The sequence below is a fragment of the Aspergillus karnatakaensis genome, assembly GCF_047715665.1.
Source record: "Aspergillus karnatakaensis strain CBS 102800 unplaced genomic scaffold BJY04scaffold_30, whole genome shotgun sequence".
Taxonomy (NCBI): Eukaryota; Fungi; Ascomycota; class Eurotiomycetes; order Eurotiales; family Aspergillaceae; genus Aspergillus; species Aspergillus karnatakaensis.
In genome coordinates, this window is record NW_027395742.1 from 136,796 (window position 1) to 384,947 (window position 248,152).

General features: G+C 49.8%; 64 protein-coding genes across 64 annotated transcripts in view; 32 read left to right on the forward strand and 32 right to left on the reverse strand.

Annotated features, from left to right (window-relative positions):
* BJY04DRAFT_191302 (Yip1 domain protein) overlaps positions 1-1,382 on the reverse strand; it is a 1,456-nt gene extending 74 nt beyond the window's left edge. Inside the window, exons 1-4 of the mRNA XM_073711624.1 lie at positions 1,113-1,382; positions 611-1,016; positions 406-555; positions 1-350 (exon numbers count right to left, since the gene is read on the reverse strand). The exon at positions 1-350 is cut by the window's left edge and continues 74 nt beyond it. Coding sequence (XP_073570267.1) covers positions 101-350; positions 406-555; positions 611-1,016; positions 1,113-1,200 — 894 coding nt within the window. The 5' untranslated portion in view covers positions 1,201-1,382 and the 3' untranslated portion in view covers positions 1-100. The remainder of the gene's footprint in view (positions 351-405; positions 556-610; positions 1,017-1,112) is intronic.
* Positions 1,383-1,770: 388 nt separating this feature from the next.
* Positions 1,771-4,209, reverse strand: BJY04DRAFT_219193 (uncharacterized protein; the record flags this gene model as incomplete). The annotated part of the gene is made up of 2 exons (XM_073716513.1): positions 1,771-3,789; positions 3,856-4,209. 2 exons carry the CDS (start codon positions 4,207-4,209, stop codon positions 1,771-1,773), a joined length of 2,373 nt encoding a protein of 790 aa, XP_073570268.1.
* A 561-nt stretch (positions 4,210-4,770) lies between these two features.
* Positions 4,771-5,992, forward strand: BJY04DRAFT_191308 (uncharacterized protein). The gene has a single exon (XM_073711625.1). It carries the CDS (start codon positions 4,923-4,925, stop codon positions 5,493-5,495), a length of 573 nt encoding a protein of 190 aa, XP_073570269.1. The 5' UTR covers positions 4,771-4,922; the 3' UTR covers positions 5,496-5,992.
* A 44-nt stretch (positions 5,993-6,036) lies between these two features.
* Positions 6,037-7,393, forward strand: BJY04DRAFT_78207 (ankyrin repeat domain-containing protein). The gene has a single exon (XM_073721070.1). The coding sequence runs from the start codon at positions 6,165-6,167 to the stop codon at positions 7,056-7,058; it is 894 nt and encodes a 297-aa protein (XP_073570270.1). The 5' UTR covers positions 6,037-6,164; the 3' UTR covers positions 7,059-7,393.
* Positions 7,143-8,524, reverse strand: BJY04DRAFT_219195 (SGNH/GDSL hydrolase family protein; the record flags this gene model as incomplete). Its single annotated transcript, XM_073716514.1, has 4 exons — positions 7,143-7,851; positions 7,961-8,100; positions 8,166-8,298; positions 8,397-8,524. 4 exons carry the CDS (start codon positions 8,522-8,524, stop codon positions 7,143-7,145), a joined length of 1,110 nt encoding a protein of 369 aa, XP_073570271.1.
* A 2,312-nt stretch (positions 8,525-10,836) lies between these two features.
* BJY04DRAFT_191312 (uncharacterized protein) lies at positions 10,837-12,766 on the forward strand. The gene has a single exon (XM_073711626.1). The coding sequence runs from the start codon at positions 11,385-11,387 to the stop codon at positions 12,075-12,077; it is 693 nt and encodes a 230-aa protein (XP_073570272.1). The 5' UTR covers positions 10,837-11,384; the 3' UTR covers positions 12,078-12,766.
* Positions 12,767-14,840: 2,074 nt separating this feature from the next.
* BJY04DRAFT_219196 (putative C2H2 transcription factor (Con7)) lies at positions 14,841-16,462 on the forward strand (the record flags this gene model as incomplete). Its single annotated transcript, XM_073716515.1, has 3 exons — positions 14,841-15,518; positions 15,695-15,875; positions 16,110-16,462. The coding sequence occupies 3 exons, from the start codon at positions 14,841-14,843 to the stop codon at positions 16,460-16,462; spliced, it is 1,212 nt and encodes a 403-aa protein (XP_073570273.1).
* A 2,644-nt stretch (positions 16,463-19,106) lies between these two features.
* Positions 19,107-24,361, reverse strand: BJY04DRAFT_208087 (Phosphomethylpyrimidine kinase-domain-containing protein; the record flags this gene model as incomplete). The annotated part of the gene is made up of 14 exons (XM_073713944.1): positions 19,107-19,318; positions 19,371-19,499; positions 20,001-20,108; positions 20,160-21,128; positions 21,182-21,402; positions 22,389-22,467; positions 22,521-22,736; positions 22,802-22,910; positions 22,981-23,046; positions 23,102-23,252; positions 23,315-23,859; positions 23,911-23,993; positions 24,066-24,247; positions 24,309-24,361. The coding sequence occupies 14 exons, from the start codon at positions 24,359-24,361 to the stop codon at positions 19,107-19,109; spliced, it is 3,123 nt and encodes a 1,040-aa protein (XP_073570274.1).
* A 682-nt stretch (positions 24,362-25,043) lies between these two features.
* On the forward strand, positions 25,044-28,071 carry BJY04DRAFT_219199 (P-loop containing nucleoside triphosphate hydrolase protein; the record flags this gene model as incomplete). The annotated part of the gene is made up of 4 exons (XM_073716516.1): positions 25,044-26,876; positions 27,147-27,414; positions 27,612-27,668; positions 27,719-28,071. 4 exons carry the CDS (start codon positions 25,044-25,046, stop codon positions 28,069-28,071), a joined length of 2,511 nt encoding a protein of 836 aa, XP_073570275.1.
* Positions 28,072-28,366: 295 nt separating this feature from the next.
* BJY04DRAFT_78319 (DNA-directed DNA polymerase alpha catalytic subunit POL1) lies at positions 28,367-33,188 on the reverse strand. The gene is made up of 5 exons (XM_073721071.1): positions 32,745-33,188; positions 30,961-32,676; positions 30,359-30,916; positions 29,573-30,313; positions 28,367-29,523 (listed from the first exon to the last, which is right to left on the reverse strand). The coding sequence occupies exons 1-5, from the start codon at positions 33,129-33,131 to the stop codon at positions 28,543-28,545; spliced, it is 4,383 nt and encodes a 1,460-aa protein (XP_073570276.1). The 5' UTR covers positions 33,132-33,188; the 3' UTR covers positions 28,367-28,542.
* Positions 33,189-33,691: 503 nt separating this feature from the next.
* On the reverse strand, positions 33,692-36,026 carry BJY04DRAFT_191329 (uncharacterized protein). Its single transcript, XM_073711627.1, has 7 exons — positions 35,788-36,026; positions 35,459-35,734; positions 35,243-35,367; positions 35,148-35,192; positions 34,951-35,098; positions 33,970-34,901; positions 33,692-33,904 (listed from the first exon to the last, which is right to left on the reverse strand). The coding sequence occupies exons 1-7, from the start codon at positions 35,922-35,924 to the stop codon at positions 33,861-33,863; spliced, it is 1,707 nt and encodes a 568-aa protein (XP_073570277.1). The 5' UTR covers positions 35,925-36,026; the 3' UTR covers positions 33,692-33,860.
* Positions 36,027-36,168: 142 nt separating this feature from the next.
* Positions 36,169-37,909, forward strand: BJY04DRAFT_78335 (putative DNA repair protein rad9). Its single transcript, XM_073721072.1, has 5 exons — positions 36,169-36,396; positions 36,449-36,598; positions 36,650-36,785; positions 36,850-37,065; positions 37,130-37,909. The coding sequence occupies exons 1-5, from the start codon at positions 36,283-36,285 to the stop codon at positions 37,852-37,854; spliced, it is 1,341 nt and encodes a 446-aa protein (XP_073570278.1). The 5' UTR covers positions 36,169-36,282; the 3' UTR covers positions 37,855-37,909.
* Positions 37,910-39,389, reverse strand: BJY04DRAFT_78338 (RCC1 domain-containing protein). The gene is made up of 2 exons (XM_073721073.1): positions 39,367-39,389; positions 37,910-39,272 (listed from the first exon to the last, which is right to left on the reverse strand). The coding sequence occupies exon 2, from the start codon at positions 39,153-39,155 to the stop codon at positions 37,965-37,967; it is 1,191 nt and encodes a 396-aa protein (XP_073570279.1). The 5' UTR covers positions 39,156-39,272; positions 39,367-39,389; the 3' UTR covers positions 37,910-37,964.
* Positions 39,390-40,297: 908 nt separating this feature from the next.
* BJY04DRAFT_191334 (putative MFS phosphate transporter) lies at positions 40,298-42,751 on the reverse strand. The gene is made up of 3 exons (XM_073711628.1): positions 42,275-42,751; positions 42,053-42,220; positions 40,298-42,003 (listed from the first exon to the last, which is right to left on the reverse strand). The coding sequence occupies exons 1-3, from the start codon at positions 42,589-42,591 to the stop codon at positions 40,491-40,493; spliced, it is 1,998 nt and encodes a 665-aa protein (XP_073570280.1). The 5' UTR covers positions 42,592-42,751; the 3' UTR covers positions 40,298-40,490.
* A 4,205-nt stretch (positions 42,752-46,956) lies between these two features.
* Positions 46,957-47,407, reverse strand: BJY04DRAFT_78372 (uncharacterized protein). Its single transcript, XM_073721074.1, has one exon. The coding sequence runs from the start codon at positions 47,322-47,324 to the stop codon at positions 47,058-47,060; it is 267 nt and encodes an 88-aa protein (XP_073570281.1). The 5' UTR covers positions 47,325-47,407; the 3' UTR covers positions 46,957-47,057.
* Positions 47,408-52,981: 5,574 nt separating this feature from the next.
* BJY04DRAFT_191351 (uncharacterized protein) lies at positions 52,982-54,648 on the forward strand. Its single transcript, XM_073711629.1, has 4 exons — positions 52,982-53,459; positions 53,533-53,703; positions 53,779-53,940; positions 54,009-54,648. Exons 1-4 carry the CDS (start codon positions 53,011-53,013, stop codon positions 54,415-54,417), a joined length of 1,191 nt encoding a protein of 396 aa, XP_073570282.1. The 5' UTR covers positions 52,982-53,010; the 3' UTR covers positions 54,418-54,648.
* A 1,271-nt stretch (positions 54,649-55,919) lies between these two features.
* Positions 55,920-56,791, reverse strand: BJY04DRAFT_228552 (hydrophobin family protein). Its single transcript, XM_073718868.1, has 3 exons — positions 56,408-56,791; positions 56,228-56,307; positions 55,920-56,131 (listed from the first exon to the last, which is right to left on the reverse strand). The coding sequence occupies exons 1-3, from the start codon at positions 56,727-56,729 to the stop codon at positions 56,075-56,077; spliced, it is 459 nt and encodes a 152-aa protein (XP_073570283.1). The 5' UTR covers positions 56,730-56,791; the 3' UTR covers positions 55,920-56,074.
* A 3,049-nt stretch (positions 56,792-59,840) lies between these two features.
* BJY04DRAFT_191354 (uncharacterized protein) lies at positions 59,841-60,306 on the forward strand. Its single transcript, XM_073711630.1, has one exon. The coding sequence runs from the start codon at positions 59,879-59,881 to the stop codon at positions 60,281-60,283; it is 405 nt and encodes a 134-aa protein (XP_073570284.1). The 5' UTR covers positions 59,841-59,878; the 3' UTR covers positions 60,284-60,306.
* A 14,755-nt stretch (positions 60,307-75,061) lies between these two features.
* Positions 75,062-76,059, reverse strand: BJY04DRAFT_191360 (uncharacterized protein). Its single transcript, XM_073711631.1, has 2 exons — positions 75,395-76,059; positions 75,062-75,339 (listed from the first exon to the last, which is right to left on the reverse strand). Exons 1-2 carry the CDS (start codon positions 75,514-75,516, stop codon positions 75,105-75,107), a joined length of 357 nt encoding a protein of 118 aa, XP_073570285.1. The 5' UTR covers positions 75,517-76,059; the 3' UTR covers positions 75,062-75,104.
* Positions 76,060-76,063: 4 nt separating this feature from the next.
* Positions 76,064-77,994, reverse strand: BJY04DRAFT_191361 (uncharacterized protein). Its single transcript, XM_073711632.1, has one exon. The coding sequence runs from the start codon at positions 77,802-77,804 to the stop codon at positions 77,337-77,339; it is 468 nt and encodes a 155-aa protein (XP_073570286.1). The 5' UTR covers positions 77,805-77,994; the 3' UTR covers positions 76,064-77,336.
* Positions 77,995-96,228: 18,234 nt separating this feature from the next.
* On the reverse strand, positions 96,229-97,838 carry BJY04DRAFT_191368 (60S ribosomal protein eL19). Its single transcript, XM_073711633.1, has 4 exons — positions 97,780-97,838; positions 97,570-97,729; positions 96,952-97,372; positions 96,229-96,880 (listed from the first exon to the last, which is right to left on the reverse strand). Coding segments are annotated over exons 2-4 (573 nt in total). The 5' UTR covers positions 97,572-97,729; positions 97,780-97,838; the 3' UTR covers positions 96,229-96,730.
* Positions 97,839-97,843: 5 nt separating this feature from the next.
* On the reverse strand, positions 97,844-106,432 carry BJY04DRAFT_228554 (putative translational activator; the record flags this gene model as incomplete). The annotated part of the gene is made up of 9 exons (XM_073718869.1): positions 97,844-98,618; positions 98,668-98,891; positions 98,937-99,092; positions 99,142-99,333; positions 99,380-103,204; positions 103,253-103,447; positions 103,494-105,996; positions 106,027-106,241; positions 106,312-106,432. The coding sequence occupies 9 exons, from the start codon at positions 106,430-106,432 to the stop codon at positions 98,064-98,066; spliced, it is 7,986 nt and encodes a 2,661-aa protein (XP_073570288.1). The 3' UTR covers positions 97,844-98,063.
* Positions 106,433-106,675: 243 nt separating this feature from the next.
* Positions 106,676-111,377, forward strand: BJY04DRAFT_219215 (putative ATP dependent RNA helicase; the record flags this gene model as incomplete). The annotated part of the gene is made up of 9 exons (XM_073716517.1): positions 106,676-107,414; positions 107,464-108,055; positions 108,102-108,989; positions 109,033-109,803; positions 109,849-109,990; positions 110,037-110,421; positions 110,469-110,682; positions 110,737-111,067; positions 111,162-111,377. 9 exons carry the CDS (start codon positions 106,676-106,678, stop codon positions 111,375-111,377), a joined length of 4,278 nt encoding a protein of 1,425 aa, XP_073570289.1.
* A 331-nt stretch (positions 111,378-111,708) lies between these two features.
* On the reverse strand, positions 111,709-112,885 carry BJY04DRAFT_191380 (putative GPI anchored protein). The gene is made up of 3 exons (XM_073711634.1): positions 112,551-112,885; positions 112,408-112,490; positions 111,709-112,344 (listed from the first exon to the last, which is right to left on the reverse strand). The coding sequence occupies exons 1-3, from the start codon at positions 112,719-112,721 to the stop codon at positions 112,131-112,133; spliced, it is 468 nt and encodes a 155-aa protein (XP_073570290.1). The 5' UTR covers positions 112,722-112,885; the 3' UTR covers positions 111,709-112,130.
* Positions 112,886-114,261: 1,376 nt separating this feature from the next.
* Positions 114,262-121,023, forward strand: BJY04DRAFT_208095 (serine hydroxymethyltransferase-domain-containing protein; the record flags this gene model as incomplete). Its single annotated transcript, XM_073713945.1, has 10 exons — positions 114,262-114,375; positions 114,440-114,496; positions 114,544-114,637; positions 114,683-114,820; positions 114,872-115,965; positions 116,542-117,748; positions 118,348-118,401; positions 118,480-118,524; positions 119,102-119,152; positions 119,207-121,023. The coding sequence occupies 10 exons, from the start codon at positions 114,262-114,264 to the stop codon at positions 121,021-121,023; spliced, it is 4,671 nt and encodes a 1,556-aa protein (XP_073570291.1).
* Positions 121,024-130,050: 9,027 nt separating this feature from the next.
* Positions 130,051-132,584, forward strand: BJY04DRAFT_78825 (KilA-N domain-containing protein). Its single transcript, XM_073721077.1, has 4 exons — positions 130,051-130,704; positions 130,757-130,933; positions 130,979-131,111; positions 131,156-132,584. Exons 1-4 carry the CDS (start codon positions 130,428-130,430, stop codon positions 132,444-132,446), a joined length of 1,878 nt encoding a protein of 625 aa, XP_073570292.1. The 5' UTR covers positions 130,051-130,427; the 3' UTR covers positions 132,447-132,584.
* A 733-nt stretch (positions 132,585-133,317) lies between these two features.
* On the forward strand, positions 133,318-135,008 carry BJY04DRAFT_208097 (cytochrome P450; the record flags this gene model as incomplete). The annotated part of the gene is made up of 3 exons (XM_073713946.1): positions 133,318-133,411; positions 133,459-134,909; positions 134,985-135,008. The coding sequence occupies 3 exons, from the start codon at positions 133,318-133,320 to the stop codon at positions 135,006-135,008; spliced, it is 1,569 nt and encodes a 522-aa protein (XP_073570293.1).
* Positions 135,009-135,625: 617 nt separating this feature from the next.
* BJY04DRAFT_228564 (NADPH cytochrome P450 oxidoreductase family protein) lies at positions 135,626-137,815 on the forward strand (the record flags this gene model as incomplete). Its single annotated transcript, XM_073718870.1, has 1 exon — positions 135,626-137,815. One exon carries the CDS (start codon positions 135,626-135,628, stop codon positions 137,813-137,815), a length of 2,190 nt encoding a protein of 729 aa, XP_073570294.1.
* Positions 137,816-137,836: 21 nt separating this feature from the next.
* On the reverse strand, positions 137,837-140,182 carry BJY04DRAFT_228565 (putative acyl-CoA synthetase; the record flags this gene model as incomplete). Its single annotated transcript, XM_073718871.1, has 4 exons — positions 137,837-138,368; positions 138,413-139,291; positions 139,335-139,730; positions 139,780-140,182. The coding sequence occupies 4 exons, from the start codon at positions 140,180-140,182 to the stop codon at positions 137,923-137,925; spliced, it is 2,124 nt and encodes a 707-aa protein (XP_073570295.1). The 3' UTR covers positions 137,837-137,922.
* A 1,440-nt stretch (positions 140,183-141,622) lies between these two features.
* On the reverse strand, positions 141,623-142,409 carry rasB (Ras small monomeric GTPase RasB; the record flags this gene model as incomplete). The annotated part of the gene is made up of 2 exons (XM_073716518.1): positions 141,623-142,267; positions 142,332-142,409. 2 exons carry the CDS (start codon positions 142,407-142,409, stop codon positions 141,623-141,625), a joined length of 723 nt encoding a protein of 240 aa, XP_073570296.1.
* A 4,283-nt stretch (positions 142,410-146,692) lies between these two features.
* BJY04DRAFT_191408 (uncharacterized protein) lies at positions 146,693-148,174 on the reverse strand. Its single transcript, XM_073711635.1, has 3 exons — positions 148,038-148,174; positions 147,105-147,989; positions 146,693-147,052 (listed from the first exon to the last, which is right to left on the reverse strand). The coding sequence occupies exons 1-3, from the start codon at positions 148,050-148,052 to the stop codon at positions 146,945-146,947; spliced, it is 1,008 nt and encodes a 335-aa protein (XP_073570297.1). The 5' UTR covers positions 148,053-148,174; the 3' UTR covers positions 146,693-146,944.
* Positions 148,175-148,182: 8 nt separating this feature from the next.
* Positions 148,183-149,339, reverse strand: BJY04DRAFT_78936 (haloacid dehalogenase, type II). The gene has a single exon (XM_073721079.1). It carries the CDS (start codon positions 149,182-149,184, stop codon positions 148,384-148,386), a length of 801 nt encoding a protein of 266 aa, XP_073570298.1. The 5' UTR covers positions 149,185-149,339; the 3' UTR covers positions 148,183-148,383.
* A 443-nt stretch (positions 149,340-149,782) lies between these two features.
* BJY04DRAFT_78894 (uncharacterized protein) lies at positions 149,783-150,363 on the forward strand. Its single transcript, XM_073721078.1, has one exon. It carries the CDS (start codon positions 149,865-149,867, stop codon positions 150,255-150,257), a length of 393 nt encoding a protein of 130 aa, XP_073570299.1. The 5' UTR covers positions 149,783-149,864; the 3' UTR covers positions 150,258-150,363.
* Positions 150,364-151,802: 1,439 nt separating this feature from the next.
* Positions 151,803-156,547, forward strand: BJY04DRAFT_191411 (putative nuclear migration protein). The gene is made up of 2 exons (XM_073711636.1): positions 151,803-155,476; positions 155,524-156,547. Exons 1-2 carry the CDS (start codon positions 152,467-152,469, stop codon positions 156,378-156,380), a joined length of 3,867 nt encoding a protein of 1,288 aa, XP_073570300.1. The 5' UTR covers positions 151,803-152,466; the 3' UTR covers positions 156,381-156,547.
* A 9-nt stretch (positions 156,548-156,556) lies between these two features.
* Positions 156,557-157,357, reverse strand: BJY04DRAFT_191413 (cytochrome b5-like heme/steroid binding domain-containing protein). The gene is made up of 2 exons (XM_073711637.1): positions 157,033-157,357; positions 156,557-156,892 (listed from the first exon to the last, which is right to left on the reverse strand). The coding sequence occupies exons 1-2, from the start codon at positions 157,207-157,209 to the stop codon at positions 156,815-156,817; spliced, it is 255 nt and encodes an 84-aa protein (XP_073570301.1). The 5' UTR covers positions 157,210-157,357; the 3' UTR covers positions 156,557-156,814.
* A 2,754-nt stretch (positions 157,358-160,111) lies between these two features.
* Positions 160,112-161,292, forward strand: BJY04DRAFT_191415 (uncharacterized protein). Its single transcript, XM_073711638.1, has one exon. It carries the CDS (start codon positions 160,780-160,782, stop codon positions 161,164-161,166), a length of 387 nt encoding a protein of 128 aa, XP_073570302.1. The 5' UTR covers positions 160,112-160,779; the 3' UTR covers positions 161,167-161,292.
* Positions 161,293-161,588: 296 nt separating this feature from the next.
* BJY04DRAFT_219230 (uncharacterized protein) lies at positions 161,589-163,303 on the forward strand (the record flags this gene model as incomplete). The annotated part of the gene is made up of 4 exons (XM_073716519.1): positions 161,589-161,761; positions 161,825-162,104; positions 162,160-162,633; positions 162,686-163,303. The coding sequence occupies 4 exons, from the start codon at positions 161,589-161,591 to the stop codon at positions 163,301-163,303; spliced, it is 1,545 nt and encodes a 514-aa protein (XP_073570303.1).
* A 2,188-nt stretch (positions 163,304-165,491) lies between these two features.
* BJY04DRAFT_219231 (putative RNA binding protein) lies at positions 165,492-166,637 on the forward strand (the record flags this gene model as incomplete). Its single annotated transcript, XM_073716520.1, has 1 exon — positions 165,492-166,637. One exon carries the CDS (start codon positions 165,492-165,494, stop codon positions 166,635-166,637), a length of 1,146 nt encoding a protein of 381 aa, XP_073570304.1.
* A 407-nt stretch (positions 166,638-167,044) lies between these two features.
* On the forward strand, positions 167,045-168,455 carry BJY04DRAFT_78986 (putative cyclin-dependent protein kinase complex component). The gene has a single exon (XM_073721080.1). The coding sequence runs from the start codon at positions 167,524-167,526 to the stop codon at positions 168,259-168,261; it is 738 nt and encodes a 245-aa protein (XP_073570305.1). The 5' UTR covers positions 167,045-167,523; the 3' UTR covers positions 168,262-168,455.
* Positions 168,456-168,665: 210 nt separating this feature from the next.
* Positions 168,666-171,713, forward strand: BJY04DRAFT_191425 (ankyrin repeat domain-containing DHHC palmitoyltransferase family protein). The gene is made up of 6 exons (XM_073711639.1): positions 168,666-169,348; positions 169,416-170,219; positions 170,269-170,341; positions 170,398-170,662; positions 170,708-170,820; positions 170,870-171,713. The coding sequence occupies exons 1-6, from the start codon at positions 169,046-169,048 to the stop codon at positions 171,505-171,507; spliced, it is 2,196 nt and encodes a 731-aa protein (XP_073570306.1). The 5' UTR covers positions 168,666-169,045; the 3' UTR covers positions 171,508-171,713.
* Positions 171,714-174,274: 2,561 nt separating this feature from the next.
* Positions 174,275-176,507, reverse strand: BJY04DRAFT_79062 (L-lysine 6-monooxygenase (NADPH-requiring)-domain-containing protein). The gene is made up of 2 exons (XM_073721082.1): positions 175,209-176,507; positions 174,275-175,161 (listed from the first exon to the last, which is right to left on the reverse strand). The coding sequence occupies exons 1-2, from the start codon at positions 176,072-176,074 to the stop codon at positions 174,528-174,530; spliced, it is 1,500 nt and encodes a 499-aa protein (XP_073570307.1). The 5' UTR covers positions 176,075-176,507; the 3' UTR covers positions 174,275-174,527.
* A 929-nt stretch (positions 176,508-177,436) lies between these two features.
* On the forward strand, positions 177,437-178,731 carry BJY04DRAFT_79170 (uncharacterized protein). The gene is made up of 3 exons (XM_073721083.1): positions 177,437-177,770; positions 177,842-178,335; positions 178,386-178,731. Exons 2-3 carry the CDS (start codon positions 177,905-177,907, stop codon positions 178,609-178,611), a joined length of 657 nt encoding a protein of 218 aa, XP_073570308.1. The 5' UTR covers positions 177,437-177,770; positions 177,842-177,904; the 3' UTR covers positions 178,612-178,731.
* Positions 178,732-182,011: 3,280 nt separating this feature from the next.
* On the forward strand, positions 182,012-185,738 carry BJY04DRAFT_79044 (tyrosine protein kinase SWE1). Its single transcript, XM_073721081.1, has 2 exons — positions 182,012-184,685; positions 184,739-185,738. Exons 1-2 carry the CDS (start codon positions 182,214-182,216, stop codon positions 185,465-185,467), a joined length of 3,201 nt encoding a protein of 1,066 aa, XP_073570309.1. The 5' UTR covers positions 182,012-182,213; the 3' UTR covers positions 185,468-185,738.
* Positions 185,739-186,417: 679 nt separating this feature from the next.
* On the reverse strand, positions 186,418-188,398 carry BJY04DRAFT_191440 (hydrogen/calcium exchanger domain-containing protein). The gene is made up of 3 exons (XM_073711640.1): positions 187,398-188,398; positions 187,039-187,335; positions 186,418-186,976 (listed from the first exon to the last, which is right to left on the reverse strand). Exons 1-3 carry the CDS (start codon positions 188,183-188,185, stop codon positions 186,676-186,678), a joined length of 1,386 nt encoding a protein of 461 aa, XP_073570310.1. The 5' UTR covers positions 188,186-188,398; the 3' UTR covers positions 186,418-186,675.
* A 1,442-nt stretch (positions 188,399-189,840) lies between these two features.
* BJY04DRAFT_79223 (cystathionine beta-synthase CYS4) lies at positions 189,841-192,005 on the forward strand. The gene is made up of 4 exons (XM_073721084.1): positions 189,841-190,323; positions 190,377-190,411; positions 190,472-191,148; positions 191,213-192,005. Exons 1-4 carry the CDS (start codon positions 190,064-190,066, stop codon positions 191,840-191,842), a joined length of 1,602 nt encoding a protein of 533 aa, XP_073570311.1. The 5' UTR covers positions 189,841-190,063; the 3' UTR covers positions 191,843-192,005.
* Positions 192,006-192,019: 14 nt separating this feature from the next.
* On the reverse strand, positions 192,020-193,444 carry BJY04DRAFT_79277 (signal recognition particle receptor subunit beta). The gene is made up of 2 exons (XM_073721086.1): positions 193,003-193,444; positions 192,020-192,917 (listed from the first exon to the last, which is right to left on the reverse strand). The coding sequence occupies exons 1-2, from the start codon at positions 193,204-193,206 to the stop codon at positions 192,168-192,170; spliced, it is 954 nt and encodes a 317-aa protein (XP_073570312.1). The 5' UTR covers positions 193,207-193,444; the 3' UTR covers positions 192,020-192,167.
* Positions 193,445-193,568: 124 nt separating this feature from the next.
* On the forward strand, positions 193,569-194,369 carry BJY04DRAFT_79226 (putative beta-1,6-glucan biosynthesis protein (Knh1)). Its single transcript, XM_073721085.1, has 2 exons — positions 193,569-194,106; positions 194,189-194,369. Exons 1-2 carry the CDS (start codon positions 193,684-193,686, stop codon positions 194,210-194,212), a joined length of 447 nt encoding a protein of 148 aa, XP_073570313.1. The 5' UTR covers positions 193,569-193,683; the 3' UTR covers positions 194,213-194,369.
* Positions 194,370-194,525: 156 nt separating this feature from the next.
* BJY04DRAFT_219240 (glutamate 5-kinase) lies at positions 194,526-196,002 on the reverse strand (the record flags this gene model as incomplete). Its single annotated transcript, XM_073716521.1, has 5 exons — positions 194,526-195,350; positions 195,404-195,499; positions 195,551-195,661; positions 195,718-195,905; positions 195,966-196,002. The coding sequence occupies 5 exons, from the start codon at positions 196,000-196,002 to the stop codon at positions 194,526-194,528; spliced, it is 1,257 nt and encodes a 418-aa protein (XP_073570314.1).
* Positions 196,003-196,104: 102 nt separating this feature from the next.
* On the forward strand, positions 196,105-197,239 carry BJY04DRAFT_191450 (mitochondrial inner membrane protease ATP23). Its single transcript, XM_073711641.1, has 3 exons — positions 196,105-196,482; positions 196,557-196,816; positions 196,882-197,239. The coding sequence occupies exons 1-3, from the start codon at positions 196,149-196,151 to the stop codon at positions 197,107-197,109; spliced, it is 822 nt and encodes a 273-aa protein (XP_073570315.1). The 5' UTR covers positions 196,105-196,148; the 3' UTR covers positions 197,110-197,239.
* On the reverse strand, positions 197,240-198,807 carry BJY04DRAFT_191453 (aurora family serine/threonine-protein kinase). Its single transcript, XM_073711642.1, has 3 exons — positions 198,565-198,807; positions 197,553-198,512; positions 197,240-197,497 (listed from the first exon to the last, which is right to left on the reverse strand). The coding sequence occupies exons 1-3, from the start codon at positions 198,658-198,660 to the stop codon at positions 197,363-197,365; spliced, it is 1,191 nt and encodes a 396-aa protein (XP_073570316.1). The 5' UTR covers positions 198,661-198,807; the 3' UTR covers positions 197,240-197,362.
* Positions 198,808-198,953: 146 nt separating this feature from the next.
* On the forward strand, positions 198,954-200,492 carry BJY04DRAFT_79369 (TIP41 family protein). The gene is made up of 4 exons (XM_073721087.1): positions 198,954-199,409; positions 199,460-199,853; positions 199,916-200,137; positions 200,202-200,492. The coding sequence occupies exons 1-3, from the start codon at positions 199,075-199,077 to the stop codon at positions 200,024-200,026; spliced, it is 840 nt and encodes a 279-aa protein (XP_073570317.1). The 5' UTR covers positions 198,954-199,074; the 3' UTR covers positions 200,027-200,137; positions 200,202-200,492.
* A 1-nt stretch (position 200,493) lies between these two features.
* Positions 200,494-201,814, forward strand: BJY04DRAFT_79370 (uncharacterized protein). Its single transcript, XM_073721089.1, has 3 exons — positions 200,494-200,654; positions 200,758-201,130; positions 201,216-201,814. Exons 1-3 carry the CDS (start codon positions 200,589-200,591, stop codon positions 201,728-201,730), a joined length of 954 nt encoding a protein of 317 aa, XP_073570318.1. The 5' UTR covers positions 200,494-200,588; the 3' UTR covers positions 201,731-201,814.
* Positions 201,795-204,437, reverse strand: BJY04DRAFT_191459 (bifunctional aminopeptidase/epoxide hydrolase). The gene is made up of 10 exons (XM_073711643.1): positions 203,975-204,437; positions 203,826-203,910; positions 203,534-203,756; positions 203,365-203,482; positions 203,186-203,305; positions 203,001-203,126; positions 202,931-202,944; positions 202,643-202,871; positions 202,104-202,591; positions 201,795-202,047 (listed from the first exon to the last, which is right to left on the reverse strand). Exons 1-10 carry the CDS (start codon positions 204,392-204,394, stop codon positions 201,921-201,923), a joined length of 1,950 nt encoding a protein of 649 aa, XP_073570319.1. The 5' UTR covers positions 204,395-204,437; the 3' UTR covers positions 201,795-201,920.
* Positions 204,438-205,196: 759 nt separating this feature from the next.
* On the forward strand, positions 205,197-206,680 carry BJY04DRAFT_191463 (uncharacterized protein). Its single transcript, XM_073711644.1, has 4 exons — positions 205,197-205,309; positions 205,370-205,654; positions 205,737-205,869; positions 205,932-206,680. The coding sequence occupies exons 2-4, from the start codon at positions 205,440-205,442 to the stop codon at positions 206,436-206,438; spliced, it is 855 nt and encodes a 284-aa protein (XP_073570320.1). The 5' UTR covers positions 205,197-205,309; positions 205,370-205,439; the 3' UTR covers positions 206,439-206,680.
* A 63-nt stretch (positions 206,681-206,743) lies between these two features.
* Positions 206,744-208,271, reverse strand: BJY04DRAFT_208114 (aminopeptidase P family protein; the record flags this gene model as incomplete). Its single annotated transcript, XM_073713947.1, has 3 exons — positions 206,744-206,944; positions 207,002-208,031; positions 208,108-208,271. 3 exons carry the CDS (start codon positions 208,269-208,271, stop codon positions 206,744-206,746), a joined length of 1,395 nt encoding a protein of 464 aa, XP_073570321.1.
* A 174-nt stretch (positions 208,272-208,445) lies between these two features.
* BJY04DRAFT_79398 (uncharacterized protein) lies at positions 208,446-210,249 on the reverse strand. Its single transcript, XM_073721090.1, has one exon. The coding sequence runs from the start codon at positions 210,030-210,032 to the stop codon at positions 208,620-208,622; it is 1,413 nt and encodes a 470-aa protein (XP_073570322.1). The 5' UTR covers positions 210,033-210,249; the 3' UTR covers positions 208,446-208,619.
* Positions 210,250-210,433: 184 nt separating this feature from the next.
* On the forward strand, positions 210,434-211,496 carry BJY04DRAFT_191471 (transcriptional coactivator p15/PC4 family protein). The gene is made up of 2 exons (XM_073711645.1): positions 210,434-210,870; positions 210,934-211,496. Exons 1-2 carry the CDS (start codon positions 210,583-210,585, stop codon positions 211,162-211,164), a joined length of 519 nt encoding a protein of 172 aa, XP_073570323.1. The 5' UTR covers positions 210,434-210,582; the 3' UTR covers positions 211,165-211,496.
* A 1,333-nt stretch (positions 211,497-212,829) lies between these two features.
* On the forward strand, positions 212,830-216,356 carry BJY04DRAFT_219249 (uncharacterized protein; the record flags this gene model as incomplete). The annotated part of the gene is made up of 3 exons (XM_073716522.1): positions 212,830-213,564; positions 213,617-216,104; positions 216,169-216,356. The coding sequence occupies 3 exons, from the start codon at positions 212,830-212,832 to the stop codon at positions 216,354-216,356; spliced, it is 3,411 nt and encodes a 1,136-aa protein (XP_073570324.1).
* Positions 216,357-216,875: 519 nt separating this feature from the next.
* BJY04DRAFT_191477 (trifunctional fatty acid synthase subunit FAS2) lies at positions 216,876-223,264 on the reverse strand. The gene is made up of 4 exons (XM_073711646.1): positions 222,944-223,264; positions 222,213-222,825; positions 217,198-222,143; positions 216,876-217,132 (listed from the first exon to the last, which is right to left on the reverse strand). The coding sequence occupies exons 2-4, from the start codon at positions 222,727-222,729 to the stop codon at positions 217,022-217,024; spliced, it is 5,574 nt and encodes a 1,857-aa protein (XP_073570325.1). The 5' UTR covers positions 222,730-222,825; positions 222,944-223,264; the 3' UTR covers positions 216,876-217,021.
* A 632-nt stretch (positions 223,265-223,896) lies between these two features.
* BJY04DRAFT_191479 (tetrafunctional fatty acid synthase subunit FAS1) lies at positions 223,897-231,000 on the forward strand. The gene is made up of 3 exons (XM_073711647.1): positions 223,897-224,249; positions 224,343-230,219; positions 230,278-231,000. Exons 2-3 carry the CDS (start codon positions 224,430-224,432, stop codon positions 230,758-230,760), a joined length of 6,273 nt encoding a protein of 2,090 aa, XP_073570326.1. The 5' UTR covers positions 223,897-224,249; positions 224,343-224,429; the 3' UTR covers positions 230,761-231,000.
* A 24-nt stretch (positions 231,001-231,024) lies between these two features.
* BJY04DRAFT_191482 (transcription factor IIF subunit TFG1) lies at positions 231,025-233,667 on the reverse strand. Its single transcript, XM_073711648.1, has 4 exons — positions 232,213-233,667; positions 231,848-232,156; positions 231,557-231,797; positions 231,025-231,478 (listed from the first exon to the last, which is right to left on the reverse strand). Exons 1-4 carry the CDS (start codon positions 233,587-233,589, stop codon positions 231,240-231,242), a joined length of 2,166 nt encoding a protein of 721 aa, XP_073570327.1. The 5' UTR covers positions 233,590-233,667; the 3' UTR covers positions 231,025-231,239.
* Positions 233,668-233,746: 79 nt separating this feature from the next.
* Positions 233,747-235,478, reverse strand: BJY04DRAFT_79527 (protein HGH1). The gene is made up of 5 exons (XM_073721091.1): positions 235,358-235,478; positions 235,238-235,283; positions 235,080-235,183; positions 234,887-235,000; positions 233,747-234,813 (listed from the first exon to the last, which is right to left on the reverse strand). The coding sequence occupies exons 1-5, from the start codon at positions 235,376-235,378 to the stop codon at positions 234,031-234,033; spliced, it is 1,068 nt and encodes a 355-aa protein (XP_073570328.1). The 5' UTR covers positions 235,379-235,478; the 3' UTR covers positions 233,747-234,030.
* A 513-nt stretch (positions 235,479-235,991) lies between these two features.
* On the forward strand, positions 235,992-237,145 carry BJY04DRAFT_208120 (inositol monophosphatase family protein; the record flags this gene model as incomplete). The annotated part of the gene is made up of 5 exons (XM_073713948.1): positions 235,992-236,136; positions 236,268-236,299; positions 236,332-236,348; positions 236,463-236,827; positions 236,880-237,145. The coding sequence occupies 5 exons, from the start codon at positions 235,992-235,994 to the stop codon at positions 237,143-237,145; spliced, it is 825 nt and encodes a 274-aa protein (XP_073570329.1).
* A 299-nt stretch (positions 237,146-237,444) lies between these two features.
* BJY04DRAFT_219254 (lipase ROG1 family protein) lies at positions 237,445-240,457 on the reverse strand (the record flags this gene model as incomplete). Its single annotated transcript, XM_073716523.1, has 3 exons — positions 237,445-239,257; positions 239,357-240,208; positions 240,267-240,457. 3 exons carry the CDS (start codon positions 240,455-240,457, stop codon positions 237,445-237,447), a joined length of 2,856 nt encoding a protein of 951 aa, XP_073570330.1.
* Positions 240,458-248,152: the final 7,695 nt, after the last annotated feature.

The window sequence follows — 248,152 nt, forward strand, 5'->3', positions numbered from 1 at the left end:
AGCTGGAATCGCATTGAGATGAGAAATCACCAAATCACAAAAGTAGCCACTTTCTCCTTTCGAGGCTTTCCAAAGGTTTGTGTCGTTGGTCTTGAAGAGCTTAACTGATGAAGCAAAGACAACCAATGGCAATGTAGAAGACAAAAAGCGGATACACCGCGATTCCCACACGGTTTCGTAGTACTCCAGAGCCACCGAGGATGCTCACACCTGCGGCCAGGGACCACGCGATCAAGACCAGGTAAACCGGTATCCGGGGAATCGTAGGGAGGCCCAGCGCACTAAGCAGCGCGGCTATGACTAAAGGAAAGAGCGTGTATCCGATAATACAAACCGATTGGAAGAAGGAACTGTATCCACATATTAGCTTTAATCATCCACATCCCGGGACAAGTAGAGACATACATGTTTCCACCCAGCAACTTAATCTGCAACGTCACAACAGCCTCGCCGATCCACACGAGCGAGAATACCCCAGAAAAGACAACATCCGCTTGATCACCTTTCGCCATGGAGAGGAACATGCTCAATAACAAGCAGAAAATAAGCGGACCCCTTTTCCCAGTCAGTAACTATTCGCGCAACTCACCATTTAACAGGACAAACTCACCATAGATCCCAGTCCCTCAGACCATCACTCATACCGCCTTGTAGCACAACATCAGCGTCCGGCCAGCGCCCGAGTACGTTCCTCACACCCCCTCCGAACCCTGTGGCCTCTCCCCGTTCAGCAGCTCCGATACCCCCTCCGCCGCGCTGCAGCATGCCACCAACCAGGTACTTAGGATACAGCACTTGGCGCATCTTCTCCCAGACTGCTAGTAAGTCACGAGAGAGCGTCTGCCATACTGTCTCGTCGATGGTATTCTGCGGCGCGCGGCGGTCCTCGCCGGGGATTCTGGATGTAAGGTAGCCACTCGAGAGGTTGTCGCCGCGCGAGCTTGAAGACTCTTGCTGTATGTTGCCGCGTAATGGGGTTCGGTCAGTATCGTGCAATGGGTCGTCGGCGTCGATAGCTAGTAACAAAGAAAGGGACGATGTCAGTACAGCTAACCCCTCTGAGCATTTTCAGTGCAGGCTGCTCGATGGTGTTTTTCGCAGTTCCAACTAACCATCATCAGCCTCAATTACTCCATCATCGAGAATGGACTCGTCATCACGAGGGTCGTCATATGCGTAGTGCGGCGTGGAGCTCGCCATTGTTGTCCGGGTCTGCGATGAGCTAGGCTCGGGGATAGCAATCGGGGCTGGTTGTTCGTAGGTTGCACTTCCGGAGAGCTTGTAATAGCAATAATATACCGCTTTCTTGACCGTCGTTCAATCCCGCCTGGACCTTCGAGAAATGATGCGGAGTTGAACGCTCGTGCTGCACCTTGTTTGCCTGTTGAGAGGCTAGAGTGGCTTTCCGGCATTACGTACGCAGCTGTTGGCCGCAACTGGCAGGCGGTGACACTGCCCCGACTCTAACATTACATCTGAAGAAACTAACTAGGTATAAAGACCATACTTAAGCACAAGAGTTCTATCGTTGAGAAGTATTACCGCGTAGAATTTGAGATTTGGTGAGGATATATATATTATACATATGTCAAGCCCTTAGATATTGTACAAGAATCCGGCTCTAATGATCTATCCCAACGCCATGATATGCTTATAATTCGAATGGAGCAACACCTGTTCAACCATGCGAATGAAAAGAACAAATTTTACATCGACGGTGTCGTTTCCGGTCGTCTGCTCTTCACCGAAAGACTGCTCCTGTGTAGGAGTCTACTTTTCCAAGTCTGCAGGCCTTTCCCCGGTGACCGGCTTGTGATCGTCAACATGCTTTTCCTCGACAACTGGCATCTCCTCGACCGCAGGCTTCTCCTCATCGGCGGGCTTCTCCTCAACAACTGGCATCTCCTCGACGGCAGGCTTCTCCTCATCAGCGGGCTTCTCCTCGACGGCAGGCTTCTCTTCGACGGCAGGCTTCTCTTCGACGGCAGGCTTCTCCTCAATAGACTGCTCGTCAGCAAGCTTTTCCGTGGCGACATGATTGCCCTCAACAACAGGCTTCGTTTCGGCAGTTTGTTCATGCTTCTGAGGCTCGTGCCACTTCATCTCCTGAGCGCCAAACCGACTGCGCTTCAAGAAGTCATCCTGCTGTTTAAGAGTCGGATAAATAAGCTTGTCCATATAAGGGTCAATGTAGTCGAGCTTTGAGTACTTCCGCAAGGCCAAAGACTCCTTTTCGTACTCCTTGCGTTCCTTGCTGGTGAGCAGACTTGCGTTTTCAGGTTTCAAGATCGAGTCAATCAACATTCTTTGCTGGGTCATTATTGTGACTGTCTCGCGCCCCGGTAGTGCCTGTTTGTGTATATAATTCTGCACAGTCTGAGGAAGCCCTTCAAGAGAAGGTCGACCATCCCTGGCTGAAGTCAAGGCTTCCTCGAGCTTGGCAATATGGGGTTGCAGATTCGACACTGCGACCTTCTTTAATTCGAGCGCTAGCTTCCGGCCCCTAACATCCAGCTTATCCTTCGCTTCATGTTTGGCAAGCTCGAGACCACCCAAAAGATCTAGGGCCTGCGGATTATCTTCCAGCACGCGGACAAGACCAAGGTAACCGATGATAGCCTTGTGATAGGGCAGGGGAAGATGCTCATTCATGATGTCGAGTATTTGATTGGCGTGCTTGAAAACGTTCGGATTCCTGCGGTCACGGCCACAGGTACTCATTGCAATGTGGAATGCTACACCAGACATTCTACCAGTAGGAACCATCTGATCTCGCATAACCTCAAGTGTATGACGACTAGAGCGGCCCACGCGGAGGACACGTAGATAATTCGCAAAGGTCGGCCCATCCAGCTCGAACTTGTAATCGTGATCTTCCAACGTGAGGTGGTTCCAATACGCCTTTCCGATCTGAACGCCATTCCCCAGCTGTCTGCAAGTTTCCATAATAGTAGCGAGTTCCCTGTTGCCGATGTGCATATAATGTGGGGTGTCAAACTGCGGTTCATCGGGGTCTGAATAAGGCTTTGCAAAGGGCGAAACGACAGGGTCATAAAGTTTTTCGAAGTCATCTTCATGCTCCTCCGTCTCCAGCTCTTCAAATTCCCCAGGGGTGTCGACCGCATTAGCCAAGGGCCTTCCTCTTTCATCCACAAAGGGAACAGCTTCCTCAATTCTTGACCTGTGCCTGCTTGGGCGCGGTGGGGCCATCCGCGAGTTGGAAGATGTGTCTTGAGCGAGTATCGGAATACCTGCAGTTTGATGATAGAGCTTAAACACTTCGTAAAGATACCGTTCACCAGGGCCTTGCCAAAGGACTCTGGCCATAGTCCAGGCCAGTCTGTTTTCCATCTTTATTTGTCCATGTTTCCACCGATACACAACATCTGCCCAGATTCTCTTGGCCTCGGTGACGGCCGAACGCCGCCTGTTGTAGGCATTCCCCGCTTCGTGCTCTTGTAGCTTAGCTGCATAGTTTTGAACAGAATCGCCGATGGCATTCAAGATTGTCGAATACGTAATGGCACTCGGTGAGCCGGGGCCGCTTTCGGGTAATTCTGCAACAATTTCCCACAAAGCTTCCATATCGTCATGGTACCAGCACACCTTAAGCATCGCATTCGTGTGTATTATATTGCGTTCAACGGAAGACCTGGGATCGGAGAGAGATTGATATATTGACCGTGCTGTTCGAACAGGGTTGATTGGATCATATTTGTGCGCTTTACTGAGTCCCTCGAGCATCACCGTATATGACCGTTCAGAAGGCTTTAACCCTCGTTTCTTCATCTAATTGTTTGCGGATAGTCAGCAAAAAGAAGGAATGGACGTGAGAATCGACGCCGGGGAACATACATCGTTCCAGAACCTAAACGCCGCTTTAGGGTTTTTTTTGTCCAAACAGTACCCTATAATTAGAGTCCAGGCCGAAATGCAGTCCACCTTCTGATACACCGCTGCGCGAGCAAGTTCTGCAGCCATTGCGATATCATTCCTCTTAAGAAGTTTTTCAACCCGCTCTGAAAGTATGACCCGATCCTGCAGCCACACCATTTCCCGTTTTACCGCTTGTTTCTGTATAGGGGACATTTTGCCAATCGCGGCCTTCATCAAACGATCATCGAGCATTTTGGGCATAGCCCTGCGTTCGCGGACGCGAGTTTTGCCGCTTGGCCCATCCTCTTCAAAGTCATCCATAAGCTGCCTCATGGAAGACGCTGACCGACTCGTCACTATTATTGTCTTTGCAGCAGCGAATCGTCCGACGGTCGCCAGGCTGTGCGTGGGCGGCGAAAGTCTCTGTGAAGCGCTGGTCCATGGCGAGCTCCGGGGCGCCCTCAGGGCAGTGCTTGTGGCGAACTGCGTTCGAAAAGCAGTGGCATTGCTGCAGCGAAGCATCTAACCTTGCGAAGCCAAATCAAGCTTTACAATGTCTTGTGTATGTTTTAGACCGTGAGTTCGATCGGGTGCAACGGAAGTTGACTGCAATTCCAGCGCGTGTTCACACGTAAGACCTGTAATGCAGTATAGATATAGTCCGTTTATTGTGTATGATAAGGATGTCAAGGAATTTCACTTATCACAAACAATGATTAAATGAGAATGGAGAAAGGTATCTGCTGAAGCTGAAGAAGAGAAAATGCGATAGCGACCAGCAAAATCGTCGCTAGCGCCGGATAACAGACCAGTTTCCATATCACCACGTGACCTCTCCCTTTCCTATCATGGGCTAACTACAACAACAACATGATCCAAGGCTCTGCCCCATCATTTACGTTTGAGGGTCCAGGGGCTGCTACTGCTCTTATGGCCTTTGGCTATGGAAATTACCTCCAAGGGATTATGGCTTGTCGGACAAGCACTGTGAGCTCACCATTGAATGGTCAGCCTCAGCTGCCTAGCGCCGACTCTAGCTTAGGATCATGCACCCATCTTTGCAACAGCCTATGTTCTTTATTCTTGGAGTCCCCTTTTGCTGCACTAATCTTCCGTTAGAGTTAATCCTGCACATTGTCGGATTCTTAGATTACAAGAGCGAGCTCAGCGCCATATCCAGATGCAGTCGCGAATTCTATGAGGTTCTAAACTCCCTTTCCTACACAACCAGCGCACGCAATCATGATGACTATCCCCTGCGCTGGGCAGCGGCTCATGGTGTCTTGCCGACTGCGCAAAAGGCTTTAGTAGCCGGGATCGAGCCTTCGACACAGATCCTCGCTCTTGCATGCCTCTATGGCCATGAGGAAATCGTCCAATTACTATGCAAATGTGGAGTAAACCCCAACTTGTTCGTATCTCAGAAATACACCAAGTTTTCAACTTATGAGTTTTCGGATGGCGAGATGGTCTTTGGGACACCGCTCGCTATCGCATCTAAGCAAGGGCACGAATCCATCGTGCAGCTTTGCTGGATCATGGTGCGGACGTTGAATCTAAGGGGCAAGGAGAACAGACTGCCCTTGCTCTTGCTGCGGATTCAGGACATCTCACTGTAGTGAGGCTCCTGCTACAAGCAGGCTGCGCGGTCAATGTACGGGATGCCGCAGGGCTCACCCCTCTCCAAATATCTGCGCGCAATGGGCACACTGGGATTGTAGAGGCGCTCCTTGTCAATGGAGCAGACACGGACTTGGGGAGTTGGGATAATGAGGAACCGCCGCTTGCACTCGCCGCGCAGGGCCGGCATCTGCAAACAGTGCGATGCCTCCTCAATCATGGTGCAGAACCGAGTATAAAGCTTTTGCTTCGCTCTGTCAGTTACAATGATCCTGACATTGTTGCACGTTGGCTTCGTTTTTTGGATATTCCCACCACCACGAAAAGTGAACGTGATCGATCAATTGTTGCCTGTGCTGCTGCTGCTGCGGGATTGGTTGATGTTCTAGGCAAGTTAATGGGGATGGGATGGAATGTGAACTCGCCGCCAACTCGAGTATTGGGAATTCCATTAGATCCCCCGGAGGTGGCAGATCGACGGAGGTTATTCAGTGCGCCTCTCGCTTGGGCAGCAGAGCACGGCCGGGTCAGTGCTGTGCGGTTTCTCCTCTCGCGTGGTGCAAACCCAGACGGCATGCCAAGTCCTGTATATGAAGGCCAACTGCGAAATCCGTTAATCTGTGCTGTGCGAGGCGGTTTCCCAGAAGTGGTCTCTCTCTTACTAGAGCATGGCGCTTGTATACCCGATGGAGATGGGGATCGTGGGATCTTTATCCCTAGCGATTCCGCACGAGGACATATTCAAGATACTCTTAGACAAGGGAGCCCGCTTCCGCCCAAGGAGAGGAGAAGGGATAAGAACTCCGGTGTGGATTGAAGTAATCCGCGCCGGCAAGGCAGCGCAACTCCAAATGCTCTTCAGCAAAGGCCTCGACTTCAACGAGCCTACTTTCTTTCCCGAACCATTCGGGGCCCTCAACTTTCTATACTCATCCACCGAAGCCATCCTTAACACGTTCCTTCAAGAGGGCTATAACCCACAGCCCGGCACTAACTACGATGAGCATGATCTCAAATGGGCCGCTTCGAAAGGCAATATCGCCTTGGTTCGCCTCCTCATATCCCGCGGTCTCGACTTCTCTAGAATATCCAACAGCCAAGTTCCGAACATTCTTAGCTTCGCCGCAGCAGCCGATGATCACGCCGCCGCATCAGAAATCGTCGACCTCCTCCTCGCAAACGGTCTAGACATCGAAGCAACCGACTCTCACGGACAAACCGCGCTCCTCCGGGTGATCAACAATGAGCTCGGCTATACCGAAAGCGCAGGTGTTCGCATCCTCCTTGAGCGAGGCGCGAACCCCTGCGGCCAAACCACTCGCGGTGACAGGCGTATGTGTCCGCTTGTTGCTCTAGCGCAACGATCTGAGTGTCCTAAAGTCGAGACCGCAAGACTCCTGCTACAGGCTATTGATGACCAGAACATCCCTTATGAAACTGTTGAGCCGCAACTCCTCAGAGCAATCGACTTCGCACAGCGATATGAGAAGAAGCCCGTCCCCGGTGTCTTGGGTGTATTAAGACGATGGTATTGGCGAAAGCAGTACCCCGTTAAGGAATAATAGTACCCGAGAAGCTCAACAAATTACGAAGACTTCAAACACCTTTACCTAATATCAACTCATATATATGCTCCGTTATATCAATCACCTTCCCTTCCACCCCCTCAACCCCCTCTCCACAACCCTCGCAAGAACCCTATGCACCCTCTCCCCAATATGTCCCGCATCATACCAGAAATAGCTTTCCACAGGCGTCGGACACCCATACCCCTCATAGCCCGTATCAACATCATCCTCCTTCACGCCAGGACAAATACTCGTCGTATTCAATATCCCATACTTCCCCGGCTCATCCAAAACGCCACTCAACACCGAAAACGCATCGAAGAGCAACACATTCACACCGGGGTTCTCCCTCTCAAACCGCTCGGAATGTGACTTCAGTGCTGAATTCCACCACCCTACAGCCGTGGCATTCGGTTTCTGTTCAGTCTCCGGTAATACCTGGTTGGATGGGGTGCGGTGGAGCGGAGGGAGGTTCAAGATGAGATAGTTCCTGAACCCGAGATTGTGAAGGTCTGCGAGGGACGCGAAGAGGGTTGTCAGCAGGGTGTTGTAGAACGCGGGTGTGGCGTAGTCGATGCTGTCGTTTATGTCGTTTATGCCGATCCAGATTGCTATGAGGGTTTCTTTGGTGCTGAGAATGGGCTTGCGCGGGTCGTGAGGGTCATGACTGGTGGGGGTAGACGAAGAGGTGTTGAGCGAGGTCGACGTGAGAACCGGATGAGCGTACGTCGCATACTGGGCAATCTGATTGACGAGAAAGATCGTGTAGGGATGGTGAAGAGGAATACTATTATTTCCCCCGGGGCCAAATCAGCAAAATTACCAAGAATCTAGTGAGAGTGTGGTGTTTTGGGAGACTTGAGGTGGGAGACTTGAAGTATATATTCTATACATACTGCTCGGCCGAGATCCCCGCGCCAGCAAACGCAAAATTCCAGAGTGATCGCTTGCAGCTTAACGGCGCCGTCAGGCCCTCCTTTACACCACAGCCGGTAAGGTGTTCGATCCAGTTGGGGCCGCCGGCTGAGGTCCCGGTCTTGATATCAGATCGGAGCGGAGTTAGTGGTGGCTGAACAGTGGTGATAAGTAGAATGAAAGAACCTTGTTTTGAATAATCTTATTTGAAAGGAGCTTCTCTGCGTCGAATCCGAGGTTCAGTTGGTCGCCGATGAAGCTGTAGCCAGGGTATCCGTGGGAGCCTTGAACGAACGTGTAGGAGTCGCCGAAGGCAATGCTGCGATTTAGATATAAGCGTGGAACCTTGAGATAATGTTTCCTATTTTGAGGACACCTGTGCTTTGGTGGAAGATGAGGTAAGGGGCGAATACTAACACATGACGAATCGAGTCCCAGTCAATGCCATATTTATTTGCCGGGGTAGATGTATGAGCAACACTCATAGGATCAGTGTACACGAGGGATAAGATGAGTGCTGCAAACATAAATGGATATCTCGTCATGTTTATTGATATCGTCTGATATTCTATCAAGAAGAACCAGAGCACTCTTGGTCACGATTCCAAATATTCCAGTTGTACATATGTATATGGACTATAGTTAGATCATCTTTGGCCCAGCGCTCAGTGCAGGATTAGGGCGGATAATTCTACCCAAAGACATGGTAATTACTACATCATAGACGGAATGTAATTCTCCGTTATGACTCGGGGCTGCTTCATCTTCCGGGCAGAAGGAAAGTGATCGACGCTTCGTGAAGTATACAGGCTGAATGAAGTGGTCTGTTATGGTGTGGTGTTTTCTGGGTATACTTCAGCGAAACTGGGCCTGAGGCATGAACCCATACCTACACTCGCCTCCACTGGCCTGAGGCACCAAGCAAACACGGACTCCGCACGCGGCACGAGCCACTGCACGGTCTTGACCCGAGGCTGGGGGCGTGGTGTTGGCAAAGTTGCGTTGTGCATCGCAATAGTCGAGCCCGAGACTCCGAGCTTTTGAGACCTACTCGACCTAAAAATGGCAGAAGGCTGACTCGAGAATCGAGGTTTTGCTCGGCGCTGACAGCTCAGAGCGAGATCATGCGGTTTAATTGTGGGGAAGATGCTGTTCCGCAGTATGGAGCCTTAATGTGGACGACGATAATCAATTCAGCCGTATTTCTCCCGAAGCCTGGCTGGAAACCATGGGTCTCTGATCAACGGACGAAGCACAGTCCGGTGTACGATCTCACCGACTAGTAAACAACAAGTCCACGGAAAAGCCCGTGTGGTTTCCCCTTGTAGTGGGCCTCAGGAGAGGACTCCAGTTCCGGCCGAAGGAGGGGAGCGGAGGACCGGGAGGTGGACTTGGAAGTTGGAAGCGTAATATCATATTCCCCATATCTTGATAGCCCAAGTAGGCCTTGTGCAGCCGGATCCATTGTCCGCAGCGGTGCTCAGTGTCACTGCTACGGTGTGTTAAGGTTGGACGCAGAGACTGCTTTTTTTGGGAGCTCGAGCGGTCCTTATCAACTCGGGCAAAAGCTGCGAGAGTTAGAATTCAGAAACAACAGAAAGAAATCTGTAATCCGAGCGTATGGCAGGAAAACGATGCTGGTTTTGAGCGTGTAAGCCGCTATTCTGCAAACAGTTAGTAGTATTTAAAGCCAGCCAGGCGTGGCTCGGGTAAGGAGGGCGCTATCACCAGCGTGGACTAGGCCTATATCTCCATGCAATTAACTTTCATAGTCCCATGCGATAAAATCACGAGGCAATCAGATTGGATAGGAGCCCTCTTCCTCGAGGTAAGCCCGCAATGGCGTGAACGGTCGCAGCCATGGGTAAAGCTGCTTCTCACCTAGAGCAGCCGAAGAATATGCATGGAAGACAGAATGCCCCTTCCCAAGGACCAGGGTGATACCTGGTGTCGCGCGCCTTCCTACAAGCTCTGTGGCTTAGGATGTCATCTTATGTAGAGAGAGATCCGTCAAAAGGATATTCGATATGATGACCATATGGCATAGCTGGCTTCCACAATTACCTGCCTATTCGGGGCGACAGCAGTTGTGGATTTCGAATCGCGAAATCTTGGCGCTCTCTGACTGTCGCTTTCTCGGAGAAATACCGACCAATAACGCCCTGGCATCAAAGGCAAGCGAGGGAGCTGGAGAGATCTCGAGGTTCTTTTTGCATCTCTGAGGTAGCATTCCAACTTGATCCTTCGTACGGAGTATTCGCGCTCTAAGCACCGTTTTCGCATAGCACTGTGTAGCTCGCAGAACATGGGACTCCGTGTGAGCCTATCTTCCCTCTAGAGTTGGACCAGAGTGAGACCCGGAGAGCTTATGCCCATGTCAACTTCTCCGGCAAATGCCCTTGACAGCCTGGAGCTTGCTTTCGTTGGATTTGCTTTCGCCGGACTCGATCAGACGGAAATTGCACCCCGAACGCTCCGCGGGAAAGCACGGACTACTCAAGAGAATGTTGATAGCAAAACTGAAGCCTTTCGGTTGCGCTCTCCGCTATCCCGTCCTTTCTTTGGAATTGAGTTTAGCGACGGTTCACCTTCCCCATCATCTGAGATTCATCCATATTGATCCACAGTCCTGTAGTCCAGACTGTTTATTAGCAGGCGCGGCTATCTGGAAAATCAGCGATCCAGTCGAGGCTTTGACACCCTTACATTCGTTCTCTCATTGGCTGTAGAGGGATACTGGTACAATATATATTTGCAATCATCAACTGATAGGACTTGCTGCAGGGGTTAGGGGTAACATCATGAGCCTGTCACCTTTGCTCACTGCTCTGTTGCATCGCGAGTGAGTGAAACCAAGCCGTGTTGACCTCGAGCTCTTATTCAGAAGAAACAGCGAGCTTTGATGTAAAGTGTGAAGCTCAAACAAGGTATCCCCTAAGGACGTCAACAAGCCGACTAGAGGCTACTAAGGCGCTCCGGTGCAGAATACAGCCAACGACGTTCTTGCCCACGTGGATCATACTCCGGCACCAAAATAGTTTGCCGTGCACATCTTGACCTTGACGATTCTACGAACGATAAAAGCTCTAGTATATGGGAGTTCCTGGTCTCTCACCATCACCGGTAGCAATCAGGAAACAGATACTAATCAAAATCGCTCGAACGAGAAGAAAAAAACTGATGCGACGCCATAATTGGCAGAAGTAAGTGACTGCAAGAAATTATCAACCCCTTTCTCATGCAGGGGTTCTCACCATTCTTGCTTGTCAAGTTTCGGTTAATATCCGAGAGAGCCCTGGACTGGCAGGATAATTGTCTAGAACGCTGACATTTCACAAGGAAAGCACGCTCTATCCAGTTAACTCGCTCGTTTCAACCACCCAGACCACAGTCCTCAAGCTTGAGATGCTTTCCGAAACCTTGATGATCAAGGGAGACGACAGTATCTCTCTGACCGGGGGGTTCTTTTCTTGCCGTGACGGAAGCCTCACCGATGCGGCGATGTCCACACAGTGGATTTTACGAGGTTCCGCCAGCGCGGGGTACAACCAATCACCCAGCATATCAAACCACTCAGCTGAATTGTGCTTTGAGGGGACCTTCCGAGGTTGGAGACCTGCATTATTTCCAGGTTGTCGTATTTTAGCCCCCTTTCTGCTTGGTGGAACTGCAATCTGTCATACAGGTTCCTTCTTGGTAACCCGGAGTGCTAACAGTTCTCCGCACTTTCAAGGGGACATGGATGTCTGCCCAAGACGGCACTTATCAGAAGGTAGCATTTCGATGAGAAGCTCGCTTGGAGAGCAGGATTACCAGGAGAATATCGCTTCCAGTGGAGCGTACTTTGGACAAAGATACCGTCAACTCTTGAGCTTACCCATCCCCAACCTGCCTTCACAACGACCTGATTCACGAGAGCATCCTCAAACCTCAAGCAATTCCGATGGTTCTCCACAAACCTCCGCTGTCCCCATTCTCAGCCCACTTTTCATGCTGAAGCTCCCAGCTTTGTCCAACCTCTTATCAGTTCACTCTGTGCTGAGTATTTTTAGGGCGTACCCTCGTATATCCCCCGGAGATGCGGAAACCAAGCTCTGACTGCGTGAGTACAGTGTCGACTCCCGTCGTAGTGTTGACGTTCGATGGCCACCAAAACAAAACGTGCATTATTCGTTATTAACCTTTTATCCTTGAGGAGAGATTTGTGCACAGCTCCAGCTGAATGCCCATGCCGCCCGGTATTACTAACTGCAACTAGCAATAAAGTTAATTTGACAAATGGCCCCAATTCCGGATGACGGGATTGGGCCTTGGCAGTGGTGCTCTCCACCGGCGTTCCTGACTTGCGCGAAACGAGCATAGCTGGGCTTCCGAGGTCGGGGGCGCCCGTTTCCTGGGTTTGCATCTCAACTCTGGACTCTCGAGGTCGGAGGTGCAAGACAAATAATCGACCTTGTTCAACATGCAAAGGGCGACTCAGACGATGGGATCCAATCTCCTGATTCGAAACGAAGTGGACTGTGGTTGTCAACATATATCCCCACTCTAACACTCATCCCCATTGGAAATTCTCAGCCTCGAACAACAGGTGACCATTGCAACATCCCCTTTTCCCACCAGTCGCTGGTCACTTCATCCACCCACCACCGGCATTAGCCGCCTCCGTTTCTTTCCTATCGTGTCTTTTTGTGTTTTTTACCCGGTATTTGGTTAAATGGGCTGATATCAGCACAATCTCTATTACGTAGCATTATTTCATCTTGACATCTGCCTGGGTCTGTACGGCGTGGCACTCTCAACAAAATGTGGTGCTGCACTTAATGCTGTTGAAGTTGATCCATGATATATGATAAAATCCGTCAGCCTCCACGCGCTGCACGCGCTCGTCAGTTAACCTACCTTAGTCTAACAGACGGCGCTACGGCTCCTTTTCGCCTAGCTTGACATGACGGTGCCTTTTCCGTTCCAGCCGTTTATCGGGCACGCCATTCATAGTCCACAATGACTAGTGCTCTCTGCTAGCCCGTCCCTAACGCTGGCCTACCCACGCTGCAAGCACCGTCGACCAACGATCGGTCGCTGAAGCCACGAGCTTCGGCGCTAGGTTCACGACCGGCTGGAAACTGGACAGGCGCACCGTCCGGCGTCCGCCCCAAATCGCGGGTAGACCATCAAGCTCTAAATCCCTACCACTATCTTCGACTATCAACTTATTCTCAACTTCACATCTGGCCTTTTTATACTTGGCGCCACAACAAATAGTAGGATTATATTGTAGATAGTCATCTGAAACGAAAGAGGAAGAAGGTTGCATCAGTCTGACTCGTTCGTCTTTGCCACAACCCGCCAGCGAGCCGTGTGATGGAGGCGATTGGGGGGAGGGAGAGCAGGATACTCTGTAATAACAGGACAGCAGCCCGACAAGGAAAGCTTAGCCGGATCAGAGCATCCCAACGTGAGGGGAAAGGACAAGTGAGAGTGCTCTCAGTAAAATATTGATAATTATCAGTGGGTCTTTGAACGGGGGGTCTCACCAGAAAGCGACAACCCTCCGCTGGACGGGCAAATGACAGCCTGCCTCTGCTAATCCTCCGGGCGGTAACAGCTATGACAATACCAATACCACCCCCCTTTACCCTGTGGTTTCCGTATTACACATCGTGACTCTGCTTCCACTCTCCCTGCCAGGCTTCTTTGCATTTTTATTTTCCTCCTCCTCATTGAAATCCGTCCTTTTTTTTTTTTTTTTGGCCTCCAACTCCCTTTTCGCAGAGGAGAAGCGAGAGATAATAATTATTACGGGGCCCACGCGCAGCTCCACCATATCCTCGGAATCAAATCGCACGAGGTGCTCTCTTCGTTCAAAGAGCGCTCGACTGATTCAAGCTCTGGCTGCTCCTGAAAAGCCTTAAGACGCGCCTTTCCTCCTCAGGTCTGGTTCTCCCGAGTCGAGTCAAACCATCTTCCTCCGGTCGCTTTTAGGGTGATTTGTGCTACCAGTCACTCCAGTCTCGCCACTTGCATCGAGGCACTTTCTCTGGCGCTATCACTCTTTCGAGCTGGTGGATTCTACTCTATTTTAGTTTCCCCTCCCGTATACTTGTGATTTGACTATCCTCTCTGTTCGCGCCCTGCTTGGCTCCATCCGCCTGCTGCAGTGCTCCAGCCTGCGTCCCTTTCTCGCTAGGCCTGCTTGCTGCTGGATCCTCCCTCCCCTCGTGCTCAGTGCTGCTGTCGTGCCTGCCGCCACCTGCAAGAGCCATTCTCCGTCACCCTAAAAGGCGACTAAGCGATTAAGCATCGCGATCCAGCACCTCACTTTCCATTGTTGTTGCTGGTCACTATACCGTGACAGACGCTCCCCTACACCCCAGTCTGGTAATTTTGACCTGCTGTGTTGGAGACTGGAAAGATTCGGTTTTCGTGACCATAATTACGCGTCGATCCTTCCTCTATTTTCTTTTCTCCTCTCTTATCCATCAACGACCCCCGTCTTGAACGTGCTTGTTGAACTTCCGCTGTGACCACCACCACCACCACCACCACCACAAGCAATTCTCGCCCTCCTCCTCCCTCCCCCAAAATCACACTAAACCAGTACGTGCCAACAAGAGGGGAACTTCCAAGACTTTCTCGACACGGGATTACACTAGGATCTCCTCCTCCCCCAAGCCAATCCTTTTCCCCCGTTGCATCTTTCCCATACCATACCTCTTGTCGCTGCGGCGCACCCTGTCACCTTTACTTTTCTTCCGTCCACAAGCTCATTGTATTCTTTCGACGCGTATCAACAGACGCGCGAGACTAGCTTGGGATCGTCAGGGATATTTCTTCCGGTAGCGACCATTTCTTCTGTATTATATGGACAACAGGCCTGCTTCCGAGTACGCGCAGTCAGGTTCGCACTCACCGTATCCACCGTCCACCGCGACACATTCTGAATTCACAGCTGCAGACCAGGCATCTGCTGCTGCAACTGCTCAATACACGCCTCAACCGGAATCTCGCCCCAATCCTCAGTACACTCCCCAACCTGAGGTTCGCCCCGGCACTTCCTCCAACACACCGCAGTCCGACTACAGTCTGAACCAGCCGCCTCCCCCCGCGCGCTCTCCTGCGTATCCCGAGTACCTGGCCCGGCCCCCTCAATACCATCACGCGCCGAACTCCCAGCCCGGAGGTGCGGCAGGTATGGCTCAAACAACAAGTCCGTCCATGAACACCCTGAATGATGGGCACCAAAATGGCCATCGCAATCACACGAACGTGAAGTCTGACGCGGACGTTCCTATAGATCCCTCGATTGCGGCCAATAGCCCGACCTATCCTCCCCCCTACTCGCCTTACCAGCCGCAAGGGCATGAAATGGCTCAGTATCAGGGTCACCCCCCGCCTCCACCACCACAGATGTATGCGCGTCCAGAATGGTCGCATGGATATGGGCAACACCAGCACGGTCTTCCGGGACCTTACAGCTCCCCTGCCACAACGGTTGGTCCCGCCTCCCCTGCAGCGACCGCAGGGCCGCGCCCTGGCCAGGTATGTTCTTGTATTTTGGCGTCTGTTTCCAAAGGCTGCGCAATTGGTTCGATTGTTGTCTTGGGATCGGGGCTGCGGTCGGAGCTGCCTCCCAGGACGTGAAGATGCGGGCGCATTATCTCTCATCAATGTGTTTTTGGTGTTTGATGTCGCAGAAGCTGACTTGATCAAAACAGGTGTACTCGTTCGTTCCTATTCCCGGTGCGCAGCAACACAAGCGGCCTCGTCGCCGCTACGAGGAGATTGAGCGTATGTACAAGTGTGGATGGAATGGATGCGAAAAGGCATACGGCACATTGAATCACTTGAATGCTCACGTTACTATGCAATCGCACGGTGCGAAGCGAACTCCCGAAGGTAAGTCATTAATCTTTGCGTCGTCTGGTTGGCTGGATTGGATATTGTTGTTTTGCGTCGCTGCAGCTGCGGTGGTTTGGCTAGTGCGGGTTGCGGCACGCGCTAGTCAAGTTACACAGCCTTAGCGTTGCGGATCGCAGTAGCGCGACACCTTACCGAGGAATCGGCGAGGTTATTTTCTTTACTTTAGTTTGCTTACAAGTGCCGCGTGATTTGTGCTGACTGGCCACTCAGAATTCAAGGAAATCCGGAAAGAGTGGAAGGCTCGCAAGAAGGAGGAGGAAGCTCAACGCAAGGTCGCTGAAGAACGCGAGCGTGCTGCTGCTGCGCAAGCTGCTCAGAGCCAGGTTGATGCTCCCAACCCGGCAGACCCTTCACAGGGTGGGCAGCCTCCGGCTTACCCTGGCGGCGTCCGACCCCAGCTCCCTCCGATCGGCTACCAGCCTGCTGAAGGCCAGGTCCCTGGGCAGTACGGTGGTGGTGCGGGTGGTATGGTCTACCAGGGTAATGGACAGATGGGATACCCTCCAAGCTACCCTCACTCGCCCTATGGGCAGAGCGGTCAAGTGTACCAGCAACGTAAGTAGTCAGCCCTTTTCATCTTTGCATTGTTTAGGGCTGGACCATGAAAATGAAAAATGGGAGGACACACGACACACGACTACGATTGAAATGCACGGTCACAAAGAAGGTCCTTGAGTCTATTGCTATAGGGGTGTATAGCTGATCGATGATGGCGTCGCAGAAAACCAATCGACCAGCTACCCGCAATAGATGACCCCTCTCACCCTTTCTTTTAAGGTTGCATGTTCTAATATTCAATACCCTCCTAATCCCTCTCGCCGCCTCTGGGTCTAATTTCTTGAGATCTTGCGCACATGATACCATTTTTTGGCCATGATTTGCTCCAGTCAAAAGCTACGGCCTTGCGACTCATGCTTTTTGCCTGCGTCATGTTTGTTATTTCCTTACTCTTTATTTCCTTTGTCTCTCGTCAAACTTAGATGGTCGGATGAGAAGAAAAAGAATGTGCGAGTGTGGATTTGTCTATTTTTTACACCCCTTTGCAGATACCCAGCTCAGGGATAGCGACAGGGGATGATGTCTGGTGGAGGCCTCACCTGTGATTTACGCCGTTCTGTTACAAGTCCCCTCATATCTTATGTCCCTGTTTTGTCCTCTTTACTCCTACGACCTCAATTCATGTGCAATATCCCTTGTCCTTGTTTTCTCTACTGTTTTCTCCTGTGTGGATTACGCTCTAATGCCAGAGCTCTTGATGTGGAAACTTCAACATTACGCTTTCAGACCATCCCCATCTACTTGTTTTGGACTACCGTTCCAGCTCTAGTTACATCTTAAGGACTAGATATGACCATGACCTGTTGAAGCCATCAAATTTTCATCCTGGCAACTCTATTGCGACTAGTCACATTGGAGTCGGCAGGTTACGAGTGATCAGAGCGGCCATGACTATCCGCGGTTCCTGCATTAGCAGCACCAGCAGCACCAGCAGCACTAGTAAACCGTTGACGCACTGCAGCCACCCACCTGGCAGCAGAAATGTAGATCAGGATCCTCTCCGATTCGACTCCATGCCTAGCTTTAGTGTGGTGTGACTCGAGGCCACTAGTCTAGCCTTGTCTGTACGTAAGGACGTGAGTCAATGCAGTGCCGTAGTGGCAGACCGGTCACTGCAGTTTGAAGTTAGTCTAGACTAGTCAACAGCCTTGTGGTACAGAGCACAGACTATCCAAGTAACAGACAAGGCTGAGTAGTGGAGTGGATGTTCCCCGCTGTATAGAGTAGCTTGTCTACACCGCGCACCGAGTCTATTGACATTTGCCACCGCACTTACTCCTCCTAATCTTGACTATTCCTAACTTAACTATAGTAATAGTAATAGCAATTAGCCTGTACCATTGTATGTTAGTCTAGTGTACCCGTCCGTCCACCTCGCTACCACCAATCTCGCGAGGATAAATCAGGTATATATCACTATACGGCGCTAACCACTTTACTAGCCTCTTACATGGATATTCTGTTGATTCTTACCCTCGGGCGCTCAGCCATCATCCAACCGTCCCTGGAGGCTAAGGTAAAAGCTTTTGGAAGGTTAAGGTAACTAATATAATACCTGCTCCCGGCCGCCATGTCTAGAATCTGAAAAGGTCCAGAAACTTGAAAGCCGAACTGACTTACAGGCAAATCTCAGAGGCACAGCCTGAGCGAACTTGAGCTCGAGTTAGATGTTTCGTTGATTAATCCAGCGACCTTGTTGGTTGGCTACTGATTAACCTAACGTTATCTCATGGACGGAGCACCTAGGTATAGTATGATTTTCCCCTCGAAGTCTGCTCGGTATAGAACCCCTTGTTACACCAAGCGGCATGTTTCTGGGGCTCTGCGGAGGGGTTTTGGTTTGGATAATAAGATCGCGCAGGGTTTCTCCCGAGTTTTCTGGAAAGATGACCATTTCAGATGAAGACAAAAAAACCTACGCGTTTCGGAGGGATGCCACGTCTTTCGAGCGGAGGTTTTCGATATCAGATATAGTGGTTTGGTGGGGAAATTCAGCAATATAGCATTTCCTCGAACATTGACAGTGACAGTGACAGAGACAGTGACGTTCGGCCTTTCCAGGGTCAATGGCGTATACTATTGAGACTTCGGACCAGGATAAGATAGGTGTTTTGTAGTAGAGCAGATGCGGGTGAGTTATACTAGTAAGAGTAACAAACAGGGCCGGATTTCTGTCAGTCGTGCCGGAATGGTTGCTCTGGACCTCTCTGGTTGATGTTCTGAGAATGATGCTGATATAGCCAAGGGATACATATTCCTAGAGAAAGAGTAGAGGTGGCTGGCGGATAGCCTTGATTGTCGTTACGGAGGAAGCTGCCTGAGTTACAAGTTGTGAAAAACTGAGGAGCATAGATGCAATCCCATAATACATTGCTTCTGAAGAACTATCTGTAGCTAATCTTGTTGTGGCCAAGAATAGGGCATGACTTTTCAAGAACAAAAAGAAAAATTAGCACAGGTGATTGTCCCTGACCGGAAACCTGCAAACTCGAGTAAACCACATAACAGAGTCTATCGTGAGATGATGAACGCCGCCCATATTGAGTTACGAAAAAAATATCAGAAAACGAAACCTGCAAAGCAAAATCGAACGTCTACCGGGGAATGTCGAATACAAGCTCATGACTGCACTGGCGCATAGAAAAGCGTCTACCAGCGACGGTTGCCTCCAAGCGGCGCAGCGTTGGAAGCAGTGTAGTTGCCACCGCGGCCACCACCGCCACGACCACGACCACCCCAGCGGCCATAGCCACCGCCGTGGCCACCACCACCGCTGTAGCGGACCATCTCAGCGAGACGGGGGTCGATCTGCTGCTTAGCCTCAGAGAGGATAGTGACAAGATCACGAGCCTGCTTAGCGTCTGCAGAATAAAGTTAGCACAAGTTTGACGAGACAACATAGGGAGGACATACTGTCAGTGGTAAAGAAGGTGATGGCGGTACCCTTGGCACCAGCACGACCAGTTCGACCAATACGGTGAACATAGTCCTCAGAGTTGTTGGGGTAGTCGTAGTTCAGGACATGAGTGATGTCGCGGACATCTTGAGACAAACTTATGTTAGCATACGGAGCATTAGTGTAGATAGTAGCGTGGCATAGAAGCCCTTTCAGCCGTGAGACTAGATGTATCACTCTCTTCACGGACTTATCATTTCAAGTTCCGTTGCACGGGGTGAGTCCATGTGCTGGCAGATATCGCGGTCCTAGAGCAACCTTGGAATGCAGCTTAACAAGTCAGAAGAGAAGCCACCGTACTTCTCAACCAACCAGATCCAGAGATATCGGAGAGTCAGAACAGAAGAATAGAAAATCCTACGTGTCTGCTAAACTGCACTGTGAGTCCAAGGTTCTCCTGGCTTGGGAACCATTGTAAAAGACCCGACAAAGCCTGGACGAGTCAAGTATGCCAGCATGAGCATGTAAGAGAGTCGAGTACACCGTGCGATAATCGCACGGCCTCGATACGGCTGAGGTACTTCATGAAGGAAGAAAGAGGAAGAACGGGAAGGGAACAACAGGGGGAAAACGCAAGTTAATCATACCAATACCACGGGAAGCCACGTCAGTGGCCACCATGATTGGGCTCTTGCCCGTCTTGAACTCGTTCAGGACCCAATCGCGTTCTTGCTGCTGCTTGTCGCCGTGAATGGCTGGAATAGTTAGCTGAATGATCGAATTCCAAGAGTGGAAGGTAAACTTACAGAGGGCTGGCCATCCGTCTTGGCGAAGGAAGCGAGTGATTTCGTCGGCAATGCGCTTAGTACCAGTGAAGACGAGGCACTTGTTGCCACGGTTCTCCATGATCTTCTCGAGGTGCTTGAGCATGCGGTCACGCTTCTCAAAGTCTGAGATGACCTCGACAATTTGGGTGATACGATGGTTAGCGGAAAGGTCCATCGAACCGATGTTGACCTGGATGTAATCGTTGAGGAAATCGCTAGCGAGCTGGCGGACCTCCTTAGGCCACGTAGCGGACCACATGCAAGTCTGACGGTCAGGGCGGATTTGACCAATGATCTTGCGAATTTGGGGCTCGAAACCCATATCCAACATGCGGTCAGCCTCGTCGAGAACGAGGTAAGTAACACGGCGAAGGTTGGTACGGCCAGCCTCGAGCATGTCAATCAGACGACCGGGGGTGGCAATGCAAACTTCCACGCCGCGGGAGAGATCACGGATTTGAGGACCCTTGGGGACACCTCCGTAGACGCAGGTGTTCCTGATGCGAGAAGACTTGCCGAATTTTGAGATTTCAGTCTGAATCTGGACAGCCAATTCACGAGTAGGGGCGAGAATGAGAACAATAGGACCGTCTCCTGGGGCAAGGAGGGGCTGTGCGTTGATATGAACAATAGCAGGAAGACAGTAAGACAGGGTCTTTCCGGAACCGGTCTCGGCGATACCGACGACGTCGCGACCAGAGAGGGCCATAGGCCAACCCTGAGACTGGATAGATGTTGGCTTCTCGAATCCCTGGGCTTTGACTTCGCTGAGAACGTATTGGGGGAAGCCAGCTTCGTCAAAGGTCTCAACGGGACGGGGGACGTTCTTTCCCTGTACAGTCATCTCGCACTTCTTGCGGAAAGCATCAACCTCACTCTGGGAGCGGTTCGCGACATCGGGATGCTCCTTGTAGAAAGACTTTTCAAACTTGGGAAGGGAATCTAGGTCTGTTGGAAGTTAGTAATCTGGATAAGGCAAAACAGCTCCTCAGTAAACTCACCCCAGTCCTGCTTCTTCAGACCAGCGCCCAGGTTGGACATGCGGTCACCACCAGCACCGGCACCAGCACCACCGCCGCCACGGCCATAACCACCGCCGCCATAACCACCACCACCACCGCCGCCGCCGTAGCCACCACCGCCGTAACCGCCCTGACCACCGCCGTTGGAGTAGCCGTTAGAATAACCACCGCCGCCACCGCCAGCGCCGTTCTGTCGGGAGCTGTAGAATGTAAGGTTAGTTGATTATTTGTAGATTTTGGAAGAGATGATTCTTGAGCAGAAATGTCGGGTGGACGAAATCGTGGAACATGGCTAAGATTGCACTTCACCGCTGCCGCTGTCTGTAACCACAGAAAAATCACCGGCAGGCGAAAAGCGTTCTCAAACCAGGATCTCGAAATCGTCTTAACCAGTACAACCTGGTCAAAATATTCCTCATGACAGGAAAGCAACTTACCGATAAGAATCGCGCTGGTAGCCACCGCCGCCGCCGTAGGAAGACATAACGAAGTCTAGGGGATGTGTTGGTCCTGTAAACGAAATGGGGGATTCTCGAGGAGAGAAAGTAAACAGGAAAAAGGACCGGAGAGAATCAAAGATCTTCAAGAATCAAGAGAGAAAGATGAGAGAGGATATCGACGTGATATCAACAAAGAGAGAAGAGATAAAGAGGAGGAGGTGAAGAGAGAAAGAAAAAAAAGTCGGGCGGAAGGCAGAGAAAAGGAAAAATAATGAAGGAAGCCGCTGAGGCAACGCTCGTCCTTATCGGGGCTAGTGCAGGGGAAAATCTCGACACCGCCGCCGTTATGTAAGCTGATCGCAGTGGCAATCGACCGCAAAGATTGGTTCGATCGAGGCCAAACCACACTTGTAGTCTTCACAGCACCTTGTGATTCGAGAAGTGAATTGGGGTCAGAGAAAAGCTTTGGATCTGGGTCACAATGAGGCGACTGAAGGGCCTTTCTTGGAATCTTTTCTACCCAGGTTTGTGTGAAATCACGGGGTACACCGCCTCCTTCAGTCGCGCCGGCAGTATTAAAGTTTTGGTAATGATCTTCGACGGCGATTTTTGCGAAGAATTATACTCGAAGTCGAAGCAATGGCTTGGCTATATACGGAGTATAATATCTACATGTTATCTATGCCGTATGGTCACATCAAATATGCCCTTTTCCGAGCCCCATGTCCCAGAAGCTGATCTCCAACTCAGTTGCCCGAACGAAGATCTTGACCAATTCCTCCATTCGGGATGGCGAGACTTTCCTCATGTGGGTCTCAAGTAGTTCTGTGAAGAGTCAGTCGTCATTGGGCACACATCTCGTAGGAAGAGGGTCTCACCGGATCCGAGACGAACTGCTTCAGTGTAGTCTTCCGCAACATAGTTCTCAATCCACTTGAAGTATCGGTTGCCCTCTCGGAGAGTATCCTCTGCGGCATGAAGTCTCTGCGCAATGGCGCCGTATCCAATGAGACACGGAGCTAGAGCCACCTGGAGTGCCAGCCAGTCTTCTGATTGCCCGACATCAAGGATATATCTACTGTATGCGGTGCAAGCTGAGAAACACTAAGTTAGCATTTGATGAATAACTCAAGGTTCCGCAACATAAGCTGCAACGTACCGTTTGATTCAGGAAGCTTCTCCATCTCGGCTTTGGAGAGACCAAACGACTCGCAGTAGTCAACGTGCAGTGCGGTTTCTCTTTGAATGTGCAGAACAATTCTTGCGGACTGTATTGCTGCGTTAGTAGGTCGTTCCCGCCCACGAAGAGAATGGGCCTGTCGTAGATCTGACACATACCGCAGCAATAGAATCCATATCTTTGGCTTTGTACGATGCGAGGGCATTGCTTCGCGCGAATTGCACCTGGGGTACGAAGTAATTAGAACCATAGATATGGACGGGGAAAAGTCAGGCGTACAAGATAGAGATAGTCTTGTGAGAGGTAATTTTTGAATTGCTCGACGGGCAAAGAGCCGCTGCCTAGCCCAGCAACAAAGTCGTGTTCCGTGAAACGTTTCCAGACTGATCGGACGTCATCACGATCTAGAACATACTCCAGGAATCGTCCCCTGAGCATAACGTTAGTGAGTCAACCACGGTGCTTAATATCTGAACAGCCCAAAAGACATACGGTGCAAAGGGCAAAGTGTAGACAGAGTGAAAGTGGTTGATCGGACCACTGCCCTTCCCGAGATCGGTACTAGTTTTGATGCCTGCCTCGACAAACCGAACAGCACCACGCACAGCCCTTTTCAAGTCTTTACCGAGCGCGAGATTAGCCGAAATTGCAGACGCGAGGGAGCATCCGGTGCCGTGTGTATTTTTCGAAACCAAGAAGTCCGTCTCAAAGAGAGTGACCTCCTCCCCATCGAACAGAACGTCAACGACCCTTGAGGATTCGTCTGAGTTCTGCGCTGTCCTATAATCCTTTGTGAGAGGTAGATGGCCACCTTTTAGGAGGACAGCCTTGGGACCCAAAGCAGCGATCTGTTTTGTGAGTTCAATGAGGCCCTGGAGATCATCCGGGTCTGCAGAATCCTGACCGGCATCTTTCAAAAGTAGCTTCGCCTCCGGGATGTTGGGCGTAAGGACGGTTGTCAGCGGCAGGAGTTTTGTCCGCAGCCCCTTGACAGCAGCTTCAGGTAGTAACTTGGAACCGCTCGTGGAAACCATCACCTGTAATATGCCGTGTCAGATCTGCAAGTTGAAGAAGGTCTGGCGGCATACCGGATCCAATACAACAAAAGGAATCTGATATGATGAAAGCGCCTCAGCAATGACATCAATTGTCTCTGCGGACGAAAGCATCCCTTCAAAGATGTCAGCTATTGCAGCGCCAAAGCGGCCTTGAATAAGACATAGTGCCTAGGAGGAAAGCATACCAAGTTTGACAACGTCGGCACCGACATCCTCGAGACTGGCATTGATTTGCTTCTTGACGAATTCTGCGGGGACCACAAAGATGTCTTGCACGCCCAGGGTATTTTGTGCAGTCAGACCAGTTGTCGCCGTGAGTGAATAGACTCCATGAGTAGTCAAAACCCTCTGATCGGCTTCAAGACCCCTGAGCGTGGAGGAAGTGCATTAGCAGGCAATCCGGAGGGGCAATGAGGGGCGTCACATACGCGCCGCCGGAGCTGTCGGATCCTGCAATCACGAGGACTCGCCCGACTGCCATGATAGAGAAGGTGTAGTGTAATAACCAACCGGCTAAGAGCAAGAGTCCAGAGGATTTTTGGGTTCAAAAGACAGCGTATGGAGGATGGAAGCCGCATCGTGAATCTTGGGGAGAAGAGGAAATATCAGTGGAGACTCCCAAAAGAGTTTAGCTTATTTGTCTATAGATTGGCACGATGGTGGCATTTGTGTATACCCCAGATCTTCTAAATAGCTCCTGGTAGTAGAAAAGGACGGGGAAGGAGCTTAAAAGATCTTGCAGTTAAGTGTCTGCTGTTCGGATGGCTTTCATGCGGTTTGTGCTGGGATACTCATTGTTGACCAACCGTCGCGTCTGTACCTCCATCTCCTTCCCTCCGCAACATCTTGTGTTTGGTGTTGATACCCACCACCTACCTATTTTTTCCTCAACACACTGCGATAGATACAATCCACCATCGATTTGTCTCTCGTATACTTGGTCCCAGTAACTGAAGCTTCACAAAGGCTCTTTTTCGATGAAGTTACGTATTTTGCTCTCTGACGCCCTGGCCTGTCTCTCCTCTGCTGGTCGAAACATCGTCGATCAAAACACGAAGATAATAATCCTTGCTCAGAAACGGTCTGTGGTACTTGGGGTTTAAGAAAGAATTGTTGTCTCCGGTGCCCCACGAGCTCGATCTTCTAAGAAAGCGCCCCGAAACATGGCTCAAACGCTCCAAGAGAACACCGCACTGCACCAACTGCAATCAGAGCAGCTAGAGCTCCTGAGTACTCTCGACAATGTGAGAGCTATTGGAGTTAAGAAGTCTCTCACCTTGACGAGATTGGTTGTCTTTGGTCCTAGATCCGCTGGTAAAACGACCCTCCTGCAAGCTATATCCGGGATCAGCCTCCCAAACGAACGCACAGATTTTGTCACTGAGATCTTTCTGCGTAGACGCCAATACGAATGTATCAGTGCCTCATTCAATCCCAATCTGTCTCAAGCTGAAGCAATCGATGACGTTCAAACCCCAAGACCGACTTTCACAAAGTACACATCTGAGAAAGACCTACCCCTGGTGTTTGAAGAAGCGAGAGAATACATCAACGCAAGAGCCAGACCTGCCACTAAGTACACACTGAGGATTGATATCTGTGGACCGGACAAGCCGGGGTTGGCGCTTATTGACCTTCCTGGTGATATGGTCGATGAGGAAGCATCGCGGGCGGAAGGGGGTTGCGGCAAGTACATGGCAGACCCGGAGAGTATCATTCTTCTTGTGATGCCTGCTGGTAGCTCCTCGCACATGCAACTACAATTGCAGAAATCCGCGGCAAAGTTTGATCCGAAGCAACGACGAACTCTCGGGGTAATGACTCAAGCTGATCAACTGGCTTCATACTCCTTCGAGAAAACCTGCGCTCGGCTCATTCGGGACGGAAGGGCAGGACTACAATGGCACATCATTGGGAATTTACCGCCAGGGCCACTGCTAGATCAAGAGAGCGACTTCTTCTCTCAAGAAAGATGGTCTACGGTGCCTCGCGACTCGACGGGCATCATAGCCCTTAGGAAGCGCCTGAGCAAGCTGCTGCTGCAACGAATGAAATGTAGTCTTCCTGCTGTGATTAAAAGCATAGGCAAGAAGAAAGAGGAGAAGCAGGCTCAGCTAGGGAGACTGGGAAGCCCACGCACTGACATCAACAAGCAAAGAAAGCATCTGTTTCGGATTGCATACCAAGCTGAGAAGATCATCCGTGAATCTCGTGATGGAGTCTATAAGGATGGCTTCTTCGGCAATTCCTGGAACGGCCTTACAGTATCGGACCCTCGGCGTCTCCGCGCGTTATTGAGGGAGCTAGATCAGGAGTTCTGTACTGCCATGCTCGTCGGCGGTACCCGTCGACAAATACTCGATACTGACGATCCGGTAGATAGTCGAAAGCTTGTCCGCGCAGATTGTGGTCTACGAGATTGGGCACCGAACCTGTTGATACGTGAAGATAGGTCGGTTTCTCAGGACGCCACTCGCACAAATTGCTATCTTCAAAACTGGAACCCGAATCCTGTGAGACGTGAAGACCTGCAATCGGAGATTCAACAGCAGGTTGAACACAATCGTGGGGCCCTACTGGCGGGAGCGGCGGATGACCTTCTCGTGGGTGCCCTGTTCAGAGACCAGGTCCAGCCCTGGCATGAATTGGCCAAGCTACACGTCCTTAAAGTATGGGAGTCTATTGATGAGTTCCTGAGACTCCTTCTTCAGTATTTGGCTGATGAACCCACGAGCCAAGCGATCCACAAGGGCGTGATCAACCCGGCTCTGTCACAGATGAAGGAAGACATTCTCCAGAAGCTGCGGGAATTGAATGTGCACAATTCAAGAGGCCCGTTCCCTTACGGCGGGAAGGCTTTTGACACCTTACGGAACCGACTGAAGAACCGCGCTCAGATCGGCGAGCAGGCATCTTATGATACTGGAATTAATCAACCATCAAGTGATCGACTGGCAGCTTCGGATATTATTGACTCCATGCAATCATTTTATGACGTGAGTGTTTTTCAATCTTATAAGAGGTCCCTTTACCTTTTCTTGGTCATTGTTCGCTGGACCGTGACATTGAAGTTGTGTCTCTGTCCTTTACTCTTCTTCTTTTTTAGTCTCTGTAGAGCCCACGTACATCGTCGTCTTGTGAGATCCAGCGTGTTGTGTGCTTTCAGGCTTTGAACCGTACTAGCGCCAATAAGTGCAGTTCCTGGGCGGATGCTAGGGCATCCATGGAGCTGTTCGTCCCATGAAAAAGTTGCTAACAAGCTATAGGCCGCGATATCGAATTTCACGACAAACGTGGCCATCTTGGGAATCAAAAATTGTCTTCTACTTCCTCTTGAAACAATATTCACTGCTGAGTCAGTTTGTGACATGTCCGCTAAAACGATTATGACTTTGGCCTCTGAGCCGGTCGATGGAGATGATGAGCGGGAGACGCTGAAGCAAGACATCGCCGTTTTAGAGTCCAGTCTCCGCACCTGCAATGAGCTTGCCAACTCCAGAGTACTCAAACGCAAGTTTAGTGCATTCAAACAGGGTAAGATTAAGACCTTCCGAGGTGCCATTTGGACAAAGCTAAGCCTCTGATAAAAACACCACCAGCAACCCCGAGATCAACAACCCCATCGAGAGATTTCGATTCTGTGTCGGCCACTCGGGCCAACTCACCAGCCACGCGCTCGGTTGAAGCACAATGCAAAACTAACAGGCCATCAAAAACGGTTTTAGACTTAGGTACTTCAAATGAGAGAGTGAAACAAAGCCAACAAGACGGCGACCAAAGCGGATCTGGTATGTGATCTTAATTAGCCTACATATTAGCCCTAACATGGAACCCGTAGCCCCAGCTTCAAAGCGAGCTAGAACCGACGCATCTTTGAACAAAAATGGGTTCCAGACTTTCTTTGACCCCACAGGGAAAAGTCCCTGGCCGCAGGCGGATGTTGAGGATCGACTACCGACGAGCTTTGCATCAACGTCAGTTACAACACCAATCTTCGGATCTCCCTCCAAGATTAACGAACACGGCTGCTCTGATAAACCGACGCCTCGAGTAAGCCTATCGAGGCCAGAAGCATGCAGTTCGCTCACCTCTGCCCGAGTGCATCCGGGCCCAAAGTCCTCTGCAGTGACCAAAGCTTCGTCGACCTCTCGATCTTCTTTACCCAGCAAGAAGGTGTCGCCTGGCGCTTAGCCGCCGCTTTCTCCATGTCCTCCCGAAACCCGATTGCACGAACGCGTATGTTGTTTATTGTTCCCCAGAGCTACCATCCTGGGCCTGGAATAATGTTGGGGAAAATATTGGCCTAGCACTATGCAGACAATGTACAGGATCTGACTAGCGACGAGAAATGGCAATACCGCTCAATATGCGATTCAAGTCATCGGGTGCTTGCACGTTATCCACTGGGGCACATGGCGCGAGGGATTGACATGAACATAAAGAGAATATGTACCGAGTACGATGCAGTTGCGATTCTATCCCGAATTGAATTAAGTTGCTCATTCCATCATTGAATATTCCAAGTCAAAGTATAAACACACAAACGCCAAGGTGAAAAATGAAAAACGGAAAGTCATACCTTAAGCAAAAAGCATGACCCAAACCAGAAGGTGACACCACCTAGTCCTTATATACAAATCTTCAACCACCACCATATCTCACTCACGACAACATAAACTTGAACAACCCATCCATCTCAACCCATTGCCTTCCACACTTCCTCAAATACCCCTCCACAACCCCCGCCACAGTCTCGAAACGCGCCCTGTTGAACTCCACAAGCGCCTTAACGCTATCCTTCTTCTCCCCTGCCTCCTTCTCCCCTTTACTCTTCGCCTTATCCACATCCCACAAGGACGCGAAGTATAATAACTGATTGTACATCATCTTCTCTGTATACTCGTATCCCATCCTCCCTAAACACCCTTCTGCATGGCCGCGCGGACCAAGGCACCGGTGGCCATAGACGGAGATCTGCCGCGTGCGGTTCCCGCATGTGGATTCGTCGCAGACGAGCCAGCCTTCGTAGTACTTTGACGTTTGGGCGCGGATCTGGGATTCGAGTTGGGCGATTATGGTTAATATGGTGAAGGGTTTGCCGCAAGATGTGTTGGGGCAGATAATACCGTTCGGCGTGCACATGTCAAGGGAGGTAGCGAGGCCCTCGAAGATAGAGGGTGTTTTGCAGTGGCGGCAGGTAAGGGTGAGGCGTGCCGCGGATTCGAAGCGGACAGAGTCCGGAATCTGAGATTCGAGGGGGAAGATCTCTGTGTTCTGGGTGTTGGATGTTGTGGAGGTATTGATTTGGTATTTTCGCGCGTCAAGACCTAGACATTCGGCGAGCCGGACGGCATCGGTACCGGGTATGGGGGCGCAGAGACGCTCGATCGGTGGGAAGATTTGCTTGAGGAGGTAAAATTCGATGTCGGGTTTGAGGCCTGAATCTGGCTTCATGACATCTTGAAGGGTGTAGGAGCGTTTGGCGGCGGGGAGGGAAGAAGTTTCGGCGTCGCCGTTTGTGACAATGTAGGAGATAACGTCGTTGGGGCGGATGTTCTTGCCTCGGGCCAGTTCGCGGAGGGCAACTTGCGCCGGGGGCATTGTTTCTTTGTTGGGGTATTCTTCGGGGCGTTTGGAGAGTTTCTATAGAGATTAGTATGTGGTTTAGTTGTGCATTAGGGTGTGAACTTACTGTGTAGATCACGTATTTCTGGACAGGAACCGTATACTCCCTCATCTTGGTGGCAAGCTCACGTAGGTAGTCGTGAACACGGTTGAGGACGAGCTCTTGATCCTCGCCAGAGAGGACTTCATTCAAAAGCCTTTGAGAAGCCTCCTTCGAGAGCGCACAGTACTCACGTCTTTTCATATCGAGACCCTTGACTTCAAGCTTGTCGACGTATTTGCCATCAACCTCGGTCATGTTGACGGCAGCATACTTCTTCTTGGCGTGCAGTAGTAGACGACGGAAGATATTGTCAATGTCAATCTCCAACAGACGGTACCGTTCGTTGACGGACTTCTTGAACTCCTCCCCAACCTTTAGAGCATCGGCGATGGTGTCCATATTCGTGTTAATCATGACAGAGTCAGTATCACCGTAGATGACCCTGAGCTGCTTGCTCTCAGCGAGCTCCTTAGTGCTCCGCAGAATCTCACGACCCTTGAATGTCGTGAGCATGGCCAAAGGTCGAGCGTAGAATCGACTTTGCGTGTATCCAAGACAACCGTACATAGAGTTGGCGGTCAGCTTGAAGGCCAATTGCCTGGTGTCCCACAAGGCGAGCTGTTCTGGTGTGGCGCGCTTGTCCTTCATCAACTTTTTGACTTCTCGTCGACGATCGACAAGAGTTGCAATGAGGTGAGGTAGGATACCCTGCTCGGTACCAGGGGCAGGAACATCTGGCACCTTTTCTTCGTTCTCATTCTCCGCCTAGAGAGGTTAGTCTCGTTCCTCAACTGGGGATGGGCGTCTTACCGATGGCGTCCGATCAACAGTAGTGAAGCATATGTTGTACTCCTGGATGATACTGGGGTACAAACTGTTGAAGTCCATGACAAGTACAAACCTGTCATAGAGTCCCCTCTCTGGCTCGAAAACGAGACCACCCTTGTACTTATCCTTCTTCTTCTTGTCTGTGCCCTCTTCATCTTCTCCCTCAAGGGCTTTCTCTTCGGCCTTCTGCAACTTGGCGGAATACTTATCTGGACAGATGTACTTGTTCCGGTGAAACTCGTGGAGCAGAATGTACTCGTTACGCTCAGCGCGAGTACCACTTAGTGTCCTAGCCCATGAATTACCAGCGATGTTTGTGAGGACCTTCGTGAGGGAGAGCATCTGGAGTCGGAGAACCAGAGCGGCGATAAAGTATGTATCCGTATCGCAATGGTTGACGAAATTGACAAGCCCATCCTTGGAAGTGGCCCATGTCTTCAGTGCGCCTTCGATGTCAAGCTCTTGCCGCCCGTTATTTGGGCCAAGATATAGATCGCACATTTCGGTGAGACTCCACGATTGACATTTCATCATGAGTGACTAAGTCGTTAGTACAGCGTTTAGTTTGAGATCGGTCGTCTTACCTTGCCCATATCGTTGGCAACATCACAAACCAGCCTACCTGCGACGAGATGCCTTTCAGTGAAGAAACCACCACCTCTGTTAAAATTCTTAGGCCACTCTCCACGCTTCAAACGACCGAGGCGATGCCACCCGGGTGTTTTCTTCTCTTTCAGTCTGTTCAGCAAGATACTGAGATCAACTTCCTGGAGTTGATGGCCCATCAGGACATCAGGATCCATCTTCTCAAACAGAGCCATGAACTTGCTGAGCAGGAACTGTTCGCTCTTCTCCAGCAAATATGTACCTCGTTGCTTTCGCACTTCAGCCTCAAAGTGTACCGGGTACGAGGAGCCAACCGGCCGCATCACTGTGAAGGTTTTGCAAGGCAGCTTCTCTGGCGGGGTGGTTTCCGTGATAGACACATTCTCGTAGACGCGTACGCTGGCAACCAAGATCTCCTGTTTGTTCTCCTTCACATTGAGTTGTGTTCGGAAAGCAAGGCTCATCAGGGTGAGAGTCGGCGGGTCAAGGTTCTCGGTGTCAGGGACAGGCGAGATTAGTGCCGGCTTCGATGTTTGACATTCAAACTTGCACCAGGAGGCGTTGTTGACTGCGCCAAAGTCGGCTTCTTCAATCTTGAGCCAGCAAGGCCCCATGATGTTCTTCCAGAGAACAAACTGCTCGAATAGCGAGGTGTTGGTGCCAAAAATATGAGAAAAAGTCTCTCCCTTGGTTTCCATGGGAAGAGCGGGCTTATCGTAGGGGTAGAGGAGCTTGAGGTAGTCTGTTTCTTTCGGGACACCAGGCATTTCAAAGGCATACTTGCGGGAGCATTCTTTGATCTTGTGCATGCCGACTCTGAGCCTTGACATCATCTGATCGACTTCGTGGTACACATCCTCCATATCGATTTCCTCATCTGTGTCTTTGCCGTTCTTGCTTCGGTACTCCCGAGGTAGAAAGTACAGCTTCCGGAGGATGCTGTCAACCTTGACGAACGCACTCGCATATGAGCCATTCTGCTTGTTCTTCACCTTTCCGAACAAGCACAGACTGCCGTTGACTTCCGTGTAGTCAAGCCAGAAAAAGCGGAGACTACCATCTTCCTCCGCCACATCCTGAGGCCGCAGTTTACCGAAAACACGCGCCTCTGATGACGCTGGGCTGTTGAGCACGTTAAGCTTGTTGCGCACGTCGTTCCAAGAAGCATTGACATCCGCTGCAGCCTTCACCGGAGAGGAACTAGCGGGTGTAGGGTATAATTCCTTCTTGATCTTAGGCGGAGGTCGGCTACCAGAAATGTTCACGCTCGGCGCTTTAGATTCGTGGTGACCAGTCGCTTGAACGACCTCCATCAGGTCTTCGTCATCAGACTCAGGTTCTTCCTTGATAGGTACTATGTTCTTTCGCTCCACCGCTTTCGTAACCGGAGAAGAGGGCATCGGATCGCTCATTGGGACATCGTCATCGTCTGCGTGCAGAAGGGCTGTGTCATCGTCGTCTAGGTTGAGAGCCGGCTCGCCGTTTGACGGAGAAGCAGGATCACTGTTCTCATCTCGTCGTGCATGTTTCGGTGTGCGCGTCTTCTCGGAGAGTGGAGGTGACAGAATTCGAACTTTGCGGCGTGTCTCCGACTTCACGACATTATGTTTAGGAATCTTATTCGAAACCACATTCGTATCAACCTCTCCTAGCAGATCCGCGAGAAAAGCGTCATCTTCGGCGGTAGCGACCGGCTGCAAGAGCACAGAAGTTAGCCCAACGCCTTCATGCTCATTCCACCACTTCCTTGTTTATCTCTCACCTTCGGCTTCGGCACTGCCGCCGCAGCACCACTATTAAAATACTTCGAAATGCCGTTATTCATCTTCTCCTTCCTTTGCTTCTCTTCCTCACGCTTCCTCTTCGCAGCCTTACTCCTAGCCGGTAACTCATCGTCATCGCTCTCATCGCTATATCGCGCCGTCTGCTCATTCCAGACCTCTCTCCCATCATCTGCGTAACCCTCACCATTGTCGTCGACCACGAAGTCGTCTTCATCCAATCGCCCGCGGATAATCTTTTTATATCCCTCGTCATCGACTTCCTCGTAGATATCGCCCTGTTCTTCGACCTCGTATGTTGAAAGACGCTTTTTTCCGGAGGCACGCAGGGCGCGCAGTTCGGCGAGCTTTGCGCGGGCGGAGGCCATTGTGGGTGTAGTTTCAGAAAAGGATGATTATTGCATAGGCGTAGTGGGTGAAGAATGGAAAGTCAAGGTATCGAGCAAGTGGAAACACACACAGGCTTTGTTGATCATTTGGGAAGGGATCGTGAAATTGAGAGTACGGAGTAATGACAGGAGACGCGGGAGGAGCGGGCGACGCGTGTGGACGCGGTGTGGACGCGACCCCCACCAATTACCGTTAAGTGGTTTTGCTTTGCAGGTCAAAAATTGCTCCACCACGAATCATGGATTTTTATTTCCAGTGTTAGTATCTGTTGTTAGAGTGGCTTGGACGCGCTTGGGCCACCGGTCCACTGTTCTGATTGTTTTGTTGTACATTGTAGCTGAATGAGATTTCATCACCGTGTCTCCGAGGTTCTCCAGATACTCGCCTATTAATCGAGGCAAATACCGATGATTTATTGGCTAAACAACAGCTATCTAGAATGAGAAGAATTCGCTATCCATGGGGTTAACCTAGTAATATGCGGATAATTTGGTAGAAACATAGTTGCGACGATTACAGCCCCGGTTTCTTCCAGGTTCCAGCTCTCCATATAACTACTATATATATACTCCGCAGTGTACCCCTTTCCTGACGAGGCCACGACTTGCGATTACAACGCTCCACATTAAAAACGCCAGATCAATCAAAATTTCCTGCAAGGGCCAAGTTTTAGCTGAATACTGGACCAAGTCCATCGGAAAAGAAAGTTAATCTGACAAATCTATGTCCGAATCCGGTTCACTAAACTCTTCTACGAGAGGTCAGCAAATCCGTTGAATAGATGCATTGTAGAGGACCAATGCATAAAGTAAGTACCTTGCGCGAGCCCAAAGTCAAACGAGCCGTCTAACTTTTCCGCTAACACCTCCCGAATCATTGCCTGTGTCTCGTCCAGGAACTCATGCGCGGACATCCCGTTCATGATCGAGAGATTAAATCCTCTATTCCCTTCACCCAGCTTCGAGATGAAACCCACCACGCCTTTCGCGGTGAAATTGCTAAATGCGAAGATAGATAGGCCTTTTAGCTTGGGGAGGTTTAAGAAGGCGGGCCAGATGCTGTCGTTGACTGCTTCGCCGGAGATCCAGAGGCGCTCGAGGTTTGGGAGAGAGGCTGTAAGGATCTCGACTTGCTCCATGACAAAGCCGTCGGAAACGTCCTTTAGCTCAAGGTCGCGGATGTTGGGGAGCATGGTGAGTGCGCTCACGAGTTGGACATTGTCAAGAGAGTCATCGCTTCCTTCGCCTCGGAGGTAGAGGTATTGCAGAGAACTCTGGTTGCCAAGAGCTTCTAGAAATTCACGGCGGTTATAGAGTTGGAAGCCCGCAAAGGTGAGGCTTGTGAGTTGGATATCAGGACTCGTCAGCACAGTGCTTAGCAGGGTGATGTCATCCATGAACTTTCGCAGTGTGAGATGTTTTAGTTTCATGCAGCTATAAATCCATTGAGTGACTTCGGCGACAGTCTCGTGGAATTCCTCGTTCCGTGCGGTGGGCTTTGAGTCCGTCAAGGATAAAACTTCAAGTCGCGGCAATGCGCCTAGCGATGGAAGCTCGCGGATCGTCTCGATATTGAGATACGTCAGCTTCAGCTCGACCAAGGAATTTATCTGCGTTCCTAATGCGATGATGGACCGAGGGCCGAGATCAGAGAAGCTGAGGATCTCAAAAGATTCGAGCGAGTTTGGCCGGAGAGTATTGAAGAAATCTTCTGAATCCGCCTGTGCCGTGGTTTGTTGTTTGTCCTGCCTTCTTGAGATGAGTGCTAGATCGAGATGGGTGGATGAGCAGTCTATACCAACTGTATATCGTCAACTGCTTGAAATCATGACAATGACTACTGATATTCTCGCCGGTTTGCTGTGATAACGCGGCTCCAGACCAGAGGGTCAGACTCTGCAGCTGCGGTAGACCGGCAACCCATTCGATCAACGTCGATGGTGGTACTGCCTTCTGTTAGACTTGGTTGGCCAGGTTGCGGTATGGATCACTTACCATCGCAAGACATGCCCCTGATCAACGGATTCTGCCTAACAATGGCTTTCAGGAATGAGCACGAAGACATACCGCGGAACGTATAGAAGACTCACCAGACCCCAACTTCACCTTCATCCACTCATTATCCGGCGGAGTCCTGGCAGAGCGCCTCCTCTTATTCCCCTCGACCACATAGTCTTTCGACACGAACTCCGCAAGTTCCGGTGTGAACAGTTCACTAAAGACCACCGTCAACACTCATCCATCTCTTCCCGCCACTCAGACATCTCTCACCCGAAAAGTTGGGGGAAGGAGAGAGAAAAACATACTCCTTAACGGCATTTCCCATACCCAATAAATTCCCTAAATCATCCAAATCCAAATATCGCAGAAAGGTATAGTACGGCAAATACGTCATGCCCGCTTCCAGCGTCGAAAGCACAATAGACCGCCACAGGATAATCCATTTCCGCAACGTCGGATTCTGCTCTCCCTTCAAGCTCGTTGAAGCAAAAATCGATCTTCGAGACTGGGGTTGATGAGTTTGTGATTTGAATTGCTCATCTTCTGTCCCGCCGCCTCGGAGTGGGGATGTTTCGTAGATTCTGGGAATGTCAGCAACGGTGATTTGAACGATTGGAAGATATAGTAAGCAAACCTGTATAATACAACCAGCGCATGCTGCGCAAGGAACCTGGACGCCAGCGCACATTGAAAAAGAGTATTATAGTCCCTGTCTTCGCCTATGTTATCGAGAACCATAGAGAGGATCTCGCTAGGGAGAGTGGATGTCATCTTGTCGAATATTCAGCCAAACCACAGCTTGAACGTAGTAGCAAGCGCAGATAGGATGCTATCTACTAGGATCTATCTCAAAATATAGATGAACAATGAGACTGACGATGAATTGAGGATGAGGTTGATGACAGGACCGGTCCATGCTTGACCGCGGCGGTGCTTACATAACCACGCGTTTCTTGGGCCTGGATTGAAGGCTGAGGATGCATCTTCTCGTGTTGTTTTCATACGTACTTGAAGTGATGGAGATTTGAGGTAATTCTACACTTTAGTTTGTATTCCCGAAGAATCTATTGAGCTCACCAAGGGACTGGAAAAACCAATCCAGCAGTGCGGGTGAAACCGCTCAACAGCAATGCCAACCCTCTCTTTCTCCCTCCTTCCAGGCTCTCTACAGAGGCTGCAGGACACACTAGCATGTCTCGCGAAATTCAGTGACACAGTGGCCATTGAAGCAGAGCATGATATGGTATTTGCCTCCCAACCAAGCTCATTCTTAACCAACCTTTAACGGTTCCTAGCTCCGCCTCAGCGGCCTCAATATAAGCAAAACTGCATACTCCGCCTTCGTCTTCGAAGCAGATACCTTCTTCGAACGATATGAGTTTGGTCTAGCAAGAAGATCACGCTCATCTGGAGCAGGGAAGTTTAGCTGTCAGGTTCTATTGAAGGTGCGCTTCTTCACCAATCTGAGTGAGTACTCTGTTGATATGCAGCTCTAGGCCCTCCTCTCCGTCTTCTCAGGCCGAGGAACTCGGCGAGATAAAGACACCGCTGTAGAGCGATGTGAGTTTGAAGTCCATGAAGACGAAGATGCGACGGAGTGTAGGCTTGTTATTAGGATGATTTGTGGACTCGGTTTGTTCTTCCTACTTGCACTATACTGATCCCTATGGTTACGGCCACTGATTGCGACATCTAGGCGTGATAAAGTCCTTTAAACTAACATATGAATCAACGACAATCCAACACGCCATCTTTGAGCGATCTTCCGCTACAAACGAATGGAGTATCGGTCCCTTATTCCTGAAGGAGATCACGACCCATTTCAGTCCGGCCGCGGAACAGTTGGATATCTATTCTGAGAATAGCAAGGTGATTTTTACGAGTTTTACGACGAAGATTACGGATGGAAAGAGTTCGTCTACCTTGGTTCTTATTCTTCTGTGATGTTGTGAGGAGGATGTGCTAACGTGCTGCAGATACGTTAAAGCAACCGGTCCATACCTCCGTTGCTATCGATAAGAAGGACTTTGAATGTTACTCCGCTGATGACGGGCTACATGTGGCGATCAGCTTGAAGGATTTCAAGGCTATAATATCACATGCTGAGGCTGCAGGAGTGTTTATCACGGCGCGATATACCCGTCCTTGTCGACCGCTGCAGCTAGCATATGAGTTTGGGGGTGTCAGCACGGTGTTCACATTGATGACGACGGGTGAACCGAGCCCAGAGGACGTGCCGACTTCGTCTAGACCTGTACCGCAGTTATCTGCTCGACAAACTCCCGTAGCTGCACCAGCGCGGACGAGTCAGGCGAGTAACTCGGCGAACTCGAGACAAGCTCCTCCAAGGGGCCGGCCGATTCGTCCACTTACGGGATCGGCTGCCAGAACAGAGTCAAGTACACAAGCTACCGCTACCACGCAACCACCACCCTCAATGAAGTTCGATAGTTTGTTTGTCCCGGCGGATGACGATCGGCAGTGGGATGTGCCTGATGATGAGGAGCCGGAACAGGAAGATATGCTTGGGTGGGATGCAACGGCTGATCCGGACAACCCTGATAGCCTGGGACCGTTATTGAGGGATAACGAACCTAATTTCAAAGACCTCGCCCAGGGAGCCAACCAACAGGATGACATGGGGATCCCTCCAACGCAACGAATGTCGCAGGTATGTTGTCTTCACCCGCTGTGTGATTAAGCTAACCTCTGTAGCTCCACGGACTCGGACTCTTCGACTGAGCACCATCCTTACCCTTACGAGCGAGAGACAAGGAAAGTGCGGTTTTTGAGACTACCAAAGCCGCCCCATCAGGACCCAACAATCCAACTTGTCGCGCATCCTGCCCCAACACCATTAACCTCGACACCCTCAGGAACCGGTATACAAGCAGCTACATCCCTCACATTACCCTGGCGATCCGTCTCAGGTCCACAATTGCCATGCTCTCCCCAACCCCACGCAGCAACACGTCCATCCTCCAACAGCGTGACAACATGCTCACTTCCCACCGCGACCTCCTTGACACCTTTCACCTCTGTCGGCGGCAACTGACCCCGATCATCTCGGCCCCAGGCAAGAAGAGAGAGATCTTTCTGATGTACATACACACCATGCCAGCTTGCATTGATGCTCAAATACGCCTTCACATCTTCACCCCGGGGTGAATTAGACAGAACTCCCCACCGATCACCAATAGAGCCGAGAACCACAAATTCCCCTTTCTCATTATTCCCAGACAGAGCCGTAAACTCCCGTCCGCACGTAGCTAAGGTCACCGGAAACCCTATCCCGTCTATCCGCGTAGGTCTCCAAACAATCTTTTCCCCGACAAGGCCATCCCCAAGCTGTCCCTTCCTCGACGCACCCCACCCATATACACCCCCATTCGACAAGACAGCAACCGTATGTCCCATGCCGCTCGCAATGGCAATAACCTCCGTGTCCTGCGGCGGAAAATCAGGTATCTCAACTGGCGTCTTCGCGACGGCGTTCTGTACCCCAGGGCCCAAGCCAAGCTCTCCCTTCGCGCCGGAACCAAGCACAAACACCTTATCCATCTTGGATTCCGTGTCACCATCCTCTCTGTCGCCTAAGGCTGCGACAAGCATTGTGGCTTCCCACGTCGCCGAGACATCCTTGAACCTTTGGAACACTGTCTTAGACTGTGCGTCTTGAATGGAGATTCTCCGAAACCGGTTCCCAGATGTCCCATTATCATTCTGTACCTTTACCTCCCCGCACCGCCCGTCGCTTCTCTCCCCCGCTGCATAGACTCGTCCGTCATCGAGTAAAAGCAGTGTGTGGTTTCCACCAGCAGCAATCTTCGAGACTTGCGCTGCAACAGGTTTCTGGAACTCGGCTTCACTCAATTCGGAGGAGGGTATCGGATCGTCTTCGAAAATGCATCTCATCGGCATGGAGACGTCTTCGTTATGGCCGATACCGAGTTGGCCGGAGCCGTTGGAGCCAAATGCGTAGAGGGGTTGAAGGTGGGGCATTGTTGGTTCTTCAACGGGGTTGAGCGAAAGAGAAATCTAAATCATGAAGATTGCACAGAAGCCAGTTATGTAGAATCACGCCATTGTAAAGACAGACAATTTTGATTCAGAAACTGGCTGTGGTGTAGGATAAGTTAGAAGTTGAAGCTATTGACGGTGCGGGGAATGGATGGAAGGGAAGATACTCGACACCGCCTGGCTCACCGCCTACCTTTTAACCCTCTGCTTGCTTCCCCATCTGTTTTGTCTGGTAGAATGATAATGAACGCGGAGCTGGTCGTTTGAATCGCCTGGGCACCAAGTCTTTTGACTTTCAGCAACTCAATTTAACACCCACGAGAAAATTACTAATTGACTTTGTTCCTGAACGCTTCCTCGACTCGAAATGTCCTCCTCAGCCTGCAACTGCAGTCGCCGCAATCCCCAGCCCGATAACCACCCTCCCAGCACCGAAACCATCACGATCCTCAAATCCAGAGCCCTCAAATAACCCCAGAAACCTCAACTAAAGACCCATATAGACTCGGCACAACATTCGCAACCTGGGACGAAGCAATCGACTCCGTCTTCTGGCACACAATCCAGCGCAAAGAGTCCTTCAAAGTTCTCCACAGCGACCGCAACACGCGCTGGGTCGCGAAATGCCGCGATAAGACAGGGACGTGTAATTTTCGACTCCGGCTTAGTCCCAAAAAGCAAGGGGTTGTCACTACAGTATCTCAGCCGCATTGCTGCCCTCCGGAGACGCATGAGAAATGGCGCTATCTGTCGTCGGCCAAGTATCTGAGTCGGCGGAACCAGGAGCTCTTTAAGAATGACCAGACCATTAAACCTCGTACGATCCGGGCAGTAGAGAAGACTTTGGCAATGAGATCTCTGCTAGTCAGGCTTGGCGCGTGCTGAGGGCTGCGAGGCTTGCTGCTTGTAATGAGGATATTGAGATGCTTACACGCAAGGTTAGGGCAGGGAAGATGCGCCGGAAACGGCCTAGTGGGGAAGATAGTACCTCTAACCTCGGTTCGTTGCCGTGATTAGAAGTTATGGAAATGTCATAGCTCGCCGGTTTCAGTTTCAGGTACTTAGGTGTGATTAATCTAAGATGGAGACTGCGGGGTACGATAATCAAGGAAGATGGAGTCTTATGAAGTCAAGATTGATCATGATCCGGATCGAATGATCGGATATTCGTATGCGAATTCAGTCTATGTACTGGTGGTGGGGTATGTAAATATATGTAGGTGAAGGAATCAACACACTGGACGCTGGACATGAATGCAATTTTTGAAATGATAAGAAAAGAGAATTATTGCGCCATGAAAACTCGAACAGAACAAACTATGAGTGTTTCTCATTAATGGAGGTCTGGGTGGAGTCGTCCGACCGGGCAGCCGGGGGAAGTGCAAAGTTGTCGCCCTTGTTAGGCTTGTCCTCCATTCCGCGGAACATGGGGCTCGTGCGGTGGAAGTAAGAGTGGACATGGCCCTGGAGGAGGTCCTCATCGGTCTCTTCCTCTTGAACGTTCTTGTCCTTCTCTGAAATGCGGGCGCTCATGGCAGCCTCCCACTCAGCGCGGAATTCCTCAACCTTCTGCTTGTAGTCGAGCTCGGCGTCGTAAAACTTGCCCTTGCCGCGGAAGCGCTCCCAGAGAGACAAGTGCTTAGGGTGGACGGCGGGACCATGGTATTCTTCCTCACGGCCCTCACGAAGGTACTTCCAGCGGCGCTCTTGCTCCTTGAGGTCGAGACCGGTGGTGTCGGGGAGGAAGAGCCAGGTGAGGATGACACCGGCAAGACCGAACCACGGAACGACGTAGAATTTCTGTTGGGTGGTGATGTAGTTGTAGAGGACGGAAGCGAGGAGAGCACCGAGTTTACCGGCAGCAGCGGAGATACCGTGAGCAGTGGCGCGAATGGGAGTTGGGAAGACTTCGGCAGCAACCAAGAAAGTGACCGAGTTGGGACCGAATTGGTTGAAGAAAGAGCTCAAGAAGTACATAGCCTGGAACTCCTTGATGTGTTCGGGAGAGGTGTAGTACTCAAAGTTGAAAGCAGGGACGATGAAAAGGATAAAGTCCATCATAAAACCGATAATCTGCATCCACTTGCGGCCGTAGAGCTTGTTGTCGATCATGAACGAGGCTAAGTAGTATCCGCAAAGAGAAACACCGACGTTAACCAAGTTCCAGAGCCAGCCGGGCATAATGGAGGTCGAGGCGGGGCTAATGACCTTGATGAATTCCGACTGGAACAACTTGTTTCCGTAGAAGAAAACGTCGTTGGCAAACCAAGCGCCGGTAGTGGCGACGAGGCGGAAGCCAAAGTGCTTGAAAGTCAATCTGAGAGACTCGACATCGTATCCGGTAACGGAGGCCTTTTTCTTAGCCGCCTGCAGCTGCTTGCTGGCAGCCTTCATGTGGTAGGCACGGTAGTAAACGAGCCACAGAGTACCGACAGCAGGGATAGCGAAAGAGACACGGTAGGTCCACTGAGCAGAAACAGTCGAGTAGTCGGGGTTGCCGCTACCGTGGTGGAAGCAGAGCAGCAAAATGATGAGCAAGACCTGGTTGAAGAACTGACCCCAACCTTGCATCAAGAAAGCGCTAGTGACCTTGCGACCACGGTGCAGACGATCCTCCTTGGTAGAGACCTTGCCGGAGCCAACAGCGTTCTCCATACCACTTGTAGCAGTCATAGGATATTCGCCACCAACACCGATACCGTAGAAGAAGAGTGACCAGGCGTAGCAAATGACCCAGCCGTTCTGCGTCACACCCCAGGCAGCGGTAAGCATGAGCAGACCGATGAACATGATCGCGGCATCCTGAATCAAACCCCATCGTCGACCGAGCCTATACCGTATTAGAAATTGTTCAAATTTATTCCGTCAAATTGACATACCAGTCACCAAGAATACCGACGAGGATCTGACCAACAATGATACCGCAAATCTCGAGATAGTCGATCGCGTTGAGCCATTGAGCATTGCAAATCTCCTTGTCATCCCAGCAGGCGGGGAAAGACGCCTGGAAGAGGGGTTTCAGGTTTCCGATCGAGAAGAGGACGTATCTAGTGGAAATTTTGTTAGCATAGAGCAATCTGAAAACGCACGCGCACACTCACCCCTCAAGACCCAGACCCGCACCAGGAAGGACCATATTCCGGAAGTAATAAGAAATCGGCGACAAAGGATCGACCTTGATCATTTCCCAAATCCCGCCGAGCTCGCGCTTGGCCTCCCCCGCATCGTATGAGCTGACGAACTTGATCTTCTTGAAAAGCGACAAGTCCGCCCAGTAGGTACCATCCGCGGTGTAGCTGTCGTCCGGACGAATGAGAGCGTCAAAAGCGCCCTTCTCATTGATGTCCATGTTCTCCAGGGGATCGTGAGTCCCGGTCATGTCAGGCCCATGGGGCGCACGCGGGCCGAAATCCGCCATCTCGTCCTCTCACAGCCGGTCTCTCTGCTTGACAACAATTCTGAAGCAAACGGACGCTCTTGGCTTAGAAGTCAAGCGTCTTAGAGGCGGCAGTGCCTTTCTTGGGAGGGCTTGGAAGGGCTTGGGAGGAGAAAACTGGCGAGTCAAGTGGTTGAGGCGTCACAAAGGATGTAAGCCAAGTCGGACAAGAGGGAGCGCCAATATATAGCTAAGAAATTTCTCTGGGAAGCAGCGGAAGCGGACAGCCAGCCTGATGCACACATGGGCCTGAAGTGGCGTCTCATGGGTGGTTGACCAGTCTGGGCTGACCCAGCGTATCCAGCGCAACAGTCAGGTTCCACTGCTGCAACAGCAATGACTGGCAGACTGCGCGGGATGAATATCCTCGGCGAGACTCTCCAAGAGGCGAACCATGCTAGGCAAAAATCGACTCGAGAGTCGAGTTCCATTATTCGCCTCATTTTTTCCCTCTTGATAATAAGCCAGCTGCACCTTCTTTTTTTTTTTTGATCAGCGCTAGTCTTGGCGCTTGCGGAGGGCTCAGATCTTGTCCCGTCCAATCAAGACCGCACGTGCCGGCAGAATACTTTGCACCGCCTTCTTCTTGCAGATCCGCTCCTTCCCAGGTGGCCAATCGCTCCTTCCTAATCCCCCACGAGCTCGAATCTGGAGAAAAACGGAAGGTGGTCATGCGAGTTCTTTCCACGTTCCACTTTTCACTTTCCACTCCAATTCCACTCCCGAGACTTGCTCGGACTCTCGAGTCTCGGAGCAAGCTAAGTTCTTACTTCGTTACGTTCTTACGTGGGGTGCCCATCATGGGGAGTCCGATATCGAGGCCCGTACGCTGTCTTTCTGCTATACGCAACACCGTGAGTGTAGCCTGCAGTGACACATTTCTTCACCACTCAACTCCCTCGCCAAGCCTCCCCGCTGCAACATGACGAGTATGCTTGTGTCATTCGTTGCTGATACCTTCTACTAAGATCCTTACTGACTCGGTAGGAATCAAATCCTGCAGCCTTCAACTTTCAAGAAACTGGTCCTTCGGAATTGCCCGCCTTGACCCCTGGAATGCCCGGAATATGGCGGAGAAGTGTCATCGATCGCATCTGCCATCCCTCGCATAAGCCGCTGTCAACACGTGTTTGCTACCCCTACTTTCATAGGAGCGCGCCCATTCATTCTATCGATATCAACCCACCACTATGAAGCAGCCAAAGTTTCTTACCTCCGTCAGCTCAACGACATCGGCACCATTTCCGTTCTAGAACCTTGTTTTGCCCATCATTTGCCCATCATTACGCAGTACTCCCACCTTCGAGACCTCGTTTAATCTAGTTTCACCACGAGGACTGAGGGCGACAGCATGTGGACAAAGAAGACGTGCGCCCGAGGAATATACTTCGCTAGTTCCACTCGTCACATAGAGTTCTTTGCTGTGGGCCGCGTTGAAGCTATCTATACAAGCCACCTTGGGACGCAGATTACATGCCCAGTCAACCTTCAGTATTTGCGAACGTGACAAGAGTCCGTCGCTGACAAGCACTGCGCGAGTCGTCTTAGAGGACGCCGCAAAAGGCTTCGCAATGCTTCGATGTGCTTGGCTGACTTGGCTCTCAAGCCCCTATCTTCCTTCGGAGTAGCCCCTGATTAGGCTGAGATTAGCAGGAATAATGACGCAGGGTGGTCGTCCGACATCACCAACGCTAGTTCGACCGTGCATATCTTCGTATCACCGGTTGTCTCCATCCAAGTACCTCAGCCGGCTGTCTCACCTGTTCTTCGGCATACCCGATAGTGGCGCCCTTGCGTGGGATTTAGGTGAGCACCCGCAGGGCGCTGTTCTTTGATATCGCAGCGGAGCATGAACTGACGCGGATGTGTGTCAGGCTGACGGGCTGCAGCTTGCCAGCTTCCCGTGCTTCTAGAAGATCGCTGACCTTCTAGCCTTCTAGGCGGGATGCACTAGACACGTGGGTAACTGATTGGTTCTTATATACTTCAGAGCTGAGCTAGTCTCTCTCACCTTTGCCATCCGGCTCTCGGCTTACGCTACATTTACACTACACTGACGCCTCTCTCGGACTCCTTGCTTAGTCTGAGAAATATACCTAGGAGAGTTCAACGAAGGATTCTGGTGTCAGATGTTGCCTTCGCCATTCTTCTCATTGCACTATTCTAGCGCTCTCGCCGTCGAAAAAACATGCTGGCGCCGCCGCCCAAAGTCTTGGATTACGTACATTTCGTGGTGATATGAGCTTCGTCTCGCGTTGTTACTGTCCACCACCTTCTAAAGGTGCCAAGAACATGGCATACAGTGTGACTGAATGCGCCAATGCATAACATCTTCCAAAAGTGCGTGTGCCCCGTATCCAGGAGGGCAAGAATTTCCCTCCACCTCTCAAGAAAAGCTTGATGTTAGGTGCCTTATGAGCTCCAGTCTACCAAGGACTAGAAATTAGGGATGTCCTTATAACACCGGACTGCTATCGTGATCGATATAGACAGCTACGCCTGCCTTTTCTCTAAAGCACGCGACTTAGCTTAGAGACCCCCAGTGTCCATGGTACTATTAGGTGCTACCTCGCCAAGAAGCATTGTATAGCAATAATTGCTTTTTACCTTTTTTAATGCTTCGCTCAAGAGAAGAGTTCTTTTTGGGTCCGTATATATTTTGCAACTGGTATCTGGAGTGTTATCATGACATTGGGGGTCACTGTCGCCCGTACCGTCGACCAGGCGATCCCACGGAAATTGCCGCCGATGATTTTAGCTTTTGCTGTCCCGCTGAGCTATGGTACCCGGATCTATATTGGCGATGTTCTGTGCTCATCAACACAGCAAGTTTAGACAAAATGAATTATGGTCCTTGCTCACTATTCTGGAAATATGCTGTTCACACCCTTCGTGCTTCGGCATCACGCTTCAGAGAGAAGCGGAGCAATTCTCCATGCTTCAGCTTTGCTTTCGTCAGAGTTCCAAGCCGTTAAGTGTAAATCTTCTACTATATGGCGACTAAGTCCTGCGGCTGCCATCATCGATATAAGCACTCTGCATTCTTGAGTTCAATGGAGCGCGTCTGGGTTACTACGGAAGATCCAGAAGTTGAAACGCAATGTCAAATGCTCTTCATGTTTCAGCTTCGATATTCAGAGGGAAGCTGGTCACACCACGTGTTTTGGAGGGGAGCTGAGCAGCTAACTTGGAGGCCATTGCCTCGAAATTACCCAGCCTACCCGCAGAGGCCGATGCGTGATTTTGGGAGTCCTTTACCAGATCGTTCCGGTTGAGCTCACTGGAGAGCAAAATGTGCACCGCCGCTTCGACATTTTAGGGTACTTAGATTCAACCAGCGCAATTTTCAAGTGTGATCCTGGATACGCGGTGATCACTGTGTCGTTTTAGAATCCGCGGCTCCGATCAAGCTCCAAGGGACACATTGGCTGCGCCATATATATTTCGCCGCACTCGGGCCATTTTCAAGATTGTTCGTGTTCACCGGCTTGGATTGTGACGAAGAATTCGACGACAATAAATGGAATGATATGGTCGACGCGGGTTAGCATCGTCGTGCTTGCTGCAGTAGCCCCTGCGCATTCGCTGGCAGTACAACACACACTTTAACGCACGAGAATCAATATCTAAACAGTTATTACCGTGATCAAGGAATCCCTTAAGCAGGGCTTACCTTTGCACGAGGACCCGCTTAATCTTTGTGCCTGAAGCGAACTCCTTTTGGTACGCGATTGTCATGCACTTCGTGTGCGTTTTGCCCGCGCGATTGACCGTAATTAGCGCAATCGCCCTGGCTGCAATACAATTGAAATCAAAGAGTCGCATTGGCCTAACGGGTTCCCCCATAGTCAACATATACCCAAACGTTTTCGGGCACCGATTCTGAATCTCTCACTTCTCTCACGCCCGATGATTCGCAACGATTATCTGCTTCCACCGCCGTTGAACTTACCTGGGCGCCCGAAAAAATACTCCACTAGCAGTCGCTGAGACTGAACCTCATGACTCGTATGTGGCGGCGTTCGTGCTGAGCGGCACAGCGGATGTCGGACAGGCCAAATCATCAGAACAATCGAAGAGGGCTTTTATGCCGACAGTAGTCACCACGAGAAGCGATGATGTCTTGTCAAGTTCCAGGTCATCAAGAGGGCTGCTCATGACTCGTACATAGCGTTGGTGCTGAACGGCACAGCGGATGTCGGGCAGGCAGACAAGCAGTAACAAAGGAGTCATTTAGAATATAATCATCCTTGAGTTCAAAGAGTCGAAAAGCTTCATCGACCATACGCGCAAGAAGACATCGACATAAAGTCCCATTCCTCGCTCTATTCTATTAAGTCATGCAGGCAAACATTAGACAGTGCCAGGGTAGATATCATGCGCGGTTTGGGGAGACGAATGCGTTGGCTTGATGTCACCCTTGCCTCTATCCCGAAGAGCGCTGCTCCTTACAGCATGGGGACAGCCACGTATATCGGTCGTGCCGTCGCGAGCACCGCGGCATTGGAACCTACCAGAGGTTCTATGACGACTACCAAGCGTTGCGCGTGCGTCTCGCACGGTCGATCAACCAGGGAGGACAGCAGACTAGCGCCCTTGCCAAGTGGGCCCCAAGGCCTGGCTGTTTTCCCATAGAGAATGGCAAGGGATGTACTTCCCAGTACAGCTCTGCTGGTCAGGATTTCTACGGAGATGAGCAGCGCGCAAGGCCGCATTAGAGCAGCAGAACGTGCTCATCCGGACACAGCACTTAGCAGATTGAAATCACGGAGAGGGACAACTGCAATTGTTAATGCTCCAGTTCAGAAAACCAAAGACCCTGCCTTGAATGCGTTATCTTGGTCGTAGTAAGACCCGTGGCCTAGCCCTGGATCTTTCACGAATGAACATACGTGGACTCTAGTACAATTTCCTGACGTACAAAGGCATTGCTTCGCTTAGCATTCTCCCTGGATGGGCCTCGTCGCTGAGAGGATTTAAAGGCAAAAATTATGCATCCTGTTCCTGACATAACATCAACAGAGCAACGCCGGTTTGGTCCCGAATTCTCGAAAGATGACTTACAGTCGGTCGAAACACCGCTTATTGGCAGACAAGCAGCAACGAAGGAGTGCTGGTGATAAACCGATTGGCGATCATAATGCGAAGAACATCTGGGCAGGCAGCCTCTCGTTGCTAGTTCATCGAGTTATATCCTCCTAGGTCTCTGGTCGATCTTACAGGTCGATGTCAATCTTTTCTAGTGAATGCCAGACAGCAAGGCGTTAGACGGGCAACGAAGCACAAGGGTAACTACCTCATAGGCGATGATCAAGTTGCGGGAAAGTCATCGATGAATGTGCCAGTGACAATACCATCTCTCATTGCTCAAATGAACGCCATACATCGAGGCGTTAGACAAGCAACGAAGCATAAATGTAACAAGACGCCATACCCGCGCTCTGCGGGTATCTAGGTAATGACTGCAAGGTATCTTTTAACCGCATTAACAGCTTACATTTTGCTCAAGTCCTCACGAGAATAAGGATCATTTTCCCGTTGAAGTCTGTCTGGATTCCACCACATCCAAGAAAGCCAAGAAGAGAGTTACTGAGTCCAAGACTGATGTGGCAATGCGAAGAACATCCGAGCACAAACGTTAGATCTATCGGCTGGAAAACCTGGTTACACCGGGTCCTGTACTCCTCCAAGGCAGCTCATCGCCGTTAGTTCATCGAGCTTTATCCTCCTAGGTCTCTATTCGATCTTACAGGTCGATGTTCAGCTTCTCCGCGGCTGCCGAGAGAGAAAACGACACGAGCATGAAAAGCTTCACAAATTTCAAATGTTGTGCTCCTGGGTCCTGATGTACTAAAGCAGACGCGCAAGAATCAATAACCATGCGCCGCTCTCGCTCACATTGTTTCCGACAAGGACTTGCAACAGAGGAAATGCGTAGGACGCGCAGTGGTCAGGCAGTTTTCCCTAATGAAAACAAGCCCTAAACACAGGGTTCAGGCAGCTTCTCGTTGATATTCTCCGAAAATGAAGAAGTTCATGCTACACCCGGCATAACGGCAGATTAATCCGACCACGCTGCTTCTATTCATTGCACAGAGATCTTTCATCGAGTTCCACCGTTGTTAGTTCATCGAAGTTTATCCTCGTAGGTCTCCAGTCGATCTTACGGGTCGATGAAGGGTGACTTCCAAGTGGCTACTAGATTCTACTTTGATGTGCCAATGTCTTCACAGCTCAGAAAAATGGCACATCTACCACTCCAGAATACCCTTCTGCGCGCCGTCAACAAGGAGCAGGTTTCCGACTGGATGCTGCTCCACAGATCATGTTTATACATTTGCATCTTGTGCTCGTGAAGACCCGTGGGATTCTCATATTTAGATGGAAAAACACCGATGTCTATCAGACAAGCAACAAGAACAGAGCTAGACAGGGGTACTGGAGAAAGAGTACTGCGTTCTAACTCCCGCCGAATTCGCCCACCAGGATTCATGCCGTCCATCTCCAAACCTTCCAGCTACGGGTTTCGTCCAGGATGGATCTTCAACGAGACACGATTAATGTCCGAATCATAAACCATACCAGAGTCCACGCCTTTCAGATACAGCAGTCAAGGAATCGAGATGATGAAGAGGGGTAACATCAAGATTTAGTCTTCAAACGGCCTACCGCTCCTCTTCCACTTTGCACCCTAGCCGTGGAGCACCCACATATAAACGGCGCTTATGTCCGGGGCTCTCGAAGAAGATCGTCATTGCTGTCCTCAAACTTTATCATCCGGATCTTAGCTCTCATCTTATAAGCCCCAAAAGACCCAGGCAGCTCTGAGATGCTGAACACGATGACGTGAAGAGCTGGTTTCTAACGGTCCTAGCATTGTCGCCGATGGAAATGAAAAAATTTTTCTAGCGCAATATCCATGGCTGCAACAAGATTCAAATCGAAGAGCTGACGGCATACAATTACCCATACAATGGACAGTGTGTTTCGAGCTTTCTCGAAGATGTACGAGCAAAACGACAATTTGGTCCGGGACAATACTCAGGGCTCTTGGTTATAATTGAAAGCATACTGGGAGAAAATAGGACCAAGATGAATAGCCTTACAAATTTCAAATATTGCGCCCCTGGGTCCTGGTGTCATCTCACTCTGCTCGGGCCCTGAATTCCTCATTTTCTCTCGTGGTTGATCTAACGAAGCCTCGGCTGGCAAAACATCAACCAGTTTAAGTATACCGGCTTCTGACCATGTTCCGGATACTCGTTTGACTCCGGTCTTCTGCCTCGAGCGTGCATTCAAGTTCAGAGAGGCCGTCGTTGCCCAGTTAGGCCGAGCTTCTACCTGATGGTGGCTGTCAGATCAAATGCACGGCCTATACTACCATCCTAATCCAAGAAGCAGGTCTTTGCAGCAATCCGCGACGCCACAGAAATAAAGCCATCCATCAAATCCGGACTCTGATTAGACCGTCATTATAGTTTCGAGCTTGCAACCGCTGCAGAAAAAAGCTCGACCAATCTACCTCTATTCATCAATCAGATGTCGGTGGTGCCCGAACTGATGGCTACCTGATGTATGCGGGCATCGTGATGAAGTTCTCGCTACTGAAGAGGCAAAAGCAAGAGAGCGCAAGCGAGACGAGGAGGCCAATAAATCTACTTTCGAGAAACCGGGGAAGCCATAGACTGGATTATGCACGATCAGATCTAGTACAGATTGCACGGTCGGCGTTTGTTCGCGAAAGATGACAGTTCCAAACTTAGTTTGCCTCTGGCTCAACTTCTGGCTCAGATTAATCAAAGAAGTGCACGTCACGGACATGTCCTGGCGGAGGAAAGACATAAGGTGCACTTGTGACCGCGAAAACGACAATCATAACCCTGCTGTTGATGTTCCTGGGGGCCCAGTTGTCGACCCTCCTTTCCCGCGGTATCTTACTCACCGCTACCGTGCATGAGGTGGTGGCCAAGTGCGACGTTTATTTTGACCAACAAGGTAGGTACACTTTCCGTGGCCCTCGCGTTGAGTACGCAATCTCGAACCTTATGCCACTTAGCTATACTAGGTATTCCTCCCGGAAACCCGGTTACACCAGGGCTTGTGCTCCTCCAAGCCGCGGCCAGGGACAGCAATGACAGACTATTGAAGAGCACCATCAGGAAGGTATTCAGTTGAACACTCAGACTTTCAAAGAACATGTCACCAGCACGGTCAATACTTTATCGGAATTATCATTCCGATTTTCCTGCTTCAACTGGCACAATCTTCTACCCGAGGCGCGGGTTAATTGCCAGCCTAGAGTCTGCGGAGACACAATCCATGCCGCCGACCCACGGATGATTGTGTCTATTGATGAATGAGGGCGGATGGGATCAGATGGGGATTTTGCGTTTGGTTGTTCTTTCCACTGTCTTTGCGCTCTGCTGCATATTCTTTGCAATGATCCGGAGATACTTCCAGGCTTGCTCCATGGACAAGACTTGAGTAAAAACCTTGGTGCATGATTCCCAGTCCGGGGCTATCCAACATACCAGAAAGCGCTATCACTGGCTCGAGGAGCTGTTTGCAGATGATATAGACTTGGCTGATACTACTGTAATCGCCATTTGCTATTTATTCTATCTACAACAGACAACGGTAGTGCTCTGCACGGCCGCAGTAGGATACCTCGGTGCAGTCACGTGCGTGCGTTAAAGCACTCTGACTTGTGCTTTAAAGGTGGCACCAGCCGATGTGGGAAACTTGGCTGTAAGTCTCATCGTCCCCCAGAGGTGATGAACCCTATCTCTTGCGAGCTGGGTATAAAATCCGCGGTTGACTTTCTTCGGGCAAATACAACCTTCTGTCCGAGGTGCAGGTTACCAGACTAGAGCCTGCAGAGACACCTGTGGTTTGCCTTGCTCGACGCACAATGATCGGGTGGTTGTCCGGTTCCACCGTTGTTAGGTCATCGAGTTTTATCGTCCTGGTTTCTCGTCGATCTTACGGGTCAATAGGAAAACACCGATTGCTAGCAAGCAAGCAGCAACAAGGGAGTTCAATAGGGGCACTGGGAGACAAATACACCTTATATTGGCATTATATGCATGGCATCTCACAGTCATCGTTCTCGAACACACCTGAAGAAAACCCTTGGAACCCGGCCGGCAAGTTCACAAAGGTACCCGATGCAGTAAAATCCGCGAATGCCAGGCTCATAACCTGGTGGAGTTGCTTGCTCTATCATTTTTCGTGGAGATCACCTTGGCCAGTACCCCAACGAGTCTGGGATAATCCGACCTTACGAGGAGAAGGCGTCAAAAGATCTTGCGTATACCAGGGAAACAACTAGAATGCGCTGGGTCTAACAGTTGCCAATGGCGCCCATCGGCAATCTAATCCGAGTTACGCCCAGTAACGAGCCGAACTATGTAGTTGGTATGATCCAGGCGTCCTGCTCACACTGATAATGCAGATACTGCTGCACGTCTTCGACAAGAATGGCCTGGCACTTACATGGTATATCCATCGCTGTATAGCTTTAGGCTCCCGGAGTCCGGTACACATAGCACTGCCGGCATGGTTTTGGCCGGACAATACCCAGAATCACACGATGCCTTCAGCGGAGAAGAATAATATGCCCAGACCGACAAGGAGGACTCCCACAGAGAAGCGCAAAGATATTGATCTTGATATGGGTGTATTCGAGTTTTACCGATCCGGGGGCGCAATTTTTACGACCTAATTGTTTCAGAAAGCAAAAGAATGCATAAATGCATCTGTTTACGCTCTTAACCCTAACCTTGCATGCAGAGCTAAGTTCCCAAAGAGACTGGAACTTGATACTTCCGAACCTGCAAAACTCTTCTCGAAGACCATGATAACAAACTTGCGGATGACAACCGGGAACCTTGTGCAGATGATTCATCTCTGCCCGAGAACCAGCTTGATCTGCCCTGCTCTCAGTCATGGAGAATGTCAAACTCGTGAGCACTGAAAGCACTTTGTCTCTGAGTTGCTATTGAGGACAAAAGTCTCCCTCAATCTACCTACCTACTCGACCCGCGCCTGGATCCCAGGCTCCAGTTCTTTGAGTCCAAGGCCAACCAGGAATACCGTGCAGACAACTCGAGTGTACTCGGCTATTAGAAAGGTTCACGACTCTGCGTGTTGTATTACGTAGATCTACTAGATATAGACCGTGAATGCACGCTTTGTGACAGCCCTACGAGCTTGGCCCAGTCGCCAAGACGCTTAAATTAGGCCAAATTAGCTTGGCCCCTCTATGCAAATTCCCGTCTCCTCACTCGCCAACCAACAGACTCCGCCTCCCTGGGCATCACGCTTATAAGGGAGCCCTCCCCGCCAGTTCCCAAAATCATGCATCTTCTGCTGTTTCTCAACCCTCCTTGATCCTGTAATATGAGATCCTGGGTCGCCCTGGCGCTCGTCGCCCTTTTATCAGGTACCACCTCCGCCGAAGAGTGCCACCGCGACTTCACCATCACCGCCACAACAAACACCACCGCCGCCTTCGCCCCGTGCACCACCATCATCGGCAACATTGATGTCGCCCCAGGCTTCAACGGCAACATCGACCTCGACAATGTCTACAATATCACCGGGTCCATCGAGCTGCGCGCCGATACCATCCACGACGATACGCGACCGATCGTGCATTATCTCCTCGCGAATGATCTGATACACCTGGGCGGGCTCTACATCAACGATTTTTCGGTCTATGAGCTCTACATGCGCAGTCTGGAAACCGTGGGCGACATCTCGATTTACGTCGATCAATATGCTCTGAATCTGGATCTGGACTCGCTTGTCGAGGCCGATGGGATTAGTATTTCGAGGGCTGTGAGCACGTATGTTTGTTGGGCCACTCTTGCCTGAATCTCGGCTGAAAGATTCACGTTGATGCTGATGAGGCTTTTCTAGTGTCAACCTACGGTCTCTAGAAACCGTGCACAACGCTCTGGTTATCGACTACCACCCTGCGAACAGCAGCACGGAGGATCATGAGCCTACAGGGCTGAACAACGGCGGCAGGATCGAGCTGGAATCTTTGGAGTCGGCGGGGGCGGTGGCTCTTGCGGGCGCGAGGAATGGGTAAGCAAGCTTGTCACAGCTCCTTCTAAGCACCCTACTACTTGGTCAGCTTGTTACTAACCTTTGCTTTCACAGAGTATACCTCCCCAGACTCACCACCGTTGGGTCCGCACCGGGCCCAGCCTCCGACTGGGGCTTGACCATCAACCTGGACAAGATGGAGGAGGCGTACGAGCTCGACCTACCGCGGCTGAGGTCCGTCGATAAGGAGATCTTGCTGCTCGGAAATGTGAAAGAGTTTGTTCACCCTATCTTCTATCTCCTCCTTATGCATACAGCAAACTGATTCTGCCCCGGGATGCCAGAATCAACACCCCCTCCCTCCAAAACTTCACCTCTCTAAACGTCACCTCATCCGCGAATTTCGACTGCGACACCTTCCTCGCGGACATCGAAAACTCATCGGCTTTTCTCCACAATGAGTCAACTGTCTCCTGCACTGGCACCAAACCCGGGGGATTGAGCCAGGGGGCTAAGATCGCTATTGGAGTCGTCGTGCCGGTCGTTGTGATTGCGATTATCGCAGCCATTGCTGTTCTCTTTACGAGGAAGAAGTCGCGCAGGGAAAGCCGCGCGAGGATGGAGCTGAGGGGAGTCACTACTGAAATTCCCATGCAGAGGGAAAGCGAGAGGGTGACAGGAGTGGGAGCGGGGAGTGACGATCGGCCTCTGACGCCGCCGCCGCCTTATTCTCCCAATCCCAATGGACGGTAACACGGGTGGTTAGGGAGGAGTTCTTGAAGATTATCGTATAAATCAATATCTATCTAGCTTAGAACAAAGTGCACTGTTTTATCTGCAAGGCGCAGAGCATCGTGCAGCTGTGCGAGGGGTCTCAAGTCTGCGGTAGCATAGCGAGCGTAGGCATCTTACTACCCTACATCGCATATCCTCTTCTACCATGACCTTACGGAGAGTACTAGAGACAATGTAAATATAAACCACGCCGTTTCTTCTATTTTTCTCAACCTACCCCCTCCAAAACATCCTATATCAAAAGTAACGACAGAGTAAGGACCCATACCCCCCCTATAAACCGACCTAGAGCCAGATAAGCAAGCAAGCAAGCAAGCAAGTAGACAAGCAAGTAGGTAGAGAAGATAGTAAACCCACCGCCTACCGCCTCCCATTCGGATAGCACCCGCAAGTCTTCGAAGAGCCCGTGTAGTTCATCCCGCAGTGGCTGCAGCGATTGCCCTGGGGCACGGGTGGCTTTGCGGGAGGTGCGCCGCCGGCGTTGACGGGCTGCGTGGGCTCCTTGTTGTAGTGCACGAGTTCGTAGATAGGTCCGGCAGCCATTTTAATTGTTGAGGATGGAAGTCTGAAAGATTGAGTGGGTAAGTCTTGGTTTGGTGGTTTGGACCGGAGTGGAGATGATGCTTTTGCTGTTGCTGTTGCTGTTGCTGTTGCTGTTGGTGATGATGAGAGGAAGTCGATTGGGGAGGGTGCTTGAGGGGGGTTTATATAGACTTTTTTCCCCCTTCGGTAGATAGTGCAATAGGGATTAGAGTAAAGGGCTTTGTTGGTTGTAAGAGACTGGATCGTACACTTCTTCGCCGTAGAGACTTGATTCTCCAGCTGGTTCTCGTGTCAACTAGGTTGGGAGAGAGAGTCTGGGGCTGAGACGAGGCGACAATGTACCCTTTCTACGAGACTGTCTTGTTTTTCCCTTTTCATGTGTGTACGAGGAAGTCTCCCTCTTCAAACCGCATTGTTGATCCTGTGTCAACAGGTATGTTTGAGTCTGAGGCGAGGCCACAAAGAGTCGTTCTACAGAATGTGTTTTAGTTTCCATATGTGTAAGAAGCCCGCTGTCTTAACGAACCAAGACATACTCTAACTGGGATATCATTGAGGCTCAAAGGCTCGTTCAGCCCTTGTCGCAACAACAATGGAGTGAATGAACCCCTAACGTTTGGCTATCATTTTTTGCTCCTTGAACCGCCGCGCCCACTGACGTTACTGGCCTATGGCCTTCTTTAGAATTGCGGCTACGAAAACATCACAAACGACTCTTTGACTTTGATGTACCACGCCAGTCTGAGAGTCCTACCATACAAGTTACAACAGGGATGATGTCACGTGCTTGGGAAGCCCTTACTGCCTCGAAGACAGGAGCCAGTTCTTCAGTATGCTCATAGCAAGTGTGGAAAGCCTGCCGTGCTCTAATTCCGGTGGCTATGGCCGAAGAACAACCAGAAGAAATTGTATTATGCCACTATCGGGGCTAAAGAAAATGTTTGTTTGATAAAATACATGAGTGATAGCTCTGCAATCTAATAATGGTTGTAGTGTCCGACTGTGCTCCGATGTTGGGCTGTCTCTAGAAGGTCTCTCTAACTGAGTCTGGTCTGGGCACAAAGTCACGATTCTAGAGAATAGACCCCAAAGCAACGCAGGGCAAGGAGGCTCCAATGAGATCGTGCGACTGGACAAGGCATTAGCTTGATTGACCCATTTCACACCGACCATCTGGGGGGGAAAAAAAGAAAAAAATAGGGAAAAGGAAAAGGCATAAACATACCGCAGAATGCCCGCTATTCGCGCAACAAGCAACCGTCTGCTTACACTGCTTGTTCAAGATATCGCCGGGGGAGATGAGCACTGCATCACACACACTCATTAGTCTAATCCACTTGAACCCCCAGCACCCCCGAATCCAAAGTCTATTTCTAAAGTCTCTTCTGGGTAAGGGTTCACTTACATCGCACATTAACCTTCGAACACTGCGAAAACAGCCCCAGTCCGTCCGCCCCAGAGCCACCCCCAATCAGATTGCTCAACAGGCCGGAGGCAATCCCGTCCGAGACCTTGGTCGTGTCGCCGGCGTAGGCGGCCTTGTTGCAGCAGGAGAGCTGCGCTTGATCGCCGCATTTGCTGCTGCCTTCTTGGACGGTCATGGAGGGCGGGATGGGGAAGCGGAGGTGGTTGCTGTCGGGGTCGGAGTTGAGAAGGCCGTTGGGATTGGGGAGGGCGTGGGTGGCAGCGAAGAGGGTAAAGACGGCAAAGGGGGTGGTGAGCTTCATTTTGGTTTTGAAGATGGTGTTCAAGGAGTGGATGTGGTGAGTTGGGAAGATGAATGAATGAGTGACTGGGATGGAGGAAGGATGAGAAGTGGGCTGGGGGAGGTGGTTTAAGTAGTTTAGTTGAGCTGGTCAGATCACTTTGTCTTCAAACGTCGTTCCAACCAAGTCGTGTTCTCGCTATACATGATTCGGACATTCTTAGTCCCTGCAAAGAGGTCTGTATCTGTGTTCGTATTCCCTGTTTTAGGCCGAGTGTTTCCCAATCAGACCATTTCGTAGCTGAATCTCACGGCAAGATACAGTCGAGAAGTAGAATAGATCTACAACAATCGCATACCAAAGCTAATATCTCATCTACTTCCAAGTTTTCAACTTCCTGTCCCTAAATCTCGGGAAGCCTTGCTACCAAAGTCAGGCCTATGGCTCATGAGGCAGGGGTCTGATTATCTGGAATGCCAAAGCCCTATACGTAATATGTCGTTGAAAGAATGAAAGATTAGGGGTGGTTGGGCGCTAGATCTCCAACCGGTTCTTTTCTGACAGGTGGTAATAGGAAAGATCGTCTATCCATTCCTGGAGGTCGGGTATAACAAGGAAATGAGCTGAGCAACAGGAACATGGGGCAAGAATCTTCTTCTTCCAGTCAGCATTGTACCCCTTGCAAGAAGATGGAGTGCTCGACTACTGTACTTACTTGATTCTGAGAATTTCGTAGATTTTGTCGTTAGCTGATAGGTCCAGCTTGAGGTCTAGGGTTGACGCCAGGTGGAAAGCTGGCAGGGAAAACATGCTTAAAACAGGATGAAGGCTCTATGGCTTCAGATTGATCACCGATCTCAACTATTGATTGGATACTACTTCTCATCTAAAATACCTTTGGTACTGACTGCTAAAGCAAGGCCTCAAGAGCATGTTTGTATATCACTAATCCGCAGAAACACCAGTACGCCATCAACCGAACAGATAATAGAAGAACGGACAAGGGCTTTTTTCCTTCAAGCCTCTTCTCAGCATCTCGGCACATGTGCTCTAAAGTTACTAAAGCTAGCCTGAGGTGATCGGCACGAGAGGAAACCCTGTTTTTAGCGAGGCTCATTCCAGAAACCATCATGGAGGTAACCCCCTGGGTTTTACTTTTTGCCTGTACTTCATAATCAGTATTTGCTGTTTGGGGCTCGAGATGATTTGATTTGCACCAGTGATCCCATCACGTATCCTGTTCTCTTGTTCTTCTCGGTTTGCGATTAGCGAGCGATCCTCGAAACCGCCAACCCAGCGAGGCTAGAAACCGCGACTGCTCAAACTGGAGGATAAGGCGTATCTAGCATGTATCTTACGTTCAGACCATTCAAGAGACTGCATATTATGTTGACTGCCGGCTAGGAGGGTCTGATAGATCCACGAAGAGAAAGACTGTGGAGACACCGGCGATACTTCAAATGAGTCGGTTCATAATAGTCTCTGTGACTCGGTGGTTTTTGCAGATTGAGGAGTGAACGATTGGGGCACTTGACTTGGTCATATTCGCTTCCGGATCGTGGTAGCAAGTTGAAGGGAGTTCGTTTAAATGTATGCCTAAAAATCGTCAGATATATATATATCCCTGTGATGCCATCGGTACATACGTCAAGTCCATCTCCAAGTAGTAATACCAGACTCACCCAGCATCATCCAAATCTCCTCTGTTTATGGACCAAGCCCACGGATACCGGATAATCAACACTCAAGCTGCCAAAAGACCCCCTACTACTCACTGACACCCAGGCTCAATATAAGTGGCACAACGCCGGGGGTCTAAATCTAAACCTCAAGGTACACCATGATTTTTCCTTCACCCTAGTCTTCTCAAAGAAAGCACTGATATCGTCCATTTGAGTGTATGCTGAGCACGTTAACCTAGAAATAGGTTAGACGTGAGACTGGGACCTGTGCAGGCTGATTTTGAACCCGACGGATCTGGAAGTCTACTCTTAGGCCGTACACTCCAGAGTGTATTTGTGCGGAGTGGTTTGCATCGGGCTAGATCGACAGATAAGAACAGCCAAAATCTCACTGACAAAGAAAGAGACGGTGGGAGATTGCCTCTACTATTACCTTTTTATCTGCTGCTATTGGGCGGAGGATGTTTGTCTTTGTGAAGCCGCTGCAGCTACCTAGGGCTTGTGCAGATCCCGTGCCCGAGATGCAAGGGACTGGTGGCGTTGAAAAGAAGGGGCATAAATCAGACTTTTCCCCCACAACCTTGTTTATTCTACCCAATTTCTCATCTCGAGCTTGATTTCGAGGTTAAATTCTCACAATGAAGCTCTATCTTGTCTTCATCTCCTTGATTGCCAGCACCGCGGCTTACAAGGCCGTTAGCAACCCGCCTTGCAAGGAATATGTAATCACCTTCTATCAGCCCTGTTTCCCCGAATGTAGCGTTTAAAAACTCATATAGCAACAGGAAATCCACAAAGATTGCGCATCCGTCTGCCATCCTACCTGCGAGACCTTTCGAGACGAAGTCAACATTTGTACGCTGCAGTGCGCGTATGGATGTTATTGTAAGGAGGGGTTGATGCGAAATGCGGTTAGTTCGCTCTTTTTCTTTATATATCGCTTGTTAGGTATATAGCTAATTAGGGTTGGTGTACAGAGTGGCGGCTGTGTTCCTGAGGAGGAATGCTAGAAGGGGATGGGTGGCCTAGGGCTAAAAGGCGTGTAGACAGCAGACTTCCTTCAACAAGCCAGTTCCGATGGACGAGAATTTATTCATTCAAATTCATTCAGATCAATAACAACAGCCTTCAGGGCTTTCCAAGGTTATCTTGGCTCTAGAGGGCCACACTTGGCATCACTTGATTGGCCCCTAAAGCAAGACCCCTATCTCGTTCTTTTCCACTCTCCCTCATCAACCATCCAGAACAATGCTACGTCCAGTACTGCGGCTTCCGATGGTAACAAATCAGTTACTTAGCCATCTGCGCTATTGCCCAAAGCAGCCATGGGGCTTCGTGATCTATAGAACAACTTACACCCCTCATTCCAACCTCCGATTCCCCCAACTGATCGACACCCTGAACGCCAATATGAAAACAGGGCTCTTCGATGACAAACCTTTCTCCTCACCAGACAACTACCTCGAGCACTTTCGCGCCGAGTACGAGATGATGTGGGCTCGCCACCGGCCCATTATCATGGACGACCCTAAGTTCAACAACCTCTCCACTCCGGAAGTCCGCTCGCACTTTGAGGTCTGGGTTGGGCCGCAACTCGAGGATGGTGTTTATCCCCCTCCATACAATAACCGCCCGCAAGAGCAGATGGCTTCCTGCTTGGTTATTGATGAGGAGGTCATGGAGGAGCTGGCCGATGCCAAGCCCTACCGCAGAGGAGACTATTCGGTTCCGCTGCATAGACAGTGGGTTAAGGCTGTGGAGGCCTATCCTGATGAAGATGGGCTTGAGCATTTTAAGGTTCCGATCCGGAGTCTGTGGGCGTTTTGGGTGGCTGTGTCGATGACTCCGAGGTTGGAGGAGTTGGCGTCGCCGAACGGGATTTTTCAGGATTAGGAAAGGCTATGCTCACAGACTAGGAAGCTTGTTGAGGGGGCGAGGGTTTGAGGTTTGGGTAATCTTGTTATTTAGATGAGATAATGCCTTTGGTATGTATATTAGCATCCGTTGCTTCTAGCCTCGACTACACAACAGGATAGCTGCAGTACTAGACATAGCATGTGGACATGAATAAACATCAGCCGAATAGATTAGATCTAAATACGCTTCAACTGCCAGAGAAGGGCCCTTATGCCTTAACTAAATAAAGAGAGTAACTCATCCCGTTTGAAGTTTGAAATCAACCCCTATCTCTAGGCCTCTTTCATCCTATCAAGTCTCTCTAAGAGCTAGAGCTTCCCTAGCTTCAGTTCGTTCACCCTTCCTAGCGCTGTGCCCCTTTCTTCGGTGAGCTTTCCTACCTGCTCTGGAAGAGCATTCTTCATTATGATTCTAATTTCGGCGGGAGATGCTCCAAGAACCCGTTACCACTGGTATTAAGCCCATGGTTAAACCCTAGGCATTGTGTAGAACTAGTATGTTTAGAGAATCGCAGGATAGCTAAGTACCATGGCGAAAGGTCCATTCGTAGCTTGGTGAGGTTCTCCTGATAGCATCGCAGTTTGTGCCGAACCTCTATTCGTGTAAGGTCTTCTTCCATTTGTGAACGTTTGGAAGGAGTGGGATGTATTCAGTAGACAGGAGATGTGTAGTTAATCAAAAGACGCCCACGGTCCCAACACTCTGCCCGACACTATTCGATACTTAGTATCGATCAGGGAAAAGCTCAACGAAAGGAAAAACAATTCCGCTCCCTGTCTTCAAAGGCCTCTGATGAGTACACCACCCTGCACTGCTTTCGACAGCGAGTCTTCCGTCCCTCTCCAACCTCAGCAACGCGCTAAGTCGATCAATTGTACCCGGTACTTTATCCATCAGGGGATGGAGGTAGCTACGTACATGCTGCTTAACATCGTTGACTTGAACTTGACGGTAGTATTGAGTTACTGCGCGTTTTTCTGAGTTAATATTCCGCCATACCTCCGACTGAATGACCGCGGATGTTGTCTCCTTCACGATGATAACGACCGCTATATCCGCCTTCCCCTGGCCATCTTCAGTCAGGTAAAACTCTCGCTCTACGGCGTAGAAATCCGGATTGGCGTCTGAAAGTACTGGACTAGGATGCTGGTCCAGAGATGGTCGACATTATCCACGCTATGTGAGATCTCTGGATCTTCGAGACGGACCGGTATTTTCACACAAAGCGTCCGAGAAGGACAGAGAATTGATACAATGTGAAGGTGCGCAGCAAGACATTCCGCTGGAATATGTACCATTGCGGGCTGATTTTGCCAAGTGCCGGCTTGCCTGTCATCATCATCCGTCAAGAGAGTAAAGAGCACAGCACTCTCGTCCAGACTCAACGAGGCTGTGAGATCCCTATGAAGATGTAGAGCAGCCGCGCAGTAAGGCTATCTATGCCTTGATCTCCTCCAGTCCTCGAAGATTGTGCCTCGCGGTTAGCCTATGATAGCTCTATCCATATGACCGTCCACTGGAAACCCACTAAGCCGGCCACGGCATTGACTCAGTAGATCTGGAAGCTGAACTGAGGAACGCTCAGATGCGTCTTCTCAGGATGAAGTGTTCTTCAAAGCTCTGCATAGCCGGAAGAATGTCCTAAGGTGTACTTGATAGTCATCAAGAGATTTGCATTCGTCCATGACCGGCCTCGGGAAGCGGAGAGCATATAATTTTCGACATGTCGGGAATAGTTTCTCAAGAAAAGGAAATGCCATACAATAACCCCCGGGTTGAGGCTCTCTGTCTACCTCTCCAGCACCTAAGCTAGATTGCGCAGCTTTAGGAGAGGCTGACTTGTGTACGTATTGCACGTCATGGCCATAATCGGACTCCATGTTTTGACTTCCAAACAAAGAACGTATGCTCCACCAGAAGGGAGACCACGGCTTATCATAGTGATAGTCTCGAGTATTCTCTCTGCCATGCTAGAAGCTGTAACAAAGTCACCAAATGCAACGAAACGCTGCTGCCCCGGTGAGGTTTCCATTCTGCTATACTGAAACGCAAAAACAAAACAGAAACTGCACCGTACTCAGCGAATTCGCAACGGCTTCGACCGATATATTCCACGCACGATACAGCGTCACTGCTCGGAGAGTGTCTTTCAGTCTCAGTAACTGACCCATCGACAGCTAGAAGTCCCCTGCTTTCCACACCACGAAAGCGGCAGTGCTGGTTGTTGTGTGTGATTGTCTGGACCTCAGGATCCAATTTTTCCCATTGCATTCTTGCAGCATGGCATATCCGTTGTTATTGAACGCGCCGGACCAGAACCAGCACTTGCTTTGCTCTTCCACTTGGCTTGATGTACGTTTGCGGTCGAGGAATCCTCCGCTCCCGGCTCAAGGTGCAGGCAAAGCTAGCATTCTTAATGCTCTCTCCGTTACGGTTTCTCTTTAGGCATTTTTCGATAGATCAAAGACAGGTGTAGCGGGTCCACGTTCAAGCTATGCGACAGAAATTGTGAAAGATCTTCCATACACCCGGACTGTCTAGTTCGGTAGAATGACGGGGGAAGATTTTCGCCACGCTTTGAGTAACTAGGAATCAGGTACCCTGTATGACACTGAGCCTCGGGTGCCCTGAACCTCCAGCTTACCTCAGGGTTATCGGGGCGGAAACCGATGAGCCATGCTCATTCGAGATAATTTTATCAACCTACAGGTGCGAATTATGCATCGAGACGGGAAGTGATAGGATGAGCACCCGATGAGAGTTAAGTTCAATCAATCTGCTTGAGGAATGGCACGCGCATTCCAACGGCTCTAGATACTCGCACATTCAACACCGTTTGGCGTCCGCATCTGAGATCGACCTGGACTTTGATTTACCGCGTAGAAGTGCTACATATCCTGGAACGATCGTCGAAGGGGTACTCCAACGCAATGCAAGGTTGTAGAATACCTTTCTTGTGTTTTTGTTTGCGGCTGCCCCTGCCGGTGCTGCCCGAGGGTGCTCTGCGAACCGTCGGCTTCGCCGTTGTCGAGCTCACTGGTGGAAGGGGACATAGGCATTATCCTAGGAGTCAGCGGAGGACTAGGCGTAGTTTGCCTACTTGCGACTCTCCTCGTGGCAGACTCCGCATCAAACTCCTTTCTACTGCAAGTAGGAACTGGCGAAGCAGGAGCTGGCGTAGGAGGAACAGCCGAAGGAGGAACGGACAATTTTTTATTGTCTTCCTTGGGATCTATGATGTGGTGCCAATGATGCGGGCGTATTAAAGATGTGTCTTGTGTCATCCTGAGATGCTCCTGCCGGAAGATATGCTACGGGTCGACCAATCTGAAGAGATGTATTGCTGATTCAATAAGCGAAGCTCCCTCATGATCTGAAACCCGCCCTCGAAGGGTTGCATATAACCCCCGGAACATGCGAGAGCCATCCGGAGCAGTATACATGTCTGGATAACCCTGAGCGCGCGAAAGATGTGGTGGTAGTGAGCCGGTAGGAGTACAATCTGAGTCTTCAAGTCCAGACTTCGGGACCAAGACAGAGCAGGAAGTTCACGAAGGGGAACCTCTTGTTCGAGACGGCAGCCTAGGGTTTGATCCTTGTATAGGTCTCTAGCATAAACCTAGGAAATTAGTACCTCTGCGGCACTCTTCAACTCCAGGAACAAGAAGATCTTGTCTGGCTGACCCCGGACGCATGTGCTTTGTCTGAATGACCGAGAAGCTGCTTCGCGGGCTGTGTGTTTGAGGAAGAAATACCGTCGAGAATGTAAAGTCGTGGTGGGCTCCCAAAGGACCATCCTGTTTGTACACGTTGCGAGCCGAGGAATATGGATTATCCAGATCGCCAGCACCAGTCGGATGGTGCTTATCAGACATCGAAGGCGGCAGTATGGAGCGACCGAGACGGACTTTTGCTCTGATTGAACTTTGTGCCTAGTGCTGGTCGTCAGTTTGTCGATGAGTGCATAGCCGTCGAGCACCCTCGGATGGCGCGGATGCAGACGATTGTTTGTCGAATTTCGTGCTAACCCTATTGATGATCTTCTTGTCCGATAGGTATAGCGACAAATCGCTAATTCCGTGGCCGTTTCCTGTAACCTCGGTCCACTGTGTTTTCGTATCAAGTGGTGGAAGCGCAGCCAATGCTGCTGTCCTAAGAATCCCCTGCAAGGCAAGTCTGGGGACGATCTGCCTGCTTTCCAAGGTGAAGCTTTTCTGTTAACTTGCCGGTATGAACTATACTATACCTCCAGCCTTGATGGCCTTCTTCTTTAGCGGTCTCTCCACCCCAAGAAGGTCGTATAGAATTTTGATATTCGCCATCCAGGTTGATCTTGAACAGGCTATGGTGGTGTTTGGAACAGTAACCCCCTCGAGTTGAAGTAAGCGCCGTAATGAAGACGGATTCTGTCTCAGGTGGTTGCTGAATGAGTAAATGCGGGCTTAGTCGTAAGTCGTTTATATAAAGGCAACAAGCACATTCCCCTTGTCGATTATTATATCGATGCGCCTTAGAAAACGACAAGTTTACAAGTGATCCTCCACATAACTGGCAAGTGTAGAGCTGGGCATAGTTTAAAGCGTCATTCAAAACTTTCCTCCACTACCAGATCAGGTCCCATGTCTGCTGTCGTTTTCCACGAAAAGGAATCTTCAACCCGCAGGTCACCCTAGGGTTAGTATGGGCATGCGACCCAAACTAGCATAATCCAAGCTAGCGTAGCTTTACCATGGCAGGTGCAGCCCTGCGGCTCTATCAGCGCTCTGAATAAACCTATTACTGACAGGAACTGGGCTCTCCCGTCATCACTTGAAGATCCTTCGGACCTCCGAGACCTAATGGATGGTACAAAGGGGCTTGTGAGGCGTGGCTGGTACTCTGGTGACGCATATGAGAGCTCTGTAGGTAGAACAGGAGCGATAAGTGGATTCAGTATTAGCGTCGCCATAGCTGAGCCAATTTGCCTGCAGACCTAGAACTTTTGAGACTGCCCGACTGCTTGCTAACCGCTGGAGACCACTTAGAAAGCACCCACCGACTGCTTCATCCACCAGCTCCTGGGCCGCATGACCCCCTGTGGTTCCAAATGGCATCTTCAAGACTTGTGGGTCTTCACATGGTTTCTCAGGTTGTTCGTCGCTTTGTAATTGTGCTGGACAAGCAGTTGGCTATCATGTCGGCAATAGCACTCTCCATAGTGTATAATAAGCAGGCTGTTCTCGTCCTGTTGTATGTGTATAAGTAGTTGAGAATCACTCGGGAAGCAGTCAGGGATCGGTTCATACCTATAAGAATCAACTAGTTAGTATGTGTTGTGCAGCTGTAAGGGGGAAGGACTTACCAAGTCATGTTCCTTGACACGCACCTTGTGTGCCTTTACTAGCCGGAGATACCTCTTGTACCATTTCTAAGCCTCTGACTAGTGGTTCACAGATACTTGGGGTGTACTCCTGAGTCGGGGTGTCTCATCGTTGGCTTGTTAGTTATGGATAGTAGAGAAAAAAAAAAAAACCTTACTGGTGTCATCCTCTCTTTGAGTGATCTCTGTACCTCAATACTATCTTTCTTATCTCTCAAAGAGAAGAAAGAGACGATGTGGTTGAAATCATCTTGCGTGATGATACGTTTGAGGCGGGCTACCTCATCGTACCGACACATGCCATTTCTGAACCTAGCTAATAGCTCTGATACCAGCTTGTTGGATATGACTCTGTTCCTCTCACTATGATTGAGACACCATATGTCCACCATGATGGTACCGACATGGGCCTAGGTGGCTGATCTCGGCGGGAACTGCAACCCGGGGCCATACCCTAGACTTTCCGAGATGGTACTTAGGTTTTTTTCCAGCAAATATGAGAGCCTCATGCAGTATATCGTTGACGTATCAGGTTTCCATGCATGTTTTCGATGGCAGAACAGCGGCCGGCATCACCGCGAACCCTGGGGGTATCACGGGCCTGTCGCGTGCTTCTCCGAGAGGCACGGTACGCGAGGTACCCAGACTCAACAAGATAGAGCTCTATCCGTGTATGGACCCATGGTACGGAGCTAATACCATATGGCGGAAGCAGGACTGTATCAAGCAGTTAGTCATGCTAATAAACAGGTAATCCTGTGATACAAGCAATTATTGTACTTTATGCTAATCCTACTAGAAATACAATTAGTAAAAGTAAGGGAGCCTCTGCTCTAACCCTGCATGATTCGCGAGCATTCCGTGCACTTGTAGCCCGCGGCAGGACAGGTGCCGGCGCGCGTTACTAGAACAGCTTCGCGATATTATGCCCGGGCAGCTACTCGCGACCTGTTAGCATAACTGTAGTAGCATACATGCCGGCGAACGGGTGCAAAGATCCAAGCGCATTCATAGCTAGACAGGGGCTCTCAGCATAACCGGATTGGCAGTACTCCGCGGAGAAAACCCAGCATCGGGCGGGTATTCAGCAGAGCGGGCTTGCGCCGGCACTCATCCAACCCTACCGCGATGGGCGGCAGGCTCAAGGTCAGCTCATTGGCCATTCTCATTGGTAAGACCCGGGCACCGCATCATTGACCGATCTTTAACCGATTGTTTAGTACTCCCGATGTTATTGGCAAGATGTCTCGCACTACCGGCGAGCCTGCAAAGGACCATCAAAGTCAGCCCGAGACCTGTGCTGTTGATGTCTTGCTACCGGTTGGCAACAGACCTGGACAAGCTGTATTAGGGTTCTCGAGTCCACACCCGTCAAATGATTCGCTAAGGGTCTGCTTGACGGACACGGTCTCCTGCTTGGTTCCTCTCGGCGCGTCTGAGGTTTGCTTCGGCTGTGGCTTTTTTTTTGCTTGATCTTCGGCACGGTGTAATAAGATCATTCATGCTTGGTATTGTAATGAACGTTGGTAGTGCAGCCGCTCTTCGTCAGATAAGAGGTCTGCTTCGGGTTTCATCATCATCGTTCAATGCTCGACCTCCAGTTGCAACGGCAGCGCTCAGGACTTGGGAGGTCCGAGATACGGCTCGCAGGTCCTCAGCGCCCGTAGAGGCGAAACGCCCTTGTGAGTTGCGGTTGTCACGCAAGAGCTTCTCAGGACGTAGTATTATCTAGACTAACTCTGATCGAATCTGTCTGGCAGATCTCAACGCGTCATACCTCGGATATCGTTGCAGAGCCATCGATTCTCGGAACAGTGACGCGCGGGTGTGCGTACTCTGCAGAGGCTTCCTGCCCATTGCTTAATCTGTGAGTCACTATCCATAGTCTGAATGATTCCTTCGGACAATTGATCAACCCCAAAGTTTGATTTTGCTGCAAGTGTGACCATGAGCCCTAAACAAGCCCAGGCAAGGGTGATGTAAGTCAATGTCGTTGACTTGCCCGTTCCTGGTGGGAGTTGTATCAAGCGAAGCCCGCACTTCACCTTGTTACAGATGTTTGGAAGGCTTTCATCGGGGACACGGCGTGTAACAGCACATATTGTTTCTCTGTTACCCTAGGGCATCCAGTGACTACAGACCACTATGTATGGTGTCTTAGAGACGACCAAAAGCGAAGGATGGTTCCGTGTATTTCCTCTCCAGTACTGTTATTTTCTGGTGCCATGCATTTACAACGAGCATCAGCTTCCATTTATCTCGACATGGGCATGTCTTCCCATCGACCTCATCTTTCTCACGTTGTCCAAATGTCGATGGATAGAAGGCTTTATCGGAGATCATGAACTTGCTGACTGCTCGATACACTACGACGAAAGAACGACCCCCAACCCCTCTGGTGACTTAGGGCTAGGGCTCGCCATTGCCTGTCGCGGCAAGGCCAACATAATCCTGCGCTGGATTGGATAAATGGCGAAGAGTTTGTAAACAACAGCCGGAACCCCGGAGTCAAGAGCCAGGTTTCAGCAAGAATTATATGCTGGCTAGAAGTAATACAGCTCACTGGTCGAAGAGCATCGCAAATAGAACCTATGGCATAGCCGGGTTCTTTGAGAAGACGGCGGCCGAGGGCATCGAAGGTGCCATTGACTGCAGACAGGACGAGTCACGCTAGTTTATTCTCATCCTCAAGCATACGCTTCCCACATGATTAGTCCAGCCCCCCTCCTCTATACCTACTCAGCTCTATTAAATGTTGCGAGGAAGAGATACAGGGTTCTACAGTACCATGCTGGTTTTCGACACGAGGCGTGTAGAGATCGCGCTGATCGGATGCAATGTACTAGTATGTCTGATTTTGTCTGTTATGACGAAGGAGATTTTATATTGCTTCAATCGAGGTAGAGGGTATGGCTTCCGCCGGATGGAGTGGCAGGTGACATGTTCCAACAGGCTGACCCTGGGCGAAATGTAGGCGAGGTGGTTGAAGCACTTGCCCGTTAAGGACTCTAATATAAGAGGGTTGTTGCCAATTCAAGTCTGAAAAGAACAACCCTAGCCTCCAGGGCTCGTCGGGAATGCCAGACTAATGTGGCTTATTCCTACTATTAAATGCGTGAATGTTCACACAAGCATCCTCCATTGAAGAGGCATCATTGTCAAAGCTTTGAGCCAGAACCCCACTCAATGCGGGCTTTATCTAGTTACTAGATAAGTGACAGTAGAGAGGAATAGGTGCCATGATTGAGAAACGAGCGTGCTCTTGTATGCCTAGCCTTCCAGGTGACCAACTGATCACTGAAGACGAGCCGAAGCCCGTACAGTAGAACTCACTCGAAGACAGCAATGAATAGTGCGAGGCTAATTGGAGATAGTGTCTACTTGAAAAGCAGTTTGTGAGCAAGCTTGGCCACGCAAGGAAATGGTGCGTTTCCACCCTTGCCATTCATTGGTTCTTGAAGCCCATTCGTGAGAGGCCATAGGCCCGGGCGTGGGAATTGATTCGCAGAAAATGATTAGCGGAGCAGGCGATGTCTATACGAGTATACTTGAGCCGGTTTCCATGTGGTGCTCTTTTAGTGCGGGTGGCGCCTCATACAGGATATCGACGTAGCCTCAGTAAGGGACCAATTCAGCTCGGGCGAGTTTTGGCCACAAGCAGCGTTCTTCTTATTGAAGATACAATTCGCGCAGGCACCGCTGTACAGAGCGCGTCCAGTGTTCTCATACATCTCCGGAACAATGCACTATACCCAAGGACCGGGGCTGTTGGGACACGAAGTGACATATCTCACCATGAACCAGCGGGAGCGACTGTTTAGCCCAAAGCTGCTAGCACAGCTCTCGGATGTTGTGCGTTTTGCAAAGGTGAGTTGGCGAGGCGATATCTCTTGCTGGTATTGGCTTAAGGTATCTGCAGCCCGTCGGATCGAATCGTATGGCAGGTGTGTCTTGGACAGAGCTTGTTGTTTTCTCTTAGATATAATCATTGGTTCTGGAGCTCTACCCATGCCGAGTACGGGGCAGTTGAAAGGTATAGAACCTTCTTGGCCCGTGTGTGATATCTTTCAGGGCAGGTGTAGCGCCCGACCTAGTCACTTTCAGTAATGGTGGTGCTTGGAATGGGTACCAGGAATGAGCTACCCTAATCAGCGATTAATCGTGTTTGGCTTTCGAGGACGTTGCTCCAGAAGTGGTCTAACATACGGAGTAGAACACTCGTACTCGCAGAGGGGCAGACAATCATTAAGATACTGCCGATTTCCCTCCTGGCGTATACGAACGCTGAAATGGCCATGGCTCCATGAGAGCCCTGCCTAAACCCAGAGCATCTCGCAAATCGCACCTCCACAAGGTGTTCGACATAGACCTTGTCCATGTTCGGTATGTGAGCTATCAGCAGCAGGAGAAAGGGTGCGGGATTGACGCGGATGGCACTCTCCGCAACTTCTCCTCTCATGACATCGGGAAGTTTTTTGATAGCAACCAAAGTGTATCGGAGCAATGAATCGTCGGATCTGACAGCCACGGATGCAAAGCCACAGCGAACGACCGAGGAGGGTTAGTCGTAAGATGGCTATTCGAAGCCATCTTTCACAAAGGTGGATATCTGCCCATCACTTACACCCCATCATTTAGGGTATTCACGGGGAACCCTTGATATCAATCGTTGCGAATACGAATTGTGCATGGCAGAAGAAGCACAACTATTACTGACATGTCTATTCCTGCATCTAGGCACACGGTGGCATTCCAGTCACATCCAGCATAGATGAGTTTATGTACTCCAGATGTTGACTCTTCCAACCAGTAAACCAACCCTTCCTCGAAGACTTCCAGCAGGCCGAATCCTTTTGTACTGCGGGGGGGATTGAATCGGCCATTATGCGATAATTAGCCGCTTGATCCGGGGGCTTTTACAGCTGAAACAGACGATTTAAGGTCTAGATTGGATATTCCTTGTCTTGATTCTCTGACCATTATCTCCGCGGCATGCTTGTTGTGTTCCCCAGAGGTCTCGATTTCTAGTACATAGCTCCTGCAGCTAGAAGAAGAGCAGGGCTACGCATTCACTATTGCGGAAAGACTTCACAGGCTGCAAAGCAAGCCTGGCCAATCTCCATAGCCTTCTATGCGCCTTCTTCCGGCCATTAGTCTCTGGCAAGTACCACAGGAACGGCATCCTGGTGTAGTTAGGGCAAACGACCCCCGCAGGTAGTATGTGAGCGACTTCGACCACAAGGACTCTTCTGACATCCATCCGGAATCTGCCTTGTACTTGATAATCCAACCACCTACTGGTTGTGGCATAAGACGTAGCCGCCACACCCCCCAGCATGAGGATGCAGTCTGCTCTGAAATCGTCTGCGCCATTCACCATCGTGTTGATTAATCAGATCCAATGCTATATCCACCTTGGTCAACTCGCCCTGCTTGTTGTCCCACCCGTAATTTGATTCCCTTAATTCGAGGTAAGCATCGACGACTTGTCCCACGCCCTCATCATTCCGCAACTCACGCAACTCCTTGACATCTTTGAAGTTCAGACATCCCTTCACGATCGGAAATCACCAGAGAAAGTCAGATCTAGAGGCGTTCGCTTTGACTGGGAAGCCACCCTCTCCAACTCTTAAGGCTGTCCAGAGAGAGATCCTCGTGATTACGTGATTTAGTGCCACTAATAATCTCTTGGGGTTACTTCGACTTCTGGATAGCGACCGACAATCAACTTGTCTATGGGAGCCAGTTCATCAGCCAGAAGATTGGTCGGACCTAACACCATAACCTGTCTCTGGAGTCGGCGAGACCATCAGCAGTGACTGGGAGTAACGACCGTCAAGGAGATCTATGCATAACTCATCCCGAGAGCCTGCTCGGCATTGAAGCCGGAACTCTGGCTTCTCAACCAGAAGCCAGTCGGGGTCGATCGGCTTGCTTGGGCTGCCATTAGCATGGCCGTTGCCGGCCGTATTACAAACTCGTTTATGATGCTTTGTTTTCAAACCGCCCGGCGGCCACGATGACGCTCTCGAATGGTTGAGACGTTTGTCGCGGCGTGCGAGTCTGTCGATATCCTGCATGCCGGACAGCATATCATGGTCAAGGAGCCTATTGACTTCTTCAAGATTATCATCCGGGCTCTAGTAATACTCACCAAATCGAGTAGAGTCCCTCATAGGAGTTGGCAGATGGCTAAAACAAAGGAAAGATCTCATAATGGTTATGATCGTTATTAGCCATCTATCGCAAGGCAGCCATCTGGTGTCTATGCGAAGTTCTGGCTTTGCAGCCAACCTTGGGCTGGCGAGACTGGTCAAACTTGGAGTTTGCATTCTGCAAACAACCGCATAGGCTATGAATAGCATCGCCTTATTATAGTTGATGGAGTCATGGGAGTTCGAATGAAGGAAAGAACCGCTGCCCCAGCTTGCGTAGACCTGTCGTTTTGCTTTGTCTTTGGCCCAATCGGTTGGCTAAAAAAAACAGCAAAGGCAGCCTGTTTAAAGATTGCAAAATACGTTCTCTCCCTCATAGGGCTCTTCAACCTCCATCTCGTTGTCTGCCTCCTCCTCAAAGTGCAGAGCAAGTGCGATGCAGGCTCGTCCAATCGCTGCTAGGGTCGTTGCGGCTGAACCAAAGTGATGGGCAGCAGCCCCAAATGCACTGGATAGGTGTGTATGAAGTAGGCTGCTGTTATCCAATACTGGAGTTGTATTGGGTTGGACGGGCTCGGCCACAACCTGGGATGCTCTATCTGGACAAGGGATAATCTGATTCCTCATTCTCTTTCTCCTAGAGCCTTTACAAGCGCCCTCACCATTACTGCTCTCGTTGTCATCCACGGCTGTATCCTGGTTAGTATTCTGTATAACAGAATAGACGGCCAGCAATTGCTTACTTCGCCTACAGCCAGAAGACTCCAATCACGCTGATGGGATGAGAGAGGGCGCGACAACGACAGTCTTCAATGACAAGCCGGTGGTGTTGATGACCGGGCTTCTTCCCACCTCAAAATGATGTCGATGTCACTGAGCTGGACATGGGGACGTCTATCTGGTATAGTGACGTTGACACGTCTGCAGGCTGGGTTCGCTTGTTGAAAATATTGCCAATCTCTGGATGTATATCGGGATGCACGTCGCCAAATATACCACCCGCAAATTGGAAGCAGAATCCAAGAAGCCAGTCCAAGCAGGAGTGCGAACTATCCATCTTTAAAAGTAGCCCTCTCACGCCAGCGTCTTTATTCTTTGATTACTCGGAACCATCCTAATTAGCATGTCCAGCTTGTGCTCAGGTGTGCGGTTATTCTCTCCCCATTCCGTCACAAAGCAGACTTCCGTGATTCTCACGCTCCATGCTCTTCATCCACCATGCTCCAAAGTGCTGAAATGGCATGAGTGAGAGTTTGCGCCTCGGAAAGCGTAACTAGTTGCTCAGAATATTCAAGACAAGGAATGTGTCTCGTCATTGCTTGAGCAGGTGCTTGTCTTTTCTCTCCACATCCAGCGATCGGCCTCTCAGCTCCGTACACTGAGCCGCAACCTGATCAATGTCTGGCTCACTCTCGTCGTCTGGCTGGCCAGCACGGCCGGGTGAATACACCATCTTGGCCAGCAGGAGATGACGAGTCAATTCTGTATTACCCTACACGGAGTCCATACCGGTTTTCGTGTTGTTTGCGCCTGTGCTTGGCTGCACCTAGACAGACCCCAGTGTGTTTCTGGGTAATCGGAAGGAGTCCTAGCTTCGCCTCGTTATAGTGAGTATAGAAGCCCAATTGCGGGTGGAGATCGGAGAAGACGAATGCTTTGTCTCCATTCCCAAAAGTATTCTAGGACCGGAGATGAATGTCTTGAAGCAATACTGCAAATTGCGGAACATTATGTTCCCTGGTCGATGCGGTGTTATTGAGTACCGTTCAAGGTACTGTAACATCCTCCCGTAATTGTCGTATTCGCTATCAAACCCAGAATACAAAAGAGCTTGAAATTGAGGCCTACTTCTGTACAAGAGTCAGAGGGATACTAGAGGTGGTTAAGCCCCGGTAGGACGGCACCGATGGTAGGAGAAGTGATGGACGCCCATCGATACAAGAGCCACCGGAGCCTGCATGATGTCCGTGCAGAACTCCCTGAAGTTGTCCAGGTACTCCTGCAGGTCCGCGACCAGGAAGGAGACATAGTACTAATTCCATGACGTCTCGTAGCCCGGCATGCTTGATGCTCTGCAGTACCAGCCTGAGCACCCGCTGCCTGACGCAATGTGAATTTGAGCAAGTCGAAAAGCGATAGGGATTGTTCGTAAGTGCGCACATGCCTGGTTCTGCGGTCTTGCAGAGGGACATTCTCACCAGTCTGATGTTTGTAATAACATCGTTCTGCGCTCTTGACAGCATGAGGCAGGTCGTCGTGTATCTCAGTCAGCAGCCTGAAGAGATCACGCTTTTGACTGGCGATATCTACTACCCAGTCCATGACTGTATCGTTCGTCTGTGGTACGGTTATTGTTGCATTGCTTTCAAGCACTTCAGCGGAGGATTCACGGTGGGACAAGCACTGCGTAGGGCAGTATTTCCCGGTTCGCTCGTCATTTTTTTTGTTACCATGGGTGGTAATTTCTGGGGTCTAGAACGCCTTTAGATCATGAGATGGCAGGACCTAATAGCAGTTATTTACAGCCTCTGGTAGAAGATGGCGTGACTACTCCTTGATTCTGATGGCATGAGAAAGCAAGACTTTGACTGCGCACATGATGTTGAGCTTGGGGTGCTGTAAGGCGCGCAGGAAGAGAACGTGATTGTTAAACTGCTTATTTTTTGTGAATCGTAGCGTAACTGTCCATCGGTTTTGATCGATCTAGACGCAGCCGGGGGACAGCACCTGCAAGGTATATTATCAACTGCGGGAGGGCGGACCCCATTGAGTATTTCTTCTTCGCCTCACTGACAGGGGTTAGTTCCGAAACCCGGTGTTTAAATCTGGGATATAGGGACAAAATGAAAGACATTATTCCAGGTAAGGTATTCATTCTCCCTTTGGTCCCGACAGTAGACCATTTTCCCAGTCCGACAAGAAAGCGCACACCGCGGTTGAGCTCTGGAGAATCCAATTTCGAACACACCGGCTTACGTCGTTGTGCTTGTAGAAGCGAAGGTATTTCCCTATGGCGATAATGCCATAGGCAGAGGTGCGATTGTTATGTGCACACCCGCCGCATGTTGCGTGGTAGCAGCGTCAGTCGCCAGATGCAAGCCCTAACTAGACCAGCAAAATAGTCTGTTCATGGTGGCAAGCAATTCCACATCGCCGATGGCTGCATCCTTATGTATCAACCTCGGATTTGTTTTGTCTTTGGTGACATTGACTCTATCCTGTAGGGACATATTTACAACATCTGACCCTCATTCTGGGAGCCCTAGCCTGTATGGATCCGGGTTCATTGCATTAATAAGCACAAGTGAAAGGTTCTTTCTGTAGCTATCCAACAATTCTTCTGCCCTGGCCGTGGCATAGTGAGCTGGCTTCCCGTTTGGGTCACGAACGGTCCCGTCATCATCGATTGTATGGCCCGGCAAGAGATTCCCATTGCCATCTCTGCCTGCTTGAGCATAAGTCGGCAGGTCATCCTGTACCGGTTCATAGTTTGGACTCCTGGGCTATGCAAAATGACCGTAAGCAGCTTGTGTTTCGATAAACTACTGACTGTATAATTGAGTTGAGCTGCAGATACTCAGAGACACCGTCATCCATGAAGTTGTCAAGTGAGCTTTGCCATATGTGGCACTGGTGAATGATCCTCGGATGAACATTCTTCGTCTCCGATACCTGGACGACCACAGACAGAACATACGGGGCAGGAATCATCAGCATAGTGCCCGGCAGCAATGCAGTCGTTGAGTGCCACAGCGCCCTGTACCCCAAACTCCTCCCGCAAGGTCTCATCGTCATGTACTGCCTTGAACTGCCTTGAGAATCTTTTCACGATATCAGCTATAGCCAATAAAGAGAGGCCATAGAACCTTGAATAGCGGGAGGCTATGGATTCACTCTGTTATCGCGCTTTGTCTCGAAGACAACAACCTGAGATAGGGCTGGCAAGGTCCCTCTGGTTACCACGCTAGTTCATGACAGCAACGTCGCTCTTTTCCCTAAACGGATGAATAATTAATAACTCTAGTAGCCTTTGTGCGTCGGCGGAGGCTCTAGTAGCTGTTGGTGACACGGCAGCGGCGTCAAGGTGTACACCATTTGCAACAACCCGGACTGGGCACAGTAGCACTCCTTTCCGTACCACGCTCTGGCTTCCTTCTCAAGAGTATTGTGGACGTCATGTTCCGAGGAAGACCGAGAATATAAAGCTGTCTGGGCCTCCGGAAAAGCGATTCAAGAGGTTCTCAGCCTGCTTTACTATCACCTCCTTGCTTACAAGGTTGAGGTAGTCGTCACCACAGCAGGTGGTTATGTGGTTCTGCGCACCGGGCACCAGAAGGTCAGGAGGGGAACTCCACTCTCCCGCAGGGTGACTGAAAGTAAAACACGCCGCTCCATCCGAGGGTATCGTAAGATGGTCGAAGTGCCCTCCCAAGCTGGCCCGTTGCTCTACCCACCACTCCGAGCATGTTGTGTAGTGACTTTAGAAGAGATACCGAGATGTCAAAACGAGGTACCTCGCACCAGACCGCATAGAACGTAGTTACAAACGTGCACCTTGGTATTCTGCATGGCACAGCGAGGGACAAACAGCAAACCCCCAGGGTGAAGATGCTCCAGACCAAGAAAGACCCTGCCGGCCCACAGTGGCGAGCAAACCACGGTCCTAGCGGCTTCTGCAATGGATAGACCGGAACGCTCAACGCAGGGCAGCCTGCATAGCACAATTAACCAATCCACAGCATAGGACATCAAATGTTTCCTGGACTGCCGTGACGAAAGCAAATACAAGGAGCTTGTGTGCACATTCAGCGCAGGTCATTTCCTTGGCGTAATTGGGCTTTTTGCCCATGGCTTCAAACGACCTCCCTCCGCTCGCATCTGGTGCAGAATCTTGCATATCGCGCGATGGTCGCTAGGCAAACATTTTCCTGACACCCCGATCGCAGACAAGTTTTGCCGGATGGCGTTAATCTTCGAATGGATGCTTTTGTTGAATTGCCAGAAACCATTCCAAGGCCCGGAGAGCTAGAGTCGAACATGCATGATATCTGGTTAAAGGGCCCTCCTTCAGGCTATAGTCAAGACCGCGATGTTCGTCTGATCGAAACAAGAACAGATGGAAAAGTAGGCAACCCTGCGAAAGTAGAGAAAGCGGTGTCATTTTGATCTATTCGTCTGCAGAAGACTAGCACAGTGGCCGTCGCTGAGTACTAAAAGAACCCTCCATGGAGAAGGATTGATTCTAGTGTACCGTGTCTTCGCTGCAATCAGTACGTACCGATGCTCCATGGAACTGTTCTGCTAGCGGGTGCCCACTGCTGGACACAAAGCCACGGGCCGCAATGGCAGCTGGGGTGTTGAGGGTGTTCGGGCAGCAGGGCAGATGAGTATCCTGATTTTGATACAACAACTGGTTGATTGAGCCAGCCAAGATTTCAATCCTAACTTCCATTGCAACACGCTGCAGTACAATATTCTCGAGTTTGTGGACCAGTTCAACGCCGCGCAACGCAGGCTAGCCTGGATATTTGCCTTGACCAGCTCTTTGCCCTTGTGAGCAATCATCGCCTGAGTGCAGTCGACCAAGAGACACCTTGTAGTAGGCGCCTAGGCGCCGTCTCTCCTCCACTTTTGTTGGAGGAGGATACGGTACGAGGAAATGTCCCAGTCTAGAATATTGAGGCTCGCGCAAGAAACATTCGGACTTCGGGAGTAAGGCAGGATAGGATGCTGCTGGTAGATCTATCGATACTGCGAAGGTCGCAACCAGCCACAGATAGAGCGCGTAGAGATCTGGGGAGGATGTTGTGAAGGGCACACTCGTGACTCCCGGTGTGGTAGGATGGTTGATGTTCAGTGATTTTAAGCTACTCCAAAGCACAGGCAGGCTAGGGAGCTCATGAAGACGAGGCTGGCCACAGGATAACAGAGTATGAGGTCTTGAAAGGACGACCCAATGAGGGTATCTTGTGCCAAGAAACATCAAGCTATACAGGGAAGAGACACAGCCCGGTTGGCTGGTATCAAAGAGTCAATTTTGCTCAAACACGCAGGTTTGGGCCAGCTATCAGGCTGGACCGTATTAGTCCACCTGCACCGTATCGCTTTCTTCATAACAGAGACGAATTGTCTCTTCTCTCCAGTGTGTTGGAGATAAAACAACAAGAGTGCTGTCATAGATTGAGGATTGTAGCGTAGCGACTCGTGTCTTCAGACTCCTTGACTTCTCTCCTAGACCCGCCAGGAGCCACAGCACTTGTCCAGTTCCATGTAGTGTACAACGTCTCTTTGATGTGCGCTAGCTTACCAACAGAGCATGCACTGATGATAGTGCCAAGTCTGCAGCAGTCATTGTTCCATTCGGCTTCTTTCATTCTTGATTGCAGAATCCTAAATCATAGGCAGCCCTGTGTACCATTTTATGCTGTGTAAGTGTTGATATCATCTCCGTAGAGACCCTGGCCAGCAGAGCCGTACTAGGAAGTACTTCCCTTGCCATTTTCTCTGGGAAAACAGCCAGTCCTTGGTTGAAAGGTTTGGATGTTTGCCTCGTGCACCCCATGGGCCGGTTGCCATTTCGAAGCATTAGTAACTAAGCAGCGACGAAGAACCCGCCATTGCATTTCCAAAGAACAATGCATCGGCGTCCCGTCAAGATATTCCGCCAAGGTACGCTCGTACGCGGCAGTGGATTCTACGGTCCTTGCGCCGGCTATAGCAAGGCGGGCACCTCACTGTTGGGGCTTGCGCTTCCTGTCTCGAAAAAGCATTTGGCGCCGGGGCTCAGAGTCAGTAATTGTCTTCCTCTTGGGTGCTGCGTCAGGATATGACACATAAAGCTTGCGTTTCTTGCCTCGAGATGGCATTTTGGCTTCAATAAATAGCACCTTTGCCTGTTGTTGTATCGGCCACATGGTACCCAAGGGTCTGCGAAGCTCCTCAGATCTCTCACTCAGGCTATTCTCTCTGCCACTGACAGCCGTGTCCAGAAGCTGAGGTTGTCCACTCCCTTCTGTTTAAGGGGGGCTTGGAAATGCAACCATGCGTCATAGCAACCCATTGATCCGACCTTGCGAGGTCTAGGTCCTAGATTTCGACTCAAACCTGCCTTTCGGGATCTCTCTAAGCTTGGGCGTTGAACCCCTGTAGCTGTGTGCACTAGTTGCCAGAACGTCAGAGAGGATACCTCGCTTGCATGCAATGCAGGTAACAAAATTCTTTTTCAGACGTTTGCCGCGCTCGAATGTTATGGTGGTGGTGAGCGTAGGTGGCAGAGACGAGGGTCAGAATGAACAGACCAACCAAGAACAAGAGACCCGGGCCATACCATTGCTTCACGCATCCTAGTCTTCTCTGCGTCTTTACCTGCATCCACCACAGCGTAATGCACAGCATAAAATAGTGCCTGCAAATGCGAGCTCCACTGGCCTCAGCTATCAAAGGAACTGGGCATATTCCCGCGAAGCCTCCACAAGGAGTCGTAACATCGAATGCAATGTACGCCTGGTGATATTATACGCACCAACGCCAGTTGATTGCTCGCTCCAGGAGGGACCTTGGAAGCAACGCTCCTTATCGGTGCAGATGTCTATCCATCATGATACAAGGAAATGTATCATTTCTGTCCATCCACTCGATGCTGACTCTTCGCAGGAACGCTTCTTTCCGTCGTCTCGGTTTGCTCTACGGATACGACGGGATTTGGCGGCCTAATAAAGCCTTTTCCCTTCGGTGTGACTTCAGGTTCTTGCTTCAAATGTCATTCGATGGAGAGTGGCGGAATTCAGCATAATCATATGTGATTTTCCGGTACCTGTCTTTTTTTTTGGCGCGAGACATCTTTGAGCCTTAAATCCCTTGGGCAGCGTGCTGATGTAGTCCAGATAGTTAGCATGCTTGGCTATCTTTGCTTTGTGTGTGCTTGAGGAGCTTGAAGTGTCTCAGAGACTGCCAGAGCCCTCAAGTCTTGAACTTGCTCGACGCCAGTAGACTCACCTCCCAGAGTCTTTGATTTCCGACATGGTATACATATACGCGTGCATCAATCTTGGAAAGTAGCTGATTGGCCATGAAGAGTCTTAAAAAAACGGCGTGCACCCTTTGCTGCTTTGGCTCGCCCAACTGCACGACGACTGACTAGAACTATGTGGAGTTCCTCCAAACAGTTGGATTGGCAGATGGGGAGTTTATGAAGGAGCCTGGGACGGGACCCAGCTCTCTGCCGTCGAAGCCATTGGCGCTATACGTAGCGTGGCACTTTCTGTGGCCGACGAGCGTCTTCCTTATTACTTTGCTTGAGTTTGTGGCGCATGGAGGATCGAAATGCCTCACAGTTATCCTTGTGTTCTTGGCCTCTGCACACCGAGCGTACCGGGCTGTTGGGCCGGTCTCTGAACGATTATAGAAGCCGACTTTGTGTGTCTTAGCTCATATACGCTGTAGTAGTGGCGAGATGGGGTCGGTGTATAACGATTGAAGATCCTGGGATGCTTGTTGCAGTGCGGTGTTGCCCCCCAGCTCAAGCGCGCTGCTACTCTTCTTGCTCCTTACATCTAAGCTGCTCGGTGACGACGAGCTTCAGTCTGTCGCGGAGCTTTTGACGAGAAACAAAAATCCAATGTTCTGGCGCAGATGGAAGCATCATTGAAGCACTCTCCCATGTGGAGGTCGGAAAAGCCCTTGCGGCGTTGCTGTGTACTTTCGCCCCTAGCCCTATGGCCATTCCTGGCGTTCTCGATGTTTTCCCTGAGCTCATCATCCATCTTCGCCTAATCCTTGTCGCCTTCTTTAGCCTCGGATATGATGACTCTGTGGATGTTTACCTGGGGCCCGTCGCCCATCGAGTTCACGACCGATGCCAGGCTTCGAGGCAGTGTGCTACAGAAACAGAGTAAGAGTAGAGACTCTCGAACAACTTGAACTGCCCTGGCCCATCATAGGAATATGCCATGCCTAACATCTAACAATCGTTCGCTGTCCGCTTGATATAAGCTCGGATGTCTGTCTGATAGCATAGCAAGTCATCGCTCCGACTCGGTGAGCATTCGACCCGCAACTCACCTCGACGTGACAGTAGTTCAGGCCATTGCCATGCCATCCCGACGCCTATCACAAGCCCTGCCTGCTTCAACCTGCTCGGGCGACAGGTTACAGCGCACACCGGCGCATAGACGGTAGTGACAACAGGCCAGGGCTGCGGCCGTCGCACCTGTTGAGGAACCTTCCCGGTTCAAGGTGAGCGCAATGCAGACTCAAAGCTCCCTATCAACGCCATGCTGAGAAACAGATTGGCAACGCTACACCGCAAAAGCAGACAAGGAAAGAGCGCAACTCAGTGGATGACTTCAGCGCGTACCTACTGCATGATTGAGAAAGCACCAACCCTCGCTTGCGAAACTCCTCGAGAGACTCCTCCTAACGAGGGCGCTTTAGCAAATCTAAGAATCATGCTTTGTTGTTTGCTCCAAATTGTTCAAATTGCAGATGTGCCCGAGGACTCATGGTGTGGTGTGGTGTGGTAGACTGGTCAATTTCCAAAGGAAAAGCATTTCATTGCATGGGCCGAAGGATCCCTTCTTTCTAAGATCCTATGCCACTTGCTGTAGGATGCGACAGTAAAGGATTCGAACTCAGTATCAAGAGACTTCTTGGGGTCCCCACATACTGGAAAGAGTCGATGTCGATGCTGCCTCAACTTGTCACGGACAACCTGCTCCTACTGTTCTTGAACAGCACGATCATAGATGGACAGTGCCGAAGCACAGGATCTGGCTCGGGGCCTCAGTTGTTGCTGGCTGCTGAGTGTGCAACGGAGAGCGAAGGTCCACGACCCCGTAGTACGTGAGAACGAGTTTCATACCTATAATAAGAAGGACGATTTGTTCTTTGCGAGATCTACTCTCACTGCCATCTGCATGTCGATCATTAGCCGAGAGGTATAAACCTCACTACTCGTGTCTGAGAGAACTCTCTCCGCTTTCCAAGTACCTGCAGCCTGAGCGCGGAAGGCGCCAAAGAGAATCATGAACACAGATTCAACCAGGTAGATCATTTGAATCGAGACTTTTGTATTGAAGATAACGAGCCTTGCAGCGATCATGATTTCTAATCGTGCGTGGCACAGTGGGAGTTTCCACCCGCGCTGTGGCGGATCGTAAACTCGATATCGGGATGCATTTCATCCAGAGCGCAGGAAAGCTGGACAATCACCTCTTCGTCTGATGTTCTCTCCCAACCCTTGCTGTGATAGGGAATGATATCGCGTTCCTATCTTGAAGCCGCGTTGGTCCTTAACAAAGTCAAGAGCTTCTCCCAATTGGCATCCATGAAAAAGCCCCAGGCCCGACTCAGTGCACTGGGCTAGCTTAATACAGCGTTTAGGCCTGGGTCAACCCTGTTAACAATACGTATCACACAGTCTTAAAACCAGGATGGTCTATCAAACCAGATGCAGTACCCTAGTTGCGGACACTGGACGCTTATTGCAGGACCATCCGGCGCTGATAACTCCCGCTTGCGCAGGACTGCAATGCCGTATAGCGCATTGATAAGCCTGTCTTAGAGGTGGGATAGGCTGTCCAGCCAGCCAACAGGACTGAGTCGATGCGCGTCCTAATATCGCTGCAGGCGTCTCTGCTGCGCTGGCTTTCTCAACACAGATTGTACGAATCCACCAGATACATTCCACATCTCCAAGTGCATTGTCATCTTCTTAGAAATACTTCATTCTCACTAGGAGGACTTACAAAGGTGCCCTATCAGTGGTTTCGATAAACCCATCTCCGGCAGGACCTGGGTCCGCACGCAGGTCTTTCAAGATATCCTCCGCGGCATTGGCATCGAAATCGCCCGAGGAAACTCAAGGCTGGATAACTTTCTGACATCTTTCTCGGTACTTCATGCGTTCTGGTGTCATAGAAGTTGGCGTGACGCTTGAAAGCTTTGGTGACCTGCTCCGGAGCACGAGGAATCGTGTTCATCACTTGCTTGCTCAAGTAATCAGAGGCGTCCAATCCAGAGAGTTGATAGAAGCGAATCTTCCAGTCTGTGTAAAGATGCTTATCAGCGGTATCACTACCTTTCTCGAACTTTGTCTGCGAATCTCGCAACAGAAGCGAATCGGTTTCGATGTTTTTTCATGTCTTCAATCCCCGGGTTTCGAGATCTAATCGAGGGTGAAGACTGGCTCAAGGATCTTGTATTGTAGGGCCTGGCTGGTACTCTGGCGACGCATACGGGGACCTGTGAGGATGTCAGGAAATTTAAGTATGTAGCTGGACTGTCTATGCAACATTTGCCTCTTAAGCCCCATCAGATGCGACTCTCTCTCCACCAAGAACGCGTGGCCTCGGCGTTTGAAAATATTGGACTAGGATGTTCGTCCAGTGGTCTACGTTGTTAGCTTTCGTAGTGCAGTTGTTCCCTTCCCAGAGTGCGCCTCGAAAGGGGAATAGGCCTGGTTCACCGGTACCAGTGCAATTCGCTCTACCAATCTTGTATTCCGAAACGTTATCGTTCAGCAGCCTGAGAGCTTACAACCGGCAGAAGGGGGTAGCCTGCTGCATTAAAGTCTGGCCACTGAATGACATTGCTGGTCTCTAATATGGCTTCTGCGCGAGAGGCGGGTGCAGCAAGAAGTGGCCGCGCTGAGCTCTGTTTCTGTCCATTGCCTTTCGTCAGGTTCTTGAGAATCTCCTCTGGGACAATGTGCTCTGTCTTTGGGTTTTATATGTTCAGTCGCTTCCGCTCTCGCTTCTTCTCGTGCCACTCCGAGGTCTTGTTCTCGCTCTCGTCAAATCCGTTCATTACTCACGAATCGGTAGCTCCATGACTGGTCTTCTGGTGTTGGCAGATCTGCCTTGTCCGCGGGGTATTGCCCCTCGACGACAGGAGTGTTCCATTCAGCCACGAATGCTTTCTATGTGGGCTTACTTGGTGCTGACATTTCCTCGTCATTTTTCACAGTATCGAGTATGACACTACCAGGGGTACCGGCCTTGAAGAGCCCAGTTGTTGCCGTGATGAGACGGTTTCTTGGTGTCAGAAAAAACCCAGCCATTGCTCTGAGGAGGCTGTTCGTTTGCCTCCGAGTCATCGACCCATGAGCTTGAAGTGATTCCAGAACTGCCATGGCAGTGTTCGTTGCTTGCTGAGACTTTGTTCTAAGAGCTTTCGCTTCGGGATTGCCGCCCTCCACTCTCGCATATACTGAGTGTTCTTCTTGCTGGGTTCATACTGGCGATCATCGTTTGATAATACTTGCAGTGCCATGCTTCAGGTGACTCGACCATAGTTGCTGCTTTGGGAGATCTGTTGCTCATGCGGGTGCGGTCTGAGAATTGATACTGGGTGTTTCCACATTACACGACCCCTACTAACATGTCCGGCGCGCATCACACAGCATCCACACCGTCTGTACCTCTCGTTACTTGGATGCCTCTGCCTCTGTGAGAAAGCAAGCCCGGTTAGTAGGCGTCTGCAGTAGACGCATGAGTAGGTACCGGACTAGTTTAGGGATAACGACACCAACTGCAAACCCGCTATGGCTTCATTATGCTTGATAATGGGTATGCAAGTATCTATCGATCCTGTCGGGACGCCTTCCAACAAGCTCTATCCAGTGTATGGTCTCAGCCTTAACCATGGGGTCAATCCGATCGTTCCATTGCGTTCCCCGATCAGGGAATATCTAGCATCTGATCCTGTCTCTGAATAAGGTGTTGGTTTGCAAGACATGTGGATTTCTCCACGCCAGATCTTCGAGTAATGGAATAACATAAGAGAATCTGCCAGATTCGCTGTCGCCGCCATGGGAGTAGATATTAGAGAACATCTCAGCGCCCGTTCAAGGAATGAGATCGATCTTGAAATGGGCGTAACCCTAAATCACACGGAGAATGTCTGACATTTCTTCCTGGGACCGATCGAGCTGCCGAGTTTTGCTATCCAGCTCGTTGGAAACTTATCTCCATTGTGGTTCACTCGCTCGAGGCGTACGATGTCGTCAACTCCGAGGAATGCCTACAAATGCACCATCACGTTGTGATTCAGACGTTCCAAGGGATTACCTAGAGAGTTGAGGTCTTCTGGTTATTCTGTGTCCGTCAGGCGTGGACGCTTGCAACTACAAGGAGTCTCAATGTCTGTCTCGGTCTCTAGCAGAACCAGAAGTGTATTGACTTGCTAGTGCGTCTAAGTCGATATTCCGGGTGTTCAGGAAGTTTATGGCAGTGGCATCCAGCGCCGTAGGTTGTTCGACGGTCAAGAAGTTCTCGGATGCCTCTACCATGGTGGGAAACCCGATGTGCTCCTCTGCCTGGGAGAAACAATGACTGGTTCCTGCTAATATGGGTATGGCGGGGTCATCGGGATAAATTTAGATCTGATCCAACTTCTAGCTTTCATGGTAATTGAGATCCGCGGGACCGGTCAGCCGCATGCAAAACACCGCAGGGGCATCGTGATGATCAAGTCATCTGATGTATCCCCTTGGGCGACGATGATCATGCCACGGCGAGAGGCCGGTCGGTCGCCAGTGGGTTCCATCGTCTCGGATTCGTTCCTAACATGTTGGTGGATAGAATCTTCTGCTGTTTTTGAAGCAGGAACGCGATGCTGGCCACTCAGTGGAAGCCAATGCCCAATTGACCTAGAATACTTGGAGAAGTGCCGGATCTTGAACTTGAGGTTGATTCAGACATGGTACTTTTTGACGCCGGGTGCGCTTGCGTGTAGTTACGGTTTCAGTTTGACATGGTAGCCCTTCAGGAGCGTCGGCTCCCACTCAGGGGTTTCTCCCTCGTCGGTGTCGCATACGACGGTACCATACCATCATGCCGGTTATGAGAAGCTCGTAGAAGCGAACGTGTAAGCCAATCACCGCGATTCTGTAGATTCTCTGCACGTTGCCGTCGGCGCTCCTTGCCCGGGCTATGTTCCTCTAAAGCTGGACCCGGACGAGTCGCCATTGAGCACAGATAGCTCATTTTGCAGATTCGCTCTGTTATCGCGCTTTGCCTCGAAGAGAATAACCTTGTGCGTAGTTTTGGGGTTACGTCGCTGGTTCACGACAGCAATATTGGTCTTGTTCCTGGAGGTACGCTCGGCTTACGGCTCCCTCAAGACAAAGAAGTTGCGATAGCACCTCGGTCCGGCGAACAATCCTCAAGGATCCGTTCCATGCGAAAGCAGGTTAGTAGAGTTTATACCCCTTTCAGGCTTTGCGATTCACAATCTGATCGCTGCGCCGGGCACACTGTCATCTGCTAGGCCGACTGGTTGCTTTACGAGGCACCTTGACTGGGAAGTGATCGCATGAACTCCGAGCCGTTGAGGCATCTATATTTGACGAGCCAGACCTTCTTGGCACAGGCCAAGCAGGGGAGCTAAAGAACGCATTAGCTTCCTGAGGCATACTAAGGGGATCAGGCCAAACTTACCTTGGTGCGGGGGGCAAGGGCCGGCACCGGAACGGGGGCGGGGGGAAGCAGGGGCGCAGGCACCGCAGGCACAGCAGGCACAGCGGGCACAGCGGGCAAAGCGGGCAAAGCGGGCAGCACCGGCGCAGGGGTCGGCGAACGTGACCAAGACGAGTGGGTGGAAGGGGCAGATCCCGACTCGGGGGAGGCACGGGAACCCCCCGAAGCGCCGCCGGTACTCCCTGTCGGCGGAAAGCTTTAACCAATTGAGCCTCCCACCTCGGCATAAACGGATGACTTTGTTCGTCTCAATGGGTTGTATGTTTCTGACGCTGTACGGATTGCGAACAACAACCCAAATTCAGAACCCAGCCACCCTGGGTGAGAATAGCGGTTTAGCCTTACTGGCTGAGATGGGATTCTCTCCCTCGTGTCGGCATTCGGAGGTATGGCGTTCTGGTAATTATCTGGCCTAAATTGCCCTAACTGAATGACGGCCCTTACTCTATCTGTGCGAAGGGCACCAAACCCTTCATCACCTTGGTGAATGGACGGTTCGTCAGCGGCCGCATGCACAGAAACAGCCTTGACAGTGACTTGGTGCTGTTGTCTCTTCCATTGCTTCAATCCCGTCTTGCGGGGACGCTTGGTTGGACAGGGTGATTCGACAGAGAACCCCATCGAGTCATTGCAGACGTAAAGATCAAGCCCGCCCAGTTTCCTCCACCATTACGGCGCATAAGGTTGTCGGGTTGTGTAGAACGCGTGCCTGGCGGGAGAATGCCACTCATGAAAATAGCCCTAAGATACCCAGCAACAATAGCAAAGGGCGCATGGACCACTCCCTCAGTGTTGATCCCCAGACGCATTTCAACCTGCGAATCTCATGGATGCTACCGTTCGTGATACGTCTAACGGAACGGGCATCAGTCTCTCGAGTTTAATCCTTTCGTCTCTCTTCTCATAATCTCCAGCTGCGCCAGCACGGCTGAATGGGTAGCCGGCGTTGAGGCCTTGTGTCCGCGAGTGTAAGAATAGAGAGCAGTCACAAACTTTGCTTCGCGCCCCTGTGTGGCGTTGAAGGCGTTATCACAGGGCTTTCCTTGATGGGAATACGGCCCTGTCGATTTGCTTGAAAGAAAGAGGGCGCGTCTGATCCGCACATCCTGTGCAACATAGGGGGTGGTATGAGAATGCCCGAGCCCTTATACCCTTTCTGTTCAAAGTCCCTGATGACCAGCTCAACAATGAACTTGACATGCAGGTTATTATAACGTGATTTAGATTCAGGCTCGACCTCGCTCACAGCTTGAGGAGTCGGCGTTGATGACAACATTGGCCAATCTGCTCTCGCCCACATTGCCAATATCTGTAGTCCTGCTGGTCGCCGAACTGCAGGCTCACAAGGACCAATTGTCTAAAGGAGGATCTGGCTGAAAGAGTAGATGACAATACCGACATAACATCGATCCTCTTGAGAACTGCACCAAGAGCATCAATAGCTCCAGAAATGCAACGCCCCACGCTGTTCTCACCAACGCTTCAAACAGCGGATGCTGCCTGCTGATCTGTATTCTCTTAATTCCCCTAAATCTGTCTGCGAGGGCGGCAGGGGGTTGAGGGATCACCTGCTCGAAATGAGCCGTTTCGTCCTCTTTGTCCTCTTCTTCCACCGATGCCAGGACGGGAGGGTGCTTTGCAGCAGTCTTGACCTTTTTGCGCTGCGCGGTTTTCTAGTATGGCTGTTGTTGCTGCGAGTTTCTATTAGCCTGTGTCCTTGGCAGGGACAGGAGAGGAGGTACCCAGAAGAGAGCACAACCTTTGATTCCATACCCACGGCATATATTTGCAGGTAGCTGGGTTCTCTTTCCTCTAGCTTTTGCTGATAATGTCTGAGAGGGGACGGTCTTTATGGCACTGTGTGCAGACCTTGGTAGGGTTCTGCACATGCAGCTCGAAGAGGCGGGCATTCGCTCTACTTGCTCTGGGAGGATACATCTGCCGTACCCATCATTCCTCTTCAGAGAGGGTCATAGCGGGATGTCTGACGATGGATGCGGGGAAAATCGACTTCTGCAGCATGTGCCATTGTGAGGTGTCTAAAATATTGGTCTAGAATAGGATATTCGCTTTGAACCCGACCCGAATCGATCGACCTTGTCAGTCGGAAGAGGCGTGGTGTTGTCACGACAATGGCTGGCTCTGCCAGCAACAGAGTCATCAGGCCCGGATAGATGATTGTCCAGTGAAACTTATTGTAAGTGGAGCTTTTCTGAATCTCTCCATGCTCCCGAAGTTGCTGAGAGCCAGCATGGAAGTTTAAGTAAAAGCGGTTGCCAAATCCAAGGCGCCACTTAGGGCTTCTCGCCAAAGACAAGTAGATATCACGCTCGTCTCTTGCTGCGACAGCGCAGGAATCCCTGAGGTCTTGCATCGAGACCTTTGGTTCAATTCTGGGCCTGGGCTTCCAGCCCCATATCACGGTTTGCTTTTGCTCCTTTTGGTACACAATACCTGTTGGCATAAGACTAATGATGACAGCAGTCCCCTCCTGGGGATCCCAACAATCGACACCAGCATATCCAGGAATGGTAAAGCGAATATAGACCAAGACTTGGTCCTCGGTAATGAGAAATGCAACACGGTGACGCTCAGCGGATATAGCTGCAGCGATCTCATTCTCTTGCTTCCACTCGAGCCATGTGGCATAAGCAAGGACTATACGACCTTGTTCGAGAGTCGAGAAAGAAGCCCGGGCAGGAAGCGCTACCAGCTCTCTGCACCGATAGATGCACAGCAGCCGGTCTGGCGTACAACACGACGGAATGGATCCATAAAGGGCGGGACTTCTGATGCTCGTGAATGTTCGTTTACGAAAGCTGACCTTTTACTCGAGCCCAAAATCTTTTTGTATTGCCTTGAAATCCTTCCTCATTTGCGGAAACTCTCTGGGAATCTCCGCAATCTGCTCTTGCACGTCCTCAGGCTTTGCTTTCTTCATCAGTGTTCCCATCTTCTGGTCAGGGCCAGCTTTGATCAGATATTTGGTTATCGAGCATGGAACTGTTTCCATCTTCAGAGCGGTTCTCTGAGGGCTTTGCAACTCCTCTTCGGCGATGGGCGGCGAATGACAACGGAGATGTTGGTTTTTTCTTGGGAATCGTCCGTCAATAACGTTTCTCGCTCCACTTCAAGTTTGCCCGGCCGGTTCCTCTTGGTTCTGAAGTAATATGTGAATATATTGCTCCACATGTGATCAATATTATCCTCCCACGATGCCGGGCCTGCTCAGCAAGAACCAGATCGATCAAGCCTGCTAGCAATACCATGCGCTGTGTCCATGCCACTCTGGGTCTCTGTCATTTTCATGATTGACGACACCTCATATCTTGTTCAATCTTGCTCATCGTAGATACATCCCGCTACCTGACATATACTAACTCTGTGCGAAGATTCTCCGCTCGAAGTTACCCAAAGACAATTCAAAGTCGATAAGTTAGGGCTGCCGTCATGACCGAAGCTAGAATCCTCGAACGTCGACAGGGCGTGATCACCACACAACTTTCATATTGAGCTACGCCTGCGAAGATGGTAGAGACGGCCGACAACCTGCGGGGTTCGTCTGCCAAACCAACAGGCACCTTGAGAAGGTGCTTCAGCGACATGAGGTAGGCTGTTGGCGGGGGCATGGGGAATTTAGGAATGGATAGCATGAATTGCAAAGCATTGAACATAGGTCTGTATTGAAGCTTCATAAGCAGCCGCCAGAATTTAAGACCCATGTATCTTCCAGTAGGGGCTTCCGTGGAGCAGGGGGCTCTCGGGCGTTCATTTCAGCTGCAATGGCAGCATGTCTGAAGGCGCTGCGGACAGCTTCACCGAAGTGGTTGATGTAATTTCCAGACCGGCAAGCTCATAAGAGCCTTGTTGATGGACACAAGCCTTAATTGGAAGATTTGACACCAGTAAATGCGTAGGATGTCATGGACGACAAAGGATGAAACGCACGAGTGATCGCTTCGGATATGATATTTCTGGTTAGGACTCTTTTGTCGATTTTCTTGTCCCACATCTCATCTGCTTTGTTCTGAGGGCGTTGGTGGCCTTGCGCAATAGAGTGGCATGTTCAAACAACCCAGGGGATAGCCTCCTCCAGCTGATTCTCGTCCGATAGATCTGAAGGATTAAGATGGTTCCGTGGCGCGAGAGCTTGACGCCTTCCAGGTCGATATATCGAGATGGTGGGTTCGTCGGTAAGTCTTCAAGAGATTCAATCATTCCAGTCAAGGCTGCAGTCGTTGACATCAGGCTGGGAGAGGCTTCATCAGCAAGGCTTGTTTGATTGGGGCAGGCTGTCAGGCCAATAAGCTCGCAGTCATCTTACCTGTAAATATCCATGTCAAAGTCCGATTTTGCCAGACGATTTTCGTCATGTTGAAGGCCACTTTCTCGAGCATAAGTGCGTGTGATGCCCAGTTAAACGCTTTTACGTCTTCTGCTGTTGCGTCCCCTTGTGCCAAACGCTCTGCCCTGAAAGAGATGGCCCCGTGGCATTTTCTAACAAGCCCTCCACATTCTTTCGATCAACCTCGCCGATCGAATCCCGAACAAAGGCGTATTCCTCGTAATGTTTTTCGAGCTTTAGACCCTGTAGTATCGTCGGAAGCCTGGAACTCTTTCTCAGTCATTTCGTAAGTTCTACGGGCGTCTTCATCATCACAAAAGTGGTCGATTGTCACTCTCCTGTTCATTCGTTGGATCTTTTGTCTCGGTTGACTAGAAGGGCCTGGAATAGGGGATGATGAACTGGTTGAATTATTCCCAGGGCTGACGCCTAACTCAAAATTTTCCTGATCGGAAGTTGCGTACGGTATCCTGGGGGGACTGATGCCTGACTCAAAATCTTTGTTGGAGAACCGAACAGACCGGACTCGACGTTACCGGCGTCAAAGGTTGAGGTAGGGTCCGTCTGGGAATGCCCGAAGAGCCCACGCCGTGTCATCAGTGGATTCCTCGAGACCCGCGAGGGCGTTTAAGCTATCTCTCTCACATTTCAATGAAATCTCTGGCTTTGATACTGGCCTCTTGTCCATTACGCCGGTCGAGCTCACGTAGTCTATGTGTAAGACATCGAGCAGAATCAAGCCGTCGGCGTTGACTTGCAGCTCTATGACCACGGCATGCTGGGCGCGCCGTGCGCGGTACCGAGCTGTACATGCAGGGTGTGACTTGTCGTTGGCTGCCTCATTCAATAACTTCTTTGCTGGTCTGATGGGGTTCTAGCTGAGTGTATCGCCGTAGCCCCGTGTCGAGACATCTCGTCCCGCACAGGAGTTTCCGGCTATAGATATATAGTCCGTGTCCTTGATGTTGATGAGGGGGGTCGCTCGCTTGATTGAGGGAAAGCGTGTTTCTTCGGACGATGAAAGGGTGAGTCGGAAACTCGAAAGTCTCCCTCTGATCCCGGGTATAACACAACTGCCCCAGGGTGCGCGTGTGGGATAGCAACGGTCGGCTGTCCTGTCAAAGTCTAGCGGGTGGAAAACCTCCATGCTATCCTTTCCGGTCGGTTCTTCACGGGTTGGTAGATTTCGAAGTCTGTGGCGAGTCGTGTACCTAAGGCCGGTACTCATCAGGTACCGAAGATAGTTGTCATCGTACTGGGCGTGGAAACCAGATATCTCATGCCCGTCTCAGGCGATGGGGAGGCATTTGTGAGGCTTCTTCGATCATGACGAGAAAATAAAGAGCCTTCTGCAAACAGTGTACCTGTTTTCCGAAACTGCCCTGGTCTCTCTCACGTTGACGTACTGGTCCTTCACGAACAGATATCTATTATCCAACCACTTTGTAGTGGTGGTGAATCCCATCTTGTCGAGCAACTTGACGGCGTTATCGCTGTCCGTATAGATCCGTACGGGGCCGTCGTCGGGCACCCCGAGGGCGGCGGCCAACTTCTTCACGTACAGCGCCTTGATCAACGAAGAGAGAAGAGAACGTACGCTTGCGCTTTCTTAGCGCCCGTTATATGGTGGATTTTTTCGGTGGGCGACTTCCACCGCAGAAAAACAATCGATAAGGGACATCAAAGCAGCGTTGGGCGCCACCACGGATTCCTTCTTGGAGGACCACGAGATAGGTGACCCTATAAAAAAGATGATATAGGCCTCTGTTGACTTGCCGTCCTCGTGGTCTTGGTGGGCGGCGTCGCAGTACACTTGTACACCTTTGGTGTGGTCGTTCCCCAAGCGTAGGGCCAGTTTGTGCCTTTTGAGGTATCTCATAAGCGTCTTCGCTGCCTTAATGTCGTACTCCACGGGGCAACTCATGTATCTCTGTAGGCGGAATGTCGAATGGGCTATATAAGGCTGTCGAATGGGCTATATAAGGCCTGCTCTTCGTCACGGGCCGCTCATGATCAAGTTCACCAGCTCACCTGCTTCCTGGAAATTAGATCGGCAGGCTTTCGAGGATGTCTGACCCAGCAGTCGTGTCATGCGAAGAAAGGCTCTGGGGGGAATGCTGTGCTGTTGGCATCGACATTCCCAGGCGGTATTCGAGTAAGAAGTATACGCAACGTGGGTTAGGAGCTCTCTTCTGCTTCATCACAGGGGATATAGCGGTATTTTGTCTTTGAAGCTCAAGAGAAGCCTTTGCGTGTTCTTTTGATGATGTCCTCATCTCTGGATGAAGGCAACATAATAACGACGTGAGAGGGACGCTGGTTGATTGATAATCAATGGCAATATGCTATTTCTCTCTCAGGGCTTATGCAGTCGGATGCTTGAGCCAAGGAAGCGCCATTTGTTAGGGTTTGGCTGTCCTGGACAGCAGTAAAGGCAGGCTTTCCACCGCTATTGCGACTATCCTTCAAACCCTTCTTAGGCGATGTACGCTCAAAGTATTCCTGCCCGGCTGGAGTTTGGTTTGGTTTTCTAATCCTCTTCGTTTTTTGTTTGCGTCTCGAAGATACGTGAGGAGGGTCCATTCGGTGTCCGAATCTTCGTCTGGCTTCATCTTCGAGTGAATCTGTCTCCTCCTCACTTAGGTTATCAGAGCCAATACTGTTAAGCTCAACCTGTACCCTGTAAAGATCCGCGACCAGATCTTGCAACCTGTATTTCGAGCCAAACCTGATGGATTGCGCCACATGCTCCCGCAATATATCGTAGCTGGACTATTCCAGAGCAAGTGATTGTCAACCTCCATAGTACATAAACTGTACAGAATTACGAATTCCAGGTTAGTTGGTACAACTCGTAGTCATTCCCCCAGCCTGTGCGGTCCTTATCTGCAAAGTATTCCGATCACAGACACAGGATGTCACGCGCGACAGGGAACTGGGGTCATATTTTTGCCCAGAGCTTGATTCTGGTCTTGGTCGATTCGCCTGAGGAAGAGGCGACGGTACTGTAGTGTCAATTGCAAAGAGAGTAGAAAGACGGCATGCTGGTTTTGAGCGACGTGTCGTATAGACGTGCACCTTCAAGCAGTAGAGAAGCGCTTGGAATAGCTCTGTGTCCGTCGTGGAGTGGTCAGCTGTCGGGTTGGCTCGAAAACGTCTTTGATTGCGAGACACAACCAGACTGAGCGAGGCGTAGATCGTCCAGAAACATACTGTCCAAGAGAACAAGCCCAGAATCATCCTCCTTTGCGATCGGTTGTTCGGCGTTCAGGGCTGGGTAGACGTAATTCAAGTTTGAAGGACGCAGGATACAGTCCAGCTCGAGATTGTGCTCGGCCACGGAGCAGGTAGCGTCTCCGTCATTGCCGTTGCCGGTCTTTCTCTTCTTGCCAGCACTGCCATCTGCGGTGTCTCCAGGCTGTCTCCCGATCGTGACTAGAGCTGACTTCTTCTGAACAGTCTGTGCTGCCGCTGGCTTGCGGCGAGGTGCAGCAGCCGCATTAGGGTCGAATTGCTGTAAAGTTATGGTAGGGTAGGCCCCTAATAGATCCCAGTGATCGACCATCCCTTTGGTTTGAAGATGTGGATCTTCACGCGGCGAGTGGCGAGAGGCGAAGCCGTCGTAAAATGAGGTGTGTAGAGGCTGATCGATGTGTAGGTGCATGCCTGGGTTGCATACGGCATGCATCACGCCGGTATTTGCAGCGCCGTTCCAGCGGCGGACAAAAGCACATATGTTGAAGAGTGCATCAGCAGACACTCTACCTAAGGGCGACCGCGAATGCGATGGTCGCGGTCTTGGTCTTCAGGTATCAGAGTCCCGAAACGCTGCACGAGGGCAGTGTAGTATAGAACGGACATGAGCTTCCTGTCGGGAGAGGGCTCGCGGTTGGCAGTGCGGAAAAGACGTGCAGCAATCTGTCGAAAATCATAGACTCGGCCCTCGACAGCGGCACACCGAAGGGGCGAACAAAACCGTCAAATTCCTGTTCAACAAGGACTAAGTCTTTCTAGTTCCTTTGGTGCCCGTGTCCCAGGCTAGCTCTTCACAGAGTGCGGCAATGCACCTTTGAGAGGCGCATCTAGGTCAATGACGCGAATATGAACCTCTGTTCTGTACTGTCATCGACCACCTGTACTGCGCTGGAGATAGTCTTGTGAGTTCCGATATCAACCGGCTTGAGCTCAGCTTTAAAGCGGAAAACCGTTTGCCTTCTATTCTCGAGTCAGAACGATGGCTGTATGGCTGAGTGGGCCGAATGGTGAAGAATGTATAGCAGAAGCCAACCAACTCAATTGTCCATAGCAGGACGAGCCATAAGGATACGCGTTGTCAAACGTGCGTTTCACCCTTCGCGAGTCAAACCAGAGCATTCCAAAGCGCTGCCATGCAGAACGAGACAGGAGAACAGACACCACGACAAGACCAGCACCCTGCCGAGAAAAAGCAAGAAATGAAGATGGTTAACCAAGCACAGCAAGCGAGACGATGGCTATTGTAAGCACACCAAGGGTACTATGCAGGCAACGTCGGCGCCCCGTTCACAACGACGGCTCAAGCGCGCCAACAAGCAGAAAAATGACACTCCATGACATGACACAACTCAAGGATTCGAAGATAGTCTGGGCAATAAAACTCGCAAGAAAGCGCCAATGACCTCGTCGGCCGTCCCAAATGCTTCGACAACAAGCAGTAAGAAAAGGTAAACGACGAGAAACAGCTCGAAGACTAAGAGAACAAACTTGAACCCTTTCCGGGCCAACCATGTCCACCTCCATACAGTCCGAGCTCGACCTTCCTTCTCATCAACATCAACATGCCACGGACGATGAAAGTGAGAGTCAAAGCGCAGGCGTCGTCAAAGAAAGAAACAAGTATTGCGGCCCTGGGTCTGTGGAACCAATGCAGTGCAGCAGAGTGAAACAAACCCGATATTTTCTGCGCTACTCGCCAGTTATTCGCCAACAGTGCTGGCGAGTTGTTGTACGTCGAACGAAGGGAGGATCGGTTTCGGTTCGAGGGAGGTAGGTCGTCGGGCTATGGATACATATCTATCTACCTACATAGCTGTCAGTCGGGGACAAACAGACATACAAGGCTTACGAACGTACCAAATTAGCTTAAGAAAGAAACAAAAGAGGAAGAAGAAGAAGTAAAGTCCAAGGAAAAGGAAAAGGAAAGAAAACCACCCAGCTGTTGAGGGGGAGAGATAGGTAGGAAAGATGGAGGAACGAGGGGGAGGAGGGGATATTTATATGGCGCCGGTTAGGGCAAACGGAGGCAGTGAAGCTGGGGGTGAAAGACGGCAGGGAATGCTCTGGTGACTGTCGTCCGACTGCAGTGAAAGGGAGAAGGGGTTTGCTATACACTGCAGGAGATTATTCTGTTGGTTTGGGTGGTGGACTACGGCGTTGGTGAAGGAGGGGTTGCTTGCAGCGTACTTTGGCTGGGCGGGCGGCGTTTTGGGATCGATGTCGGTGAAGTATAGGATGGCTGTTTGGTGCTTGCGGGGAACGACGGGGTTACTCCAGGTTGTGGAAATAGTAGGTTGCTGTCAATGCATGAAGCCCGCGGTGACAGAGTCGGTGTATGAGATGTATGCAGCTAGTGAATGTGCTCCTGACACTGTCCGACAGGAGCAGCAGGACTACCGGACTACTCGTGGATACAGCTGAACGTTACGACATTATATTTTGGAGACGGCGTTGACGGGCAGAGGAAAACAGTAGAATGCAATCAAATCCAGGTTGTCATATCACACAAGCGCCATGCCATTGGTTTGGTTAAGAAATCCTTGTTCATATTTTTTCATTCCTTTTCCTCGTTTCCACCAGCCTTCCCTCTCCCTGCCCTCTATGCACTTTTCACCAGAGAAAGAGAGAAGGGGCAAGAAAGAGTCCTTTTCCCTGATCCTATTTCCCAGTCCCAGGGTATCTCGAGCGAATCAATCCCAACGAGCCAGACCAGGAACGTGAAAACAAGCGGAGCGGTCGACCTGTATTGATATCTTCTTGGGCTGATCGATTCCCCAGTTCAGACCTCCGCACCGCCAAAATCCGTCAACGTAGGAAACAAATTCAAAGCATTTACTCCTGCTCCTCGCCGACGAGAGCGTTGCGCTTGGCGTCGAGGCGCTCCTGTCGTCGCTCACGGAGAGCCTTGTTCTTGGCACGCTTGGCGTCCATCTCCTCCTTGAGGAGACGCTCACGCTGGCGCTCAGCCTTGGCCTTTTGGATCTGTGGAAGCAGTCAGCGGCTGTTCCGTCTTTCAACGTATATCATCCCGTCCGTCAACCGCTAGAACTTACGTGTTCGATCAGACCGCGCTTGTGCTTGAAGGTGTTACCCTTGGCGAGGTGGTAGAGCTCGTGGTAGAGGTGCTTGTCGATCTTGCCAGCGGCACGGTAGCGGACGAGGAGACGACGGAGGACACGCATGCGGCGCATCCAGAGGAGGCCGCTGGGCATACGGGCCTCCTTGGTACCCTTGCGCTTACCCAGACCGCGGTGACGGCCGATCCGGCGGGCCTCAGCGAGCTCACGGGCACGGGAGCGAGAGTGCATGGTAACGGGCTTGCGGATGATGAGGCCATCCTTGACGAGCTTGCGGACGGTCTGGCGGGAGTTGGCGTTGGAGATCTCGCTCATCTCATTGGGGTCGAGCCAAATCTTGCGCTTGCCGCAGCCGACCACGGAGGCGGCGAGGCGCTTCTGGGTGCGAAGGTTGACCCTGTTCATCGAGAAAAAGACGCAGTCAGCAACAAGTCTCGCGAGAATTTGCTATCCTGCCCCCAGGGGTGAAAAAGACGAGCGACCACCGGTGTTCGCTAGAACAGTCCTTGGTGGTCGGAAGGTGGGCGAAAATGGCATCAAGAAACAGTATTTCCTCCACATAACAGCAGTATCGACTTCAGGAGATGAACTCACATCTTGATGTCGGCGGTATCGACGGTCGTTGGCGGATGATGTTCGATGCACTCGACAACGGGTTGAATTCCCAAAGTGAGGAGTTTGAGATCCGGGCGGCTGATTAGCTAAGCCACTGTGTTCTAAGCGAGGGCATCCACCTTAGGGTTTGTACCCCACGCTAGCGTCATCGTGAGTCGCCGCCAGTAGGATGGGGTTCATAGTACTGACTAGTTGGATTGCTTTCGCGAGTAAATACTGAAGGTTCAGGTTCAAGATCTGATCCAACTGAGGTAGACTTTGAGTCGAACAGTATCCAGAAATCTGGTGATATCGTTTCGTGAAATCCCTGTTACTCAGTTGTGGCCGCCCGACTCGACCCACGTGACACTACCCTTATCAGGCGAAAGATAACAAACGACGCTTTTTCATTTTCGGATATAGATCCCCAGAACAAATGGGTATGTACGTCTATCTAAACTCATGCAGATCGTAGGTCAGGCATAACCGATTCATCACTCGTCGCCAAACGAGCCCTCCTCCAGCTCGACCTTCCCAATGCTCCACAGCTCCTTCTCGTCGTCAACCTCATCGTTAGACAAACCCAGACCGCCCTGTCCGCCTTCGGCCTCTCTCCGTTCACGAGCCTGGTTCGCAAGACGCAGCGCTACTCGCTTGAAGTAGTCGTTCATGCTCCGCTTAGGTCCAGGCGGCAATTCGGCGCCAGGTCCAGCCATATACTTGTCGAAGACCGCAGTGTCCGAGTCCACCACCGAGAAAATGGATAGGAAGGCGGCTTCTGCTGCTAGCTTGACGGGGATAACCATGTCGCGTACACCGGCGAAGATGGGCGGCGCGAGGAGAGCCAGATGGGGTCTAGTAAGCTCTGGATGGTTCCGGCTGACTGTTCGGATCACCACCAGTGCGAGTCGGCGGGTGTCGGATGGTGTGCCAGGCTGAATGCAGGGTGCTAGCGCTTCAAAGATAGCCTTGTTAGTTTCGAAGCTGTGCTGCTCCTCAAGCAGCAGGTACTTTCCAGCGGCCAGTACACTATTGTCGGAGATGAAGGGCTGTCTTGTTAGCAATTCGCGTAGTCCAGTAGGGGTATCGTAGACTTACATCCTTGTGTGTCACACCGTGGCAGATCAGGTTCTGGGTCTCTGCTGCAAATTGTTCCGTCAGAGATGACGGTGACTCCACAAGCAAAGCGTTCAATCCCAAAATTGACGCGTGGGAGAAGTTTGACGTGAGCACACGGCTCTTGATAAGCGGACCAGCAGAACCTGCAGGGAGAACCTTGACGAGTGCTCCGAGCAACTTGGCGTTGGTGATCGCAACAGCATCTACGGCAATTAGCTTATATAGCTTGTCTTGAGATATGTACTTACCGGTCTGGTCGCTGGCATCATCATCGATGAGAGCCAGAATAGAGTTCTTAGAAGCTTCACTCATGTTACCACCGGCCTTGCCGACGACTTCTTGTAGAGCCTTCATCATGGCATTTCTCACGCCAACATCGGCCGTCTTTGTTCCGGTAATAAGTTCTTCATGATGATTAGCACTGTAAAATTGAGCGAAGCAAGTGTTCCGTACCGGCAATAAGAGGATCAACCCTGGGTGTCAGGGTGATCAAGATTCCAAGACCCTTGGCGGCTCTGTTACGCAGAGTCTCGCTGGTCTGGTCAGCCAGACCTCGAGCAAAGGTTCTTTGAAGCTGTGGCAAGAAAGGCTTGACAGCAAGAGGAATCTTTTGCAGAAGCTTGTTGAGAGTGTAGAAAATAGCACCTGAATTTGTTAGAACCGTACAAAGAAGGCGAGGGAAGGTACCTACATTTGATATCCACAGAACGTTCAGACACGACACGAATGAGCGGACCAGTGATCTGCGTGACGAACGGCTTGAGAGAATCGGCAGCCGTACGGTCGATGACATCCGCAATGGCGAGAGCGGATTGTGTTCGTTGATCGACGCTGCCATTGAGAAGACCCTGCAAGAAAATCGGCAGGATAGCAGTGATACCCTTCGGCAGACTGAAACCAGGAAGGTCGGCTCCAGGAACACCAACACCACGGAGTATCTGTCTTGTTGGCACGGACAAGACTTCCATTTCTTCCTTGCGGAGGTGGGAAGTAAGTCCGCTGAGGGCGGCCCAGGCGGCCTTGACTACTTCCTTGGAGGGGTCATCGAAAGAAATCAACAACACACGGATGAGGTCTTGGTGGTATCTAGAGAAGTCGATGTCCGCATCGGCGAAGAATGACTTGAGATGGTTGGCAGCGTTGGCGCGGCGGTGGTGATCGTCATGCTTGATGAGAGCCAGCATCACGCTCATCATCACGTTGAGGCCATCAAACTCATCCACAGAAACCAAAATGGTATGGAATGCGCTATCGAGTTCTTCGCGTTGCTCGTTATCCTTGCACGAAATGATGTTGTCCATGAGGGTGTTCAAAATAGTAGGCAGTCGGCGAGACATAGCAGAGCCTGCGACTTCCGCCAGAGAAGCAAGCGCCCTGGCGTTGAACGTCGTAATAGGAGAAGTGAGGAGAGTTGGGATAAGGTTGGGAAGGATGATATTGGCACGTGTTTGTTCGGTGAGAAGTGTCAACAGAGCTGACAGAGCCTGCTCGGCGTCTTCGTCGTTCCTCAACAAGAGCAACAGATGAGGCAGAACCTGGTCCACAGCCTTCTTGCCCAGGATTTGTTGCAGGGAGTCGAAAGCATCGGCGGCTGCTTCACGGACATCCTCGTCGTGGTCGACCAACGCCACGCGCACAGTGGCAATGAGAATCTTCTCATAATCCTCAAGGGCATCTGGAGAGGAGGAATTGATAATCTCCTTGAGAGCGATACAGATACCTTGCTTGACTTCGACATCTGATGAGGTCTGGAGGCCATCCTCGAGAGTAGGAAGCAGAGTTGAGAGAACAGACTCTCCGGCCTTCTTGATAAGGTCTCCAAGAGCGTTACTGGCAATGACCTTCTGCTCCATGTTGGAAGAACCAAGGCGACGAATAATAAGCTGTGACAAAGTAGGGACCATCTCCTTGAGAGTCTTGGGCGACGCAACAAGAGATTTCCAGACACCCATGGCCGCGGTCTTGACAAGACCAGAAGTATCGCAGCGACAGATGAACAGTGCAGACAGAACCTTGTCCCTGCGCTCTTCTCCCAGGACCTCGAGCAGCGACTGACCGGCTTGGAGAGCTTCTTCCTCCTCCTCGTCGGCCTCGGCCCTGGCTGTAATACCCGTGATGCTGAAGAGCAGATCACCGACCAGCTCAACGGATGACAACCTGATGCGGTAGCTATCGTCCGCAAGACCACGTTCAAGTTCAGGAAGAAGGAGATCAATGGCCTTGGAAGAGAAGTTCTTGACCAGCAAGCGACCTGCCCGGAGAGAAGTCTCACGAATGGAATCGACATCATCAGCCAAACCAGCCAGGATCGGCGGAATGATCCGGCCAAGGTACTGGGCAAAGCTGTTTCCAAAGCAGGCGGGCAAGTAAATAAAGAGGGTCATGAAACCTTCGCGAACATGAGCCTTGGCGCTGCTGACATTCTGCAGGATAGTTGGCAAGGTCTCCTCGAGTCTGGTTGTACCCAGACCTGCCAGAACCTCGGATAGAGCCTGGGCCGAACCCAATCGGTCGCCAGCGCCAGTGTCTGACTTGAGTGTGGACATGAGGTTGGGGATGAGGTCGGGAAGAGCATCCTCTCCGAGCTTCTCAATCAATGAACCAAGAGCCTTGGATGCAGTAGCACGAGTGGTAGGCACCGGGTCGATAATGGCCAGATTGAGTCCAGAAACAATGATAGGCAGGTGAGAAACAAGGTCCTTGCGCTCCGTAAGATGAGCCAAACTGCCGATGATCTGGGCAGACTTTCGTTTCGTGGCTGACCTATCTCCAAGACCACGCTCAAGGATGCGGACGACGAGAGCCAGTGAAGGCGCGTCAAGATAATGGACGAATTGAACCTTGATGAGGGAATCAAGAGCCTCGTCCGTGAACTTGGTAGGATCACTCAATGCTTTGAGGAGTACGTTGACGAGAGACTTGACTTCAGGGTTGCTGATGACTTCACCGAATCGTTGCAGACTGCGGTTGGCAGCGTTGCGCACTTCCTTGTGAGTGTCGTTCAAGACGACAGTAAGAGGAGGGATGATTTCCGGCAAGCTGGCAGCGAGCTGCTGCGGGTCAAGATAGGCCATGGCTCCGAGTAGATCGCAAGCTCCCTTCTGACTACGCCACTGAGTATCATCCAGACCTTCGAGAAGAGTAGGAAGAATCTGCTTCACGCCATAAGAGCTGAGATTTGCGAAACAAGCCTTTGCAGTGTACAGACAGGCATCGCGGACATCCATGCTTGGGTCTCCAAAGCTGGCAAGGAGTTGCGGCACCACTTGAATAACATATGGCTCGAATGTGCGGCCAAGGATTGTTGCAAACAGTTCATATGCTAGGAGAGCTCCAAGTCTCTGGTGCGGTTCCTTCTTGTTCTCGGAAGCATCTTGGAGGTGGGACATGACCCGGTACTGGCGCAGGGTGGAGATACCCCGGCCTTTGACAATGCCGGCTAATCCATAAGCTGCACCACGTTGAGTGGCATATTTTTTCGTCTGCAAAAGCTGATCGAGCATTTCCTGGACGTACTGTCCGCTCTGCTCTCCAGCAAGTCGGATCAATGGCGGAAGACAGTCGGAGACCGCAGACTGAACAGACTCAGAGGGTGTAGGGAGGGTAGCAAGAAGTCTCTTGATGACAGTTTGCAGACGGGGGTCATCGGCCTTGAGATGGCGGGCGAGGGATCCGTAAAGAACGACGACAGCCTCGTTGAGAAGATCAGAGGTCTCGCTTCCTTTGTCTGATGTTTCTAAAGTTGTCTCCAGAAGCTTCATGAGCTCTTCTACCTTCTCCTGCCCGCGGGCAGCAATGACAGCCCTGCCACTGGCGGCCATTTGAGCCCTCACCGTGCCGTTACGGTCAATAAGAGGTCCTCTTTCGATCAAGAACCGCAAGAAAGAGACAATGGCGTCGCCTTCGAATGAGTTTTGCATGGCTCCGAAGGCTAAAGCAATACCACTGCGGGATTCGAAATGGTCTGCATTCTCGACCTTCTTTGGCATTCCGTACTTGTCTTTCTCGGGCTCCTTAGGCCGAATCTCGACTTCGTACTTCGACTGCAGTTGAGAGACAATGTCACCGAATACGGAGGGGTTGATCTCAACAGCATGTGCTAGCGCACGAGCAGCGGCGCCTCGAAGGTTCGAATCTTGAGAGTCAAGGTATGGGATGAGCTTTCCGTAAGCAGTTTCATCAACCTCCAGAGCATTCTCCTCCCAAATGCTATCAGCAACCTCGGCGTTCTCCTCCACATGATCATGACATTCAAGCCAGATATGCTCAGAGAAGTCAAGGTCGGTCAGGTCGATTTCGGCATCGATGGCTTGTAGAACTGACGACCGCACAGATGATTCTGATACATTAGTACCCTTGAGAAGCACATCAAGCTCGTCTGTGCTGATATTATCCGCAATGCTTCGGCTAACATCAAGAAGAGTGTCTTTAATAAGCTTATAATGCTGGGTGTACTTCTGCATTGAGGTAATCAGTTGATCAAGAACCTCTACTCGCGGGAGACGGTTGTCGGTGACTAGATGCTGGAGTTAGTGCGGCTCTTGCTATCATTAAAAAGACTTACATGAGCCGGCGTGGAAGGACAAGATTTCGAGAGCAAGTAGTACCTGCTCACCCTCTTCTTCGCCCTTCTCTTCTTCCACTCCGTTGCGGGTAAGAATCGTGAATAGGAGGGGCAGGGCGTAGGCCAGAGAAGAGTTGTCAAGAGGGCGCTGCTCAGACGCGAAACGCAAGCGGTAGAGGATACGCGTTACAAGCTCTGTGTTCGGTTAGCCATGCACTCAATACGAGTCGGCAGAACTCACTTCCAAGAGGCTCTACTTCCATCTCAGCTGGTAGAGAGCCCTTGCTGATCGCCCTGAGTGTTGCGATACCAACAAATGGTCGAAGAGGACCAAGACGTGATGAGAGCTTCTCTGAGCACTTGATATACGCTTTCGGAACGACGTCTCCAGAGAACAAGCCCGCTCCAGCCTTCGACAAGGCCAGTAGTGATGTAAGCGCAGGATTGATCCAGTCATCAGCTTCGATAGCCGGTCCAGCAGCCAGACCCTGAATGATTCCACTGCCTCGTTCGATCCTTTTCACCTCGCGCAGAACTTCTTCGCGGATCTTGGCTTCCTTTGCGAGCTGGGCTCTAACCTTGGCTTGCTCGTCAGCAGTGAGTTTCTTGGGTTTTTCGCCCTGTTTCTGAGCCAGATGCGCCCGCATCTCCTGCTCCCATTTGAGGATGTCGTAGTCTTTGGTATTCTTGTCAAATGTTTGTTTTGACTTTGTGTTTAGTACATCTACAAACATGGTCCCTTCTGGAGTTCTGGCGATCGCAGCATCAGTAGGGGTAATCTTGGAGGCACGAGAAACGTCCAGATCCTCTTTAATCTGATTGACAAGTTGAGAAACCATGACATCAGGGGCGACGAAAGCCAAGTCACCGGCTGCAGCCCAGATAGCAGTATCAATTTGTGGCACCTTGGACTGAACGGGATGATCTTGCACCTGGACCAATTGCTTGATACAGTCATCAGGGAATTCGCGTACAAGATCCCCAGGATCAGTGCCTGTCCTCAGGCAGAGGTCAATCCACGAGACATTCGGGATAGACTCCGGTCGTCCGAGAAGTAGTAGGTCAATAAGTTGTTTCTTGAGGTCGGTTTTGGTCTGATCAGAAACTTCCGTGGACGGCGCTGGGCATATCGCTTTTGCGACCAAGTGAAGGAACCTTTGGCTCTCAGGGCCAGCAGAAACAGGAGCGGACTCCTTCTCTCCAGCCCTGAAGGCAAGAATCCAGGCCCAGAGCGCGTCTGTGATCACCCGGCTCATCGCACCGACATCCTTCTGGTGTACATTGGCCAGAGCACGGGCGGATTCGTCCCGAACGTTGGTCTGGACGCCTGGTGCAACGATAGCATAGATGAACGCCTCGCCCCAGGCAATTTTGGCCTGCGCCTCGGCCTTCTCGAACTTGGTCGCCAAAGGAACGGCGGCCAGAGTCCTAACAGCCCATTGAAGCTCTGCCTGAGAGGACAACTTGGAGTACGCCTTGGGGTTGAGTAGAAATGCTGGCTTTGGTTGTAAAACCATAGATTGGCCGACTGTCTCTTCCCAGGCCGCTTGATCGAATTTCTCGGTCGCAGACAATCGCCCGAAGAGGGCGAGATACACATATGCCGTGAAAAGCGCACCACTCTGTGCCGAGGGCAGCGGGTTTGAGGTCACCTCCTTGAAAATATCCTTCAGCTTGGCCAGGAATTTCGTCATAAAAGGCTCAACCTCAGGGCTCGCCAGGGTTGTAGGTTCGGTCTGCCAGACCGCTTCGCCGATGTTGAGTTGCCACAGCTTCCGGAAGGGAATCTTCTTATCAGCTGCTCCTTTAACGATAGCGTTGACGACGTCGTCACTAATTTTGACCTTTTGCTGGATGAGGTGTGTAAGGTGCTTTGCGAATGCCCTGATCTCTTGCTCCAGCGCAGGCTCGTTCGACTCGCGTGCGAAAACCGGTACAAATCCTTGCACAATGTCTTTGGAAATGTCGGGTGTGGGTGAAATGGCAGAGAGTGCTTGAGCATAGATAGCACGCTGCTCAGGACTTGTGATCTTCTGGGTCTTCAAGGGACCAATGACCTCGCCGGCAATCTTGAGTAGTAGACTCTCGTTCTTCGACTTGGAGATGATGGACTCGAATGACTGTAGTGCACCTTGTCTAATAGCAGGATTATTAGATTTCATGCTAGACAGCAAGTGCTTCAACAGCCGGGCGTGCAGTACTTCCGAAAGGTCGATTTCTTCTGGAAGAGATGAGAAAAGGGAAGGGACTAGCCCGCTGAAGACGACCTCCGGAGATCGCAGGATGGCTTTTTCCAGCGGAGGAAGGATTTCCGCTGTGAGATCCTCCTCAGTGACGAAATTCTCGAAAAAGTCGGCCATGCCACTGGCAATGTGCGCAGGCGGTGCGGATTTGGTTCCAACCAGCTCCTTGATGTAGTATGCGCTGATTATCTTCTTGTCTTCCTCCAGAACAGGCTTCTTCCCGTTTAGGCGTGCGGAAACACCACAGATCACTCCAATGAATGGCGCATTCTTCTGTCCAATAGTCGCATTGCTAGTCAAACGTTGAACAGACTGGTGGATAGCATCGTCACCCCAGGTCTTGTCGGAGAATACTGCACGTAACGCACGTCTTGTAACCCTCAAAGCAGACTGCCTCACTGCAGGCTTAGGATGAGCGGCCAGACATGTCTCCAGGGCCCGTGCATCCAGCGCGATTGTATCCAGTACGAGGGAAAGCGGGGTTTCGGTGCCCTTGAGGACCTGCAGCAGGATTGAGCACCATTCCAGAACGACCAGTGCCGATGCAGCATCCAAGCTCGATTTCGATGCCTCAACTTGCAACTCCGAGACCAAGTATTTGAGATCGTCGGTTGGGATAGGTTCCTGGAGCAGCGAGCGGAGGCATTGCTGAACGGCCTGGCGAGAGGGGCGGTCAATGTATCGTGGTATCGTTTGTAGAAGCAGCTCTAAAATAGGCTGATGGGTGTTCTCCGGTAGATCGGACCCTGTATAGAAGAAGAACCAAGCAAGCGGTCAGAATTGGGCTGCATTCCACGGAGGAGGGGCGGGCAATACCGATTTTCTCGCGGAGATCATTGAGAGCGCGGACTCTGCGCGAGGTCGAACTTGAGAGGAGTACGACGCGCAGGTTCTCGAAATCTCCGGATTTCACCTGGTCCCATGGAAATTCGTCCATGTTAGGTGGTCGGGAGCATGTCGTTTCGTCTCGTCAGAACCTCGTGGTGTTGTATGCTGTCATAAGAGTTTTCGACGGTTTTGTGTGGGGAAGAGGAGCTTCGCCGCCTTCCGCCCTCCTGCATCATCCTCCCTCACTTTTCCATGCTTTACGTGACTCATTGTGATTCATTTTGCTTTCAGCTTTTGAATTCGTTATCCTGCGAGGCTGCTGAGCCTGTCAAGAGCGCTGTAGCGCCGCATTATGCCGCCGAATAACAAGAAAAAGAAGAAGCCCGCATCGAACCCTGCCCGCGGATTCGCAACGGTCTCCGTCCCCTCCAAAGTCAAGCCCGTCGAGTCGTCCGAACCGGCCTCGACAGTTGAGTCCAAGTCTGTATCGGAAAGCGAACGGCCTACTCCTGCGGAACCGGTCCAGACCGCGCCAAAACCGAACGAAGACCCGTCTTTACAGAACTACACCCCGGAGGAACTAGAACGGCACTTGGAGGACGCCGAGTTGCAGATACTGGTTGAGAAACATGCTGCAAAGTGCAAGAGCGATGCCATTCGTCAGGCCGTCAAGCTAGAGACTGAACGAAGAGTTCTCCGGCAGCAGGCGGTCCCGATCAATCTTCTTGAATGGCTTCCCACTGACGTCGTGGGTTCTATACTTGGCCTTGCCGAGGCTGAGGAACAGGCGCTGAGCCCACAGCCAGTTCGCGACAAGCGGGCAGTCTTGGAAGATGAGCTGTGCACAAAGCTTTGGGTCTTGAAGGACACACTCTTGAAACTAGGGTTTCCTGAAAATAGAGTTGAGGATGCATTGAAGCATGTTTTGGTGTATTTTCCTGCCAACTTCGCCACAACTCGAGATGTGGTTTGCAACTTAGACGAGGCGCTCGACTGGCTTGCAATTCACTGTCATGCCGATGAATTGCCATCATATACTCAGACGAACGGCCAGCGCAAAGACGCGGACAAGAACGTCTCCTGGATTTCCGGTAACCCTAGGCTCGTGTCGCATGAGGCCAATGCGCTAACATGCATCAGATCGTGAGTCGTCTGGACAGTCAACTCCTAAGCATAGTTTCAAACAGCAAAAAGCAAAGCCTGTTGTCAAGGATGTTATTCCTCAGCCCGATCCTTATGAGTCCGATAGCTCACTCGACCCGGACACTTTGGTTCCGACGTATCTGGACCTGCAGACCCGGTTGTATAATCTTCAGCCGGATCTTTACGATAAACCAAAGAAAGGGAAGAAAGGCCGTGAGCCTGCTGGCGTTACTGATCCTCAAGCAATAAAACTCCAACGTAAGATTACGGCTATCGAAAATGACGTGCTCTTTGACCGGAAGGAGGCAGAGTTCTTCTGGAGAGAAAAACTGGACGAACTCAGGAAAGAGTCTGCAATCTTCCGACGGACTGAAGCCACTGAAAAAGAGCCTGAGAAGGAGCCAGAGCCAGATACTGCGCCTCTCGAGACCGATGATCTTCTTGGTGACATGTTTCAGGATGAGGAGCCAACGCTTGAGCTTGGAGTGATTACAGAAGAGCTCAACAAGGCCTCCATTACCATCCGGGACTTTGGCAAGTGGACGGGCCTGAGCCCTCGCCGTGTCCTAGAAGAGGCATGCAAGGCACGGTATGTAATCGACGAAAATATACTAGCTCGTGCTAATTGTGTCAAGGGACACCGGAAGTAAAGTCACGTTCAAGGATATATCCTCTTCCTCGCATTCAAATCGAACGGCGCTCGAGGTGAGGTGGTCCAAGCCGCAAGAGCTACCAGCTCCATTCTCCCAAGAAGCGGTCACGCTCAAGTCCAACTCATATGCCACCTTTGTCTCTATGGATAAGATAGCGACACCGACTTCGCAACAAGCCGAGTCGTTCGCATCTACCTTTGCTCTTTTCATCCTATTTCCACAGAACTCTAAAGAAGGAAAGGCGTATCTGCGACTTCCGGCCGCGTGGCGAGATCTTTGGACCGAGTTTGCGAACGCGAAAAAGGCGCAAGAAGATGAGGCTGACAAGCAGGTTGTCAAGGACTTGAGGAAGCTCATACAGGAAAATCACGGTGCATTCGAGGATGACGTTGTGCTTTCAGATAACTTCCGAAGGAGAAACGGTACCCCACGAAATCGATCCCCTGCAAAAACAGGTGCAAAGGAGATCTCTTGCCCCAGCGACCAATTGGCACGGATCTGGGCAGAGAAGATGTCAACGCCAAATTTCCAGTACATGGTCCAAGGAAGGATGAATCTGCCTATCTGGGCTTTCAAGAACGAAATTCTAAGTACGCTGGACAGTCATCGTGCGATTATCATTTGCAGTGAGACTGGTAGCGGTAAGAGTACACAGATTCCGTCGTTCATCCTTGAGCACGAGATGCTGTCAGGGCGTCCTTGCAAGATCTACGTTACCGAGCCGCGACGTATTTCAGCCATATCGCTCGCGCGGAGAGTGAGCGAGGAGTTGGGGGAGAGCAAGAACGACATTGGGACATCACGCTCATTAATCGGTTTTGCGGTCAGGCTAGAGAGCAAAGTTAGTCAAGCCACTCGGCTTGTATTTGCGTATGTCGCTCCATCAATATTTAGGCTTTGCTAACTGGAACAGTACGACCGGTGTGGTGGTTCGCATGCTGGAGCGGCCTGACGACTTTCAAGATGTCACTCACGTCGTGCTGGACGAAGTACACGAGCGTTCCATTGACAGCGACTTCCTTCTCATCGTCCTCCGGCGGTTGATGCAGAAGCGCCCAGACCTAAAACTGATTCTCATGTCTGCTACGCTGGAAGCCAATCGCTTTTCGACGTATTTAGGTGGTGTGCCTGTGTTGAACATTCCAGGACGGACCTTCCCTGTGGAAACGAAATTCCTAGAAGATGCAGTTGAACTGACGCGGTATCGACTGACTGAGCACGAATCTAACGTTTCCTACGATGAGGATGAAGACGATGTTGAAACAAGCCAAGGTGAGGCAAATGGGGTGCAAGCATCACTCGAAAGCTACACCAAGCAAACGAGGGAGACGGTGGCCAACTTCGACGAGTATCGATTGGACTACCAGCTACTGAAGCGACTGCTGATGAAGCTTGCAACGGCTCCGGAGATGGAGTACTATAGCAAAGCCATATTGGTGTTCTTACCCGGTATGGCAGAAATTCGCCGATTGAATGACGAGCTTTTAGCAGAGCCAGTCTTCCAACAAGGATGGATTGTGCATGCCCTTCACTCGTCTATTGCCAGTGAAGATCAGGAGAAGGCTTTCGTTGTTCCTCCTGATGGCATGCGAAAGATTGTGATTGCCACCAACATTGCAGAAACCGGTATTACGATCCCAGATATCACTGCTGTTATTGATGCTGGCAAGGAGAAGACCATGCGGTGCGTATACAACCTAATCTTACGAATGACGCTCTAATGAAGTAGGTTCGACGAGCGACGTCAGCTGTCACGCTTAGTCGAAGCGTTCATCTCCCGAGCAAACGCAAAGCAACGACGCGGTCGAGCCGGTCGTGTTCAGCGCGGTATATGCTTCCACATGTTCACCAAACACCGACATGACAAACTCGTATGCCCCCCAATCCTCATCTTCGAACCCAACACTAATGGCTCAGCTCGCGGAACAACAAACTCCGGAGATGCTCCGACTCTCGCTGCAAGATCTCGTGCTCCGAGTCAAGATCTGCAAGCTCGGCGAGGTCGAGCCAACCCTGCTGGAAGCGCTGGACCCGCCCTCCTCGAAAAACATCCGGAGGGCGATTGACGCTTTGAAGGAGGTCAAGGCTTTGACCACGACGGAGAATCTTACTCCCCTGGGACTGCAGCTGGCCAAGCTGCCACTCGATGTCTTTTTAGGTAAACTTATCATCCACGGGGCGTTCTTCAAGTGTCTAGATGCGGCGATCAGCATTGCCGCGATCCTGTCATGCAAGTCGCCGTTTGTGAACACAATGGGCTCGAATGCGCAGAAGGATGCTGTTCGGTTGTCCTTCAGAAGGGGTATGTTAAAGTCCCTTGTTACTGCATACAGAATACTGACAGCCAAGGCGACTCGGACCTACTCACCGTCTACAACGCATACACGGTCTGGAAACACCACCGGAGCACCCCCGGTGCCAGCGAGTTCGCCTTCTGCCGGAAGAACTTCCTCAGCCCACAAACCCTACTCAACATCGAAGACGTGAAGCTCCAACTCATGGTCTCGATCGCCGACGCAGGCCTCATCACCCTCGACGCATCCCAAAAGGCGTCTTTGAACCGGTACCTACCCCCGCTACCCTTCCCCGCCTGTTCCTCCAAAACTAACTATATCAGTGCCCGCTCCACCCGCCAACGCCACTTCTTCACCACCCCACCATCCCACGATACAAACAACCTTAACGACACGCTCATAACCTCCATCATCGCCTGGAGCTTCTACCCGAAACTCCTAACGCGCGAAGGCAAAGGATGGCGCAACATCGCAAACAACCAAGCCGTCACGCTCCACCCAACCTCCGTAAACAAGGGCTCCGACCCGAATTTCGTAAAATACGTCAGTTACTACCATATCATGCAAGGACGAGGGAAGAACTACAACGCTTTCGAGACGAGCGCTGTCGAGGACTTCGCTGTTGGTGTGTTAGCGGGGGAGGGCGATTTCAAGGTATGCACCCCTAACTCACTTACTCTTCCTTCCTTCCTTCCTTTCCTCTCAATTCACTCTTCATTCTGAGAAGATGCTAATAATAATGTCCCAGATGTACGCCGGCATCCTCTCAATCGACAACAACCGCATCCGGTTCTCGATCCGAGACTGGAAGTCCATGGTTGCGATCAAGTTCCTCTCGATGAAGATTCGCGAGATACTTGCGGGCTTTTTCAAAGACCCGGGTGTGCCGCTAAGCTATAAGCAGAGGCAGTGGATGGAAATTTGGGAGAATATCTTCCAGATGAGGGTTGCCAGGCAGACGTGAATACAATTAGCAATTGGGCACGTAAGTATAGATAGAGTTAAGAGGAAGTTGGTTAGAAGCTAAGGATAGATTCTTATCGACATCCGGTTCTAGATCGCGATAAAATTATAAATCAAAAGTCATACATATACATATATATATTTATATATATTAGCAACATTTACCCGCAAATTAGGGTAAGCACAGAGCTAGCTCTAGAGAAAGTCCGTACTGCAGGAAATGCGAATCATGCCTCTCATGAAACCAAGGTCGACGCCTGGGACATTTATATTTATATAGACCAATCACTCTGTTTGGTATGATTACGATTTAATTCTCAGATGAGGTCAAGTTGGTCAACGGGATCATAGAAGCATTAAATTACCCAATTAGCTTATACAATAGCAGTAGCAGCAGCAGCAGCATACACACACAAGAAAAAACCAAGTCCAGTCATGAAGATACAAGAAAGGTAATATGTATATAATCTGGTTCAAAGTCAAAAATCGAAATCAGAAAGCGAGGAAAGCAAATAATATGTATAGTAAGGTGTAGGTATCTGTCGTATTTCATCGGCCACAGGGGGCCAAATCAATCAATCAATCAATCAACTCAACTCAACTCGGCTCGGTTCAACTTCAACATTCAATAAGTTCGGTTCTTCTCTCTTCTCCTTCTCTCCGGTCCGATCTTCTCCTAGCATCCCCACACCTGATTGTCTCTCTCCATCATGCTTCCTCGGCTACTCTGAACGGCTTATTCGCGATAAGGCGCTTAGAGGAGGGCAGCGACGACACCGAAGAGACCGGCGACGGCACCAGCGCCGACAGCAGCACGGCTGGCGCCACCGGTGAACTCAGGGGCGGCAGGGGTGGTGGTGGAGGCGGGGGGTCCGGTAGGGTGGACGTCGGTAGGGGCGGAGGGGATGACGGGGACGCTGGTGGGGATGACGGGGACGGAGGGGGTGGGAGTTCCAGTAGGGGTGGAGCTGGTGGTTTGTTAGTTGCGCGTTCAAGGGGTGGAAAATGCGGGAGGTTAGTGATTGACGTACCAGGCCTTGCAGCGGGTGATGGTGGTGGTCAGGAGAGGGCGGGTGATGGTGTAGGGGCCGTTGGAGAGGGTGACAGTGCCAGGCTGTGATATAGTTAGTGTCGCGTTCCCCCAGTCTTCGCACACCAGCGGTGGTAAACATACAGTCTCAACGGGGATGATCTCAGTACCGACGCTGAGGGTGGTGGAGGCAGCGCAGTAGGTGGTGTAGTCGGTAACGGTGATGGTGGTGTAGACCTCCTCCTCTTCGGCGTGGCCGTGGGCAACAGCACCAACGGCAAGGAGAGCAGCAACGGCAGCGAAAGAGAACTTCATTTTGAATGATATGGTTGAACAAACGAGAGGATTATCGAATTAATCGAAGTAAAAGAGTGTGGTGCTTGGAAAGCGTGGTAAAAAGAATGTACTCGGTATAAAAACCGGAAGTGAGAGCGTTTGGCAGAGATGGGCTTCTGAGAACGGGCTGGAGAGAAAGAGAAGAAAGGGAGCGAGAGGAGAGCAGAGGAAACGGGGGCAAGTAATATAAACACTGCTAAACAGCGGATTCAGGAACCAGGCCCAGGGCAAAAGAGAAACTAGCGCCTTAGTGTGGCTTCGGTGGTCGAATCGTTGCATCTTCAGGGGCTTGTTGGTGGAGGCTACCTCGACACTAATTTCCTTTCAATCTTCTTAATTTCTTCTCATAGGGGTTGACTTTGGCTGATGATCTCCACGTTCTCCTTCCCTCATGGCTTTTCGAACCAGTCTGGACTTGCAGAAGCAGTTCGCTGTTCCCCTGCCCAGCGCCGAGCAAATGCTCTGGTACCTGAAGGCTGAAAGAGATTCAGGTACACACTGTCAACAGTCAACACACCCCCTGTCAGGGACACCCTCTCGGACCATGGTTCCCCCTGATCTCTCGCTCGGTCTAAAAGACTGAAAATGGGTGATCATCGGCTAGTTGTGATAAAGTCAGTGCGCTTGCTGTCTTCACAAAGAAAGTTCATTAAAGGTTCTGCTTCAATATTTGCTCTTGCTCCCTTGCTGTGCGACAGACTCCGGGTTGTTGTCCTTGATTCGAGGGCACGTCAGAAGCCGTCGCAGAGTGACACATGCTGCTTACGACCTGCAAGGGCAGAGTCAGCAGGTTACTTGGTGACAATCACCTGCGTACACCCCGTAGGGATATGCCGGACAGCACTTTATGCCAACTCAGTACTCCGTAGCCACGACCTGAGACTCGAGAGTCTGGAGGTGAGGAGAACAGCGAATCTAGACTCGACACGACACAATGAGGGTGACGATCACGGAGACAAGCGACCCGATCAAGACAACAAATTGGCGACAGTCAACGAGGGAAAGATTTATTGATGACATTCGTATACTCTCATCTAGCTCTACCTCACTACTGTATCGGAACAATCTCCTCCCCTCCTCCTCACCGCTTCACCCCAGGATTCTCAATGCTGAACCACAACAATTCCAATCTGATGGTTCTTTGCCCCTAAAAGGATGGTGAGAGGCGGGGACATGGCCGCATCGCCCGGGTCATCCAGTAAGCCGGACTTCCACGAGAGCTGACCAGATAACGCCGTTCTTCATCTTGGATTTAGTTGTGTAAAGAAGGAAAAAGGAAGGCTGAGCGCTCACCTGCCGACTTTTGTGTGTGCGAGGAACATCCTTTTTCCGCCCACCGACAGCTCGGAGATGCTAGTCTATTCCTGGACTAGTGCCTCAGCTTCCCGCGGGCAACGGCGGACGTCACCTTGTCCGACGATATCGCGGAGTCTCTTCCTATCTACTTATACTTCTTTTCGTCTTCCCCGTTCTCTCTTCAGTTTCTTCATAGAAGTATCTGAATTGACTCGAAATCATCATGCTCGGTCGCTGTGGTCGTCAGGCTTCGCGCCTCCTCCCCCGTCCCACTCCCGCTATTCGACCGACTACACAATGGCATCGTATGGTGTCGTCAACACGAGATGGCCAGTCGGTGTGTGATTCAGTCAAATTGCTGATGGTGACAGTTTCAAAGACCGCGGCTAATATATCTACAGCTGCTCTCGGCGCCGCTCGAAGAAGCTGATCCTACGGTGTACAAGATTCTCCAAAAGGTGGGACCTTCCCTTCAGGTACCTCGGCCTTAGCTCACCCATTGCAGGAGAAAAAACGCCAGCAGCACTTCATCAACCTCATTCCCTCCGAGAACTTCACATCACAAGCTGTCTTAGATGCGCTGGGCAGTGTAATGCAGAGTACGTTGGCTGTTTAGGTCCGGCGGTCAGTGCTGACTTGGGTAGACAAATACTCCGAGGGATATCCTGGGGCCAGATACTACGGTGGAAACGAGCACATTGACGAGTCCGAGAGGCTCTGTCAGCAGCGTGCACTCGAGACTTTCCGTCTCAACCCAGAGGAATGGGGTGTCAACGTTCAGCGTAAGTCTCTCCGCGCTCCCGCTGGCATGCGCTAATGATGCAATCGTGCAGCTCTTTCCGGCTCGCCCGCAAACCTCTACGCTATCTCCGCCCTTCTCAATACACACGACCGATTGATGGGCCTTGACCTGCCACACGGCGGTCATCTGTCTCACGGATATCAGACTCCCACAAAGAAGATCTCCTTCATCTCTAAATACTTCGAGACCCTCCCCTACCGCCTTGACGAGTCGACCGGCCTCATCGACTACGATGCCCTTGAGAAGCAAGCCCTCCTCTACCGCCCGAAGCTCATTATCGCCGGTACGTCAGCCTACAGCCGTTTGATTGACTACGCTCGTATGCGCGAGATTGCCAACAATGCGGGCGCATACCTTCTGAGTGATATGGCACACATTTCTGGTCTGGTCGCCGCAGGAGTTCTTCCCTCTCCTTTCGCACACTCCGACGTTGTCACGACCACCACGCACAAGTCGCTCCGTGGCCCTCGAGGAGCCATGATCTTCTACCGCAAGGGTGTCCGCAGGACGGACAAGAAGGGCAATCCCGAGATGTACGACCTCGAAGGTCCCATTAACGCCTCCGTCTTCCCTGGCCACCAGGGCGGACCCCACAACCACACCATCACAGCCCTGGCCGTCGCCCTCCAGCAAGCGCAATCACCAGAGTTCAAGGCCTACCAGGAGACTGTTCTAGCCAATGCTCAATCATTGTCGGAGCGTCTGGGTGGACCTCTTAGCGGTGGTGGTCTTGGCTACAACATCGTTTCTGGCGGCACGGATAACCACCTGGTTCTCGTCGATCTCAAAAACCGCGGTGTGGATGGTGCTCGTGTTGAGCGCGTCCTCGAGCTGTGCGGCGTTGCCAGCAACAAGAACACCGTCCCAGGCGACCGGTCGGCGCTCAAGCCCGGCGGTTTGCGCCTTGGTACGCCCGCAATGACTACTCGGGGATTCCAGCCAGAGGACTTCCGTCGCGTTGCCGACATTGTCGACCGCGCGGTCACCATCACACAGAAGCTAGACAAATCCGCCAAGGAAAGCGCGACAGCCAAGGGCGTCAAGAACCCTAACACGGTCAAGGCGTTCTTGGAGTACGTAGGCAACGGCGAGGAGATTTCAGAGATCGTGCAGCTGCGGCAGGAGGTGGAGGATTGGGCGGGCACCTTTAGTCTTCCATGGGCGAAGGAGTAATTAGATATGTATTATGTTCAACACGAGTTAAGATTTTCAAGACTTGCAGAGTCCATCGGAGTATATAGTATTTTCCAATCAATGCAGACAGGAGCATCAAGCAAACTGCCAAGACATCCAGCAGACTAGACTCCAATTCCGTGCTCGAATCCTTCTCCGCATCCAATCTCTCTTTAAAGGAAGTCGACCCCGAGTATCGGCTAGCATTCCGGTCACATTCTACCCTTCCTCCTCTTTCATTCTTCTGCGGAGTATTTACCCACTATATATATATATATTGCCATCATATCCTGATAAACCACGAATCTCCTCCTCGAACGTACAGACTTATCCTCAAAATGAAGGTCAAGCAGGTACAAACTCTCCAATCCCCCCACCCCTCATAGACCTACTTCATCCCCGTCCATCCCATCCCCTCAATCAGCCCCCAACCATCCAGCCATAGATCACAATCCCATTCTATCTCGACTGTCCCTCACCATCTCCATCCAGACTAATCAACCCAACCAATTAACAAAACACATCTAGATCTACATCTACCCCATCAAATCCCTCCGCGGAATCACCATCCCAACGGCAACAGTCACCCGCTTCGGCTTCAAATACGACCGCCGCTTCATGCTCCTTAAAGTCGACACCAACGCCCCCAGTACCAATGCCAATGCCAATGCCCCAGCCTACAAAAACATGCTCGTCTCGCGCTTCCCCGAGATGGCTCTCTTCGAAACCGAGATTCTGGGACTCGATTTCTCGTCTTCCGTGACAGCTACAAGTGAAAGCGACAACACCCGCATCAAAGTGACATTCCACCCCCCCACGGACGCCGACTCAGCCTCTGCATCCGATGCCACGGCAAAAGGCGTAAAGAGAACAATTGACATCCCCCTAACACCGTCTACACGGGGGTTAGAGGAGATACCGATTGAGTTGCACAAATCCCCCACAACAGGGTTTAATATGGGCGATGAAGTAAACAGTTGGTTTAGCGCCTGGTTCGGGTACGAGGTTGTGCTGGTGTATCTTGGAGATGAGAATTCCAGGCCCGTGCTGGGGAGCTATGAGCCGAGGAAGCATGCTGCGCATCGAGATCGCGTCGGGCAAGCTAGCGAGAATACCGTCTTGGGGGCTCTCGCGGCTGTGCTTGTTGTAGGGTTGGGTGTTGGGGGGACGATTGCGGGGACGGATTTGTGGGTTCGGGGGCTTGGGGTCGGTGTTACGGGTGCGCTTGGGATCCTTGCGTATTTTGTGTTTGGGTGGGTGGCTGTTGCGACGGCTGGAGGGGGGAGAGAGGAGCGGCTGACGTTCTCGGATACGTCGCCGTACATGGTTGTTTCGGAGACCTCTGTGGCGGATGTCTCCGGGAGGCTTGAAGGGCAGGAGATGGATGTGCGCAAGTTTCGGATGAATGTCGTTGTTGAGGGGGCGGAGAGCGCGTTTGAGGAGGACTTTTGGGCGGAGTTGGCGATTGGGCGGGAGAAGGTAAGGATCTTGCTGACGGCGAACTGTATTCGGTGCTCGAGTTTGAATGTGGATTATTCGACAGGGAAGATGGGGACTGGGGAGGCGGGGAGTGTCTTGAAGAAGCTTATGGGTGATCGGAGGGTGGATAGTGGTGCTAAGTACAGTCCTGTGTTTGGTCGGTATGGGTTTTTGGAGGGGGGGTCGGAGGCGAAGACGGTGAGTGTTGGGGATGAGGTTATTGTTGCTAGGAGGATGAATGAGCGGTCTGTTCATGGTGAGTTGTTTCTCTTGGATTGGGAGGAAATTCCGCTGACATTAGATATTAGATTGGCCCTCGTTGTCCTAACCTTTGTTTATGCGTGATGATATGATGGACGATTGAAAGTCTTTCGCTGAGTTCGGGGATTGAGACAGCGGCTACATGCTTTGCCTAGCATGGTGAGACAAGGAAGGTATATTCAACTTGATACCACCAATCTTTGAGTATAGAGGCTCGAGCATACAGTTCTCGGTGATATAAACAATGATCTAACCTACATCTACCATCCCGCCGACATCTACTTAAATTCACATATATTAGTCTCTATCTCACCCTCAAGCTCCCTGGACACAACATTTCCAATTCACCGGGCACGGTATAGAGTCGGTATATGCAACAGCGGCGTAACTGAAAGGACAGGGCGTGAACGACGCAAAGCAGATGACGTCCCTGTCTCCGGCGACCTCAGCACAGGATGCAGCGAGGGTGTCTGGTTATTAGTTAGAAATTGGAGAAAAACAAGCCAACACGATCATTATTAGACTGACCAGAGACACAGAGACTGTAGATAGAGCGAACGTTAGAGGTGTTTAGGAGTTTAATGGAACGGCTAGACATACCCGAGGACAGCAACAAGGGCGGCAAGGTACTTCATGTTGAAACGAACTGTGAATCTTTCAACTGTGTATATAGATGAAGAAGGAGACTTTGATTGAGTCTATTATACACACTAAAGCAAGAAACAGACGTATTCATACCTGCTTCGGAGCCCCCGAACAGTGAACCTCCTGGTTACCCGCCAAGAATGCAACAACTCTCCTTATTAGATGAAAAACAAGGATGAGGGTTCATTTCGAAGTAGATAGGGATTATCAGATACGACTTAATGGATACAGCGCACCCGATGTCGGGGATTCATGCAACTATGTGCCGGAGCTTTGAGACATGGCCTACCAGATACTACAGATCTAATCTTATCAATCGCTGACAAGACTGGACATGCTGGGTCGACATCACATGACTATGTACAGCGAGTGGCCTGACTGCCTTTTAGTTTTTCGTACCTTGGGAAGTTCTAAACTCTGCAGTGACGACGTACAGGGCTCGGAGTACTCCATCGTCTGCATGATCTACCCCGGACTATCCTCTGCAGAGTACTTTCGCCGATCACATGACGCTAGGCATCATCATAGACACTGGGGTAGATTAAATTAGCCACCGGCTGAGACAAACTCGCCTGAACTGTGGCTGTGCAACTTGGCTGAACACTTCACCTTGACTTCATTTCCCCTCCTCAGCTGTACAAGATCGCTCTCAATCTCCTCTCCCAAACCCCCGTATCTCATCGAACGACTGCTATGGATCAAGTTCGCCGAAAAGATACGACCAAGGGCCCTCCCCTGAGAATCCTGTCCCTCGGTAAGCCCCCACCATCCCACTTTCATCATGACGAAACAAACTAAGACCCGGCAGACGGAGGTGGCGTGCGAGGATACTCCATGCTCATCCTCCTGCAGGAACTCATGCATCGCATCTACGTCGAAGCCGAAGGAAAGCCTCCGCGACGCGACCAGATCCCCAAACCATGCGACTATTTCGACCTCATCGCGGGCACCGGCACAGGCGGCCTGATTGCGCTGATGCTTGGGCGCTTACGGCTGGACCTGGAAACATGCAAGGACGTCTACGTGCGCATGACCCGCCGGGTCTTTGAGACCGATAAAACATTTGCCGGAATCCCATTCCGTTCGACTCTATTCAAGGCGTCGAAACTCGAGGAGGCTATTCGAGAGTGTGTGCGGGAACATACAGTCTACGAGGCCGAGGGGAACGATCTATCGCCTAACACCGCTACATCACCAACGTACGCACCGTTCAGCCCGAACTTTTCGACGACGTCGATTCCGCAGCGATCCGGGAGCCGGGCGAGTGTCAGCACGACACACTCGTCTGCGACGAACAACCGGAGTTCCATGTTCATTAATGGTCTGCGGTGGGGCAATCCTGACGCGCTGCTATATGATAATCGCGAGAATCGGACAAAGACGGCTGTCACCGCGCTGTACCGAGGGACACCGAAGAACGGGTCTTCGGTGCTGCTTCGCTCTTATGACTCGAGGAAGGAACCTGCGCCCGAGTTTAACTGCACGATCTGGCAGGCCGGTCGCGCAACCTCGGCGACTGGGCTTGCGTTCAAGCCGATCAAGATAGGGCAACACTGGTTCATCGATGAAGGCGCCGGCACGTACAATCCCTCACCGCAGGTTCTGGATGAGGCGGTTGTAAACGAGTGGCCGGGGCGTGAGATTGGTGTGTTCATCAGTGTTGGCACGGGCAAGCGCCCACCAGACACCAACAACCGTCAGCATGAGTGGTGGGAGGACTTTTTCGGCGATGCTCTTGGGACGTTTGCTGAGGCGCGCCGCCGGCTGATTTCGAAGATCGAAGGCTGCGAGGATATCCACCACGACATGCTCCGCGAGCATCTCGCCAAGCGCAACGTCAGCAAGGACAACTACTACCGCCTCAACGTCGAGGTCGGCGTCGGCGAATTCGGCATGAACGAATGGCACCGCCTCGCAGATATCAGCACCAACACCCGCCGCTACCTCTCGCGACCCGACGTGAAGAAGATGATTCTCGACGCGAGCGTCAAGTTCGCCAAAATCGAACGCATGCACCGCCGTCTCGACGCCCACACCGCAGCCGGCCACGACGCCAGCACCCTGATTGAAGACGACAACTCCTCGCTCGCTCCAAGCCCTCGCCTCTCCGTCATCACCCCCAACGCACCCGTACCAGCTATATCCGCACCAACAGCACCCCCTCCCCCTCCTCCCCCAATGGCCTTTGAGCTCCCCGCCGAACTCCCCGGCGACTTCATCCAAGTCACAAGCCCCGATGACAAACCGCCCACCCACCCCTCTCCCAACGACACAGTCCGCCCACCACCCAGCCGCACGTCCGGCAGCGAACTCGCCTCCGAACCCAGCCGGCCCCCGTCCCAAGCATACTCCCCTCCGCGTTTGAGCTTCGACCACGTCCACCACGCGTATCCTCCGCCTGTCCCTCCGAAGACCCCAATTCCATACCCAGACTACCAAGACACCCCAGAGCTAGGAGGGATCGCAATGCCAATGCCGAGTCCGGGGCTCCATCCAGCCCACGCGAACACGAATACAAGCCCGAACACAAACGCGACGCGACCGCCGTACCCGGTTGACGAACCACCGCCAGTGGTGAACAAGCTCAGGAAGCCAAGTTATCAAGTTCGTGACTATTCTGCTTAATCAATGGGTAGTTAAAAGTGATGGTCTCGTCGGAGTGGAGGCTGGAGCATCGATGGCTTCTATAGTTTTTTTATTTTGCTTTATTGCGTTGATACTCTGCACTGCATGTATTATGAGATGTGATGAGATGAGATGTAGCATATACCCTAGATGAGCCGTGACAGTCACGTCGCGGTGCTCTCGCTGATGATAATTCCTTTAATCTATAATTAGTCGTCTATTGTACTGTAAATATATCTACAAAGTACATATAGCTACCGCAGCAGCGGAGAACACCCAGAGTTTCAGCAAGAATATATATATATATTCCCCATCGTATACACTATACAGTACAACCAACCCCACAGCACAGAAATATATACTCAGTAACCAACAATCTCAATCCCCCATCCTTACACAATATAACCAAGTTCTTCACCTCGTCTACGAGATAAAGGCCCCCAAAGATTCAAAAGACTCCAATTCCAAAAGCCCATCCCAAGCACCAAAGAGCAAGCGAGCCAAAAAAACAATCGACTACTAAGTTAACTTAGCAGCGAAACTCAAAAAGCCAAAGTTGACTACTGGAAACAACTAATGGCTAATGCATATGCACCACGGCTCGCTGCAGCTGAAACGCAGACGCAGAGGCAGACGCAGCCCCGAGCCCGAGCCCCGGGCGGGCGCGAGGGAATTCGTTCCGAGATCTCCCTGTCTTAATCTTTATCCTGGGTCTTAGTTGCGAAGGGGTTGGTTGTTATTAAAGAGTTAATGGTCGGGATGGGATAGGAGGAATTGATTCAGGAAGGGAGGGGGGTAATTTAATTTCATTGTAAGTTAGCGAGGTAATTAATGGATGTTGTTCTGAAAGAAAGACACGGCTGGATTGAGAGAGGGAGGGATGGATGGAAGGAAGGGGCATGATAGGTCCAGACGGCGCCAACGCACCCTCCACCCAGTCCGTCGAACAGTGAACTCGAGACAAGACATCTTTGCTTAGGAGAGGAGGCTCCCATCTCTCTCAGTCTCGGCCGGCCTTTCCTTTGCTCCTTCTCTCTCCCTCTCCCTCTCCTGACTAGTCATCTACAGACGAAAAGGAGAAGAGGGGAAGGCAGCTGACCTCGACCAGGTGTTGGCCTGCAGCGTGGTCCATGCGACTGCCAGACTGCCAGGGCGAATTCACTGTTCAGATGTTATCGTGGGTGGAGAAGATTGGCTAGTCTGTCGACGTGGTCGCTCTCCCGACCAGTCGATGGATCGACCGTACATTAGTTTGAGGGAGGGATGCTATCCGTGCACAACGAAGATTCAATCATTATTGATCGATAACAGAGACTGTTTCTCTCTTGCCGGATGGGGAGAGAGAGTCCTGAGTCCTGAGCAGCAGAGCTGGATCTGAGCTGGAGGAGGAAAGGCAAACATCTCTCCCCTCTGTCCTATCCTGCCTCTCTAACTCTATCAGACACTGACACTGACACTGACAGAAAGATAAAACTCGACTGATTCTGAAGAACCCCGTTACACCAATCCTCGTAATCTCCGATACCCTGCAGGACGGAGACTTTCCCTTCTCTCGTGTTCCTCAGAACCTCCAGAATCGCGCCTCAAGGCTGTCGCGAGCGAGCACACACGGCGCACGCTGTGCGTCGTCACGATTGAGCACTTAGAAAGGCAAATGCCAAAAGAGGGGGGGGAGATCGATCGCATCGTGCAGTGTGCACAGACGGATTGTCCAGAGTAGGAATATAATCTATCGGTATCGGAATCGGATGCAATGTGAGGTTATTTTCCTGCTTGCAGATGGATTGGCCCGCTAGATCCCGCTGTGGCAGTGGCAGTAGTGGTGGCAATTTGATGGTTCAAGGTTGCCACCAGGGTTTTTTTTTTTTTTGTAGATTGTTGGAGTCATTCCGTGAGGAATGAGGATCAGGATTGAGGATACTCCGGACAGAGTGGGGGTACATGAATCATTGGCCGGGTGTTTGATGAGACGGCGGCTAGAGGAGAATTAGATATCATTATGATTCTACACTGGAGATTGATACTCTGCCCCTTCTCAGTCTCGAATTCCATTGACGTCGAAAGTCAATCTCGCGATTCTAGAACAGAATGATAGGTAACCCGTACCCCCAGGATCATCACACTCATCATCATAATAAATTTAATAACGGTCACACAATCGAAAAGACTCTGCCTCTCACCTGCCACCGCAGTGCGCAGCGCGTCATGCACCGAAAATCCCCCTCATCGCATCGCATCCCCGGAGTCTCGATGGCGTCTGGAGTCTGACGGCCGTTGCAGTTGCACAGAGTACAGAGTCAGACAAGGGTTGGGTTGGCTTGTACGGAGTACGCTGCGCAGGGGCAAGCAGTAATACCCAGTGCGCTATCGACGATTAATAAATAATTATTAATCTTGGTTTTGGTGAAGAGAGCGGTTGAATTATCCACTCGATAAACTTAGACTTGAAGAAGACGTCTTCACAGAAGGCGAGCAAGTAAAGAAACTAGAATACGGAGGAAGACTACCTAAAAGCACAGACGACAGTACAGGACGGATTGAATCGATCTCCCTGCTTCCATCCAGCCCCGGTTCTCGCGAGCTCTAACCTAAAGTATGTACATCAGCTAGGTCCATCTGCTCATGTACGTCTGGACGGAGAGAGTAAAGTGAGCTGCGAGATGCCAGATGGATCTATGTATGTACGTATGTACGTATGTACGGACGGACGGACTGGACTGAGGCTCTGCAGACGCAGGTACAGCCGTGAATACAGGAGGGCAGTTGCTAATCTTCCGGGTGCTGTTTGTACTATCGAGCTGAAGAATTTCAATCTCATCGTCAGTTTCAACTCTCAAGGGATGGGCTCATGGAGTACTCCGTCCCTACTGCTGGCGGAATGAGGCTATCGCTTAATCTTACCCGTCCTCCAGTCACCAGTTCGGACCGGTCAAGAAGTCTTTCTCTTTCTGAAATAGGTAGGAGCCCAGAAATCAAATCAGAAACAGATTCCGATCCCCTCTCCTCTTTCCCTCGGGAAGGATGGATGGATGGCATGGGGGGATGGACCAGGGCGATAATACTCCGTCCGAGGGAGCAGCCATCAGTCATAACAGGAGGAATTATTATTATTATCGCTCCTCTCAGTCTCAGATGATCAAGGCAAAGCGGACGGCCAATGGATCCACCCATGAACAGACCAAGGTTCCTAGTCTATGCGCTGTCAATCCCCTAACCCTTTTTTCCCCTTCCAGTTGGACTGTGGGATGCCACTCTTCGCCAGTCTAATTTAGTCCCGGCGGCTAGCTTCCAAGCTCAGTTCGGTTGTGTTTTGCAATTTCTTTTCGTTTCGCGCCCCTCCGGCTTCCGGTCTGTCGTAAGTTATTATTGCTGCCGCCAACTTGAGGGGAAGAATTACGATACGGAGTACGGAGTACTTGCTTGCTTTTTCGGTCATTGTTCGATTCGATTCAAGAGTTCGAGAGTTCGACGTCGCCTGAGAAATTAGGTGACTTGGATTTCAGATTCTTTGCCTGCGCGGCGCGCTTAGCCTGCCCACTCTTTGCGTTGCTGAGCTCGGTCTTCGGTGCTCTGGTTTGCTTTGGCTTGGGATCGCTTGGTTGGAGCAGAATTGGACTGGACTGGACTGGGGTCACCTGGCAGTGGCACTGGCAGTGGCAGCGGCTTTGCGTTAGCACTAGTTAGCGGGCTGCGATGCTATGCTAGGCTAGGCTAGGCTACTAGGCAGCTAATCCTTCGATTCCTGGATTGTGGACTGGTCCCTGCAAGTCCTAAGAACCTCTCGTCAGCGTCAGCATCTTGAGTCGACGGAGGGATCTCACGTACTTACCTCTTTCGATCTGGAGTAAGCTGTAAGATTAACAGACTCCCGAGTTCCCAAGGACCAACGGCATCAGCATGAATCAGTGGCTGGCACTGGAGGATGCCAAATGAGCAGCCCCGCAAGATCTGCTGTATGTACGACGGCAGCGGGAGTCGGGCCGTCGGTAGCGTCCAAGTCGCGTCGTGATCCTGGCCGGATCCCTGTCTCTGCAATTTTTTTTTCTCTCTCTCTCTCTCTCTCTCTCTCTCTCTCTTTGTCCTGACTCCTTCGTCTTCGGACTTTTGATCGCTGGGCGAGCAAGAGAACAAAGAAATGGGAAGCGACTAATAGCTAGACTCATCCTTCAGACTCACTTGGCGGCCCTCCGGTGATGGAGATTCCTGGTTCAGTGGAGAAGACTGGAAGACTTGCGTGTGTAAGAACGGCCCGCTCCGTGCAGTGTGCTTATTGCTTAACCTGGCTGTGGACGGCTGGAGGACAAGGGAGGTTGAGTTAGTACTGTAAGTGTAAGTCAGTGATTTGCAGAAGGCGATTCTTCAGCTTGTGCAGGTGGGAAGGGAGATTCCTGCATGACGATAGGCGGTTAGGCCCTGGCTGCCGCTGGACTGGTGGACTGGACTACTGTATGTCATAGCTTGGATCATGGGTGCTGACAGGAGTTCATGGTGTTGAGATAATCTGGCACTAGCATGGCATAGCAGGACAGGACAGGGCAGGACAGGACAGGGCAGGACAGGACAGGGCAGGACAGGACAGGGCAGGACAGGACAGGGCATGGCAGAACATAGCAGAGCGTGGTATTATGCTATGCTATGCTATGCTAGCTAGTAGCTACTAATACTTAGCCTGCTCTGCTCGGACCCCCGTCCGTCGGAAGAGGTAGGGATGAGAGGGAAAAAGAGGAGGTGTCAGACAAGGCATTTGTCACTGACCAGAGCAAAAAAAAAGCAAAACTTCCAAGCAAACATCCAGACCTTGGAAGTGGCTTTTCTTGACAGTTGACAGCCCATGAATGATCTCACATACCCTCTTACCGACTCAATCGTGCAAACCGTCATCTGTCACCGACAATCCAATCTCCCTTCTCCGGCTCAGGCTCTAGAAAGCCGAAAAGCAGCCTGAAGATGGATGGATGGCTAAAGCCAAAGTGGGGGTGGGAAAGTGGAGAGACAGAGAGAGAGAGAGAGGGGTCGTGGATAGCCCAGCCCTCAACCCTCCTGCACAGACCGACTAGCCCGACGAAACGCAAGGGGTAAGGATGCAGCAGAAGATTCCGAACCTATCAGACCCGAACAGCTTGATCGGCTTGCCAATTCATACAGCTGATGAGATAAGAGGCATCAGTGCGAAACAGCGGTGAGTCCGCCTGGCGCATTCTTTCATTCGCTTCTCGAATTCTGCTCTGTCGAGATTCTTGTTCGGAGGCTGTTTGAGAGGTTGAGCATTGAGGGGGGATTTCAAGATTACGGGTCAGATTGCTTGCTGTTTACTCTAGTAAGTGGGTAAGAAGGATCTTGACTTATTGCAAATACAGTCCGGCAATCAATGGTGACTGTGTTGGAGCAGGGTGTCATTCTAGACGAGACTAACTTGGGCTATCTCCGTCAGTCCCTCTTTTGAGTCTTCAAGCTCTTACTTACTACTGTAACTCTGACATCTGGAGGGGAAGCGAGACGAAAATGATGTACATATCCTAGGACAGCGCTAATTTCGCTTGAATCCTCCTTCTTTTATTAATAGTCAGACCTCAATAATTATTAATAGTAGCTCCATACTGCTGTTGGAAATCCAAATTCTAATGAAGGCGGTTTGACGTGAGGGGTCCAATATATCATTTACTAGGAACTCCATACTGTGCGTGGTGCTATGCTTCAGCCTTCAACATCCTCAGTCCAATATCAACAGCCTTCTTCATCTTGACGACGGATGTAGCCAAGAACCAGCGGTAGATGTACGTCTACATACATACATATGTACGCAAGTCAGTAGTTTAGCTGTACATACAGTTAGCCTTAGACTACATACAGCTAGCCAGCCATCCGCCATCGTGCTTCTGCTGCTCTAGCTTTCTGACATCGGTTCCTACGTAGGTCTCGTGAAACGCAGCAGGCCAATAGTTGGTGCGAGGCGTGGCGGGGCTCAGTCATATCGGGTGGTTAGATGGCGGAGAATTAGGGACAGGTATTGTATGGGAGATTCATGAATATTGTAATTTGAGACTTTTGACTATGATGATTACTGTTGGTTGGCGCTTGGATCATGAGAATCGTTGGCGACAGGTCTCTACTCAATGCTACCGAGAACTACCTACCCATGACCAATATAGTAAATACCAACTGAAGCATCAATTGCCCCAAATCAACCCAAACAGATCCAGACCAACAGGCAGAAGACAACAAGACTGACAGTGACAGCTGGCTGAAGGACTGGGAGATCGCCGCCACCAACCATCGTGGAGCGCGCTGGACCAGTGGATTTCTTTGCTGCTGCGCGCATCCCTGCCACTCTGCTGGCTTGCCTCTGCGCCCGTGTAACCTCCTTGGTTGTTTCTCGCGTGCTTGCATTGGTTCTTTTGACAATTTGTGTCTGATGAGAGATTTGGAGGAGGAGCTGGAGATACTGAGATGACGACGGGGACAGAGACAGTGACAGAGACAGTGGTTGAGGGGGAGTTGTGGCTGGAGTGAGTGTGTAATGATCTTCGGAACCGGAGCCTTTCTGGATGGAACAGGAAAAAGAAAAGAAACCGCCCAGAAAATGGAATGGGCCGAATTGTATTAATGATTCAGGTGATGTGTATTATTATTACCGCTGGCTTGAGTCTTGCTTGTTCCTGGACCTGTGCCCGATCCATCGCATCGAGCCAATGTCACCGCCATTTGACCCTTTCTATCTGAGTTCGAGAGAACGATCATAAAGTTTGATAATGATAGAACTCTTTCAGCAAACACTCTATCATTATGTATAACAGTAAACTGAATACTACTCTTACTACTACGAACCGTGGTACTCTCAGGGCAGTGGACCCGGCTTATCGTGGAGATGGAGCGGACCGTGGAACTCATTTGTATCGACGTAGTAGTCATCAGAGTTAGAGCATCTCCGATCAAATGACTTACAGCAGATCTGGGTCTAACTCTGAACCTGAAAGTCTATCAAAATGACGGAGAAAGGCCTCCGTGCTGCCCAGTGGCTGGCCGTGGTCCTTGCTTCGTGGCGGTTCTGCTGTCTGAGCTTGATACACGCTGGACGCAGTGGATGGACAAAGTCACGAGAAAGGACAGCCAAGAGAACAAGAGAGATGTACTCCGTACTCCTGAGTGATGATGCTCATAAATCAGAATACTCCGGAAATAATAATAATAATAATAATGCTAATTATGAGATTATGAGGAGGAATAACTGGCCAGTGCACGGTCTCTCTCTCTCTCTCTCTCTCTCCATCTCTCTGGCCCCACTGTAAAGCTGAAGTGCAAATTTCAGTTACGGCCATCCCTGGGCGTTGAATTATTGCTGACACCTGGGTTGGATCAACGACTATTTGATTCCTTTTTACCTACCTCTCTTGCTCTCTCTGCAATGCCATGATTATTCTTTTTTTTTATCCTTTTCGCTGAGCACTCGCCCGTCCGATCTTAAAAGTCAGTGGCAGCAGCAGCAATTGAGAGGGCCTGAAAGACCTTGCAGCTTCTCTTACATTCCCGCGCAGCAGGTCTCAACGAGTCAACACTGAAGCGGCACACGTGCGGTACGTATTCTTTCCAGCCTCTCCTCTCCTCTCCGCGAAGACGGACTTCCCCTCTTTGATTCACATCCATCACCGTTCTTCTCTTGTCAATCAAGGAGCATTGGACTGGAGTCTGGAGCAGACGGAGAGAGTTTACTTCAACTGAGTTGTCAAGCACTCACTCCTTCAACCTTGAACCTTCCCCCGCCGCCGCAGGTTTCACCTTCACCCACTCTCCCGCTGCAGGCTAAGCTTAGACGCTGCGTTTGCTTCTCGCCTCTGTCTCTCTCTCTCTCTGACTCCCAGCCTCCATCTCCATCCATCTCCACCGTTCCATGATCTGCCTCTCTCTGCAGCTCTAATCTTCATCTTTCCTTATTTTCTTTTTCCGGACTCCCCTCCCTTCTCCCACTTTTCCCACCTCTTACCCTTTTCGCCCTTTGCTTCTTCCTTCGGATTGCTATTTTCCCCTGCTCCACCGTCCGGCTAGTACAGTCAGTAGTCAGTTAGTCCTATCTCGACCGACCGACCGACCGACCGACCGACCTCTGCCTCTGCCTCTACCTCCTCCTCTCCCTCCTCTCCTCCTCTCTCCCTGGTCCGCGCCTCCACCATCCCTTTCGTTTGACGCCTTTTTATACATGCTCTCCTCCATTCCGTCCCATTCTCACCTCATCCTCTTTCTTCTCTCTCTTCCTCTGCAATACGCTACGAGTAATGACCTTCCGACTCACTCTGCTTTGATCGCTTTCTAGACATCCGCGCCTGCTCTGAGCTTCCCTTGCCACTTCGACGACCTGCTACGACCTGTTACGACTCTTGTACGAGCCTGATTTAAAATTCATTGCAGCACGCATATCTTTCATCTGTCTCCCTTCGCCACTGATCTTGCTCCCTTGGTTTTTGTGCGAACATAAAACATCTCATCTCAGAGCTGGATGCACCGCGCTGTCGACTTGCATCGCCTTGCCTCTCCCCCCCGCTCCATTCTTACGACTTGAAACGAGACTCATGATTCCGTGCTTCCGCTCTTGACCTCCGCAACCTCTTGGTTTTTTGCCTCTAAGCGCTGTTACGGTTGACGTCTTGTCTTGGATCATTGGATGTAGATTTTGCCGACTATCATCATCTGCAGCCCATCCAATTCCACCCCGTTTGTCTGCAATCTCCAGCGCTGTTTACGGTTACGACGTTTCACGAAGCTTGCCCACGATTGCTTCTTCCTTGCATTTTCGCATTGCCTATTGGAGCCTATCTTTTTTCGTTATTGGACTTTACACTTTGAACGACTTGTTTTGCATATTTGCTGCGAGCTCTCCGTCTCCTCGACACCCTCTTTCCTATCTCATGAGAACCTGAAAAACACACACACACACAAGACTTTAGAACGTTGGAGCTTTCCTGTAGTCCGACGTTCAATCACCTCACACCTTTCCTTCCAACTTCTAGATCGTTGTTCCCTTCGCAACCGAAAAACTGGAGCTGCCGTCGATTTCCCAGGTCCACACCAGAGGTCCTGCTGATATTCCTTGGTATAACCATCACGCCGCAGAGAGACCCTTGTTGTCTAGCGATAGACTTCCGGCTTTAAGTCTCCCGACAGCCTCGCAGGCGCCCATCTCGGGGCAGTCCTACCGGGCTAGCTACGAAGACGCCTCGGCTTCCGCCCAAAGCAGCGCCAGAACGAGCCTGTCAGGGTCCGCGCCGGTCTACGAAGCCCGCACCCCACCGTCCTCGTCTGCAGACCTGTCCGCTGGTGCTCAGGCCCGACTCTCGTTGGACTCCTCTGCCTCGCAGGAATACAGCATCCCGCAGAACCCAGTCACCGAGAGTTACTATCCCACCCAACCTCAGATGGCCAGCATGAATCAACCGCAACCGTACATGGACGTGCATTCGCATCTGTCATCCGGGCAGCCTTATGCCTCTCATGCTGCCACCGCTGGGGCATTGACCCACTACCAGTACTCGCAACAGCCTCCGGTGCTACAACCTACCGCCTCATACGGCCCGGCTAGTTCTTACTCACAGTACCCGTACCCTAATGGTGTGGCCTCTTCCCAGTCTGCGCCGCAGCCGCCGACGACCTCTATGACGAGTCAGGTGCCCACACAACTACTACCTCTTCCTGGTATGTTTGACCTTTCTCAAGCAAGATGTGGAATAACCATCGATAGTGACAGCTGCCCCAGGGTATGGAAACAGCACTGGTGCGCCACTGCAAGGGTATGTATACGATCCTACTGGGCAAATGGCACCGCCTGGGGCCAAACCCAGGGTTACTGCAACCCTGTGGGAAGACGAGGGTAGTCTCTGCTATCAGGTAGAAGCTAAGGGTGTTTGCGTAGCTCGCCGAGAAGGTAAGTTAGTCTTGTGTCTGGTGGAAACAATCGCTAATCATGCAGACAACCACATGATCAATGGCACCAAGCTGCTGAACGTAGCCGGTATGACCCGAGGGCGCAGAGATGGTATTCTCAAGAGCGAAAAAGTGCGGAATGTGGTGAAGATTGGCCCCATGCATCTGAAAGGCGTCTGGTAAGTTGGCGTGCTCGATTTTATGACTGCGCTAATCTAGCTAGGATTCCGTTTGAGCGCGCTCTGGAGTTTGCCAACAAGGAAAAGATCACAGATCTGTTATATCCTCTGTTCGTCCACAACATCGGCGGTCTGCTGTACCACCCGACCAACCAGACCCGAACGAACATGGTGGTGCAAGAATCACAACAGCGACGACTCGACGGCCCTCAAACCGCGCGCACCCCCCAAGCTGCTCAACCGCCTAGCCTCCACCACCATCACTCGCTGCAGACACCCGTTGCCACCCACATGCCGCAGCCTCATACAATGGCCTCGCAACCTGGCGGCCGCCCTACCCTTGACCGCGCCCATACGTTCCCCACCCCTCCTGCGAGTGCTTCGAGCCTTATCGGCATCACAGGCCCAGGGAGCTCATACGAGTGGAACCAAGGGATGAACTCGGGTGTACCCAACTCTCAGCCGCTGTCCATTGACACCACCCTCCCCAACACGCGATCAATGCCCACCACGCCTGCCACGACGCCACCAGGAAACAACCTTCAGGGAATGCAACCCTACCAACCCCAGTCCGGCTACGACTCGAAACCGTACTACTCGGCAGCTCCTCCCGCACACGCTCAGTATGCCCCTCAACCTCTGACGCAACAACCCATGGCGCCGTACGGCCACTCAATGCAGACAGGCACCTACCTCAAGAGCGAGATGGCACCACCTTCTGCAGGGCGTAACTCTGTAGGCCATGCGGAAGAGGCAGCGGATGTGAAGACTGAGCGCTACACCCAGAGCACTGGACATGGAGCCGCGGAGACGGAGCAGGAACCTGAGTACGTGCAGCACGACAACGGGTACAATACCGGCCGGAGTTCGTACTACACCACCAACCCGTCGGTAGGCGGTCTTGCTGGTGACCACTCCCAGCTCACGCCCGACATGACCGGGTCTCCCCAGCAGAACGGCTCTGGACGCATGACTCCTCGCACAAGTGGTGCCGCTCCTCAATGGGCTTCTGGATACACCACACCTCCTCGGCCAAATGCTGCGGGCAGTCTGTACAACATTGTCAGCGACACGCGAGGAACTTCAGCTACGAATGGAACGGCCTCTGACAACTACTCTGTGTCGTCGAACCCTGGCTACACTGGTCTGAACGGTTCCCTCGGCTCCAACAAGCGTATGCGCGATGATGACGATGACCGGATTTCTCGCCCTGACAGCCGTGGAGACGACTTTGGCAAGCGCCGCAAGACCTTGACCGATACCGGCTTAGGCGGCCCCGTGGGCGGTGTTATCGGCCTTCAACCGATGAAAGCAGGCGGGGTTATCCGTCGTTAGATGTGGAAAAGGACAAAAAAATGGGATGGAGCAAACAAAAGGAGTGTTGAATTATGGTTGAATCTCTTCTCGGGGTGCATTGTGGTTTCCTTTCTTTCTAATAGAACACGTTTGCACTGTTCTGAGTTTCGAGTGGCATGCCAATGCGCGCTTGATATCTCTTTTACTCTGCTTCCCTCACACTGATGGAGTGTTAGACATGACTGCGACTCTCAAGGGAGTTCCGGTCTTGGTGTGAGGCTATTGTCATGGGTTCGTGGCCATAAAGTTGCGTGATGACTTGCAAAAGGATATGTATTCTGGGTTTGTTTCTGGTGCAGCGTTTTGAAGTCACCTCTCCTTGCGACTGTCTCTGGCAGTCTACGATTGTTTGCGACGGGCTATATTATGACCATGATGAGACGAATTTTCTAACGAGAACTGTTACGTGCTGTTTGACTTCGAGGAGACTTTATTCTTTTTTGCCTTTGTAGTTCGAGTTTCCACGAGATAGACTGACTTACTTGAAATATTGACGTGGACGCACGGCGCTCACGGGCATGGACTTCCTGTCAGGTCAACTCGGTAAGCGACTCCGCACCACTGAGCAATGACAACACGCAGAATAGCAGCTGACCCTAGAAGAACCCTGAACCTACACTGAGGAGCAAAGCAACGCGTGGGGAACCTCCACAGTGGCACGGACTGAATCTGGATTCCGATCAAATGCCGGGGAAGTCTGGACTCTGGAATCGATACCCGCCTCGCAAAGGGAAATCCTCCCCGCACGCCCAGAGGAGGAATTTACTCCGTGGACAGCAAGTATGGCTATAAGAGGGGCTGACAGACATCTGGTCTCGAGTGAAGGTAAACACATCAAAGAGTAAACAAGATGATCACACTCACCTACGCTGCTTTTGTTGGCCTTCTGGCCCTGGTCTACTTTGTCCTATGGCCGGTTTTCGAGTACTTCCGGGACCCAAAGGGTATGTTTGAGTATCTGATAGAGCTGGATAGACTGCTGACGATACAGGCCTCCGCCGCTACCCTAACATGTCCCTCTTCTCTGGCATCTCACACATCCCCTTCATGTTGATGGCTGGGCGTGGGTTCCGCTCAAAAGAGCTTCAGAAACTCCACCAAAAACACCCTGTTCTTCGCACAGGCCCGAACACGCTGTCCTACGGCGACGTCCGTGCCATCAAGGACATCTACGGCCACAATACGCGCTGCATCAAGGACCCCTCATACATCATCACTGCCGGCTCACACTACCACCTCGCCGACGTCGTCGATCGCCCCGACCACTCCCGCAAACGCAAAGTCCTCTCCTCCGCCTACGCCCTCAAGAACCTCGAATCCTGGGAACACAAAGTCAGTGACAAGATCGCCCGGCTAGTCAAGCACTTCGACACCATTTGCACGGCCCCTCTCCCAGAAGGTCAAGACCCAGCCCCGTCCGACCTAACCGTCGACTTCCGCGCCTGGACCAACTTCTTCACCCTCGACGCCATCGCCGACATAGGGCTGAGCGAAAGACTCGGCTTCCTCGACCAAGGCAGCGACCTGTGCGTCGCGGAACGCAAAGACGGCTCAACATACCAGACCTCCCTCCGCGAAGCCCTCTACCCAAACGCCCGCAAGCAATCCTACCTCGTCTGGGACTACGCCTGGTACCCGCTCATCAACCGCCTCGCCAACATCCTCCCCTTCTTCGCCCGCATGCAAGCCTCCGCAGACACATGGGAGGACATCGTCTGGCACCGCTCGATGCTCCGCCGCCGCCGCTACGAAGCCGGCGAGAAACTCGACGACTTCTTCTCCGCGCTCATGGACGACAAGTCCGGAAAACCCCACGGGCTCGAATGGGGCGAGGCCGTCGCCGAAATCAACATCATGATGAACGCCGGCTCCGTGACAACCGCAATCGCAATCACAAACGTCATGTACCAGCTGCTCAAGAACCCGGACTGTCTGGCCAAACTCCGCGCGGAAATCGACTCCATCTATGACTCTGATGATGAGATTATTGCCGCGTATGATAAAGTCAAACACCTCCCCTACCTCCGCGCCTGCCTCGACGAATCACTGCGAATCTTCCCCCCAACCTCCCACGGTCTCCCGCGCGAAACACCAGCCGAAGGCATGGAGATCCTCGGGCAGTGGGTCCCCGGCCATACATCCGTAAGCATGTCCGCGTTTGTTGCGCACCGCGACGAGTCCGCATTCCCCCAGGCAGACCGGTATAAACCCGAGCGGTGGCTCGGGGAAGAAGGGAAGAGTCTGCAGCCGTACTTTGTGGCGTTTAGCGCCGGGGCGCGGTCGTGCATTGGCCGGAATATTTCATACCTGGAGCAGACGGTTATTCTGGCGACGCTGGTGAGGAGGTATGAGTTTGCGTTGCCGGGGAGGGAGTGGGTGTTGGAGAGGGAGGAGACGATGAATTTGATTCTGGGGGGGATGCCGGTTAAGGTTTGGAGGAGGGTTATTGGGGAGGAGGGGGAGGTGGGGGGAGTAGATGGATGGTCTTAGATTAGATCTTGTTCTCTTTGTGCTTAGCTTTTGGGGTCTGCGATGAGATGATGATTTGATGGATTGATTACTGGGTTTGATCACTGTTTGAGCGAGGTTCTCCGTATATGAGTTCTTTCTTTTATAATATAAAGAGACTTTAGAGGCATTCTACAATACGCTTTAGCAACGTCAACTACAGTCTGAGTGGACAATTTGACTAAGTAAGAATAGGTGGTTTTGCTATACTCGCAAGGACTGAACCATTTGAACAATCTTTGCCTGCAGAATGAAACTCTCCGGCTTGACATGGGCGAAGACAGCATGAGCAGTCTAGATAAGTGCTGGAAATTGGCACACCGTGCACCCCTTCAAAGGGCATCTGCCCCAAGTAGCTGACTCGGGGGTCAGGAAATGGGAATGGAAGACGCGGGGTACGGCCAAAAGAGTCATATGCTTCTAGAATAGGCAACTGATGTGTTCATCGATGGACACTGGGGAAGTGGCAAGCGGTCGAAATTACCCTTCTCTACTCTCTCCTACTCCCCGCACCCCCCGCGTTCCTTTCGGGAAATATTTTCCTTCTCTATACCCTCCACCATCTCAAACGCCGATCAAGAATCGTAGTATAAAAGCATCAAAAAGGGTATCAACATGTCTCTCAGCTCCTCAACAAACGCTCAGCCAAAATGGCCTCCCTACTTACCCTCCAAACCCAACCCACGCCAATCGACTACGTGGCCCTGACCTTTCTCTCTGTCGTCGGCGCCACATATCTCTCGCGCGGGATCCTCTGGGATCAGCCAGATCCCTACAGACACCTGCTCTTTGAGCGCCCGCAGCTCAAGTATGGAACTGGCTCAGCTGGTAACACAGAGAAGCAAACGCGCAACATAGCACGCAAACTCGAGGAGACCAACTCCCCCATTGTTGTCTTCTGGGGCTCTCAATCCGGCACTGCTGAATCCTTTGCTCACCGGCTCGCCAGAGAGATCACCTTGCGATTCGGCAAGAATACACTCACTGCAGATCTCAGTGACTATGACCCTTCATCTGTCGCCGAGATTCCATCCTCGAGACTGGCGATTTTCGTCCTCTCCACCTACGGCGAGGGTGACCCAGCCGACAACACCATCGAGTTCTGGGACTGGCTGAACAGCAACGACCGCAACGGCGAGAAGAAGGCAAAGATCTTCTCCTCGCTCCGCTACTTCGCCTTCGGCCTCGGAAACTCCAACTACAAATTCTACAACAAGGTCATCGACCGTGTGGCTGAGGTCCTAGACGCCCATGGCGCAAACGCCCTCCTCCCCGTCTCCCGCGCCAACGACGCAACAGGCTCAACCCAGGAAGACTTCATCACCTGGAAAGAGGCCCTCTTTACCTTCTTCCGTGAGAGTCTAGGCTTCGAGCAGTCTGAGCTTGTCTACCAGGCTACACTCACCATCACCCCCGACCAATCCATCGAGCCCTCAACCCTGCACCGCGGAAACCCCAAGCACAACCCTACCCCCGTCGCCCTCCCCATCACAGGCATAAGACAGCTGTTCAAGAACTCAACACGCCACTGCCTCCACATCGACCTCGACCTCTCCTCAACCCCAGACCTAGTCTACAAAACAGGCGACCACCTCGCCGTGTGGCCCTCAAACCCCGACGAAGAAGTCTCCCTCCTCCTCCACATGCTCGGCCGCACCCACGAAGCCGACATCCCCCTCTCCATCTCCGCCATCGACGGCGCCGACTTCGAAGACACTGCAAAGAAAGTCCCCTCCCCAACTACCCTCCTCGTGCTCTTCCGGCACTACCTCGAAATCACAGCCCTACTACCTCGAGATATCCTCTCCACACTCGCCCCCTTCGCACCAACCCCCCAGGCAAAATCCTTCCTGTCAACCCTCGCAAGCAACAAAGACGCCTACGCGGCTTTCACAAGATCCAACCACCTCACCCTAGCCAGGGTCCTATCCGCCTCAGGATCACAGCAATGGACCTCCCTCCCGCTAAGCTACATCCTCGAAACCCTCCCCGCGCTACAACCGCGCTACTACTCCATCAGCAGCAGCAGCGTCGTCTCTCCCCGAAAGATCTCCCTCACCGTCCTCGTCCTCTCAACCCCGCTCCTCGAGAACCCCACAGTCAGCATCCCCGGCTTGACGAGCACATACCTCCTTTCCCTCTCAGATATCCCATCCACCCAGTCAACGTCACCGTCACCGTCAAGCAAGAACGGAGACGTACTCTTGCCCTTGCCAAGCTACACAAACACCCTCCTCCTCCCCCTCGAATCAGAATCAGAATCAGAAACTGCAACCACAAGTCCGCAGCAGAGCGAGAAGGGCGGAAACAAGAACAAGAAAATCCTCGCCCACCTCCGTCGCACCCCGTTCAAACTCCCTCGCACACCCACAACGCCCCTCCTCTTGGTTGCAGCAGGCACAGGCCTCGCCCCGCTGCGCGGCATGCTGCATGAGCGGCGGCAGCTGCTTAAGATCGGCAGGCCAGTCGGCGAGATGATTCTGTTTTTCGGCTGTCGTTCCCCGGAGGAGGATTTCATTTATAAAGAGGAACTGGAGGAGATGGAAGCTGCTTTTGGAGGGAAGTTGACGGTTGTCACGGCGTTTTCGAGATTCGGTGACCAGAGGAAGTATGTGCAGGAGAGGATTTTGGAAAGGGAATGGAGGGGAAGGATTGCTGGGTTGCTTGTTGGTGGTGGGGGGAATGTGTATATTTGTGGGCGGGCGGGGATGGCGAGGGAGGTGGAGGGGTGTGTGGGGAGGGTTTTGGGGGAAGAGCAGGGGTGGAGTGGGGAGAGGGTTGAGGAGTGGGTGAGGGGGGTGAAGAGGAGGGGGAAGTGGATGGGAGATGTTTGGGGGTGATTCTGTTGTTATTGTTTGATGTTGTCTGTCTTGTCTATATCGGCTTTAGATTGATTGCGGTTCTATCTAATGGCATCCTGGTTATGTATGGAATGGTTTTTCAAAGATCACAACTTCGACTTCGTCTTCGTCTTCTCCTTCGGAAGGGAAGTGAAATACTCCCTAACCCTCTCCCTCGCAACATCTACCACCCCCCGGTCTTCCACCGTGGGCGGAACGCTCACTTCCGCTACAAATTCACCCTTCACACCATTCTCCACCAACTCTCGCAACACCCGTCTCAGTGTCTTACCGCTCCTCGTCTTCGGAATCATGCCCTGGCCTTGAATCATTCCGCCCAGAGAGGCAATCGCGCCGATCTGCTCGCGGACGAGCTGATTGACTTCTTGGAAAAGTTTAGTTGGCGGGAGGGCGGGAAGGGGACTCGAGCTGCCGGGGCTGGATTTCGGGTGGATGAAGGCGAACGGGAGGTGGCCTTTTACGGGGTCGGGGATGCCGACGACACTGGCTTCACTGATGAGGGGGTGGGAGAGAATGGCTTGCTCAATCGCGCCTATCTTGTTAGCTTTATACATCATACTCAAACCGGGGACGAACCTGTGCTGAAACGATGCGCAGCGACGTTGATGATATCGTCGGATCGCGACATAACGTGGATATACCCGTCCTGATCGATCATCCCTGCATCGCCGGTGTCAAGCCAGCGACCGTTGAACCGCTTGAGGTAACCTTTATAGAACCGCTCGTCATCGTTGAAGAGACGTGTGAATGCTGTGGGTGCTAGCGGTGTCGCCATAACGATGTTGCCCATACTTCCTTGGGATAGTTCATTGCCTTCGTCATCGACCACCCGCACATCAAATCCGGGCATTGGAAGACCGGCTGAACCCGGTCTGATTGCGAGATGCCGAATCTTGTACTCCTCTTGTCGTGGTGAGACCCGGCCTACGGCACTTCGTAGGGCTAGACCCGAGATCGGTGAACCGGACTCAGATGACCACCAGTTGTCGACGACGAAGGCACCTGGTGCGGCGTGTTTATCGAGCAGATCTTGATATGCACGCACTATGCTGGGCTCGCTTCGCTCGCCTGCGAGGAAGAGAGCCCGTAGATGTCTAAGGCTGCCATTTCCGGCGACTTTATCAAATTGTCGGTTGTCTGAATCTTCCTTGCGGATTGCTCGTAGGGCTGTGGGTGCTGTGAAGAGGATATTCGCCTTGTGCTCGGCCACAACCCGCCAGAACGTCCCTGCGTCCGGGGTTCCGACAGGCTTGCCCTCGAACAAGACAGTCGTTGCCCCTACCAGCAACGGGGCGTATAGAATATATGAGTGCCCAACTACCCAGCCAATATCTGAGGCGCAGAACATGACATCGCCGGGCCCATGTATATCAAACAGGTATTTGATTGATAGACTGAGCCCAACAGCATGTCCACCCGCCTCTCGCACAACACCTTTCGGCAGTCCGGTGGTGCCTGTTCGTCAGCAAAAGTAGATCAAATATAGCGGCCAACATACCACTTGTATAGATAATATACAGCCCGTCCGTGCTCTTCACTGGCACCGGGGCTGCACGTATTCCACGCATCCTGGCACTCTTTACAAGTCGGTTCCAATTGCGCTGGCCATCCAGTTTATCTGGGTTGTTCCAGCGCAACTGGTCTCGCTGCCAAATGAGCACCTTCTCCGGCTTGAAGCTGCTCGCCCGGATAGCGCCCTCCACTAATGGCCGATACGGTATGACGCCTTTCGCTCCTTCGATACCACATGAAGCTGTCAGGATAGCCCGTGGCCGCGCCGCCTCAATGCGCTGGGCCAGCGACTTGGCCGCGAACCCACCAAAGACAGCTGCATGGATTGCTCCCAGGCGAGCAATAGCCAAAGCACCGATCAACGCCGCCGGTATCATAGGCACTGCATCACATCAGCGGTCTCCTAGGGTTTTGTAAAGACAACGACATACTGTATATAATAACAACATCCCCCCTCCGGACACCCTCCTCTCTCAAAACCCCCGCCAAAACTTCCACCTCATCCAACAACTGCCGATACGTATACCTTTCTTTCTTTCCTGTTACCGGTGAATCCCATATAATTGCAACATTCTCCCCATTCCCAGTGGCCACGTGACGATCCACACAGTTGTATGTAGTGGAAATCTCACCGTCCGGAAACCAAGACCAGGAGTCGTGGCTGTCACCACTGGCAAGTGTCTTGGTTGAACGCGCAAGCGCACGTGATGGCTCCTTATGCCAGTGTAGTTGCTTTGCGTGATGAGACCAAAAAGCCTCGGGGTCTTGGAGCGAGGCCGCGTGTATGGCTTGTTGCGGGTGTTGGGTTCGGGCTTGGGTCTGGGTCTGTGGCATTGTCAATGTTTCAGACAGGCTTGACCTTGCCCGATTAATAGCCGATAGGTGTAAAGGAATAGGTGGGAGGCTGTGTAGAGTTAATTGAGAACTCGGCGCTGTGTACGATTGATGGATTCGAGCAGGAGGAGGATCAGATGAAGGCCGGATGGGGATGGGGAGGCGGATCCGTACCTAGGTAGGCGGCAACGGGGTGGGAAGCAAAAGCCGCTGCAGTTGATCTTCTTCCCCAGATGGAATGAGGGCTCGGTGAGAGATAGTCCGTAGTTGATTCGATGGAAAGTTCAGGAATCTGAGAGGGTCATGGATTAATATCTGGAACTTAAACTGTGGAGGTGGAGTCGACCCCGGATATCTGTCTGGACGAGAAATGTAGGGTACAAGAGGTCGAAAAGAACCATGGCGAAAATGCAAAGCCAACGATTCGATCGCTCGAAAGGAATACGCTTTACGAAGCCGATTCCAGCCGTGTAGTAGTCGAAAGAACAAGACAGACCGAGGGTCGGGCGGAGGGCAGACTGCGTAGTTGGTGCGTTTAGGAAGGGAGCTTTCCCCGCACCCACCCGTGGAGCACTGGACTCTGGACTCTGGAGACACTGGGGAAGTCTACTTGTGAGATTACTCCAATAGCCATCCACTCTGGTCTGGTCTAGTCTAGGTGTTCGTATTGACGTGTATGCTTCTATCAGTATGAAGTATTTTGGGTCAAATGCATCGGAAATCCACACTCAATGCTCAGCCGTAGGGTATCATATCGCAATGCCTGCTAAATGGTCGACTGTCCTCTTGCACCTACTTGCTTGCTCTCCAGCGCTCACTGCTTCATTGCGCCTCTTTTGCTAGTTTCCTGCTTACGCCTCCGTGACAGCCGGGGTTGTTCATGCAAAAGGGGGTATCAACGGATCAAACAGCGTCGGGAATTGGGGAAATAGAGAAACGGACGCCGGAAGAAAAGTGGAAGAATACTATCGCTCCTGATCCCTAACCCCTTGAAACAAACGGCAAGGATCCTCACATGTCCAGACACCTGCGATAGATCCGGGGAAGAATATGCGGCCTCCCCATAAACAGTAATAACCATAACCCATGCGTCAAGCATATTCACATATTCACCAACACAGCCGCGGGTCTTCGGTTGCAGGGAAGAAAACCAGGCGCGAAAGAGGGCGAGCACTAAGAGAAACTGGCGGCCGGCAAGGCTTCGGCCAGCCACTATAGACAAAAAAAGAATATTCTCGCGGAGCAAGCTCTCACGATTTGTCTAGGGCGATTTGTGTAATGTCGTGGGAAAAAGATGATAGAGGAGGAAGGGTCCAGTAGCCGACGTGCCGATCGTGAAAAAAAAGAAAAGAAAAATAATGTGAAGTTCGGTAGATGATAGTGTTGCCCACATGGCAGCTAAATCGGACGCAATCGGCCAACGCGACTGTCTGGACCTGCTCACAGGATGGTACACCTGAGACCGCCGCGGTGTCGGGCGCGGTCAGGGCGGAAAGTCTTGGGGTATTCGGGGCCTGAGTCACGCATCTGGCCGAGGCCGGTGGTCCGGCGATGATCTTGGGGGCGTTGTTGTTGCATGCGTTGGTTGCGCAGCATTCGGACAACGTCGTAGAAAGCCTTTTCGACGTTGATGCAGTTCTTCGCAGACGCCTCAACAAACTCACACCCTAGGTCTTTGGCGAGCGCCTGACCTTCCTGTGCCGACACCGCCCGTTCAACAGCTTTGTCGCTTTTATTTCCAACTAGCATCACAGGAACGGGAAGTGGCGGGCCCGAGGGCGAGTTCATGGGAGAGCCAAGATAGCTAGCCCCAGAGGGTGAACCGGAGTTGGAGGACTCCTTGACCATCTTAATCTGGTTGTAGAACTTCGTTATCCGGGAGAAAGAGGCACGCGACGTAATGCTGTAGACAAGGACAAATCCTTCGCCATCTCGGATCCATTGGTCGCGCAGTGCGGTATACTCTTCCTGACCGGCAGTATCGAGGACCTCCAACATGCACGATTGCTGATCGATGACAACCTGTTTCCGGTACGAATCTTCGATGGTCGGATCGTACGTCTCGACGAAGTGGTTTAAACATAACTACCACCGAGATACCCATTAGTCACTGCGATAACTCTGCAAGTGGAGTAAGTCAATAGCTAACCTGAATTGTGAGCGCCGTCTTTCCGACACCACCGTCCCCAAGCACCACCAACTTATACAGAGTCATTTTTCCGGCCATGGCGACCTTGATCTGGTGCTGCTATAAGGCACCTTCTGCGTCTAACGGAGGGATAGAAAAAAAAAGTAAGATAAGAGAAGAGCGCAGAAATAAAAAAAAAAGAGGAGGGCGAGAAGTAATGAAGATCGAGAATCGAGGGGAGAAAGAGGGAGAAAATTAAAGAGGTCTATCAAGACTCCGCGAGGAGCACGGACTCGTGGAAGCGGAGAGGGCGAAAAGCTGGGCCTGGAAAGGAACGGGCTATTTTGGTAGTGCGATTAGCCACCGGAGAAATCGACCTGGTTGCTTTAGGCTGCTGCTCCAACCCACATGCCAATGCCGGGAAAGAAGCAGGGATATTTTTTCCAGCCGACTAGAACCACGTACCTCGAAGCTGGGATTTAGGAGAATCACGGATTGTGAATCCTATCGGGTTCTTCGCAAAGAAGCAGGTAGAGGAAGAATGAGGAGGAGGTGGAGGGGGGGAGAGAAGAGGAGAAAGTCGGCCTCCAACTAAAGTTTTGGACTCGAGCAGCTGTCGCAAATAAGCGGCCACCAACACTTGCAGCACCGTACAAACGGCGTCGGATAAAGAAAGTCTGTCGGAAGCACGGCCAGATGCAGGATAAAAGTTGGGAAAAAGAAAATACAATGTTGATAGCTGATATGTTGAGGATAACTTTTTGAATGACGAGATCACCCAAGGTTGGCGTAAGACAGAGAATTGGTCTCACTGAAGCTGCCACGTGAGGGGAAGCAGGGAAGTAGTTCTCAGAGAGCAGAGATCGCTGGCTGGCTTTTCGGATGTTGTGTAGGACAAAGTAGGTAAAATAGGCTTAGCTAGGTGGTAGCTGGGATGTGCTCTAGACGCAAAGCATGAGAAGATCGCTGGAGAGGGGGGGAGAGGAGGTGGTGGTGTTAGGTGGTGGTGCGGTGGTGGGAGGTTGGAACTCAGAGGGGGTGAGGAGGGGGGCCAGGGTAGAGTTAGGGTCTAAAAGAGAGCAAAAGAGAAAAAAAGAAAAGAAAAGAGAACCTTCTGATAGACTCGATGAGGGAGCAGCGAGGGTAAAAGAGTAAAGCAAGACTAAGAATTGGATGCGATGATCTCAGACAGGCTCTGGATACCAGATGGGAAAGTCGAGCTTGGGAGAGAAAAAAAAGTGGCGTCTTCCTTTGGACGTTATTATTCAGTTAGACTGTTAGACCCACGATAGGAGACTGCCATTTGCATGCATGATCTATCAATTGTATTGGAGGCTGGAGCTCTGCTATCAGTGTTCATGTTCTTATAACTGCGGCGTCCTCCGTGCCCAGTCTTTATCGTCTGTACATCCTTCTCACTAAGGCTTCTGGCCCTCTTTAGCATACCATCTACAACTGTTGAATCATTGATGAACTCACTTCCCACCTTCTTACCTACACCCTCTTCTCTCTGCTTTTTATCTCACCCACGAATCACTAGCTTGTATTAAGGACAGTCTCGGGTAGACACGAAGCTGTTCCAGAGCGGATCCGTACCAGAGGTTCCCCCACCGTCCAAGACTCTGGTAAGTTGCAATCCCTGGGTGAGTCTCGGAGTCCATTTCAGCTCAGGAGACGGGATTCGCTCAATTTCATTTCACGCAACCCAAGTCTCGACCTTTGGCTCGTTTTTTACTGTCACTGGACGGTGGTGCCATAAGCACCCATTTCCCCACCGCAGTCTTTGCTTCGGCCCCAAACTGCCTCAGCCCTCAGTTCAGAACTTCAGATCTGAAAGGATTGCCGCCGCCGGCTGCTGGGACTTTGCTTGCTTCCGTCGACACCAGGATCCGTACTTCGATAGGTTACACTCGTCTCCAACCGGAAGGAAACCGAACGTTCCGCGGTTAAAGTGGGAAGGGCTAGTACCGTCTTCCAGGTTCCTGGGACACCTGATACGCCGCCCCTGGCCATGTGTCATGTCTCGCCAGTCGCAACGCCAGATAAATGCTAACAAGCCTAACCTAGAGTCCCTAGAATGGCTTCAAAGAGGGGCCCAAAAGGGATAAGCATAAGCCATCGTTTCGCAATATCAGAACGGGACTAAATTCCGACCTGAAAGATTGGAATGACGTCTCAAGGCCCCGCCTTGAAAAATAACCGATATTTGACGTGGAGGAGGCCTTGCCTTTCTCGAAGATGCTGTTTGGTATCTAATTGCCGGCCGTGAAATGCAGAAACTGACAGCCGTATAGAGGACAATCAATTACTTTCCAGGGCTAGATCCAGGATCCGAAGGTATCTCGGCCATGTGGGGTGGATCAGGAGGTCCACTTTCGACCTGCCCCTATAGGTATCGCCGAGATACATAGTACTCCAATTTCTCTTGGCTTTTGCGGAAATCATTGTTCTCAAAAGCGTCAACTTGCCAATACTCAACGGGAAAGGCACCGTGTTCGGGCCCAATACGGATATAGCAAAAGGCTATACTCCGTACACTAGGAGAGGATGGTGATCTGGTTGTCGCAAATGCAATGAAAACCTAGACAACCGGCCCGGTCCAGAGCGGGAGAATGTTCCATCAGCTAGCAGGGATTGAGCTAACCCGTTTCTTTGACCTCGTGGAAGATCAGACACAAGACGGGATGCAGCGAAGGCAGTGCTCTGTCGCTAGGACTTCAAAGTTGATGTGATGAGCCTTGGAGTTGGGGCGGAACATCAGGATTTAGCCTATAATATCGCTAGGCCGAAAAAGGGAACCATACCCTGTGTCAGCGACAATATTCCCTCGCTCGTCAGTGGATTCTTGGGTTTCTTTTTTTGCGTTGAGAAAATCATGTTCATCGCTAGATCACACCCTTCCGAGCTGGCTGGCGGCGTTGGCGAGAGAAGCTGATACAATTATCATCCTGACTCTCCGCGTTGCAAGAGGTCAATACTAGTGAGCAGTGCCCCGACCCATGTCTTCCCACGTGGGCAAGTGAAGAAATATCAAGCGGAGACTGTGCCCGACGGGAGAGCCCACGGACTATAAAAACGTTGATATCTTAGCGACATGCCAATAATGCGCGGATAGGGGCTAGTATTAGTAGTCGCATTGTTATACAATATTAGTACTCCGTATTATTAAGGCCGCTATCATGTTTCCCCTGACTCGGCGTTTGAAGGAACGTGTCGAGCATTGACCGTACGCAGGCTAGGTGGTTGATTCTTGAATCATTTAAACAGGAGCTGAGTGGTTTTGAATCAAGCATCAGATGGATACCCGCCGTCAAGCAAAAGCAGTCAAGGGTACCTGTTGCCCTTTCACGAGAAGTGGAGTGTTATGATATCAAGTGCTGTAGGGACAGCTAACCTGCATGGACATGCATGCATAAATACGCCTAAAGCAGAGAACCACTGCATGATCTGGGACCAATGCTGCAGTGCACGCACCCTAATCACACCAACGCCTCCCCCGGCCTAATCGAAAGGCCGCCGCAGCCGAGCTTAAAAAGTTGAATGATGGCTTATTGGCTTCAAAACTCAGCCCCCAGGCCCCGTGGTCTTGCAGAAGATCAGAGGGTCGTGTTTCATGTTCAATGAATATCTGCTATGAGTACTCGCACGGAGCAAGCCTAACAAGACAGTTGGAACCTGTAAGGACTCGAACATTAGGCGTTCCACGATCCATTGCCATGGGGCCGCTAAAGCACCACCCGCGGATCCCGGAGAGTCGGAGACAGGTCTGAAGGTTTGAAAGGTTCCAATGAAGCCCGAGACGCCGAGCAAGTGAGCAATCAGAAGGCAGACGGAAGGTTTTAAATTTAAAGCCCGTTCTTTCACTGGTGTAAATTCTTTGTGATTATTGCATGTTCTCAAAGCTCACATTATTGTCTTGATTCAGCTGCTCACGGAGTGTTTTGCTTTGTTGAAGGTCGAGCTTCCGTGATAGCCGATTCGAGCGCTCGGCTAGGCCAGTACGCCGCTAGGTGCCTTGTAGTTGTTGGGATCCCATCTCAGACATCCTCTTCCTGAGTGACTTTGCAAGGTGGTGTCATCAATCTGACCAAGCAATGATGCAGCTTACTTTATTTGGCCTCGGCGGGGAAACAAGACTGATGGAGAGCCCGAGGATGCCTCTTATTGGCTAATCACATAAGTACCAGGGATACCTGAATAGTTCCTTCGTACTTCGTACTTCTTTCCTCCTCCGACCAGGAGCCCGCGCGCCAACAATACAATCTCCAGATTGGGACCAGCTCCCACCATTGACTTTGCTAGTCGCACACTCTACTTGACCGCTGGCATCGTTCAATCTGTCCTTGTGATCCAAAGAGTCAAAGACCCAAATCTAACGGTCTTCGGCCTACGAAGGCTACGATATCACAAAATGTGAAGATCTGCGTACTTCTGAGCCATCACAATTCAACGCAAAATCCTACCGCGACAGTGCTGGATCAAGGGACACGGTGATGAGTGTATTGAATGGATGTCAATTGATACAAATTATACGCTATCAAATCTGTTGAGAGGCTTCACCGACTTAACCGGATGGTGACTCTCCAAGGACCGCGCGAAGATACGCCAATCTTCTGCAACAAAACAAAGAAAGATCACACCTCCTGAGGCAGGATAGAAGGCACTGGGCCGGATGGGATCACCAATTGGGCGTTATCAACGCCTTGTTTCCTGCCAATCGTGACCAGGTAGCCGAATTTATACTGTCGAGCAGTCAATATGAGTTGGCCTCACGGTATCCGACAGGTCACTTACAACATCGAAGAATGTCGTCTTTCCAAACGCCCCTCCGTTCGTTCTCTCCGACTCATCATAGTACAGTCGTCGATACCACCGGTCAATCAGCGGATAATCATGTCGGATCATCTTCAGGTTGCATTTGAAGATCAGATAGTACGCCACGTCAAACCGAGCAATAGTCGTATACAACCTGACGTCCGCCTCGGTGATATTCTCTCCAAAGAGGTACGGCTGGTGCCCCGGCTGCGCAAGGTGCGCCTCGACGCGATCTAGTGCCTCAAACAGCGGGTACAAATTCGCCTCGTATGCCTCCTGTGTCGTTGCGAAGCCGGTTTTGTACACTCCGTTGTTGATCTTGTGATATACCCACTCATTCATCTCATTTATCTCGTCTTGCAGATGCGCAGGGTACAGTCCACCGCCGGGCTTGTTGACTTCGCGCTTCTCCTCCGGAAGGAAGTCGTCAAACTCGGAGTAAAACATGCGGATGATCTCGCTGCTCTCATTGCTCACAATCGTCTCCCGCTTCTTGTCCCAGAGAATTGGGATCGTATACCTACCCGAATATTCCGGGTCTGCTTTGAAGTACAACTGACTGATCTTCGTGAATCCATATAGCGGATCCTTCTCCTCAGACCCATGTCGCCCAGAAAAGAACCAACCGTCAGGCCCGAGCTCAAAGTCGCAAACGACGAGCTGGATCATGTCCTCGAGACCCTTGAGGGAGCGAGCGATGTTCGTCCTGTGTGCCCAGGGGCATCCGTAGTTCAGGTACAGCACGTAGCGGTCCTTCTCTGCGGGAAACTCGGCGTCTGGAGAGCGCGATACCCAGGATCGAAACGCCGCATCTGGACGCCGAAAGTGGCCGTCTTTGTCGGCGTGCTTGTAGATCTTGTGGTCCTGTTGGATGTTAATGATGGGTAAGTGGTGTAGATAATGGGGGCTTACTGGTTTTGCTGCCATGGCTCGTTATCTCTATCTTAATGGTCAGTTGAGCTACGATACTGAGCTGCAGTGCTGTTAACTCTTATATCCTACTATGTATGCAGAAGACTATACATCGATTGCCCATTGTAATGATGTGCTATAATGACGATGCATCTACTCAAGATTATCAAATGTTTATGGATTTATAATCAGATGGGGGTGATGTCACGAGACTTGCTTATCAAGCCACTATGCATGGCATTAAAGATGCGGCGAAATCTCGCCGAAGCAGCTGAAGTGATTAACTATCTCGACATGAAGAGACAGTAGTAGAAATGTTAGTAGCCGATTAGTTGGAGTTGAATCTTTACAATCCCTCAGTTGAGATGCCCAACTGCCTTGCAACCTCTACGAACCCATCCGAGCTCACCTCCATCTCCACCGCAAGATCCACGGATCCATCTTGGACGAACTTCTCTAGATCGCCAAACTCTTCCCCAACACGCTCAACGTATATTGTCCCAAACCCGCACGCCTTCGCTGCTTTCAGATCATTCAAGTGCGCTGCGACAAGGGCACACTCTTCCGGCTTGAACCCCAGCCGCTCCGCAGCTCCGAGGTATACCTTCGGCGACGGCTTGTAGGCACCGAAGTGCTCCGCACTGGCGACATCGGTGCAAGGCAATGGACCGTGTTTCACGAGATCCTCCAGCAACGACACATTCCCATTTGACAGTGTGCACGTGCGGAACTTGCTGCTCAGTAGCTTCAATCCCTGTACAGTATCATCCCACGGGTCGAGTCGGTGCCAGGCCTGAACGAGTTCCTGCAGTTCATCCTCTGTGAAGAGATCGTCCATTGACCGCTGTGTGAGGAGCTCTTTGAGGGCATCGTAATGGTGCTGATCAACGGAGATGAAACCATTCGAGGGATCGAAGGTTTTGGTGAATCGGCCGTAGGAAGCCCGCCAGTCCTCTGCCATGCTGTGCCAGTTATCGTCCGTCATCGCGGATGCCTGTGCACGGGTGTCGGGGTGTAGAGATTCGCGTGGATTGCGGAGCGCTTGTTCGCTCGCGTTTTGGAGGGCTTTTGTGACGGATTTTCGCCATTGGACTGTTGTGCCGAAGACGTCGAAGAAGAGGGCTTTGGTTTGCGGGTTGATGGGCATGATTGCGGTTGTTCGCGGGGGATATTGTTTAGCAGCAGGCTGTCTGATACTTTTCTGGCACGGTGTACCGTTCGTTAAGCTAGATGAAATGGCTTGACCAGGTTAGATTCTCAAGTGGAATGACGTTCATGTTGCACTGACACCGGATTGAGGGGAAAGCTGGTTATCGCGATTAGTCATGTGAGGGGATCCGAGGCCAACGATAACATCGATACGGAGTAATCAACCGATTCATTCTCGCGATGTTGATCCGGATAACAAGAGAAGAATCCGGAGCTTGACCAGGACTGACTCCGGAATTATACCGACGATGTTATTTCCCATCGTGGTCAGAAGGGGCGAGAAGCCGCCACTTTCCCCAAGCAAACATGGCCATCTCGCAGGGGCTCCGATCCCATCACATTATCACCATGTCCGATGTTTCAGGTTTAGAGACATCCGTGCGGCAGTTGCGGACGTCTTCCTGGCACCTGCAAGCCCTGCGTTAGCTGACAGGGAGCTAGAAGTCTGCTACTAGATCATTTTGAGTGACAGCTGCAGTATGGAGATCCTCAAGGCTCATGGCACGGCGACAGGGCCTTTGGGACCCCGGATACGGCCACCTTTGACAGCATCATTGAGCCCATGCGAGGACTTGGACAGGCAGTCTTCAGCGTCAGCCTTCCGAGGATATCTGAATCATGAATGAGATAAGCGCGTCCAGTTTTGAACTCCGAACCGAGGACATCCGTCTCAAAATTCAGTCATTATGCCGCGTGGGTCTGCGGCCGAAAGCGAGTCGACTCAGGTCTCGCCTCGTATGGACTTTCTTACACACGTTCCTTTCAACTTTAACTCGGGTAGCGCACGTTCATATGCACAAGAATCTCACTAAGAGCGCCTATACTCCAATGAGCTTTGACTCTGGGCACCATGAGCTTTCACTTCATGAGATCAGCAATGTGGTGAAACGGAAGCGGGAGATCGATCTGTGCCCGGCTCTCTTTCCAGTGCAGCTAATGAGCGTCAGCGAGTGCCCCGGCTTGCAGGTCGACCGTTGTTGGCTCGCAGGAGACAAAACATTTCGGCTTTGAGGCCACGGATCTCGCCCCTAAAAAGGCATCTGCCGCGATAAGAGAGCATCTATGTGACGAAAAGGAGCTACCTTGCAGCCTCGCACTCGCAGATTAATTTACACCAAATAAATTATAGCTGGTCCCGGAGGCCAGAAGGAAGACTATTGAATCCATTGCTCATTTGCGAGTTGAGATTTTACTGGATGCTGACTAGCTTTCGGTGGTCCTCAACCGGTGAACCTTGGTAATCACAGTGGAGAGTTCTTTAAGCTGCGGCGGATCCAAGGATTCCACTCGGCTTAGGAACAAAAAGGGCACAGCAGCAGAACCGCAAAAGGAGTAAAAGGAAAACAATGAGCAAGAGTGCACGAGTTATTCTAGTCCCCATGCGCAATTATTGAGTACGGAGTAGGAACACAGTGATGTACTCGAGAATGGGCCTCGTATCTGACCTGTCCTTTGCAGTCTGCACTTACAGATTAAACGACGCGGCTGGAGAAAAGTTCCAGCAAACAACAAGACGAGGTTGCATTTGTTCACTTCAGCTTGCTTTGTTAGCTCAAGCCAAGGCAAAGAATGGCGATGATACCCCAGCTGCTTCAAAGATCAGATTCGACTGTCTTTGTTCCGAACTTCTCAGGTCGAATTGTCGCATGAAACACGGACCATGGGCTCTCAAGGAAATTGCCCAGCGACGATCACTTCGGAGACCATCTCCCACTCCATGTTTCTGTTTTTATCGTATGATGATCGATGATCGAGTCAAGTCGTGTTCCGGTCAAAGATGCGATGTTTGACCCTCACGTGGCAGCGATGCCTTTTCTCGAATCATCGTCCATCGGCATCAACGGCAACCATGAACAATAATGATCCAAACCCAGATAAAAACCTGGAGTGTCAGAGCCCTGGATTAAAGTCTGATCCATGAGGCTTTCACAAAAGGCAACCAGGAGTGGAGTCCAACGAGTCAACGACTGGCTGACATGAACTCCTTTATCGCTCCTTAAATCCATTTCCTCGAATGGCCGCTTACAACGCTTGTTGGAAATATCAGGCCGTTTCTTATAGTATTGGCTATTATAATTATTATCCGATTTCTGCGATGATAATTGGCAAGCCTCTTTGCTTAGCCCACCGTGCTTCCTCTCCTTTTCGCTTCCTTCGCAGTGGTTTCAAATTAGTTCTTGTTTCCTCTTCCCCCTTTTGTTCTCCATTGATTGGCCGTGGTTTTCCCCCCGTGTCCAACACCTCTTTGCCGCAATGGACATAGCCAATAACACTGGTAGGCGGAGCAGATCACTTTCTCTGTTTTCCTCAATTTGCCGTTCTGAACTTCTGCGACAGGCTGGAGTCCGGTGGCAGCTCTGGTGGGGAATCAAGTGGCTCCTCCTTGCTAGTCCCGGACGCGGGCTCTTTTCCCCATCCCCCCCTAACGAACACCCCTGGACGAAGCTAACTCACGACGAGCTTTCCGAGAATCTTAGCATGGCTGGCCCATCATGTCGTCTGCTAGCTCGTCGCCACAAGGCTCAGTTGACCAGGTTCCTGACGCGGTCCAACAACGGGCGACGCCGTACTTCGTGCATCTCAGTCTCACTACTTCCCCCTCTTTCCTCAGATCTTCCTGCAAAAGGCGAGGGATTGGACGATAAACAACGTTAGGGTCACAAGGGTCTTGCAGATATCGTTCAGCCGTTGCTCGTTCTTCTGTACTCCGTACACTTATTTTCTCTATTCTCTAATCTCTATTTTTATGCTGTTGTCTTACCTGCCGTTTTCACATCATCTCCGTCCGCGACTCGATTTTTGCGACTCCAACACCCCACTACGCCAGGAACGCGTCAGTCCGGACATTTTCCTGGGAGATTTCTGAGGCTGAAAAGTCTCTGGATGCTGGTTTTGAGCACAGTTTCCGGATGTGAGTATGATCTCCCATGCAAGGCTTTTGACTTCCCAACCACGTTCCCGAGTCGAGCGCAAATGGCTCATGCGTGTCTCAGATCGAAGCAGTTACAAACTCCTGATTGATCTTCGGTGCTGCTGGTCAGCGTTTTCTTTCGGCTTGCAACTCTTTCCTTGCGTTCCTGCCCGATTATTCGTTTTGACCCAACATACAAAAAGTCCATGGAGGCTTCATTGTCCGACTGCACAGCCGAGCTTTACATGAGAGCCGAAGTGGGAGCCTTGACCAGGGCGAGTGTTATCTGATGGTCTAGCTGCAAACGCCATGGCCACGGAAGCTATGTACCAGAGCCCACCAGCGGCGAGTGCGTTCCCAACGCCTACTACAACACCCCGAAGACCGCCATCCATGCATGCACGGGCCGATTCTTCCCCCGGTCCAGTGTCGTCACCTGCCTCGTTACCGAACCATATATCGTCCCCCGAAGGACGCAGTGATTACGACGATATCGTAGACGAGGACGTTATATCACCACTAGATCCACGAAGATTCACGCCTACTTTGCATGCGTCTCTTGTTTCTGAGATTCTTGCTTTACGGCGAGATGTAGAGAGCAAGACAAAGGCCATTGATGTATTGGAGCGCACCCTCGACGAGTCACGAAATGAGAACGAAGGATTGGCTGAGCGGCTATCTAAGCACTCGAAAGAGTCTCGGTCATTGAAGCATCAACTTCAATTACTGGAAGGAGGCAGCTCATCCGCTCTTACTGAGCTTGCCAAAGAGAGAGATGACGCGCTGGATGGTATATCTGAAGTACGCAGGAAACTCGAACAGGTCCAGAAAAAGGCACGGAGCAGAGACGAAGAATTAGAGAGGACCACAAAACTATGGACTCGCGACAGGGAAGCATGGGATGGCGAACGCAGGAATTTGGAGCGGAAGGTCCATGTGGTTGAAGGTCGACTCAAAGTTGTTTTGAACGAAGTTGCCGCTGCGCAAGCTGCGGGATCCCTCGAGCGTGCCTACAACGACGGTCCAGACACAACGAAAGAAACATCTACAGGAAAGGACAGTGATTCGGCAAGCATTCATTCAAGCAGCCAAGGGCGACGCCGAACCAGTGTTACGAGCATGAGTAGCGATGATGGCGACGAAGATAGATTCCACAATCTTCGATACTCGGTTATGAGCACCGCCAACATGCATAGCTCGCAGACCAACCTTGCAGAGGAACTGGCATTCGATGAGGAAGATGAATTTAACCCCGAGGATGACATGGTACCCCAGTCTCCCGAGGCACTTCCTGAAGAACGTCCTGTTTCTGTCCATTCGCATATGTCTCACACATTAGGTATGGACGCAAAAGCGAGGAAGATTCTTGGCCTTTCGATGAACGAGAGTCTGGATGGCTATGGGTTGAGGACGGAGGAGGCTGCTGAGCTTAGAGATTCGATGGCAATGCATTCGCCCCCCGTGGAATATCAAGATACGGGCATCCAATACTCCCCACCTCCATCGCCTGTTTTGGCTCCAACGGCTGATAAGCTCGTTGAGGCAAATGTGCAATTGCAAGAAGTGCAGGAGATACAGGTTCCGGCATACGAATCCAAAGACAGCAGTACCTCAACATTCACGATCGATATGGTGTCAGCTTCCTCTCAAACAGTTGATGACCTTCCCAGCCCTCCGTGGACACCGAAAATTGAAGAGCCACCTGCATCAACTGAACTTCTTGTTGGACAGGCTGCTATGGTCTCGACTTCTGTGCAAACGGAGTCTCCCATTGAACCCAAACTTGAACCCAAGCCTGCAGAAATAGACGCTGCCAAGTCCGCGAATATTGAGGTTCCAATGATCGCAATCCATCCTCCCCAGTCTGAACCGCCTTCTCCTCGAGGAAGTGTGGTTTTACCGCCTCAAACCAAGAGTGTCTCTTGTCAAGCCGACTTTAAGCCCGTCGTCGAAACTCGAACCACTGGAATCCAGACTGAGCCGATTCGAGTTGACCAACGCCCTGTCAAGCTCCCAGCAAGCTTGCTCCCATCAGCAATACCGGACTTTCCAGTCAGCCCAACGTCACAGGAGCACCATATCCAGCCATATCAAGCCCCACCCCCTAGATCAGCCAAAGGCGAGAGAAAGGCGTCCCTCGTTGGTGAGGCGGCCTTCGAGGCAACAGCGAAAGGAAAATTCGGCCATGTTCAAGCTTATCCAGGCAATAATGACAATGGCCCATTGTCGTCCGGCAACTCTAAGGCTAATATTAGGCGGCCCCTGCGATCTAGCAGCCTGTTTGCCGGATTTGGAGAGACGAGCGACGAAGAGTCTCCTGACGCCACCAGGGATTTGTTCACCGATGATGACTTCCTCAACCGGCCATTTGCATCGTACAAGCTACGGAGGGGTAAGATGGTCTCGGCTCATGAACGTCGTCGCAGTCTAGATGAGGCGACGCTGCTGGAAGTCAACGAGGATCTGGACTCCGAGCGGTTTGAAGCCGAAATTAACAATGGAATGAGAAGTCCGCCCGGCTCTTCCTGGTCGCGCTCCGGAGCTTCAGGGGCCCGACAGCAAGACATGCGCAAAGCGGCCATGATCTCCAGTGGCGCAGCTACACACCAACGTATTCGAGCACGCAGCCCAAGTGAGCCCAGTATCGACAGCGGCAGTGGCAGCAATGCCTCCAGCGTCGCGCCCCCATTCCCTGTTCCTATCCGTCTCAGTTCAAGGAAATTCCCTCAGGGTGGAAGTGACGGTCGCCAAAGCCCGACACCCTCGCGCAACTTCTCTGATCGACCACGGCATAGCATTGTTCGCCGACCTACACTCCGGCGCGTGCGTTCTGCGGCTGCTATGTCTCAGACAGACACCGAGCGGCCGACAACTCGATCGTCCCCTGCCATGTCCGTCTCTTCGTATGCTCCGGATAGTCCTCAGCGCCCACCCCTTCCGTTCGATGATATAACACTGCCTCGTAACCGGCGAAGCACCCAAGGACAGCAAGGTCGGCGACCAAGCGCTTCGCAGCAGCCTGTGCACGAACGGTATGAATCTACGTCCACGTCTGTTCAGCCAACTAGTGTGGTTGATGCCATTGCACAGACTATGGTGGGAGAATGGATGTGGAAGTATATCCGAAGGAGGAGATCATTTGTCGGGGACAAGGACAACTGGGAGGGCCGCAACGCAGAAGAACTCTCCGCCAGCATCACTAACAGCGGGGTTAGGCACAAGCGATGGGTCTGGCTTGCGCCGTATGAACGTGCAGTCATGTGGAGCAGCAAACAGCCCACCAGCGGGCCTGCCTTACTCGGCAAGAGTGGCAGGAAACGTAAGCATGTCTTCTCCAGATACGTATTACAGTACTAACTTCTGCAGTGATCATCCAATCTGTCCTCGACGTCAAGGACGACAATCCGCTACCCAAGGGCTTTACCGGCCCAGCCCAGTTCAATCGTTCAATCCTAATCCTCACTCCCGAGCGAGCGCTTAAATTCACCGCCACCAGCATCGACCGGCACTACGTCTGGCTGACAGCCCTTTCATTCCTGAGCCACTCCGCTGTGGGCGTCAACGACCTTGCCGCCCTCCCACCAGTGCCGCAAGAGGAATACGTCCGCCCAGCACCCACAGCGACTCTCCGCCGCAACCCAATCCGCGACTCAATCCGAATCGCAAAGGGCCGCCCACGCCCTTTCCCCAAGGGCAAGAAACGCTCTTTCACAAACAATCACCCCGAACCAGTCCCTGAGCTTCCTGCTAGTCTTGAAGCTGGTTCTGCAATACGTGCGTCCGAAGACGCAGCCGACCCGCCAACAGTGCCGCGGTTCTCGAACCACTCTCGCAAGCGCAGCAACACCGCGCCGAGGATGCCGATCCCGAACATCCGCAGCTTTTCTAGCCAGAACACGATGCCCTCCATGCGCAGCTCCCCTGATGCGGTGGCGCCGTCCACGAATTCACAGGGGCTAAATAGCGTCCGAAGCAGCTTCAGCCAACGCACGTCTGAGAATAGTGTAAGAACGGGTAACTTTTTCGATGCTATTGGCACTGTCCGCATGGAGGCGTTTATCGACCAGACCGAGTCGAACCGCTACCGGCCTGCGCCTGCGCGCCGACATTCGCGCAAGGCCTCAACCCCTTGGAGCATGAGCCAGACGATGGGATACCCAGATCTGGAGTCTCCATTGGGAGACGGCGGGTATCGCACCGATGATCCATTCAGGGGATTCTAATGTCTAGCCGTTGCTCACGTGCCTCGGCGTCGGCCTCACATATTTTGTAATTCGTCATTCTTTGATACGGAGTTGTGTCGTGTCTTACATTGATACCATCTGAGCGAGTTGTCGACTGTATATAGGTTATATAAAAGTCTATCAATATAGATAAAGGCTTGGATTAATATATTCAAGAGGAGTATTGATTGTCCTGCCAGTAATCATAAACAAAGCAATAATGAGCACCGCTCTATCACACGATATGCGATTCTTCCATTTCTATGAAAACAACACAGACGGATACAGACAAATAACAGAAAATGGTGTATATAGCAGCATCTCTTCCTGCTCAGCGTTCGACCTCGCGCATCGAATATGGGCAATCCCCTCCCCTATCGCTCCCCGTACCCCATCCAGCCAAAACAGTATCCCTCCCTCTCAGTCCTCCCACCTCATAGCTTCGCCGCATCTTTAACATCCCCCACTTTCAACTTCGGCGAATACTTCTTCAACACGCCATCATTGTGGTACTATCGCCCACGGAAAAGGTTAGCCAATGCACGCACCACTTTATCTGATTCGGGCCTTCATCCCAAAATCGGCATTTCGGCCCCCGGGTACAGACAGATAACAATCAAAAGGGAGTGAGTGAGCGAGAGACAAGACAAACCTTCCAGAACTGCTTCGACGCATCCTTCCCTGCGACTCGCTTCAGGATTTTCGCGCCGCCGGGGTGCTCGTCGACGAAGTTTGTGACGTCGTAGACGGCGTTGTCGACAATGATGTACAGGCCCTTGTCTGGGGTGTTGTGGGTTGCGACGTCTGCGGGGGTGAATGCTTTGCTCATCTTGAGGTTTGGTGTTGTTTATAGATTTAGAGATTCGTCGGGGTGGGATTAGAAGGGGTGCGCTTGTGAGTCTGGGTGTGGATGGTGGTGGTTAGAGGTGTGCTGTGTATTTAGATGGTGGAGGTGTACTTGTAGGCGGAGATGATGGGGTGAGTAAGAAGTGCGGGATGGCAGGCTGGAGTTGAACCTCGGCTTTGGGGTTTCGGGACCGCGGTCGATTTGATTGGGGGCGGTTGTGATTGGTTTACCCTGTAGACTGCCTTATGACTTCAGGGTTTAATCTACAGTTTACGAAGTCAAAGAACGGTATATTGGAGTATCTAGATGTCTTGAGCAGCGTATGGATTGATTATAATGGGCCATATTATGTTGGCATTGTGTTCTGTTGTGTCTTGATATCTACTCTAGGAACAAAGTCACGCGATGCTGGCACATGATGGGACAAATATATGGTTGATATACCTCAATGATGTACATGCAATAATCTAATCACGGCTCTTCTCCCCAGCAGCCCCTTGTCCCTTCGGCTTCTTTTCTGTGCCTAGCGTCTCTAAATCCTTCTTCTTGTAATAATGCGGCGCGACTTCAACCAGCCATTCCGCTTGTAGAGGCATGTTGCTGCGCATGTACTCCTTGCTCGTGAGAACCAGCTCAAAGTAGATGACCCAGCGCGGATTGACCTCGAACAGCGTACTCGACGGGTGCAGATATACCGTCTGGCCTGTCTTGATGGTGCGGTAGCTGTCACCACCGCGCTGGAGGCGCGCTGCGTTGGGGAAGAAGCCGGCAGTGATGGACTTTTGAATCGGGATGATGTTGTTCGAGCCACATGAACTAACGGTGACTTCGACACGGTCGCAGAGCTTCGCAAGTTGATCGCGTACGTCGCGGGCTCGGGTAAGACTTCGTTGTTGCAGGAAGTTCTCTTTTGCCCAGACAATGCTGAAGTCTGAGTCTACCCATTGGTTCCAGATATTGAGGAGGGTGAGGTGATCGCCGCCGTCTTTGATGGTGAAGCGATTTCGCGCACTGTCCGCGTGGATCTTCTTGTCCTTTGGTCGGAAAAAGAGAGCACTGGCCTCTCCAAGCATGGAAACGATAGAGAGGACCTCTTCTACGCAGCCTTGGGCATCGGCGGCCAGGATGGCCTTGGCGAGCATTGGGTCCGTTGGGAACTCGGCCATCTGTCGCCCGATCTTGGTGAGCTCTCCACGGTCGTTTAATGCACCTAGAGCATAGAGTTGCTCTAGTGCTCGGATGATCGTTTCTGCTGGGGGAGGGTCCATAAAGTCGAACTCGAGAAGCTGGTCGATTCCCAGTGACTTCAGCATGAGAATGACGCTGTTTAGGTTGGTTCGTTGAATTTCTGGCGTCGTGCTCTCCTCCAGTTCGTTATAGTACGCCCATTTTGTATACAAGCGGAAACATTTTCCTGGCCCGACACGACCGGCTCGACCGGCTCTTTGGTTCGCTGACGCTCGCGAGCAGGGTGTCACAACTAAACTCTCCATGCCGGTTCGGGGATTAAAAACGTTCTCTTTAACGAAGCCAGGGTCAATCACGTAAACAATTCCATCAATCGTCAAACTAGTTTCGGCGATATTGGTGGCTAAAACGACCTTGCGAGCTTTTGGCGGTGTTGGCTCGAAGATTTTCGCTTGAAGATCAGACGGTAGGTTGGCATAAATTGGACATATAATCATTTCAGGAATCTTATTCCCAAGCTTCCTCGCTGTCTCTTGTAAACTTTGTTCAGCCGCATCAATTTCTTCTTGACCGGTTAAGAAAACGAGGATATCACCAGGTCCTTGGGAAACGTGGATCTGAAAGACTGTAGTGATAGCGGCAGCCAAGTAGTTGGCCTCGGGCTGCTGGGTGTAGTGAATATCAACGTTGTACATTCTTCCCGGGATGTTGAAAATGGGTGCATTGTCGAAGTAGCTTTGGAACTTTTGCGCATCCATTGTTGCAGAAGAGATCAGTAACTTCAGATCTGGCCGCGCCTTTGCAATATCTTTCAAAAGGCCGCAAGCAATATCCGTGGGCACTGTACGTTCGTGCGCCTCGTCAATCATCAGTGCCGAGTATTGTCCCAGATCTGGCTCTGTAAGGAGTTCACGCAGCAACATGCCATCAGTCATGTACTTGAGCACCGTCTTATCACTCGTATTGTCCTCGAACCGGATGGAGTACCCAACCTCATTGCCTATCTTCACGCCCATTTCATCTGCGACACGTGAAGCAACGCTCATGGCTGCGACTCGTCGGGGCTGTGTGCATCCAACTTTCATCCCATTCTTAGTGTACCCAGCCTCGTGGAGATACTGCGGGAGCTGCGTAGTCTTTCCAGATCCCGTTTCTCCGACAATAATGAGCACCTGATGATCGTGAACCGCTTGGATAATTTGGTCTCGGAACTGGTATATCGGCAGCTTCTTCCGGGTATCTTCAATGCTCTGGGCCTTCTTTTCTGCTTCGTCAATTTTCTCTTGCAGCGCACGCTGCTCTTGGGTTAGGACCTTGCGCGAACCCTTCATCTGGGCGTCCATGGTGAAGTTGATCTTCTGTGTATCATCAAACACATATTCGTAATCTCCTTCATCGACAAATTCAGCCCGGTTGATTTGGGACTTGACCTTGGCCGCCTGCTCTAGCTCCCATTCTTCGTGCTCCGTAACAAATTTCTCTTGACCGTACTCGTCGCGCTCTACATAGCGCTTGTAGAGAGCATCTTCTTTCTTCTTCCGGTCTATCTTGCCCTTCTCCGTGATATAGTCCTCCGGCATCATATACCCATCCCGGTGGTCATCAATGCGCAGTCGTTCTTCCGCGATGCGCAGCACCTCACGATTACGCGCAAACTCCTCCTTCTCCTTACGCGTCAAGTTCGGATTCTCTCGCAGTTCCTGGGCCTCTTCTGCAACCTGCCTCCTCAGCAGAGCAAGACGCTCTGTCTCTCGCTTTTTGAGGTACTCCTGTCGAGACCGCAACCTCAAATCCGGCATAGCAGCCGCTCTAGCTTTAGCATCATCTGCCAATGCCCGGCGCCGTGCAGCCTCGCTATCTTTTGTCCGGTCCTCAACAATCTTCTTTGACCGACTATCGTCCTTGTTCGCTAACCGTTTCGCAAAAGCATCACGCTCTTCAAGGTCCCGTTTCCGGTCACGCTCTCTCCGCTCCTCCGGGTTCAGATCGGCCGAGCTCGTCGTTGAGCGTGGTGACGCAGATCCATTCTCCAACCTCGTTCTCTTGGCCGGCGACTCTTCGAAGTCTTCAACTTCTTGCATTTCTTCCTCCTCTAATATCTCCTCGTCACCCCATCGGTCCTCAAAGTCATCGACATCGCGCCGTCTTAATTTCTTCGATCGATACCGGTCCCGACTGTGTTCGCGCTCCCTCTTCCGACTATCCTCTTTCTCCCAGCGACCGCTGCTGCGACTCTTGTTATCTCTGTCGTCGTCCCGATCTTTATCCCGCCTTCTCCGGTCCTTCTCTTTCTTTTCGGCCTCGACATTCCTAGGACCTAGGGAGCTCGCACTCCCGCTACCACCCTCATCATCAGGCTCATCCATGTCCAGAAGTCGGTACTTCTTCTTTTCTTTTCCCGCGGCGCTGGGTTTCGCATCTCTGTTTCCACTGCTAGTTCCGGTGCCGGCGGAAGTGCTAGTTGTAGACTTTGCAGTCCGTTTGTACAGATCCGAGCAGAATGCGCTGATGTCTGCCGGTTCCCCGTCCAGAAATGGCGCAAGCTTGTCCTGTAATGATGAGGGCGATTTCGCGGAGGTTGCGGTGGCGAGGACGAAGTCGACGACGGTGGGATCCGACGCGCCCGTTAGGCGGAGAAGGGAGTCGGAGACGAACGTTCGGTGCTCCATCTTGCGCCTGGTAGCAGTATCTGTGCGGTCGGTGCTATCTGTCGATGGGCAGATCGTGTATGAGGGTGTTCAAAGCTTTTAGGTCTTCGCGGTTTCGTCTTCAAGCCCAATTATGCATTGTCGCTTGACGTAAGGTTAGCGGCTGGAAGGCGGAATAGAGTAGGGAAGTAGAGTCTGCCCAGTTGCCTGGCCCCAACGAACACCGCGTGGTAACCAAAAGTGTGAGGTTGAAGAAGAGTCGGGGAGAACTCGCCGCCTTCAGATGGATCCGCCGCCAAGACACGCTCAGTCGGTACTCCGAAGTAGTCTCCGGACAGAGGACATCAACATCGCGCGAAGATGTACAAATAGTCCTTCGTTCGCTCAAAATCAGTGCCTCTGTCAGACCAGAAGCTAGGTGGTATTTAGTCTACCAAGCAACTCTTGCGTCGAAAACAACAACACAAGAATGGACCTTGATTGCGGGGATCCTCGAACTTGTACATGACAGCCACAACAAGCAACATGGACCCCGTGGAACTCGTCACTTCCGCTCTGAAAGACAGGGATATACCACCAAAACGGGCCGATATTGCGGCGGCGTTTGATGATGATGATACCAGCAGGGCCAACTATATAGAGTGGGTGCATGAGCATCTCACCGCGGACACGCTCCTATCACAGGAGGAACTGAGGCTGTATGCTTGCTATTCGGTCCCTATCGTTCCGTGCACGAAGCTAATCTCTTAACTACGCAACAGGTACTTGAAGCTGAAAGAATCGGGTACTCTACAGGTCCTCCTTTCCGACGCGAACTTCAATTCCACACGGCCGTTTCTAGATGATGACATTCAGAAAGCAATCGAAACTCTGAATACATCCACGTTGGAGATCCAGCATCAAACGGATGTTCTGACTACTCAATACGAGATCTTGAATCGGCATCAGAAGCGTGACAATGACCGAGTATCGAGACAAAACAGGGAACTGGAAAGGCTGCGCCAAAAGCACGACGCGACAAGACAGAACACAGCTATAGCGGTAATGGTTCTCATGAGGCTCCGGGGAGTGAACGACTGCTAAGAAATGCAAATAGTCAAGTGAGTTGGCGCACGAATTAGAGGTCAGTCTAAAGAACGAATCAGAGAAATCAACAGTGGACGGGAAGAAGATCCTCTCTGTTTTGACGACGCGGTTGAAAGAGGACGATAAGCACTTATCCGACATGGAGAGGCTCGCGGTTGGGGTAAAAGCCTCTGATGACGACGCTTCTATCGTGAAACGAACATCAGAATTGAGCAGAGTTCTTACCCAGTGTGTCGCTGAAGAGATATACTGCCGACTAGATCGACTGTACCTAGAGAAGATACTTGAGGGCAACAAAGTAGCCACGGATAGTCAGGCTGTTGAGGCTGCAGCTGCGTTGGAGGAAGAGCTGGATTCTCTTTATCCTGAGATTGACATTCTTGCCGAAATGTCTACTAAGCAGCAATTTGTCGAGCCTATCCTCCGGGAACTTCAAAATCATCATGGTCAGCTGCGTATTGCTTCTCACCAGAAACTAGACCATGTAAGCTTCTACCGTCGTGTCTGCCTTGTCATTGACTCACCATCTGTGCTAGATACTTGGAACGATCACCGATATGACGGCATCTGCGGAGAGCCTTATAACGATTTTGCAAGATCGAGAGTCGTTCTGTACAACCCTCGAGGCTTTCGTGGCTCAATATCGGTCTGAAGTGGGTGACCAGATTCTAGACTCTACTAGTTCGAGGCGGGAGACAATGAGAAGGTTTTCGACCCAACCAACACCCCTGGCTACCCAAGCCGGAAAACAATGCGGTCCGTTCCCGGAAGCTGAGGCTCTTGGAGGAGTCTTGAGCCGCGTCGGTCTCTCCCACGAGGCTGTTTTTCAGTCTGAAGAAGGGGAGGGAGGGCTGCGCGCCTTGCTCGAGGCAAGACAGCACATGCTGGATGGTCTGCACAACTATGGCATCGCTAGTGATTCGCCACTGGCGGTCGAATTGCTGCCAACAGACCGGGCTAATAGACTTCTCTCTTCCGCGCTGGGGGCCGATTCTTTGTTCACAGCCTCCCTCTCAAGCCTAGAACACGAGAAGAGTCTTACAGAGCTCGAGTCAAAGCTAAGCCGCATTCAGAGAGGTATCGAGCGGCTGAACCAGGATGTTGTTTATCAGCGGGACAAGAATCAAGAGAAATTCCTCGAGAGATGGGGATAGCCGCACGGTTGAGACATCTGGCGCACTTTGTCCCACCAGGCCGCTAGTCTCCGATTTCCATTCTATTCTGTGCGGATCCTAGTGCTGACCTCTGATGCACGGGGCACTTATTGTTCATACTCTATGTCGATGCCTGCCTGCCTGCGGGGACGGCTTGGACGCCTGTCATACCTCTACTTGTTGGAGACCAACAACAAGCCACACCTGTGATTCGCCCGTTCCGCTGTGGCTGGTGCCGTGAATGTGTATATTGGGGCGCCAGATATACATGAGGTCAATGGAGTCATGGGCAGTATCGACCTTGTCATACCTATATTTCCGGTAACCAACAATAAGCCACACAGACGATTCGTCAGTTTGGTTGTGGCTGGTGCCGAGTTATATTGATGTCTTAGGCATGAACCTTGGAAGTGTACCATGGCTGAAGAGACTACTCCGGTTTAACAGCATTGGAGAAGCAGGGTGGCAAATGACGTGCCTGCCAGGTGGGGGCTTATTTTGCGGCTCTTCTTGTGCTTCCGATATGATGTTCTGTTAGAGTGTCCTGGAGTAGAGCATGCTGTTTATGCTGTAAACCCTGTCAACAAACTTATACCTGAATTTCTTTACCGGTCACACCAGTGATTCTCCTCGGAAGACGCTGAAGAATTTCCTGTCTTTCTTCAAATTAATTCTAAGACTATCAATGGATCATCTTGACTATAATATTCTAGTGGACTTGGGTAAATCCTATTGAATAGACAGGCTAGCCCTGCACAGCCATCAATCGTCACCGCCACATCCATCCTTCAGACCACAAGACCCAATCACCCAACACCTACACACGCGCACTCCAATCATCCAGCTCCAACAGCCAGACCAAGTCAATACTATCTGCAGCAAGGCCGGAGAAATGACATACTTACCGCATATCGGCTCCTCCCGCCCCCAAACTACACTCGTCGCCACCCTGCATCGCATCCATCCTATCGCGCCAAAACCCTGTTTAGCCTGGACCTGATCTGATACTGCCCGCATTATCTCCAGAACGCCCACATCAGTAGCCAGCCTCAAAATAGTCACGTAATGATAGACCTCAAGCTGTGGATTAAACATCAAACATGAACCGTCTACAATTAGACCTTTGACTCAAGTGAAACTCTCTCCTACAAGGAGGCTCATTCATTGTAAGAAACTGAGTGATGTCACCTGGGTCTTTGTCCGACCACGGCGCTCATGAACGCTGCCCGGCTGACACAGCTCGGCGGTCATTGTTGCGCCTTCGTCGAATGACAGCGCCTTTACAGGTCGGGTCTAGTGACTGTACACGGATGAGATTAGTTTACTAACAGACTGATAGTAGATTATAGTATCGATCTAGAGGAGGGAGATGGCAGCTGAATGCAGAGGCTGTGTGGGACGCCATGGAACTAGGGCTGTTTTTTTCTAGGATTTAGGAGCTGTTTTTTTCCCTTTCCCCCTCAGGCCCATCTTCAGCCTTGTTAGTCAGTCTAGATCAGGCTTTACTTGCTTCTGCTGGCTATGAAAGGAAAAAAAACCATGCTAGGCTGCAGTGGTGGTAGGCAGGTACCCGGTCAACCCCCGTTCCCCGTTGCTTATAGCTAAGGGTTGCGGACTGGCTGGCTTACTGGATTGGGATGGGATCGGATCGTGTCTCGCATCTCTCTTTCATAAGGCTTCTTCTGTCTTCCTTTTAAGAGCTTCTGAAAACTGCCTCCTTAAAACGACTTTGTTTCTGCTCCTTCTATATTTCTCCACTTCAGCTTAAAGAAAAGAAAGACAACCTCTGACACCTACTTCTTTTTATGAGTCCCGTACCTGATACATTATCAGGCGCTCGCCTTTGAACCCATGACTTCAACCACATGTTCTTCATTCATGACTATGTTTTGAAGAGCACCGCCTGCTGTCGCAGAGTCAACTCCTCAAGGTATTCTTCCTCTTTGTTAGTTGCTATTATGTCGTCTCCTTGTATCGTGCTGTTGTTAGCCCTTTGTGAGGGCATCAACCTCCCTCGAGAGAGCTATTTCGGTCCCTGTGAGGAAAGACTCAGATACCTATATCTATACCCGAGACATTGTGTCTGAGATTGAGACAGAACCAGCAGTTCAACACATCCAGAACATTAATAACCTCCTTGCAAAGCGGCTTAGATCTTTTTGACATACACTTACTGACGATTGCCCAAATGGAGATTCGAACAAGAAGAGTCGTGCGCCGATACGTGTCCACGGACACGGGGATATCATGCAAGCGACCACAAGTTTTCAACCGAGACGACTATTACTACAGGCGGTATGCCCAGCATCGACAGCCTGAGGATAGGCACCGATCAACGCATCGCATAATCGAAACCAGGGAGCCTTTGCGAACAAGAACCAACCTCAGCAATCTGTGGAGGCGAGACGACTCCCCGGTTCGGAGTCAACCGTTCAGGATGCGCTTGCCGTTTGTTAGAAGAGTCCCATCCAGGGAAGACGACTATGAGACCAAGCCAAGAGGTCGAGTTAGGTCTCCCCGTCTATTTGTCGTGGACCCCGAACCAAATGTCCGCTACGCATGGCCCAGAAGTGAGAGGCCGCGATCCCCGTCTCCCGAGATTCGATGCGTTTCGCCCCGAAGAAGGCCATCACCACGATCGTCTTCTCCTATATCTCTACGAAGAGAAGAAGAAACGACCATTATCGACGATACCCGGCGGCGGTCACGCTCACGAGAGCGGACCAGCGGGCCCAGGCCACCACGCGAGCGGACGCCAGTTGTTGAGCGTGAGCCGATTAGGCGAAGACCGTCGTCTATCTTGGTCCACCAGTCACCAGAGCGACGAACCCGCAGCAGCAGCTCGGGAAGACGACAAGTCCGATTCTCCGAAGACGTCGAATATGTCGAAAACAGAAACCGGCCGCGCTATGAGAATCGCCGACTTGAGAGCGATGACAGCAGCCGGGAAGAGTATCGGTCCCGTCTCCATAGGCGCAGAGGGTCTAAGGACGTCGACGACAGACCACGATATCGGCCATTATCACCAGAGGGACCAACATACCTAACAGCCGAGCTACCACGGCTTCGTCGCGCGGAAGACACAGTTATTTCAGAAGGGCGGCTTCGACCTCGGATTATCCAAGACGGCTACCGCGATATCTCAGAAGCCGGCGACCGTATCTACGCCGAGGGTCGAAGAAGAAGGGGCCAGGATAGGGAGTATCATGATGTCGTATCACATTCAAGCTCAAGATGGAGGCGTCGCTATGATGATAGCTCAGATTCCAGCTCAGAGGACGAGAGCTACCGCCGCAGCACGCGCTCTCGGCGGTATGGGTCTCGCTGGCTTTAGATTAAAACCTGTTTTCCAGCTGTTTTTAGGGGCGTTATCGGGGGATTGGAGTACCCTGAAGTCTTTCGTTGAACGATTTTCCTTTGTTTGGGTTGGACAATAAAGAGGCGCAATAGAAGGCTGGAGTTTGATTGCTTTTCATGTTCTCTTATAGAGACGAATTTCTATAATCAGGTTCATTCGATAGACATTGACATGTCCGAAAGAGATGATCTTGCGTAGATGTCACGGTCGATGAGGTGGTTGCAGGGATGTATACAGGGTCAAAAGAAGCGCCGGGCGAAAGAATGCCCGATTAGCCAAGCCTAGAACTTCATCATAACGATGACCTGGGGGAATGTTTCCATCATGACAGCGCTGCTAAACTCTCTTGCATACTCATAATGAATCCTCTGAATGAGGCGACGACGCTGCACAACCAAGAATAACTTCTTCTGACCGGCCTGCTTGGTTACCTGCTCCTCTTGACTGGTCGCTTTTAGGCAGGTGCTCACACGCGGGCACTGGCAGCCAGCCTCACTGCCTCACTGTGGGTGTTGTTGGAGAGGAACCCCAACTCGACTGCAAGCTGACAACTCTGTATCAGTAGGCAGATTACACTCGATTTCTACGAATTAGTGGAATCGATGGATTCATTCTTCTGATTCTATTCATCACCCCACCCCGGACCCCTCCTCCGAACTCCCCTTCTTTCTTCTGCCCCGTTCGTCCATGAGTTAGTACGTTTTCGATTCGGCTTGATCCACGACTAGCTGCACGAAATTTATACTCTGGGCATAGTCCGACCATGCTACTGTCACCCACGAAGCTGCTGCGAACCTGTCGGTATATACCTACGTTTCGCGATATATAATAATCACGCCATCTTCAATTGTGGCCTGTTGAAATGCACGGCGGGGTCGTCGAGGTTGAGTCGCGGGCTGGTGATACGAACACCCACCGGCTACACGGTTTACAGCCTCTGCCGCAAGACGCTGAAAATGATCCGAATGTCGACTACGCTACGGATGTGTTCGACATTTCGCCGGATACGGCGTTGGGGCTCTTGTGTGTTGCCATGGACAAGCTCGAATTCGCGCCAAACGTCGACACACACGGCCAAGGGAACGAGACTCCTGCTCTCGATTCAAGAAGCGGAATAACGAGCGGCGCAGAAACACCGACGCGAGTGACCGAATTGCATTTCGCTCCAACGGGCGAAGATCCCCTCGGTCGTGATCTCATGCAACAATCTGTTCTCTCCAAACGATTTCTCTCGAAACGAGAACCACCGATAACTTTGAGAGAATATTTGATGCGACTCCATCGCTACTGTCCACTATCCACAGGGGTTTACCTTGCCACGAGCCTTTATATTACCAGAATGGCCGGCATTGATCGAATTATAACCATCAACCGGAAGAATGTCCATCGCCTTGTGCTTGCTGGTCTGCGAGTCGCAATGAAGACGCTCGAGGATCTCAGCTACTCTCACAGCCGGGTTGCGAAGGTGGGTGGCGTGACAGAGAAGGAACTCTCTCGTTTAGAACTCAGCTTCTGCTTCCTTGCCGATTTTGAGCTACGCGTCGACAAACAAATGCTGGTTGACCAGGCCCGGCTTTTGCAATGGAATATGGCGCGGTGAAGCAATCTCACGACCAAAGTTTGACGTTAGACCTGCGCCTTGGGGCGATTGGATTTGGTGCGATAACATGTGGAAATGATACCCCGAAGCTCACTCATGAGCAGGCCGAATAATCAGAAATCGGTGTTAGGCTCGGCGCTTCAACTGTTTTCGACTGCTTGTTTGGCCAGGTTCGATTATCTTGGATACCTTTTGTGTACTTTTATCAGAACTATGACCTTTTCATGATAAGCGAGGGTTTGGAATACGGAATCAATGCGGCTGCCTAACAGCATTCATGCTTTTTACGCACAGCTGAGTAATACGATGAATCCAACAGACCTGTATGTGAGATTGAGAAGTGTAGATGAGTTAAGAGAGACATCCAATAGATAAAATGTACACATAATATGAAGAGAAGAGGCTGTGCAGTCAATTGTTGCTCAATCCATATTCCTTCAGCCTCCTTGAGTCCTTGGAGTTCCGCGAAAGGTGATCGCCCTCAGCCCAGCCCGTTTAGTGTCAGCCTTCTCGTGTCCCCGATTAACAACCAAATATTTCTCCCCTTCACGATACGGCCTTTTCTGCTTCTTTAATTTCTCTTCATTCTTCTACTTTTGTAATACCGTTGTGTTCAGGGTCTCTTATCGTGGGATTTGTTTTTTGACCTCCGCGTTGTGCTCCAGCTTTGCAATAGCGCCTCCACGGACTGATATCGTGTCGTCTCCGCTCCATTCGTCCTTGCTCCTTCGACAGCGGCGTGATCGCATTTTAATCGAGTCACCTGTCCGGATAAGAGACGCCGATGTCTTCCGGCAGCTCGTCGAACGGGCCGCAGCCGGGTAGCAGTAACAGCTCTGCTGCCTTTGGCTCGAGTCCGCCCTCCGCGCCGTCTGGCAAAAGCGCCGCTACACCCCCGAAACTGGCTACCGATGATGTCTCTGTTGAGCTCAAGAGCATGAAGCTGGATCGCCCCAAGTCGATCCCATTGGGGGAGGATATAATGCAGATTGCTCGGATAGGAGAAATCCCCGTCATGCAGAAGCTGTTTGACGACAAGAAGTTTACGGCGACTCATGCCGATGAGGAAGGGATTACACCGTTACATGTGCGTGCGCTCTGGAACTATTCTGTCTTATGAGGTTGTTGATACTAACCGTATACCTTTCTGCTAGTGGGCTGCGATCAACAACCAATATGCGATGTGCAAGTTCCTGATAGACAATGGGGCCGATGTGAACGCGAAGGGTGGGGAGTCTGTTGCGACACCTGCGATGTGGGCAGCTCAACGGTGTAATTACTACATCGTGCACCTACTGCTTCGAAACGGCGCCGACCCTCTTCTTACCGACGTTCAAGGTTACAATATCCTCCACCTAGCGACGATCGATGGGAATGCGTTCTTGCTTGTCCTCCTACTACACCAAGAGATACCAGTCGATGTCGTCGATCAACAGGGACATACAGGGCTGATGTGGGCAGCTTACAAGGGATATCCGGCGTGCGTGGACCTATTTTTGCGCTGGGGCGCGAACCCCAATGCTGTGGACGACGGCGGATTGGCACCGCTGCACTGGGCTTTAGTCAAGGGTTCCCTACCCAGTGTACTGAAGATTCTCGAATACGGCGCCGATCGATCTGCAAAGACGAGAGAAGGTAAAACGCCCGGGGTTGTAGCGCAAGAGATGAACACGACGCATGTCTGGTACCGCGCTTTGAGCGAATGCGGCTACGAGCCGGATGGGAGCCGAAAGGCTCTCCCTATAGGCCTGTCCCCCTACGTGCGGGACAAGAGCATCATGTCCAAGTTCTTCTTCCTCTGGCCGTTCCTCCTCCTATTCGTGGTTCTATGGATCCTCAGCAATATGGTCATATATGCCGCCATTCCCATCGCGATCGTTGCCGTGTTTGGGCTGCAATGGGTGGCCAGAAAAGCTGCCAGTCAGGGCCCTACGGAGTTTAGGGTTCTTCACAAAACTGTAAGATCGGCCTCCATGGTTGTGTCGCAATCGCTGACACGTACTCTAGCCATTCCTAGCTGGTGTTTTTGCCGGTTCACTCTTCTGGGTGTTCGTTAGATACGTTCTATATGTCTTGCCAGGTAAGGGTTAAGAAGCCACGCACCATGAGGACTATACTGATACGCCGATCTTCCAGCGACCTACTCAACGTCCCCTTTCTTGAACATAGGCTTTGCGATTTTCTTTTCCTTAACAACATACTTCTACTTTTACGCTATGGTTACGGATCCGGGCTATGTTCCAAAGCTTGGTAGCAGGAACCAACAAAGAGAGGTTATTGCGCAACTGTTTGAGGAGTGGAAATTTGATGAAGAGAACTTTTGCGTCTACTGTATGATCCGGAGACCTCTTCGTAGCAAGCACTGCAAGCGCTGTCAACGCTGTGTTGCGAAGCATGACCAGTAAGACCACTACCCTATGCCGAAGGATGTTGTTAACATATTCAGTCACTGCCCTTGGATTGACAACTGCGTGGGTGCAAACAACTTACGCCAGTTTGTTCTGTACATTATTTGCTTAGCACTTGGCATCATTCTCTTCCTGCACTTGAATTTCAACTGTGAGTATCCTCTTTCCTGCAGGACGAAGGGTTTCCTGATTAGTTTTAGACATCACTGGGCTACCAGCGCCCGTCGAACTGCAGTGTAACATTTTGAACGATCAAATATGTGACATTATCCTTCGTGATACTTTTACACTTCTTCTCGATGTTTGGGTAGCTATCCAGCTGGTCTGGGTCACCATGCTCTGCGCCGTTCAGCTCATTCAAATCTCCCGGAACCAGACAACATACGAAAACATGAGAGGGCACTCTATCGACCGCAGCGACCCCAGCTCCCGGGCTTTCGCATCCGCCATCTCTGCGGGCACAACTTCTCTCGACGCCGCCGGCCTCTCGGCCTCTGGCCAGGGACCGAACCCAGCGCTGGCGCATGGACATCGCCATCGCGGCGGCTGCATCAAGCAATGGTCATCCCTCCTCGGGCTCGACACATTCTTCGCCACAGCTCGAGACGGTCTTCGCGAAGGCCCCCGTGCAGCTCGACCCAAAAACCCTTTCTCCCGCGGCCTTATCACGAACTGCCGCGACTTCTGGTGTGATCCCGCACCATACTTTGGCAAACGCGAGCCGGGTTCTGCCATGCTAGGGGGTGAAATCGTCAACTACAACAGCATGTATGAGTCTCCGACTCGCATGCACAGCGGTGGAAGGTATCGCAGCGTGGCGCACGAAGATATCGTATAAGTCGAAACACGGATTTAATAGTAATAGGTGGTGGTTTCTGAGACGAGTCTGATGGGTATAATGAACACCGGATGACTCAATGGTTCTGTCTGTTGAGATATGGAAAGGAGTCGCTACCCTTGTATAATGTTGCATATACTGTTCCTGGCTGCCTGCCTGTATATACTCAAGCATGATTAGCCTTCATGATATTATCAATTGCATGGTATACTAATTTCCACGAGCGCCTCCCTGGGTACCCTGGTACCCTTGAAGAGAATACTCCAGTTCCAAATCCAAGTACGGAGTAGAGTACCTGAAAAATACACTCTGGACTCTGCAGGGAAGGACCCTCCCATTTCCACCAGCCGACGATCCGATATCGCACCCTGGCTGCACATGGATGCCACAAACTACAAACATACACCAACTGTAACCACATTACAGTTACAAAACTTTCTTGGAATTGAGTAACGAGTTCCATCCATTCTGTCTCAGACTCTTCTCTCTAACCTTTTTAGCGCCCTTGGTGGAACTCAAATCCCACACTAGCATCTTATCTCGGCAAGCTGAGTGAATTGGCCACTTCTTTTTTTTTCCCTCTTGTTCTTGGCTTTCGGGTTTGGGTTTGAACCTTGAAGTGCCTAGGAGGTGTTGGTGGATTATTGCTAGGGTAGGTAGGGTTTCTTTCTCGCCTAGCGCTGGCAGTGACTTACTTAGCGAGACCTGAAGAGATGACCCTGCCAAGTGGCTGGGAATAATAACGGGTGGCCTGGCCTAGTCCTAGTCACAGAGGTCCTGCATATAAGTCATAGTGGTACTAACTTCTAAGTACGTCCTAAGTCCATCCTTCACGGGTACACACGGTGAGTGGGTAGGTACCGTAGGAGGCTGGAAGGCTGGAACGAAGAAAACCCCACGTAGACTCGTCAGAGAGGGAAATGATGGCTCAACGCTACAGAGCATGGTACAATCAATCTATAGTGGAGATGATTGATTTGATTGATTAGGGCTTGACATTGGACGAGGGCAGGATCAGAATATTGATCATACCATGCTTGCAGGTGCAGTTGAAATGTTGCCTCTCGAGAGTCACACCAAAGATATAGTATAACTAATGTGTAGTATTAACGGGATGCTACCGTGGAGTACCTATGCAGTATGCATAGGACAGTTCTTCTGCATGAGGATGCGCCATATGTAAGTTACTCCTATGGTACGTACGGACTATATTATATGGCAGTATGCAATCCAGTCCCCGCTGTCTCTTCGGCACGTGTAAATACCCCTGTTGGCGCCCTGCCTCGAAGGTGCTTCGTACCGCGCAACGTGCGTTCTGCAGTTTACTCCGTAGCATCCCCGACCTTCTCCGATCCAGGTCGGCGGTTCCCTGTCTCCTTCCCTCCCCAGTCCGTAGTCCACACTGTACGAGCTGCCAGGTACTACTGCCATGCGTACCGTACCTACCTTAGATAGGGAGGGGTCCAAGTTCGCAACTGACTGTTGGGATCTACATGACATGAAGTCGATCTGGTACTTATTTTAGGTGAAGCTTTGAGTTCGGGACAGGGGTAGGTAGATTCGTAGGTCGTATGCTCCAAGCAGCAGATTTCGACCGCCAATGCTACTCTGCATCCTTTCTTTTATCTGATCCGATCAGAATTATCGATCAGATCAGTCCTCCAGCCGAGGCAATGCCGTACCCGTACCAAGAGTGAGTACCAAGATGCCAATAAAAATCAGCACTATGATCGACAAGCCACACACCCGGTGAGGCAAAAACTCTTGTTTTTCGTACGGTTACGCTCGCCGCTGCGCTCGCACTCACCCGTGTGCGGGAGTCAGAGTTAGGTTCACACCTTCACAGGCACTGGGCACTGGGCACTGGGCAGACTCTGAGAAGTCTGGGCAGAGGCGGTCGAAATTTGCTTCTTCAGCGGATTTAGGCCAGGGCTGGGATTAGGCTTGTATGGAGTCGGTTGCTCCTTCTGGTGGGGAATGATGCCGGCAAGTCGTGTGAGACGAATGGGAACCGGGGATTTTGGTGGGCTGCTCGGCTGGGAATTGGTCACTGGTTACGTATGCGGAGGGGCTGATCTGATAATTCTCTGTTCTGTGTGCTGGCTTTACTGGCTTGTTAGATCTCGTTGAATTGACTGAAGGGCAGAGTTTTCATAATGGGGTGATTTGTTGGAAGATTAAATTGTCTGCATGACAGGGAGGGAGTGCAGCTCGCACTGTCCACTGACGCGGGCGTATACCTTCTGGATATGCACAGAGCGCATAGGTAATCTGCAGTCAGCAAGCCAGGATGGGCATCCTCCTCCGGCAGGTTTCCACGGACGAGAATTCAAGAGTGGAAAGGATTCGATGGTGCCATCAGATAACAAGTGAAAATTTTTATCTGATGATCAGATTATCGGAACCACAATCCAATCAGTGCCTCTGCATGGGTCTGCCTAACGCTATTTTGGACCTCAATTTCTTGACTTCTGGAGTTGATTGGCTCGCCTACGTGGCTGTTTCCCTCGCTTCTTTGGTGATCTGCAGAGAGATACATTTGAGTCTTCTGCAGACTGTTTAAGACTCTGAGCTCCGATGTCGAACTGCGAAGACGCTGGAAGACTGAAACTTTTTTTTTCTGCGGTCGCGGCCGATTGAACCTGCTCGGGCATAAGTGTGGGGCATGCTAATGTACGCGCGACGAAGAAGGAATGAGCTGCAGGCTCTAGAAGCAAGCTCCAACTCTGTCAATGAACAGTGAGCAAGCGAGTGTCACTGGTGGTAGTTAGAGAATGTCCAAATCTCGCCAATTGATTGATGAACCAGCGGTGAGTCTGGATTCCCCTGTCATAATGCATGCTCCATATAGTGTAAGAAAAAGAAAACTCAAAGAAATCATAATGTATATAGCCAGCCAAAATTACACAATAAATGCCAAGTGGGATCCTCATTCGCTCTGGCGGCCTGGCCTGATGTACTCCATACTTCAATCAAGGGCCCCACCAGCTCTTCGTTATTACTTTTGGGTTTGAAATTTTTCACAGCATAGCGCGGAATCTGGTGTCCGGCACCGCCGCGTTGTCCAGCTGCTCTCCGAAAATCGATTCCACCATCTCGCCACCTCGTGCGGCCAGAACCGACAGGAGACTGTCGCTCAATCCGTGTGTCTGCTCATTGCTGCCTTGCAGCCAGATGCCAGCCTGTGCACTCACTTTGCTGCGGTCGAGATCGACACGATAATCTCTGCTTGGGGTCCAACGATCCTGCGTCGCCGGTCGCAGCTGTTCGACCTTGCCGAGAAGATGTTCGTGGGCGTTGCGGTTGTATCCCGTTGCGACCATGAGCGCATCAACCTCAAGAATCTCCTTGCCGTCGCCAACAAGGCTATCGTTGCCATCCTTCACGGCTTTGACGTGCAATCGCATGCGGCGCTTCGGTCCGTAGTGCTCGACGCGGGTGATTTTGCGGCCAGGGAGGATGCGATGTTGCCACTGGGTCTCGTCGGGGTTCTTGACTCGCTGGAGGTACATGTCGTGGTAAATCTCTTCGATCAACTCCAGTCTGACAACACTGTAGTTGGTAGCCTTGTCAGCTTTGAGGGAGCGTTGGCGCTCGGCGGCGGAGAGGTTGTAGAATTTGTCAATTCGCTCGGGGTTGAAGACCTCGTTGACACTGTCCTGGGGTTAGTCTTAGCAACGGTATCAGTTGGTCTGACTTACAAAGGAGAGTCATCACTGGGCCTCATGGCGGAGTCTCTCATGATGAGCGTGGTTCTCGAGTTGGGATAACGCTTTTGAAGGCTCTGGAAGATCTCGGCCGCACTCTGACCACTTCCTAGGACCGCGATGTTGTAGGGCTCGTTGTTGTCTTTGAGCAAGCCGGGCAGAGTGGTGCAGTACTTAGAAGAGTGCATGATCCTGGGATCTTGAGGAAGCTCGGCAGGGAGCTTTGCGGTTCCTCCCAGAGCGAGCACAACCTTTCGCGCGCTCCTCGACGAGATTTCTCCAGTCTCCACGTTGCGAGAGAGAACTGTGAAGAAGTCGACCACGTCACTATCTGGGTTCGTCTTGCCGGGGATAACCTCGATCACCTCCTCGCCGTAGGCCACGACATCTGTGAATTGTTGCGCGCACCACCTCATATAGTCTTCAAACTCCATACGAGCCGGGAGGAAGGTGCTCAGGTTGGTAAAGTGGATCAGACGGTCCTTCTGGTGAAGGTAGTTGAGGAAGGTAAAGCTGCTGCGGGGATCACGAAGAGTGGCGAGATCTTTGATAAAGGAGATCTGCATCCTTGAGCCGGGGACCAGCATGCCCGAGTGCCAGGCAAATTGTTTCTGACGCTCCAGGAAAGCAACCTTGGGCTGCCAGCCGGAGGTGGGGGCACTCTTGTTCAAGCACGGGTCAAGAGCATCGTGCAGGGCAATTGCGATTGCCAATGAGGCCGGGCCAAAGCCCACACATAGCAGATCGTGCAACTCGTCTGGGGGAGTAGGTCTCAAGCGCTGAGGCGCCCGTTGTTGGGATTGAGGCATCTTGCGATAGCTCTGGAAGTCGATCTCCGGCTTCCGCTCGACAGGCTCCATTGGAAGGTCAGACACGCTCGATGTAGAAAAAATTGGAGGAAAGAAAATACAGTGGTATCAAAGGGTCTATAGAAAGAGCAAGTCAAAGAAATTATGGAGCTTGGGAAGAAATATGGGATCGTCGGAGAGGTGGAAGGCAGCTGGCTGTTATATATGGCCGAAGTGGAAATCGAGGAACAGGGAAAATCGGACCCATCTTGCTCAAGACAGTTCCCCTCTCGTAACTTGTAACTGCTGAAAAATTGCAAAAGATAAAAAAAATAAAAAATAAAAAAAAACACAGCAACACAGCGGAGACCATAAGAGAACAGAAACCGTGGAATCTTTTGACAGCGGGCCGGGAAATGGCGTCGTTGAAAGGCAGCAGCAGGTTCCACCAGAGCACAAAATGACGATTCACAGTTGAGCTTGGACACTTACAGCCAGAGCTCCCTGTAACGGATGCATACAGCTACTAGCTGCCTCAACGGCTGCTGGGTCTTTTTGAAAAATGGATGGATATTGTTCCACTCAAAGCCATTGTGCCGGAACACGCCACTTACTAGGTAGGGAGGCACTGTGTACTTCCGCAGGCTTTGACGGGCCGCAGGTTTCACGACAACCGTTGACTTCAGAAGGACCTTCAACCTTCAAGAACTTAGAAGATCTCTTGTCCTGGCTTTTCAGAGAGAGCCCCGCAGTCCAAGCACTCGGCCCTGCGCAGCAAGGTGAAGAAGGTGGGATGATGGACGCTAGATTAGATCCGCTTCTGCCCGATGTCGGGAATATTCAAACTAGTGGCTCAATACTACCAGGATGCAGACGATTATTTTCGCCTCTTATTCTTCAGAATATACCAGAGGTCATACAGCTCCTTGAGACTGAAGTTGTGGTATACCTTCGCAGATGGTGGAACTCACATGCTCGCAGAATCCCAAAACACTCCCACGTTCCATGCAGCCTCCTGCAAGTAACAGCGGGGTAACATCCATGGATCCATGAGTCCCTCGAGTTCCTTTTGGCTTCTATGCATGAGCCTATCCACGAACTTGCTGTGCCTTGTGGCAATCATTCCATCTCTACAGCAATGATGGATAAACAGCCTGATCCCCAGTATTGTCCCCGATCTATATCTACACAATGGCTACGGCATGCCTCTCAGTATAAATGCCGCTCTATACCAGGTTTAAGATCCTCACAAAGGCGCCCTTAACATACTTTCTGTTCCCCCACACCAAGATCGCATGAGAAGACGCGAATCCGAGACAACCTAGCCTCACAGTCTGGCTAGCTTCTTCTATTTTCTGAAAAAGAAAGCATCAGTGTCTACAACGAGGCGTTGACCAACGCAAGGGCCGTCCACCATACCAATCAGCATATCGCTATATAGCATAACCCACTAACAAAGTATCCTAACTCGAGAACTCTCTTCGAGTCTTCAACCCAGCATCCTAGTTACATTTATCCATAATCCCTGCCAGCGACATGGATCGTATATACATGGAGCGATCATGGATTGGGATAAAGCCTGGCCGATCAGCAACGGAAGCCAGGGTCTCTTGGAGTCAAAATTTGGCCCTTTACCTCGACTAGGTCTAGGGAGAAACGAGAATGTAAATTCGCATGCTTTGAAGCTAAGAAAGCTCTCGATATTGAAACTTACGCAAACTCATTTCTTTTCGGCGCTTGCCTCGCGTCTTCGTCCTTGTTCTCCCAGGTAGGTATCTACTCCGTTCTCCCACGCCAGTCCCTCATATGATCCCATCCCATACTGACTCCACATACAAGGCATTGTGTCCTCGTGGGAAATTTGTTTCCAATGAAAAGCAGCGTATATGCTTGGGATTATAAATGCCTGCGTCTTGGTTGGCTGCTGCGTATGCAGGCTCGCGAGGCCAAAGCTCCCTTGTGCTAGAACTAAATCCCACACCAACTTCATCCGTCTCAGCTATCACGATAGTTTTGGTCTGTCATGCTTATTACCATGACTTTCACTCGTCGAACAGCTTGGTCGAATGTGTTGGCGTGCTACCCACATGTGTTAGCACTCGAGGTCTGGTTGTGACGGAAGCCCTCCCCCGACCCCCAGTTAGGAAGACTCGGTTACTTGAGACTGTCATTCTTCTCGAGTTGAACTCACTTCCAGGACCCAAACATTCTAGCCATGTACACATCCCACGCGAATCCATGAACAAAGTCAATATAATTGTGCTACACAGACCGCACGCGCGGTGCTTCGAGGAGTTCAGGCCGTCCGGCCAGCTATGTGTTTCTGAGGCATCGTAAGTGCGTGTTATATTAGGCTCATCAGGTAAGTGCTTACCACCTTCAGGTATATGCAGGTGGGTTCTTCCTGTGTCGATGACTCGATTGACTCTGAGCCTAGTTTGATCCACACTTTATGCCGTGCACCGTGCACGATGCTATTTGGCCGTAGACTGCCTCCAAGTCCCTTCCAAGATTCAAACGACATTCATGGTTGCGTTTGCACGATGGCTTTTTGGGCAGTGCGCGTCGTGTGTAAACTTTCTTCAAGATCTGGCGTTGCTCAAGATTGAGTTTGGGAGGTCAAACTATCAGATTGAAGCATGTCCGTATGATTGCTGCAGGCGTCATTGTGTTCGTAGTGTGCCTATCTCTGATAGATAGATGACATTTCTATCGAGTCGCTTTGATGTCCTTCAAAGCCATCTGCTTTCGACGACGTCGTGGGCGATGGCTAGACAGCCTACAGCCTTCTGGAGGCAAATATCACTCTTTAGTCCCAAACCGAACCACTTGCTTCAATCTCCGAGCCTATGGAGACTGGGTTGAAGATATTACCGATGCGAGACTCTTGCCTTGTGGTACCGGGGTCACTAAGCACTTCAGGTCTGAACATCAAACAACGCCTAGTTCTCTTGCTGGCGACACCGAATAAATATATCTTGTGGATAGACCCTGCGTCTGACAGACTCGAGCCAACATTCAGTCGTTCCGCTCCCTCTCTTGGTGGGCATTATCTGGCAAATTTTGCTGACACGGATTTCATTGTGGACGCTGCGTCCTCCAGGTGTAGCATTCCTAGGCGAATGATGAAGCAGGCCCCGAACAGAGAATCAATACTAAGGAGCATCATGTCAAGACAAGAGATCAAGGGCAGCAGGTCTACCGAGACTTACATTCTGAAGTCAATTATTTCCCCCCTTGAGTGGGATGGGCGACCATGAAGACCTGAGCGCCCACAGGGTTCGCAATCTAGGGCTACTATTGCCTATCCGGCAAACCGGCCGGCCAACCCCCAGACAGGCAGCGTTATCGATACGGTGAAGATAAAACAGGGAAAATCAAGGCATGTCGCGCAGGGGGGTGTTGAAAATCCGACTATAGGTTGTATAGTGACCTGTCATATCCCTCTCGCGGTCGGTAACTGGCTGAAGATTAGATATCGGCCAACAAAACTGGGGAAGCAAACATGCGGTGTATCTTTGGGCTTAGATTGCTGTTCATGCAAGATTTGAAGCAAACTAGTTGAAGTATGCTTAATTGTGTAGTGGCTTTGCGTCGACACTGTGGTTGGAGGGGGGACGGTTAGTATCTGAGCGCACCCGTCATCAAGGTTCATTGCGTCTTCTTTCTTCCGCTAAAATCGGATCAAGGGTTGAAGGGTTCAGTTGATGATCTACTTCAGTATTGCGGTGAGGGTTTGGTCGATGTAGCAGAGTTGCGGTCTACAATATTGAACTTAGGGCTGAGCGAATATATATTCCAGCAGTCGTCAGGGACAACGGATTTTAGTGCTCTACACTCAACGGTCTCTACCACGACAAAGAGGCCGTTTCAAAGGAAGAAACGTCAGCAACGGAATATGTCATCGCTTCGGGCAATCGATTGATACCCAAAAACACCGGTGGTGATGTCTCTCTCGAAGCCCAAGACATCATGTTTGTGGAGAGGGCCAACCATCAGCCGTCGCGAAAGTGCCACTAGGTAAGTCCCCAGAATCAATGAAGATCCCGATCTGATTATCAAGGGATAGACAGAGCCAGTCGCGGTCGATTTGATGATGTCGATACTTTGGATACGTCAGACGAGGGAGATATGGACGTCACACGTGGATTGAGGGGTTTGTTGCTATCTCTACGCATCAGGGTGTGCTCTGTACTTTGTGCGGAGGATGCCGAAGCACAGGCGCAGCTTTGATCTCCAGAGTCCAGACAGAGTTTGATAATGTTGTGTTTCAGGTAAGTTGTTGGGAAGGTTCCAACCTAATCTGGGTGCAGCCAGGGACTCCTACTTCTGTGCGTTCTCCCTAATCTTAGGCGATGAAGCGAAGCCTCACTCTGAATTTTCAAGTGCTTGAGCTGACTCATTGTTTACTCGAAGTTACTAGGTAGTAGGTAGACGTACGCATCTTCAGGTACCAGCCTTAACGGTCTGAATTGCCACTCGGGTCGGCCCAAACTGGGGCATGATATCAGAGAATTGTGCAGGGTGGCAATTATGCTTGAGTCAGCAAGACATAAACAGCGCGAGCACGAATTATTGAGGCACATGCAAGGGAGGATCAGTGGGATCAGTGGAATCGGTGGAATCTGTGCCGGTGGAAGCCCCCGCGTCTGCTTATCGAGCATTATCGATACGCTTCCACCTCCTCCACCACCCGCGGGTGCACAGATGTCATTGTCACCACTTTGGGAGTGAGTACTGGAAGGACAGGATGAGAGAATCAGACAGCAGTAGCGAGAAGAAAGCCGCACATTCTAGATATCTGTAGAGAAATAGTAGTGTCTTGTAATGTCACGTATCGTACGATGTGGAGCGACGCGTGATGGCCCGCGCTAAACCGTTCTGGGGGGACATCAACAACAAACGACGCGACAGTTGCGCGTGAGAGAATAACATCAAACAGTCCCGCTCGAGGATTGGCCGCAGACGCCAGAACGACACAGAAGAGGCGAACTGCCGACTCGACCGACACTGTCCATGTCAGGCACAGACTGTCAGTCAACTTTTTCCCCAGCTCCCAAATTCCGTCGGACGACCCCATCGGCCCATCCACTGGTACCTACCTCACCTCTCCATATCTTTCGTGCTATTCCAACTGATTATTGCTCTTCATTTGAAGTCTAAAACAGGATTTCCCCTCCATCTCCCAGTCCCGTAAGGGAGATTCCTCGGTCGATTTTCTTCAGTGAGGGTTCGCCTCTGCATACCGCAACTTCCGCTCCATTAGCATCCGCAAAGCCACCCCCCTCGATCATCCGTTCGCTCATCCCTTTCTTCGCCATTCGGTATCTGTCGATTCATCTCGTCGCGTGGCTGTCTGGCCGGCTCTATTTTCTACTCGGAGTCAGCCTCAAACTATCAGCCCCTTGCGCTATCGTGGCCTGGCAAGCCCATCCACCTGGGTTTTAAAGAAAGGGAGACGGAAGGGAGACGCAGAGCTCTGCTGCTAGTTCTCCTACAATCAAATCAGAACACTGCTGACTGCATCCTCGGCCTGTCTCTTGCGCATCCGAACTGTCGCAGGTGCCGCAAGTGTTTGCCCTTGTCTTGGATTTGCGCATCGCTCTGCTTGCGCGCGCCTAACCTCCTTCCAGTCGCACCTGCACTTTCGCGTCGCGCCTGCTTGTTTTGACGCGGGTGTAGTCACCTGAAACATTCCCACTGCAGTTTCCGTTTCAGCCAGAGCGCTTCGAAAAGCAGACAGTGGTAAACAGACGTTGCGCTTCCCAGCGCGCATCCGGGTGATCGTGATCTCGCCGAGGGGCATCACTCCATCATCAAGAGTCTAGAGTCTAGAGTCGAGACTCGAAAGCGCATGGGAGCGTCATAAAGCGATCCTCTGGAATTCCCCAGCCGCTCAGCGCCCTTGTGATGTCAATTCATAGCACGCTTCGCCTTGTTTGCTTTCTTTGCTTTGGCACCATCGCTCGCACCCCTCTCTCTTAACCAAGCATTCCATCATCGCGTCGGATCTTACCACCCTCGACACCGGTTGGCTAGTCGCGTGGGGAAAATAAAGCCGTCATAGTTGACTTTGTTGTGACTCCTGCAGCTTGATGAGTTAAACTGCCACTCCACGACTTACTCCCAACACACCCAGCTCTCACCTTTGGCTCATACACTATCCGTTAAGACACACACACAACATCTTACCAACAAAGCTTCATCGACCATGGTTGCAACATTTTCACCGCACCGTGATGCGGGCGGCACTCTACACTTATCTTCACATTCCGGTATTCATCACATTGACGCCAACACTGCTATTCGACAACTCCGTCGATCGTTTTCCCGATCACCCTCCAAGAGCTCAAGTTTCTCGCTTTTAGCGTCACGAAATCATTCACCATCCAAGAGCTCATATGTATCTTCGCCACTCTCGCCATCGCGGAGATCCGCCCAGAGCAATTTTGTGCTCTTTCCCAGCTCGTCCCATCAATCACCATTCGCAATCCCGTATCCCCCAAGCGCCAAAATCTCACGCCCTCCTATGCGCCGCGCGCGGACGTCACCTCGAAGTCCAGTTAAGCGTGCTCTCAACGTCTCGACTGACCAAGGTAACTCGAAGCCCTTGCATGGCGTCTTCGCTACTCCTGGGTTAGAGAATACTTCTACTGTGCCAGGAATCAGCCTTTCCCCAGACGAGATGGGTGGCGGCGTTGATGCATGCTCGATTGACCCCAATGTATACGCAGAAGGCACGCCTTCTTCTCGTCCATTAGTATCCCGGATCGAAAAACGACGAAGTGGAACATTTGGTTCATATCAAGTTGTCAGCCCCTTGAAACGAAGCGACGGTATCATGAATCTAGACCGGGCTTCAAGGGGAAGTCCTTCAGCAAAGCGACGAAGTGTGCACGCTGCCAATCTCTCGGGCGAATTTAGCATTTTCGACAGCGAAAATGCATCGTACACGCCAGATGACCCGAAAACAGCAGACCTCGATCTTGAGAAGGACGCAATTTTCTTCCCAAACACGACCACGCCACCTTTCAGCCCCTTCGCTACTGTCCCTAGGCGCACGTCTTCTCTACGGCGGTCAACCTTGCAGCAGCGTCAAAGCGACCGGTCATTGTTTTCTCGTGCTAGAGCGATGGGAGACCAGGAGGGCTCAGATATTAGCACTCCTCTCACCGTCCGCTCGCGCCCAGCTCTGGACAGCAACACCTTTCAACCAAACCGGGAGAGTATCTTTTCTCCGCGGCCGGCGCAACCTTCATTGTTCTCAAGCACGAATGTAGCACATTCTCGGCCTACGGCTCACCCTCTATCTCGGACAATTACTCAATCATCCTCAAGCTCCAGCCTCATTGAGGACTCTCCTACCCATGAGCCTGTGCAGAGGCATGATCAGCCTAGAGCGACCTTCAATTTTTCTAGATCACTACCGGCAGGCGCAACGAGGCCGACCGCTGCGCGCCATCTCACCCGTGAGGATTCGACATCGTCGAACGACTCGTTCGCAACGCCAGAGAACTACAAGCTCGTCAAACCACTTCCAGCCGCTTTCATGTCCACTGGTCTCATTTCGAAGAAGAACCGCAATGCTGATGATCCCCAAAGCATGCTGGGTCTCAGTAAGAACATGCCTGATACGCCGTGCAAACGGCCTGTCAATCTTTTCACTACTAGTCAGAGGTCCGAACCTGAAGAACCGCTCGGAAAGTCGATTATCAGCAAGCCCATGGATATGCCCCCTCCCTCTCCATTCAATCCACAAAGCTCGCGTCCTAAGGCGGGTCCCTTTGGGCGAGGCATGGGCATCTTCGGCAACACCTTCAACAGAGGCGATCTTTCCCGACGAGGTAGTTTTGCAAGCATAGACGGCGACGACACCCTACAAACTCAATCGCCCTCTAACCGGCACGATAGTCAACCTCTTAGCGAATCAGATTTCCCTCCAACACCCACCAAACAGACTTTTTTCCCTTCTCGAACATATCCTCCTACTGCATCGCAAATCGCTTCCCTCGAGAGACTGTCTGAGGCGAGGAACACAAATTCTAGTCCTCTACATGACAGATTTCAACGTGGCTCACCACGTACCCCACAAGAACACTTCTTGCCCCCCGACCCCAGTGGTCTTACTATATCTGCACCTAATGATCGGCAATCTGTTCAAGCAGACTTCAATTCATTCAACCTTCCCGCAACTCCCACGGGCCCACGCGACTCTTTTATCGGTAAAAGGCCCAGTCTGCCTCTGAACATTCACCATGCTCCAGATGTGGACCCTGTCCTGACTTCTCGATTCGAACATGTTGAACTCGTTGGCACAGGAGAGTTCTCCCAGGTCTTTCGTGTAGCACAGCCAAACGAGATGTCCTTGTCGTCCATATTCTCGACAACCCCAAGATCACCCAAAACACTTCCTGAGCAGATTTGGGCGGTCAAGAAAGCGAAGCAGCCCTATACTGGGCTGAAGGATCGCGAGCGCCGCATTCGAGAGGTTGATGCTCTGAAGGCCCTCACGAACTCGGACCATATCATATCCTTCACCGACAGCTGGGAGGACAACGGACATCTTTACATTCAGACAGAGTACTGTGAAGAAGGCAGTCTAGATGTCTTTCTCACTCAGGTTGGACTCAAAGCTAGGCTCGACGATTTCCGGATCTGGAAGATCTTGCTCGAGCTATCTATAGTAAGCACTCCTTGACTTTCATTCATCCAGCAAAGGTATACTAATCTACGAAGGGCTTGAAACATATCCATGACTCCGGCTTCATTCACCTCGATCTGAAACCGGCTAATATACTGGTCACATTCGAGGGTGTTCTGAAGATCGCAGACTTTGGCATGGCAACTCGTTGGCCAGCCGAAGAGGGAATCGAAGGAGAAGGTGACCGTGAATATATCGGCCCAGAAATCTTGATGGGACGATATGACAAGCCAGCAGACATCTTTTCCTTAGGTCTGATTATGTTCGAGATTGCGGGCAATGTCGAACTTCCAGACAACGGTCTTTCATGGCAGAAGCTCCGGAACGGGGACATGAGTGACGTCCCGAGCTTGACATGGAGTTCCGAGACCACTGTTTTCCGCGATGCCTCTGGAAACCCCGTTTCAGAGGAGCCATCATTTGAGGAGCTCTGTGCCTCGGATTTCGGCGACGATGACTTCTGCACGCCTAGCTTCCTCGGAGGCAGTCACGAGCGGAAGCCAATGCCTTTCACTCGCAGCAGCGAGCTCTCAGACCCCCCCAGTTTTATGATGGACGCTGGGCACGAGCAGTCTTTGGACAAGCTCGTCCGGTGGATGATTTCACCTGAGCCGCAAGACCGGCCTACTGCTGAGCATATCCTTGAATCGTATGGGGTTCAATTTGTCTCATCTAGGCGGCGGGCAGGCGCCACTGTCTATGAGGGCAACTGGGGCCCTGCTGACGATGTTCTCGCGGAAGATGCCGAAATGATCGATGTTTAACTGGTACGACCTGTCATATTATTGCATTTGGACGGAGTTGGTGATTTTTCGGATTCCCCTACGGTACCATCTAACGACGGCGTTCATGCGGCCATTACGGACTTTTAATGTTCATTGCTGGGGCCACCACAGCGACCTGACTGGTCAGGGCAGTCATGAGCGGAAGAGCTATGCAGCGTCTCTGCTCTTGCTTGCGGCGAACCCTCCCATCTTGGCTATTTCCGACCACCTTTAGTGCTTTCTAGCAGCACAGGTTATAACGCTCATTACTATTTCTTTTGTTACTGTATCAACAATCAGCCTCGATGTTTGGGTTTCTCATCCGCTGTGTATCAATAACACCTGCGTGGTTGGATCCCTGCACTTTCTTCAGAGACGCATGCCCTGTCTCTCTTGCACTCATGGGGTTCTTTCTTCCTATCTTGAAGTAAGGTATCTTCGATGATGTATCAAGATTTTCTTTTTTTCTTTCGTGTTTCCTTTGTTGGAGTATCTGGAGCACTCTTCTGTTGTTTTCCTGGGGCACCTTTGGGCGTTTTAGCATGGGGTCTCTTTTTTATACTCTTATCTTTCTACTCGCACATGTGTCTCGCAGATCTCGTTCGGCTGTAATATTTTTCTTTGAAGCTGTTGTTCCTTTCCTATATGACCTTGATGGACACGGATCAGGAAGGAGGTGGTCAAGCGGGCTTGAATCGGAGATGTTTGTACTTAGACTATTGAATCAATGCGACCATGTCTGGACGCTAAGATCTTCTCTCATACACTCTGTATGTTTTGGAACTGTATTCCGTAGCGCTCAACTATCGACTTAGATCTAAGATCAAGCGAACGGATAAATATATAAACCTGTTGCCATGTACACAATAAAGCAGATATACAACTCAATATACGATGATGGCAGCATTCGGGCGAGCTGAGGGGGGATCGTGTTATTTGAGCATGATATGGGCTGGCTAGAACAGGAAGGTGCACTTAGCAGATAGCTAAATTAAAAACTCTATACTCTGGGCTTCTATATAAGGTGAGGAAAAAAGAGCATTTTCGCGAAACACAAGGCAAATCCCCTCGCAATGCATCAAACTCCAGAGATAACAACGCCATATGCACCTCTCATAGTCACAAAAGGCAGGTTGAATATACAAACTCCCATCCTATTCACCCTCTCAACCCAGTCTCGACCACCACCACCACCAGGTCAAGCGTGATCAGTGAGCCGCTTCAGCCCCCTCAACCTCAATATTCGGATAATACCACGTCGTCACGGCAATAATGATATAAACAAGCACGCAGAGTCCGCCCTCGAGGTAATTTGATTTCCCGTCGCGTAGAAAGTTCCCCACGACCAAGATCGAGAGGACGACAAGGACGATCATGAAGATCTCGAAGTTCAGGCTGACGTCTTTGGAGAGGCACCAGCCGACGATTACGGCGAGGGGCGCGTTAAGCAGTGCGGTTTGGATTGAGGGGCCGAGGCAGTGGAAGAGGGCGAAGTTGATTTGGTTGTCCCTGTACGTTGTGGTTGGCTTGGTGGATGGAATGGGAATTTTCAAAGTGGGGGGGATACGAACCATGCTTCATCGATAGCTGTTAGATGCTCTGCAGCCTTTTCGACGACGGGGACGAGGATAAGGCCCATGAAATTGTCGGGGACACCGCGTTCGTGCACGATGTAGTGGATTTCCTGCACGAGGAAGACGGCAGACATGCAGACGAAGGTAAGGGAGATGGCGATTGCGATGAGGCTTTCTGTGAGGGTGAGCTTTGCGCGGTGGCGCTCCTTTTCGCGGTCCTCGTCGCGGTTTTCGTCGATCTCGAGAATCTCGTCGAAAATGGTGTGGTGGCTGTGGAGGTTGTAGAAGAGGTACCTAGGTTGAGCGTGAGAAAGTGCTCGCGGCATGCGGAGACGGTTCGGCGCAGGTAAGCTTACATGAGAAAGGCTGCTAGCAGAATGATAGCGGTGGCTCGACTGATTTTCAAGGTCGAATCGGCGATGACTTCGGCAGTAGCGGAGGTTGCTGTACTGCCGCTGCTTAGGGCCGCGTAAAAGGCGCTTGGAATCAACAGGCCAAACCCTGCAACGAGTAAAAGGCCTGAGCCAACTTCACTAACGGCCTCGTGGAACATCTGATCCTCACGGCCGAGACCTCCAAAGAAGAAGCATAGGCCCAAGCAGAGTAGCAGGTTCGCCAAAATCGATCCCAGGATGGCGGCTTGAATGACGGGTATCAGGTCGCCACCGTTATCGTTGTGAATCAGCACCATAAAAAGCACAATCTCCACAACCGAGCTCAGAGTCGTCTCGAGAAGAACGCCGAATACCTTGGGTAACTTTTTGGCGAGCTCGGCGCCTGCAAATCCGAGGAGGTTGGCGGCTGGGACCATTGCGATATAGTTAAGGGCAAATACCCAGACGTGGAGATCTGGTCGAGCGAAGTGCATAACGATAGCGGCAGGCACAAAGGGCCATAGAATATTAACGATCATGGAAAGGGTGCAAGTGCTCTTAAAGCAGACCCTCAGGAACAAGAGGGGATGGATTCCGCTCCGCCCACTCTGTCCGGCAGTGTGGATTCGAAAGAAATTTGGGCGTCGGCCATGGGCCTTCTCATCTTGATGTGTGGGAAGCATGGTGCCGCCTGGACGATCAAAGTCGGACATCAGGAGGCTCTCGTTGTTGTCTTGGATAGATGAAGGGAGACTCTCCACGCGTGCCATTACGTAGGGCCGTCCGAGGGTTATCGAGTTATATACTCGCGTTGAACGAAAACAAAGAGAGTGAGATCTCAAGGTTCACGTTTCACAAGAGGAAAGACAATCGCTGGCTCTTAATAAAAATACACTCAGACAAGCTGCAACATAACATATGAGGTTCTTCTCAGCACGGCGAGAAGGTGAGAGTGAGAGTGAGAGTGAGAGTGAGAGTGAGAGATCGCTGCGGCAGCTGAAAATGAAATGACGGTACTGTTGCACAGTTCAGAAGTCGAAGAGAACTCAAGGGTCGATCTCAAGGGCCGAAGGGTCAAATAAGAATCCTAACGCGGGCCCGGGGACGGTTGGTCTCAGACCTAAACGGTGAGCTGGCAGAGTGGGCTCAAGTGGCTCAGTAGGGAGCTTCCAGGACTAAACTTATTATTATTCTTCTCGACACGAAAAGTGAGAGTCAAGAGTCGTTTAGCTGGATTTGGTACTCGCCAATTAGATTCTCCCGAAGTCATCCTCAAACTTCATTGGGTTGGGTCAGTAGCTATTGACGATTCAAGATATTGATGGGCGTCTTGGACACCTTGGCTCAAGATCTTGAAACGACTTGGCTCAACGGGTCAAGGCTCGGCTGCGGGCTGGCACGTTCCTGTTCGTCAGTGGCTGCAAAGGGAGCGCGTGTTTGGCTCATTTTTCCCTTATTTAGATTGTCCCTTCGTTGACCACGGTAATAGATGATCATCGCCCTGGGCGAGGATGCATACACGTTGCAGCAATGTATCGCAGACACAGTAAGGCGACCACAGTCTCACCGAGATGATGTTTTCTTTTTCCAGCTGACGATGATCCCCTATCTCGCTTTCCATGGACTAGGAGACGCATTCTCCTTTTCCAGAGTATGGGTTCTAGAGAGTACACTAGTTAAGCACAGCCACAGCGGAGTACTGTACCACTGGATGGAGATCCAGGGTGCGAGACGGGTTTTCGACAGAAATCTGTCCAGTAAAGTTGAAATGTTTATTTTGCAACTTCAAATTGAGCCCTCATTTCGGCGCAGCAACTTTGAGACTAATAATGTTGAGAATCGCGCCCTCGGTTGGAAAACATCTCAAGTATTGTGACGTCGGACAAACAAGGTGAGATGTCCCAAGAGCAGAGCGGTGCCCCTATCTACGTATTATTCGCTGTACACACTGCATGGGCCTAGACGGATTATTCCAACCATCGAGAGAACAACCTTATAATGGATGTCATGAACTACGATTCTTGTCCTCGAACCCTCCTGGTTTGCGGCGCATGCCCAGTTATCTGGACTCTCTGATTTCACGAATTCACGGTCGGGCCATCGCTTCTGGGCAGATGCGCAGTGCAGTTTGTGTTAATGGATCCCACGTCGCTGGTCTTTTTTCTTTCGTTCTGTTTCTCTCTTTTTTCGAAACATGGTGATATCAGCATGCATGAAGGCCTTCTTCCGAAGCACCTTCGCCTGCCTCTTTCACCTGCAATGAAGATGGCCCATTTTGAGCGAATATGCGACTAGTCGTGTCGCTTCTGCAGCCTTGGGGGCTGTTGCAGTTTTCGGTCTCGATGAGCTGCTCATATTATGACGGCCAGCGTCATCATTCTTGATCCCGTGAATCTTTACCTACGGGGCCTACTCTATAGTATTCCGAATGGGGACTAGTCAGGTCGACATCAGATGGCGGCGGAATGGCGAGCCCTGAAGTGGCGTGCGGTTAGATTCGGCCGCGGAGGGGCTTCTGTTTCCGTCATGTCATGGCATTCGAACTTTTCTCGCTTCTCACAAGGTTGCAATTTTTCTGTCAACTTCTGCTTTAAGCTGCGCAAACTCCTCAACTTTCCGAAGCAGCAAGATCTCGACGTCAACACACGATGTCCTCAAAAACAACGCCCGCCATCCCTCCGGTGGCCCTCGATGCTATCACCCAGCACATCGGCAACACCCCGCTTGTGAGGCTGAACAGGATAACACAAAGCTTGGGTATCGAAGCTACGGTATATGCAAAGCTTGAATACTTCAATGCGGGTGGCAGTGTCAAGGATCGCATAGCTTTACGCATGATTGAGGAGGCCGAACGGTCAGGGCGCATCAAGCCGGGGGACACTTTGATTGAACCTACCAGCGGTAACACGTAGGTCTTTTTGGCCCTCAAAGCTCAAAATATACTTTCTAACTTGGCTCCAGTGGTATTGGTTTGGCGCTTGTGGGAGCTGTCAAGGGTAGGCCAGGGCCATCAGCTGTTTTTGGATCGCTCAATCGCTGACGGAATTTGAATGTAGGCTACAAGACTATCATCACTCTTCCGGAAAAGATGTCCGCCGAGAAGGTTTCCGTCCTACGAGCCCTCAATGCGACCATCATCCGTACGCCCAATGAAGCTGCTTACGACTCGCCTGAATCCCACATTGGCGTTGCGAAGCGTCTCGAGAGGGAGCTACCAAACGCGCACATTCTGGATCAGTACGGCAACGTGAACAACCCCTTGGCTCATGAACTTGGCACAGCGGAAGAGATCTGGACTCAAACAAAGGGCGAAATCAAGGCGATTGTTGCTGGCGCAGGTACCGGCGGCACAATCACTGGGCTTTCTCGTGGTCTCAAGAAGCACAATCCCAACATTCAAGTGATTGCTGCGGATCCTCAGGGATCGATTCTGGCCCTGCCCGCGGCACTGAATGAGGAGCACGCCAACGAGCCATACAAGGTCGAAGGTATAGGTTATGACTTCATTCCCGAGGTGCTGGATCAGCATGCCGTCGACAAGTGGTACAAGACTGACGATAAAGAGTCATTCAAGTATTCTCGCCGCTTAATTGCCGAGGAGGGTCTACTTGTTGGTGGAAGCAGTGGAAGTGCGGTCGCAGCCCTGGTGCAGGCCGCGAAAGATTACAAGTTCACTAAGGATGACGTTGTCGTTGTTGTCCTGCCCGACAGTATCAGAAGTTACCTCACCAAGGTAAATAATCTAGCTTACCACCGAAACTTCACCTTCATCGACTTTTTGCTAATTGCCATTACAGTTCGCTGACGACGACTGGCTCGCCGCAAATGACCTCCTCCCCTCAATGCCAACGGATGTTACCGTTGAATCTTCAGATAAGCAATCGCAAGGACAAGATGACGCTTTTGCCGATTCAAAGGTCAGCGCACTACGCCTGAAGCCTGTCACAACAGTCCATTCCAATATTCCCTGCGAAACCGCTATTGAGGTCATGCGCGATAGAGGTTTCGACCAACTTCCTGTCCTGGCGCCCTCCGGCAAGAAGCTCGTCGGTTTAGTCACCCTCGGAAACGTCCTCAGCCGATTAACGCACAACCGCGCAACCGGCAAGAGCCCTGTTTCAGACGTCATGTTTGATTTCCGCACCATCCCCGAGGTTGTAACCGATCCCAGAGACATGGGACTTGCCAGCTTCAAGCCCGATCAAAATGGACGGGAGGTTCCCAAGCCTCAGATCAGGAACCGCAAGTTCGTCGAAATCACGCTCGATACGCCTCTGAGTGTCTTGAACCGCTTCTTTGAGTGGAACAGTGCTGCCGTTGTTACGGAGAAGGACGAGAGTGGGACCTTGAGGCCTGTCGCTATTGTCACAAAGGTCGATCTTCTTACTTGGATGCTCCACCACAAGAAGAATGGCGCGGCAAAATAGAATGGGCTGGGATAGACAAACGATCATCATCTGTCTCTCATTACTTGTTTATGGCGATTATTGGCATCGCATTTCCTCGTTTGCTTTGCGCTCTCCAGAGATAGAGTCATACATGGGGTTCAACACTACCAATCGGTTGGCAAACGGAGTTATCAGGATGCAATGCTTCAACATATGGGTTTAGACTACTATTTTATAATGAGTGATGATCCGCAACTTGCATATGACCAATTTGATAGATTTTCGCTCATATGTATGGTATACATAACAACCTGGGATCCCGGGGACTCAAACAGTAGAGATTTCAGAGAACATCACTACCCCCTTATAGGCATTGACCGATCCATTCTTCCCATCTGCGCACACCGGCTCCGACTTCATCACCCTCATCACCCTTGATAGCTCCACCGACGACCTCAACATCCACGCCAATCTCGGCTTCAAAGGCCTTGAAGTTGAAGGTATCCTTCAGATCGTAGCTGCCCAGGATATCATCCTCCCCTTCACCCTCACCGGCATCAGCGCTGGCATCCATAAGCCCCTTACTCTTCGACTTGCGAATCCTATCAATTTCCGCCTCTAGCTTCTCACGCACGGATCCTGGAGGAAGCGCCGTGAAAAGGTCCTGCTTATTCGCAGCAATGAGAACGGGGATTTCCGCCGCAGCCTTCGCCGAGGACTTGCCCCGCCCGAGGGCGCGCTTTTGGAGAATCAGGAGCACATCGTAGAGGTATGAGGCTGCGTCTCTCAAAGTCTCCGTCTCTGAGAGAGCTGCGGTGTCGACCATAAAGAGGATACCGCGCAGTTTCGTACCAGTCTCTTTCGAGTTGGACATTGATTGGAGCTCGGAGAGACCGTGGGCTCCTCGTAGCTTCCCATGGCCGGGGGTGTCCTTGACGCGGTACTTGATCGGATTACGGTGGCCTTCTTTTAAGGTGGGATCATTGACAGAGCGGTATTTATTTGATGCAATGGGAACGGAAACGGGTAGGCGGACTGTGGAGAGGGTCGAAGTTTGGGATGTGTGTGTGGCTTGTGATTTCGGCTTTGCGGCGAAGGAGGACTTGGATTCGAGCTGTCCAGGGCGACTTGTTAGCTGGATTATACAATGCGAGTCCGGACGCTTCTCGAGTAGTCAGTAGTGTCGTAGTTAGACATACCAGAGTCAGGAGAGCAGTTTTACCTGCCCCGCTAGGTCCAAGAAGCAGGAAATTGCTTGAAGGCGGAGAGGCGACTGTTCGGTAGAAGACAATATGCAGCAGAATGGGGACACCAAACGTAATTAGCACCGCGATGGCGATACCTAGAGGGCTACCTTCGAGTAGCTTGGTAGCTACTGCTTCGAATAGTTCCCACTTGGTCATTTTGAGTGATGCGCCGTTCGCTGAAAGAGAATGGTCAGCACCGGTCGACAGGGGTCAGATATAAAAAGACAGGAGGAACGCCGGGATCCCAACAATCAAACAGTCATTATTGTTGAGGGATTGCTTATTTGCCGCTCAAATCCCGGAGCTGGCAGCCCTAAAGGTGGTGGTGGAGCTTGTTTTCCGGTCCCCAAGTGGTCACGCCACCTCGAGCATCACCTTTTGTACCTTATTTTCAAGGCTTAAAATATGCTGCCTTGATGCCTCATTCCACAGGCGCACAATTTCTCTGCATGCCTCAAGCTTCGAAGGGGGGGACGACAGGGGGGAAGTGGTGCAAATGTAAATAATCAAGCTCTTTGGCTCAATTTGCCTACTCAAATACTCAGTTCAAGTTCATCGATTAAGCTACGTTCTTACCACCAACCCTTTCCGACTCCTGTTTACTCTCCTACCCGAACTATATAAAACCTCACCATGCGATTCGACTATACACTCACAGCATCCATTATCCTCACTCTAACATCGAGCGTCCTTGCAACCAGCGAATCCCTAGCTACGGACGCCTATACAGCCCTTAGAGCTCGCGATGTCGTCACAGCAACCTGGCAAGATTCAGGCTCGTTCTCGCTCGAGCCAAACCCTAAAGAGGACGATCGCGTGCGGGCTAAAAAAAGAAAGGTTGTAGACCCCTACACAGTGCCATACCCTCTGCAAACCGGCCCAACAAGATATGCCCCTATGGCGAAGAAGCCGGGGGCTGCAATTGCCACGACGTCGCCAACTCCTCAGTTCCCAGCCAGCCCGTATAAGATCGCGACGGAGTATCTGAAACCAGGGACCGTGGAGACGACGCTGACTGAGACCGCTACCTTGGCGAAGACTATGATCGAGAACACTGTACGTAAATTCGCACCCTGACTTCTTCAAGTCCTGTTTCCGCACACTCGAGCACATGGCATGGACTGACAGGCAATTCTAGGCCACTCCCGCACCAAACCCTTAGGCTGTACGGATGAAGAGATCGAATTGACAAGGTACTCGCGCGCAAATGCAGTTCGGGTGCAAATTGATGGTTTGGAACTTTTGACAAACCTAATGCTTCATGTATTCTTATACTTGAGTGTCCTCCAATCTTATGTCCAAGTCTTAATCTATATACAAGAAAATGAGCAAGGCGCATCTAAGAGAGAGAAAAAATAAAACGTGAGAAAGGTAATATAGTGGTGGAAGGGTGGTATCTTCGCTTTTCGCATGAATATATAGCAGTCATCTTTCATGAGCAGGGCGTGATGTAGGCATAACGATGTTGCCGTCATCTATCTAGGAACATGCTCGTCGGCTTCGAAGAATGAAATGTTGTCTCGCAGAGCAACATATTCACTATCCGCATATCCAAGTAAGGTGTGTATGTGAGTACTCCGATGGCCCTTGATTCGGGCTATCTCAAGACTACCATAGTTGACCAGGGCGCGCCCAACCTCCTTGGGTTCCTGGCCAGAATGAAGGAATTCGCCGTTCAAAGCATCAGGTGATATCTTCTCAACAACAACCAATCGAACTGCCTCTTGCTGCCCGAAATGGCCATCCACGTCCACAATGCCTGCTGGAAGGAGGCTTGCCTTTTTCTGCAGGGCAGCATAAGCGCCCTGGTCGATGTAGAGAGTGCCATGAGGAGTCAGTCCGTGAAGTAGCCAGAATGAGCGTGATTGAATGGGCGTTTCTGATGGGAGGAACCGAGTATGCAAAGGTGGTTTCGATATTGTGGATTCTAAGGAAGAGCTTTCCGCATCCGTAGCATCGCCTGGTGTTTCTTTCAGAGCTTGCAGGTACCTCACGATCTCGTGTATATTTCCAGGTTTCGAGCTCTTGGTGATGATTGTCGTAACTCCTGCGCTGGTTCCCAGCCTCGCAGCCGTAATCTTCGTACTCATGCCACCGGTTCCAAGTGATGAACCAGCAGATGACACATCCGCTTCTAGCGATGAGATGTCTGAGACCACTTCGATTGGCTGGGCATCAGGGTTTGTCCGAGGGTTTGCGGTGTACAGACAGTCAACATCTGTCATCAGAAAGAGGTAGTCCGCCCTGACCATGGCAGCCGTAATAGCTGATAAGGTATCATTGTCGCCAAATTTGATTTCCTGAGAAGGGCGATTAGCAAGCGCACAACATTATCAAGAACAACAGTAATCACCGAGACGGCTAGAGTGTCATTCTCATTGACAATCGGGATTACCCCCATGTCAAACAGCTGCGAGAAGGTATTTTGAGCGTTCAGATATTGTGTACGCTGCCATGATCAGTGATGACTCAAAGACCCAGATACTTCGCGAAAGCTTACATCGGCGATGTCGTTGCGGGTTAAGAGGATCTGGGCCACTGGCAAACGAAGATGCGAAAACAGGCCATCCCATAAACTCATCAGGCGGCATTGACCAACAGCTGCTAGAGCCTATGCAGCTCATGGTTAGCCAAGCAGAGGGATATCCACCTCTTGGTTAATCATACCTGTATGCGCGGCAAATATGTCGGCCGTTCGTCCACATCCATTCTCCGTAGCCCGACGCCAACAGCACCCGAAGAGACCAAGACAACATTATGACCATCACGGTGGAGTTTAGCCGCTGTTTCAACAATGAGGGTAAGGATCGATAAAATGGGCTCATGTGTGTTCTCATCAACTATAGAACTTGTGCCTGTTCGTGAAACAACCTGTTAGTGTTCCCCGATTGTGCTCAAAAGGACGATCCCCGCACCTAGTTTGATGACGACAGTAAGACGCCCAGAAACCATTGTAATCGCAAAGCCAGATGCCTTTGATGAGGGCCGCAGTACTCTCTACTACAGATAACGGTCGAGTAAGAATAAACCTCTCTCGTTTGAACCCTTAGTTCTTGTTTTACTTGACTCATTCCTCGCGATATTGATTTCTTTCTGCCATGGGACACCGCCAAGTAAAATGCGGAGAGCTTCGCCGAAGTCCGCTCTCGACCCGAAGATCAACTGTTAAGAACGACTATACATATTTGTTCAAGAACAACATGTCAGATCCTCAATCATCGAACGCTACGCCACCGGCTCCTCAGAAAGATGACACCGTCAGCTTCCAGTCGGGAGATGATACTTTCACGCATTGGCGCAACATCTTCAACATCCTCATGGGCAAGATGTCGGACGAAGGAATAGAGCAATTTCGTGTTGCGCGAGATCTCCGCAATGAGGCGGAAGACTGCAAGCGCTGCGAAGATCAGAGAGATTATTTGTTTCAATTCAGTGAGCTCGCAAGATCTTTTTTTGCCTCGGGCCAAACATGAGAGACCATTGGCTTATGAGTATATAATTTCTAGGTCCGGTCATCCGCCATCTAAGTGATAATATTCGGCAACTAGGCGGCAATCTCTCAAGTCATAATGTATATTGCCGTCGGTGTACGAGTCGCAAAGCCGGAGGGTTTGATCCTGAGTATGGCATTCTTCTTTGCGCAAATGAAATGAAAGATCAAGGACATTTGGAGGATACAATGGCCCACGAAATGGTCCATGCGTACGACCACCTAAGGTTCAAAGTCAACTGGACCGACAATCTCAGGCATGCAGCTTGCTCGGAGGTAAGGATAGAAAGCTTTCATGATCTTGAAACCTGCAGGCTTGGAGATGCTAATCATGCATATAGATCCGAGCGAGCTCACTAAGCGGAGAATGTCGATGGGCCCGGGAATTTTTCCGTCGCGGGCAATGGAAACTTACACAGCAACACCAAGAATGTGTTCGACGAAGAGCCATTCTGTCAGTACAAGCACGGCCGACATGCCAAGACAAGGCCCACGCCGAGAAGGTTGTAAACGAAGTTTGGGACAGCTGCTTTAGGGATACCCGGCCATTCGACGAGATATATCGATGATACCTTTCCCCGCAACTTATAGACTCTCCTCTGGGTGTTTGATTATGGCGTCCAGGGCTCATAAATGTATTATAGTGTATCATATTCGGGGCGCCAATAAGATGACAGACACTGTATCCGAAGCGGCTCATGCTGAAAGAACATAACTGTGATGGAAACCAATCACTACCCAACTCCTTATACCGAACTCCACGAAAGAAAAAGAATTGAAAAGAAACAGATAACACCGAACCCCTCGCTATGCGTATGCACATCATGCTTTGCCAGTCTTCGACGAACCTGAACTCCTCTTGATTGTTCGGTCATCTATGGCACAATGCTTGATAATCCAAGGGTGTTTTTGGATTTCATCAAGCGTAATTCGCTTCTCAGGGTCAAGCACAAGCAGCTGATGATATAAATTAATGATGGAATAAGAGTTGATGAGTATCGTCGTCACTTACCCTCTTGATCAAATCCCGAGCCTCAGGGCTCACAAAGGATGGAACTTGCATGTCTGCTCGAGCAATCCTCTTCTGCGTCTGGACTGGTGTGTCTTCAAACGGCGCTTCTCCAACAAGGAATTCGTAGGTCAACACACCCAAGCTCCACAAGTCAACCTTTTCACTGTAGAAGTTGTCCTGTGACCCGGGCTTGAGCATCTCTGGTGGCAAATAATCGAGCGTTCCGCACATCGTTTGCCGTCGGTTGTTTGGTGCATGGACACTCCATCCGAAATCACTGATTTTGATTTCGCCATGAATGCCAACCAGGATATTCTCTGGTTTGATGTCACGATGCATAACGTGTTTCTTGTGGAGATACTTTAGAGCGGAGGTCATCTGCGCGATGTATTGAGCAGCCTTCCATTCGGGAAATCGGTGCTCCTTCCGAAGGTGCTTGTACAGCTCACCTCGACCGGCGAACTCTAGGATAAGGAAGATCCGCTTGCTGTCCTGGAAGTGGCCGTAGAGTCGAAGCACATTCGGATGACGCAAATTGCTTTGGATTTCGATCTCCCGCCTGACCTGCTTCTGGACTCCACCCTGCTGCAGCTCAGACTTGTGCAGAACCTTGAGCGCGCACACAAAACCGGACGACCGTTCTTTTGCAAGATACACTCGGCCGAATTTTCCTTTGCCAAGCGGCTTTCCAATCTCGAACATCCCAAGGTGTAGCTTCCTAGGTGACTGCTCATGAAGTGGCGATGTTGAGTGGCGCTCCTCTCCGTTCTCGTCGAGGTTGCGTAGCGAGGAGGGATTCTGGGTGCCTTTTCCGGGCGATGGAGGTACATTCATAGCATTTACTTTGTTCTCGTTTGTGTTCTGCAAGGCCAGCTTAAGCAGATTTGACCGATTGGCGCCGCTTGTCAGCTGTCCTGTAACCCCCAGCCCGGAAAGGGACACAGCGGTAGACAGGGAACTCTGTTCCGCAGTATTAGCAGGAAGCTCAATTTGTGCGACGCATCCGCTATACCTTGTGCTTAGTGTATCCGGCACCCTTGTTCCCATATCCACCATCATCCTTAACGGACAAATGCTCAAAACGAGCTTCCAAGGTCTTGGTCGCCATGAGTGCGAATGAAGATAGAGCTAAGGAGCAAAGGAGAAAGAGAAGCAGATAAGACAGGGCGAATTATGGTAAAGTGTATCCTAAGCAAGCATTATTGAGCCCTCAAGAAAGCAGTGTAATTGAATTTGTTGTTGAAGATGTCGGTTGTCGCTGTGAAAAGAATTCAAGATTCAAAGAGGACTGCTGGGGGTGTTTATGGTAGCTTGGCTTAGGGCCGTCACCATGGTAACACCGCGTCGGACCAGGCCTTTCTCCGGCCACCGCGGGGTATTGGATGCCACTCTCCGCACCGCATCACGATACAAGACAAGACCCGTTTTTGATACTCGAAGATACAGGGACTACTGCACGCCAGAATTTTGCGCTTGAGCCTGCGACCCGATACTTCTACCCGTCTCTGCCACTAAGGGAGATATGACCACTCATAGCAGCACAGCTCCTGTGCCCACCGCGGGGGATGCGGCCGCCGTGTCGCCTACCTCGCAAAGACCCAATACAATTAATGTCAAAGGCTTCACAATATCGACACAAAAACTTCCAATCCTCAAAGCTGAGCCTATCGATGCAATGACGAGAGCTCTTGGCATCGCTCCACCAGAAATGATTTTCGGCGACAACTTCGTTTCGATCGTACACCAGAAGAGTGGATGGGGAATCAACTTCAATGCGTTCGACGCCTTAGACCTTGTCGACAAGACAGGCGAGTCTATGCTCAAGGTTGCGTACTCGAAAGAGTGGCAAAAAAGCAGGCAAGTTTACATTTCTTTCGTGTCTGATTCCGACCGCTAATCGACCATAGAGAGACTACTCACGAAGGTATTAAAGAAGTCGTGAAACCATTTGACTGGTCCTATAGCACAGATTACAAAGGCTCAATTTTGTCTACGCAAGGCCATGACTTTGAAGAAACCTCAAATCCCATACCGATCGAACTGCTCAAACGCCCTGATCCTATACTCTTCTTTGATGAAGTTATCCTGTACGAAGATGAACTAGCCGACAACGGGATCGCTATGCTATCATGCAAAATTCGTGTTATGCCTGGCAGACTCTTGCTCCTCTCTAGGTTCTTCATGAGATTAGACAACGTTATATTCCGGCTTCGCGATACAAGGGTATATGTCGATTTCGACAAGTTGGAAGTCATCAGGGAGTACCAGTCCAAAGAATGTGACTATGAGGTCGTCCGACAGGTTGGTTACGCTTGACTCGGAGGTCTTGGTGAAATTCAAATTTGAGGGCTAACGTGTCATAGAAATTGGCCCATTCAAGAGACGATATACCTGCCATCATGAGAGATCCCAATAGGCTCTCTGAACTCCTTCCTATCGTTGATAAGCGCCTGGAACGAGTTATTCTTGGATGAAAACCCAATTTGCAGAGCTTTCGATCACTTAATCTGCGGCATGAAGTCAAGAAGGGCCACATTATGACTTGAGGGCACTCAGAAAGGGCTTCTATTTTGAACCTCTCTGCTGTAACAATACCAAAATCCATATCATCCAGATGGCGCTAATTTTGATTCTATTCACGCTATCTAGCGCAGCATATACAGCTTATTCAGGCCTTACCGGCGCCTCGGCCATGTGCGGCTGAATATCCCGCCATGCCAGCACTGCAGCAAGTGCAGTGCAACCCAGTATACCCTAGGTATCCTCTCAAATAAGATGGGCGCGGGGTTCCCTCATGATATATAGCAAAAAGTCAAATGCCATGCCTTGACACAATGGACGGTCAAACAATCCTTGGAAACTCGATTTCCATCCTTTCTATAGCTCCGCCATCAACCAATCAGAACCAGCCTTAGTGCACATCACCCATGACAATAGCAAACAGTGCAAACACGCGACATCATTAATTTTTCCTATGCGCGATTGCAGGAACTCGCTGCCTGTTAAATTCATGCCAACCAATTGATAGCTATTAAAATGCCTTCTAGACACTTGAACAGCCTTTGGGCTCGGGAGCTTAGCCACCAGTGCATCCAACTACAGGTAACATCCCCTCCTGCGAGTGAGCTTAGCAGCTCCCCGTTAGAAAGGAAGCTCAAGCATAAAGCTTCTGACTTAGGTCAGAACTAATAAACAATGTGTACAGGCGCAAACTCTCAACCGTCCTCTTACATTGTTTACATCTTCGCGACGCTCGCTATACACGATAGCAGCAAGCTCCAATCTTCTACTCTCCCCATCAGATCTCCAGGGCTCTCTTCGACAGCGATCACCTGTCCCATACCGTAGCACCAATGCACAGAACTACAGGTCTGCCTCTCGACTAGCGCGGGCCCTTACACCCCGGCCTGGAGCGGCAGCCGAAACCTACGTTGCGTACGGAATGACCCAAAAAATTTTCGAAGCTTGTTCCAGTCAAGCCGATTACAAGATCCCGCAACTACAAGAGAAAGGCGCACATGTTCCTAAAACAGAGTCAGGGGAAGATTTAGGCGTTGGAGACTCATGGTGGTATACAGGTTTGTTCACGCCCGGCCCCGGATATACCCAGTCAAGAGTGGTCGCGGACAGACGGCTGATAAGGAAATTTTTGTGGTGCTCTAGAGCTGGGACTCGTCCCGACCTTCTCAACTTGGTCTCAGATCACATTCCTTCATATGTACCTTCTGACTGTACGGTTGCGGGCGTTACCGTCGCATGAAAGTCTTCAGACCTATTCGAGGCATCTGATTGACCATTTCTCGCATAACGCTGAGCACCGCATGGATGTTCTCCATGGTCTAACGAGCCGCGGTATCCGGAATAAGTTCTTGAAGGATCTCTTTATTCAGTGGCGTGGTCTTCTTGCTGCCTATGATGAGGGCCTTATCAAGGGGGATGCTGTGCTTGGTGCTGCTGTGTGGAGGAATCTCTGGAAGGCGAGCTACAATGGCCCTGATGGGCAGGAGATCGAGTGGGAGAAGGTCGCTCGTGTCGTTGCTTATATGCGGAGAGTGCTTTCGGAGCTCTCGAAGTTGGAAGAGGCAGATTTGATCTTTGAGTTAAAGTCGCGGAAGGGGGGCAAGCCTGGGATATTCGCTCCTTCCGAGGCGGATAAACTTTTGGTGAGTGAGAAGTGATTATTCCACAGAGGAGGACTTTAGGTATGTTATATACTTGTATGATACGGGCCGGATTTGAGAAGACCTGAATTGTATAATATATCGCACTGGAAATTTTCATTGTAATGGACTGCATTGCGTATATGGAAACGCTCGCAACTTATTCCATGGCATAATTCTTACACCTTACCAATATGTGATAGATTGGTCATGCATCCTTCTTGCCAAAGAGATCTTTCTCGACCATGCCCTTGCAAATCGGGTGGTAGAAGTCCTTGTACTTCTCAAAAGTGTCAACCGCCACTTGACGGTCGACTTTCTGCAGAGTTCGGTACCTGCGCGCATTAGTATATCAGGCCCAAATCCAAAAGAGGTAGTGGGACGTCCTTACAGAGGTCGCACGAATTTCATCCTTCCAATTCTTCCGAGAAGATCCGTGGTTGGCCCAATCACGCTCTTGTCGCCAGCTTTGAGACCAACCTGGAGATAGAGGTTGGCAACCTCAATGTTCTCACTCTTAGCGAACCCATAAACCTCGCCCATAAGCTGCGATAGATCAGCGGTCAAAGGTTGTTCAAAGAGAAGGACTTGCTCCAGGAAGACGACGATCTGGTTGGCCGTCAAATCCTTGATATCGCTCAACTTGGGCTTGAAATCTGACCCGGGCAGAGACTTCCACTCATCGGCCAACTTGTATACAACGTCGGCTAGCGACGTATCGAATTGTGGCTTAGGGGGTAGGCCGGGCTTATAGAACCAGGCGTCCCAGTCCAGTTCCTGCAGAAGCTTGGAGGCCTCAGCATCGGACTCGAAGAAGCCAAGAAGCGTGGCCTTAAACTCGTAGGAGTCCACCGACTTTTCTTTGTAAGTAGTAAAGTACTAAGAAAATTAGTTAGTAGCCCTCACACTCAAGAGTTATCTGTAACGTACATGAGGGATAAAGCGATCAAATTTCTCCTTTCCAACAAGGTTCTCCAGATAGAACAGAAAAGCAAATCCCTTTTCGTAGGGAATTGTCGAGAAAGCATCATCTGGGTCTTCTCCCTTGAGGTTTGGCACTAGTTTTGTGAACTCGTGGTCAGGGCCATAGTGCTCCACAGAGTCTCTGAGTGCTTTCCAGCCAATGATGGCCGAGAAGTGGCGGTAACTCTCGCCGTGTCTGCAAACAGGCTGGTTAGCCTGAGTCTGAGAGGTGCCATTGATACTTAAAACACATACATAGCAGCTAAGATCTATATGATAGTTGTCAGCTGTGTCCTTGAAAATGGTGATGCTGTCATATACTCACCCGTCGCTCGAGATAAACTGTCCAGCCTTCATTGAGCCAGAAATGTTCCCATGAGGCACTCGTTACCAGGTTGCCACTCCAGCTATGGGCCAGCTCATGCGCAATCACGTCGACATTCTCGCGATCCTGATATCCGTGTAAATAACGAGGAACAAAAGAACCAGTCACCAACTACTGCATTTTACCTTTGAGATGATGCTAGGCGTGGCGAAAGTGAATACTGGGTTCTCCATACCTCCATACGGGAAGCTAGGTGGTAGGATCAGGACATTGTATTCGCCCCAGGCATAGGGGTAGATGATTTTCTAAATGGGGATCAGTGTCATTTCTTCAAATAGCGCAGTAGTTTTAAGGGATAACGGACCTCGATTGTCTCGATAAACCTTTCCGTGTCAGCTTCGAGCTCCCATTGGCATTCCCGCAGCTTATCCGGGCTAGTTGCAACAACGCTTCGAGGCCCGACAGAGGCTTCCGCGATGTCACTGCTTATGATTAGAGATAGAAATAAAGGCTTGATCAACTCTCACTCTTACCCACTGGCAACTGCAAACAGGTAGCTTGGAATTGGAACTTTCTGGTGGAACTGGTAGAGGCTCTTTACACCAGGCTGTGGGCTGCTTGTAGACTTGCGAACAGGCAATCCACTGGCAATCACAGGCAACGGCGAGGTAATGTTGAAGTCAAAGGTGCTTTTTACATCAGGCGTATCTTGACACGGGAAAATTGACCGTGCGTGAATGGCCTGGCATTGAGAGACTGGACGTGGACAGGATTAGCTTCTTATTAGTCTCGGATAGAGTGCATCTATTCAAGGGTGCGCCTTACACATATATGGGTGCTTCTTGTTTGAAGTTTGGGCGGGAGTGAGCCATTGAAGAGCGGTGCACTTTTCTGTTGTTTGGACAGCGATCTATAGTCTCGGTCAGCTGAAGGGCTCTACCAATCTTCAATTTCACTGTGGGTGTGCGACCTACATTTACATCAACTATCTCATCAAGATTCACGGGCTTATCAAGCTTAATCTTTAGGGCGGTGCCGTAGGGACCTAGAGGAGGGAGAAGCTCCCATTTCACAGGTGACCCAGCAACTTGAATGTCGCCAATGTCCACATGATGAGAGTCGAGGATGATCTCCTCCGTCTCAGCATCAGTAGTCGATCGGAGTTTGTGGACGACATTTCCAACGAGTTTTTTCTGCTCGAAAAGAACCTCAAAGTTGGCGGTGGTATGAGTACAGATCCAGTTGTTATAATTGGACAGGGTATTGGGGTCTCTTGGAGGGTTGATAAGAGTCGCCATGCTGCGCCTGTACAAGTGGGACTTATTCCGAGTGTAGGAGACAAAACTTCGAGTATATCCAAGGTGCCAAGGACGAAGCAAGGGCGATCGAAACATGAATGGGAGCCGATGAGAATGAGAAGTTTCAAGCTTGTATGGGTAATGAGAAACCGTTACGTAGTGAGGCCATTAGTTAATTGGGTGGATCCAGATTGCAGCATCCTCGGCTGCTAGACTGCTAGTGCTACTGTGCCATCATTGCTCTCCGTGCTTAGCCGCGCTGTTGATCAGATAGTATCTATCTCAACTATTTCTGTTGACCCAAGGTAATTTTACATTGAATTGGTTTATAATTTTATATCCCCAGTATTGCTAATAGTGGCTTCAATACTAATTTCAGCTTAGAAGTCCCGGACAGGTTACAGCATGCACATCTTAGAAGCACAAAAGATATTCTGAATTATACTCGGCACAGTAAGAAAAATTGGGGACACCAACTCACTGAGACTAATACGTGTTGGAGCAGACTATCTATGTAGAAAAGAAGCACATGATGCTGAAAAAGTGCACTACTATCGAGCAACTACCCAGGGCCCTCGAGGCATCGATTCCTTAATATATATATAATGGGCTCGGAATTTGTTTCCCGACTTTCAAGACCATGAAAAACCACCAGAAAGAATAAGAAGAAGAAGTCAATAATATTTATCTTGTGAAACGACGTTGAAAAATCAACGACAGCCCACACGCGTCAACCCTCCAGCTTGATAATATACAGGAGGTTGATCAACAATCGAGAGCTGACGTCTGACTCTGATAGGCTTTCTGATGTTGATCTTGGCAGGGGCAGAGCGCATCCCCGGTCACGTGTGCCGCAGCTCCAGCAACGGAGCTTTTCGACTGAGCTCAAGATGTTTGCGGCCCTTCGTTACCCAGGTATAGACTAAAGCGCTTCGCTGCCGCATATAACTCCAACCGAGCCACATCATCTTTCACCGGACACTGAACTCACTTATTCCACTGGACGAGCATGTTAAGACTTACAATGTAGCAATGTTACTCTAGAGCCTATGCTAATTAACTTTGTTATAGCTGTCTTCTTAGATTCGCAGACGTCGCAAGCCATACTATCACATCGCGCAGCCGCTGAATATTAGCTACAATGGACTTAACCCCCCAAGTCCAAGTCTCTGGGCTGGACGATCCCCCAGCGAGCACGCAGACACCTGTTGATACTGAGATGACACCGGCTCCAAGCGCGGGACCTGAGGGCCAGACAGAACAAGCTCAAGATACTGCTTTACTAGATGCGCCGGCTGAGGCTGAATCGCTGCCTGTTAATGAACCCCAACCGCCAAAAGTTGTTCACTTTTTAAAGTAAGTTTCTACTTCCCACTCCTCGCCTTAATATGTTTCGTTCGATATCCCTGAATACTGTACTTATGAAAACCCTTGATAGCTTTCTGACATCTCCAATCGTGGAGCTTGTAGTCGGTAATGGTGAACAAAGAACTACTATGACTGCTCATCAGAGCCTGTTACTCGAATCACCCACACTGGCTGAGAAGGTGAAGGTATTTGGTGATGGACCAGTATATGCTACCCTACCTATCTCCCTGAAAAGTGCCCTTAATACCTGTTTTGATATTTACAGCGCCGAATCGAACTCCCGGATGACGATGTTGAAGCGTTCGGCTATTATTTACAATATTCGTACACTCGCGACTACTCTCTATCCCCTACGGAAGCGGCCGAAGGAACTGATGACAGCGGCGAACAACTACTTAAGCACGCGCGGGTCTACACACTTGCCGGAAACCTTGGTATCCCTGCACTGAAGTCACTATCTCATTCCAAGATCCATCGCATTAATAGTACCTCACGCGGTGAGCTGGCATACGCTCGCTACGTATACTCAAATACAGCGGCCGATGATGTTACCATTCGCAAGCCTGTATCAAACTTCTGGGGATTGCGAAGCCATGTCCTCCGCCACGAAGCCGAAGCCGATTTCAAGCAGCTGTGTTTGGATGTCCCACAATTCTGTTTTGATGTCCTCAGCGTCGTTCTGGACCAGAGGGAGAAGCGCGCCCAAGACCGGGCGGAAGCAGAGTCTGCTGTCAAGGGAAGCGGACGAAAGAGGCTCCGCAGTGGTATTTGAGGGGGCCACTTTGGGAAGTCTGATTCAGCTTGCATTATAGCAAGATTCTTTACTACGAAGTCACACCGCCCTTCTCGAGAACCCTCAGTTTCGCTTCTGTAAACGTAATATCGCTGGCTTGTTGGTCCTGTACTGAGTCTGGGGCCATTTGTTGGCTGGTTAGAGGTCGTTTCCGGGTGTTCTTATTCATCACTGTCCGGATATAGCTGTATTTTAAATGACTTGGGAAAGCGTCTTGACTTTGCGCTCATGGGAATTGAGATCAATGCATTCAATGCTATCTAGGCTCTATAGCTGCCCGGAACTTAAGCGGCCAGGCTCTCCACTTCCTCAATCACCTTGGGTGCCGTGGTCAGGTTATCGTAGCCGTCCTTGGTGATATGTATATTGTCCTCGATACGGACTCCACCGACCGCCCAGTATCGCTCTAGGACGTTGGTGTCGATGTACTTTTGTAGATCAGGGTTCTTGAGGAATGGCTCAATGATGAAGCGGCAGAAGTAAATCTAAAAAAGTGGGTCATCAGAGCGCGCACAAAGTGGGAGGATCTGAGGATAACTTACACCGGGTTCAACAGTGATGACCGATCCAGCGGGCAAGCGTCCGCGTGTCCGGAGGTACCTAAACATAGTATCCTTGTCCTCGTAGTTCGGGTTACCGCCGGTATCATGAGTATCCATCCCAAGGTAATGGCCCAGACCGTGCGGGAAGAAAGCTACACTGATGCGCTTGTCAAAGAGCTCATCCTCCGAGCCGCGCAGAATACCCAGCTTGAGTAAGCCCTTGATGGCAACGCGGTGGGCGTACGCATGGACATCTTCCCACTGAACGCCTTCCTTGAGCATCTCAATGCACTCTAGTTGCATCTGAAGGACGATTTCGTAGATCTGACGGGTCTCAGGCAGGAATTTCCCGTTCAACGGGAACACGCGAGTGATGTCGGCGCAATATGTGCGATACTCGCCCCCAGCATCAATCAGGACGTTGTCCTTCCTGCGCTGGGTTCTGGAATCAACCAGATCCTCGTCGTTCTTTCCGTAATGGAGGGTGGCACCTTTCTCGCCTGATGCAACAATCGGGTGGTAGGACTGTTCACGGGCTCCGTTGGCAATGCATGCTGCAATGAATGCGGCCTCAATCTCACGTTCGTTGGTGGCGGCCTTGGAAGCTTTGATAGCTGCAATGTGGGCCTTGGCGGAGATGTCGTTCGCTTTCCTCAAAAGCGCAACTTCATAGCTGTCTTTGACGACGCGGGTCTTTTCGATAACACCCTTTAGAGCGGTGAGGTTGGTTTCCGAGAAGCTCTCGAGCTTGATGTCCTCGGACACTTGCTCTCCAATGGCGAATGCGGCGCCCTTGTTGCCCTTTGAGGCAATAGCCGCCAAAACTGCGTTGACCTCGGTGGTCTCTTGCACATTGTCAACATCATATCGCTCAAGCGCTTCGGCAGGTGACAGCGGGAGACCTGACCAGATCACATCATCTGGGCTGACCGGAGGGATGAAGAGGGTCAATTGATCATCATCGATGTTATAAATCAGGGATGAGTCCGGGAGCAAACATCCTGAGAGATAGAAGAATGGGCGTCGCTGCCTGCGAGTAATCAGCCGACAAGGAACGATATCACAAAGAGGTAAGTCCCTCAATCGTGGTCAACAAATGCACTTACCTAAAGGGCACCGGCTCATCATTATCTTCGATCAAACGGGTTTTTTGCGACTCAAGGTAGATAGCGCCCCCACCATGACCAAGAGCCTTTAAGCCCTCGGCAACTCGGCGAGCATGGGCTTTGGCCGGGTATTTAGCGGCGAGAATGGCGTCAAGGGATGTCATGGCTATAAGTCTGTGTAGCGAAGAGATTCAGGAGCAGCCCGCCCACCGTTGAATAATAATGGACTGGCTGATTTTATCTTCGGCCAGTGCAAACTGCAACGACGGCTTACATCGGCCTCGGCACGTTCGCCGTTGGCGGGGTGGGTTTCATTGACAAATTTGACAGCGGGGCTAAATTCTCCATGCATCCATCCAAACTTCCAAAGCTACCTAAAGCGGGAGTCGGGACCAAACTTCAAAGCATGGATGAAGTTACTATTACGTTTTATGCAATTTCTCACATCAACTCGCTCAAGAATGCGACGAACAAAATGACTAGCTCTCGCGTACCTAGACATTGAACAAGTTTCACCTGAATGTGCCGTTTTCCTGTACGGTTGAGGTGACCACATCTTCGAACTCCATCTGCCATTTGTCCACCTCAGCAAACTTCAGAGCTTGTATCCTTAATTCTTCGCTCATGAAGTTCTTGACTGGTTCGTCTTGCTCTAATTCTGACTCAGAATCCAGCTCGTCGGTATCTAGGGCGGACGACAAGGGCGAGGAACTATCCGAAAGCTCATTCTCTTTGTCGCCGTTTGTTTCTGGTCCAGATGCAGTTCCGTACTGTTTAATGGATTTGGAATTATTTCCGCCGGCTCTCGAGGAGACTTTTGCTCTCGGCTTATCTGCTGGGTTTCTCCGCGTTTGAGACCGGTTTCGCAACGACACATAGTTCAACTCATCATCATCGGGCGCAGCAGAATGAAGATCGTCTGAGTCCGAATCACTGGTTACATCAAATCCTGATGCGCCTTGACGGGCTACCCTCCTCTGACGCCTCCGAGGTAACAGGCGGTCTTGAAGCGCGGCAGTCGGTACATTGAACTTGCTCCCGGTGGGCTGTATCGACTTGGAGCGTGGGGGCCTTGTTAATCGAGACAGTGACCGAGCTGAATCCGGAGTGGACATTTCATGCGTCAGGCCTGGAACAGGGCTACTGAAAGGCGGCGCCATTGTTTCGCTGAGGGCTGCAGGAGATTGCGGGAGTTGAAGTGTATCAAGGGAGGCGTTCAATTCTTGGGGTCCCGGTCCCGGGGTGCGCGTCCCAGTTGCACTGCTCACAATACTCAAGGGTGACTGGGGTGGCCCGATATCTTCGCCTGTTCGCCTGCGCTTCGAAGAGGTCTCGCTTGAAGGCAACGATGTGGAATCAGTTGGAGAAGACACAGCTGGTCTGAGCACAAGTGATTTCCCCCTCGCCATGTTCAAGGGTGTTGATTCATCTTCCGGGCTTAGGCCGCCAAGGAAGTCGTCATCGTCGTAGTCTGATGAGCCATCCTCATCGTTCATCATATGTAGAATACTCGCTTGCCGAGGCCGTCGTCTGAAGTTGCTTAAGATTGAACTTTCGAAGGCCGGAGTCCCAGGTATCCTCGAGCTTGTGTCCCCTTTGCGCCCAGCGATGGAGAGCGTAGAAGAATATCCCCGCGCCCTTGTAGGCGGCCGACTGCCCGTGGCTCCTTGTTCGGTTCCTGGCGAAGACCCAATTGCGAACTCTTGCGCTTTGCTCAAGGGTGTATGACTCCTTAGTTGTCGTATAATCTCAGATGGATCGGCGCTGTATGCCAGCCGCGAACTGCCGACTGCATCGCTTCTCGGTGATCGGGAGATGTCTCGAGACTCAGCTTTATCCTGCACCGATGTATGATCCCGAGTCTGTTTCGAACTAGCTGTAATCCTGGCTGCAAGGCGATTGCGCTTTGCTGCCGGTCTGGGCATGGTGTCGACTTTGAGGATCGTTTTCGCTCCGGTTGTACACGTAGAAAGAAGAAGTGTCGCAAGCCGGTATGATGGGTCGTGAATGCGCAAAGCGAAGATAGCAAAACAGTTATTTGTGCTGGGCGCGCGATTTTCGTTGGACCAACGGGCGCCGTATTATCTTTTCAGATGAAGTGAGCCCTATACACGACTCGGTACGCTCGTTTCGGAATCAATCTGGAGGGTTGGCTTTTCGCGTCTTTTGTTTTGAAGATAACTACGCGTTTAGCAGTTGATTGCCGCTATCCCTTATTAGGCACTCCTAGAGCCGCACCCGCACCCCCATGGTGGCTCTGATTAGCGGTCACGGGTCTTCCTTAATTAGCTGGTAATCTAACTTATAACTATCCTATCCCTCACCTGCCACCTGCCTGGCCAGTCTCAAGGAGTCAAGAATCTGCGGACTCCATAAACATTCATAATTCTAAATCGAGCTTTTCGACCTTCCTCTCTTGGTGCAGAAAACAAAACAAAAACAACAACCTGGCTTTCCTAGCGTTTGCCACTCATCATGGCTTCTCGTTCCAGAAAGCGTGCCTCTGATCCTGCTGATGACTTCATCGTTCGTGACGAACCATCTCGTACGAAGAAATCTAAAACTAATGCTACACTCAATTCCAGGGCTCTTGGCTCCAGTAAGTCCCATGGAATTGCGACCAGGAAGGAAGATGGAAACGGCGATAGCTTCTGGGAGATTTCTAAGATGCGAAGAGTCACTATCTCATCATTCCGAGGAAAGGTCATGGTGAGCCTCAGGGAATATTACGAGAAGGACGGAGAAGAGCTTCCCGGCAAGAAGGTATTTCCGTGGATCAATAAGCCTTCTTGCGCTAGAACCCTTAGCTAAATTTTCTCCTCATAGGGCATATCTCTTCCCATTGAACAGTTCTCTACACTGATGACTATTCTGCCCGATATTGAGGGCGCTCTGAAGGAGAAAGGAGTAACAGTTCCGCGTCCAGATTATACCGAAGCCGGTCCAAATTCTGATGGTGACGATGGGGTAGAAGACTCTACCGACGAACTCTCCGGGGCTCCCACCTCGCGAAAGAACATTGAGGCCACGAGCGACGAGGACGAGAGCGAAGAGTAGTACTTTGAACAATGCATTTAATAGGGTTATGTGCTGCATTCTGTTCACTCTTTCGTTGTGATCTTCCATACCATTAGTAGTCCGATGCTGGAGCACGCTTAGGGCTCGCTTCTCCTGCTCCCTTCACCCTTCAAGCACTAGGCTATATGTTTTCTTCATGCTTTAATACCAGCAAAATTTCTATTAAGCCCCTTTGTAGTCGAGGGCCAAGAGCCTGATGAGGCTTCATTGACGAAAAGTCTGACAGAAGACGCAGGACATAGGCAGGACGTGTATACAGCTATAGAGCCTGCTCTTTTCAATTGAAGCCTGCAAGTTACAACATCCTTAACTCAACCGATTATCCCATGTGAGATTTAGACTTAGTTAACAGGTATAACCGTATGAAAGCTGACATTTGGGATCCAGTGGAATTTGTTCCGCAACCCGAGGCCCTGAGAGCACTGGCTGCAGCTATTTCGATACTTGTTACTCCCTGATTTCAAGCAATACTCAAAGTGTTGACCGTTTGTGCCACATGATAAGAATCTTGTTGATCGAGGTTTCTGGCAAGTCGCTCCGTACCGGCATATCGAAGGCTCAACGCGTGAACAATGCGGCGGCGGCGGGCGATAGGAGGTCCATAGTCTGATAGAGACCGTTCTCGGATCCACCCACCACCACCCCTGAGCCGCCTTTCCATAATCCCCCCTCGATGATTCTTAATGCTTCAAGCTTCTCTCTCCCATGCCTCGAAACTCTGCGGAAACTGTTGGCTTTCACTTGTGTTCCTACTCCGACCTAACCGCACTTTCTTACACTAGAAGACAATTGAGTCATCGCCTCCAGAGTCTCGCGATAGTTCCCTGACTTCTGATACCGCTCTCCGCTTCTGCCTGCGACTTTACCTCTCTGCTCGCAGTTGGAGCTGCCCAAAACTAATCTAGCCTAAGACATCTTCGCTGCACTTGCTCTATTTGAGTTGAACTCGAGTTTTGGATGATACACAGCGCACGGCTGAGCAACAGTTGCCGGAATTGGATCATACAGAAGACAATGCGCCACCCTGACGACCCTGTTTATTGCGCCGGGTCCTACTGAGACTGCACCTATTCACATCGGCTGTAAAACCTGAGTGCAGAGATACAACACAACCTCAATAACCCAAAAAATACCTAGTATCTAGGAAAGGAATGTTAAATCTTGTCGACCATCATATTCGCCTGAGCTCCAATTCCGATGAAGTACGTCTATTTGGCTTGGCTCCCTCTGAAGCATTGACAGATCCCGGTTCTTACTCCTTCATTGAGTGACAAAAGGGCAATATATAGATTATCTAACATACATTCACTAGATAGACATTGCAGATATCGCCATTACCAGCCGTGAGTGAGACTACCAGCAGTTTTGAAGACGCCGCAAGTCACTTTAGAGCTCCCCGACCCCAACGCCCGATACCTGTCTCTTAGCCCCGAAAACGACTGCGGATCCCTATAGCCTACTTTCTTCTGGTTATCGAGCGCGGATAGCCTCTTTTAGGCTGGACACTCATTCCGCCTGGAGTTAATTCCTACTCAGAACTGCAGTTTGTTGCATAAAAACACCAGCTATAATTATTGCATGCCAAGCGGGTCATTTAATACAGGGTCTTGGATGTGTTCGACACCAGACCTGTGAAGTTTCACAATGTCAGGATCATATTTAGGACGTGCTACCAACTCCCCGCCAAGCGCTGGGGACGATGGTAATATTCGTGAAGGCCTCGGTAGCCTGAATCGGTGGTCGCAGTCTACAACTTCTAGCAATCTATCGCCTAACCGTGTGAATCATTGGCGCCAGGAGAGCGCTTCTAGACTGTTCGCGACCGAGAACCAATCATCTCACAAAAAGGCGCTCAGCTTAGAAAATAACCCCCTAGCCCGCTTACCAACCCGGGGCAAGGGTGAGTCCAGTCATGAGGACATCTTCTCTAAACATCACACGCACCAGAGATCTGGTACACTGAGCAAATCGGAAGTGCCGGTATCAGGCCGTTCCGAGCCAACCCTGATAACCTCAACTACAACTAGCTTTACAGGTCCAAGTTCATTTCAACCTGAGCCCACACTTACAGAGACTACACTCGAGCAGCACCTTCAGAGGCACCTATCGGAAGACGAATCTTTCGAACAGACACCCGCCGCGTACTCCATACATACCTCAGTCCGCCCTTCCAGCCAGAATGACAAACGGCGACAGGGCCCTTCTCAAAAAGCTATGCTCTCTAAAGCCTTACAGAAGGCGAACACCGCGGTTCTTCTTGACAACGCAGCGAACTTTGAAGGCGCTATGGAGGCTTACAATGATGCCTGTCAGCTTCTTCAGTTAGTGATGCTCCGGAGTAGTGGAGGCGAAGAGGAAAAGATTAAACTGCAAGAAATTGTGAGTATAATTTTCTGCACGGAGAATCTTATACTAGAAACTAACTGGAAAGCGCGATACTTACATGATCCGAGTCACAGAGCTGCAGCGTATGGACTTTTCTTTTCGAAATGCTGACAGCAAAGCGCTTCCTGAACGCCCGCTCAGCCAAGAATCATATGGTGAATATCTTCAAACCGCCCAAGAGGATGATTATAGCTTCGCTAGTGAAGAAACAGGCCACTTCCAGCATGAACTCGTCGGCGCACATGAGATGAGACCCGGGGGATTCAAGAAGTCAACTCAGCCCCATATTCCTCCGAGACGCCAATCATTGTTACCCTCGGCTTTGGATGACAGCTTCGCATCAGCTAGAAGCCATGCAGACTTTACACGACCTGTAACTTCGAGTCAAACTTTCTCACATCGTCGCGAGAATTCCGAAGCAGCACCGGCGCTACTTACCGATCCGATCTTGGAAGAAGATGAGCAAGTGTATAAATCCAGGTTATCGCAACTTTCAGTTTTGAGCACGCAGGCGCAAGATCTGAACGAATCGACTTCATGGCTTGATACTATCGATGAATCTGGCGCTTCCTCGTCGGCCTCTCTGCATTCAAAGTCATCATCTGTATATTTGCGTCGCAGAAGGAGCGCTCGTCTCAGCCACGGCACAGAAGCAGAATTCGATGCAGCTCTTGATGCAGCTGTAGAAGCTGCTTATGACGAAGGTTTCGAGCCAGCAAGCGGATCGGAGCAGCTGGATGATAATGATAAAGACGACGTTTTTGCAAACGCGCGCCGGAACGTTGAATTAGCTAAACAGAAAGTCAGAGAAGCTGAGCGAGAAGCTGAGGTGGCCATGACACGAGGACGAGAATTGCGTCGCGCTCAGGAACAGGATGTGTTCGTGGAAACAACCGATCCCGAGCTGGACTATCTTGACGAGGAAGCAGAAGAGGAAGAACGTCTACTGGAGGAGATGACAAGGGGTTATGTTATGGATGACTTTGAGTTCGACCTTCAGTCAAAGTCAGCACTGCCGCGACAGTCAATTTTGAGTAGTTCCTCAAAGAACACCTGGGAACCCCCCACCTCACTCAATGCTATAACTACAAGTGGGGCACCATTACCACCTCTGGCGGAGGACGATACACTCCCTTCTGGTCAGGGCACTGCCCAAGAGGAAGAGCCTATTGCCCACGCTATTCCCGCACGATCGACTTCTCGATCGGCCTCCAGCTCCGGCGTGCGTGCGCGAAGGATGTCTGGCCAGGATACGGTGGAACTAAAGATTGAGACGAGTCACTCAAGGTCTGGCTCAATGAACCCAGAGCTTTCTCAATCTATAGACGCCCGAACGGCCCATCCCCCAGCTTCCTTGGGGGGAAATGAGCCTTTAACGAGCCAGTCACTGACAAATGGGAGTACCGGCACAACAGGGCATAAAGCCAAGCGCAATGTGTCTATTGGGACTGTCAACGAGGACATTCCGCCAAACCTGAATCTTGCTAGGGAGATAACTGCAGCGGACCAAGATGACACTAGTGGTGTCTCTAAAATGCTTGCACCGTCTCGACCGCCTATAGGTAAGGTGCCGTCAGCGCCAGACAACTTAGGCAGACCACATCCAAGCACCTTGCCCTTCCGGGCGAGAAATGTGTCAGTACCGAATCCTGATATATTTAATGACTCGCCAGCAACGCCGTCTATGAACGCGTTCCCCACCCTAGATCTTCAAAAAGGGATTGCAACGGCCACTATAAATGCTTTACCTACACCAACTGCTGCAAATTTTGTGTCAAGTGGTCTGCCAAGCGATGGTCTCTATCTGTTTGATAACTATATTCATTCGCCAACTAGCCCCGGCTCTCCCAACCCGCTCGCTTCCAACTCACCGGCCCCGCTTGAGCCCTGCCCTGAGTCTTTCCTTCTACGCCCATTTTGGCTCATGCGGTGTGTGTATCAAACTATCGCTCATCCCCGTGGTGGTTATCTGTCAACAAAGTTATTTGTTCCCCGGGATGTCTGGCGCGTCAAAAATGTCAAGATCAAATCAGTCGAAGAAAAGATATCGAACTGCGATTTGTTGACTGCTGCATTGCTAAAGCTATCCAAGGTCGATATGTATGACGCTGATGCTGTGCTGGAGGAGATGCAAGCTTTTGAGATGGTGCTTGATCAGGTGCAGTTGTCATTATCAAAGAAATTGGGCAGCGAGGTGGGTGTGCAGGGAGCCATGCCACTTTTCAAGGCGGCTCAGGCATCTGACGACGCCACGACTGTCGAAGCCTTGCCTTCAAGGGCATCAAACGGGACAAGCAAATCATACCTGAGCTCTTGGCGAAAGCTACGGTCCAAAAACTCTGGATTCAGTTCAACCCCGGTGACGACCTCCAAGGAAGCCAGCAAAGACCACTTGACGATCAGCTCCTTGCCCATGACCTCAATACAAAACGCCCAGCCTGTGATTCGAAATATAGCGCAGGTGCAGTTCAATGGGCCGAATGCAAATTACATGAGCGCCCTCGCCCGACTTTGCGATGCTGCACAAGTTCTGGGTAAGTTCCAAGTAACAACATTCAGCATGGAGTCCTACTGACCTGTACTTCGTTCTTCCGTTAGATCAAATCGCTCAGCAAGTAGAAGATCCAGGCTTGAGGCACACCTCTCAAACTCTTGTCGGGTTAGAGCTCAGCACGCGCCATGCAGCCGAATTCTTTGGCTTCTATATATGCCGATTTGCTCTTAATGATATTGGTCTCATGCTCGACAAATTCATCAAGAGAGGCAGTGAGTGGGTTCTCCTTTAAATAAGAGTAGCACTGCTATGCATTGATACGACGGCCGGCTTTCGTTTTTGACTAAAATTTCTCTACCTATACCCTTGTGCGGCGGCTTTGGCCCGCATTTTCCTCTTACATGAATGACGAGATGAGATATAGCCTTACCGTGCTTCGTCTTGTGAGGCACATTGCAAATACACTGGTTTTTAGTGGCATGTGTAGATGAGCTAATGTATGTATCTATATAAATTGTGTACATACACCATCTTTGATGTTATATTTTTCAGACAAATATTATCTACATCCGCTAGACATACACCTGTTCAGAATGGTTGCTTCTATCAGGAGAGGCAAGCAGTGACGGCGCGTAAACCACCTGGTTGATAAAGTCCCGGATTTAATATGTTCTCAGTGCTCCTGAGCGTGACTGGCCGGAATATAGAGATCTTTTGCTGGTGGTTCTTCGCAGAACCAGGGCGGCTAGGTTTATTTAGAAGTCACATATTAAAGCCTTATCCTTGAACTGAATGCAAGAAGAAACTTGCGGGGCCTGGATAAGGGTAATGGATAAAAACAGGCCTCGACAAGCGCCGGTTTGGTTCAAAATTCGACAAGTGTATTAAGTAGGAAGATAATCTATATATGCTGCATACAGAGTCGGAAGCTTCAATCATACTGTTTCATCAAACACATTAGAACTTCGAGATGGCAACTGCAACTGCCTGTGTATCACTGTGACTGATGCTGACATTGATTTGCTTGACACCGGCTTCTTGAGCAGATTCGGCCGCAGCACCGTGGAGCTATTATACGTTAGCATGGTGCATTATATGGTATGGTAAGCGCAGGGTCGGCTGAGGGTTCATACCTTGACAGTGGGTGCTCCGTTGGAATCATTCTCAATCTCAATGTCTTTCAGTGGTGCTCCAGCGCCTTTACTGCCGACGCCCAAAGACTTGAAAACGGCTTCTTTAGCGCTCCACCTGCCTGCATAGGATGCCCGAGGAGATGGGGCAGCCTGACAGTATTGTTGCTCGTTAGCGGTGAAATTCCTTTCGATGAAGGTTTCGTTCTCGATATTGATGCTGTCAATGGTTTCAACGTCAACGCCAACTTTCGAGTTCTCCGTGGCATGAGCCTTCGCCAAAGACTCAATTACGACCTTGGTGCTTTCGGCTCCCTTCTCTTCCGCAGCCGGGGGTTTAGCAGGATATTTGAGTTCGGAGGTCTTCTTGTCGGCTGCCACACGATAATCAGGGTTGAGGAACACCTTGCTTTGAAGGTCGTCCTCATAAGGTGCCTTGTTCTTGGCAACGAAAATGCTGTTATTGACCAAGCCATTGTGAAAGAAACGGTAAGCCTTCTTTTGTCTTGTCTCCACCTTGGCCTTGTAGGCATCGAACTGTGCGCGATCAAGCGTAGCGTAAAGGTACTTGGGATGAATACCGATGACCTGAGCACCCTTCTGACCGAAGCCAAAAGAGGTGACTGAGAAAGCTTTGATACCGTCGGTTTGAATGCTGCGGCTGGGATAAACGATGTAATCGAACTTCTCCATCACTTTGTCGACATTGTCAGCATTTCGATTACCGGGAACCAAACCGCTGTCCAGGACTTGCAAGCACCCGTTAAACATCCAAGCGCCAGCGGCACCCTTTGGATGACCGGTGAGATACTTCTGGAAAATACCAAGAAGGGCGTTGCCCTTCTTTCGACCAAGGTGCTTCATTTGCTGGCAAATAACATCGGATTCATTCTTATCGTTTGCAACGGTAGAAGTACCGTGGAAAGAGGCGACACCGACATCATCGACAGTCAGGCCCCATGTAGCAAGGGCCCCACGTAAGGGAGCAATACGTGAGTCTTGCTTCCAGAAGTTGTTTCCAAGGCTGAATTGGGCATCCTTCTCCTGCCTGACGGCCTCGCGGTTGATGTGCTGGGCTCGCTCTTGCATGTACTCAGTCACATCAAAGGATTCGGGACCCTGCGCCTTCATGGCCTCAGCCTCCTCCTGAAGGTACAATAGCTCTGACTCCTGCCACTCCCTGATTTGTTTTTTGCGTAGTTCAAGCTGTCTGCGGCGGTACTTGATGTCGAGCAACGGCGAAGGGAACTTGCCCGGGTTCTCGCGCGCTGTTGTCAGCACACCTTGACCAGGGGCGGGCACAGAGCGACCGATTTTGTCAGTGGCGGTGGTGGTGAGGGCGATGATTCCGTAAATCGGTACCCCCATGTCGAGAGCAAGCTGTGCACTCATAATGAGTTGCATACCACAGCCTTGGGATTCCATAAATCCGGCACGTGTGGTGGTCGTGGGTCGGGACATCTCCTGCGGGGTACGGCCATGAGCAAATTCGTCCTCGGCGTTACTTGTGGCTTTCATGTTTGCAAATTCATAAGAGCCCTCTTCCTGGAAGTCATCAAAACCACCAACGAAGCAAACACGTGCCTTGCCTTCCACAATAGTCTCGTAACCAATATCAACAGACTCAACAGCAGTAGCACAGGCTCCCACAGGTGTCTTGATAGGGCCAGTCGAAGACAACAGCAACATGTTCACCCAAGCACTCATGGTGTTAATGAAAGACTCTTGCAAAATGTCCTTCTGGAGAGGTTTGTCCAGGTACCGATCCTTGTACATACCACGCAGAGCGTGTGTACCGCCGATTCCAGAACCAATACAGTTACCGACCTCAGATAGATGAACATACTTGTAAAATTCATAGGGATCCGTGACACCAGCAGACAGCATGGTCTCAGCAGTGCAAACGAGGACGAAGAGGGTGACTGGATCAACTTGTTCAATAATGTCATCCGGAATGCCGTATCTCTTAGCATCCCAACCAGTAGGGATTTGACCAGCGACCAGGCGATCAAATTGGAGAGCCTTCGGGATGAGAAGAGTCGCACCTTTCCTGAGGCGAACGGTAAACTCCCCGGAATCAGGAACCTCGAAGATCTCCACCTTGTCGCCATGCTCTCTCTTGAATTCTTCGGCGGTTTCTTTGGAGGCTTCAAAAGGTTCCAGGTCCTCCTCAATAACGATCTCCTGGAGCAGCTGCTTTTTCTTGGGATCGTATCCTTTGAAAAGCTCTGGCTCGATGAGGCGGATACCTGAATGCTCAAGGATGTACTTTTCGTACTTGGCTTTGATATCCTTGTCATCGACGGGATCACCGGTCTTTCCATCAACCCATCCGGAGTAGGCTTTGCCCTTTATGGGCCCGTTGTGGTGTTTGATAAGTCCCATAATCCATGCCATTTCCACACAGCCCTCCAGGGAGAACTTCCCATAGGCCTCCATCTCCCAGCGGGTTCGAGAGTTACCCCATGGTCCAACCTCAGAAAAGCCAGTGACGACAACAACTTTGTCAAGATTGACCATGCCCTTGAGGGTCTCGTTATGGGGCTGGATGTCGTCCTCCCACGTGGGGAGGTTGGGAAACTGGAATTTGATGTTCGCACGGGGCTCCGCAACGACTTTCTTGTAGAGCACTTCGCTATCCTCTCCGTTGACGACCTTGTTCTCAATAGCAGTTTCCTTGATGACTGCTCTGCGAACATCGCTCGTCTCCATGATCTCTTTACGAAGCTTCGTCATGAGATCTTTGAGATCCGGGATAAACTGAAGTCCTCCGTTGAGGTCTGCCCAGACAGGATCAAGCTGGCAAAGGTTTACAACAGCAGGAGCCATGAGGCCAAGGAGGTTGAAGGCCATCTCTTGCTGTGAGAAGGTACGAACACCAAGTTTCTCCACTCCCTCGGCGACCATGTTGTTACCACCCATCAAACCAGTACCACGCGTCCAGCCAATGACCGCACCGCAGATGGTAAGATAGTTGCTCCAGTTCTCGGAATACCAGCGATTAAAAAGAGTTTCTAAGGCCAGTTTTGACTCGGAATACAATCCGTCGTTGCCGAAGGTACCATGATTAGGAGACAGCGGAAGAATAACCTGCGCCGGGCGGGTTTCAAAGCCGTTGGTCTGCTTTTGGACTTTAACGCTACCCAATAGACGGAGGAGGTTGGTAAGCATAATACGATGTGCGAGCTCTGACTTCGAATCGATGGAATCAATCTCGCGACCATTTTCAGGAATTGCAGCAAACGGGACAATGAAGTCCAGGTCCCAGCCTAGACCCTTCTTCGTATCGTAGATATAGTCAACTAAAGCTTCCACGTCTTGCTTGCTGCCTTGGTTAAAAGGGACCACAACAAGTTGCGAGCCGCGCGCACCATAACGGGCGTACATGGCCTGATAGTATTCGGTGACTTCGCGAGAGTACCGACTAGTCGTGACTATAACCTTGGCTCCACCACTGATTAAGCCCTGGAGAACTTCGGCTCCTATAGAGCCCGCGCCAGCACCGGTCATCAGGACATTCTTGCCGTGGAATGTGAGTCCCGAGCGAGCGGCAGACTCTAGCACATCCAGGTATATACCAGTAAGTTTCTTGCTATAATCCCAACCATGTTCATTCTTCTTCTTGAGATGCAGAAAGGGAATTGTTTCAACCTTTCCAGGACGGGGAGCTCCGTTGCGCACAGCCCCGTTTCGGCCAGGCTTTTTCGCATTGCCGTTCTCCTGTGGCATGATCTGATTTTCATTCATGCTGAGAGCCCGAACAACTTCCTTGTATAGCGCGTTGAACTGCAGTTGAGAAGACTTGGACAAACGATGTTGCCGCCGGATAAGCTTGTAAACGCTCCTAAGATCGTTCTGGACCTTAGTCCGGTTGCTATATTCTGAAATGGGGCCACCCTCCGCCATTTGCTTGACATAGTGTTCCAATTTGCGGGCGCTTGCACGAGGAATTTCTTGGTACTCGATGTTTCCGCGGGCATCAATTGTGACCTGAGGCCCAGTTGGGACTGCGACATCCTTGTAGACCGGTGAAATTCCAAGAACTTCCTTGCAGTTCTCAATAAGCTGTTCGCCGAGTTCCTTGGCGAGTTGGTATGTCTCACCGCGTTCGGTTGGGCAGTTGTCAATGTGATATTGCATAAACTCGAGAAGAAGGGGATTCGAGCGATTCATGATACGAATACACCGGCTCACGATTTCGCGGTCAACGACTCTAAGTCTTCCGAAGATGATATCGTAGTACATGCTCAAAGCGTCTTGACGAGCCCAGTTCCAGGAGGAGTCGTAAACGCGGGCCTTGAGAGAATCAAAGGCGGGCTCAATTCCGGAGGCGTAGAAGTCGCCATGTTCCGCTTGCCATAGATCAAGCTGTGCTTGGAGGGCTTTCTGAGATTCCTGAGAGGTCACAAACGCTTTCTGGCCAGCTCGGAGATCCATCTTCAGGTACCGGGCGATGATTTCAAGCTGCTGCTTGAACAAAGCACGCTGATCCTTAGTCAAAGCATCGATAGCGGCAGGATCCATCAGCATTCCTCCTCCACCTGCTCCACCGTCTGCCGCAGCTGTGGGAGCAGAGAGGCTGATACCACTACTGACAGCGTACTTGTTCACGACGTCGTCAAGATAAGCCTTAGCATCTGGCTCAGAGCCGATACGAGAGGCAGGCTCCAGTGTGAGTGCGAGAAGTAGAACGCCATCCTGTCGGCCAGATCCTAGCCCCCACCGCGTCTCCAAGTATTTGCGCACAGCGGTAATATTGAACCCTCCTGGCATCTTAGATGACACCAAGCGCGCGATCAATGAGGAGGATTGCTTTCCGAGTTGCCCATTAAAAGTAGCTTGCATAGAAGCGCCTAGTTCGTCTAGGGGAGTGTCCTCTGGCTTCTCAGGCGTGGAGCCAAATTCCTTGCCCAAGTCTCCAAGAATCTCGTTCTGTAACGTAGACTTGCCTGTTCGATGAGATTGATTAGCGCAGTACTTCTTTACAGGAGCGTATATATTGCTTTAGGCCCACATACCTCCAACCAAATCTTTGATCGCCTTGTTCAAGGGTACGTCCGTCAATGCCTTCTTTAGTTTTTGGGCCACAAGTGTCCTCACAACGTCCAAAGCTGTTACGGGGGCATCTTCCACCGGCGCAGCAGGCCCGGCGCTGGGTGCTGCTGCTGCTGCTGCTGCTGCAGGGGCGGCCGGAGCAGCAGAAATTGATGGACTGGCGGCGGTTTCGATGGTAGCCTCGGGCTCTTCTTCCACCGGATCGACGTCGTAGTAGATTTCCTTCGCATCTTTGTTGTAGCAGAGTATTTGACGCTGTACTGATGTGGCGGCATCATATGCTTCGTATTTAGATGCGAGTGTCCGTCTTGCCATGCCACCCAATGTGTCTGCCGGACCAATTTCTACAATACGCTCCGTTCGCTTCTCCGCGAGCACGACATCTTGCGTCTCAATCCATCTAACCGGCGACGCAAATTGGTAAGCCAGAAGCTCGACCAGTAAGGTATGGGCCAGCTCTTGTTCGATCTCGGGGCGCATTTTTAGAGGAGGATATCAATGTGGCCGTTTGATTCAAGGTCTATTCAGAGGGTGTCGAGGCTGTCAATTAAAGGGGCGAACGGCGTATCAACTGTTCTTCGAGCAAAAGGTCAGCACAACAAAGCCAGAGCAAGGCCGTGATACGTAAATCGAGGAAAAATCAGGACTGGGGCTGATTACTCTCGGGGTTAAGTGTTCAGCTCTGAGGACTCACAATGCACTTGAGATATGTAAGAACTCACACCATGAGAACAGCAATTGTGGGGGAAATGTCAAGTGAATAATGTGAAAAAGAATTATCCAAGGTAAAAATTGAGGAATTAGATAAAGCAAAGTAGTAATGTGCACAAAAAAGGAGGAGGAATTAAAAATGGAAGGAAGAGTGTGTAAGAGAACAACAGCCCCCAAAGGAAGAAGAATGGCCCAAATGAAGGAGACTCTGAGCTCTTGCGATAACAACTCTAGCTGGCAAGCTTTTTGATGAGTGTTGGGGCGAGAGAGCGTTTGATTATTATTTCGGTTGTATGGAGCAGTAGTATGGGTCTGAGAAATTCGATACACTAAGAGGCAACAAATGAAGAGCCGGTGGGTGGTTGAGGGTGTAATTTTCGCACTCTTCGTCCCAGCTGTAGTCTCAATCTGGCTAGCACCGTAATACTCATACTTACGTAGGCTACTAGTACGGAGCACTACTATCACTTCCAAACTTAGGTACGGATAGGATTTCTGAGTCTCTTGACTCTTAAGCAGTTGGGCATAATCTTCGGAAGTTGTCCACCTGCGCAAAAGTTCTCCGGCCAACTGGATGTCAGGTGAGCCACACTCACCCACTCATGTCACTTGTACTCGAATTGGCTCCAGAATAGAATTCAGAGCACGGTTTGGGACTGGGGTCAAACTCCAGCAATTCCGCGTCCCTTCCTCCACAGCAGCGTTGTTGAATATTCCACGATGCTTTCCAAGAGCAATACATCTTCGTCTATGCATGTACTACCTATACCTTAGGTACACTCCAGGAGTAGAGGCATCAACGCAACGTAGTTCTAGCATGCATGGTCAGCAGCCAATGCTGCCAGCGGTGGTACTGTCATCGGAATACCGCAGCGGTCCAGCCCAACCGTTTTTGACTTTTGGGGCAGATCCTCGATCCACCATACCCAATTAAGAAATTTCTTGTTCAACCAGAGCACGCCCATCGAATTTCTCCTCTGTCTGACTGGTTCAACAATACAAAACTTTATATGGACGGTCAGGCACTTGCAGCTGCTGCTCGGCATATCTTGTAAGGTCGACCGATTTTTCTTCCTCAAGGTTTCTGCTGGGTGTTTCCTATACAGTCCCGTCCCTGCACCTTCATCACCTTCTCGTGCTCGTTTCCTCTTCTTTATAGACCCTTTTTCTTTTTGACTGTATTTGCATTCAATTCTCTCTCCACCTTTTTTTCATCACTTCTGGAATCTGGCATAATCTAGAGTTGTTTGCCTAAACATCTCTGCCAGAATAAATAATTCTAATAATAGGTATGCTTCTGATTTACGAGAGAGATCCTCCAATTTCCTTGATGCTTCAATTGGTTGGTTTTGATGGCTTTCTCGCTCACTTGTTGCCTGCAGATTTCTCTACCCTCTGCCTCCGCTTCCGCGAACTTTTTTTTCTTTTGGATTCCAGCAACGAAAACCTAGACACGAGACTACGAGAAGATGTACGGAACCTCAACAGGCCCGCAAACCGGCATTAATACCCCTCGCTCATCCCAGTCATTGAGACCCCTCATCCTGTCTCACGGATCGCTGGAGTTTTCATTCCTTGTGCCAACATCTCTCCACTTCCACGCCTCGCAGTTGAAAGATACCTTCACAGCCTCTCTACCGGAGCCAACGGACGAGCTTGCTCAAGATGACGAGCCTTCCTCGGTAGCCGAGCTTGTGGCTCGGTACATTGGCCATGTTGCTCGCGAAGTCGAAGAGGGCGAGGACGACGCACACGGGACCAATCAGGATGTGCTCAAACTCGCTCTAAACGAATTCGAGCGTGCTTTCATGCGCGGTAATGATGTCCACGCTGTTGCAGCCATTCTTCCTGGTATCACAGCGAAGAAGGTTCTAGTCGTGGAAGCATATTATGCTGGGCGGGCAGCCGCCGGTAGGCCAACCAAGCCCTATGATTCGGCCCTTTTTAGAGCCGCCTCGGACGAGAAAGCAAGCATCTACTCCGTCTTCGGTGGGCAAGGAAACATTGAAGAGTACTTCGATGAGCTGAGAGAAGTCTACAATACTTACACACCTTTTGTGGACGGCCTCATCTCCTCGTCGGCCGAACTGTTGCAGTCTCTGTCCCGTGAGCCGGACGCCAGCAAGCTTTATCCGAAAGGTCTGAACGTCATGCAATGGCTCCAGGAGCCTGACACTCAGCCCGACATCGACTATCTCGTGTCCGCTCCTGTGAGCTTGCCGTTAATTGGGTTGGTCCAATTGGCACACTTCGCGGTTACCTGCAAGGTACTAGGAAAGGAGCCCCGGGATATTCTTGAGCGTTTCAGTGGAACTACCGGCCATTCCCAGGGCATCGTCACCGCCGCAGCAATTGCTTCAGCCACAACTTGGGAAAGCTTCGAAAAGGCCGCCGCGAATGCATTGACAATGCTTTTCTGGATTGGTCTTCGGAGCCAACAAGCGTATCCTCGAACCTCCCTTGCTCCATCTGTCCTCCAGGACTCTATTGAAAATGGCGAAGGCACACCGACGCCTATGTTGTCCATTCGTGACCTTCCGAGAAGCGCTGTGCAGGAGCACATTGACATGACCAACCAGCATCTTCCGGAGGATCGTCACATTTCGATATCCTTAGTCAACAGCGCCCGTAACTTCGTCGTAACCGGACCCCCGCTTTCTCTGTATGGTCTCAACCTTCGTCTACGCAAAGTCAAGGCCCCAACTGGCTTGGATCAAAATCGTGTTCCATTCACGCAGCGTAAAGTTCGCTTCGTCAATCGATTCCTTCCAATCACAGCTCCTTTCCACAGTCAATATCTATACTCCGCATTCGACCGTATCATTGAAGACCTAGAAGAGGTGGAGATTTCGCCGAAGTCTCTCAATATTCCGGTTTATGGAACCAAGACCGGAGAAGACCTGCGAGAGATTGCTGATGCCAACGTTGTGCCAGCGCTGGTTCGGATGATCACGCATGATCCTGTGAATTGGGAACAAACCACCGTCTTTCCTGGTGCTACACACATTCTCGACTTTGGTCCTGGGGGTATCTCCGGCCTCGGTGTACTCACCAACCGCAACAAAGATGGCACCGGTGTTCGTGTGATCCTTGCGGGAGCTATGGATGGAACCAATGCTGAGGTTGGCTACAAGCCAGAGCTCTTCGACCGTGATGAACACTCTGTCAAATATGCTATTGATTGGGTCAAGGAATATGGACCACGACTGACGAAGAACGCAACCGGCCAGACCTTCGTTGACACGAAAATGAGTCGACTATTAGGTATTCCGCCCATTATGGTGGCTGGAATGACCCCAACCACTGTTCCCTGGGACTTCGTCGCTGCGACAATGAATGCGGGATATCACATCGAATTGGCTGGTGGTGGTTACTATAACGCCAGAACGATGACAGAAGCAATCACTAAGATTGAAAAGGCCATTCCTCCAGGACGAGGTATCACTATTAATCTCATCTACGTCAATCCACGTGCTATGGGCTGGCAAATCCCTCTTATTGGTAAGCTCAGGGCAGATGGCGTTCCTATTGAAGGTCTCACCATTGGCGCCGGAGTTCCTTCCATCGAGGTTGCGAACGAGTACATTGAAACGCTCGGAATCAAGCACATTGCCTTCAAGCCTGGCTCAGTCGACGCTATCCAACAGGTCATCAATATTGCCAAGGCAAACCCGAAGTTCCCCGTCATTCTGCAATGGACCGGTGGCCGTGGTGGTGGGCATCATTCTTTCGAGGATTTCCACCAGCCTATATTGCAGATGTACAGCCGTATCAGGCGGTGCGAGAACATTGTGCTGGTCGCCGGTAGTGGCTTCGGTGGTTCTGAAGACACATACCCCTATTTGGCTGGCAATTGGTCATCTCGATTTGGTTACCCCCCAATGCCTTTCGATGGGTGCTTGTTCGGTAGCCGCCTAATGACAGCCAAAGAAGCCCACACTTCAAAGAATGCTAAACAGGCGATCGCGGATGCCCCGGGCCTTGATGACCAGGATTGGGAGAAGACCTACAAAGGCGCTGCTGGTGGTGTGGTCACTGTTCTTTCGGAAATGGGAGAGCCAATCCACAAATTAGCCACCCGAGGTGTCTTGTTCTGGCACGAAATGGATCAAAAGATCTTCAAACTCGACAAGGCAAAACGTGTGCCTGAGCTCAAGAAGCAGCGGAACTATATTATCAAGAAGCTCAACGATGATTTCCAGAAGGTCTGGTTCGGCCGCAACTCCGCTGGTGATACGGCTGATCTTGAGGACATGACATACTCAGAGGTTGTTCACCGCATGGTCGACCTCATGTATGTGAAGCATGAAGGCCGGTGGATTGATGAGTCTCTAAAAAAGCTCACTGGTGATTTCATCCGTCGGGTTGAGGAACGGTTCACTACAACTGAAGGCCGCGCGTCGCTTCTCCAAAACTATTCCGAGCTCAACACACCTTATCCTGCCGTCGACAATATTCTTGCGGCCTATCCCGAAGCCGCCTCCCAACTCATCAATGCGCAGGATGTTCAGCACTTCCTTCTTCTTTGCCAACGTCGGGGGCAGAAACCTGTACCGTTTGTCCCTTCATTGGATGAAAATTTCGAGTATTGGTTCAAGAAGGATTCTTTGTGGCAAAGCGAAGATTTGGAGGCAGTCGTCGGTCAAGACGTCGAAAGGACCTGTATCTTGCACGGCCCAATGGCAGCCAAATTTTCCACCGTTATCGACGAACCTGTTGGAGAAATTCTAAACTCTGTTCATCAAGGGCACATTGATAGTCTGATCAGAGATGTGTACAACAGTGATGAAGCTACAATTCCCTCCACCGAGTACTTTGGAGGACGATTGAGCGAGGTACAGGAGGAGCCAGAAATGGACGGTCTCACTATTTCTGAAGATGAGAATAAGATCAGCTACCGGTTATCTTCTTCTGCAGCTGACCTACCTGACCACAACCGCTGGTCTCGCCTTCTTGCAGGTCGTTCGTATTCATGGAGACACGCTCTGTTCCTGGCAGATGTTTTCGTTCAGGGTCATCGCTTCCAGACAAACCCCTTGAAGCGGGTGATTGCTCCAACTCCGGGTATGTACGTTGAGATCGCGAACCCTGAAGACCCCCAAAGGACTGTCGTCAGTGTGCGGGAGCCATACCAATCCGGCAAACTTGTCAAGACTGTCGATATCAAGATGAACGATAAGAACCAGATAAGTTTGACTCTTTATGAGGGAAGAACTGCTGAGAACGGCGTTGTTCCGTTGACTTTCTTGTTCACTTATCACCCCGAAGCTGGATATGCGCCCATCAGAGAGGTTATGGACAGCCGGAACGATCGAATCAAAGAGTTTTACTACCGCATCTGGTTTGGAAACAAGGACGTTCCATTCGACACCCCGACAACTGCAACTTTCAATGGAGGTCGCGAGACAATCACCTCGCAGTCCGTCGCTGACTTCGTTCACGCTGTTGGTAACACTGGTGAAGCATTCGTTGAGCGTCCCGGAAAAGAAGTTTTTGCTCCCATGGATTTCGCGATCGTCGCGGGATGGAAAGCGATCACCAAACCAATCTTCCCTCGCACTATTGATGGAGACCTGTTGAAATTAGTGCACTTGTCGAACGGTTTCAAGATGGTCCCTGGGGCTCAGCCGCTGAAGGTTGGTGACGTTCTAGATACCACAGCCCAGATCAATTCCATCATCAACGAAGATTCTGGCAAGGTTGTTGAAGTTTGTGGCACCATCAAGAGAGATGGCGAGCCGATCATGCATGTCACCAGCCAGTTTCTGTATCGGGGAGCGTACACGGACTTTGAGAATACTTTCCAACGCAAGGATGAAGTCCCGATGCAGGTTCACCTTGCGTCCAGCCGAGATGTAGCCATCCTCCGATCCAAGGAATGGTTTCGCCTCGACATGGAAGATGTCGAATTGTTAGGCCAAACTTTGACCTTCCGTCTTCAAAGCTTGATCCGTTTCAAGAACAAGGCTGTTTTCAGCCAGGTTCAGACAATGGGGCAGGTTCTCGTTGAACTCCCTACCAAAGAAGTCATCCAAGTCGCCTCCGTTGACTATGAAGCTGGCACGTCCCACGGTAATCCTGTCATTGATTATCTCCAGCGGAACGGAACGTCTATCGAACAGCCTGTGTACTTCGAGAACCCTATTCCTCTTAGTGGCAAGACGCCACTTGTACTTCGTGCTCCTGCATCGAATGAAACCTACGCCAGGGTGTCTGGGGACTACAACCCAATCCACGTGTCGAGAGTCTTTTCTAGCTATGCGAACTTGCCTGGCACCATCACCCACGGAATGTACTCGAGCGCTGCAGTCCGTAGCCTAGTCGAAACATGGGCTGCCGAAAACAACATTGGCCGAGTTCGAGGCTTCCATGTTTCTCTCGTCGACATGGTTCTGCCTAACGACCTAATAACTGTCAGGTTACAGCATGTCGGCATGATTGCAGGTCGTAAGATCATCAAGGTCGAGGCCAGCAATAAGGAAACCGAGGACAAGGTCCTTTTGGGCGAGGCAGAAGTCGAGCAACCGGTTACCGCATATGTCTTCACTGGCCAAGGGTCTCAAGAGCAAGGAATGGGGATGGAGCTCTATGCCACCAGCCCAGTCGCCAAGGAGGTTTGGGATCGTGCAGATCGTCATTTCATCGAGAACTACGGCCTGTCGATTATCGATATCGTCAAGAACAATCCGAAGGAACTTACGGTATACTTTGGCGGTCCTCGTGGCAAAGCGATCCGTCAAAACTACATGTCCATGACCTTTGAGACGGTCAATGCCGATGGAACCATCAAATCTGAGAAGATTTTCAAGGAGATTGATGAGAACACGGCCTCTTACACATACCGCTCGCCTACGGGGCTTCTTTCTGCCACACAGTTCACTCAGCCAGCTCTGACCTTGATGGAGAAGGCAAGCTTCGAGGACATGCGCTCAAAGGGCCTTGTTCAAAGAGATAGCAGCTTTGCTGGACATTCTTTAGGCGAGTATTCAGCCCTTGCTGCCCTGGCTGATGTTATGCCCATTGAAAGTTTGGTCTCTGTCGTCTTTTACCGCGGCTTGACCATGCAGGTTGCTGTAGAGCGGGACGAGCAAGGTCGTTCGAACTACTCTATGTGCGCTGTCAACCCTAGCCGCATTTCAAAGACCTTCAACGAACAGGCTCTACAGTACGTTGTTGAAAATATCTCCGAGCAAACTGGCTGGCTTCTGGAAATTGTTAATTACAATGTCGCAAACATGCAATACGTTGCGGCTGGTGATGTAAGTTGTCCTCATGTTCGAAAAACCATGACTAGTTCGATTACTAACTTTATATTAGCTTCGGGCACTCGATTGCCTCACCAACCTGCTCAATTACCTCAAAGCGCAGAACATTGATATTCCGGCTCTTATGCAAAGCATGTCTTTGGAGGATGTCAAGACCCATCTTGTCAACATCATTCATGAATGCGTGAAACAGACCGAGTCCAAGCCCAAGCCGATCAATCTCGAGCGTGGATTTGCTACAATCCCCCTAAAGGGGATCGACGTGCCTTTCCACAGCACTTTCCTTCGCTCTGGTGTCAAGCCATTCCGGTCATTCCTGCTTAAGAAGATCAATAAGACCACCATTGATCCCAGCAAACTAATCGGAAAATACATCCCCAACGTCACGGCCCGGCCATTTGAAATCACTAAGGAGTATTTTGAAGACGTGTATCGGCTCACTAACTCGCCTAGAATCGCCCATATCCTGGCGAACTGGGACAAGTACGAGGAAGGAGCTGAAAACGCCCCGCGATCTGGCGGTGCCATGGCGTGAGATATAAACTTGCCTAGTGACCAGCTTTTTGTGTTATGATTTCCTCTTAGCGCTGAGGTTTATTTGATTGCAATTGTTTTTTTCTTCTGTACTGCCGTCTCGTTTAGGATCTATGATCGAAATCATGTTCATAGAGGAATGACTTGTGCCATTTCCAATTTAATGTAAAAATATTAACATGTAGTTACACAACCTCACAATCCCCGTCACAAGTCCAGCAAAATCCAAGAATATACAACGCTTTTTTAAGATTATCAATAAAGAGTGTAACACTAGAGTCAGAACTACATTATCAAGTCCTCCTGAACGTTGTTCTATGGCTGCAAGTAACGGGCTTTTGAAGGTGAGGTCCGAACTACGAGCTCTGCAAGCTACGCTACCTCTAAAAGATACGAATATTTGAGCTGGAAAGGGCAAAAGTAGTTTACGTGTAATTGCCCTGAAATGTGCAGGCACAAAAAGGCAGGCTCGTTGCTCAACTATGCTTCCCTCCATGGTCCTGGACGCAGGAGTTTATCTTCCTTCCAATAAACTCCAACGTCCTTGACAATTGCGATGAATTTCCTGTGGTTTTCTCGGGATTCGCCAATGCGAGGCCGGAAGATTCTGAGAAGATCAGAACTCCCGATACCAGTCGCAGGAATAGCAGCATGGATTTCAGCAGGGGTAGGAAAGTCCTGCGAACTAGATGAGCCGGGAGTCGATATACGATTTTGACCTAAACAGTAGACCTGGTTAATGTCAAGTTCTCCGCACATATAGGGAGCCAGTTGAAGGATGGCTCAAGAAGACATACCTCTCAAAGACTCCGGGCTGCTCGCGCGACTTCCCGTGAAAGTCTTCCCAGCAGCGGAGGCTGGGCTGCCAGCTCTAGAGCTCTGTGGTGTGTCTCCTTGCGATATCATTGATGGGGGGTTGAGTTTCAGTTTCTTAGACTTCCCTGTTTCGCTCATCTCACCGCCGGATCCCGCAGCGCCATCAACATCACTCGCGGATCCTGCGCCAGGTAAAGTGTTCCGCACGCGCTTCTTGCTCGTCTACTTGAGGTTAACCTTCGAGCCATTTTCGGGAACGAAAGACAACGCACCTGTATAGACATCGCAACGGGGGACATAGGTCGAGATGCAGGTTGGTTTGAAGCCTGAGAAGAGGGGTTCTTATTCTTGCCCTTCCTGCGAGACGAGTCCGTTCCACTTGCATCGGACATGTTCGGGGATCCAAGGCGCTTCCTTGATGGAGCAAGTGTTACTTTCTTGGACGGGTCAGTGTGCTTGGGACGCCCTGAAGGAGTGGTATTGCCCTTGGTGGAAGTCGAAGAGTCCTTCTTGTTTTTCTCTTCTTCGGCCTTCCGTTGCTCCTCTTCCTTGGATTTTTCGGTATCCGTTTCATCCGAGCTCTGCAATATAATGTTAGATTACTAAGTACTGGTTGCACAGCGCGAGTCCAACGTACCTCCTCATCAGTGTACGGATTCGCATCGGATCCACTGCTGTAATCATAATTCTTCTCCCGTTTCTGGAGGGCCTTCCTGACTTTCTTTCCAAGAACCCGCCGAGCCTCCTTTTCCTTCTTTTCTCTAAGTTCCTCTTGTTCGTACTCCTTCTCATCTTTTAAATCGAAAACATTTGCCTTCAGTTGGTCCTGCTTGATTCGTTTTTCCGCCGCTTTTGCGTCCTCGTCCTCATTGAACAAATCGTCGTGCTCTTCGTCATCAGCGAATCGGTCTTCTTCAAAGTCCATCTCATCGGCCTCTAACCCGTCCGCAGCTGGAGTACCCTGCTTCCCAGCATAAACCTTCCTCTGCTTGGCAAATTGTTCTAGCTCCTTTCGCTGGGCCTGCTCCTGTTGCTTTTCCATGAACCATCTAGGATCTTTGATCTTCTTGGCCATAAATTTTTCGGCCTCTTCGATAGTCAAGGCCTTGAACTGATTTTTAGCACTGAATCTGTACCACTTCTCCACGGGTACCATCGTCATCTTGCCCGTACTCTCCAGTATAAATACTGCGTGAGTTTCCGACAGAGCGGCTTCATAGTTTCCGACCCAGATGTTCTTGTTATCAAAGTCCTCCATATGCCATGGAAGAGCTTCTTCGTATTTGATTCGAGTTCTGGCAATTTCCTCCGGGGTCATGTCTGTTTTATTCACTTGCTGGGTTTTCTGTTTCGGGACGTTTGTTCGCTTCGGCGCAGATCCCATAGACGGTGCAATCTGGGCAAGATTGTCCGCTCGCTCTTTTTCTCTTGCGACTTTCCTCGCTTCCATCTCTTCCCGCTCAATGTCATCGATTTGATTACTAGTCTCGGACGATAGTCGTTGCCCCAGCTGGCCTTTGTCCGTGTTCGGGTCGTGCAGGCGTGTACGCGGATCCCTCCGCTGTAGTCTGACTGGCCGGGTAAATTGCGATTCATCACGAGGGTCCACTGCCTTCTTTGATGCGAATCGCGCAATATGATGCTTCAAGCCCTCCTTGATGGCCCGTTTCGAAATCACGAGTGGATAATCCACGTACGTCTCGGATAACAGAGGACCACTGAAACCATTCGCTGCAAAGTCACTTTTAGCCTTAGGTATGTTTGCTCCCCCGGTCATTGTGTTTGTCGACACTGGCCGAGTAGGAAACGATCTCGGTGCTTGTCCACTTCCCGAAGAGCTTTTCGGTGCGGGCTTTCGTTTCGGGCGTACAAGCGGATCGGCTGCTCGAGGCCGCCGAATCCGCATGGGTGGTGCACCAGATGCTCCCGTCGGAGTTCGCGAGGTTGGATCATTCGTGGGCGTGGTTGTTGTCATGATGGGCTCGTTTCGGCTAGTATGCCTACTAGCAAGCATGTATAAGCCTTGAAATAAACTCAGTAAGGCTTGGATACTGCGTACGAGTAGAGAGAAACAACAGCAAGTGACATGTAGTCACTTCAGGGAAATAAAGGTTAGCTCAAATCAAGGTGGAGCGTGACTGTAATGCTTATGTAAACTCTTTCAAGACCCACACCGTTCATTGTTCTCATTGTTGATACTTTCTTGGCTTGACTAGATACTGGTTCCTCAACGATATAACGAATGCTTTCCCGTTAGATAGCATTAATATCCTTCTTATCTGACTAGATATATATTAAATACTAGGAGCCATAATCACAGACCAAAGGTTTGGAAATCAGACTGTTGCCAGTATTCTTGATCATTGCAGTGAGTCGGCTCGGAATCTCTAAGCAAAAGGACCATGATAAATGCTTCGCCCGGATTCAACACAAGGGTGATTTTTTTGGACGGGCTTCAAAACAACTCCACAACTTTTTGGTCATCATCTTGGCCTTGAGACAGAGCTGGTTTCCCCTCGTCCTCTTCATCTCGCATAAGAACTTGGACTAATCTATCACAAGCCTCTTGAACATCATCGTCAGTGGAATGAAGGTGGCACTCCCGGACTACCGCATAAACATTTATTTCCCTCAATCTGTCTCTCCCTTGTCTAGTGGTGGTCAATAGAAGGAGTGTTTCGAGATGCGTGACAATGATGCCATTGTCGGTGTCCCTTTGTTTATCAGGCGGCAACAGCTGGAGATCCGGAAGCATGTTTGTAGTATCCTCATCTGAATATTCTTCTGGCCCCATGATCGGCAAAAGAATGTAAGGGAGGAGATTCGCTTCGGTTTCGGAGAGGAGTGTCGGATGGAAAGGGATATCGAACGCGACATTCTTTATAGTAGATGCGACGCCTCTTCTTCGTACAGTGCTTGTATGCTCCGTGAAGACTGTCAGTTTCGTTACAGGCACAACTCCGTCATATTCCTGTCTTGAAGTAAAGTAGGTGCGTCCTTCTTCTAGTTTCGACAGATCGGCAAAAAGGTACGATAGATAGTCGTAGTTTGCATGTTGATTGAGTGCTCCCTCGGCGCCTTTAACGAAACAGTCCATTAGCTGGTCAACAGCAAAGAGGGAGCTAGACACAGGTTGAGCAGATCGGCGTTGAAGGGTAAATATGCGTTTGATTTTGTCTGATTTGGCAAGATTGGCGAAAAGCATTGCTATACCGTTCGCATTTCGCTCCTTATTGTTCTATGAAAGCAAAGTGTGTAAGCTCATGAAACACAGAGATAGATCAAGACATATCTGCAAAGCATCAACTCACAGTCACCTTCAAAAGAAGGGTCTCCAGGAAAGCATCGTCAGTAGCAAGGTTATCCAACACCTCTTGGTCACCTGAGAGATTGACGAGAATCGTTAAGGCGTTACTCGCGATCGGCTATCGTGGTGTTAGTATTATCGCGCCTAATTACAACGACCAAATATATTTCCAAGATTAACGAGGCGTGCTCACTGACTGTGTAGTCTCGAACGAGAAGTTTCAAATCTTGTATAGGTAATAGCTGATGACGCTTGAAGATTTCTGGCTTCGACGCCGAGTATCCCACCAGAGTTTCACATGCTAGATATAAAAGCCATTAGCCACGGTTCGACACAAATCATAGATTCAAATTACCGATTTGTCTGATCTGGGTATTCCCATGGTGAAGGAATTCAACCAGCTGATGTTGCAAAACACGTTAAGAAAACAGGCCCAATAACCAGTAATTGTAGGGAATCGTGCCGTAGAACATACCTCATCTAACTCCGTTTTCATTGTGCGCTTCCTTCAATATCTTGATGAGTTAATGGTGATGGCGGGGTAACCTGACGAGCAGAAAATCTGCATCTCGAAAAAGTGGCAACGCCGGTCGGGTGGGGCTCCAGTCAACCTTTTCGACTTGAACTTTGAAGTGTCACAAGTGAGGTCCTCGCTGCGGCGCTAGCTTATCGATAAGATAAGTCCACCTGCCAGGGGCCGAGGCCATCGCATCACGGCAAACTCGTTGGCATTCGTTATTACGTCTACTACGTACCTATACAGTGAATACTTAAATCTTGCTTAGAGCTTTAGTGCCGCATGTTAGACTAAGATCAATTTGCCTGGCAGTTGCTCGGCACCGGTAATTGTTCATTTCATAGTATTGAATAGGTTGGCTTAAATCATGCATCAACTGACAGGGGCATGGCCAAGAAGTTGCTTTATTTAAGCTAATTAGTACCTCAGTTACCAGTAAGTTGCCTAAATCCCTAACCTAAGGGTCAGACCCCGCTCTGCGACTCGACTACATAAGTACATATACTAGTAACTACATGGCTGCCCGGGATTCCCGCGCTGACTACCAAAGTGGCACAGCCCTCTAGTATCCACCGGAAATCTATGCAACACAATGGGCCTAGAGGAAGCGCAGATAACTAGTAGCCAGCCCGACCTGAAAGCCATCTGCGATACTTTGATTGAGCTAGCTTTCGAAGCTGGCAAAATAATAACTGGTGCTTTGCCAGATACGGGCACGACTGGAGCAAAGAAGAATAGTATGTTCACTCCACTTCTATCAAATGGGTTTGAACGAGGCGGGTCAGTTCCCATCAGCCCGAGCGGTGCCTTGGGGCTGGTGGTGGTGATGGTGGACCATAAGTGCAAGCAAGCTAATTGAAGACTGTAGGTTCTGATCTCGTAACCGATTATGATCGTGCTGTGAAGATATGATCTTTCAGTCTCTGAAAGAGAGATACCCAGATTTTGAGTATGGCACGATACATTCGCTCCCGATGGCACTCGCTAGGCAATATGTTAACTAGACTGTCAAACCAAGTGCCCAACCCGAAGTCAATATCTAATGCCCTGTCTTGCTGTCTAGGTTGCATGGGGAGGAATTCTGCGATCCATCTTTTTTCCCCTTAACGGATGCGCCAACATTCATTATTGAGCCTATCGATGGCACGGTAAATTTCATACACGGATTTCCTCATGCCTGTGTTTCAATAGGGTTTGCAGTCAGCCGTATACCGGCCGTTGGGGTTGTTCTTAACCCATTCACGCAAACACTGTATTCGGCGATTCGCGGCAAAGGGGCATTTATAAAGCGGGACATCCCACTTCCGCTCAGGGGCGCTGAAACCGAACCTCTGAGTGGTTTAGAACATTCACTCATTGGTATTGAATGGGGTTCTGCTAGAACTGGGAACAACTGGGAAACCAAGATACGGACGTTTGAGAAGCTTGGTAAAAAAAAGGGAGGAAGGCGGGGCAATGGTCCGTTTCATGCGTAGCATAGGATCTGCAGCTTTAAATCTCTGTGCCGTTGCTGCCGGGACACTTGACCTGTATTGGGAAGGGGGCTGTTGGGCTTGGGGTGTTTGCGCTGGGTGGATTATCCTTGAGGAGGCTGGTGGTATCATCGTTGGCGGCAATCCGGGAGAGTGGAGGGCCACAGTTGATGGAAGAAAATATCTTGCTATCCGAGCGGCACCTTCTGGTGTTAGTCAGAGAACCCTGGTTGAAGAATTCTGGGGCGCTATTCAAGGACGCCTACAGTACTAGGCCACGATCACATGGGTTCATCAGATAATCAGTTGCTGGACAGCTCATAGAAGGCGCGCGGTAAGCCTTGACGGATATAGGTACGCGTTGACAGCAAATGTGGTTGATGATCTTTTCCTGCCGGGCACATAAACCAACCCTCCAGCGAACAAGCTAGGAGCTCGATACGTCAACAGCCTCGATTTCCGTAGAAAGCCGGTGTCGGCAAATATTCAACCCCGTCAGTGTTTTTTAGGCTGAGAAAAGGTGGTGTGTCTAGCAATATTTAATGGCTTCTGTATGCCGGTGTATGGAGGTGCTCAGCCTGTTCTAGTATTCAGGACGACGCGGTCCAGTCCGGTGTGTTCGAAGCTGTCAACAGCTGGAACTCCAACCGCTGAAATTGGACTTTCAGCGTGGTCTTCATAGTAATCATCCATATTTTCAAGAGAGCTGGGCCCAAAGTGAGTATCAACAAGGTGCTGTACGACCGGCCAGCCGTAGGCGTTGGCAAACATTCGTCGAACAATAATGTTATTATGTGCATCAGGCTCTAAGCGAACAAGGACCTTCCGCCACGAAAGGCCACGATGATAAGCTCGCGCAATTTTCTCCTCAACTTTGAGCCCCGTCCGGACTGACGTATTTTGCTGGGGTTTGGAGTCCATTACTGGTATTTCATCATCGTTAAAGGTCGTTGCTAAAACTTCCTGGCTCATGGGTGTGCGGGGGACATCCTCCGGGTGGTATATCCGATCATGCAGAACGGTGCGTGCTCTAGAGGCAGGGTTGACAATATACTCGATCGACGGCAGTGGTGGCATGAGTATGTCGCCAGCTGACTCAAATACAGTGGTTTGGGGTGGTGCATTGAACGTACTATTCCGAAACGCAGGGTCATTGTATGGGCCATCCTGTTGATTGAGATCCGTCGCCAATGGCGTAGTGAGTGTTTGACTGCGCTTGAGGATTTTCACATGTTTGTTCACTGGCTCCTTTGGCTTGAAGATCGAAAAAAGCCCGGCCAGGGGGCTGGAGGGCAACTGTTGTAGAGATCCATCCATGGAATTGGCCCCGGAGTTGGCCACAGGTTGTGCTTCGACGGCAGGCAGTTTCCTCGATGATGAAGAAGAAGCGGAAGGAGACGATAGTTGTATAGTAGTATCCCTTCTGGGGGACACAGTAAGAGAAGTCTGCTCAAAGCTTTGGGTAATATGATTAGTGCTACCCGCCATCGGCATCTCGTTCTTAATGTGGCAGGTGGCTTTGGGTGATTTCGAGTTCGCGCCAGTCAATTCAGCCCAGCCCCATTCAGCCATGGTTCCAACGATCCCATTCTCTCTTCTCGCCTTTTCGACGCGTTCCAGCCCCTTCCAATCGAGAAAAAGTAAACATGATGTCCGCAGGGGTACGATGCCATCATTGACCAGGTTAGAGTATATCGTGCGGTGCCTGAATTTGGTCAAGGCCTCGTGGGCGGGGCCAGAGGGAAGAATTCTAAGTAGCGGTTTGGCACAAGCGTCTGTATGACTCTGGCTTTTGGAAGATTCTCCCAGCCCACCGCCCATCAACGTTTCCCAGCCAGTTCTTATCCTGGGGGCCGTCCAACCAAGACCAAGATCTTGGCCGGTACGACCTACGAGACCAAAATCCAAGGCAAACCGGACATACATAGGGTTTTCATTACTCAACCCCAAGAACGGCGTTGCTAGCGCGATGAAGTTGATAGGTCTAATATTGTCGAAAAACCCAGGAGAGTGTTTTTGAATGTACGCGATTGCATATGTTTGCACCAAGCCCCCCAAGGAATGGCCAACGAAGCTGATACTTGTTACCTGATATGCATGGTGCTCATCAACCGACAGAAGCTCTGCATCCAGAGAGGAAGATTTTGTTTCCACGTCGCTCCCGTGCGGTGTTCTCCAATTGGAGAAGGGACCGGAGAAGGTCTTAGCTTTCGTTTTCCTGGGTGGTAAATAAGGCTGGTCGGGATAGGTCATTAATAGCACATATTTCGCGAGACGCTTGCCCAGGTACTGGATTCCACGTTCGGTTCGGGCTGCATTTCCAGGAAATCCTCTCACAATGACCTGCTCCTCTCGGCAATCTGAGTTCTGTGGTATGCCGGGGATACTAGTGCTCGGCAAAAGAATGCTATCAGCAACAGGACGGTTTCAGACTCAAGGCAACCCTTTTATGATACAAAACATGGCTTTGGATAGTGGTACGTACGTATTTGATAGCGCCGATTGCAGCATTGTGTGGCCCGAGGAAGATTGGCGCGTTCTTTTAGAGGCTGCGTCAATGCGTTCTTTGAGATAAAGCATGTCTGCGCCAAGATTACTGTGTAATCCATGAGTTAGTACCACAAGATGGACCTTTTGACGCACTTTAGGGCATGGTTTGTTTGTTAATGGCTGTCGAAGGGACGCTGCGGCCGGAATCTGTAAAGGCGGTTCGCTATTCGCCAAGTCCTTGTTATCATCAGATTGATCGTCGCTCAAGCTGGGAAAATGAGGGCTATTCCAGAGGCTGGCTGTATCATCTATCCGCAACGTGATGGAGTCTGAATAGACGCCTTTGGTAGCAAGCAGCTGTTTTCCTTGCGAGCCTGAAGGCCAATGATCCCGCAAATCCGCTGCCTTGGGCAATTTAGCCGGTCCGTTGGGGGGAAAAATGGATGACGTTTCATTCTGGCCAACTAGCACCTCGAAATTGACTGATGCACTGCTTGAGAATACGACTTGAGATACTATCTCAATAATCCACGTGGTGCCTTGCCAGTCTGAAGCCAGAGCTAAAGGCGTGTTCGGGGTACGATCAGATCTCAAAATTGGAATGACAGCATTCCAAGAACCGCCAGCTTTAAGATACGGTTCGAATTGAGGGACATTGCCGCTATCCGGTTCGTCACAGGTAGTGTTGGGTTCGAATGAAGAGGGATAGCAGGATGCATACAATGTGTATGGGCCATGCAAATACGCAGCTCGCAGTGGAATAGCTGATGTGTTCTTAACGTTAACGTGCAAAGAGGTCGGCGGGGGGTAGATGCCATCATCCGGCGGTTTGTAGGTCAGCGTATACCTATTGACATGGATCAATCATCTCAGCTCAGTCAGGTCGATGTACAGACAATACCAACCTGATGACCTCGCCGACACGAACGCTGCCGGTTTGTCTGATAAAAATCATTCCTGCGTCGTGACTAGCATCTGTTGGGTCGCGCTGCCTGGGGGGGCGTGAGCAAAGTTGTGGCAACGTCAGTGTAGCGGCGGGCTGTACTGTCCGATCAGGAGTTTGGGAGGCAGAGTATGTCCGTGGAGTAATAAGCATCGAAGCCAGAATGGATGGGTGTCAGGCCAATCCTGTTAAAGCCACATGTTTTGTTGTCGTGAAAAGTTGGGCTTTCGTGTCATCTCAGTGCGCGGTGTATTAGCTGGGTCTTATTCTAACGGCCTGCGCTAGCTCGGAGCTATCAGAGCTCTTAGGCACCAGGAGCTTGTGCAGGTCTGCCTCTTGTAAGCTGTACTGTGAAATACTTATTGAATGATCAAAGTTGATAATATTATTACCTAGTAGTATAATAGGGCTTGTACCGTGTTCGAAGCACGAGTATCTTATAAAGGCATCACATGCGAGCGCATATTATGCTGTAGGGACGTGTCACCCATGTAAAATAATGTCCTTGATGCAGCCATGTCAGAAAGGGGGGCTTTTTGATTATTATGTTGCTAGCTTAATAATATAATACCGTACTTGACTGCCTGCCGCCTGATCCTACCTGGCACCCGAAAACTAGTACTTACTAATTTTTATATATAGACTTTAAACTATTATATCTTAGTTAAAATAAGTTAAATTTTAAATAGTAATAAATAAAATTAATGTTTAGGTCTTAAAAAATAGCTTAATTATTTATTTATTTTCTAAAAATATAATATTAACTAGTTAACTCTATTAAGGCGCTATAAAGATATATAAGATACTAAGAAAATATAATAATTTAAGATTACTTAATAACTAGTAGGCTAAAACTTTTATAAAGTATATTAATATACTTTTTAAGAAAGGCCTGTACTACTTATTAAAAATAATCTAGAACTTTATTTTTAAAATTTATAAGAAATAATCTAAGTTTTATTAGATTAGGTATTTTATTACTAAATATAAAAATATATTTATTTATAAATATATAATTATAATTAATACTTAATAAAAAAGAGCTAATTTTACTTTTTTATATGACTTATATGTTAAGCTGCTTACCTAGAAAATAAAAATATATAAAATTAAGTTAGAAAATATATATAATATAAATAAGGAAGATTTTTTAATAAAAATAATAAGTAAAGCTAAAAAAATCAATCTAATCAAAAGTTTAAAAGGGATAGCCTTAAGAAATATTTTGAAAATAAAAATCATAAGTAAATTATTATTATTATTTATTTTTCTATAAGACCTTATTACCTTTAGGGCTTATTTATTAATTAATATTTAAGAAAATATAAGATACTTAGCTACAAGATTTTAATCCTAAAAAAATATAGCTTTTATAGTGCTTTTTAAAATTTAAATAAATTAAATAAATTAATAATAATCTTAATTTAGCCTAGGTATAAGGTTTATTTAATAAAAAAATTAAAAAGAAAATTTTAAAAAATAATAAAAAGTTTTATTCTTAATAGTTATAAATCTTATATTATTATAAAGTTTATAAATTTCTACCTAGTTAATAAAGTTTTTATAATAACTTATTTTTTTATTTAACTTATTCCTTATAACTACTATATATTAGGATTTTTTTACCTTTTTTATAATATATAATAATAAACTAAAGATCTTTTTATACTAATTTTAATAATTTTATATTATTATAAAAAAAGATTTTTTTTACTTTTTTTAATTAAGCTAGCAGAGGGCTCTATTAATAAAAGAAATTTTAATAAAAAAACTACTAGAATAATATCTCAGGATCTAAAAGTTATTCTAAAATATCTTATAAAAATAAAAAAAAACTATTCTTTGGTGAATTAAGCTATTTAGTACTATAAGTGAATAATTAGAAATACATTAAAAAACTCTTAAAAAATAGTAAGTGAAAAGAATATAAAAACTTATATTTAGATAGCTAAGTAATTAAGCTTGATTATTTATTATTTTATAATAAAAAATATATTACTTAAGCTATAATATAAGGGCCTTAAGCAAGTATTTTTAAATAAGAAAAAAAGTATAAGTATTATAAATTATTAAAATTCTAGCTTAAGATACTAAAAAATAGCTTTATAATTTTTTATTTTTCTAGAAAAATATAGTAAGCTTAAAATATTATAATAATATAAAAGGCTATACAAGCTACTAAAATAGTAAAAAAAGAGAAAAAAAATATAATAAATAATAAAAAAAAGAAAAAATATAATAAATAAAGAATGTAAAAAGCTTGCTTTGGTTAATGGTGAGATGAATGAATTTATGAAGTTCTTAGAATAAGTAACAAGACTAATAAGTAATAAAATAGGATAGAATAACTAAAAATTAGTAATAAGCTAATTTCTAGCTAAATAGCTATATTAGTAATAATAAGATAGTTAATAAGACTAGTTATTCTTAATAAGTAATAAAAAAATAAGATTATAAAGGAAAATAAATAGTAGTAAATAATAATAGATATTTTTTAATTATAATATAAAAGTATATATAATATAACCTAAATAGGAAAAAAATATTATTCTAAAAATATTAATAATTAATTAATCTCCTTATTTGCTTTTTTTAAAGTTTTATATAACTTTATCTACTCTTATAAAATTCTCTTCCTAAATTTATTTATTATTATTAGCTAAATAGCCTAATTATTATATTAAGTATTATATTATCCTTTTTTAATTTTAGCTAATATAAATAAAGTCTTTATTAGAAATATAATTAACTTTATAAAGACTTTATTTATTAATTATAACTAGTAATTCTAGGTAAGAATAATTATAAATATTAATAATAAGGTTCAGTACTAGTTTAAGCTATATTATTAAAATTACTAGATATATTTTTTATTATTATAATAAGCTTCTTAACTTATATATTAAATAACTAATTTATTAAATAACTAGAAATAAACTAGTATATTATTTATAAAACTTTATTAATATTTTCTTAGGAACTAGTAAAGTATAGTACTTATATAAATAAAAATAAATATAATTACTTATATTAGATTTAACTAGCTTATAGTTTTAGTTATAAATATACTTTATTTATATAATAATATATTTATAAGCTTTTTTAATATTTAAGTATAATAAGAAGTCCTATTTATATATTTTTTATAAAATATTTTATAGTACATAAATATCTAAATTAAATAGTAGCTAGTGAGGTATATACTATATTATATTACTTTTTAAAGAGTTAGGCATAGTAATAATAATTAATAATTATAAAAGCTATAATAAGTCTTAGGTATAATTATATTAAATTATAATTTTTATTATTATAATAGATTATTTAGTCTGCCTATTAGTTTATAAATATTAAGTAATATTATAATATTAGTTATATTTTATAGTATAGAATATGCCTGTCTAAAAATATAATATATAATAAACCTTAATTATATATTCTTATATATTTCATTAAGGTAAAGCCCTAATCTACTATCTTTTATATATCTTTACTAAGTATAAGACCTATATATTTAGTAAACTTATTAACTAATACTAATAAGGTATCAAAGTAATCTTTAATTTTAGAATTAATAAAAATATAGTTATTTAACCTATAAATATTCTTTAATAGCTTAATAATAAAATTTATAATAATTATATTAAATAGTACTAGTAAGGGTATAATTAGCTAAAATTATTTATAAGAAAAGTAGTAGTATAACTAATTTTCTAGGTACATAAAGTAAATAATAATATATTATAATAATAATTAATATCTCTTATATAATAAAATACTCTTTATATTTTTTTAGGTATTACTTAAGATCTTAATAGCTATAATTATTATATAATACAAAAAATAGTTCTTTTACTATTAATTATAATAAATAAAGTTATAGATTTTTAATAGTAATATTATCTAGTTAGCTTAAATAAATAGTATTTATATTATATTTTATATAGAGTAGGCTATTTTTATTTAATATATAAAGTAGTTTTATATCTAAATCTAATTAAAGTATTTTTATCATTATAAAAACTTACTTATTATTTTAATATTTTATATATATATAATTTTTAAAATTACCTAAGAATTAAATCCTAGTAAAACTATATATTTTTAAACTATAATTTAAATCTTCTATTTTAGTAGAGAAAGTAGAAATTTATAAGTTATTTAAGTTAAGTATATTTATATTATTTATTTTTTAGTATAATAAGATAATTAAGATAAAATATCTAGAATAATATTTATTTTATTTAATTTATAAAAAATATTTAGTAAGAACTATTAAATATACTAACTAGTATATACTAGTTATAAGTTTAACTTTTTTAAAATAATAGTATTAAAAGATATTTATTTAGAAATACTAATAATAAATATATAATTAATATAAATGATAATTTTAGCTATAGCTTTAACTAGATAATAAATTTTATATAACATTCATAATAAATAAGAGACTTTTAATTTAATAGGCTAGTAATTATACTTTACTTTAATAAGATCCCTACTTAAGAATAGTACTAGTCTTATATAAGTATAAGATACTAGTATACTTTAGTTTTTATAAGCCTTTTTAATATAATATATTATAATACTATAATTCTTACTAGAAGTATTAAGATTAATATAAAATTTTTTTTCTAGATTAAAATAAATAAAGAATTATAGATATATACATTTATTTTATAAATCTTGAAATATTTAGTTCTTTCATAAATAGTTTAAATATAGTATTTTTAATATATTTTTATTATTTTTATTCCTTTTAGGGTACTGGTTTTAGTAGTTTGGATTTTTTATTACTGAAGTAAGTTAGTATATTTAGTATATTATTTAATATGATACTAAAACTAGCCTATAAGATTAAAGTAGTATTTCAGGTTTCCTAAAATTTAGGGGAATTTAAGTATAAATATAGTTTTAAGTTTTTCTACTAAAGTTATAAGGCTTAATATATTAATTTACTATCTTAATAATTAAACTAATAGAAATCCTAAGAATATTTTTATAGGCTTAATTTTAATATTAAGGCTTTATAAATATTTAAAAACTTACTTTAAATATATTAGGTAAATATTAAATTTTAGATATAATAATAATATTATTAATATATATTTTATAAAAAATTTTAAAATTAGCTAAATACAGTTTTATCTAGTATTAGATATAAGGAATACTATTAATAAATCTTATAATAATAATATTAAATATCTTTTGATTATAGTAGCTTATTATTTTATATAGTCTAATTTTACCTAATATTTAAGCAGGAACTTAAAATGTTTATATAATTTTAAGATACTTATTTAATAATTATAGTTTAATAAAAATCCCTTATAAGTAAGTAACTTTATATTAACTAAAAGCTTAGTATTAAGCTTACTAATTACATAAGTAGTAATATAGATTTAGGTATATTAAGGGCTTTTATATAATATACTAAGGAAGTAAATATAAAATATAATTATAATATCAAAAAGGTACTTTAAATTAATATTATTAATTATAATTAATACTTTAGCTTTACTAATTTTAATATCTAGAATTATTTATAAGAAGTTACTATTCCTTATTAACTAGGAATAGCTAGTATCTAGATAGATTTATTTATATTTTTCTATAATATTTAGGCTAATAATAATTAGAGTATTATACTATTATTAAAGTAATATAGTATTAGGCTTTTTAATATAATTAGAATTAATAATTTAAGTACTGTTTATAGATATTATTAATATAATATAATAAGTACTTAACTAGTTATTAATAGTATTAATTATATACTTATAAATATACTTATAAAGTTAGTTTTTTAACTAGAATTTAGCTTTATAGGTAGTATAGATAGTTATTATAATAATAAACTTTATAATTATAATAGAACTTTTAGTATTATAGTTTTTAATTATAGTTATAATATTAGTAATAAATATTTTAATATACTTTAATTCTTTTTTATTAAACTTAATAGCTTTTACTTTATTAACTTTAATTTTAATCATATCTTTAATATACTACTCTTTATAAAAAGTAGTTAGATTATATAATATTAAGTAATATATAAATAATTTAAAATATATTTAGTAAGTAATTAAGCTATAAAAATTAGTTAATATTAATTTAATATTATAAATAAAAAGGGTTATTATCTCCTAGTTCTTAATATTATAAATATATATATTATTCTTTAGCTAGTTCTATAGTTATTAATTCTTATAGGTATTATTATCATTACTATATTAAAATAGGTATTTACTACTATAGTAGATCTTAATTTAAAGTAAGTTAACTATATAAAAGTTTTTTATTATTACTATATACTTGGTTAGTATAGTTCTATTTATAGATATACCTAATTTAAGATATTTAGTAATTAGTATAAGTATTAGCCTTAATTTTACTATAATAAATAATATAGCTACTATTATAAGAATTACTAGAACAGCCTTAGCTAGTATAATAAATAAAAATTATATAATATAGAGAATTAACTAGCAAGCTATTATCCTTATTTATTATTAAAGCTATTAAGATTATAGCAAGGACTATTATTTAAATAACTAGGGTTATTATTCTTAAAATTATAAAAAAAATAAAAAAAACTAGGAATTCTTTTATTTATTAAACTTACTAGCAAGATTTTATTAAAGATGGTATTTTTATTCAATCTTTTTTATAAAAGTACCTAATTAGGTTTCTAGTAGTAATTTAATAATATTATATTATAAGGATAGGTCTAAGCTATTCTATACTATATTTATTTAGTTAAATAGTAAGGTGATTTTAGTAATATAGTAATAATATATTATATTCTTAATAAATAATTATAAGGAATACTAAGTATAAATATTATTATAGCTATAGATTAGCTTTACTAGTTTTTATAATACTATTTATAAATTTAGTTTAAATTAATATACTAGGAATATAAGCTATTTTTCTTTTATAATTTTATATTATAAAGTAATTTTTTCTAACTTTATTAGCTAAGATATAAACTAATTTAAGGTTATATTATAAAAATAGGCTTAAATATTAGCTTTAACTATATCTTTCCCTTTATAAATAATAATATTGCGAATTTAGTTAATAAAAATATTAATAGCCTTATAATATATAGAGTTATATATCTACTTTATAATAATATTATTTATTATATTTAGCTAGAAATATCTAATTTTATTTATTTTCTAGTTATTAGTAAAGCTATTATTATTATTAAGGCCCTTTTGATTAAATCTAATATTATAGTTTCTAAAATTATCTTTTTATTTAAGATTATTATAAGGGTTTTTAAAATTATTATTATTATCTAGGGGGCTACTAAGGGGAATACTACTATAAATATTATTAAGCTTATTATAATTATTTTCTTAATTATTTCAGTATTTAGCTAAGGAATATTAGCTTTTTTTTAAGATAGTTTTTAAGATTTATTAAACAATTATTTATTATATTCTAAATATATTAACTATCTTTAACTATTATATAAGTATCCTCTACTAGTCTTATAAGATCTAATAATATAAGCTTAAGGTATTTAAAAAGTATTAGTTATAAATAAAATTATATTTAATTTAAGAAACTAGAATAACTAGAACTACTAGCTTTAGTAATACTAAATAATACTATATTAAATATATTAATATTTATAAACAAATTCATTCTTCTATAGTAAGTATCTACTTAATATTTTAAATATTAATAAAGGTTATTATTAAGTAAGCTTTAATAGTATTATTTAGGGTTATATCTTTAAGATATTAAAGGTATAGTAACTAAGTATAAAAGTATTTAGGATTTAATAATTAACTAGTTTTAATTAATACTTTTAGCTATTAACTAATTTTAGTA

What these genes read in the sequence shown, in the direction of transcription:
- BJY04DRAFT_191408 (XM_073711635.1), bottom strand. An exon ending in AGACGACATTCTTCGATGTT is followed by an intron (nt 147,053 to 147,104) that starts GTAAGTGACCTG and finishes ACTGCTCGACAG; the next exon opens with TATAAATTCGGCTACCTGGT.
- BJY04DRAFT_191361 (XM_073711632.1), bottom strand. Translation starts at nt 77,804, where the DNA reads ATGTTTCTTGGCACAAGATACCCTCATTGGGTCGTCCTTTCAAGACCT.
- BJY04DRAFT_79527 (XM_073721091.1), bottom strand. Translation starts at nt 235,378, where the DNA reads ATGAAAACGGAGTTAGATGAG. An exon ending in TGAAAACGGAGTTAGATGAG is followed by an intron (nt 235,284 to 235,357) that starts GTATGTTCTACG and finishes TTGCAACATCAG; the next exon opens with CTGGTTGAATTCCTTCACCA. An exon ending in CCCTTCTTTTGAAGGTGACT is followed by an intron (nt 234,814 to 234,886) that starts GTGAGTTGATGC and finishes TTGCTTTCATAG; the next exon opens with AACAATAAGGAGCGAAATGC.
- BJY04DRAFT_191413 (XM_073711637.1), bottom strand. Translation starts at nt 157,209, where the DNA reads ATGAGCAAAGCATTCACCCCCGCAGACGTCGCAACCCACAACACCCCA. An exon ending in CGTCGAAGCAGTTCTGGAAG is followed by an intron (nt 156,893 to 157,032) that starts GTTTGTCTTGTC and finishes CGTGGGCGATAG; the next exon opens with TACCACAATGATGGCGTGTT.
- BJY04DRAFT_78207 (XM_073721070.1), top strand. Translation starts at nt 6,165, where the DNA reads ATGGCGCTTGTATACCCGATGGAGATGGGGATCGTGGGATCTTTATCC.
- BJY04DRAFT_191477 (XM_073711646.1), bottom strand. Translation starts at nt 222,729, where the DNA reads ATGCGCCCCGAGATCGAACAAGAGCTGGCCCATACCTTACTGGTCGAG. An exon ending in GATCAAAGATTTGGTTGGAG is followed by an intron (nt 222,144 to 222,212) that starts GTATGTGGGCCT and finishes CTCATCGAACAG; the next exon opens with GCAAGTCTACGTTACAGAAC. An exon ending in ACGGAGCACCCACTGTCAAG is followed by an intron (nt 217,133 to 217,197) that starts GTATGAACCCTC and finishes AACGTATAATAG; the next exon opens with CTCCACGGTGCTGCGGCCGA.
- BJY04DRAFT_191415 (XM_073711638.1), top strand. Translation starts at nt 160,780, where the DNA reads ATGTCCAGAAGTCGGTACTTCTTCTTTTCTTTTCCCGCGGCGCTGGGT.
- BJY04DRAFT_78936 (XM_073721079.1), bottom strand. Translation starts at nt 149,184, where the DNA reads ATGCCCATCAACCCGCAAACCAAAGCCCTCTTCTTCGACGTCTTCGGC.
- BJY04DRAFT_191329 (XM_073711627.1), bottom strand. Translation starts at nt 35,924, where the DNA reads ATGACATCCACTCTCCCTAGCGAGATCCTCTCTATGGTTCTCGATAAC. An exon ending in GAAGGTGAAGTTGGGGTCTG is followed by an intron (nt 35,193 to 35,242) that starts GTGAGTCTTCTA and finishes CATTCCTGAAAG; the next exon opens with CCATTGTTAGGCAGAATCCG. An exon ending in TGACTTTGGGCTCGCGCAAG is followed by an intron (nt 33,905 to 33,969) that starts GTACTTACTTTA and finishes GACCTCTCGTAG; the next exon opens with AAGAGTTTAGTGAACCGGAT.
- BJY04DRAFT_191411 (XM_073711636.1), top strand. Translation starts at nt 152,467, where the DNA reads ATGGCCACGGAAGCTATGTACCAGAGCCCACCAGCGGCGAGTGCGTTC. An exon ending in CGGCAAGAGTGGCAGGAAAC is followed by an intron (nt 155,477 to 155,523) that starts GTAAGCATGTCT and finishes TAACTTCTGCAG; the next exon opens with TGATCATCCAATCTGTCCTC.
- BJY04DRAFT_191459 (XM_073711643.1), bottom strand. Translation starts at nt 204,394, where the DNA reads ATGTTTCGATCGCCCTTGCTTCGTCCTTGGCACCTTGGATATACTCGA. An exon ending in CTGTTTGCAGTTGCCAGTGG is followed by an intron (nt 203,483 to 203,533) that starts GTAAGAGTGAGA and finishes AATCATAAGCAG; the next exon opens with TGACATCGCGGAAGCCTCTG. An exon ending in TTGATCGCTTTATCCCTCAT is followed by an intron (nt 202,592 to 202,642) that starts GTACGTTACAGA and finishes TAATTTTCTTAG; the next exon opens with TACTTTACTACTTACAAAGA.
- BJY04DRAFT_228552 (XM_073718868.1), bottom strand. Translation starts at nt 56,729, where the DNA reads ATGAAGCTCACCACCCCCTTTGCCGTCTTTACCCTCTTCGCTGCCACC. An exon ending in TTCGAAGGTTAATGTGCGAT is followed by an intron (nt 56,308 to 56,407) that starts GTAAGTGAACCC and finishes TGTGTGATGCAG; the next exon opens with TGCTCATCTCCCCCGGCGAT. An exon ending in CGAATAGCGGGCATTCTGCG is followed by an intron (nt 56,132 to 56,227) that starts GTATGTTTATGC and finishes TGCCTTGTCCAG; the next exon opens with TCGCACGATCTCATTGGAGC.
- BJY04DRAFT_79044 (XM_073721081.1), top strand. Translation starts at nt 182,214, where the DNA reads ATGGTTGCAACATTTTCACCGCACCGTGATGCGGGCGGCACTCTACAC. An exon ending in TCTTGCTCGAGCTATCTATA is followed by an intron (nt 184,686 to 184,738) that starts GTAAGCACTCCT and finishes TAATCTACGAAG; the next exon opens with GGCTTGAAACATATCCATGA.
- BJY04DRAFT_79369 (XM_073721087.1), top strand. Translation starts at nt 199,075, where the DNA reads ATGACCACTCATAGCAGCACAGCTCCTGTGCCCACCGCGGGGGATGCG. An exon ending in AAAGAGTGGCAAAAAAGCAG is followed by an intron (nt 199,410 to 199,459) that starts GCAAGTTTACAT and finishes AATCGACCATAG; the next exon opens with AGAGACTACTCACGAAGGTA. An exon ending in ACTATGAGGTCGTCCGACAG is followed by an intron (nt 199,854 to 199,915) that starts GTTGGTTACGCT and finishes AACGTGTCATAG; the next exon opens with AAATTGGCCCATTCAAGAGA.
- BJY04DRAFT_79398 (XM_073721090.1), bottom strand. Translation starts at nt 210,032, where the DNA reads ATGCCCAGACCGGCAGCAAAGCGCAATCGCCTTGCAGCCAGGATTACA.
- BJY04DRAFT_78986 (XM_073721080.1), top strand. Translation starts at nt 167,524, where the DNA reads ATGCACGGCGGGGTCGTCGAGGTTGAGTCGCGGGCTGGTGATACGAAC.
- BJY04DRAFT_191308 (XM_073711625.1), top strand. Translation starts at nt 4,923, where the DNA reads ATGCACCCATCTTTGCAACAGCCTATGTTCTTTATTCTTGGAGTCCCC.
- BJY04DRAFT_78338 (XM_073721073.1), bottom strand. Translation starts at nt 39,155, where the DNA reads ATGCCCCACCTTCAACCCCTCTACGCATTTGGCTCCAACGGCTCCGGC.
- BJY04DRAFT_191368 (XM_073711633.1), bottom strand. An exon ending in AGCGCGGTCTGATCGAACAC is followed by an intron (nt 96,881 to 96,951) that starts GTAAGTTCTAGC and finishes CTGCTTCCACAG; the next exon opens with ATCCAAAAGGCCAAGGCTGA.
- BJY04DRAFT_191360 (XM_073711631.1), bottom strand. Translation starts at nt 75,516, where the DNA reads ATGTTCTGTCTGTGGTCGTCCAGGTATCGGAGACGAAGAATGTTCATC. An exon ending in ATGACGGTGTCTCTGAGTAT is followed by an intron (nt 75,340 to 75,394) that starts CTGCAGCTCAAC and finishes CAAGCTGCTTAC; the next exon opens with GGTCATTTTGCATAGCCCAG.
- BJY04DRAFT_191471 (XM_073711645.1), top strand. Translation starts at nt 210,583, where the DNA reads ATGGCTTCTCGTTCCAGAAAGCGTGCCTCTGATCCTGCTGATGACTTC. An exon ending in AAGAGCTTCCCGGCAAGAAG is followed by an intron (nt 210,871 to 210,933) that starts GTATTTCCGTGG and finishes TTCTCCTCATAG; the next exon opens with GGCATATCTCTTCCCATTGA.
- BJY04DRAFT_79226 (XM_073721085.1), top strand. Translation starts at nt 193,684, where the DNA reads ATGCGATTCGACTATACACTCACAGCATCCATTATCCTCACTCTAACA. An exon ending in AGACTATGATCGAGAACACT is followed by an intron (nt 194,107 to 194,188) that starts GTACGTAAATTC and finishes AGGCAATTCTAG; the next exon opens with GCCACTCCCGCACCAAACCC.
- BJY04DRAFT_191450 (XM_073711641.1), top strand. Translation starts at nt 196,149, where the DNA reads ATGGGACACCGCCAAGTAAAATGCGGAGAGCTTCGCCGAAGTCCGCTC. An exon ending in AGATTATTTGTTTCAATTCA is followed by an intron (nt 196,483 to 196,556) that starts GTGAGCTCGCAA and finishes TATAATTTCTAG; the next exon opens with GTCCGGTCATCCGCCATCTA. An exon ending in GGCATGCAGCTTGCTCGGAG is followed by an intron (nt 196,817 to 196,881) that starts GTAAGGATAGAA and finishes TCATGCATATAG; the next exon opens with ATCCGAGCGAGCTCACTAAG.
- BJY04DRAFT_191425 (XM_073711639.1), top strand. Translation starts at nt 169,046, where the DNA reads ATGTCTTCCGGCAGCTCGTCGAACGGGCCGCAGCCGGGTAGCAGTAAC. An exon ending in TTAGGGTTCTTCACAAAACT is followed by an intron (nt 170,220 to 170,268) that starts GTAAGATCGGCC and finishes CACGTACTCTAG; the next exon opens with CCATTCCTAGCTGGTGTTTT. An exon ending in TGTGTTGCGAAGCATGACCA is followed by an intron (nt 170,663 to 170,707) that starts GTAAGACCACTA and finishes TAACATATTCAG; the next exon opens with TCACTGCCCTTGGATTGACA.
- BJY04DRAFT_191354 (XM_073711630.1), top strand. Translation starts at nt 59,879, where the DNA reads ATGATGTGGGCTCGCCACCGGCCCATTATCATGGACGACCCTAAGTTC.
- BJY04DRAFT_78319 (XM_073721071.1), bottom strand. Translation starts at nt 33,131, where the DNA reads ATGGCCTCCGCCCGCGCAAAGCTCGCCGAACTGCGCGCCCTGCGTGCC. An exon ending in CTGTTGATCGGACGCCATCG is followed by an intron (nt 30,314 to 30,358) that starts GTAAGACGCCCA and finishes TAACCTCTCTAG; the next exon opens with GCGGAGAATGAGAACGAAGA. An exon ending in AGAAATACGTGATCTACACA is followed by an intron (nt 29,524 to 29,572) that starts GTAAGTTCACAC and finishes TAATCTCTATAG; the next exon opens with AAACTCTCCAAACGCCCCGA.
- BJY04DRAFT_79370 (XM_073721089.1), top strand. Translation starts at nt 200,589, where the DNA reads ATGCCTTCTAGACACTTGAACAGCCTTTGGGCTCGGGAGCTTAGCCAC. An exon ending in ACCAGTGCATCCAACTACAG is followed by an intron (nt 200,655 to 200,757) that starts GTAACATCCCCT and finishes CAATGTGTACAG; the next exon opens with GCGCAAACTCTCAACCGTCC. An exon ending in AGACTCATGGTGGTATACAG is followed by an intron (nt 201,131 to 201,215) that starts GTTTGTTCACGC and finishes GTGGTGCTCTAG; the next exon opens with AGCTGGGACTCGTCCCGACC.
- BJY04DRAFT_191453 (XM_073711642.1), bottom strand. Translation starts at nt 198,660, where the DNA reads ATGGCGACCAAGACCTTGGAAGCTCGTTTTGAGCATTTGTCCGTTAAG. An exon ending in CCGGATACACTAAGCACAAG is followed by an intron (nt 198,513 to 198,564) that starts GTATAGCGGATG and finishes ACTGCGGAACAG; the next exon opens with AGTTCCCTGTCTACCGCTGT. An exon ending in CTCGGGATTTGATCAAGAGG is followed by an intron (nt 197,498 to 197,552) that starts GTAAGTGACGAC and finishes TTATATCATCAG; the next exon opens with CTGCTTGTGCTTGACCCTGA.
- BJY04DRAFT_78894 (XM_073721078.1), top strand. Translation starts at nt 149,865, where the DNA reads ATGAATGAGATAAGCGCGTCCAGTTTTGAACTCCGAACCGAGGACATC.
- BJY04DRAFT_191380 (XM_073711634.1), bottom strand. Translation starts at nt 112,721, where the DNA reads ATGAAGTTCTCTTTCGCTGCCGTTGCTGCTCTCCTTGCCGTTGGTGCT. An exon ending in AGATCATCCCCGTTGAGACT is followed by an intron (nt 112,491 to 112,550) that starts GTATGTTTACCA and finishes ACTATATCACAG; the next exon opens with CCTGGCACTGTCACCCTCTC. An exon ending in ATCACCCGCTGCAAGGCCTG is followed by an intron (nt 112,345 to 112,407) that starts GTACGTCAATCA and finishes ACAAACCACCAG; the next exon opens with CTCCACCCCTACTGGAACTC.
- BJY04DRAFT_191440 (XM_073711640.1), bottom strand. Translation starts at nt 188,185, where the DNA reads ATGGCACGCGTGGAGAGTCTCCCTTCATCTATCCAAGACAACAACGAG. An exon ending in CTGCTAGCAGCCTTTCTCAT is followed by an intron (nt 187,336 to 187,397) that starts GTAAGCTTACCT and finishes CGCTCAACCTAG; the next exon opens with GTACCTCTTCTACAACCTCC. An exon ending in ACAGCTATCGATGAAGCATG is followed by an intron (nt 186,977 to 187,038) that starts GTTCGTATCCCC and finishes CACAACGTACAG; the next exon opens with GGACAACCAAATCAACTTCG.
- BJY04DRAFT_79062 (XM_073721082.1), bottom strand. Translation starts at nt 176,074, where the DNA reads ATGGAGCCTGTCGAGCGGAAGCCGGAGATCGACTTCCAGAGCTATCGC. An exon ending in CCCAGTGATGACTCTCCTTT is followed by an intron (nt 175,162 to 175,208) that starts GTAAGTCAGACC and finishes ACCCCAGGACAG; the next exon opens with TGTCAACGAGGTCTTCAACC.
- BJY04DRAFT_191479 (XM_073711647.1), top strand. Translation starts at nt 224,430, where the DNA reads ATGTACGGAACCTCAACAGGCCCGCAAACCGGCATTAATACCCCTCGC. An exon ending in AATACGTTGCGGCTGGTGAT is followed by an intron (nt 230,220 to 230,277) that starts GTAAGTTGTCCT and finishes ACTTTATATTAG; the next exon opens with CTTCGGGCACTCGATTGCCT.
- BJY04DRAFT_78825 (XM_073721077.1), top strand. Translation starts at nt 130,428, where the DNA reads ATGGCCAGCATGAATCAACCGCAACCGTACATGGACGTGCATTCGCAT. An exon ending in ACAACTACTACCTCTTCCTG is followed by an intron (nt 130,705 to 130,756) that starts GTATGTTTGACC and finishes CGATAGTGACAG; the next exon opens with CTGCCCCAGGGTATGGAAAC. An exon ending in ATGCATCTGAAAGGCGTCTG is followed by an intron (nt 131,112 to 131,155) that starts GTAAGTTGGCGT and finishes TAATCTAGCTAG; the next exon opens with GATTCCGTTTGAGCGCGCTC.
- BJY04DRAFT_79277 (XM_073721086.1), bottom strand. Translation starts at nt 193,206, where the DNA reads ATGACCAAGTGGGAACTATTCGAAGCAGTAGCTACCAAGCTACTCGAA. An exon ending in AAACTGCTCTCCTGACTCTG is followed by an intron (nt 192,918 to 193,002) that starts GTATGTCTAACT and finishes CGCCCTGGACAG; the next exon opens with CTCGAATCCAAGTCCTCCTT.
- BJY04DRAFT_191463 (XM_073711644.1), top strand. Translation starts at nt 205,440, where the DNA reads ATGGACTTAACCCCCCAAGTCCAAGTCTCTGGGCTGGACGATCCCCCA. An exon ending in AAAGTTGTTCACTTTTTAAA is followed by an intron (nt 205,655 to 205,736) that starts GTAAGTTTCTAC and finishes AACCCTTGATAG; the next exon opens with CTTTCTGACATCTCCAATCG. An exon ending in AGGTATTTGGTGATGGACCA is followed by an intron (nt 205,870 to 205,931) that starts GTATATGCTACC and finishes TGATATTTACAG; the next exon opens with CGCCGAATCGAACTCCCGGA.
- BJY04DRAFT_191334 (XM_073711628.1), bottom strand. Translation starts at nt 42,591, where the DNA reads ATGGCGGATTTCGGCCCGCGTGCGCCCCATGGGCCTGACATGACCGGG. An exon ending in GCGGGTCTGGGTCTTGAGGG is followed by an intron (nt 42,221 to 42,274) that starts GTGAGTGTGCGC and finishes AATTTCCACTAG; the next exon opens with ATACGTCCTCTTCTCGATCG. An exon ending in GTCGGTATTCTTGGTGACTG is followed by an intron (nt 42,004 to 42,052) that starts GTATGTCAATTT and finishes AATACGGTATAG; the next exon opens with GCTCGGTCGACGATGGGGTT.
- BJY04DRAFT_78372 (XM_073721074.1), bottom strand. Translation starts at nt 47,324, where the DNA reads ATGCGGCCTTGCGCGCTGCTCATCTCCGTAGAAATCCTGACCAGCAGA.
- BJY04DRAFT_79223 (XM_073721084.1), top strand. Translation starts at nt 190,064, where the DNA reads ATGTCCTCAAAAACAACGCCCGCCATCCCTCCGGTGGCCCTCGATGCT. An exon ending in GAACCTACCAGCGGTAACAC is followed by an intron (nt 190,324 to 190,376) that starts GTAGGTCTTTTT and finishes ACTTGGCTCCAG; the next exon opens with TGGTATTGGTTTGGCGCTTG. An exon ending in GCTTGTGGGAGCTGTCAAGG is followed by an intron (nt 190,412 to 190,471) that starts GTAGGCCAGGGC and finishes ATTTGAATGTAG; the next exon opens with GCTACAAGACTATCATCACT.
- BJY04DRAFT_191351 (XM_073711629.1), top strand. Translation starts at nt 53,011, where the DNA reads ATGAGATCCTGGGTCGCCCTGGCGCTCGTCGCCCTTTTATCAGGTACC. An exon ending in ATTTCGAGGGCTGTGAGCAC is followed by an intron (nt 53,460 to 53,532) that starts GTATGTTTGTTG and finishes AGGCTTTTCTAG; the next exon opens with TGTCAACCTACGGTCTCTAG. An exon ending in CTTGCGGGCGCGAGGAATGG is followed by an intron (nt 53,704 to 53,778) that starts GTAAGCAAGCTT and finishes TTGCTTTCACAG; the next exon opens with AGTATACCTCCCCAGACTCA.
- BJY04DRAFT_191482 (XM_073711648.1), bottom strand. Translation starts at nt 233,589, where the DNA reads ATGCTTGCTAGTAGGCATACTAGCCGAAACGAGCCCATCATGACAACA. An exon ending in CCGTTGCGATGTCTATACAG is followed by an intron (nt 231,798 to 231,847) that starts GTGCGTTGTCTT and finishes AACCTCAAGTAG; the next exon opens with ACGAGCAAGAAGCGCGTGCG. An exon ending in CAGCCCGGAGTCTTTGAGAG is followed by an intron (nt 231,479 to 231,556) that starts GTATGTCTTCTT and finishes TCTACTGTTTAG; the next exon opens with GTCAAAATCGTATATCGACT.
- BJY04DRAFT_78335 (XM_073721072.1), top strand. Translation starts at nt 36,283, where the DNA reads ATGCCAACCCTCTCTTTCTCCCTCCTTCCAGGCTCTCTACAGAGGCTG. An exon ending in GCTGTCAGGTTCTATTGAAG is followed by an intron (nt 36,599 to 36,649) that starts GTGCGCTTCTTC and finishes ATGCAGCTCTAG; the next exon opens with GCCCTCCTCTCCGTCTTCTC. An exon ending in TAGGATGATTTGTGGACTCG is followed by an intron (nt 36,786 to 36,849) that starts GTTTGTTCTTCC and finishes TGCGACATCTAG; the next exon opens with GCGTGATAAAGTCCTTTAAA.
- BJY04DRAFT_191312 (XM_073711626.1), top strand. Translation starts at nt 11,385, where the DNA reads ATGCTTTCCGAAACCTTGATGATCAAGGGAGACGACAGTATCTCTCTG.
- BJY04DRAFT_79170 (XM_073721083.1), top strand. Translation starts at nt 177,905, where the DNA reads ATGCCTGCGTCTTGGTTGGCTGCTGCGTATGCAGGCTCGCGAGGCCAA. An exon ending in CTATGTGTTTCTGAGGCATC is followed by an intron (nt 178,336 to 178,385) that starts GTAAGTGCGTGT and finishes TACCACCTTCAG; the next exon opens with GTATATGCAGGTGGGTTCTT.